The sequence below is a fragment of the Podarcis erhardii genome (genome assembly GCF_964252035.2).
Source record: "Podarcis erhardii genome assembly, chromosome: 8".
Classification (NCBI taxonomy): Eukaryota; Metazoa; Chordata; class Lepidosauria; order Squamata; family Lacertidae; genus Podarcis; species Podarcis erhardii.
This window is the reverse complement of record NC_138499.1, coordinates 35,270,823-35,558,856: the sequence shown is the minus strand read 5'-3', so window position 1 is coordinate 35,558,856 and position 288,034 is coordinate 35,270,823. Positions and strand designations below refer to the sequence as shown.

The 288,034-nt window shown below is 40.8% G+C and overlaps 9 protein-coding genes and 3 long non-coding RNA genes across 55 annotated transcripts; 7 read left to right on the top strand and 5 right to left on the bottom strand.

The window, feature by feature from the left end:
• Positions 1-50,689: 50,689 nt before the first annotated feature.
• Positions 50,690-57,257, top strand: LOC309349052. Of its 2 annotated transcripts, XR_014159631.1 has the most exons (3): positions 50,690-50,704; positions 51,772-53,721; positions 56,896-57,257. It is a non-coding gene; the product is annotated as an uncharacterized lncRNA (long non-coding RNA). The 2 variants fall into 2 exon arrangements; XR_014159632.1 differs by lacking the exon at positions 50,690-50,704 and having other exon boundaries at positions 51,652-53,721.
• Positions 57,258-62,446: 5,189 nt separating this feature from the next.
• RRS1 (ribosome biogenesis regulator 1 homolog) lies at positions 62,447-64,661 on the top strand. Its single transcript, XM_081873759.1, has one exon. The coding sequence runs from the start codon at positions 62,763-62,765 to the stop codon at positions 63,837-63,839; it is 1,077 nt and encodes a 358-aa protein (XP_081729885.1). The 5' UTR covers positions 62,447-62,762; the 3' UTR covers positions 63,840-64,661.
• Positions 64,662-68,318: 3,657 nt separating this feature from the next.
• On the top strand, positions 68,319-89,218 carry ADHFE1 (alcohol dehydrogenase iron containing 1). Its single transcript, XM_081874694.1, has 14 exons — positions 68,319-68,453; positions 71,499-71,536; positions 74,272-74,315; positions 76,592-76,645; positions 77,258-77,412; positions 79,058-79,254; positions 80,848-80,925; positions 82,256-82,361; positions 82,748-82,900; positions 83,546-83,644; positions 85,445-85,523; positions 85,647-85,743; positions 87,277-87,434; positions 88,837-89,218. The coding sequence occupies exons 1-14, from the start codon at positions 68,398-68,400 to the stop codon at positions 88,918-88,920; spliced, it is 1,398 nt and encodes a 465-aa protein (XP_081730820.1). The 5' UTR covers positions 68,319-68,397; the 3' UTR covers positions 88,921-89,218.
• A 2,428-nt stretch (positions 89,219-91,646) lies between these two features.
• Positions 91,647-106,079, top strand: VXN (vexin). Of its 2 annotated transcripts, none has more exons than XM_081874811.1 (6): positions 91,647-94,083; positions 97,172-97,227; positions 102,249-102,417; positions 103,692-103,753; positions 104,419-104,504; positions 105,560-106,079. In XM_081874811.1, exons 1-6 carry the CDS (start codon positions 94,020-94,022, stop codon positions 105,747-105,749), a joined length of 627 nt encoding a protein of 208 aa, XP_081730937.1. In that variant the 5' UTR covers positions 91,647-94,019; the 3' UTR covers positions 105,750-106,079. The 2 variants fall into 2 exon arrangements, with proteins under 2 accessions (XP_081730937.1, XP_081730936.1); XM_081874810.1 differs by having other exon boundaries at positions 104,416-104,504.
• An 11,619-nt stretch (positions 106,080-117,698) lies between these two features.
• Positions 117,699-136,196, bottom strand: MYBL1 (MYB proto-oncogene like 1). 5 transcript variants are annotated; one of them, XM_081873755.1, is made up of 17 exons: positions 135,721-136,196; positions 134,125-134,291; positions 131,908-132,013; positions 131,747-131,818; positions 131,449-131,541; positions 130,562-130,782; positions 129,093-129,276; positions 127,012-127,086; positions 125,919-126,017; positions 124,964-125,197; positions 124,197-124,550; positions 123,317-123,462; positions 123,009-123,117; positions 122,354-122,470; positions 121,745-121,849; positions 120,952-121,128; positions 117,699-119,649 (listed from the first exon to the last, which is right to left on the bottom strand). In XM_081873755.1, the coding sequence occupies exons 2-17, from the start codon at positions 134,184-134,186 to the stop codon at positions 119,521-119,523; spliced, it is 2,283 nt and encodes a 760-aa protein (XP_081729881.1). In that variant the 5' UTR covers positions 134,187-134,291; positions 135,721-136,196; the 3' UTR covers positions 117,699-119,520. The 5 variants fall into 5 exon arrangements, with proteins under 5 accessions (XP_081729881.1, XP_081729879.1, XP_081729880.1 ...); XM_081873753.1 differs by having other exon boundaries at positions 123,009-123,123; positions 135,721-136,191; XM_081873754.1 differs by having other exon boundaries at positions 123,009-123,123; positions 134,125-134,288; positions 135,721-136,191.
• A 9,051-nt stretch (positions 136,197-145,247) lies between these two features.
• On the bottom strand, positions 145,248-159,093 carry VCPIP1 (valosin containing protein interacting protein 1). The gene is made up of 3 exons (XM_081873314.1): positions 155,055-159,093; positions 151,789-151,875; positions 145,248-147,608 (listed from the first exon to the last, which is right to left on the bottom strand). The coding sequence occupies exons 1-3, from the start codon at positions 157,735-157,737 to the stop codon at positions 146,734-146,736; spliced, it is 3,645 nt and encodes a 1,214-aa protein (XP_081729440.1). The 5' UTR covers positions 157,738-159,093; the 3' UTR covers positions 145,248-146,733.
• Positions 159,094-168,804: 9,711 nt separating this feature from the next.
• Positions 168,805-218,050, top strand: LOC309348747 (serine/threonine-protein kinase Sgk3). 8 transcript variants are annotated; one of them, XM_081874457.1, is made up of 19 exons: positions 169,228-169,329; positions 194,116-194,223; positions 194,637-194,719; positions 199,237-199,441; positions 204,026-204,109; positions 204,228-204,300; positions 206,809-206,884; positions 208,862-208,949; positions 209,556-209,605; positions 210,502-210,559; positions 211,113-211,196; positions 211,280-211,411; positions 211,905-212,017; positions 212,265-212,301; positions 212,403-212,489; positions 213,480-213,575; positions 214,621-214,776; positions 216,357-216,446; positions 217,028-218,050. In XM_081874457.1, the coding sequence occupies exons 4-19, from the start codon at positions 199,364-199,366 to the stop codon at positions 217,196-217,198; spliced, it is 1,473 nt and encodes a 490-aa protein (XP_081730583.1). In that variant the 5' UTR covers positions 169,228-169,329; positions 194,116-194,223; positions 194,637-194,719; positions 199,237-199,363; the 3' UTR covers positions 217,199-218,050. The 8 variants fall into 8 exon arrangements, with proteins under 8 accessions (XP_081730580.1, XP_081730583.1, XP_081730581.1 ...); XM_081874456.1 differs by lacking the exon at positions 169,228-169,329 and adding an exon at positions 169,345-169,660; XM_081874454.1 differs by lacking the exons at positions 169,228-169,329; positions 194,637-194,719 and adding an exon at positions 168,805-168,970.
• A 190-nt stretch (positions 218,051-218,240) lies between these two features.
• Positions 218,241-236,920, top strand: MCMDC2 (minichromosome maintenance domain containing 2). Of its 19 annotated transcripts, none has more exons than XM_081874263.1 (16): positions 218,241-218,843; positions 222,885-223,022; positions 223,304-223,455; positions 223,537-223,667; positions 223,758-223,817; positions 224,304-224,499; positions 225,444-225,566; positions 227,170-227,277; positions 229,476-229,604; positions 231,424-231,658; positions 231,954-232,159; positions 233,001-233,167; positions 233,533-233,712; positions 234,383-234,525; positions 235,677-235,786; positions 236,689-236,920. In XM_081874263.1, the coding sequence occupies exons 3-16, from the start codon at positions 223,356-223,358 to the stop codon at positions 236,853-236,855; spliced, it is 2,055 nt and encodes a 684-aa protein (XP_081730389.1). In that variant the 5' UTR covers positions 218,241-218,843; positions 222,885-223,022; positions 223,304-223,355; the 3' UTR covers positions 236,856-236,920. The 19 variants fall into 19 exon arrangements, with proteins under 19 accessions (XP_081730389.1, XP_081730385.1, XP_081730378.1 ...); XM_081874259.1 differs by having other exon boundaries at positions 222,885-223,070; XM_081874261.1 differs by lacking the exon at positions 218,241-218,843 and adding an exon at positions 220,384-220,852 and having other exon boundaries at positions 222,885-223,070.
• Positions 236,921-237,254: 334 nt separating this feature from the next.
• On the bottom strand, positions 237,255-246,152 carry LOC309349054. 3 transcript variants are annotated; one of them, XR_014159635.1, is made up of 5 exons: positions 246,028-246,152; positions 241,570-245,114; positions 239,673-241,494; positions 238,543-238,844; positions 237,255-238,097 (listed from the first exon to the last, which is right to left on the bottom strand). It is a non-coding gene; the product is annotated as an uncharacterized lncRNA (long non-coding RNA). The 3 variants fall into 3 exon arrangements; XR_014159634.1 differs by having other exon boundaries at positions 239,673-245,114; XR_014159636.1 differs by lacking the exon at positions 241,570-245,114 and having other exon boundaries at positions 239,673-240,124; positions 246,028-246,140.
• Positions 246,153-250,780: 4,628 nt separating this feature from the next.
• Positions 250,781-259,513, bottom strand: TCF24 (transcription factor 24; the record flags this gene model as incomplete). Of its 5 annotated transcripts, none has more annotated exons than XM_081874828.1 (5): positions 259,387-259,505; positions 258,914-258,980; positions 256,127-256,233; positions 253,100-253,485; positions 250,781-250,894 (listed from the first exon to the last, which is right to left on the bottom strand). In XM_081874828.1, exons 3-5 carry the CDS (start codon positions 256,191-256,193, stop codon positions 250,781-250,783), a joined length of 567 nt encoding a protein of 188 aa, XP_081730954.1. In that variant the 5' UTR covers positions 256,194-256,233; positions 258,914-258,980; positions 259,387-259,505. The 5 variants fall into 5 exon arrangements, with proteins under 5 accessions (XP_081730954.1, XP_081730958.1, XP_081730955.1 ...); XM_081874832.1 differs by lacking the exon at positions 256,127-256,233 and adding an exon at positions 254,641-254,717; XM_081874829.1 differs by lacking the exon at positions 259,387-259,505 and adding an exon at positions 259,069-259,376.
• Positions 259,514-259,655: 142 nt separating this feature from the next.
• On the top strand, positions 259,656-283,561 carry LOC309349069. Of its 3 annotated transcripts, XR_014159661.1 has the most exons (5): positions 259,656-259,762; positions 272,648-272,719; positions 276,995-277,109; positions 278,574-280,062; positions 283,119-283,561. It is a non-coding gene; the product is annotated as an uncharacterized lncRNA (long non-coding RNA). The 3 variants fall into 3 exon arrangements; XR_014159662.1 differs by lacking the exon at positions 283,119-283,561 and having other exon boundaries at positions 278,574-281,564; XR_014159663.1 differs by lacking the exons at positions 259,656-259,762; positions 283,119-283,561 and adding an exon at positions 259,782-259,820 and having other exon boundaries at positions 278,574-281,564.
• Positions 268,858-287,675, bottom strand: PPP1R42 (protein phosphatase 1 regulatory subunit 42). 5 transcript variants are annotated; one of them, XM_081874594.1, is made up of 9 exons: positions 287,534-287,675; positions 284,672-284,871; positions 283,643-283,809; positions 282,854-282,992; positions 281,574-281,690; positions 276,938-277,055; positions 275,472-275,603; positions 272,740-272,899; positions 268,858-269,172 (listed from the first exon to the last, which is right to left on the bottom strand). In XM_081874594.1, the coding sequence occupies exons 2-9, from the start codon at positions 284,798-284,800 to the stop codon at positions 269,094-269,096; spliced, it is 1,041 nt and encodes a 346-aa protein (XP_081730720.1). In that variant the 5' UTR covers positions 284,801-284,871; positions 287,534-287,675; the 3' UTR covers positions 268,858-269,093. The 5 variants fall into 5 exon arrangements, with proteins under 5 accessions (XP_081730720.1, XP_081730721.1, XP_081730722.1 ...); XM_081874595.1 differs by lacking the exon at positions 287,534-287,675 and adding an exon at positions 287,317-287,517; XM_081874596.1 differs by lacking the exon at positions 287,534-287,675 and adding an exon at positions 287,356-287,517.
• Between the last annotated feature and the right edge of the window lie 359 nt (positions 287,676-288,034).

Genomic DNA, 288,034 nt, shown 5'->3' with positions numbered 1-288,034 from the left:
TGCTTTGCAAGGAGCCATCACTGTTTAAAGTAGCATGATGCAGTGAAGCTGAGGCCATGTGTCAGAGCTGGGTTGGACGGACTTCATAATCTTTGGTCTCTTCCAAAATCCAGTGTCTCTCCCTAACAAATATACACCCCACCCCTTTATCCTGTTGTAGTAGCCCTGTTCTTTCTGCCATTTTCTTGCGCCCTGATTCTCAAATGACATTTGAAATGAAACTAGATCCTATCATCGCTCTCTAGCAGGTAAGGAGTTTAATAAAACTGAGGATCCTTGACTGCCTTCCTTTATTATGCCTCAGGTTCCCTTAGTGCAGATTAATGCTCCAACTTTAACCCACACATCAGCCAAATATCTCGTGGGATACAAGTCGAGGGATTTCCCCTACTCGGTTTGCTTGTGTCTGTAGCAGGGACCCAAAATATACATGGCAGGTTTCTAGAACCTGGATGCGAGTTAATACGAATTCGTCGTTTCTGGGTGTTTGTTTGCTTGCTTAAAATGTGAAAGAGTGTGTGTGTGTGTGTGTGTGTGTGTGTGTGTGTGTGTGTCTGCCAGCGCCACAATGCATGATGCCCTTAACCTTTCCGGAGCAGGAAAGAGATTGGAAACTTCGCGCAGCTGGTTTCGTCTTCCTTGGTGAGTGACACAAGAGTCTTTGCCAGAGATGTCTCATCAGCTGCACTTCCCTTCTCCCAGCCCCCGCCTGTGTGAGTGTCTCAAACGGCATGTTGATTCCAAGGGAGAGGAGGGCTCGGTTAAGCTGGAGGCACTTGGCTCTCGCCCCCCAGGGATTCAAAGCGCAAGGGAGATGAATGGCTGTTGTTAAACCCCATTCAGTCGCAATCCTGAGTCGTTGTCTAGTTGAAGAGCAGCAACATTGTGCTTGATGATCCCGTTGTTTTCTCCATAGCGAGGACGGCGCTGTAATCAAAAGCGCTCTTTAGCCCTCCATTCTCCAGTCCCCCAGAGCCCTTAGAGGAGGCTGGCTGGAAGCGCCTTCATCTCCATACTACAGACATGGCCAGCAGAAGGACAAAACAAGGGTGGGGGAACTGCTGAAGTCTTCTGAAATCTTTGCTCAAAGGACAGGCAACGCTGAATTTTAACTGCTGCATATAAGTGAGACATGGGCAAAAAATATTCCAATCTCAAATTTCTTTCTTTATCCGTTGGGCAGGATTTTTTTTACGGGGGGGGGGGGCTGTTACACAGCCTGTCACCACCTCTACCAGAAATGGCAAATACTCCAAACAAACAAGCAAGCAAACATAACTAGCACCAGAGAACAGGCCAACAATTTCTGGTAGATCTGGCAACAGAAGAGGCTGTGTACACACAGTCTGGCTGTACTCCACTGGGTGCTCACATTGCTGGCTTGTGGAGCAGTGGACACAGAAAGTTAGCTACAAGGCACATCTATCATTGAGGTTCCTTGAGAAATGTTGCTTTGTGAGGCATTTCTCTCCAAACCAGCGTCAGTTTGATTGGGAAACATAAACCATATGAAGACCTCCATACACTTGGTGTGGATGGACAGGAGATGACTTGGAAACACATCAAACTGTATGAATGTGTACAATGATGTGCAAATGTGGCCTGAATTGTAGCTGGAGGGAAAGGAGGAGGGCCTGTTGCATCAGGCCAAGGGCCCTTCTAATCCAGCATGCTGTTCTCACAGTGGCTACCAAGATGCCTGTAGAGAACCGTCAAGCAGGATTCAAGCATGAGAGCACTCACCCTTCCTGTGGATCCCAGCAACTGGTATTCAGAAGCTTTGCTGCCTCCAAGAGGCAGAGCAGAACCATCATGGCTAGTAGCAGTTGATACTCGCCTCCTCCATGAATTTGTCTAATCCTCTTTTAAAGAGATTTAGGTGGGTGGCCATCACTGCCTCTTGTAGGAGCAAGTTCCATAGTTTAACTGGGGAAGGGGTGATTTCACTGTACTTTAAGCTGGCAGCATGTATGCAGCTTGACCTCTTCAAAACTTGAATTCCAGGTCTTCCCCTCCATTGCTTCTCAAGGGGTAGACCTGCTTCTCCATCTATGGGGAGACCCGGCATCCAGCCCATGTATTTTCACTGACCAATGGTACCTTCAGTTCTTTTTCTGGCTTCCTTCACCCCTTCAGCCCTTAATTAATTGTACTGCTGTGGCAGTTAACTTAACAGGGAGAGTGGGAATTATATTTCCATTTTTTTAAAAAAAACAACAACACACCCCAGCATGCAATGATAACAGCATTGGACCACACTGGAAGGTTAGCCAGCAAAATGGGTATAATACTGGGTTACTTTGCAGAGCCGGCATATCACATGCTATCTCAGCCACAATGTCGTTACCTGCATTGGACTTTATCTGCACTGGCATTAACAGAGTACTTTTTAAAATGTTTACAAACTGGACAGGGAGGTGTCATATCTATTTGGTATGAAATAAGACCCGAGTTAGAAAGATCATGATCTCCTGTCATTGCTGCTGTCTTTTCCCCCCTTTTTCTTCTGGCACACTAGTCCCCAGCTACACTAAAATAATTGATACCTGAATTTTTTTCTGTGGAGCAGCAATCATTATTACATCAGAGGAGACCAACATAAAAGCCTTAAAACAGGCATAGGCAAACTCGGCCCTCCAGATGTTTTGGGACTACAACTCCCACCATCCCTAGCTAACAGGACCAGTGGTCAGGGATGATGGGAATTGTAGTCTCAAAACATCTGGAGAGCTGAGTTTGCCTATGCCTGCTTTAAAACCAAACCAGGAAGTTCCTTCTCAAGAGTCTCAGCCAGGAGTAGCCAGCTATGTATCCTCCAGTTACTGAACCAGAACTCCCATCATGCCTGACCATTAGCCATGCTGGCTAGGGCTGATGGGATATGCAGTCAAACAACATCTGACGGGCAATGGCTAGGCCATGGGCAGGCAAACTAAGGCCCGGGGGCTGGATCCAGCCCAAATACCTTCTAAATACGGCCTGCATACAGTCAGGGAATCAGCATGTTTTCACATGAGTCGAATGTGTCCTTTTATTTAAAATGCATCTCTGGGTTATTTGTGGGACATAGGAATTCGTTCATTTTTATTTTTTTCAAAATATAGTCCAGCCCCCTACAAGGTCTGAGGGACAGTGGACCGGCCCCCTGCTGAAAAAGTTTGCTGACCCCTGGGCTAGGCAATGGCTGTTTCACTCTAGCCATATATTTGTCTAATTGGCTAGATCTGCTTTCCTAAATGTCAGTCATCACTATGACTTCATTTCATTAGCTAAGAATGCCAAAAGGCAGGCTCAGGTTAGTTAACAAAACAAATGAGAAAAATAGTTCCTTCATAGTTTGTCTCATAACTCAGACTTTACAAATGGTAGAAACTTACTTAAAAAGAAGCTAGGAATCTAGTTATTGTGGGTCATTGGTGGGTGGGGGTTCTCCTTCCTACCTCTGTGGCACTGCGACCAGTTTGATGGTGGTGACTGGGGTGCAGCTTTCAAGTTGTTGTGTTAAGGATCCCGATGTAACGGAAGACTCAAGGGAAACTTCTAAATCACCGCGAAAGCATCATGATAACAGCAGGTTTTTTAAATGTTTCCTCTCTTTGTGCGCCCCAAAAATCTGCTCCAGAGGGTCCCCCAACTCTCTGGAGCTGATTTTGAGGATGCACAGAGGTCTGGAGGAGAGAGGAGTGGGAGAGGAGGTTCTGTTGCATGCCCAGAAGTCCGTCACAGCAGCATAGCTGAGGAATTGGATACCGCCCTTTGATTTCAAGTCCTAGTGAGTTTAAGTTCCTTGATTTCAATGAGTCACTCTAAGCATGATCAAAACACCATATGCTCAAAAGAAGCAGTTTACATCTTCAGGTGGGATTCTGGAAGTGCATCTGCTACTCTCCATATTCTTGTATCCATAGGTATTGATGCAACACTCTGAAAAAAATAAATGTCTCTCTCCAGTCTCTAAAGAAACCCCACTAAGCACTCCCATAACACTTTAGGATCATTGCCAACATAAACCAACAGTTTGCTGAAACCCTTCTTCACATCTGACATGAGGCTGATGTCAACAAGGGTGAGCGCTTTTTCAGCTGTGGTACCTACCCCAACTTTGGAATAACTACTACCCTTTAGGCACTCAGCAAAAGCATTGCTGTCTATCCCAGGGATAGCGAAGTTGGTAGAGCATGAGACTCTTAATCTCAGGGTTGTGGGTTGGAGCCCCATGTTGGGGGAAAAGATCCCTGCATTGCAGGGGGTTGGACTAGATGACGCTTGGGGTCCCTTCCAACTCTATGAATTTATGATTTTATTATGATACCTAGGTATCATAATATTTTGAGGGGGCCTGATCACTTGTGTGATGAAGATTGTGTACAATTGTTAAAAATAAAAATAAGTAGAGAGAGAGTGCCATCAGCAGTCAAGTAACTTAAGTCCAACCAGAAATTTAAGGTCATTTTGTAGCAGAACACCATTTTTTAATCTGTCTGCTTCTAAGTTCCATGCACACATACATACACACATGGAGGAAAACATCCAGTGGTCTAAACTAGTGGGGAAATCATTTGAAATTTACTCAGTACTTCATGGTTCTTCCTCTAGTATAGAGTTCTATTCCTTAGCATGTTTCTTCACCTTTCTTAAAAGATATGCAATCTCTGACAACCTTTTTTTAAGACAGTGAGTCCCTTTTAGAATCCTCTCTGTAAAGGGTTGTAACTAACCACAATGCATAAAATGACAATGTTTCAACAGCCCCAGTGACTGATCTTCTGTTCTGCTCATCCCTTCTTACTTCCTGTCCTTACAGACTGGGGTCGCTCTCTTGCCTTGGGAGTTTCTGCAGTACATCACAAAGGCAGGTCCAGAACTGACTGACTGAATGTGGAAAGCGTCATCTTGGTTCTGCGCACAGATTTTATTTTTTCAGAGGTTGAGGACAACATTGTGGAGCTACCAGTGCCCACACTACATATGTTCGTTTTCTTCTGACTTACCATGGCCTCTGATTCAACTGGTTTTGCAAGGCTAATGTGGGAAAAGATGAAACAAGCTCCGAGCAACAGGATCAGCACTGCTGCAACAGATTTATGGGTCGCTGCCAGGCATCTATTGGATACTGCTGATGAGTGGTACATTTCTCACTTATCTCTTCATGCCACAAGGTATTTTATTCTTTTTGGGTGTATGCATTTATCAGTTGACCCACTAAAGGGGGAGGAATATGGCTGTCACTCCATGCAATCCAAATCTAATTTCCTTTCCACCACATTTTCCTATTTCTTTCCCAATCTTTGTATTCACTGGATTCCCTTAACCAAAACCAACCCCCTTATTTTTCTTCAAACTACTCTTTCCTATCACCCAGTCCAAACATTTCCCATCCTCCTTTGAGCCTGATCAGTTACCTGTTTCTTGGGGTGATCTGCTCCCTTTCTCCCTCCTGCGCTGTTCCCCCCCTTCATTTGGCTGTTTTATCTCAAAATAATCACATATTCACCTTCCTTCACTGCCCACAACCACCTGCTGCTGCCCTTCTGCAGAAACTGAACTTTTACTCTAGGCCCTCAGTAGCACTGCACAGAGTAGAAACTTCCACAAAGTCTCACCAAAAAAACAACACTACTACCCTTGCTCCATTCTTATTTTTTTAAAAAAGAAAACCCCCCCAAAAAACCACCATCTGCTTTTTAATTAATTAATTAATTTCACAAAATGAATATATATCACTCGATTGGAATCACACCTCAAAGCAAAAAAAAAACCCAACAGGAAACTTGTCAGTAAAAAAAACAGTTAAAAACAACTTTTAAAACTTTCAAAGAACTATTACAATCAATAATGAACTAAAAACCAGGTTAAAACACATCCATAGACTTTCAGAAGCAACACACTTGCAATAGGCTAAGAAGGCTTCCCCTTCTGATACCAACTTCACTCCTTCTTCAGCCTGTTGCAGATATTAATATTGTGCAATTTGAAGTGACTGGGAGCATAAGAAATGACTCCTTTTGGAATAAACCATTGTCCAGACCCATAAAAATATGGTTCAAACTTTTACTGGCATAATTCTTTAAAATAAAACATAATACATTAAACTATATTTCCAAAATATTCATACTGTCTTGTGCTGTCCAGCACAGGCTCAGCATCTTACAAAATATGAAATAATTCAAACAGACCTATAAGCAAAGGTCTCTCCTTCTCTGCAGCCTGCATTCCAGCCTCTAGGCAGTTTACTCACCCTTCAGAAGAGTGTCATTTTACATCTTCACTCCACTGAGTTTGGAGGGGAAAGACTCAAAGGCAACTCCCTTCAAAATGGAGATTTTGCAACTCAATGTCTCTCACATGATCTAAGGTTACAACACTCACATGTTAGTTACCAAAGAACAACAATAAGTTAGTTAATTGTTAACTTGGCAAAAGCTCAAAGTGTTCTCCTTGTCTTTAATATAGCCCCATGGGGGGGGGGAATTCACCAATAAACATTTAGACATTCTCATTTTAAACTTTTGTTAATGCACATGCATTTTTCATTTGTGTGAATTAAATCTATTTTACTTAACACAACCCAATTCTCTCCTCTGTTTAGTTTTAGCCAATGTCTGTCCCACACACGTACCACCCCATCTATCGCCCTGAGAAGGTTTATTGCATCCTAGCTTTGCTACATATTTCTATGCATGCTTTTAGAATCGATTGCTCGTACAAGTAGTTTTAATACTTTTCTTAATTTTAAACTCTTCTAAGCCTACCATTGTTAGTGTATAGCTTATGAAACGTCCATGCATTGATTCCATTTCATGGAAATTCACCCAAAGTGCCTTCATTTTCAAATGTACCATGTTCTGAAGGGTGCTATGGGCATGCAGTTTACTGCTGCATATAGCCTGATACCCCTTGTGGGCTCTGTTGACCATGAACTTGGCTGTGATCTGGAATTTGGCACCTCGGGGTTAATTAGCCAAGGACAACAAATATTAAGTCTGAATCAATTGTAATGTAAGACTCAGGTAATGTTATTGTATTGTATTGTATCAAGTAATCTTGTATTGTAGCATATTTATTAAAATATGCTAACATGATCTATTTTAGGAGGTTTTTTTGGGGTGGGGTCAGGAGAGAAGGCATTTTCCAAACTTTGTTGGGGAAAGGGAGGTCAACCACACAATTTTTCCAGGGCTGTGACTCAGAAGAACAACACGTGTAAACATGGGGAGGGGGGAACCTTATTGCATTCTCTAATTTTAGTTCCTCTCCTTGTCAGTGCCGTCTTGCCATAAGCACAAACATGATAGGTTACCATAAAAATAGACACGGACTTGCATATATTTGTACCATCTCCATTAATACTGCAACACTTTTGAAGCTGACTGATGATTCCACCAAAGGTGGATTTGACCCCCAACAGTTTTTAAAAGGTGGAAGAATTTGAACAGATTAAAATATATGCTGGCAAATTGTTGACATTAGCTTCCTCAGTTAAATGGGAGAAACATGCTAAACACACAATTAGTGGATTCCAGACCAGGAACTTAAGAAGCTGCCCTAACCTGAGTCAGACTATCTAGCTCAGAGATTGGCAGCAGCTCCCTAGGGTTTCTGACAGGGGTTTCCCCCTGGTTCTAGTACCTGGATAGGATGGGGATTGAACCTAGGACCCTTTGCATGCAAAGTGTATGTTGTACCTCTGAGCTACATATTTCCAGGCATCTCATAGTGTTACCATATCCCATTATCACAGTTTGGCAATGTGGCATCATTGTGGCATCATCACATGGAATGCTTGTTTGGCTAGACTCATACAATCAGCACACAAAGCATCCTTTATTTGTTTTTGTTTTTAAATGGTGCCAAAATAACTTCCAGGTGAACAACAGGAGGGTTTGGGGGCATTTTTCATGCTGAAAATATTCACACGGGAAGCATTCAGCCCTGCATCAAGCAGAATGGAACAGATACTGGTACATATCAGTCCTTCCTTTTCAGATTATCTTAAAACAAAACTACATTCACATCCTGGCTTTCTTCCATCATGGTACTCAAGACCTGCGGGCCTGATACTCAGTGTGGTAATGCCACCATTAAATCAATAAGTAACTCAAGAAATATATGAGAATTGCCATGATGGCCAGGCCAATGGTCAGTGCTGATCAGCATCCTACCTATTGTCTACAGCAGCCTTTCTCAACCTGTGGGCCCCCAGATGTTATTGAACTAAACTCCCATCATCCCTAGCTAGCAAGGCCAGAGCTCAGGGATGATGGGAGTTGTAGTTCAAGAACATCTGGGGACTCACAGGTTGAGAACCGCTGGTCTACAGGCAGGTTCACAAGATGGTGATAATGGCCATATCCATCTCCTGTTCTGAACCCTCCCCATATCTAGCAGTCAGAGGTGGGCTTGCATTGGACATTAAGGCTATGCTTGTGGCTATCATAGGAAGAAGCCCATGAAAGATCTATTTTTCATCTACTCAGTTAACCTATTTTTCAAAGCTAGCGGATGCCACAGTGTCCACAGGGAAAGCCTGCATCTTGTGAAGTACTCCCTTGGTGGTCATAAAACAATGTGGTTCCTTCCAGATGCTTTGGACTACAACTCCCGTCAGCCCCAGCCAGCACAGCCAATGGTCTGGGATGAAGGGAATTACAATCCCCAACATCTGGAAGGCCCCACATTAGCTACTCATATCACAAACATTGTTTATCAGGTTCCACAAGGCAAGACCTCCCTCCCAAAAGGAAGGTGGTTGAACAATTAGGACGGTGCCTTTTCCTTCCTGACAACCCATGGATGAAGAGACAAAAATTGACCTTTATATTTGCCCTAGAAGGACTAGTTAAACCTAAGGTACAACTTATACCTTAGAAGGAACAGTTATTCTTGTGCATTCAGTTAATGGATAAAACACCTGTAGATACTTTCAAAATCATTAATATTAATTCCAGTTGGATCAGTAATCTTACCGGTATTGGTGATTGCCAAGGGATCCATCACACAAACATCTCATGATAGCACTGGAGCAATTTGTATTCATTGGCTGTTTTGTGGCTGGTGTGTTTTGTAACAAGAAAGGCCTTCCAAATTATGGGTTTTAAGTCACAAAGCAATTAACCCCCAAATTGTAGGCATGTGAATTAGCCCTGCATTTCTTTTCAGCACCACCACAGTGTTGTTCTGTTGGATCGATACTTGAACACTGAAAAAGCAGCTAGGTGAGGCAGCATTTATTCAGAGCATGTTCAGCATCTAAGAGGGAGGACAGGTGAAGTAATTGGGAAACACTGGGCCAGAAACAAACAGCTGGGTAAATCAGAAAGTGTCTCCTTTCTGAGACATTACCATACTAAATCTATAACATCGCAAGGTCAGGTTCTCCTTAATGACAAGTGTTCAGAGAGGGATGAAGAGGCATACCCACATTTTCACATTGAAATTCCATGCTGTTATCTACAGTGCAATTCCCATTGTCTAGAAACTATCTTGGGGATGCTTCTAGCATAACATTTTCCCAAGAATGTAGATATTTTCCATAAATAGTTTACTGTAACCTATTTCCAGTTTCCCAGGCACCAATGTCTATCTTTAGATAAAACAAACATATGCTTTACACACAGATACACACAAACTGAAACCAGGAGCTTTATCATTTCCACGGCCAGCCATGTTACGTGGCCAATTGTGGACTGTGTTTTCCTTGATGGATTGCAAGTTCTGTAGGCTTTGCTGCAGGTATATCACATAAATTATTCTTTAATTGAATTGTTGTTTAGTCATGTAGTCGTGTCCGACTCTTCATGACCTCATGGACCAGAGCACGCCAGGCACTCCTGTCTCCCACTGCCTCCCGCAGTTTGGTCAAACTCATGCTGGTAGCTTCGAGAACACTGTCCAACCATCTCGTCCTCTGTCGTCCCCTTCTCCTTGTGTCTTTCCCAACATCAGGGTCTTTTCCAGGGAGTCTTCTGTTCTCATGAGGTGGCCAAAGTATTGGAGCCTCAGCTTCAGGATCTGTCCTTCCAGTGAGCACTCAGGGCTGGTTTCTTTAAGAATGGATAGGTTTGATCTTCTTGCAGTCCATGGGACTCTCAAGAGTCTCCTCCAGCACCATAATTCAAAAGCATCAATTCTTCAGCGATCAGCCTTCTTTATGGTCCAGCTCTCACTTCCATACATCACTAATGGGAAAACCATAGCTTTAACTATATGGACCTTTGTCGGCAAGGTGATGTCTCTGCTTTTTAAGATGCTGTTTAGGTTTGTCATTGCTTTTCTCCCAAGAAACAGGCGTCTTTTAATTTCGTGACTGCTGTCACCATCTGCAGTGATCATGGAACCCAAGAAAGTAAAATCTCTCACTGCCTCCATTTCTCCCTTCTATTTGTCAGGAGGTGATGGGACCAGTGGCCATGATCTTAGTTTTTTTGTTGTTGAGCTTCAGGCCATATTTTGTGCTCTCCTCTTCCACCCTCATTAAAAGGTTCTTTAATTCCTCCTCACTTTCTGCCATCAAGGTTGTGTCATCAGCATATCTGAGGTTGTTAATATTTCTCAGGAGACAGATGAGGTGATCAGGCACTCCCATTTCTTTAAGAACTTGCCATAGTTTGCTGTGGTTGACACAGTCAAATACTTTTGCATAGTCAATGAAGCAGAAGCAGAAGCAGATGTCTTTCTGGAACTCTCTGGCTTTCTCCATAATCCAGCGCATGTTTGCAATTTGGTCTCTTGTTCCTTTGCCCCTTTGAAATCCAGTTTGCACTTGTGAGAGTTCTCAGTCCACATACTGCTTAAGGCTGCCTTGTAGAATTTTAAGCATAACCTTTCTAGTGTGGAAATGAGTGCAATTGTGCGGTAGTTGGAGCATTATTTGTCACTGCCCTTTTTGGGATTGGGATGTAGACTGATCTTCTCCAATCCTCTGGCCACTGCTGAGTTTTCCAAACTTGCTGGCATATTGAGTGTAGCACCTTAACAGCATCATCTTTTAAAATTTTAAATAGTTCAGCTGGAATATCATCACTTCCACTGGCCTTGTTATTAGCAGTGCTTTCTAAGGCCCATTTGACTTCACTGTCCAGGATGTCTGGCTCAAGGTCAGCAACCACACTACCTGGGGTATACGAGACATCCATTTCTTTCTGGTATAATTCCTCTGTGTATTCTTGCCACCTCTTCTTGATGTCTTCTGCTTCTGTTAGGTCCTTACCACTTTTGTAATCTTTGTACAAAATGTTCCTTTCATATCTCCAATTTTCTTGAACAGATCTCTGGTTTTACCCATTCTATTGTTCCTCTATTTCTTTGCATTGCTCATTTAAGAAGTCCCTCTTGTCTCTCCTTGTTATTTTTCGGAAATCTGCATTCAGTTTCCTGTATCTTTCACGATCTCCATTGCATTTTGCTTGCCTTCTCTCTCCCGCTATTTGTAAGGCCTCATTGGACAGCCACTTTGCTTTCTTGCATTTCCTTTTCTTTGGGATGGTTTTCGTTGCTGCCTCCTGTATAATGTTACGAGCCTCCATCCATAGTTCTTCAGGCACTCTGTCCTCTAAATCCTTAAACCTGTTCCTCACTTCCACTGTGTATTCATAAGGGATTTGATTTAGATTGTATCTTACTGGCCCAGTGGTTTTTCCTACTTTCTTCAGTTTAAGCTTGAATTTTGCTATAAGAAGCTGATGATCTGAGCCACAGTCAGCTCCAGGTCTTGTTTTTGCTGACTGTATAGAGATTCTCCATCTTTGTCTGCAGAGAATATAATCAGTCTGATTACGATGCTGCCCATCTGGTGATGCCCATGTGTAGAGTCGTCTCTTGTGTTGTTGGAAAAGAGTGTTTGTGATGACCAGCTTGTTCTCTTGACAGAACTCTATTAGCCTTTGCCCTGCTTCATTTTGAACTCCAAGACCAAACTTGCCAGTTGTTCCTTTTATCTCTTGACTCCCTACTATAGCATTCCAATCCCCTATAATGAGAAGAACATCCTTCTTTGGTGTCATTTCTAGAGTCTTCATAGAATTGGTCAGTTTCAGTTTCTTCAGCACCGGTAGTTGGTACATAAACTTGGATTACTGTGGTGTTAAAAGGTCTGCCTTGGATTCGTATCAAGATCATTCTATCATTTTTGAGATTGCATCCCAGTACAGCTTTCGCCACTCTTTTGTTGACTATGAGGGCCACTCCATTTCTTTTACGGGATTCTTGCCCACAGTAGTAGATATGATGGTCATCTGAACTGAATTTGCCCATTCCCGTCCATTTTAGTTCACTGATGCCCAGGATGTCAATATTTATTCTTGCCATCTCATTTCTGACCACATCCAGCTTACCAAGGTTCATGGTTCTTACATTCCAGGTTCCTATGCAATATTTTTCTTTACAGCATTGGATTTTCCTTTCGCTTCCAGGCATATTCGCAACTGAGCAACCTTTCGGCTTTGGCCCAGCCGCTTCATCAGCTCTGAATCTACTTGTACTTGCCCTCCGCTCTTCCTCAGTAGCATGTTGGACACCTTCCAACCTGAGGGGCTTATCTTCCAGCATCATAACCTTTATATGCCTGTTGTTTTTGTCCATGGAGTATTCTTGGCAGGGATGCTGGAGTGGCTTGCCAGTTCCTGCTCCAGGTGGATCACTTTTAGTCAAAATTCTCCACTATGACCTGTCCGTCTTGGGTGGCCCTGCATGGCATAGCTCATAGCTTCTTTGAGTTATTCAAGCCGCTTTGCCACGGCAAGGCAGTGATCCATGAAGGAGCTTTAATTGAATACAGTAATGAATTAGCATCTGAAATCAAAGCTATCGCAGATGACATTGTATTAACCCTAGAAGATCCAAAACATAGCGTAAAAGAAGCCTTACAAAAAATTGACGAATTTGGAGCTGTGGCAGGATTTAAGGTAAATAAAAATAAAACCAAAATGCTGGTTAAAAATCTAACTAAGGAAGAAGCGATAGATTTGGAACGAAGGGCGGAAATTACGGTAGTTAAGAAAGTGAAATATCTTGGAGTGTGGGTTACGGCTAAAAACTTAAATTTGTATAAGAATAATTATGAGGTCACCTGGAGGAATATAAAGAAAGACATGGAAATTTGGGGGAGGATGAAATTCTCCTTTTTGGGGAGGATGGCAGTTGTTAAAATGAATATTCTACCTAGAATGCTGTTTCTATTTCAAACTATCCCCATACTTAAAGGATTAAAACAGTGTAAAGAGTGGCAGAGAGACCTGGCGAAATATATCTGGCAGGGGAAAAGACCACGGATAAAAATGAAAATTTTGACAGATAAAAAGGAAAGAGGGGGTTTTTCTTTTCTGGATTTGAGTTTGTATTATGAAGCGGCGTGCATACTTTGGTTAAAAGACTGGATAAAACTGGAGAATAAAGACTTACTGGACCTGGAGGGTTTTAATAATTGGTACGGATGGCATTCGTACCTTTGGTATGGGAAAGTGAAGGTCCACAGGAGCTTTATGAACCATATTTTCAGGGGACCAATATACCAGGTATGGGAAAGGAATAAAAATCTCCTGGAAAAAAAAGACCCCCTGGTGGAGATCCCCAATAGAGGTCTTAACGATCAAGAAAACAAATTCGGAGGAGAAGAACGCCACCTATGAAGAACTTCTAAGAAAAACAGAACAAGGGCCTAAACTTAGACCCTATGAAGAGATAAAAAGTTCATTCACTGGTTGGTTGCAATATCACCAGGTGAATGATTTGTTAAAAGAAGATAAAAAGAACCTAGGTTTTGAAGATAAAAAATCGAAATTTAACATAGAGATAATAGAAGGTAAAAACAAAATATTGTCCAGAATCTATGATATGTTACTAGAGTGGCATACAAAAGATGAGGAGGTGAAGGAGGCGATGATTAAATGGGCAATTGACTTTGGCTATAATATTGACTTTGAAAGGTGGTCGGAATTGTGGAATAGCAATATAAAGTTTACGGCCTGTATGACACTGAGAGAGAATGTTTGGAAGATGCTATACAGATGGTACCATACACCGGTGAAATTGGCCAAAATGTATAGATTAAAGGATAAGAAATGCTGGAAATGTGGTGAGGTGGAGGGTGACCTCTACCATATGTGGTGGACATGTAAAAAGGCGAAAGGCTTTTGGGAATCAATCTACAATGAGCTCAAAAAAATATTTAAATATACCTTTCCCAAAAGACCTGAAGCCTTTTTACTGGGAATGATGGGTAAAGAAATCAAAAAAGAAGACAGGACGATATTTCTTTATGCCACCACGGCAGCAAGAATTATGTGGGCACAATACTGGAAAGTGGAAACCATTCCCAGCATAAATGATTGGCAGATTAAAATGGTAAACTATGCTGAACTTGATAGACTAACAGGCAGAATACGAGATCAAGATGAACAGAAATTCCAGAAAAATTGGAGTAAATATTGGAATCATATTGGAACAAATTCATAAAGTGAACTGGCGGGGTTAGAACAATTCTATCAGCGAGTGAATTTAAGACTTAAAGATTAAAAATCAAGTATGTAACAGAGGAAAATATTTGATACTTACCAAAAGGGTGGAAGGGAGTCTAGGGCTCGGTTGAGCCCAAAACATTGTGGGGGTTTTTTTCCCCGGTTTTTTTCCTCTTTTTTTTTCTTTTTTTCCTTTTTGACGATTTCATTTTACTTTATTCTTTTTTATATATAGTTGGGAGAAAGGAAATGTTAGCCTATGTACCCATATTGTTATGACCTTTTGTGTATTTTTCCTTTTGATGTATATCTGTTTATGCAAAACTCTAATAAAAATGTATTTAAAAAAAAAAATGAATTAGCATCTGAAGCACTAAGTAGAATCTGGACTAAGACTGACCAGAATTCCATCTGGCCACCTTGGAGGAACAGATGAGGCCAACAACTGTGACAGCTGAGATCGAGGCTTACACACAATAACTGTTCATGTAAATAAACATGATGAGTTGTTTTACACATCCACACAGAAACATCCTTAAATAGCAGAATGGTTGCTAACAGTTTACACACAACAATTATACTTTCTCCCTCTTAGGTTTATATGCACTGTGTATATGCAGGAGCTGTGTACTATACAACCTGTAAGTATTTGAGTGTGCATAGATTATAAATAGTTACCTTACCAGGGATTTCCCTCCTTGCATTTTTAAAAAATCTGTGTGTTATATGCAAGGATGCAATCAAGGTCAGGTCTCATTTGGTCCTCAGTTTCCCAGTGTTGAGAACCATGGATTTCACGCTCTGGGCACAGTAGCACTTTTAGTTCCCAAGGAACCTTCCCAGGAGAATTTGCCTGTGGGTTTTGTCCTTCGTGGTTACTAATCTCACAGATGGTTCTCTGCACAGAACCAAGTGCTTCTCGTTTAGCATGGCCATGCTATCTTCACAGAGCTAATTGTTCATATGGGACTCAACATCCAATATTATTGTAATTTATGTTATACATCATGATCTTGTTTACTGTAATTGGCACAGCACCGACACTGCAAGTACAGTAGAAGCTGCCATCTGATTCCCCATTGAAGCTCCTGATTGCCTTGAATTGTTAGCATACATTAATGCTAACATTGAAATTGATTAAGTGTTCATGTTCTTCCTTGACTTTCACTCATTCAGTTTCAATGTGGTTGCTGGCCAAGGATCCATTTCTCTCTATTAAGAATTTTTAAAGTTTCACTATTTCTCAAGGTGTTTTTTTATATCAAAGGATCAAGTAGTATTTAAGTAGCTGATTGTGCCTAGCACCTGCACTAATTATTTGAAAATGCTACTGACAGGGCTTCCCAACTCCTTCCTTGATTGTGTAAACTCTGAAAGTGTTATCCTTCTCTCCTACCATAATGATGGGACATAATATATATTATCATGTTACATAATAATTCAGAGTTGTCCATGTATAGCCCCAAGCTGCAGGGTGTATGGTAAATATGCAGGTTTGTGGGGGAAGAGGTATGGGTTCAGGCCACATGGAATTAGTCTCTAAACTGCAAAGATGACGTTAGAATCACGTCTAAGACATTCCCCTTAATCCATTTATTTTTAAAAGTATATAGTACAAAATGTTACAATATAACATGGTCCCGTAACAGGAGGATTCTTGGTCAGAGTTCTAGACAGTCAGGTCCTCCAGAATATAACTTGTAAAGAGTTCAAGACAACCTATTCTTTCTAGTGCTTACACTGCTATCTTTTGGGTGGCATAACATGTTTATTTCCCTAGGACCACTGCTGATGTTTTAATGTTCAATAAATCTGGAGGTTTTTTTGCCCAGTCATGCATCACATTTACCTACATTGAACCACATTTGCCTTTTTGTTACCCAGTCACCCAGCTTCGACAGCTCTTTTGGCGAGATTCCATTTCCTTGGATTTCCACCATCTTGAACAATCTGAAAAAATAAGACCACTTCACTGTTCACCCCTTCAAATTATTTTTGAAGAAACTGAATAGCACTGGTCCCAATACAGATCCTTGTGGGACTCCACTAAATGCTTCCTTCTATTGTGAGAGAAGTTTCTTTACTCCTGCCCTCTTCTCACTGTTCTTAATCAGTTACTATTCCATCAGAGGCCCTGGGCTCTGGATTAATGACTGCTAAGGTTACTCAGAGTCCTTTGCCAAAAGCTTTTCGGAAATCCAAATATATATAATGACTGCTAGGTCATCCCCACCCACATGTTGCCAGTTTCAAAGAACTCCCAAAGGTTAGTGAGGGAGACTTCTTTCTGAAGAACCATGCTGATTCTTCCTCAGCAGGGCTTGTTCTTCTATTTGTTTAATAGTTTTACCTTTACCTCCAATAATGCCTTCCACATATTTATGTGAACGTTAGGCAAATTGGTTTGTAATTTCCCAGCTTCCCCCAGATCCATTTTTATACAATTGGCATTATATTGGCTACTTTTCAATTCACAGGTCAGGTAAACAAGTTTAGCAACATTGCATATTTTTTCTTTAAGAATGTTGCCATTCAAACCCAGTTACCTGTTAATAGTTTTAATTTAACAATTAGTCTCAAAATGTTTTTTGTCCTCTTTTATTTTACTCAATCTTTGAATACTTGCTGCAACAAGTGCTCCTATTTCTGCTCTTCTCATTTGCATGGGACTTTCACTGTTTATAACTATATTACTCTTTTGGAATCACCTGCAAACACACCTTGAGTTGTATGTCAATGCAACAGTCATTTCTCTTCTGTTCATTTCTCCAAGAGTTTGTTTGTTTCTTTGCAAGACTTATAGCCCCTAATTCACTGGTTTCTTTTATTATCACTTCAAGTACTTTCTCCCCACTGCCCACACTTACAATTCTAAATTCAACTCAAGAAGAGTGTCTGTTCAAGGCTGATCGGATTTTGACCATGTGCCTCTTGTGTATCCCTCCCAATGGGATGAAGAGGCCTCTTGTGCTTAAATGTCTTATTACAAATACTTCATTAGAAACTACGTCACAGATTATGCCAATCTGATCTACTCTTTCTTGCCAAGAAGTAAAGACTTTCAAGCTGTGCATTTCTTACCATCAACTTTCCAATCTGTTTTTGGAATCTCAATCAGTTCTTTAAGGAATGCAAATGTAACTTCTCCCTTTAGTCCTGAAACGAGCCACTGGGAAATGCACTTGTATAATCTTTGCCTGCTCATGCATGCATTGTAACAATAATCGGCACCAGAAGGGCAACGTACTGTACAGATATATTCTCAAGGATGCACAGAGACCTCCCTGGCCTTCCTGATAATCAAGTCTACTCTCTTCAACAATCAGTAACTTAAACACAATTGGATTAGATCCAGTACATGTCAGCGGCAAGGGTTCAACACCATCAAACAAGGGCTCATAGATGGTCATGGGCAAGGCACCAACTCCTAGGGCAGAGGTGTCTTCAGCCCCATCAATATCTGCTGGCAGGGGGGCCAAGCCCTTTCGATACTGAGGTGGCAGAGGAAGGCAAGCATGGCATGGTTCAGTGCCTGGCTCCTCCTGAGTGTGTGAGGAAGCTGCTTCATGCTGGGCTCTGCACTCAGCCTCCTCCCAACAATGCAATGTCATGTGAGTCCCTAGCTAGCCAGGTGGGGCTCTCTAGCTCTGGGAGGAGAGGTGTGATTCCTCAGCTGAAGGAGGCTTGGAACAGGTGAGGGTCACATGCCTCATCAAGCCCAGATGTTGCAATCAGCAGACAAAGTACAAAAGGGAAGCAGAGCTGAGGTGCTGTATCTGCTCAAATGCCCAGGTTGATGGACCTTGTCATGGATGCTCCTGGACCTCCACAGGACTGTGCTTTGGGTTTGACCCTGGACTGTATCCTGACAGCTGGACTTCAGACTTGGCTACTTGGATTGACCTTGCATGGCATACTGACTTGCTGCCAGGTGGGCCAGGGGTTCAGGACATATTGGTAGCCTTATTCTCCATGATTTTGTCTAATCTTCTGTTAAAGCCATCCAATATGGTGGCCATCATTACTTGTGGGAGCGAATTCCAGAGTTTAACTATGCTCCATATTTCTGGAGCAAACAGTTTAAATAAGAAATAACTGCATTTGTAGATTTATTTCTTTCCCAATGGAAACCATGCTTAGCAATGTCTCATGTCCTTGGGCCAGGAGTTCCCAAACTGTGGTCAGTGGACCACCAGTGGTCTGCAAGCTTCATTGAGGTGTACTGTGACTGTATATATGTGGTTGAAGATGGGAGATGGCACATTAAATATTCATGATTTTTCATGGTATTTTATTGCGGCTTTTATTTCTTATATTGTATCTTGTAGTATTACAGCTTTTATTCTTTGGAATTATGATAAGTACAACAGGCAGAAAATAATTAAGTGGTCCATCAAGACCCTCAGCAATTTTCAAGTAGTCCATGGGGGAAAAGATTTAGCAGCCACTGTTCTGGGTAATGTCTACTGAAAACCGGCTAATTTTTCTGAAACAAGTTCTATACAACAGGCTCCTTCATAATGTCCTTTAAGATGACACATCAGATGTCCTGTCCTCAAAACATAATTTAAACCATGTGTACAATGCAAGTAACATTTCCAACGTGTAGCTCTTAGACCATTTACACAGTTAATTCATAACAATTAAAGAGAAATTGAATCACTTCAGGAGCTGTATAATAACACGGGAACCTCAAACTGCCCTTGTTAACAGGATACCTGCTGGTTTAGAATAAATTGTTAATTTGCTTGTCATTCGGCTGAGAATTTTTCATCTGAGCTGTAACAATAAAGCATTTGTTCTTCCTGCCCCTGCCCCCCCCCCAAATATTAAGAATGTTTTTAAGTTTTGAGGGAGGCAAGCTAGAAGTGGATAAATAGTCAAATTTAGAATTTCTCAAGACTTGGCGGGAAAGTATTTTGAAGAGTTCAGGGAGGTTTTGAAAAATATATATAACTGCAAAGAGGGTTTTTTTGCTTAGTTTCTGATATTGTCTCAAGCATATTGATGTGGTGTTGTTTCCCCAGTGCTCACTGATTTGGAAAGGGCTTGCTAACGCAACAAAAGGTTTTGTGTTGGCAGAAGATAGACAGACCAAGCTATGGGAACAAACAACCCAATGAATTCAGTGAATTGATTGGCCCAGACCTCCTGATTGCATGGAAAAGCCTCCTTCACATGCAACTCTTCTCTAGCATTTAAGTGCCTTTCCGCTGTCCTAAATCCTTTCTATTGGTCTCCATCCAGTAATCTATTCCCCATCTCTGGACCTGTCACCCTGGATTTCCATTTCCAAGTAAAATACTGGGTATCATCCGGAGCCGATGTAAGAAGTTTGATTCAAGCACATTTCCAGTGAACAGGGAACTCTGAAGGCACTTTAGAGCAGGGGGGGTGAGAGTGTGGGTCATTGATTTGATTTCTCTGGGAAGGTGAGCAAGGTCATTACCTGAAATGTTGCAGCTTAAGTCAATGGATAAGAGTGAGCAGCAGAAGTTTAGAACTGCAGGTTTAATTGGTGTGATTTAGCGGAAGGATTTCGGCCCACCACTGTCATTGACATGTCAAACACCTGATACTGAATACTGTAATATATTTAGTATCAAAGGACTATTAAATGTCTGCAAAAGACTCCAAGATACTAAGAAGCACTGAGCTGTGAGATTTCCTCTGTTTGAATTCTTCTCGGCATTTACATATATATTGTAAACAAGTTCATTAACTACTTGCCTTGACATCACTTAGTCCTAAAAAGACCCAAGCAGATCCATGAAAAGCTTGACACAAACAAAGTTGCTAAAATACAGCTTGCAACTCTGCTAGATATATTTTCTGTGTAAGCAGCATGATTCATCTCACCTGCATGAGTAGGCCTCCACCAAAGTCCACAGAGGTTCCATTTTTTATTTTACGATCTAAAGCAGGGATGGGGAGCTTGGTGTCCTCCAGATGTTGTACTACAACTCCCATCATCCCTGACCATTGTCTGAGGCAGCTGGAGCTGATGAGTGTTGGAATCTGAAGGGCTACAGGTTAGCCACACCCATGATCTAAAGGGGTAATTCCATGCATTTTTCTACTACTGTGTTGGTTTATTAAAAGTGGGCGCAATTGTATCAATCATGGGCTAGATTGGCCATGTACAGTGGTAACTCTGGTGAAGAACTTAATTCGTTTTGGAGGTCCATTCTTAACCTGAAACTGTTCTTAACCTGAGGTACCACTTTAGCTAATGGGACCTCCCGCTGCCACTGTGCCACCGCCACAGTCTTTCAGTTTGTATATTGGCTTAGTGAATTGAGGATTTGGTCAATTCACCTTAAACATGAACTGAATGAATTTCTCACCCATTTCTGGAAGTTGGGCTGATTTAAACACCTTTTGAAATAAGTGAGATAACATACATTTTCATCTCAAGACCTCTACCTTGTAAGACCATTTCAAGTAAGCGAACTAAAACACATCACTGTCTAAAGACAGCACCTATTTGACCATTAAGTCGAGAGTCTAAAATTACCTGAATGCACCACTGCTCAAATATTAAACCTTTCAGGAGTAACACTTAATGCATTCAGCTGAGAGTCATTAGGTTAAGCAAACCAAGTTGGTGAAAAATCAAGTGATACACATACTTATGTGAACTATTTCCCAGGTAAACCCAATATGCCTTTAGTGTTGCTAATTAAACTGTTGTTGTTGTTGTTTAGTTGTTTAGTTGTTTAGTCGTGTCCGACTCTTCATGACCTCATGGACCAGAGCACGCCAGGCACTCCTGTCTTCCACTGCCTCCCGCAGTTTGGTCAAACTCATGCTGGTAGCTTCGAGAACACTGTCCAACCATCTTGTCCTCTGTCGTCCCCTTCTCCTTATGCCCTCCATCTTTCCCAACATCAGGGTCTTTTCCAGGGAGTCTTCTCTTCTCATGAGATGGCCAAAGTATTGGAGCCTCAGCTTCAGGATCTGTCCTTCCAGTGAGCACTCAGGGCTGATTTCCTTAAGAATGGATAGGTTTGATCTTCTTGCAGTCCATGGGAATCTCAAGAGTCTCCTCCAGCACCATAATTCAAAAGCATCGATTCTTCAGCCATCAGCCTTCTTTATGGTCCAGCTCTCACTTCCATACATCACTACTGGGAAAACCATAGCTTTTACTATACGGACCTTTGTTGGCAAGGTGATGTCTCTGCTTTTTAAGATGCTGTCTATGTTTGTCATTGCTTTTCTCCCAAGAAGCAGATTATGCTAACTTTAATAGTTGAATGAGACTGTTGCTAGACTCCCAGATGGAGAAGGCTGTCATTGCTTAGGATTTCAGAGTGCCTATCTGTAGTACAGGATAAAACAATTCTGCTTCATCTGATGAACTACTGTACTCCACAACAGCTTCTGCCACAATAATTTTGTTAGTTATTTATGCTGCTGCAAAACTGTTAATTCTGTTTGAATAATTCTGCTCCCATTTCACAGGCTGTGTAGAAGTGTGGCCTGGAATGTACCAGGGGTCCGTTGGGACCATCTCTGAAGTAAACTCATTCCACAGTTTATTCCAATGCCCCAATGCAGTGCCCATAGCACTGCTTCATGGGAAATCTTTTGGATGACACATGCAATAATTGTGAGGTTATTATAACATCTTAGAGCACTCTGCACAAGTGCTTTAAATCCCAAGTACTGGTCAGATTCCAGATTAGGTAATTAAAGTTAAAGCTTGGCTCCTTACAATTCCTCCTGCTGTTTTAATTAGTGAAATTATATTTAACTTCCTTTCCTATTAAGAATGAAAGAAAAGAGTGAAAGAAAAATGGAAGGTGAAGATTAACATTACTGGGATAGTACGGTTGCTGTGTTTCATCTCTGAAGCTGTTACATTTTGGCGAAGGATGAGTAATAGTACTTTTTGTGTATGTAATTTATGGAGAGCAGAGATCATTAGGAAGAGATCACTCAAGAGGAAAGGTGCTGCACGAATGCAAAAATCTGCTGTACAGATAACTGGGATTTTATTTCCGTAGCTTTTATTAATGATTCATAGAACAATTTTACCTAAACATGTTTACTAAGAAGTTCCACCTTATTCAGCATGTGCTTTGAGAAATGTACCCTTAATGCAGAAAGTGTTTTAGATGCTTTATGGTGCTCCTTCACACAACCATGAGGCACTTAATCTCAGAGTCGTAGGTCTGAGCCCCATGTTGAGCAAAAGCTTCCTACATTCCAAGGGGGTTGGACTACATGACCCTCGGGGTCCTTTCAAACTCTACAATTCTATGATTCTATGAACGCTCTGTGAAATGGGGGTCTTTGGTTCCAATTTTGGAGCCAAGAAGCAGAATTATTTGCTCCATAATAGTGGATGGATGCTAAGAATTGCTTGCATTTTCTTTCATCCTCTTGGGATTATTAAAACCACATTTAGAATCAGCCTACCAAATGTCAAGATGTGGATGTACTTACTATATGTGCTGTTTGTGACATATACTGGGTGGGTTGCATTCCTGACATCACATTGCCTTATAAGAATGCATTCAATGTGGCTACATAAGCTGAGCATTGTGAGTCACCACATCATGATGTATTGGCCAAGATATTTAAGGAGTCACTTTGTCCAGGATCTTTGATTAAAAAACTGGAGGTTTTTAGACTAGAAAGCTGACATTTGAAAACATTCTCTTGAAAAGGATAGTTTCTTCCTCTATTTCCCCCTTGTGTAATAACAGTAGCTCTCTATCCAAAGTCTCTTCAGGATTAAAATGAATGGAAAGGAAGAAGCAGAATGTATCTTTTCAAGATGCTTTTGCTGGTAAACCCTCTAAAAACTTTCCCACATTTTGAGTAAGGGAAAATATGAAATCTTGATGAAATGCACAGGAAATAATTCTGCCCTTGGAGTTGGAAATAGCTGAATCTCATTGGCTGCAACCTATGTTACCTATACCCAGGAGGAGAACTTACAATGTTATTACCCAAGGTCTGTCTTCATCATATAAATGATGAAATGTTACCTGTCTGGACACTTGTTGCATCTCTATTCTGACTTTGGAAGTGGAATAGGTCAGTTTTTAATTAGTCAATTTTCTTTTGTGTATTGCGCCAGCACGGTCCCAACTTGGGCAAGAGCAACTACCATATTTGAGTCCGATAGAATCCTTACTGTAAGTCCCTTGAGTGTGAAAAGTACCAACATCATGCTTATTTTACACATTTCATCAGTTTCAGTTGGTGAGGCCTGAAGATGTGGGCAGGTGTTTCCAGGGATTTGGCACACAACATGCTCTCTTGACCTTGCCCATGGCTTATTCGAGCTAGCAGTGGTGGGGGTGGCTGAGGATGGGTCCAGGGAGTGGTTAACATATATTTTGTGCAAGGGAGTGGTGCCTTGTGTCTTGGAGGAGGCAGTAGTTTTCTACAATCAAGAAGGATAGAAATTTTATGAAATAAAATAAAATAGTTCTGCTGAAAATGAACCCTGGTTAGACAACAACGCTGTAGGTGAACACTTCCCTGATCTGGGAAGCTTACCAGTTCCTTCTGAAGGAACAGGTACATAGTTTGGGGATGCTCCTAGATCAGTTTTTCTCACTGCAGATCCAAGTAATTTTTATGCTAAGGAGTGTCTATTATCAACCTAGGTTGGGACACCAAATATGTCCTTTCCTGGACAGAGATCGTTTGGGCACCATGACTGATGTGTGGGTAACTGCCCTGGGATCTTCAGATGAAGGGCAGTATAAAAATTTAATTGATAATAATAATCCCACAATTGCTGTTTTTTTAATAACCTTTTCTCATTTTAAAATATTTGATCGTGGTCCCCCTAACAGTTGTTAAACTGAAGGGCAGGAGTGTTAATGGTTTAGCTGAATAAATACATATGTGGCCAGTTGCATCAAATAATAACTTTGTTGAGAGATGTATATATAGATAGACGATATCTCTAGAAGTGAGCTTTTCAGGAAGTTCCAAGTTGGAAGTACTTGTTGTAGATTTTAACTCCACCCCCTTGACATTTGAAGTGGGATCTATTAGTCATCGGATGCCATTAACTAAACTGTGTTCATTCTATGGATGACACAAAAAACCTAATCGATTGGCTTTATTAAGCCAGCATCCATCATCTTCAAGACAAAGGTAGCATTCAGAAAGAAAAATTAGCTGTGCTACTCCAGGAAGTTATCAACTTCTTAAGCCACAAGTGAAGGTTTCCCACACTTCAGCCACTTCAGCCTTCACTAAACAACACTACTCAGCTCCACTACTGAATGGAATGAACTGAATTATTTATTTTAGTTTAGATTTAGAAAGGCTGTGGTCCTGATCCAGAGGTATTTGAAATGATTTGTGCATACCTACAAACTCAGCATTGGGCATAGCCAACGGGGGGCAGGGGGGCAGCCATCAAAATCAATACAAATTAATACAAATCTGAGGTTCTGCCCCCCAACAAAGGCCTGCCCTCCCCCACAAAAATCCTGGTTATGCCCATGTCAGCATGTAATTAACACTCCCACATTTGACATTATTGATCCAATGTTGAGACGGGACTGGAGTGTCTGTTTCCTGTTCTTGCCGAAAAGGTCAAGCATAACAACATTAAGAAACACACAAAATTATAAGAAAGTGTGCATCTTACAAAAGCTTACCACCTTCAAACATAGTATAAAACATTGAAACATATATAACATTTAATCAGAAGAAAACCGCAATCATTGCAGAGCTTGGACCTACCAAGCAAGGTTGGTTTTAAGAAACTAAGCTGGAATATCAACATCTCCTAGGGTCGTAATAATTACAAGGGGTAAAATCAATTCCTCCAGTGTTTCACTTGTGGTTTGATGTCATGGTTCAAGGCAAAATAAATCACCACTAAGATTACAATCAATGAATACTTGGCTGCAATCCTTACCTAGGAGTAAGCCTCCTTGAAGCCAGTGGGAGATGAAAACGTGAGCAGGGTTTGAAATATAAGCAGCAGTGTGAATTATTAAGACAAATAGGTTAAAATGGGTTTATTGAATAGTATAGGTGACACATGCAGCATTCAAGGGTAAATATGGAAACCATGGAAGGGGAGGTTGCGGAAGTCAATGGATAAAGCAGGGGTCGTCAAGGCTTACTGGGCATGGGCTGGATCACTCCCACGGAGATCCTCTGTGCGTCAGGCCGGTGCAGATCATATCTGCACATGTCCGCGGAGCTGGAAATCGCTTCTGCGCATGCCCAGATGCCGAAAATCATGCCTGCACAGAAGCGATTTCCGGCATCTGGGCATATGCAGAAGTGATTTCCAGAGTTGTGGAAGAGAGTCCCTACGCTGCACTGCGCCGTGCCAGTTTAGTGCAGTGCGCGGGGACTCGCCGAGTGGGCGGCTCAGTTTGGGGGCGGCTCATGGGCCAGTTAAGCAACCCTCATGGGCCGCTTCCAGCCCATGGGCCTTAGGTTGCTGACCTCTGGGATAAAATAACTTACAGTCTCGTTTAAAATTTATAAAGTTTTTTTGGTGAAAAATCAATAAATAAGATTTAAAAAACAAAACAGTGGGACATACTTCTGAACAGACATGTATGGGATTGGACTATAATAGTCTTAACAATGTTCCCAGATGGAATTGGGCACCTGTGATAAGAGTAGATCCTGATAACTCTGGCAACCACTGTTAACTAGTTTCCAAAAGATCTTGTCATCCTTAGGCCATGAGCACATCAACGGTTTAAAATACAGTGAGGTTGTTTCCACCCACTGCATTTCAAGTTGCATTTGCACATTGCTGTGTGTCTCAGAGAGGTGGCAGAGATGTCTTCACCTGGTGTGCATTACCTGTTTGGTTTCTCCATGCCTGCAAACAAAAAATGCCTATTCATGGAGCTGTCATCTGCGCATGCACAGCAGCTGTCTCAAATGTACACGCCTCAACTTAGCTGAAAAGTGAACATGGCTTACATTTTCAGATTGGATGGAAGCTGGTTTGAAGGGAAACACGTCAAAGAGCAGTAATTCTCAAGAAACTGTAGGATATATGTGGATTATAGTTAATGTCCTGTGTACATGGCTTCAAATGGTAGTGTTGGGAGTGGAGCTAGAATAAACAGTATTGTGTGCGCGCACACACACACACAGCCTTAGTTTTGTTAGTTGAATTGAAACAAGACCACACATCATTTTTCCTCTTCAGAAGAGTTTTAGAAACTTTTTTTTTCATATGAGAGGTGGAAAAAGCCACGAATACAATTTAAGTTACTAACTGATGCGAAAGAAAGAGGTGGCTTTGCCCTGCCAGACCTGAAACTTTATTATGAAGCATCTTGTCTCTGTTGGATAAAGGACTGGATAACACTAAAAAATAATAAGTTATTGGACTTGGAAGGGTTTGACAACAGGTTTGGTTGGCACGCCTACTTATGGTTGGGGAAGAAGAAAGCTCATAAAAGTTTTGCCAATCATATTTTCAGAGGTGCCCTAATAGAAATATGGGATAGGTACCAAAATATTTTGGAACCAAATGTACCTCATTGGTTATCCCCACTGGAGGTCATGAGTGTCAAAAAGATAAATATGAGAGAGGACTGATGACTTATGGAGATATTGTAATTAAAGAAGGGGGGAAATGGAAATTGAAGCCATATGAACAAGTTAAAAAATATGTATATGATTGGTTGCACTACTTCCAAACAAATGAAATGTTTAAAAAGGATTGTAAAGAGAGGAGATATATTGAAGGAGAGTCTAGATTTCAGAAAGAGATAATAAACAATGACTACAAGGTATTGTCAAAAATGTATAAAATGTTATTGGAATGGCAAACAAAAGACGAAGAAGTCAAATCGGTTATGATACATTGGGCCAGGGACTTTGGTTATAATATACAGCTAACAGATTGGGAGAAGGTATGGAAGGAAAATATGAAATTCACTGCATGTATGACGATAAAGGAAAACATTATGAAAATGGTATATAGATGGTACATCACTCCCGTTAAACTAGCAAAAATGTATAAGACATGTAACAAATGTTGGAAATGTAAGGAAAGGGAAGGGTCGTTTTACCATATGTGGTGGGAGTGTAAGAAAGTAAAAGGCTTCTGGGAAATGATATATAATGAGTTGAAAAAGATGTTTAAATATACGTTTGTGAAGAAACCAGAAGCCTTTTTGTTAGGAATTACAGGAAGAGAAATTAACAGAAGTGATTATAAACTTTTTCAATATGCAGTGACTGCGGCAAGAATTTTAATGGCTCAAAAATGGAAACAAGAAGAATTACCAACGTTGGAAGAATGGAGACGGAAATTGATAGACTTTGCTGAATTAGATAAACTGACAGGAAAAATCAGATATCAAAAAGATCACAAGTTCACTCAGGACTGGAGAAAGTTTACGATTTATCTGGAAAACATTTGTGATGAACAGACAACGCTAGTTGAATTTAAAGAGGCTTTGTGAGGAGAAAGGGTATTGTAAGAGGGAAAAGAGCTGTAAAGATTTATAAACTGGCAATACAACTATAAAGGAAATGTGAACTAAATTTAAAATTATGAGCATTGCGGAGGGAGCGGGGGGAAGTCTAAAAGAATTTTGTATTATATTGGATATCAATGTGTTTATATAAATTTGTAAAAGAAAAATATTTTTTAAAAAATTAATAAAAAAAAAGAAAGAAACAAGACCACACATCATTTTTCCTCTTCAGAAGAGTTTTAGAAACTTTTTTTTCATATGAGAGGTCGATTAGCCAGGAAAGAAGAAGAATATTTAATTTTTCCTAGCAGAATGGTTGACTTTTCTTTTTGTAGCTCTACTTCTTTTTTTTAATCCCCAAATACCGGTAGGTGATTGTTACTGTCGAAGCTGAGAGTGCCAGCCATCTGTTCAGTGTTGCATGCACGGTTCCAGTTTTGGAGCATAGTTGCAATTCATGTAGGGATGCAGTCCTAGGAACCACCCACGTGGCTCCTGACCCAGCAGGCAATCCATGTGTGGATTGCCCTGGCTGCATTTGGATATGTAGATATAAGAACAAAAGGCTAGGAAAAGTCAATTAATAAATTTAGACTGCAGCTCAGAAGACTCCCCCCCCCCTCCCAAAAAAAATCCACCCCAAACCCATATGTGTAAGAAACCCTCATGAGAGCAAAGACCCTTATCGGTTTGAATATGACTTGGATTCATTTATGAAAACTATTTTAACATTTTCTAGCATGGGGCCATGAGCAATTATTGCTAAATTAAACCACAGATGAATTGCCTTCAGGCTCTCAAAATATAGTTTTTGGCCTGAATTGGTTCAGCGGTTTGGTGCCTTTTCCAAGAGCATTTCTTCTTATGCATGTTGTGATCTGGTGCCTAGGTGGTGGCCCACTGGAATATACAACAGTTGTGTTTTTGTAACCTAGATCCTGAAAGGTTTTCTTCCTTCCTCTGAGACACCAGGCAGCCACATCCAGAGAGGATGAAATACCGGTAATGAGCACATTAGATTTGTGTACAATGGCCAAAAAAACTTCTGCTGGGATGGTCAATGGATCATCTTAACTGAATATAAAAAGGAATAGTCCAGGGGATAGGTCAGTGCATCTGGCTGCTAACCAGAAGGTTGGTGGTTTGAGCCCACCAAGGGATGGGTATGGGCAGGATTTCTGCATTGCGGAGGGTTGGACTAGATGACCCTCGGGGTCCCTTTCAACTCTACAATTCTATGATTCTAACCTAAGGTGATTGTCCACTTCATGCATTTAATAGGTGGCATTTTGAGTGTGGCACTGGCAACAAACCTTGTCAGTGAGTTATGCAGGATGAACTCAGGAGCGGCAATCTCAATGCTTGCCAGAGAATTCACAAATCAGCCACCAAACCATTTCATACTTGTATTGCTGATGTAAGAAGTCCTTGTCCTCCCAGATGGCTTCAGATTCAACTCGCCTGTCTGCCCACTTGACCCACAAGCAGCCTGTAGGTTTCTCGTTAGTGGAAATGTCAGCAAGGTCACTGGGTAACCAGGGAAATGTATGCATTTTGCAAATACCTAGAATATACTAAGGAAACGTTTCATCATTCTGTCCTGCTTTATTCAGGATCTGTTCACCAGTTAGATGACACTCTGCCTTGTAGCAAATTCCTTTTTTTAAAAAAATAATATTTATTAAAGTTTTTTAAACAATAAACAAAAAACAAAAAACATACATAATAACATAATCTTTTCAAATTTCCACATTTCATTCTCCTCTTTGGACTTCCTCACATCTCTTGTTCCTGCATTCTGAACTCACAAATTTTGCTAGCAAATTATTTACTTGTTTCCATTCATATCATATAATTATCCAATACTAAATCTCAAATTTTAGAATTTAAATCAGACTTTTAAGATCTTAATTTGAAATATTGTTTATCCAAAATTTGTCTTTTCTTTCAATTACATTCAAATTTATTTCCTTATTACTAATTTGTTGGAGCCGTGTTATTACAAATCTTACATCTTTCTTAGCATTCATACAGTTTACAATGTTTTTGTAGATAATCCTTAAATTTCTTCCAGTCCTCCTCCACCAGTTCCTCTCCCAGGTCTCGGATTCTGCCAGTCATCTCAGCCAGTTCCATATAATCCATCAGTTGCATCTGCCATTCTACCAGCGTGGGCAAATCTTGAGTTTTCCAGCATTTAGCAATGAGTATCCTTGCTGCTGTTGTAGCATACATAAAAAAAGTATGATCCTTCTTTTGCACACTCTGGCCGACAATGCCTAAAAGAAAGGCCTCTGGTTTCTTAGGGAAGGTATACTTAAATACCTTTTTCAGCTCATTGTATATCATTTCCCAGAAAGCCTTCACTCTAGGGCAAGTCCACCAGAGGTGAAAGAATGTTCCTTCAGCTTCTTTACACTTCCAACATTTATTGTCAGACAGATGGTATATCTTTGCAAGCTTGACTGGAGTCATGTACCACCTATATATCATTTTCATAATGTTTTCTTTCAAGGCATTACATGCCGTGAACTTCATACCGGTGGTCCATAACTTTTCCCAGTCAACAAACATAATGTTGTACCCTATGTCCTGTGCCCATTTTATCATGCCTTGTAGCAAATTCCTATCCACGTTTATTCAGAAGGTCTCCACTGACTTCAGTGGGACTTACTCCTGGATAAGTGTGCTCAGGATTGCAATCCTGTTTGTCTAAGAAGACAGATCACACATTTGGCACATGCTGTGATGATGAATATCTGCATGGCTGTGGTGCTTGCGTCAAACCGGAAAGATCATTTAATCAGTTTGTCATCTGAAGACTCTAGACTGGGGGTATGTGATCAGTTATTGTTTCTCATTTTAAAGCTGTTGTGGTCTAAGAACATTGCATGCAAAAAAGGGGGTGAAAGAATCCACCCTACATTTTGTTATGTGCTCCCTATTTCTGAGCAGTGAAGTTCCACAGCGGTACTCCTGAGTTTAGTTGCCTTTAGATGAAAGCACTGGAGGTTTAGGGGTTTTCTTTAATAATCCTGTTATTTACATACATCCAAACAGAGCACAAACAGTCAGTACAAAAGCAGATAGCTGGTCCCCAAAGACCTACTTTGATAGTTAATGCTGCACCCCCTCATTTCATCAACACTGCCTAAAGAACCTCAGTTCCCCCTCCCCTTCCTCCCCTCTCTCTCAACCTCTGCTCCTGTCTGTCCACAAAACTGTCACTCTAACCCAGGCATGTCCAAACAGAGGCGTAGGAAGGTCAGGTGGTATCTGGTATGGAAAATTTCTTGTCTCCCTCCCCCCTCCATTGATATTTTTTATTATTATTTTTGGCCTGCAAAAATGGTTTTACATTATTTCATATTTTCTTACAAAGGAATGTGGATTCTGGGCCTCTGATAACAAGTCTATGGACAGATACTTAAATCTACAGGATGGATTGTGTTTTGGCTTGTGTTATTTTATTTATATTTGTTGCTTATTTATTTAATAAAATTTATTTTTTAAAAAACCTGTAAAGAGGTTTACCAAAACAAAAAACACCACATCAGTAAAATCAAGAAAAATTAACAATCCTGCCTTAAAACATACAAAAGCTAAAATATTAAGATTAAAATTACTTCAACTTCCTAAGCATCTAGGTATGCTTGCCTAAAGAAGAATGCTTTTAGCAGGTGCCTGAAAAGCGTCTAGCAAAGGCATGTGCTTTGTAGCAATAGACGGGGAGTTCCAAAGTGCAGGTGCTGTCACAGTAAACAATGCAGTACAGATATTATGTGGAACCTGTAGTAGTGCTTGAAACTACTGAAGGGGATGTTTTATTTATTGTGATTTCACCATGCTCTGTATTATCTGAAAAGGAAAACATTTATTTAAAAAACAGGACTGCACAGCAGCAATCTAGTCTCATCATGATCAGTGGGACTTATTCCCAAGCCGACAGTGCATAAGATTGGCTGCAATCCTATGCACCCCTTGCATCCAACTTGTACCTAAAACCCTGCACAAACCTGCACCAGAGAATTGTAGAGTTGGAAAGGACCCCTGAGGGTCATCTAGCCAAACCCCTGGAGCAATGCAGGAATCTCAACTAGACCATCCCTGACCGATGGCCACCCGTCTTCTGTTTTTCCTCTCAGCCAGGACACACAATGGATAAAGACAGAACAATGGAGACTGGAGGTGGGGGAGGGAAGCCCAGCGGAGGGTAGGGCAGTAGGGTGGTTCATAAAAAACTTTTTTTGAAAATGCCTGCTCCAAAGGTCTTATCTTACTAAATATATACCCTGCTTCACTGAACTTAAATTTCAGCCTTCACGACACAGGAAAACAGCCAAGTAAACAGCTATTTTCATGGAGGAGGGTCAAGATATTAACTGATATGCATGAAATTTCATATATAGCTATATAATCCTTAGTGTAGTAAGATAAGACCTTTGGAGCAGGCATTTTTTATTTTTTTTAAAAAAGGTTTTTATGAACCGCCCAAGTAGGGCAGTAATTGTTCCTTGATAATTTGTCACCCCCCTCCATGATGGTACCCTTCCTATGCCCCTATGTCCAAATGCCATTTTGAGGGCCTAATTCGGCCCACTGGTCAATTTAATCCCATGGCAGTATATGTCCTGGGGTAAAATCCAAAAAAAGCTCAGCAACTTCAATCCGAAAAAAAGCTCAGCAACTTTGGTTGGCCCTGTTCCTTTCATCAAATCCGGGCCTCTTTGAAAAAAGTTTGGGCACCCCTGCTCTAACCCATCTTTCTAGCTCTATCACCCATAAGAAAAAGCATCCCCTCCCCACCCCCGCCCACTCAGTGATTAAAGACAATTAAGGCTCTTAAGTTAACTCTGGGACTATTCACCAAGGGAGGTATCATCAGCTAAGTATTTTTAACCAGTAACTGTGGGAGGCAGTGGAAGACAGTGCTCTGTTGTGCTCTGGTCCATGGGGTCACGAAGAGTCAGACATGACTAAACGACTAAACAACAACAAAGTGAGTGATCAACTTAACAAAGGACAATCACACCCCATTAGGGCCTGCCCCACGCTTGGGCAGAGTGAAGCAGCTGTCTTAGGCAGCTGTTGACATGGGGCAGGGAGCAGCAAAAAGCTGTTGTAGGACAGAGCTGTGCATACACCTCACAATCTGCGCCTCTCAGTCCACCTGCTGCCCTCAGGTCCAGTGGAAGACATTGCCCCATCCCTCGTCTTGAAGTAAAATTTGGCTTCAGGTCCAGTCAGTTTCTGAACTGTGAGAGGCAGCACCATCCTGTTTCATAGGCAGCATTTTTAATTCTAACATAGCTCACCAGAGCAGTGGCGGAGAACAGGCGGGGGTGTGGCTGGCGCATGCCCCAGGGGGCGTGGCATGCATCCTGGAGGCATGGTGCACTGCCTGCAATGGTACCCCACCGGGATCGTGGTGCCGGGGGCGGTGTGCTCCCCCTGCCCCCCTCTTCCTCTGCCAGTGCACCAGAGAAATGTGTTTATAAATGGAAGAATAAAAGATTGTGTGGTACTCTAAGACAAATGCCTTACAATATAATTTTTTCTTAAAAAATAATAATAGTAAAGTCAGTCACTATACTACTTTTAGGTTCATTACAAGAAAAAGTACTGCATCTTCTGACATTTCTTAGACGGTACCATGTTTCTGGGTGAGAAAGCATTTGTTACTAAACAGAAAAGAAATAAAATCAGTGACCTTTAGCTTAAACAGAACCATAACACCTTTCAATGACCAGATGAGCTGTGTGTGTGTGTGTGTGTGTGTGTGTGTGTGTGTGTATTTCACTTTCCTGCCTACTTAAGTTGGATTTGAAGACTTTCAACATCTGTATTTCAGCTTGCTGTGTGCAGTGGTCAGGTTGTGCTCTAAAGCTTCCTAAGGCTCCAATGTACATGTAGCTCCACACAAGGAGTGGGGATCCACACAAAAGAGAATTCTCCAGTACTTGATGGCTGAATGGAGCAGCCCCGTGTCACATGTTACTCCATCTGAGCTCATGTGTGCACACCAGTACTAATAACGTACACTTATTTAAAGTTGGAAAATTCCCAACTTTGTTGACAGCCGAAACCCACTATTGTTTTGACATTGAATTGTGATGGTAGACATGTGTGAATCTGAATTTCTCAAGGTATAATAAGCTGGCTACGCTCCAGGAGGCAAAGTCAAGCAAAGCAAAATACAGATCTTGAGTCTTCCTCTCCACTGTTTTTTTCTTTTTTTCTTTTTTAATATTCATTTGATTTTTTTGAAATTGTATTTTCAAATGCACAGGCAGGCACACTGACACTCATAATATATACCGTTTGAAAATGCCACCCAGTATTTCTCTTTAGACACTGAAGCAATAAAATACTGCCATCCTCCATCGCAAGGTTTATTTACAAGTAATTGAAGTCAATGAATCCAATGGGCTTGGAATTAAATCCTATGAACATTCAAATCTCTCCACTTAATTTTACCATGATGCAGGGGGAAAGAAAAAGAAAAAAGATTTGGGTAGGATTTCTGCTAAATTAACATCATCTGTAGTCTCTGTTCTTAAGGAAGGATGGCTGCTTACGATTGCTTCCTTACTTTGTTCTGATAATACCTTAACAGTTGCACAAATTCACAATACTATCCATGATGGGAAGTGAATTGTTGTTTTTAAAAAATCTCTGCTACAATTGACTAAACATTTAAAGGTCAATACTTCTCACATCTGTTTTTGTTACGCTGCAGGCCCATTTTATGAAATAGAAGCTTCAGATTATTGGTTACGAGGCTATATGTCATCAGAACACTTGATATTTCCCTGTCCACAGTTTGCAATGACAGCCAGAGATGGAATATATAACATAGTCCTATTTTGCTCTGGTAGTTTTATAAGTGTGTTTGATTATCAAGATTGTGGTCATGAAAATTATATAAATTAAATTATGAAATATTAGTCTTTAGAAATGTATTTGGTAACGATGACTGCTGCAAAATCTTCACACCAACACACTTGCCTGGCAAACACAGTTCCTGCATCTGGAAAATCTTCTCTGCCAAAGGATGTTAGCTGGGCTCAGATAACAAGTGAATTTCAAAGCACAGAGAGGGAAAGTTGGATAAGGAAACTAGAGGCATCCCCTTTCCTCTGCCTCCCCCCACATCCTAATGACATGCCCATGGAAGCATGTAGGTGAGGCAAACAGCATTTTACGAAGTCTTATTGAGAACATGCGCACACACACACACACAAGCTCACAGTATCAGTGTGCTCTTCAAATCAGGTCCTGAGGACATTTTGGGCCCTGAGGCAGACCCTAAATGATGATGCCCCCTCCCTGCTAGGGAAGAAGAGGTGAGAGAAGAAGTTGCAAGGAGGGAAGAAAGGTCAACATCAGGATCTGCTGCCCCAGTGGAACCTGCCATCTGAGGCAATCTCTCCACCTTGCCTCATGGATGTGCCAGCCCTGCTCCAGACCACCATCAGTATTTTGTGGAATGGATTCAAGTGCATACCAGTTAAAGATTTGGACAATTAAAAGTGGATTAAAGCTCCGTCATCCTACTGCAAAACAAAAAAAAAAACAAAAAACCCACCATTTTTTTTAAAAAAATGAAAGACTTTAAAAGTCACAGAGAAATGCATTTAAAATTGTGGGATAAACGAATGATTAATGGGATGACATGCAAACACCTTGCAAGCAAATCAAGATGAATGCAGGATGAATGCTCATTGCCATATAACTGTCCTGTAAACAAATCAGAACAAATGTTCAAGAAAGGGTGGACATAATCTAATCACTGTGCAAGCTTTCTGCAAGCAAATCAGGATGAATGCTGAATAAACAGGTTTTCTGGATGACCCCCAAAGAAGATCATGCCCTGTGAGTTGTTGTTTTTATTACTTCTACTTCAGAAGCCATCTCTTATAGAAGGATCCTGTGCTCCCTAACCATCATGCTCTGTCAATATAGGCTTAGAAGATCTAGGGCTGGTGTAACAGGGTACAAATTCCTTTGCATGAGAGAGAGAACACAAGATATTTAAGGCACCTTTGTAACATTTGTTGTATTTCTCAATAAACAAGCAGAACATAGTGGAAATGAATATATTCCTGAAAGCATACAGTGCAGCTGCTGAACCTGCCTCTGGTCCCCAAATAAAAGAGATGGAAGCTTCAGCTTCCATCGATTCACAGCCTTTCAAATTCAATCTCTCTCCCTCCAACTTTAAATCCCACCCATGCAGGTGAATTACCTTCTCAAGAGATTATCCTCTGACCCTTAACTCCTACTGAAGGGCTTTGTCTGTTAATTAGCAAACACCATCTTGACAATCTGTCAGCAGCCTTCTCAGTATTCTTCTGTTCCCCACTTTTTGGAACAGTGAATTATACAATACATTTATTAAGAGAGGACTCTCAAGATTCATGTTGCTTTTGTAAGAACCCAACTGATTAACAAACTTAAGAAGTGAACAATAAGCAACACAGCCAATGTTAGTAAGGCAACATCAGTACATGAACATAAAATCCAGTCATTTCTCTTAACAAACCAAAAGCTTCCTCCAAGCGCCTGCTGGGGCTGTAATTAACAGAAGTGAGTGATGGGGGTCTTCCTAATGACTATATGGCTTCCTATGGGCCCCAGGTGTGATCTGAAGGCACATGAAACTACCACTTTGCTAAAGCTAAACAAGTCTAAGTTTTGTCAGTGGCTGGATGAGCACATGCACACCGACTCAGATTCCATGACAGAAGAAAGAGGGGATATAAATATAAGGAAGTTAATTAGGAAGAACTGTGTATTCTAGATATTTGTCTGAAAGCCTCACAATCAAAACAAGTGGTGAAACTCGGAGAGGTTCCACACATTTAGTGACATCCCCCTTGGAGGGTGGCACTGTACGGGCAGAATGCAAGGGGAAGGTCCCATACCTTTGAGCTGGGTTCATTATGATATAACAATAGCACAAGTTGCCACTCTGTGTGAAAGGGATAGCTAATGATTTTTGCCAGATTATATTTGTCATCCCAAAGCAAATCTTGGAGAAGACAAAGCAAAGCTCTTCAGCTTTAAACCACAGTTGGGGGCCTTCAGCCTGTACACCTTATTAAGCCCACCAGACCTCCCCATTTGAGTCTCAAGGTCATTTTGGTGAAGTCACGCCTACCTGCCCTATGCCTGATGTCATATATTATGTCAGGTGTGGGGCAGGTAAAAACCTAGCTCAGCCAAAAGGTTGTTTGCTGATCCCAAGCACAGCACATAATAGTACTTTGAGGAGAGCTTCTGAAGACACCCTCTTGCCCAGCACTTTGAAAGAGGTTTGTGAAGATCTTGGGGACTAGTCAGCAGAAAACCAAAGTTGTCTAAGTCGGTAATAGTAAATGGAGCTTCATTTGTATCAACAGCAGAGAAATCAAGACATTATATGATAGATATTTAATGCTTTAATTTTTTTTTTTTTTTTTTACAAATTTGTGAATTTTAGGGTTCTGACTTTTTTAACTCCTTCTGTATACTTGCTTTTGTGTGTGTTTGGGTGGGTGTAGTCTTGATTTCATTATGACCTGAGTGAAAAAAATAACCTGCAAAATCTCAAGTGGCCTGCTACCATTTCTTCATAAAGGGTCTCGTCAGAGCAAGCCATTTGCGTACATTGTAATAATCGATGCCAGATGATATTTACTGTCCAATTAGTTGACATTTATTTCCGAGAGGCTTTATAATGGCCAGCAATTATATAGATGATTTAGCCACATAAAAACCTGAGGTGTACAAGGTCTTCCTTCAGGCACCTCACAAGGCAGTTTGTCACTTTCAACAAGTGGGTGGACTTTTGAAAACCCAGCAGGGCAATTTCAGAACTGTCATCTGAATCTCTGGGAGCATTTTGAAATATGATTTAGCAACAAAAGGGGGAAAGCAAATGAGCTTTGCATGAGCCTCCAGGGATTTCAAATGTTGTGCTAACAAAGGGGGAGCTATTGATTGTGGCTTAATATGCCAAAAGAAAAGAATGGGCCTACAGCTATTGCCCAGTCACTTGTGCTGCAGCAAATCAAACCATCCTATCTGTGTGCCAGAACCAATATCTCTAGATGTCTAGAGCTGAAAGCTCATTACTTAGGTTAGGTTCCTTTGTGGGGCTGTTGCAATCCAGCAGCTTTTGTGTAGTACACAGTGGAGCAATGTGATGTATGCAGAACTCTGCTCAGCAGGGAGCTTCCACTTCTTCTTCATGTCGAAGAAAGTTCTGAGTGTTCAATGGGAACACAGGCACATGTTGAGCTGTTCCTGAGTCCTGACATCAAAGATCATGGGGAATCCTTTCATCATGCAGATCTCCATGGCTGCATAGAAGCACCACCGTCTTATCATTTATCAATGGCAGATTTTACCTTAACATAGCAAACCAAACATTAAGCAGTTCACATGTCACAATGGCATGCACCATTTGTGCAAATTGGTGCCTCGGTGTGGGCACTGTATACACAGCTACCATGATTTTGGTACTTTCAGGAGCCCAACCCTGCTGGTGCATGGACCCTTTTGTGCATGGATGGTGCTATTTTTGGCTACATAAGAATCCACACTTGAAGAATGACCTCACTTGAAAATGGTGCCCTTCTACTTTTCATTTTTTTGCCGCTTGCAGTCAAAACGGTATCACCCTCTGATAATAAAAAAGGTAAATCAATAAGAAATTATTTTACATTCTCCACTAATCTTTGCCCATATTGATAAATGGAGCTAATGAATAAATCATGTTCTTTTGATTTTGCTGTTGTTAAAAAAAGAAGGCAATTCCATCGTGTTGTCTTGTATTGATAAAGAGGGAGTGGAGACGGTTCTTCACCATCTCTCTGCTTTTGTGTTTCTTGCATCTCAATCAGCTACCCTCTCTCTGTGTGCACCAGGGTGCATTTCACAGTGTAGGCTTGGATAAAGCTTGGTTTTAAGGGAAGGGTTTGTTAGCTATTAGGGATGTTCATTTAGGTTTGGTTCCTCCTGGTGGAACGGGCATCAAACCAGCTGAAGTGACACATGGGTAGAAGAAATACAGAGGCTGCTCATGCATATCTTTGTTGTAATTCATACAAGTCTACAGTTTAAAATAACCCCAGGGATATCTGTGAGTTTTAACTGAAATGCATTCACATAATTATTTCAATAGCAGCTATTAGCACAATCATTCCTCATTATCTTTTAAATATTTTGCTAATGCTTCTTATTTCTTATTTTATTTTAAAGGTGGGAAATGAAACACAGAAAAATAACTAAAATGCCAGCCGGCAATTCTAGCTGCTGAATAGAAGGCCCAGTGAGGATTTGGATTAAGGGGCCAGATTATAACACAGATGGGCAAGCCCTCCTGTGACACAATGGGTCAGTGTAGCTGGCTGTTAACCAGAGTTGGTTGTTCAAGCCCAAGCAAGGACAGCTATGGGCAGGAGTCCTGCATTGCAGAGGGTTGGATTAGATGATCCTCATGGTCTCTTCCAACTCTACAATTCTATCATTCTAAGTCAGTATTCCAGTACAAATTAAAAAATAAAAATAAGCCAAGCACACCCGTCCCTTAACAGTGTGGAGAAAATGAGAATCTAAGTATTTACAAGGAATGGGTGGGAGTGCCACAAAAATATTTACATGAAAGAGCATGAGTTCATCGGCATATACATTTTACACCAGTTTTCACACACAAAAGTGTAAAAAGAAGAAGAGAGAATCAAAAATAAGACACTATATAAATTAAAGAGAGGAGAACACTTGGAGATCACCCAAGACTTTCCTGGGATGGTTCTCTCATGTGGCTCAAAAATGACTCAAGTTTTCCTTCTAAGTCAGTATTGGATGCTTTGTATTGAAACCTTTGTACTGTTCCATCTGGCGACAGAGGTGGGATTTCCAATTTCTTGAAGGCAGGACCTAAAAAGTTGCTTTTAAAGTAGTTAATTCACATAGACATAAGAAGAGCCTGCTGGATCAGGCCAGTGACCCATCTGGTCCAGTATCCTGTTCTCACAGTGGCCAACCAGATGCCTGCGGGAAACCTGCAAGGGGGACCTGAGGGAAACAGCACTCTCCCCACAAGAGGGACTTGAAGAAAAATCTCAAGACAGGCTTTGTTTCTTTGTTGATATCCACACCTAAGATAAAGATATCTATATCCACTCTTGGGGTGTTAGGGAAGGGGTAGTAGGCTCAAGGATGTGAACAAGGTGCTTGGACCAGTCAAACTGACCACTTGCGCTTTGGACCCTTGCCCCTTGTGGCGGATAAAAACTAGCAGGGAGGAGACACCTGACTGTGTCAGAGAGGTGATCTATGCCTCCTTACAAGAGGGTGTGGTTCCTGCCTGTTTGAAAATGGCAGTGGTAAACCCACTCCTTAAGAAACCCTCCCTGGACTTAGAAAATGTGAATAACTACTGGCTAGTTGTGAATCTCCCCTTCTTGGGCAAGGTTTCTGAGTGGATGGTTATGGACCAGATCTAGGTGCTCTTGGAGGAAACTGATGTTCTAGATTCATTTCAATCAGGGATTAGGCCCAGTTTTGGCACAGAAACTGCTTTGTTTGCTGGTGTCTGGGGTGCCAGACAGGGCCAGGGCACAGAGGGTGAATAGCTCCTGCTATCCATTTGAAGACCCATTGAGATTGTAAAGGATGGGGAACCTGGGACCTTCCAGATGTTGCTGGACTGTAATGACTGGTGGTTGCCCATGCTTGTTGGGGCTGATGGTGGTTGGAGGCCAACAACATTGGCATTCCCACAGGTTTCTACCCCTGCTTCAATCCATCCTGAGAAATTGTGGCCAAGTGTTGAAAACTCCTGATGTGAATGTAGAAAGCAATGACAGAAGGCGCTTCAGATAGAAAAAGCCTCAGAAGCTTTCACATGAAGATGTGACCTGTAAGTAATATTTATATCCACCCACTCGGTGCAGTCCTAATTAAGTCTTGAGCACTGGAGACAGATTTCCATTTCACTGAACCAATGGGATATAAATTTGGTTCCTTTTCTTTAACATGCACACATCAGTCGATAGCAAACTAAATAACAAGGATGACAACAAAGGTAAGGCTAAGCAAAAAAAATTCCGAATAATTCAGCTTGAATTGTGTCTCTGTAAACATATAACAGGCAGAAGAGATATATTCATCCAAGAAAATGGAATGGGGCAGTTTCAGGATTGACAAAAGGAAGTACTTCCTCAGTGCATAGTTAAACTAGGGAATCTGGTAATACAAGATGTGGTGATGACCACCAGCTTGGATGGCCTTATAAGAGGGTTTAACAGATTAATGGATAATAGGACCATTGATGGCTGCATGATGGCTATATATTATCACCAGTATCAGAGGTTAGGTGCCTGTCTCAATACCAATTGTTGGGAATCAGAAGTGAGAAGAGTGCTCATGTCCTTCTTCAGGCTTTCCATGGTTGACCTCTCTGGGAGCAATATGCTGGCCTGGATGGGACTTTGGTCCAATTCAGCAGGGCTCATTTGAAGTTCTTCTACAGAGCAGCTTGTGTATGGTTTTAGAACCAAAAATCCACTTCCATACCAGTGAATCAAACAGTAGGAAGCCAGTGAGAGAGTAGAGAGAGCCAGTAGAGAGCCAGTGTGGTGTAGTGATTAAGAGCGGTAGACTCGTAATCTGGGTAACCGGGTTCGTGTCTCCGCTCCTCCACATGCAGCTGCTGGATGACCTTGGGCCAGTCACACTTCTCTGAAGTCTCTCAGCCCCGCTCACCTCACAGAGTGTTTGTTGTTGGGGAGGAAGGGAAAGGAGTAGTGATAAAGGGGTAGTGATAAAGCGGGATATCAAATCCAAACTCCTCTTCTTCTTCTTCTTCTTCTTCTTCTTCTTCTTCTTAGGAAATCAGTATTGCCTGTCCCTACTTACTTAAAAAGGTAAAGGTAAAGGGGACCCCTGACAGTTAAGTCCAGTTGCAAACGACTCTGGGGTGCGGCACTCATCTCGCTTTACAGGCCGAGGGAGCTGGCGTTTGTCCACAGACAGTTTTTCTGGGTCATGTGGCCAGCATGACTAAGCCGCTTCTGGTGCAACCGAACACCAAAACCAGAGCAGCACACGGAAACACCGTTTACCTTCCCGCCGGAGCAGTACCTATTAATCTACTTGCACTTTTTGGGGTGCTTTTGAACTGCTAGGTTGGCAGGACCTGGGACCGAGCAACAGCAGCTCACCCCGTTGCAAGGATTTGAACTGCCAACCTTTTGATCGGCAAGCCCAGGCTTAGTGGTTTAGACCACAGCGCCACCCACGTCCCTACTTACTTAACTGGCTGCTACTGCTTCCTCTTCCTCCAGCTGGAGAAACCATAACTGGGTGCAAGGGACAAGAGAGGAGTGAACTAAGTGCACTCAGCTGAATGCTATAACTATACTTCCCCCTCCTCCCCTGCTTTTCTTCCTAACCTAACATTGTATGTAATACTAAAGTCTCACAACAAATGAAACTGATCTGTAGAAAACACAACTTGAAAAAGAGACAAAGCACATATTTTTGTATACTAAGAAATCTTTAATAAAAATATATATATTTTTTAAAAAAACTATATTTTGATTTATGTGCTTTATTCTATTCATGCAAACTGACCTGAAAGTTTTGCAGGGTGATATCTAAATCTCTGAAATCAGGGATAGGAAACCTGTGGCTCTCCAGATGTTGCTGAACTGCAGCTCCCAATACCATTGACCACTGGCCATGGTAAGCAACAGTCATAGGATCAACAACATCTGGAGGGCCACAGCTTCCTTATTCCTGTTTTAAATAACTACAGTAAACAGGTACATAAATAAATAGTCCACACATGTACAACAGTATGTACGTGGGTGTTTCTCTCTGCAGTTGGGTAGTCTTTCTCTAGGTTCCCAGTTGCCTGGAGAAAACCCTATGCATGTGCAGATGTACATGTTGTGGATTCTAGGCAAACATTGAGTATAAATGCATGTAGATTCTTCTTTTGGGAGGAGACCTGCCATTATAATATCACTTCTCCATGTTTGTTCACTCATCCTGTATCTTATAAAGCCAACGGGTAGAACAAGAACAAAAAAACAAAAAAGAGATCCCAGTGGTGCCTCTTAAAACCTTCTAAGTCTCTTTTTGGCAGCAGGATCACACTTCAACCTCCAGATCCAATTAGAGCCAGGCAGAGCATACATGACACCACACCTGAGCTACATAGCACACTTCTGCCTAGTAACAAACTGATGTACACTTGAATTGGTACTTCCAAGACAGCAAGTAGATGTTTATATTTATTATGTATTTATTTCCTAGAACTTAGTCTGACCCTTCCTCTCAATGGAAGCAAGCATGCAGTAGCTAACAACACAAAGTATCACAATTGCAAAGAGAATTGAAATACTGTTAAAACATCACATCAAACCCAAACATATAAGCAAAACAGCAACATTAGAATCAGAAAAGTATCAGTTGCATTTGAAAGGTCTGGGTAGAGAAGCCAAGAAAGGCAAGCCAACATAGTTCCTCCCTCCAGATATTTCTGGACTACACTTCCCATTATCTCTGATCATTGGCTGTACTTGCTGAGGCTGATGGGAGTTTGAGTCCATTAATATCTAGAGGGCTTGGCTACCCCTGAAGTGAGGCACCATGTTTCTGAATCTCAAAATGGAGTTTGGGCCTTTTAGAAATGAGAGCCACAATGTCAGGCTGGCCAGATCTCAGGCATCACAGTCAATATAAGTCAGGTTCATCATCAAACTATTAACCATTCAAAATATTTTTTGTGGTGGGATTAAATCTAGGTAAAACTGTGGAGGGCTTTCTTATCTCCTACACACACACACATACAGATGCGGCAAGTCTATTGCAAACTTTAGCCTAAATATAGTTTTTATAAAGAGATTGTACTAGTTGATGATTCACATTATCCAAAATTAATATCACATTTCAGACAGCACTGTTGTTGACACCTCCTACACAACTAGTGAAGCTACGTATAACCTGCAACATCCTATTCAGTTATTTTAAGAGCATCTTCATAAAGGAAAATACAACAGAAATTCTCTGAACGGTGTAGCACAACATCATTATTACAACCGGAGGCAGCTTTAAACTAATTTTAATTCTAACAGTGGTTTTCCTATTAGGGTCAAACCAAGTCTTCACGAAATAGAATTTGCAGTCTGTTCCCTTTCAAGCCTCACTTCACACACAGAATTGTCATGAATATATGCAGAGATTCCTCAAACAACAAACAGAGGCGTGCATAAAGCGATTTTAAACAGAAGTGCCACTCAGAGTTTGCCAGTTACTTTCCTTTGCTGTTTCCATCTTGCAGAGTAGGTTTGAAAGTGAAAATGGATCTATAAATAGATTTTGAATTGTGTAAGGTGGGAGCACATTTGCATCCTGGCAAGGAAAAAGTAAGTTTTAATAATGATGTACGATATTCAACATTTGTTAAATTCCAGTGAATTACAATCAGCGACACAGAAAAAAATCCCTCTGGACCAAATCCGATATGCTTTTCTCAGAATAGACTCTGGCAATGAGAATAATCTATAGCACCTGCCTTTTAATCTAGGCTCCTCCTGCCATGTCAGAATAGCAGTCACTGACTTGCAGACGACCTTCTCTTTCTAACACCAACAGATATGCCATCAGTTCTGATTTAAGTGAAGCAGAAATATCTGAAGAAGCTCAACCAGGCCCTTCCTGGAGAAAGTTGCTCTAGGCTTGAAGGACAAAGGCAGGCTGCAAGAGGGCACCAATTCACCACCCATCCCTTGTTTATCTTGAACTTCCCAGTTTTGTGTAGCGTGTTGTCCCTCCAATGGCAGTGATGGCCACCAATTCAGATGGCTTTAAAAGAGGATTAAATAAATTCATGGAGGATAAAGCCATCAACAGCTATTAGCTATGATGGCTATGCTCTGCCACCCTCCACAGTTGAGAGAGAAGCAGCAGTGCTACCAAATACCAGCTGCTCTTGTGCTTAGGTTCTGCTTGTGAGTTTCACACACGGATCAAGTTATAGGAGCCAACCCCTAGGGGCCAAGGTCCCTTTGGCCCTCCCAACAGAATATTTGATGGGGCCAGACCGTCTCAACATGATGGGCATTGCCATTCATATGGTATGCATGTGTCACGTCTTGTGATCAGTTATGTGGGGAGGGGCTTACCTCCCCTCCCATATTTTATTCAAGTTGGCACCCCTGAACCAGGACGACCACTGTGAGAACAGGATGTTAGACTAGATGGGTCACTGGCCTGATCCAGAAGTCTCTTCTTATATTCTTATGTTCCTTTGTTCCATACTGTCATCATGATGATGTTTAAACTTTTAGTCTCTTCTTTAGACTCACATTTGCCCATGAAGGGTTCTGTGGCCATCTTTTGTGTGGTAATTAGTGGTGCTTTGCCAAATCAATCATTTGGCCAGGAACGCAGGCAAGAGAAACTTGCTCCTAAAATTTTAAAAAGCAAGACACTTGCACAGTATTTTACACTGAGAGAAAATCCCAGAAAAGGCCATGGCCTCAAATTTTTTTGAGCATCTCTAACCTTTTGAGAAAAGGACAGACCATTTGGGTGAGCTCATTTACACTGGAGTGGGCAGCACAATTTGATTGCCTTGAGCTAATATCATTTTGATTAGCAAAAGTGAACCGCTTTGGCTGGCAAATTCAAGCAGACATCCAGTCATCACAAATGGGACATGTTTCCCTATGATTAGATTATTTTTTAATCATCCCTTATGTGGTTATTAGATCTCTAAAACTTGGGTGCAGTGCTATTCATAGATAAGATACTGCAGAGATTTTCAGTCAAAGCAAGTACAGTAATAGTCTAGCCCCTCTAAGCTGCATGCGATGGGATTTCTGGAGCCTCATTGGGCAGCAGTGTTGTGTTGCGTCAAATTAAAAAGTGCAGGTCCCTTCATCATAGTCTCAGCCAGGCTAGGTGCTTGGCTTTCCTTCGCTGGGGGCGGGGGTATTTTATTTTGGGGGTTTTAAAATATTATTATATTATGTATCTTGTGTTTTATGTTGCAAACTGCCCTGTGGTCTCTTAATGAAGGGAAGTACTGTATATTAAATAAATAAATAATAACCAACTAAGTCTGCTTCCCTAAGTTTATACGATCTCAAGACTGAAATCAGTGCAGACCTTATGGCTTTAACATAAGCCAGCCCTTTCTCCAGAAGAGTTATTGAGAACTCAAAAGTCCTCTCAATATTTTGTGTCTTTCTGATTCATCCTACTGTGGGGTTTGGGGGGGATTTTTTTCTTATGGGCCAAAACAGCTACCTTTGCTTTTGGTACATCTTTACTGTTATTGTTAGCTGTCTTGAGTATCATGTGCAGAAAGGTGAGATTTAAATAGAGATACAACTGTGGGTAAGTAAAGGTAAAGGGACCCCTGACCATTAGGTCCAGTCGTGACCGACTCTGGGGTTGCGGCGCTCATCTCGCTTTATTGGCTGAGGGAGCCAGCGTACAGCTTCAAGGTCATGTGGCCAGCAGGACTAAGCCGCTTCTGGCAAACCAGAGCAGCACACGGAAATGCCGTTTACCTTCCCACCTGAGTAGTACCTATTTATCTACTTGCACTTTGACATGCTTTCAACTGCTAGGTGGGCAGGAGCAGGGACCGAGCAACGGGAGCTCACCCCGTCGCGGGGTTTCGAACCGCCAACATTCTGATCAGCAAGTCCTAGGCTCTGTGGTTTAACCCACAGCGCCACCCGCCTCCCTACAACTGTGGGTACTTGCATATTAAGGCGAAAGAGCATCTACATCGCACTGCCCTCACTGACTTTTAAGATCAAGGGTTTTCTAGAACATGGGGGGATGAAGACGTGTAGCGTAGCGTGCCAGGGTGGTGTAGTGGTTAGAGTGTTAAACTAGGACTAGGGAGAGCAGGATTCACGTTCCCACTCAGCCATGAAGTTCGCTGGGTGACCCTGGGCAAGTTGCTGCCTCTTGACCTAACGTACCTGACAGGTTTGTTGTGGGAATCAAGGAGAAGTAGAACTATGTACACCACCTTGAGCTCCTTGGATAAAAGGGTAAGATATAAATCCAATAATTTAAAGAAAAGAAAAAAGGCATTCCCACCCAAATGTTTATGTTTTAAGGAGAAATGGTTTGCATCATTCTTTCAACGTAATTCCTCCAGGATACTCACAGCTATTGCTGGATCTTCCAAAGCAACTAACACTGAATTGCTCAAGACTAATGTGTGAATTTTATGTGGGTTGGGACACCCACCACTGTAAAGAAAACAAGCCCAAATAATCCTGTCCCTACTTTTTGAAACAAAGTCACCTCATTACTACTACTTTGGGCCAATACCAACTGGAAAACAGCACTTTGGGGAAATATGCAGACCCACTGTCAAAAAAGATTGAAGCCAAATCTATCTCTGGGTGAGAATAACAAAAAATAACAAAAGAGCAGTGATTCTCATGAGCTGCACAGTTACTCTCCATGCGGGGGCAGGGCGGGGGGAGAGAGACAGGAGAGGTGACTAATCTTTTGAGGACTAAACTTTTTCAAATGCTCTGAACTGACTGATGGCCTTACCTCGTTCTGAAAATAATATATATCTGCGGAGCATCACTTATCCTGAGTTTCATCCTTTTGCTTGAGGAAGCTTTGATTTGAAAAATGAGACAAGTGGTTTCAATGCAGTCATTGATAGGAAATGGGGTAATAAAAGTGAGCACATTCAAACACCTCCTAAATATTCATAATTAGAGCTGTCATCTGACTAAATGATCCCCTTTGACTCCTCCAGTTCTTCTCAAACTGTCTGTCGGGAACAATGAAAGCAACAAAACCAAGAGGGTGACAGAGTTAAATCCTTTTCGAAAGGATGGCAGGAAAAATAAGTGTGCTAGTGCTGTATCCTAGCTGCCAATAGGACAAAATTCCTTTGCAATCCCTGTTGAATTTTAAAAAGAGTTGTTCAAGGGCTTGCTCAACTCCCTTTTATTTCTATATCTGGTACACTCCTACTGCTGGTTTGGGAAGCAACATACACGTGACATTAACTACAATCCATGTCTTTTGTTTCTTATACTGGAGAGCCAGTGTGGTGTGGTGGTTAAGAGCGGTAGACTCGTAATCTGGGGAACTGGGTTCGCGTCTCCGCTCCTCCACATGCAGCTGCTGGGTGACCTTGGGCCAGTCACACTTCTTTGAAGTCTCTCAGCCCCACTCACCTCACAGAGGGTTTGTTGTGGGGGAGGAAGGGAAAGGAGATTGTTAGCCGCTTTGAGACTCCTTCGGGTAGTGATAAAGTGGGATATCAAATCCAAACTCTCTCTCTTACACAAGACTGTGGTGTTCATGCTTTTCCCCCATGCCCAAATGAACTTCGGTCCAAATTTAATCTCACTGTGTTTTAAGCCAGTAACATGTGCACAGCCTGGGACTTAAACCAAAATAATCTTTTTATGGATTCTGCAACCCACATCCTTTTAACTCTGTAACTTAACCATTGTCGTCACTTTGTTGTGCTGCCTGAAACTGATGGGAGTTGTAATCCCATACATCTGGAGGGCGCCAGGTTGGGAAAGCTTGCTGTAAGCATCGTAGCTATGGTCACCAAGGCAGAGACCACATTAGCCTGAGGAACCCTGTCAGATTTGAAAGGTCTGTGTCCCCTCCAGTACACAAATGTGTGCTCATTATTTCTGGAAGCAGATAAAATGTTAGTTTTATTTTGAAATGTTATTTGACCCATCCACTGTCCCCAGTTTTAATACTACTGCTATGAGAACATAGTAGGTTGATTTACCATCCAGTGGACAGTACGTGTTAAGTCAATATTGATCTTGCTTGGATGAAATTTCATTTCCTGTTTGTACCTCGCTTGTTCTCACAAATGTCCAAATCAGCTAACAACATAAATACGATTTCAGAAACAACGAGAATTCCCCAACAATAATCTATCAATAACATTTCACTTCATACACACTAACTCAGATTCCAGTACGCACTTTTCAGTAAATCGGCTTCATTGTGTTGTCATTTGGATATTTGTGCTATTTTTCTAGAAAAAGGGGACTCACCATGAATGTCTCCATTGTTCTCTTATAATGGCAATGGCTCCCACTTGAGAGGTGCCAGAACTGAGTTCTGGCTGAAAAAAAGCCCTAGTCTCTCTCCCTTTCCTGAAGAAGCTCAGACTGTTGCAGTAAGCCCACAACTTACACAGGGGTTACATTCCAGGGATCACACCAAGAGCCAAAATCACATATAGACAAAACACATTGGGTTTCCCATGGTGGGTGGGATTGCCAAAGTCTTTTTAACCAGATGTTTGCCCCCTTTTATTATTTTTATTTTTTACTTTTGCCAAGCACACAAAGCTGAATGCGAACAAGTTAAATATGTGCAAGTTGCTTGATGTATTTCAATCTCTTGACCACCTGTAAAACAGGTTAAGATGAGAAAGAGCATGGGTAGGCAAACCAAGGCCTGGGGGCTGGATCCGACCCAATCGCCTTCTAAATCACGCCTGCGGATGGTCCGGGAATCAGCGTGTTTTACATGAGTAGATGTGTTCTTTTATTTAAAATGCATCTCTGGGTTATTTGTGGGGCATAGGAATTTGTTCATATTTCCCCCCAAAATATAGTCCAGCCCCCCACAAGGTCTGAGGGACAGTGGACTGGCCCCCTGCTGAAAAAGTTTGCTGACCCCTGAGAAAGACCTCACCCAGGGTTATTCTGTGAAGACGCAGGTGTTTGAGGCTGGGTTTTATCACACCCAAGCCAAAGTATCATACTGGTTCAGGCTAGGAGCACCAGTGAAGGAAAAGTGCAGCCAGATAAGGCAAAAGTCAAAGAGGGCTGCCCTGGTGGATACAGCTCCCAAAGAAACACAGGCTTCCTCAGGTTTTATTTTTATTTTTCAATTACGACACACCTTCCTCTGTGATGAGCAACCGTTTATCATCCCTGGAAAAATATTCCATCCTGATAAGATGGAATAAGAAAATAATGCACAGTTCACTTATGTGTTACTTGCTAACTACACTCTCTGCATTGCTTAACATAATTTCTGCTGAGAACAGAAACACGGCTATTACTTCTATAACTGCTAACAGCACAGATTACTTAATAGGACATGACAAACAAAAGACCAAGTAATATGCTAATTACCACTTAACTGGGAAGGAAGTGCTGCTGTGACCTTTCTCTGCACAGTGTGATCAACTTTCACTAGGAGAGGATGGAAAGTTATCTTAATGCCACCAAAATGACAGGCTTGTGCAAATGTTAATAGGCAGATCAAATGGTGCTCACTGTGCCTGCAAGTTTTCAGGTGAAATTCAGTTAATATAATAATAACAATACTTTTATTATTTATATGCCGCCCGTGTGACTGGGTTTCCCCAGCCACTCTGGGTGGCTCTCAAGAGAATATTAAAAACACAATAAAACATCAAACATTAAAAACTTCCCATTTGTAAATATAATTGTAGGCAGTTTCATAGCTGTAATTAAATGTCTTTCAGGTGAGTATTCAAAGAAAGTATGTGGGTCAGCATATCATGCATAGTTCTTTGGGTTACTAAAATTTATTAGTGTGTCAACAGTTTCAGTACCCTTTCCCCCTCCTTTAGTTTTCTTAAGTTAAACATTGTTAAGAGATGTGTCCTTAAACTGGTACAAGAATTTTACAATTACAGCAAGAGGCCCCATTAGCGAAAGCACACTTCTAGTTAAGAACAGTTTCAGGTTAAAAACGGACCTCCGGAACGAATTAAGTTTGTAACTAGAGGTACCACTGTACAGTGGTGCCCCGCAAGACGAACGCCTCGCAAGACGGAAAACCCGCTAGACGAAAGGGTTTTCCGTTTTGGAGGCGCTTCGCAAGACGAATTTCCCTATGGGCTTGCTTCGCAAGACGACAGCCCATAGGGAAATCTCCGGGACAGTAGGGAAGCGCAGCTCGTCTTCCCCGCTGTCCTCGGACCTCCTCCGAAGCCTGGCGGCGGGGCGGGGACACCTCCTCCCGCCGCCGGGCTTCGGAAGGATGCCCCGATGCCGGGCGGCGAGGCGGGAAAGTCTCCCCCCGCCGCCCGGCATCGGAACGATGCCCCGAAGCCGAGCGGCGGGGCGGGAAAGTCTCCCCCCGCCGCCCGGCATCGGAACGATGCCCTGATGCCGGGCGGCGAGGCGGGAAAGTCTCCCCCCGCCGCCCGGCATCGGAACGATGTCCCGAAGCCGAGCGGCGGGGCGGGAATGCCTCCCCCCGCCGCCCGGCTTCGGGGCGGGAAAGCCTCCCCCCGCCGCCCAGCTTCGGGGCGGGAAAGCCTCCCCCCGCCGCCCGGCTTCGGGGCGGGAAAGCCTCCCCCCGCCGCCCGGCTTCGGGGCAGGAACGCCTCCCCCCGCCGCCCGGCTTCGGGGCATCGTCCCGATGCCGGGCGGCGGGGCGAGAAAGCCTCCCCCCGCCGCCTGGCATCGGAACGATGTCCCGAAGCCGGGCGGCGGGGCCGCGAAGCCTGGGCGCGCTGGCAACTCTCCGCAAGGAGCGCTCCCGCTGCTTGCGGAGAGGTCTGCGAAGCCTGTCCTGGACCTCTTCTGAAGGCGGGGGGGGGGGGCAAAAGTCTTTGTCCCCCCTGCTTGCCTTCCCAGGGGCTTTTAAATCGCCCGGACAGCGGAGAAGTCCTCCGCTGTCCCGGGCGATTTTAAAATGCCGCCCGCCAGAAGAGGTCGGGGGAAGGCGGTTTCCATAGGAACGCATTAATTGATTTTCAATGCATTCCTATGGAAAACCGTGCATCGCAAGACGAAAAACTCGCAAGACGAAGAGACTTGCGGAACGAATTAATTTCGTCTTGCGAGGCACCACTGTATTCCATTAAAACTGCTACATAATATAACATTTAAGCTGCATTGTGTGCTTTAATTCCCCTCCCCCTCAAATATTTTAAAACAAACAATTGTATAAAATTTGGAACAAAAAATCAGCATGGACTACTTTTAAAAGTTTGCTTACCAAATAAAAAGAAAACAATCATGCTAAATTAGATCACTCTCTAGGGCATCAAAACATGCAAACTGAAAATTTCCTAATGGAAATTACCTTATGCAAGTTAACCTCATTAGCTTAAAAAATTCCATTAAAAAAACCACACACAACATCACTAAGTGGGTGTTCTGTAAATAGGTGTCTTAGATGAGTTATTTGAATCCTTTCTTTTCAGTGAGACGTGGTCATTTGCTCTCACTTTGTGGTCCTTGTGAATTTTATTTTTATTTTATTTTAATTTTATTTTTAGTTAATTCACATTACATGTTAATTGCCATACACCTTGAACATTATACATAACATGAATATATTATTTCTGCAAATTCCCCACATCTAACCCTGCAGCCACCTCCCCTTATACACAAATGCCCGTGTGACTTCCTTCACCCACATGCGTGATATCCAACTTATTACTTAATAAAAACCTCTAACATTGTGATCATTTTTATTCATTACAATAGTCATTCATCTATTTAAAAGAAGAAAAGAGGAAAACCTAACTTCTTAACTTAATGGGTTCAGTCTATACTTATCCAGAGATTTCTAATAGATTAATCAGGAGTCAATCAGTTAATCTGGTCCTTGTGGATTTTAAATGGCCAGAGGCCAAAGACCAATAAGAATTCACTAGCCTTGATTTTTCAGAGATACTTACAGATGTAATATACAAAGACAACATTAAAGCCATAACCACTACAGATTCAGCAAAACCAGTAAAAATATAAGGTATTCAACTACAAGATTAAAAAGTATGGGCAAACAAAAATGCTTTCACCTACTATGGTAGGAAGAGAATGGTGGGATAGGATGGGGAGTTTCATAAAGAATGTGCCATGTCAAGGGTTGGGGAGCCCTTTTCTCTGGTCACCACCTAAGAACATAAGTAGAGCCTCCTGTAACAGGCTTGTGGTGTATCTAGCCCAGCATCCTGTTCTCACAGTGGCCAACCTGATGCCCACAGAAAGCCCGTAAACAGGACCTGATTACTACAGCACTCTCCCCTTCCAGAGCACAGCCACCACATCTGATGGCCATTGATGGTCTTCACCTTCATGAATTACAAGTGCAATGCAGCTAGAAACCTGCAGCTTTAAAAGGCTGGCTGTTGAACAGTTTCCATATACAGTTACACATATACAAGAAAGTGCTCTTGTAATAAAATGCCCATGGCTTTCTGGGAAGCAGATAAAAATGATCTCCCAAAGGCTGCCAGGAACTCTCTGCTACTTGGAAAGAGAAAACAAAACAGGGAGCGAATGGGATAGCACTGGCAAGACTCATCCTAGAACTGTTCATCCTAGAGCTGTCTGTGGCAACGAGTTCTTCAAATTGTAAATTTAAGGCATATTAGAGGCTTGGGAGGAAGGAAAATCACCAGCAGCATTATCAGTTATCATTGCCATGATCTGGCAGTCATTTGTTTTTTTTCACTTACAGCTGGTGCCCTCAGGTGCTGACAGGCAGGATAGCAGCCAGGTCCACTTATTACATCACAAACCCCTGAGGAGCCTTAAGGAGCTTCAGCTTGCCATGTTCCCTCAGAAACTCAAAGACCATCAGAGCAGATAGGCTACCTCAGTGCAGCTGGCCGATGGAAGCCCCTCGCTTGGGAACTTAATGCAGCCCATCCCAAGAAAAGATGGCAAGACACAAAAAGCGCTGCAGCTGCAGGTCTAAGCGCCAAGGGGGGCGGCGCAAGAAAGGGAGGAGGGGAAAGAAGAAAAAGAATGCATGCGGCAGGCAGCTAATCAGTAAGAACAACGGTAACCACAGGACACTTGATATTGTATCTTAATAGTTTCATATTCATCGGCAACTATGAACTTATTCTCTGAGGCACGTAGGGTGCTAAAGCAGCATACATGAGTGCACATACGCCCAGAGGGTTTTGCTGGCACCCACAGGGCCCTGCTCTCCTGCAGAAATTAGGCTCAAAAGAAGTATTTTATTCAAGATAACAGGAGACTTTTTGCAATCCCAATTGTGGTGGGAAGGGGCATTTTTGGCAGGGGTAGGGGTGTCACATAGCTGGTGAGAGATGTTCATCCTTCCTTCCCCAGCTAACTCATAGCACTTCCTGGATGTTACAGCTGGAGGGGAAAGGTTAGCTCTTGGCTTCCTAGCTCCACTCTCCAGGGAGGTTTCCCCTCCCCCATTAGGCTTTTAAAAAGCAAAAACACTTTTTCCAAGCCGAATTATTGGCTGCAGGGGAAAGAGTGTGTTTGCCATGCATGCATGATGCACAGTTGTGGTGCGTGGATTGTGCTCACAATAGTTTCTCTGGTTTGCAAATGTGCCCACAGGCCCCAAAAAAGTTGGTGACCCCTGCCGTAGAAGAACACCGTTGACTCACAACTTGCACATGTTTAACTTGGCTTAGCAGCTGGCCAGCTGCAATCGCGCAAATTAAATGCACACAAGGCAGAAAGCTTAAAAGCTTTCAAGCTCTCAGATTTACTTAGTGGGCTCTGGGATGTTCTGGTCTTGTGAGATCTCAGGTGGCCCCATGGGAGCCTCCCAGAGGGTGAGGGGAGGCAAGGCCCACAGAGTGCACCAGCTTCAGAAAGGTAGGGATGCTTGTGCACGGGCAGTTCCAGGTTCTTCTAATATGCAGTTATGGCTTTACACACACTCCCCAGAATATAACTTCAGCACAACTTGTGAGTCAACTAAAAGAGCTAAACTGGCCAAGGACGTGTGCATTTCAAGAATCTCACCTGCTTGCACATTGCCCACAGAAATGTACACAGTGATTTCATTATCACACCTCTAAGCAAATTGTTCTTATCTTTTGTTGCAAATTAGGTATGACTTTTAGACGTCACCCATTTAAAGTGATCCTCCTTAACTTTAAGCCTGAGCTACTGCAAAACAGAACAGCTTCAGGGGAGATCCAGGATATTCTTTGTTCCATTAAGACCAAGGTTCCAGAATCCAATGTATGTTCCTTACTTCAGAATACTATGCTGCCATAGAACATTTATAGCCCCATAGCAGCAGTTGTGTTTGACAGTTTGCCCACAACGCAGCCTCATGTGAACAGGTATCAGGGGTTCTTCACTCATAGGGATTCTGAAGACCTAGCCCCACCCGCCCTCACTGACATCACCATTAGTGCTTTTATTCTTCTGGCTGTCAGTCAGAAATTCAACATAAGGACTTCAGCTTGCATTGCAGTTGTTAAAGATACAGCCACTCTGCCAGGAAAAGATGGCAACCCTAATCTCATTCTTGCTAAAACTTCTGTAACGCTACTGGATTCTGGGAGGGTTAGCAGCATTACATTGCCTGCTTCTCTGATAAGCAAATATGCACTATTCACCATGAACCCACTCCTATCTTCTGCAAAGCCAGGAAAGCTGTTGCTGGTCGACAAGCCACTATCATAGAATTATAGAGTTGGAAGGTACCCCAAGGGACATGTGGTCCAATCACCTGAAAAGCAGGAATCTCAATTGTGTGGTGAGGCCCCGGGCCCTGCAGCTCCCTCCGAAATAAATACACAAACACAAGTATATTGGGTTAATGGGATAAATAAGGCCACAACTTTATTGGTTACAGATGTGAATGGTTTAGCTTAGGCAATTGGGTGAAGCAAGACTATAGCCTGACTCCTGCCCATCTGCAGGAAGTCTCATAAGGTCAACCACCAGAAGGGGGAGCCCTATGATATACATCAATTAAGAATACCCCCTGGGTCACCGTTGGGGTGGTGGTATGGCCTTAGCCCATGCCCAAGTTTCGGACAGGTACCACACCCCCAGATCCCTTTAACGGGATAATCTTAACGTGGAGGAGCAGATGGAGGCAACAACCTCCCCTCCCATAATAAGGCTTACACAATGCCTAACCACCACTCGAGCCAAAAGGCTCGCCACCCTTTGGCTCATATATCTCATCTATCGTATATCAAAGATGGCTAGTATATCTCCTCTCAGTCTCCTCTTTCCCAGGCTAAACATATTCAACCCCCTCAACTGTTCCTCATAAGGCTTGGTTTCCAAACCCTTGATCCTTCTGACCTTCTAGAATAAGACAATGCTATTTCACTTGAGCTGCTTCTACAACAAAGATTTTAACTTGTAGCCTTTTTAGCCTCGGGTGAGAAGAGCTATGCGCCCGGGAGAGGGAGATGGGAGTCAACAGACACTCAAGGAATAGTTTCAGAGAAAAAGCTTTATTTCTACCATCCATGAACTGGTAGAAGGAGCAAGTGTGATAGATTCACAAAACAAGCACGAGTTCTAGAACGGGCACCCCCAAACTCGGCCCTCCAGATGTTTGGGGACTACAATTCCCATCATCCCTGACCACTGGTCCTGTTAACTAGGGATGATGGGATTTGTAGTTCCAAAACATCTGGAGGGCAGAGTTTGGGGGTACCTGTTCTACAAGAAAGGAAGAACAACATTGAAAGGTTGTCCTTTTAAAGGAAGGCTGGAATAACCATTTGAGGTATGATTTGGAAGTACAATGAACCAGCAGCACACTGACCTTCCCTCAAGGAGTCCAGCATAAACTGAAAATTAGAAAGTCACACAAATACTCTTGTCTGTGCTTCTGCTTGAAAAACTATAAGGCAGATTCTCCTACACAACCTGGTGGCTCTTGCTTCTGCTGTTTGAGCACTAAAGTACACAATAACACCTCAAGCATGAGAGCTCCAATGCAGACCCACCATAGGCAGTTTGTTTGTTTGTTTGTTTGTTTGTTTGTTTGTCCATATATATCCAGCCTTTTCGTCAATGAGTTCAAGGCAGTATATATGGTTCTTCAACCACCATTTGCCATGCTACATGTGGGCTGATGGGAGTTGGAGACCAACAGTTCCTTGAGGACCACAAGTTCCTCATCTTTGCAGCAAGTAAGGCCATTCTACTCAAAGTTGTAAATCTGTCTTTTCAATTATAAACACATTGCGCTCATGTGCTCAACAGGGTATGTTCGCATTACAACCACCTGCCGGTACAGGAGAAAGTAAGAAGGGATCTCCGGGCTGCTATGAAATTGTTTGTCGTGTTAAGCAACCAACCACCACAAAGGAATCTCCTCCTTGACTGTGAACAACAACCACCGGAAGTCATCAGCCACAACATCTAAGGGACCAAAACATTGCAAAACTCTGGAGATGCTGCTGCCTTAATGGCAGCAATGGTAGGCTGTCAATACAGCTACGAAATGCAAGTGATTGTGTGATATATTCCTCCAGCTTATATGTCTTTTTGGTTTGTTTCACCTTGAGCAGAATTACCTAGCAGTGGAATAACAAAGAATGAAATTGAGAGATATTTGTAATTAACCCTCAAGAATGTTTAGGTTTTTTAATATTTTAATTAACAGCATTATTTCAGGGGGAAAACAAACAGAAACAGATTATTAGATTATGCTATAGTACTGAAGAAAGCCTTGAGGGCCCATCTCAGTTGTGCATGCTAAACCTCCCTTAACACTTAAAGAGTTTGGTATAGGTATGCAATATAGTTTCTCACATTTTATCCTGTATTGAAAAATCTCAACTTTATGCAGCTAAGACTATAGCAGAGATGCCACACTGCAAAGAACATTTACTGTGTCAAAATGAGTTCCATTCACTTCAACAAACTGAAGAGAGGAAGTTTCTTTTGAGCCCTATTCCAAGTACACATGGAAACTGTTCTTCCATGAGTAGATCATAAATGGATGCTATCTGAATTACCAGTATATGGCTACATAAAAGGTAATGGTAAAAGATTCCTGACAGTTAAGTCCAGTCACAAAAGACTCTGGGGTTGCAGCGCTCATCTCGCTTTACTGGGCAAGGGAGCCGACGTTTGTCCGCAGACAGTTTTTCCAGGTCATGTGGCCAGCATAACTAAGCTGCTTCTGGCAAAACCAGAGCAGCACACGGAAACGCCGTTTACTTTCCCGCCGGAGCGGTACCTATTTATCTACTTGCACTTTGACATGCTTTTGAAATGCTAAGTTGGCAGAAGCTGGGACCATGCAACGGGAGCTTACCCCGTCGCGGGGATTCAAACTGCCGACCTTCCGATCGGCAAGCCCTAGGCTCAGTGGTTTAGACCACAGCACCACCCACGTCCCCTACATAAGCAGGGACCAAATTCATGGGTTTCCTTTGGGGATGCTAGGTCTTTCCAACCATGCTTGGTCTTTCCAAGCTTGGCTCCCTGGTATCTGTTTAATTAAAGATGCCAGGGACTGAATCTGGGATCTGCTACATACATGGAATGTGCTTTACTCCTAATAATAATAATAATAAATTTTATTTATACCCTGCCCTCCCCAGCCAAGACCAGGCTCAGGGCGGCTAACACCAGGTATAAAAACAATTGATTAAAATACAACTTAAAAACAAGATTAAAATACAACATTAAAATTCAGCCTCATTTCAGTAGAAACTCAAATCAAAAACTTTTTGGGGATGAAAACGTCAAATCTTCACCAAGGCCAACTATCCAGACTGGCCAACTATCCAACTAGCCAGAAAAAAGCCAGGGAAGTCCCTAAATAGGAGTTCCATCACAGAAGGAGAAAGGAAAAAAGAAAGGGGGAAGGGGATCAAGTTGATTCCAAGCCAAAGGCCAGGTGGAACAACTCTGTCTTACAAGCCCTGCGGAAAGAAATCAGATCCTGCAGGGCCCTGGTCTCATGAGACAGAGCATTCCACTAGGCCAGAGCCAGTGTTGAAAAGGCCCTGGCTCTGGTTGAGGCTAATCTGACTTCCTTAGGGCCCAGGACCTCTAGGGTGTTGCTATTTATGGACCTTAAGGTCCTCCACGGGGCATACCGGGAGAGGTGGTCCTGTAGGTACGAGGGTCCTAGGCGTGAAGGGTACTAAGTCAGTGTTCCCCAACCTGGAGCCCTCCAGAAGTTTTTGGACTCCAACTCTCATCATCCCTGTCAGCCATACTGGCTGGGGTGGTGAGAATCGCAATACAAAACAACTAGACAGCAGCAGAAGCTATTACACAGTAAACTATTGCACCCACATACTGCCTTGTGTGGTATTGACTCACGAAAGAACAGCTACTCAAGTTATATATTTAAAAGGCATCAAATGATGTTCTACTTATATACCTCAAATATTTACCTGACATGGACATCAAATAAAAAAGGAATATTCATGGCTCAGGTTTACATTTATATGACTTTATATTGAGAGATACAATTAACTCAGATAGCTAACATTTTCGGTTGGAAACACTTTGAAAATATAGTACTGTAGTTACCAAGTTAAAAAGATACAGGGCTCATTCCAGCTGGAATCAATGGAAAAAACCTCTGAAGCTTCCATCAGTTGTTTTTTTTTATCAAAACGACTTGAGTTCTGTTTTATGGCACTGATATGGTAGATTAGTTCATATGGAGTATAAACATGGATCAATAATGTATCTGTCTCTGGGGCAAAGATCAGGAGAGAATAAGAGACATGATAATACTCCATTATTCTTTTCTTTCTAGACAGATGCTCGTGTAGAAGCTTAATTTAGAAGCTATGAGCTTCTTGTTAGGTAATTTTCCCATTGTACTACCCTGTAGTGTGAGTAACACTATCTTCCAAGACTTCTGAATATCCACAATTTGCTCCCATACCAATTTCACTAATCAGCAAAAACATAATAAGAATGTACTCTACTCAGTGCTGTTTTGCACAGCTTGAGTAAATTGAAGGAAATGCAATCATTCAAATCATTCATTCTAGGCGATGATATTCTCTACTTCCTCCTCTCACGACTCTTTCAAATTCTCTCTTAAAGTAATTTTCCATGGCTCCCCTCCTGTTTCTGGCATATCTGTGGCAGTGATCATGCCATTGGAAATGAGGAACAAGCATTATGAGGTTAAGAACCATTTATAAGCAAAGGAACATCTCTAAAGCAGAAGTGAGCAGAAAGTAGATGGGGAGCTACTGCTGGATATCTGAGCTGATACGCAGTAGATTAGGAAAAGTTTCCAACACCCAATTTGTTTAACTTATGCAGTGACAAAACTTTTACCAACCTCGCTTAGGCTTCTGAAATGAAGAAAGCTAACCAGGAGTGGACCTGAAAGCTAACCAGGAGTGTGTGAAAGGACTGTGAGCTCAGTATAGTTCTAGTACTGAAATTTCTACACACAAAATGTGCTCAGATTAGGTGCTTTGTTCTTTAACTCTAAACCCATCTCTTTTGCATCTTTCTCTGGCAGGTAGATCTTATCAAACAAAACAAAGTAAATCTGACAAGCTTGAAGTGTGTACATTCCTGTTGTAAATAATACCTGAACAACAAATGCCTTATCCCTTACAAACCTCCTCTTCTCACCTGTATGATCAGCTGAGGGGGCCCTTTACCCCCTCTCCCTTTAGAAGAGAAGTCAGTTAGTGTACATAGTTAAGTATTTACTGTGATATCATCTACACAATTCCCTGTTTAAGGAGACCTACCCATGCAGGACCGTGGTTAAATAACTCCATGTTTCCTCTAACCTGTAGGCATGTCTAAATAAAATGATCCTATCATTCCAAATAAAAAGACAGAACACCCTTTATTTATGTAGCATAGCTAGAATACTGCAAAGGGCATACCATTCTGTTCATGGTAGTAATGCTTTCTGATTTAATTCAGACCAGTTTTCCAAGTTGAAATAAAAGATGGGGTTGCAATCCTATCCACATCTACCTGGAACCCTGAGAAAACTAATATATGCATTCAGTGAGAGGGTGTATGAGGCATATTATACAGGATTATGGACCATTTTGTGCCAAAGCTATGATAGTGACAATGTGTAATACTATAGGGGTTTAGCTACAGTGCTACCCAAAAGCATATGGTGAACCTACAGTAGGAGCCTTAAAACTGCAATCCTAGCCATAATTTCCTGGGAGCAAATCTTGTTGAGTTTAATAGGGCTTTACTGAGTAGGTATGCACAGGTTTTGTTTATTTCTTTGGAACATTTATACCCCATGTACTAACTGAAGTTCTTGAAGCAGCATACAATATATTTAAAATACAATAAAATAGACACAGGATTTCTCTGTGAATCTTCTAAAAAAAATAGTTGAATCTTCTGTTCTGGTGAAAAACATGAGCTGCATGAAGCAAGGAGGAAATATTAGTTGTCAAAGCACAGTACCATCTTGTGGTACTTAACAGTATTGTTTTGGAGAAATTACCTTGAAACCTATTTTAAATGGATTTTGAGCCACAGCATAAATAAATCTGAGAAAGATTTTATTCTTTTTAAGTATGTCCAGTGCTTTTTTTCTTAAAAAATATTTAGAGGTATTCTCATTTTGACTCAAGAAAATCACCACTTTATAGTTTAAATCGGGAAAAATAAATACAGTAAATGGATAAAAGTACAAAGATTCACAAAATGTGTACCCCTCCCCCCTCCCCCGAAAAAAGCACTGAGTATGTGTATGGGATTCAGTAACTGTGCCACAGCCTCAAACGTCTTAAGAATAAAAAACCTGTTTCAAGTATCATTTCCAAAGAAAAAACTATTGGATCAAACACACAAAAATTGCAGTCCACGCAATCACACTTCCATTTTTTAACCTGCTGTGGAAACCAAGGCTAAGAACAAAAACAATTTTTTATACTTTTCTTGGGCTGCAATCTTAACCCCACTTACCTGGGACAAAGCCCCACTGAATTCATTAGGGTTTATTTCTGAGTGAAAGTGGTTCGGATTGCAGCTTAATATATTTAATCACTGACCAGTCTGAATGTGCCTAAATACTCTCCAACTGCATTGCACTTTTGAAATTATGGAATAAGTACAGTACAGGGACTGGGACAGAGCATGCCTATTCCGTCTATACCAAAGTTTTCCACGGACCCTGTCTCCCACCGCCGCATTCGACAGCAGCAGTTAGTTGGCTGTTCCCTGTTTATTTTGGCAGCCATATCTTCGGCCTGGTCCGTATAGTTAAAGCTATGGTATTCCTAGTAGTGATGTATGGAAATGAGATCTGGACCATAAAGAAGGCTGATCGATGAAGAATTGATCCTTTTGAATTATGGTACTGAAGGAGATTCTTGAGAGTCCCATGGACTGCAAGAAGATCAAACCTATCCATTGTGAAGGAAATCAGCCCTGAGTGCTCACTGGAAGGACAGATCGTGAAGCTGAGGCTCCAATACTTTGGCCACCTCATGAGAAGAGAAGACTCCCTGGAAAAGACCCTGATGTTGGGAAAGATGGAGGGCACAAGGAGAAGGGGACGACAGAGGACGAGATGGTTGGACAGAGTTCTCGAAACTACCAGCATGAGTTTGACCAAACTGCGGGAGGCAATGGAAGACAGGAGTGCCTGGTGTGCTCTGGTCCATGGGGTCACGAAGAGTCGGACACGACTAAACAACAATCTTTGGCACCGTCATCGACGGTTCCAGGACTACTAACCCGCCGCTTTCATTTCACACACTAGGGCAGGGATGGGGACTCTGCGGCCCTCCCGACTCTCACCACCACTACGGTCAGGGGTGATGGAGTCACAAACCAACCCCAACTTCCCCATCGAACTACTTCCCAATCCCTATCCGACTACATCCCCCACTATCCAACTCTCCATGCGCACCGTTTGCAACATTGCATGCTGGGAGTTGTAGTTGACGTGCCGACCACTCGCTGCCGCGTGATTCCTGTCGTCTCTATGGTAAGAAAACCGCGCTGACGATACATCCGGTTGCCCTTCTTCTCCCTCAAACAGCGGAACTAATCCCTCTGACCTTTCGTGGAGCCGGGCAGCGTTCTTTGCGCACGTGGAGAGAGAGAGAGAGAGAGGAAGACCGTTGGGGACCCCCCACGCGGAAATGGCCGCGTCGTCCGTGGAGGACTTGCTGGCTCGCGCCGAGGAGCGCGAGGCGGAGACGCAGCGCAGCGTGACGGTGCACAAGGAGCTGGAGCTGGAGTTCGACGTGGGGAACCTGCTGGCGGTGGACAAGAACCCGGCGCCGCGCGGCGCGGGGGCCGGCTGCCCGCAGCGCGAGGCCCTCCTGCGCGCCTTGGCCCGCGACAACACGCAGCTGCTGGTGGGCCAGCTGTGGGCGCTGCCGTCGGAGCGCGCCGAGGGAGGGGCGGGCCCGGTGGTGGCGCGGCTGCCGGACCCTTCGACGCGGCTGCCCCGGGAGAAGCCGCTGCCCAAGCCCAAGCCCCTCACGCGCTGGGAGCAGTTCGCCCGCCTCAAAGGCATCCGCCCCACGCGGAAGAAGCGCGGCACGCTGGTGTGGGACGAGGCGGCCAAGGAGTGGCGGAGGCGCTGGGGCTACCAGAGGGCCGGCGGGGACCCGTCCCGGGACTGGCTGCTCGAGGTGCCCGACTCGGCCCACCCGCTCGAGGACCAGTTCGCCAAGAAGCGCCAGGAGAAGCGCGAGAAAGTGGCGCGCAACGAGTACAACCGCCTCAGGAACCTGGCGCGCGCCCACCGCGGAGGCGCCTCCGCCGAGCTGCACCCCACGGGCCACCAGGACCGCTCCGAGTTGGGCCGAGTCACCGCCCTCGCCCGCGTCTCCACCGCCTCCGTCGGCCGCTTCCAGCCTCGCCTCCCCAAGGAGCCCCGCGCGCCGCAAAGCGCCCGGGGCAAGAAGCGCCGCTTCGGGCCCGTGTTGGGAGACCTGGACGGGGAGAAGAAGAGGCAGCTGGAGCTGGTCCGGAGCCTGGGCAGCAAAAAGACGCCTCTGGACCTGACCCGCGCCGTCAACAAGCAGCTGCGGGAAGACGAGGCCGAGGCTGCCAAAGCCAAGGGCAAGAAGCAGGGGCAGCGGGGCAAGAGGGGCCGGCGGCAGCAGCAGAGGCCCGGTGGGGCCAAGGGCAAGAAAAGTGGAGGCGCAGCTCGGAGAGGGAAGGCCGGGCGACCGGGAAGTGGTGGCTTCAAGGGGAAAAGAAAATGAGCCTGACCACCAAGGATGGCAGGAGCAGCTGCCCCTAGTGTGCATCATCTAAGGAGAACTGAGGGCTTCAGCAAATTACAGGACTGTCTCTTGATTATGGTGACTATGTTTAAGAAAACGTGGCCTTGACTTGCAGAGACTTTTTTCTCTACGTAGACAGTGGTCTTAGACCCTCCTGAGAACTTCGTTAGGCCAAAGAAACAAAAGTGGGGTGAGACCTTTATCCCTCCAAAAAAACAATCCAGACCCTGAGCAATAATACTTGACTGAATTGGAGCTGGAGTGGCCTTGAGAAGGCAGATCTTTTCACTCTGCAAAGAAGAAAAGTTGCATAAGACGTATGTGAAGATCTCATGGAGTGTATAATTTCCCAAAAGTTACAGAAATCCAGTTCATTTTTTATTCTATACTGTGACTTGGATTGACAATAGTCATAAAATCATGGCAAGGGTGTGCTGAAATATTTCTAAGGTTCTGCACCATACAAAATAGAATCCTAATAGGCTTTCTTTACTTTTAGTGATATCTGAAGTGAACATCTTTAAGAAGTCAAACATGTGTCTGAAAATCTGTAATGATGACCATGTGAGTGCAGATAATCCTGCAAAGTAATATGGAAAGAGCAGAGCAATTCCAGACCTCATGCATACTTCTTTTTAGCCTAGTAGTTGAATCCAATCCAAAGTTTGATATTACATGGATCTTAAATATTGATGTGACTCTTAGGATTCCTGTGTTTCTTTTGAAAGCCACAGAAGAAACTCATTGATTTGAGTCTGAATTTGTGTTTTATATAAATATTTTATGTTGTATAAGAAATAATGTGTCCTTGTCTTAAATTGGGAGCTCACTAACTTAAATTCATAGGTTAGAAATGTTTTTTCTCAACTCTTATAAAACCTGGGAGAAACCTGAAGTATGTAATTTTCAAATAATAGATTCTAATCTAGAAAAACGCTACAAGCCTGATTTATTTTACGATGCTTTGAGTATTCAGAGATTACCATAATTCCATTCTATTAAGAAGACACCACACATATATCCTTGCCGTGTCCTTACCTTTTAAAAGGAGGAATGTATATGAAAAGATTACTAGTTGTACAGTCTTCTTGAGAGCACTGCAGGAAGGCTGTTCTATCAGCGGGTCGTATTTGAAAGCTACTTTCTGCTTACTTGGTGGGCGCTTCCTTCCCTCCTCCCCACTTTCATTCCTATAGGCTCCTGAGCAGCCTCTCCAGTGAGTGGGACCCCTGCTGAACACATAGCTTTGTCATATGTGGCTGCAGTAGAAGGGAAGGAACTACCTGAAATGGGCAGGATAATCTTTTGCCAGTGGAGTACAATATCACTTTTCCTCACTTTGGTACACATGCTTTCAAAGGATGGGACCCCTGCTGAATATTGTGAGCTTTACTGGTTTGTAATGGGGTCTGTATTTAACTGGGTTAAAATACTAGTTTAATGCAAAATTCATACCAGGTTACTGTTGCTTTAAAAACCACACATCTGATCTGTTTCCTGCCTGAAAATAATACAGCAATTGAATATCTCTGTAAACAATGCAGTTAGTGACTGTACTGCCAATTGCTGCCATTTCACAATGTTAGTAAAGCTATTTGTGAAATAGACATGTCTTCCAACTACTTTATTTTTGTACATGGATGCACATGGCTTGCATTCCTATGCCCACTTACCTGGGAGCAAGCCCCATTGAACTATAGCAGCGCTATCCCATACATATCTACTCACAAGTTATTCCCAGCAAACTTTATAGTTTGCTATTTTTAAATGCAATTTCAAAATACAGAATTCTAAATGTTCTGGAAAAGTTGTAAGTACTGGTGCACTTAGACCAAATCTCTTGAGAGTTAGAGACGGTAAAACAGCAGCAGGCAACTGGCAGCCTGAGGCCCAGCTAACCCTGCCACCAGGACTTTCCCAGGACTTTTTTTTTCAGCTGGAACTCCAGCACCTCTCAGGTGGGCACCATTGCCATTATAAGAGAACAAGGGAGATGTTAACGGTGAGTTCCAACACCTGTTTCTAGAAGAATAGCCCTGGTTTTACCACCTCACACTTCTATCTTCTCGGCAGCAAAGATACCACAATAGCTTTCTCCTGCATGAGCCAAGACACAAGTACTGAAGTTTGTACCTTCCACAAATGCAGTTCCACGGAACTTCAGAATTTTAGAGTTGGAAGGGACCCATCTAGGGTCATCTAGTCCAACACTCCGCAATGCAGGAAACTCATCTAAAGCATATATAACAGATGGCCATCCAAATTCTGCTTAAAAACCTCCAAGGAAGGAGAGTGCCAAGGGAGGCTGTTCCACTGTCAAAACGGCTCTTACTGTCAGAACGTTTTTCTGTATGTCTAGTTGGAATCTCCTTTCCTGGAACTTGAAGCCATTGGTTCGAGTCCTACCTTCCAGAGCAGGAGAAAACAAGCTTGCTCCATGTGACAGCCCTTCAGATATTTGAAGATGGCTATCATATCTCCTCAAGGGACGCGGGTGGCACTGTGGGTTAAACCACTGAGCCTAGGACTTGCTGATCAGAAGGTCGGTGGTTCGAATCCCCGCGACGGGGTGAGTTCCCATTGCTCGGTCCCTGCTCCTGCCAACCTATCAGTTCGAAAGCATGTCAAAATGCAAGTAGATAAATAGGTACCGCTCTGGCATTTCTGTGCGCTGCTCTGGTTTGCCAGAAGCGGCTTGGTCATGCTGGCCACATGACCCGGAAACTGTACGCCGGCTCCCTTGGCCAATAAAGCGAGATGAACGCCGCAACCCCAGAGTCGGTCACGACTGGACCTAATGGTCAGGGGTCCCTTTACCTTTATGTCATATCTCCTCAGTCACTTCTTTTTCAGGCTAGAAGTTCTTGATATAGTAGGAAGCAGAATTGTACTCAGATCATTTATTCATGCTAGATCAATACTGCTGACACTGATTGTCAATGGCATTCTGGGATTTCAGATGGGTCCTTCTCAGGCCTACCTGGAAATGCCAGGCTCTCAGCCGGAGGACCTTTTACCTGCAAAATATGGGCACTCACTGAGCTGTAGCTAATGCCCATTACATTCCAACAGTCTTTTATTTCTACTCAACTTATACACTGCCCTATACCTGGAGGTCTCAGGGTGGTTCTCAACAAGACTACAACACATAAAATCAAACCAAAAGCAGTAACCCAATAACGCCCCCCCCCCACAAAAAAGCCACATTCTAAAAGGGTGTTGGATGTAAATCAGATCAACCAAAGGCCTGCTTAAAAAGGAATGTTTTTGCCTGGTGCCTAAAGGTGTATAATGAAGGCGCCAGGCAAACTTCCCTGGGGAGAGCATTCCATAGACAGGAAGCCACTGCAGAGAAGGCCCATTCTCATGTTGCCACCCTCCAGACCTTTCAAGGAGGCATATGAAGGAGGGCCTCAGAAGATGATCTCAGGGACCAGGTAGGTTCATATGGAGAGGTGGCCCTTGAGGTATTGTGGTCCTGAGCCGTTTAAGGCTTTATAGGTCAAAACCAGCACTTTGAATTGGGTCCAGAAACTAATTGGTAGCCAGTGCAGTCAGACCAGGATCGGTGTAATATGCTCACACCATCTTGCTCAGGTGAGAAACTGGGCCACTGAATTCTGCACTAGCTGAAGTTTCTGAACCGTCTTCAGAGGCAGCCCTATGTATAATGCATAGCAGTAATCTAACCTTAAAGTTACCAGAGGATAGACAACAGTAGTTAGGCTATCCCTGTGAAGATAGGGGCATAGCTGGATCACCAGCTGAAGCTGATGGAAGGCACCCTGGGCCACTGAGGCCACCTGAGTCTTGCACATAGAAGTGAACTTCTGATGTGTGCAGTCACTGCAGGCTGCTGTTCACGTTCTGGGTGAGTGGGGGAAGAGTCCTTTTGACCGGCTCACAAGTCATCTGTAAGTTACTGGGTGAGCTATTTATGCCTGCAACTTTCGATTAATTCATATTATGGCTCTTGCCCTGTTAAAAATCAGTTGCTGATCGTCAAGACGTTTCTTACATGCACCAGATTTTCTTGAACTAAAACAATCACCAGTGCCTTCTTTACGATATAAAGAAACAAAAAACAATTTTGTGGAAATGCTGTTTTTGAGACTGAATGTTCTATCTATTCACAGTGCTTCAAAATTTGGTTTCAGCTTGCAAGTAAAAACTTGGAAATGAACTTCAGATTTCCGTTTAGCAAAGACCAGCAACGCACTGGGAGGGTTCCGCCCCCTCTTGTTTCTGCACCAAGCTAGAGATCCAAAAAGTTAAGGAATGAAGTTTTGAAAGGTGATCGGATCGAAAGTGTTAAATCGTGCCCAATAGGCTGGAGAGTATAGATTAACAAAAGGGAAAAGAGTGCAACGATTGCAATATTTTATTAATCCTGAAGGCTTCGAAGTACAGCTTAACACTGTTCGGGGAAAGGCTCCAATTGAGCAAATACTTCGAGGGAAACGACCGTTCCTACCTCTCCCCTTCCAAGGTTTGCACAACTTCCCATCATGCCTCGGGGTCCCAAGTAGTTTCAGCCATGGCAGGAGGACGCGATAGGGTGGGATATTTGCTGAAGCAATTGCAACGGGCATCGTAAGTGTTTTGCGCCTTCCCCTGTTCCTCGCGTGACAGCGCCTAATAAAGCCATCTTGCTTCCCACAAAGTTGTAATCAGCTGGAGAAGCTCAGCCCCTTTGTAGCCTTACAAAAGCATAACGAGGGTTTGAGGAATCTGCAGGTTCTAAAGTCGTGGAAACGGGTGAATTTTAAGAAAAATGCCCCACCTTATATTTGGAAGTTGTCCACTAACGTGGCCATTTCTGCTTTCCTTTTTGCTGAGTGAAAGGGAGAGCAGAAAGCTAGAGGTTTGTTGTTTTTTCAAACACCTGCTTGTTTCAAAAGAGTACTTAGAGATGACCAAATTGGACTTTGGTGTTTGCTGAAACTTTGTAGCAGCTTTGGACAGAAAAACGAAACAAAACTACAGACCTAGTAGGAGTTCATTATGAAAATATATTATTGCTAGTTGGGCATACCATTGCTTCTGATGAGCTTTTCCTTGGAAGGAGATCCATAGGTTTATAATAGGAATTTTCTATTATACAACTTGAGCATATAAAATTCTGCATTATGTGGAGGAAATGGATAGAGTTTCTTCCTCTCTCAAAAATGCAAAAGTTTGGGCTGTCCCATGAAAATGACCGGTAGCAGATTCAGGACAGATAAAAGAAAGTACCTCCTTACAAAATTGATAAATGGATATTGCTGCCACTAACTGGAAATGCATACAAATTAAGACCCAAACAAAATGTTTCCTGGGAGATGTTATGAAAGACTCTAGGTAATCAAAAATATTTTTTATCCCATTCAATCACATTGAAATTTCAAAATATCTGTTTACAAAGTCCCAAAATAAATTTACTTATATAAGGACTCTTGTGCTCCCAAATCTGCATCCTCCTCCACATTCCTTCCTTCTCACACACCAGATCCCTCTTCCCTTTCCTGGCTTCTGTCACCATAAGTAAAGGTAAAGGGACCCCTGGCCATTAGGTCCAGTCGTGACTGACTCTGGGGTTGCGGTGCTCATCTCCCTTTATTGGCCAAGGGAGCCGGCGTACAGCTTCTGGGTCATGTGGCCACCATGACTAAGCCGCTTCTGGCGAACCAGAGCAGCGCACGGAAACGCCGTTTACCTTCCCGCCAGAGCGGTACCTATTTATCTACTTGCACTTTGACGTGCTTTTGAACTGCTAGGTAGGCAGGAGCTGGGGCCAAGCAACGGGAGCTCACCCGGTTGCAGGGATTCGAACCGCCAACCTTCTGATCGGCAAGTCCTAGGCTCAGTGGTTTAACCCCCAGCGCCACCCGAGTCCCTCCTCTGTCACCATAGTTCGCCTCTAAACTATGGTGTACTAGGAAGTGGCTTTGAAAATCATGATTTGGAACCATTTCTGGTTAGTGCTAAAAATAGCTTTGCCTAACTTTGAGATCCAGCAGATAATACCTAGACAAAATAGAAAAGGCAAGAGGAAGTCTGTTCTGTTCCTAGTTTTCTGAAACATGATTTAGAGAATAGCCAATGTGATGTTTGAATGGAGCAAAGCTGTTGCTGAAGATGAATAAAACTAAAGCAGAAAAGATCATAGCTTAGTGACAGAGCACAATGTTTTGCATGAAAATGGCCCCATGTTCAGTCTCTGGAATCTCCTGAGACTATGGAGAGCCTCTGCCAGTCAGAGTAGGCAGTACTGGGTAAGATGCAGAAATAGGGTTGCCGGATATGAGACAACTTCCTTTGCTCCTATGAATAGGATACACTTCCTTTCACTGAGTAAACTGGCATAGCATCAGGCTGCACTGCTGAATCCCTATCATATTTGCTAGAATGTAGCTTATGCTGAATTCGGGTGTACTCGTTTTTAAGTAAATATGTATAAGGTCAGGCCAAATCATAAGGACTATTTTACTTGGGCATAAATTCCACATGAACCCTAATGGTGGTTAGGACTGGGTCTAAAATAACAGTGAAACCTACTCTGGGTCTTGGAGTAGGGTGCTCAGAAGGAATCCACAATAAATACAACAATTTATTGATTCTGTGTTAATTGGACGAGACAAGAAGTAAAATAGAAATGTTGTTCTGAGCAAAGAAGCATTCATCCATGAGCTTTAGAAATAACAAGAGGTAGAGAATCTTACTTTACAGTTGGCATTCCTAAATGGGCATGCTCTATTTATAGGTTTAAGTTGTCTTCAAATTATATTGGAGCTTTGTACAAACTTTTGTAAACAGGTTTAACGGGTGAGCATTCCAGTAAGAAAAAGTACCACCACTTTGAGACACTAGATGGCAGGATACCTTTGCAAGAGAAACAGTGCAATATTAACAAATTCATTATACTGTATTAATATATTAGTTACTTATATGATGCACACACTGTGCACTCATGCATACATGGGTTGCACATATCTGATTTTCCTGTGCATGTCGATCCACACATGGGCACTTTCAATTCAACTTTGATCTCTGTGTTTTGCATTTACACTGGTGGATTGTGCTTGATGGGATGGGATGTGTTCACACTGTGCCTTATCCCCTGCCCTCAGAACTTCCACAGCCTCCTTGAGTTCCAGAACCCGTGGGCATTTGTTTACCTGTGTAGTTTGGGGGTTTAGATGCAAGTTTTCTGATATACCAGACTTGTACAAAGTAGTGATTTAAAAAATATATGACGTGCACCAGCATCCCACTAAGGAGTGCTTTGCTACTGGAGATAGGATGTGTGATGCTAGATGGCATCATCCAGCAAAATGTCATGACACAGTTAAAAAGAAACCCCACGCAATGTGCTTCAATGCATCCACAATCGGGTAACATGTAATTTTATGTTGGACTTTTTTGTACTTATCACATTATTCACAGATAATGAAATTCAGAAACATTGGGATAAAATGTGTGAAAAGTGTATGTTCCCACTTGGATGAGGACAGATTAAAAACACACACACACACACACACACACACACACACACGATGCATCCATCCACTTTGAACTGCCATGTGTAAACAGCCAATGAACTCCTTACTTTTCCAGTGCTTTGTTACCCAAATAATTTCCCCTCTTTCCTTTCATTAGATGTATGTGTCCTGCCCATTCCCACACATATACTCAAGGTAAGGCTGTATTTACTTTGTGTCTTTATGTCAATTATTCCAGTTCCCATTAAACAGTCATTAGGACGCAAACTAGATCAACAATACCTCTCAAGAGAAAAGTAGTTTAGTGGTAATGAGATACAAAATAGCCAGCCAAAACCCCCCAAATATATGTGCATAGTAGTGATCCAGTCTGCAGTATTTGCTAAGTGTCTTCTGGGTCGCCCCAGGTGTCATCACTGAGGGGGGTGACATTCGGTGCGCCGCCTGCCCGCGACTCCCAAGCCTACCCCAAGCCATTGGGTTAAGGGGGGCGCTGCCCTGCTTTGCCAGTGGCATTCCCCCCTCCCCATTTGTTTTGACAGGTTGGGGGAGGCTTGGAAGTCACGGGTGGGCGGCACGCCAAATGTCTGCCATGGGCAGCTCGCTCCGCTATTGGCTGCAGGGTGTGTGTGCCACTCTGGGCACCTGAGTGGCTATCCCGCACCTGGGAGGGCACCCTTCATGCCATGTCCCCCTCAGGAGTGCATCCACCCTGGGTTGTTTAAAGGGGTATGATACTGCTTTAAAAGTACAATGTAGATGGGACCTGAGTCTTAAATGAGTTAGAATTTTGTAGTCTCAGTGCACCCAATCCCATGGCAATGGTGAAGCGTAAGGAGGTGTGGCCCTGATAAGTGCACAAATGGGAGATCATTAGGAGCTGTTTGTGAATTGCTCTGAGTTTTCTATGGATGAACAGAACATACGCCATCTACTAACACTTGTTTGAGATTTGTGCTGTGGAATTAAGCAGAACTGAACATGATTTACAAGGTAAACATTGCAGGTTATGGAAGAATCCACATGTATTCTGTTGCCTTGTTGTTTTTGTTTTGTTGCCATTAAGCATGCCACTTGGAATATTTTAATAGAAAAGCAGCTTTTTTAATTGCAAAATTATAAACATTCTTTGACAGCGGTGAGATTGTAAAGGCGTGACTTTACTGTGACTCCTCCTAAAGAAACATTCTATGCTTCATAAGTATATCTAGTCCAAGGGAAACAATATAGTTTTCCAAGCTCAATAAAGCCTTTAACGAAAGCTTTGCTCTGCCAAATAATAAAGCAGCAGGAGATCTATCATACCATCAAAACAAAATAGTGTAAGTGGCTTGGACATGTCTTCGGGATGTCAAATTAATTACGAAAACGACAACAGACTCAGACATTAGGGGAAATCAACCATGAACAGGGCTGGTGAAAGATGGTAGGAAAAGTAGCCAAGGGTAGCAGACGTAAGCATGAATAGGGAGCACAAAAAGGATTTTTAATATATTTATGGGTTTAATTATTTGGGTCACCACTCCAGTGCACCCCAAAGTATCTGGAGGCTCATTATCATTGCTTCACTCATTGGCCATGAATTCAAACACTAAATATTTAATTCAGCTACCAGACAGAAGGAGTGGTTTGTTCTTTGACTGGGGTAAGAAGGGCAAGATTTGACTTTTTGTATGTGGTGGGGGTTCTCCATCTTTCTGTGTCTCTTTGCCTCTCCTTGTGCATCCCACTGTGGAAGAAGCTAGTGACCGTGTAGTTTTTTTCTATGAAATTTGAAAGGATAGTTCTGAGAAGAAATTAAAAGATTAAAGTGAAAGTCTAGAACTTCTACGCAAGAGACATTGTAAGAATTCCCAGCAACAATGGCTGTGCTGCTCCCACAGAATGAGACTCACAAAGGTGAGATGATATTTTTTATTGGGCCAGCAGGCCTCTGAAATCCTGGAAGGAAGTATCTAAACTAAGTATTCTTCATCAGACAGGTGTTACTAGCAAAAAAATAATAAAGCAAAGCGTGTAAGAGATATGATCTACTTTTTATAACAAGGACAAGTTGGAAGGTTTTGAGGAGAGACTGCATTAGCTGGATTGCAGAGAATTTTGTCTTTCCGGAGACTTATTTTTCTTACAGATTTCCCCAGTGGTGAAGTAGTAATATCCTTTGCCCATATTTCCTCCCTTTGTTTGAGCTCAGTTTCTTTTTAACAACAACAACAACAACAACAACATTAAATTTTGTGAGACACAGACAGATGTTACTTGCAAGGTCAGGAATACAGTTTCCAAACTGCTAAGATTAAGCAAAAGGCATATTATTGGTATGATTTGATACCTGGCAACACCTCACTGTTATCTTCTTTTTAAAAATTCAGAGCTGCTAGAGGGATTCTAGTTGAAAATGTCTATGAAGGGCAGATTTATACATGGTAGCTGGCTGCATGTAATCACCTCAGGAACATGTGGGGCTGTGCCTGGCTCGTGGCCAAGCTGTGCTCATATGGAAGTGCCTTTTGTGTGAATTGTGGCCTCTGTGTGGGTGCTATACATGTGGCTGCCACTGTTTTCATATCAGTAATGTCATGTTTTGAAGCGAGCAAGTACATCTTAATGGTGAACACTAAAAAAAAGAAAAATCCCAAAGATGACACATTAACACAGGCATCCCCAAACTCAGCCCTCCAGAAGTTTTGGGACTACAACTCCCATCATCCCTAGCTAGCAGGACCAGTGGTCAGGGATGATGGGAATTGTAGTCCCAAAACATCTGGAGGGCCGAGTTTGGGGATGCCTGCATTAACATCTTGGGGTTTACAATTCAAAAGAAAAAAAATATATCCATTTAATAGGAGCTTTTTTAAAACATAAGCAAAGATGTGTCTTCCTGTGCTGTGCCTGGGCTTGCTAACTTTGATGTATAATTTCTTTTCCAGTTATTGAACATGCTGCTACGGGGACAACAGACTATGCTTTTGAGGTAAACTTAATTAAGTTTGACAACTATATTTGAAACAATACAGTGGTACCTTGGGTCTCGAACTTAATCCGTTCGGGGAGTCCATTCGACTCCCGAAACCATTCAGAAACCAAGGCGCGGCTTTCAATTGGCTGCAGGAGCTTCCTGCTCTCAAGCGGAAGCTGCGTTGGACGCTCAGTTTCCAAAAAAACATTCTCAAACCACAACACTTACTTCTGGGTTTGTGGTGTTTGGGAGCTGATTTGTTCAACAACTGAGCTGTTCGAGAACCAAGGTGCCACTGTATTGTGCTCATTTTAAATCCACTATTTCTTGAATATATAATACACATTGGTTATTTTATTTTTTTTATTTTTTTATAAATATTTATTAAGGTTTTTTTTAAAATATAAATGCACACATAAAACAATCTTACTTTTATAACAACAAATTCTTCACTTCTTTGGACTCCCTCACGTCCCCCTCTCCCATTTACATCATTAAAAAAAAATTTTTCCAAACAAATTATCAACTTGTTTACAATCTCATGTCCACACATTCCAATATGATTTAACACTTTTTCCAATAAAATTTTTATATTTTCTTTAGTCTCACTTATCATCAAATTTAAATCTAGTTTAGTGGTGGCCAGTTTTTTATAATCTAGCATCCTTCTTAACATTCAAACAAATTACAATGTTTTTGTAGATACATCTTGAATTTCTCCCAGTCTTCCTCCATCTTTTCTTCTCCCAGATCTCGGATTCTGCCAGTCATCTCGGCCAGTTGCATATAGTCCATCAGCTGCATCTGCCACTCTTCCAGTGTGGGTAAATCTTGAGTTTTCCAATTTTTTGCGATGAGAATCCTTGCTGCCGTTGTTGCATACATGAAAAATGTTCGATCCTTCTTTAACACCTTCTGGCCGACAATACCCAGAAGGAAGGCCTCTGGTTTCTTAGTGAAGGTATACTTAAATACCTTTTTCAGCTCATTGTATATCATTTCCCAGAAGGCCTTCACCTTAGGGCATGTCCACCAGAGGTGGAAGAATGTTCCTTCATTTTCTTTACATTTCCAACATTTATTGTCAGACGAATGGTATATTTTGGCAAGTTTAACTGGGGTCATGTACCATCTATATATCATTTTCATAACATTTTCCTTCAGAGCATTACATGCAGTGAAGTTCAACCCAGTGGTCCACAACCTTTCCCAGTCCTCAAACATAATGTTATGCCCAATATCCTGTGCCCATTTTATCATAGCCGATTTAACCATTTCGTCTTGTGTGTTCCATTTTAGCAGCAAGTTATACATTCTAGATAGTACCTTGGTTTTGGGTTCTAACAATTCTGTTTCTAACTTCGATTTCTCCACCTGGAACCCTAACTTTTTGTCATTTTTGAAAACTTCTTTAATCTGAGCATAATGTAACCAGTCTCGCACCTTATCCTTCATTTTCTCCAAACTCTGCAATTTCCAATTGTCTCCATCTTTTTCTAATAATTCCCAATATTTTGGCCATTTGGCCTCCATATTGGGTCTTTTTCGGGCCTTAGCCTCCAGAGGTGAGAGCCACCTTGGAGTTTTGTTTTCCAATAAGTCTTTATATTTCGTCCAGACATTGAACAGTGCTTTCCTGACAATATGGTTCTTAAAGGCCTTATTGATCTTAACTTTGTCATACCATAAGTATGCATGCCAACCAAAAGCATTGTTAAAACCTTCCAAATCCAGCACGTCAGTGTCTTCGAGAAGTAGCCAATCTTTTAGCCAGCAGAAAGCTGCGGCTTCATAGTACAACTTTAAGTCTGGCAGGGCAAAGCCACCTCTTTCTTTCGCATCTGTTAATATCTTAAACTTAATTCTGGGCTTTTTGCCCTGCCAGACAAATTTAGATATATCTTTCTGCCACTTCCGGAAGCACTCCGTTTTGTCCACAATCTGTAATGTTTGAAACAAAAACAACATTTTTGGCAATACATTCATCTTAATAGCAGCAATTCGGCCTAACAAAGAAAGCTTCAATTTTGTCCAACTATCCAAGTCTCTCTTAATTTCAGACCAACATTTTTCATAATTATCCTTAAATAGGCTCAGGTTTTTTACTGTTATGTTTACCCCTAGGTATTTTACTTTTTTAACCATAGTTAGTTCTGTTTCTCTCTGAAACCGTTCCGACTCTATATCTGTCAAATTTTGGTTATTTTAAAACATTGGTTATTTTAAAACATGAGTTTTGTAGGCTCCATACAACCTCTTTTCTGAAATGTATTATATCTTGGCTTTTACAGATGGCTGTTTCTAGTATCCGATATGGAGAAGGAGTTACTAAAGAACTAGGCATGGTAAGCCATTAATTACATATTATCACTAGGACTGTTATTTGATTTTTTAATTAAAAAAATAGCATTATAAATAATTGTGTGTTTTAGCTACATTAGAAAAAATATACTTCTGAATCCTAAAGTTTGCTGCATCTACAAGGTGGAGCTTAAGACAGGGACCAACTTCTGCATTATTGCAACCAAGAAGTTTAGGATTGTGGGCAGATACATTACTGCAAATGTTAATGGCTATATGTTGTCTCTCTGATTAATCATCTTCATATGGAGATTAAATTAATTGTCATTATTTAAAAACTGAGCAGACTCTTCTTTTCCAGTGAATGGGAAGCTGTCTTGAGCACCATTTGGTAGAAAGGTAGGGGTATAAATTTAACAAATAAATTACAGCAATCCACCCAAGGAATCAAATTTACATAAATAAATCAAGTTTACTGTCTATTGCAATCTCATGTTCTGGAAAAAATGGGGGCGGGGGCTCACAGTGACCAGTCAGATAACAAGTGGGATATGTAGAATTTTGTGTTGGAAGGTTTCTTTTCCTTTGGGATTGGGGTTTGTTTGTTTGTTTCCTTTTTCTTTTCTTTGGTTTTAACTACTTTTTCCTCACTGTAGGACCTGCAGAATTTGGGTGTTAAAAAAGTCTGTGTGATGACTGATAAGAACCTTTGTCGTCTCCCTCCCATGCAAGCAGTCTTGGATTCTCTGACAAAAAATGGTATAAATTTCCAAATATACGACAATGTAAGGGTGGAGCCAACAGACCAGAGGTACTACTTTTCTCCTATATTTGTGCAACCTGCCCTTTTCAACTTTGCATCTAAGTTTCTGCAAAAAAGAGGCCTTCAGATCAGGACTTAGCAGCAACAGGGCTTCTACAGCTGTGCAACCAAGATGTTAAAACGCGGAGGACGGATGTTTACATTGTTCCATGACCTTAAATAAATTCACCTATTTTTGATTTCACAAGTAATCTTACAACACTGCATAGAAATCTATGGTTCTCCCCTCTCCGATACCAGTACAATGATAATTTAAGATCTGCGCTGGTTTTCTGTAGCTTCCTTAGCGCAATTCCCATACGAAGCCCTAGTCACACAAGTCCAGCATATTTAAGAGACCTTCTCCTTTTCATTTCTTTATGTTCCACCAGAATTTCTTAAGATTGAACAGGAATCCAGACTATACTACGCATGCAAAAATTTGTGCTCTGTTGCTATAATACAATTGTGTAAAAAGTCCTGCCTTGTGCACTGAGTGATGAGTGCTGCCGTTTACAGCAATGCTGTACAATGCCTACTCAGATGCAAGTCCCACTGAGTTCAATGGGGCTTACTCCCTAGTAAGTGGGCATAGACTCCGATCTGATGGGAGGGCGTTCCACAGGGTGGGCACCACCACCAAGAAGGCCCTCTGCTTGGTTCCCTGTAACCTCACTTCTCACAGTGAGGGAACCACCAGAAGGCCCTTGGGGCTGAACGATGGGGGTGGAGACGCTCCTTCAGGTATACTCTACGTGGGGCTACCTTTGAAGGTGACCCGGAAACTGCAATTAATCCAGAATGCGGCAGCTAGACTGGTGACTGGGAGTGGCCGCCGGGACCACATAACACCGGTCCTGAGAGATCTGCATTGGCTCACAGTACGTTTCCAAGCACAATTCAGAGTGTTGGTGCTGACCTTTAAAGCCCTAAACGGCCTCGGTCCTGTATACCTGAAGGAGCGTCTCCACCCCCATCGTTCAGCCCGGACACTGAGATCCAGCGCCGAGGGCCTTCTGGCGGTTCCCTCATTGCAAGAAGTGAGGTTACAGACAGAGGGCCTTCTCGGTAGTGGCGCCCACCCTGTGGAACACCCTCCCTTCAGATGTGAAGGAAATAAGCAGCTATCCTATCTTTAAAAGACATCTGAAGGCAGCCCTGCTCAGGGAAGTTTTTAATATTTAATGTTGTACTGTTTTTCACATTTGATTGGGAGCCACCCAGAGTGGCTGGGGAAACTCAGCCAGATGGTGGGGTATAAATAATAAATTATTATTATTATTATTATTATTATTATTATTATTATTATTATTATTATACTGGAGGATAATATATAACTTTTCACATTGATTTCATTAGGACCTAAATATATCTTAGCCAGGATCCAACCCACCAACTACTACACATGTGGAAATATTGCTTTCCCCCTACCTCAGCTTCCCTGAACACTGGGTTCCCAATGCCCTCTATATTAGAGGCTATTAAAACTGCTGTTCAGGAGAAGAAAAATGGTTTTCATGCTTGCACACTAATGCATGTGCAATGTATGGTTTGTGTATGTTGGGATCTTTTGAGGTTTTAACTATGTTGTGACCCTCTGTGAGCTGTTGGGTAGAGCAGGGTAAAATGAACCACATGTTCTTTTCTTTTCAAGTTTCATGGATGCCATCGAGTTTGCTAAAAAGGGGAAGTTTGATTCCTATGTTGCCTTAGGAGGAGGTTCAGTCATAGACACTTGCAAAACTGCTGATCTCTATGCATCCAGTCCAGAATTGGACTTCTTAGATTATGTCAATGCTCCCATTGGAAAAGGCAAGCCTGTCAAAGTTGCTCTCAAGCCACTGATTGCAGGTAAGGAAAGCTGACATGATTGGGTGTGATTGTGAGATGATTGAGCTTGTCTGATGGTTTTGGTTCTTCGGTTCTCATTGCAAAGTCAGGGAAGTTTTTAATATGTAATGCTGTACTGTTTTTAACACTGATTGGGAGCCGCCCAGAGTGGCTGGGGAAACTCAGCCAGATGGGCGGGGTATAAATAATAAATTATTATTATTATTATTATTATTAGCCCTACTGATTGAAAGACTGTCTGTTGGAACTTAAAATAAGATGCTCTGAGCCCTTTGGAGAAAGAACAGGGTACTAGTGTGGTAAATCAATCAGCTAGATTAAATAAATTCACATGGGATAATAGCACTGCCCTCTTGGCAGTGCTGCTCCTCTCTGTGGTGTGAAGAATGGTATTATTATTTATTAAATGTGTATGCCCCACTTCTTCCGAAGATCATAACATAAAAATACAAAATGAGAACACAAAATTAATAATACAAAAAACAAACCAATAACCCTCCTGCCACAAACTCATTTAAAAGGCCATAGAATGTTTAAACAGCCAAAGGCCTGGTTATAGAGAAACATTTTCACCGGGTACCTAATGTTGGTGCTAGACAAGCCTCCCTGTGGAGAGCATTCCACGGATGGGGAGCCAGGCAGAGCAGGTCCCGTTCTCATGCTGCCACCCTCTGGACCTCTTGTGGAAGGGGTACAAGAAGAAGGGCCTCAGATGATGATTTCAGGATCAAGATCAGTACATATGGGGAAGGCAGTCCTTGAGCTATTAAACAGTCCTGAGCCATTTAAAGCTTTATAGGTTAAAACCAGCACTTTGAATTGAGCCTGGAAACTAACTGGCAGCCAGTGCAGTTGGGCCAGGATCCGTGTAATATATTTAAACTGTCTTGTCCCAGTGAGCATCCTGGCTACCAAATTCTGCACCAGCTGAAGTTTCCGAACCGTCTTCAGAGGCATATAACGTGTTGCAGTAATCTAACCTAGAGGTCACCAGAGCATTGAAGACAGAAGTTAGGTTATCCCTGTCTAGATAAGGGCACAGCTGGGCCACCAGCCAAAACTGATGGAAGGCTGATGGAAAGATACCAAGTCTGATGGCATCAAAAGCTGCTGAGAGGTCAAGGAGAATGAATAGGGACACATTGCCCCTGTCTTTTTCCTGACAGAGGCCTTCATAAAGGGCAGCAGGGTGGGCGGTAAACCAGCAGAATGCCTAATCTGTCCCAATTGCCCAGTGCCAGCAATGGTAGCATATGAGAGCCTTCTCTGTGGTGGCCCCCAGATTGCGGAATGACCTTCCCACCACCACACTCAGTTTATTACCACAGTGGTACTGCTCTTTCCAGCAGTTTCCCACCACCCTGAATCCTTTCTCAGAATGGTACATGATGAACTAGCAGCAGGGCTGGGGGTAGGGAAAATGACTGACATCACCCAGAATATTAAGGGAAGAGCATTTTAAGAATCTCCATTTTTTGGTCCCCTCCATGAAAATCTCCCCATTTTGCCACTTGGGATCTAAGTTTCTAAGTTGATTTACGAAGTTGTGCATGTGCGCACACAGTAATAAATTTAATTTGCTCTTTTCCAAAGTTCCTACCACTGCTGGGACTGGAAGTGAAACCACCGGAGTTGCTATTTTTGATTATAAAGAACTAAAAGTAAAAACTGGTAAGAATTGTATGTGTCTGCATCTGTTACCATGGTTCTTTTCTTCAATGTCATGGCTTGGTACTGCGTCAGAGTTTACAGTATCCAAGAAGACTTCCCCCAGCTGAGTAGTATTTTCTAATGTATTATAACATACATGATGTGGAAAGCTACAGCTAAAGTCATACCAGGGCCAAGAGATGACAATACATTTGTAGAAAACGTTGTGTGATGTGACCCTGCTAAGCAGCCCTGTTTCTCCCAACTCACCAAGTAGTGGTGGGAAGGAAAGAAGCAAGGCTACCTTTTGCAAGCAAAACCAACAAAGCAGAGAAGTCACGCCCTACCGTCGCTTGCAGACAGCAGCCATGTGCCTTCTACCCCCTTCAGTGGTGGGGAGGGAAGATAAAACTACTTTGCTCCAGAAAGCAGCAGACATGAAGCTATGAAAACATCCCAAGTTGGAACCCTATGCTAGGAATTTTGACAGGTGGACAAGACAACTCGCCTGTCATTCATGTGGTGTCATAATGACATTGTGTGATTGACAGGTGGGCAGGCCCCACAGGTCAGTCAGTTGTTTGCACCTCCCCTTTCAATCAAAGGATCTTTAAGGTAGCTGACAATAATTCCACTACAGTAATGCCAAAATCAAACCCACACACTGGCTGATGGTAAGAGACCAGAGTATGCTTGCTTCCCTTCAGCTCAGTAGTCCCAGGACCAGTGGCGTAGCGTGGGGGGTGCAGGGGGGGCCGGCCGCACCGGGTGCAACATCTGGGGGTTAGGGTTAGGGGGCGCAAATCCACGGGTTAGGGGGCGCAAATTACTTGCCTTGCCCCGGGTGCTGACAACCCACGCTACGCCACTGCCCAGGACTATTGGCAGTTGGAACAGAGCATTCTTTCTGGCAGAGAGAGGGGAAGCAAGCTCCCCAAAGCTGCTGCTTACACTACTGAATGCATAGGACTGGGTTGGTCACCCCTCTTGCTGTAATGTTCTTCTGGAACAGCTACCTTCCAGTGGCCCAGCTCTCTTGGCTAATGGCAGGGGTCAAAGTGTGCTTATCTCCATAGCTACATAGCTACATAGATTTTTATAGGGCAAAAGCCCTTGTTTTCAGAGATTCTTGCTGAGATTCATTTTTTTAACAGTTCTTAATAAGAATTCAGCTAATCTGTTATTAGAAGTATGTACATCTGTATTTCGTTCTCCCCTTTCCCCCTGTTTCTGTGGCAGGTCTAACATTTTGTATGGTCAGTGTTTTTAAATAAATGTTACTATTGTTTCAAAACAGTTTGAGAAAGTCCTTTTTTTCAATATATCCATTTAATGTAATTTTCATGTTTAGGCATTGCTTCTAGAGCTATTAAGCCTTTCTTGGGCCTAATTGACCCTTTGCATACTCTCCATATGCCCAAGCATGTGACAGCTAATGGTGGATTTGACGTGCTCTGGTAAGTATGTATTATAAGTAGTTTAGATTTATTTATTTATTTTTAAAGACATTTTTATGTTTCTTGGGTGTGGGTATATGCTGATGACCGTATTTAAATTAAGCATCTAAGAGGAAGAAAAAAAGTCTGACTTAATGTTTCAGTTGTCAGCTGAATTCCTTGGGGTTTGCTTTGCTCTGATTTCCTGGTCCTTTTTGCCCTCTGGACTTTGCCAGGCTACAAGCCTTAAACCGGGGATTTGGGATTTAAGAATCAAATCAGAATAATCAGGAACAGTCACTCACTTCTAGTTTTTCAATGGTAGTGATTTCCAAATGCTAATGGGACAAGCCACATCAGTTCAGATTGTTCTGTTTCCTCCTCCACTTCTCCCACCAACCTGCCAGCCATGCACTTGAATCCTATACTGCTCTTCCCTACAATCAGCGCAGTCCTTGTCCTTCAAACCCAATGGACCGCCCAGCATATCAAGGGAGCAACCCTATCAGTGACATCTGGGCCATCCATGCATTACGGATTGTTGCTAAATATTTAAAAAGGTAAGAGTTTTATTTTATTAAGGTGCGTATAATTTTCTTTACTGAGCCCTGCAATGGATGATTTGGAGGTAGAGAATTGGGGTGCGTCTAATAACAGGGTTTTGCTTCCCAGGGCAAATTTTAGAAAGAGCATGTCAGGGTCAGTTAAGCAACTCAGACATATGTCATACAAAATTGCATAACTGAGGTCCCAGTCATAAAAAGAGAGAGAGGACGTAAACTTCTTCATGGCACAAAGCGACTAATTTGAGACAAATGCAATGGGAATCATGTGCTAGAAGTCATACCACTCTCTTCTGACACCTGCTGTGATCATTACTAATAGATACTTAATGAGTTCCACTGACTTTGAAAAAGGGGTTTTCTCCTACAACACTTGATTTTGAGCATTGTCTTTCATGTGAAAAGCTGCTTTTTACAAGGTCAGATCATTTGTCCCATCACCTGATTGTTTAGAAGTAGATGCTAGCAATTGATCCTGGAACATTCTGCATTGCAGACATGTTTTCTGCCACTGAACAAGAGTCCTTTCCCCAACCAAGTAGGGTTTGTGGCTATGAAACCAATGCCACAATAAACAAGTTGACCTCGTAGCCTCCTACAGTGCAATTTGCCTTTTGAATAACAGACTTGCGTTCCGCACAGAGCCATCAGGGATCCAGAAGATAAAGAAGCAAGGGCCAACATGCACCTGGCAAGTGCTTCTGCCGGCATTGGCTTTGGAAATGCTGGGGTACATCTTTGGTGAGTTGAGAACAATTTTTATTGCCCTCACATAACTGTTGTCTTTTTTGTTCCATTAAATGCAATAAAATGTGAATGCATTGTCCATGGGGAGGGCATGATCCGTGCTAGTTACATTGTTCTGTCCAATGTGGCCTTTTCATTATCAAGCAAAAGCGCTTAAAACTGGGCTTTAGCAGTTTAAAATATCCTTAAATGTATAATGCTCTATCTATTTCATTTATTCATTCATTCATTTAATGTAAATCCCATCCTTCCAAAGGAAGCCAAGGCAACTCTATATACCACCCTATACCCGAGGGTCTCAGGGCAGTTCACAGAATAAAGTCAAGATATAAAACCACAAAATACATAATAAAAATAAAAACAACAGCCCAATAGCACCCCCAAAAAAGCCACATTTAAAACAGCATAATTAACAAGAGAATAAAATATTATCATAAGCATGACATGGATGTTTGGCAGGCACAAAAAGAATCCAATATTTAGGATTTGTTATCAGGCATAGCAATGTCCCTCCGGCATAGCTGTCAACGTTTTCCTTTTTTTAAGGGAAATTCCCTTATTCCGAATAGGATTCCTCACAAGAAAAGGGAAAAGTTGACAGCTATGCCTTCTGGCCTCCCCAGGAGTTTCGCCCCAGTAGAGCTGGGCGAGTCTGGGCCCCATCAACTAGGCCAGGTGGAAAAGGCCTTTCAGGGAACAGCCTTCACAATTCACAGCCAGGCTATGTGAAAAAGGAGGTACCTTTTTTCACATGTGGTGGTCTTGTAATAAGGTTAAAGCTTACTGGGAAAGGATTATAATGAATTGAAAAAGATGTTTGAGATAACATTCATATATTTTAAAAAACCCAGAAGCTTTTCTCTTGGGAATTATAGGATTAGAACTACCCAAACAGTATAGAAATTTATTTATGTAGGCAACTACAGCTGCAAGAATGTTATTTCCCCAAAAGTGGAAGGATGAAGAGGCCCCGACGAAAGAAGATTGGATACAGAAACTGATGGAGTATGCAGAAATGGTGAAACTTGCCGGAATAAGAAATCAAGATTCTAAACTTTTTAGAAAGGAATGGAAGTGGTTTACTGAGTATTTACAAACAAACTGTAAACAGATCAAGACATTGGCAGGATCATTGTAAAAACCTGCAATTTTAAAAATATATATATAAGAATAGGCAATTAAAAGAAGAAGTTAAGGCAATTTGGAGTACGCAGGAAAGGACAAAGATAAATGTAAGGAACTGCAGAAAGAGGGGGAAAGGAGCTGAAATTGAAAATGTTAAAACTTGATTAAATAATTGTTGCAATGCATATAAATGAAAATTATTTTTAAAATGCAAGAAAAGAAAAGAAAAAGAAACGCTGATCTGTCTTCCCCATACATAACCTGTATCCACTACATGTGAAAAAGGGTATAACCCTATTTGTCTCCAGAATGAGAGATGTAGGGATATTTGCTTGTGCATTCAGGTGCAAATGGTAATCAACCTCTTCCTAAATTAGTTTCCATGCATACTTGCATACGACACTTTTGGACACCCAAGTAATTCTGGATCAGGGACTTTTCCCCTTGCGTTGTTGTTACAAAAGGGTCATTGCCAAGGTGCCTCTTAACCCCTTGACCCAACTGAGACACCAACAATGTCAGAGAGGCATTCATAAACCTCTTAGCAACTCTCTGCACCTCCTCCAATCAATTATATTCAAAATAAAGTTGAGTATTTTCTAGTTGCTTGTATAGTTTATTTATGTTCCTACCTTTTCATACTAAAACGAAGGCTTTCTTTCCCTCTAGCCATGGCATGTCTTACCCTATTTCTGGCTTGGTGAAGAATTACAAAGCAAAGGATTACAATGTGGACCACCCTTTAGTGGTAACTACTTAATGCACTTGCTATTCAGTTTGCCTGAAAATGATATTGCTGTTACTTTCAGCACTGAACTTTGAACAATATAGGTTGCCTGGTTAATGCAAGCTGTGCTTTTCTTTCCTGCAGCCGCATGGTCTTTCCGTTGTCCTCACGTCCCCAGCAGTGTTTACTTTCACAGCCCCTATGTGTCCAGAGCGTCACTTGGAGGCTGCACAGATAATGGGTATGATTCTGTTGATAAAATGTGAGAGTACATACTTTCAAGGTTGATCGGCAAGATGTCGTTCAGCCCTTCCAGGATCTGCACCTTTTTTATGTCTAATGCAACGGACATGCAATATTATTTTGTTTGAGGGTTCTCAAACTGGTATAAGGAGCTTTTGTAGGTGTGTGTGTGTGTGTGTGTGTGTGTGTGTGTGTGTGTGTATTTAGAACCAATGTCATCCCGTCCCCTCCCCAGTGTAATGGTATTTCCCCCAGTGGATGGGCACAAGCTGCTCCTAGGTCTGGATCAGATGCTGGGGTGAGGTTAAAGTGGGTTTGGGTGCAGAAGAGCACCAAATCCATCTTAAATGTACAAGCTGAATTTGCCGGTATACAATTGAATCTCACCCACAAAACAGCAACAGTTGGGAACTGGACTCAGCTAATGTGTCAGATTTACTGACAAGCAAAACAAGTCAGGATTTTTTAAAAAAGGAATTTGTTGATTTATCCCTTAAAAAAGAAGAAACAAGCACCAAGTCAGGGTGCTTCCAGACAAGGGAATAATACTATAGTGGGGTCATTGTCATTATTATTTTTTTAATCATAGGGTAAATTTGAATAAAATGGAGGTGTGGGGATATGGGCAGTTTTATTCTAATTATGTTGTGTGGACACCGAAATATTTACTTGCATGAGGAGACCTGTTTTGCAATAAACACCTGTCTGGAAACACCCTCTGACTCATAAAAGTTAGCCTGGACAGTTTAGATATCACAAACATCAATGTCTGATTCCTGGATTCCACTGATTTCATTGCAATGACCTTCCTGTCCTATAGGTGTTTTGTGTTCATCAGAAGAATTAGTGAGAGCAAGGGGCCCACAATCCTAACTTCAGTCTGCATGTGCATATCTGCCTTAAGCAATACTTAGTGAACACACGATAAAAATGCTAAGAGTGGCTACATCTCTCATGGGTCACTCACAGCCTTTGTGTGTTTTCCTCTGAGAGCCAGGGTGGTGTAGTGGTTAAGAGCGATAGTCTCGTAATCTGGGGAACCGGGTTCGCGTCTCCGCTCCTCCACATTCAGCTACTGGGTGACCTTGGGCCAGTCACACTTCTTTGAAGTCTCTCAGCCTCACTCACCTCACAGAGTGTTTGTTGTGGAGGAGGAAGGGAAAGGAGAATGTTAGCTGCTTTGAGACTCCTTCGGGTAGTGATAAAGCGGGATATCAAATCCAAACTCTTCTTCTTCTTCTTCCACAATCTATTGCCACCTATCAGACTGATGGTAGTAAAAGCATAATGGGCAGAACAATTGGTTCTCATACCAGTTAACTTGTTTTTTGTTGCTGCTGTTCTCTTCCAGTTTAGATTTATATCATATTTTTAGACTCCTTTAATTGAGAAATAGTTTCATTCAGTTTATTTCATTTCATTTTTAGAGAAATGACTGCTTTGTGTCTGCACGTGCATTTAGTATATTCAGCTACTGCTACAGCTGAGGGGGTCTCTTTTTATTTCCTCAAAGTTCCTCTCTTTATTTTAGGTGCTGACATCAGCACTGCCAAAAACAAAGATGCAGGTCTTGTTTTGGCAGATACTCTCCGGAAATTCTTATTTGATCTGAACGTTGACAATGGCTTAACTGCTCTTGGTTATTCTAATGACGATATCCCTGCCTTAGTCAAAGGTACCCTCCCTCAGGTAAGACAGGTGGCAAAGACCATTTCTCCTAAAATAAAACACTTACCTTTTTTTTAAAAAAAAATCATTTATTTTTAAGATGCAAATATAACAGGTGGAATATCCTTGTTATTAATATCAGTAAGTGATGCTTATATAAGTCCTAACCTAAACATACAGTATAGGTATCAAAACTGATACTTATAAGCCACACATTCAAACATACTGACAAATGTAGAAAGGGCAGTGAAATGTTCAGACCACTGGTGGATGTTGATCCTTCCATCCTTGCAATATAAGTCACTCTGCAACCATAAGGGCTCAGAGGATTAAAATAAAACATTTACTGTAAACGTTTCCTTTCTCGGCTTTGTTTCTCTGGCAGCAAACAAGTAACAATTGGATAAAATCCGTAATCCATAATCCATTTTTTTTTATGCTATGCAGAGCATTCGTAGTACAGTGGTACCTCTGGTTACGTACTTAATTCATTCCGGAGGTCTGTTCTTAACATGAAGCTGTTCTTAACCTGAAGCACCACTTTAGCTAATGGGGCCTCCCGCTGCTGCCGCGCCGCCGCAGCATGATTTCTGTTCTCATCCTGAAGCAAAGTTCTTAACCCGAGGTACTATTTCTGGGTTAGCGGAGTCTGTAACCTGAAGCGTATGTAACCTGAAGCGTATGTAACCCGAGGTACCACTGTAGGAGGCAGAGACTTCTTTTTATATTGACTTTTCTCCACACATTATTTTGTACATTCGCTAAGAAGGAACCACTAATGATAAACAGGTTTATCCTCAGAAACCAGCTGTGCCACTGCAACCATAGCTGAGTTTTTGGTCTCTGATTAGCTTGGAGATGTGAAGACTTCTTCCCAAATTCATTGTGCATAAGATTTCATATATAGAATTGTGTCAAACGAGGAGTGGAGAACTTCAGTCCTGTGAACCAAATCAGACCTTCCAGGACTCTCTCTTGGCAATTTCCCCTTCATACGCATATGAAGCCATACCCATTAACAGCCCTGTTCCATTCTTTCCTTGGGTGCTTTTGCCTGGCTGGAATTTGTCTTTGGACTGTGATAATAATGTCTATACCTTACCTGGATGGGAGATGGAAGAGTGTCAGAAACTTCTGACTTACTTGTGGCTTGAATGCAGTCTACTATATAAAGGTTAGTCTGTTGCTCCTCACACTTTTGCCACTGGCCTTGACCACCACTGTTCTCCATGAAGGAATGCGTCTGTCAGACTGAAAAAGGATCTCTACCCTATCTTTTAAATTGTAGCAAGGCATATGCTCCAACCAGTTACTAAGTTGTTAAAGAACTTTCAGCCTTAGTCATCAGTGTGTACTCAACTGTTGATGATTGCCAAAACCTTTCCATAATTCAATTTATTTTTTGTTTTTGTTTTTTTTTAAGGAAAGAGTGACTAAATTATCTCCCCGACCTCAGACTGAAGAAGAATTATCTGCCCTTTTTGAAGCTTCCATGAAACTGTATTAGATGTTCTTTTTTAAAAAGAATGCTTTCTTCAATTGCATCTAACTCGCATGATGCAATTCAACTCATGACTGTCATATGAATGAGTGTAACTCCGTATTCTAAATTGAAGAAATCATGCCCATTTCTATATATATTTGCAATCCGAAATATTTCTGCTTCCTTTATTGGTCACTGGAACTAATCACTGATGGTTCTCCCTTGCCTTCCTAAGAACTGTACAGTAATTCACTTCCTAGCATGTCACATGAAGTGGTTCAGATATCACAGATACAAAAATAAAACTTTACAAGTTCGGAAAGTGCCGTCCTCTACAGTCACTTCACATTCAGAACTCCCTTTCATACAAAGGATGCTTTGTGTTTTTTATGACTGCCTTGAACTCTTGGCTCAATGAGACTGCTACCCACCCATTCTGTGTAAGGACTCTTTTATGGCCAAATACCGGATGTGGGTCTGTAAGTCGATTTATTGCTTGTAAAAGAGGTTGGGAGGAGGTGAAATGCTTTCTGCTTACCCCAGATTGGTGTATCACTCAGCTAATAGGCATGCAAACTTCAATGTCAATATATGTCCACACTCTCTCGGAGAGCTTTTGCAGCTCAGACTTTTCCATGGGCTCTTAGGTCAAATGAGAGAAGGAGAGAAGGAAAAAGAAAGCATAATTGAATTGTTGGTGATTAATATAAACACACACAACTGCCACCACTACACTTCTTTTGCCTCAGAAAAACCCAATTTTAGGCAGCAGCTCAAGATGAGTTAGGGAATATACACACTACAAGATTGAAGGGCTTTGTCACAGACTCTAAGAAATGTAATGAGGGGATCTCTAACTGTTTATGTTGAACATCCTCAGGAAACAAATGCCCAAAGCTCTTAAAGCCACGATAGCTGTAGCAATTTGATGCTGGTTTAAATTTGGGGTAATAGATCTTTTCTTATTTAGTGTAATAAGGCAGGATCACATGTGAAAGTACATATGTACAGTATGCACTATCCCTAACAAGTCATGAAACACTGAGGGCCAGCAGCAAACCTGATTGCCATTGGCTAAATGTTAGCAGGAAATTGCAAGAGCCAATTCTAGCTAATAAGAGTACCTTTACAGATCTGTGCACATACTTTTGCTAATGTATCTGTCCCATCCATTCATTACATTTTCACAGGAACCTCTTAAAAATGTACTCTGTGTGGAGCAGATTTCCAGCCAGACTTACCCTGAGAAGGGGCTTGTTTTGCTTAAAAGTCTCATCCACATGGAGCAGTGAGGGCCCTCTGTTAGTCACCTCACTGACCTTTGAGCTGAATGTTGTGCTTTTAATGAGATACACAAACTTGAATGTTGGTCCCAGAGGCCTTAAGTTCACTACTTGGCATTCAGATGCTGATTTACAGCTGCAGTGAAAATGGGTAACACATCTTAAAGATTGATTGATTGTCAGGGTCGCCAGTGTGCGGCTGCCCCCTTTCCATTGTTGTGTCACTTGCTTCTCGGCCCTCGAAGGGCACCAGCCATTGTCTGACATAGTTGGTGTTGCTGTGGACACAGCTTAGAATCTGACTCCTGCACTACGTATATATCTTCGTCCTTCAGAGAAAGAACTGCTACAATACAAAACTGAGATTGGAAATCATGGCTGCTGCTCTCTCTCTTTAGGCACAAAAGCAGGGGAAATAAGGGAGATTTTCAGTCATTTAATTAAAAAGAAACACAAAACATTTTCATCTCTAGATTACAAAATTAGATTCTTAGTGCTGGCTCTGGAGTACTTTAATTGTACAAACTAAGACCTGGGAGACCTGCGTTCAAATCCCCACTCGGCCATGAAGCTCACTGGGTGACTTTGGTCCACTCACTGACTCCCAGTCCTAGCCTACCTTTCAAGGTTGTTGTGGGGATTAATTTAGGAGGGGGAGAACCATGCACACTGTCTTGAGTTCCTTGGAGAAAAAAGGTGTGATATAAATGCACTTTTATAAATAAAATAATATTCTTCTCTTCTCATTAAATACACAATGCCAAACTTGTGTTCAAAGTTATGCCTTAAAATCCTGGGTTTGCTTTGCACAATTTTTCTTTTCAATGGTTTAATTGTGCAACACTTCAGTTCACAGTCCCAGTCCAAAAATATCTGCACTTTATCCTTATCATACCGACAAGTTAATAGAAGTAGGCTCAGGTAGCTCAGTAAGGATCAGATTTACTGTTATGCAACTGAGTATGAAATCCAATGAGAATGATACAATTAAAGACTTAGATTTGATAACACACTCTGCCTGTTGGAAGGATATTAGATGGTGGCCTATTCTCTTTAGATAGTTGCTGATGATTTTAAATCAGGACCAATGGCAGTAGTTTGCACAGTTAATAAAATGGGGCAGTTCTAGGTTTCAGATATGTCTGGAGGCAACAGGCCATGGAAGCCATTCTCTCTCATTCTTGATGGGTTTATAATTAGTTATGGGAACACCTCAAATGTCCAGAGGTCCTTCAACATTCCTTCATTTTGTTCAACTCTGACAGTTAAAATATTTCACTGAGCTTGGTTCAACTTAAACAGATTCTGTTCTAATGCATGAGAATATTTCTTTACAGCAATATAATTACCTGGAAATAAAAGACTTCATTACATGTGAAGGGGGTTTCACAGTAGGAGGAATCATAGAATCATAGAGTTGGAAGAGACCACAAGGGCCATCGAGTCCAACCCCCTGCCAAGCAGGACTGTACTTCTGGCTCCACCCCTACAGTTCCAAGCCCCACCCCCTGACATCCACACATAGAATAAATATTTGAATTCAGGAAGCCCATACGCATATATTTCCCCTATGCAGGCATGGTGGGGCAAGGGTTAGGGTTACCATGTGAAAGATTACATTCCACCAATGTAATGGGTATCATGACCCCACCAAAAAGTACCAAGAACATAAAGCAAGATTGTGGATAATAATTACTTAATGGTGGCCTTCAGTGCAGGAAAAGCTTATAAACACTACAGGGGTGTGGGAGAACAGTTCCCACAACACATTTCAGCAGGTAGGTTACAGCATCCTCTTTCTGAGTTACGTGTTCATCAGTGTTCATCACCAGACATTTTCTTGCCACCTCAAACAAGAGGGGAACTAAAATATTTATCTTCATACATGGAAAGATAAATGTGGTTTGTATATTTGCAATAAAATGTAACTTTTTAAAAGTTTTAAAATATTTAATACATAGAAACCACCATTATATTGTGCCAGATAGAGAAATTCTGCATGGCAAAATTTTAATGGAAGCAGATGTTCTTTTCTAGGGTTATCTTCTTTAAGGAGTATCCAAAAAACAGCAGGTGGGATAATAGACATTTTGTTTCAGCTTTCTATTTCTGCCTGTGGGTCAATGTGGATCATTTTTCTGACCATTTGTAGAAGTTTGAAATCCCTGCTACCTATCCCCCTCTGCTCAGCTCGCTGCTGAATAGATGGTGCACTGATCTTTTTATTGGTTGGTAATGGATTTGGTTTGATTGCTTGACACAAGAACAATAGAAGGATAAACAATTCCATTTGTGGCCATGAAATTCCCCATCTGTTTAGTGTGTTTGTGCCCGGGACAAACTGGACGGAGACAGATGAACTAGCCAGCCGAGTCTGATGTTAATGACATCAGTCATAAAAGCAGAACATGTGGCACAATAAATCAAAAACTAATTGAACTTGGGGCTGATTATATTGATTGCTCCCTGAACATTTTAAATACTCCAGTGTTTTCTAGAACAACAGCTTTTATCCCCCTTCCCAACAGATTTGGTACCATGGGACAGTTTGGAAACAAGTGGCACAAATCCTGTACTAATGTTGGTCCTGCTTTCTTTGTGAGTCCACAACTCTCATATAAAGCAAGAACTATAGTATTTGGCTCAGGCTCATGAGTTGAATGTTGATGTCCTCCCTTTAAAATTCTATTGTATTGTAGTAGTGGCAGCAAGTTATATTTCCAGGACATCAGGCCCCTGGGATTGCTAATACCTGCTACAGTTTCTGACCCAGAATAGCTAGACTAACCCTGTATGTGCATTTCACACACCTACAAACAAAAAAAGTGCTTTTGTGTGTGCTTAGGTGACAACTCCTCAACCACTATTTTAAAAAGACCCTTTCCCAAAATATTAATATAACATTTACAAGACTATCTGGTACACTCATCACTGTGGTATTCCCACAATGAAAATGCTAAACCCAGGCACCTGAAGTGAATTTATACTTGACGACATAAGAATCAAATTGGGGAGGGAGGGGCAGTGATTTTGGTGGGCCTAACTCCTGAGTAAGTGGGTGTAGCGTATCACCTGGTGTCCGTTATTGGTTTTGGTTTTTTTGTTTTTGCAAGAGCTCAACACCTCAGCAAACCAGGCCACCTATTAAAAGAGCTAAATGTAGATTTGAGTGCTTAAGTCCAAGCATCTATATTTGAAAACGTTGATCTCAGAGCTGAAAGGCCTTATCCCACTGCCTTGTGAAACAAGAAACATTTTAAAGTAAAATATGTTCTTATTGCAGCATGTATTAGGTGTTTTTTTTTAATTTTCCATTTAGAAAATTATTCTATGTTTATTTTTTTAATGAGTATATGCCTGGCTCTGTCACTCCCACAAATCTTGTAAACCATCCTGTGATCTTTGGATGAAGGGTGACATAGAAAATTAATTAATAATAACAACAACAACAATAATAATAATAAATGTCTTATTTCATAATTCCTCGTCTATACACAAAATGCAAGCATTCCTTCAGGTCGCCACTTACTATTGGGAGAAGGTGCCTGTAACTTGTTTGGTAACAGAGAGAGGCTATGCAAATAAAATATTACTTGCATGGCTGTGGTTTTAAGGAACAGCAAAATCAAACCCTGGCGTGAGCAGAATTCATACAAAGGCAGACTGGGGTTGAAAATGTTGCAATGAAGAATGTAGAATGAGATGAGATCACAGCATCAGTCTCTCCTTTGTGGACGTGGACAATGATCACAGAGCCAGATGGGATTAGTGAAACCTATTTACCAGAAGTTCAGAGCAGTTGCATGAAGCCGATAGGCAGCCAGGAGGGAGAGGTGAAAAATGCACCAGATTTACAGTTGCAGTGATGAAAATTTAGAAGTCTTCACTGTGATTTCTTCCAAATGTGAGTACCACGCAACCAGTTCTATTGCCAGGGGTTGAGTGTTTATTGAAATGGAATGTTAGGGGAAAACCTTCAAAATGGTAAATTCAGATGTGTGCTCACTGTATTGTACTTGCTGTGTAGTGATCTCTGATTCCCCAACTCCTCCCCCCCCCCCTCCGTTCGCCCTTTCCTTGGAGAAAATGAAAGCAGAAGTCTAGATAGGCTAGGCAGTGGAAGTATTTCTACAGAAACAAACTGTGCAATTGGTGTGCTTAATTCCATGTGGCTTTGTTCCTAGGCATCCAATATTACCATTAAGATGAGAAATCATAAAGTTAGGAGTATTGAAAAATGAAGCCCTGAATAGTTAATATGTAGAAAATGACTCTATATGGCTACGACCTACTGGGTCAAAGGAGACAGCATTTTCAAATTTGTGTTCTGGGACTGATTGTACATTTAACCTTAGCATTTACTTGTCACAAAGAGCAAACGTCAGACAAAGATCAATATGCATTCAGGAGAACAATAGTTTTTCAACACCTTGTGTCCGAAGGGAGATAGATTTCTCATGGGAAACTCTGTACGGAAAAGTGTAGTCTTAATATTTATTTGCAAGCCCCAGTTGCTCTTTTCAGATTTATTATGATGGTGTTTTTATTAAAATGCAAATGAAATTATGAGTGGGGGCCCAAGCTTATTATCCTTGGAGTTCTTTCGTACATGCGTGTGCGCGCACCCAAATATCTTTATAAAAATGGATTTTCATTGTGTGGTGGTTTTTTTCCAAATTACCCCCAAATTTGCTTCCAGTTCCACTATCCCTTTTACTGCTAGTGGGGTGCAATGTTGATTGTACAACCAAAGCCCCATCTCACAGCTTCACCAAACCACTACACCAGTACCAGGAGAGCTTGGTTTGTTAGTGGAAAACACATTATGGGGCTGAGGGTCTTTATTTTACCCCATTCATTCCAGAGAACCCACCTTGCTTTCTAGGCCTGAGTCAGAAAACTGGATTTTCTATAGGGGCATAATTATTTTCTGGCAGGGTTCCCACTATTTTAACATTAATTTAGCAGGAAGAAATTCAACAGGAAAAGCTCTTCTTGGCCTGAAGATGCAGAAAAAGCTAATCTCAGTTGCATATCTGTCTGTTGCACAATTGCTTAAAGGCAACAGTCTAGGCAAGGCAGGAGGGGATGAGGGGCAACTCGAGCTTTGACTGAAATAGGAAGGATTTCAAAGTAGTTGTGTGTGTTTTTTAATGGCCAAGTCTGGTTGTTACTTAAGGGAATCGTTTGTAGGAGGTCAGGGCAGAAGGTGTATTTGGGAGAGGATATCCTACAAATCTGATTTTGCAAGGATGGGGGGGGGGGAGTCCCAGAAACGTTTTCTGCACAAGGCATCAGCTTGATAGGATGATTGCATGAAAGTGAAGGCCCCTGTAGCTGATATGCAAACGAAAGAAATCTCGCTTGGAAATTTGGCAAGTGAAGTTTTTCTGAGCCATGCAGCACTATAGCAAGGCAACCCCGTTTCACTTTACCTGTCTTAAGGTGTACCTGCTTGTATCTGTATCCTTCTGAAGGGCACTCTTCACATACTTAGAAACACTTACTGACACAAAATGTGCCAGTACCCTTCAGTACATAATTTGATGGACCATTAGACTGATTCAGTATCAAGCAGCTCCTTATGCCTTTATTTCATGGCAGGCCAAAGTGAATTGTCAGCTTGGCTCCCATCTTCATGAACAACTGTTTCTTAAGCAGCCTATTCAAGAAGTATTACCTCTGTTAGAACTTTTCCTTTCTTTGTCTTTGGGTAAGGCAATTTGCTGCTTTCCTCGCCTGCAGATGTACAGCATTTTGGCTGGGAAGATTACAATGGGCAAGCTAAAAATATGCCAGATGGATATTTATAAAGCACTCCTTGCTACTTAATCTGGAGCATCATTAATGTAATTAAAAACTGCATTCGAAAAAGAATGAATATGCAAATATTTTTTCATTGTCCTCTGCTTTCAATAAGATGCAAGGAAAACTATATAAAGACTGCATATACTTTTACATACGCTTAAAATCTTTCTAACACCTCTGTTTCGTTTAAACTTCTGTGACTGATGCATGTGAACCATCACTTGCTCCATGTAATATTAGCTGTTGCTTCCATGGCTTTGTGAGTGTACGGAGTTATTTTATTGAATGACTAGCTGATTAAATTAAGAACCACCTTAAGGATTGGGAATGGGTACTGTTCTGATTTAAGCCACATCCCCAGAAAACAAGAGATGGGGGCTCTCTTTTTTTCTGTGGCTATTTTCATCCCAGTTAACAGGTTGCAACAGATCAGAACAACACAGAAAGAAAATGCAAAGCAAATAAGACTGAAATCAGGAGCACAAGAACATTCTACAGAATAAGCAGAACAATTGTATTCCATGATTAAAAGTTTAACAGACAAAACAGCTTTTACTTGGTCCCAAAGTAATGGGATCCCACATATAGATAGCTCTCAAGAAAGGCTTCCCTGGTTGTCAATGTTATGCTTTAAAAAAAAAAAAAAGCCCCCCCCCCCCCAAGTTCTGAATTTGAATTGGTTTTATCTCTCAAATGCTGGAGGAGGGCAACCCTAACACTCCTGATCCCACAACTTCTCTCAGCAATATCACTTTAGTCTATCTTTGATGTCACTCAGGGCCAGCTCCACTGCGTAGAGTCCCTGTGAAATGGCCCTGTAGTGGAATTGTATTAGTGGGCTTCTCCTTCTTTGAGTGAGCCCTGGTGTGCTTATCTGATAACACCAGTGGATGCTGGTAGAAGCAGCACTCCAATTAGTGCCAGACAGCTGTGAGCCACCATTTTAACTTCCCACAATGCCCCACATATGGTGTTGCTGCAGAGCACTGTGGGAAATTAAAATGGCAACTCCCAGGCCCAATTATCTAGTACTAATCAGAGGGAGGGGGGGGGATACCCACTGAAGGCAGTGCAGAGAAGGTTCTACCAGGTGGGTCTGAGCTGCTCTCTTGGGATGCTACATTTTGACAAGGAAAGTTAAACAATCTCTTCAGTTCATGCTGATGTTTCCATTGTTTTTGTAGCATGTAGCCCAGTCAGAAGAAAAGCCAAAAGTACTCAATGCATCCTGCCGAAAAAGGTAAGGAAACTGTTGCTTATTAAAGAGGGTATTTCTTGTCCACTGAAGCAGAACATAGATCTCTCGAGATCATGGTGTGGAAACAACATATGCACTGGTACAAAAAACAAAAAAAACAAAACCCAAACCCTGACATGGTTCATAAATTGCATGTAGGTTTTAAGGAAATTTCAAATGCAGCCTTTTCTACAACAAAAAACAACAAAAAAACCCACTATTGGGAATTACTGGGCAGAAGAGAGTGGACTTAATCCTTCTGTCTGCAAATGATTTGCACCAGGCCATTTTAAACAAGTTTCATCCATCTGGGCTTAATTCTGGTTACAGAGCCCAGCTGCATAATAAACAGTCTAGAAGGGCATGTACAGAGAAAAATCAGCTGGCCAAGAGAGGTTACATACCTCTACACCTCAGCTTCTGACCTGCTCTCATGTTTATATCACCTTGGCAAACATAAGATCTGGGTGGAACAGGCATTTGGCACGATAACACAACCACAAGCACATATCAACCTCAAGCACATCTGAAAATCGCACTCTGATCTGGAAGCCTCACAGCCACCAGTATCTGCTGGATGTAGTTGGAAGCAAGCTGTGTTGATTCACAAGTGGGAAAGAAAGGCACTTGTTTATGAGTTCCTTCCAGGTCTGAGTTTGGGCATCCAAATAAGCTCCTGAAGCAAAAGTAAGTGAACCCTGGCTCAAATTAATTGTGCTCCTCTGCTAATAATATAAACCACCTGGGAACTGATATCTAATGGCAGTATAAACATATAATAAATAAATTGGACAAACTAAAAATGTGCAATCATACCAATGAATGGCAAATATATATAGTACAACATGAAGGGAGATTTTGAGGCCCAACTCCCGCCCCCCCCCCTTACAATGCAAAATATGGAAAATTAATTCCTAAAAAAACTTGCCGCTTTACCTGTTCTTAGCAGCCTGAAATGATAGGACTTATTTCACCCTGGTAATCTTCATGGGTCCCCTTGTTTAATCCCAGACAAGGCAAAAATAGCAAGCACCCTTGGAAGCCTGCCAGAGTCTTTAACAGCAATAGCACTTTGAGTGTGCCAGGGCAGGGTTAAGTGCTGCTCAGTCATATGACCATCCCTGTGAATTAACCTCAGATGCCTCAACATTAACCGTTTCCTGATAGCAATGGTGTTTTAAAGACTCTCCATGTGTCTGGGGGAATCCTACACAACCACTTTCCAGCAAAACATGAACATACCAGTTTGTCATTAATTCTTTGCATTGTATGTACATCTCAGATCTGCAGGGTCCATTTGTTTTGAAGATGAATAGGACTGAGCTATTTTAAACGAGGGCCTCCCCTTCTCCCTTTTCTTATGTCACAAGCCCCTTTAAAATCAGCGAGGAGAAACTTATGACGAGAGTGAGTCCTGCTGCCAAAGTGCACACCATCACAGAACAGTGGTACCTCGGGTTAAGTACTTAATTCATTCCGAAGGTCCGTTCTTAACCTGAAACTGTTCTTAACCTGAAGCACCACTTTAGCTAATGGGGTCTCCTGCTGCTGCCATGCCGCCGGAGCACGATTTCTGTTTTCATCCTGAAGCAAAATTCTTAAGCTGAAGCACTATTTCTGGGTTAGCGGAGTCTGTAACCTGAAGTGTATGTAACCCAAGGTATCACTGTATGTATTAACAGCCTATCTTCTAAACTCAGAACAGTCCTCACCAACCTGGTGCCCTCCCTCCAGACTTTTTGGGTCACAACTACCATCAGCCCCAGCCAGCACAGTCTGCTGAAGGCACCAGGATTGGTGAAACTGGGCTGGTGGGAGTCTTCATCAAAACAACTGGAGGGCCCCAGGTTGGTAACGGTTGAGCTAGAATATCCATACTATCAGAGGCAGGTTTAAGGGAACACAACCAGTTTGGTTGCACTAGGCGTGGGATTTTGGAAGTGCCACAGCCATGAGGTAGAATCAGCGGCACTGTGATAGAATGTGACATCGTGACATCATGAGGTCATGACTTTACATTGCGGTGGTGGCTCTTCCAAGGCCTCGCAGGGTCTCAGAGATAATGTCCGAGACCTCATGAGACTTCCAAAAATGACTACCAGTTTCTACCAGAAGTCAGATTTGGAGGCCTGGCAGGGCCTCTGACGTCATCTGGGAGGCTGTGTTGGGGCTTTGACGTGACTTCTGGTAACTTTTGTGGGTTCCCTGGCACCCAGAGCCTCCTAGACCTATGGGTAGAATCCAAGGCAAGGGGCAGGTTTTGGAATATGAATAGATGCTAGGAGATGATATATTTATTACAGGCTTCCTCAAACTCGGCCCTCCAGATGTTTTGAGACTACATTTCCCATCATCCCTGACCACTGGTCCTGCTAGCTAGGGATCAGGGAGTTGTAGGCCAAAAACATCTGGAGGGCCGAGTGTGAGGAAGCCTGATTTATCAGATATTATCCTTCCTTCCCCCTGATCAGCAGAGTGCCATCCCTTTACAGCTTACAAGGAAGTTTAGATAGGCTAGTTTTTGGCATTACACAGCCACTGCTGAAATTTGAGACTCCAAATTCCGCCACTGATACTAATGAATAATGAGCAACAATCCAACCAGAGTTAGGCACTTTTAAATGTTGTAGGAGAGTTGAGGAGGTTTTTAGTCCTTTCCCCCATTGACACTGATGGAACATTCTATGAGTGATTTTCAAAATAAGTGCTTAGCATTGAATTGGCTCAGTCTTCTAGATTGTTAAGTTATTGTAGTTTTCTATAATGGAGACATTAATTCTTTAAATAAGCAAAATAATAACAGTGAAGCAAGTGAAAGACTTGCATAGTACAAATTAATTTAGTTTTGGCTTCTGGAGCTGAATTGGTTTTAGTTCCAATTTTTTTGTGATGCACAGCTTTCCTATTTTCCTTCTTCCTGTTGGTTTTATCAGTATTTTTTCTATTGTTTGTAAAAGCCAGCTCTCCCTCATTGTTTGTAAATTGTAGTTGTTGGCTTATTGAAGAATAACATGAAAATAGCCACTGAAAGTGTTTTGAAAGGCTTTCTGCTGCAGGACTCCACACAGTGCAAGAAGAAAAGCTTGCCTGGCAAATGGAACAAGTAGCTGCTGCTGAAACAAATAATATCTTTTAAAAATCATAAATCAAATATTTAGGGAGCTGCTTTCTAATGCTTCTTAGTTTGGATGAGACTGCCATTCATCTGAATAATGGCCAAACTCACATTAGCTTTTCTGATACAATTAGAAAAGAAAAGTGACTTCAAGATAATCCCAGAGATTTACCTTGCGTGTTCATAATGACCTAGAGAAGCTTGAAATCCTGTTTAGATCTAAACTGTGCTACCACAGACTTGGCTTCCTGACCTACATAAGTTATCCCAACTTATTACTGCATGGCATTAGGCCCACATATACCCAAGTGATTTGGACATATTCTGTTTTCTAAAAAAGAAAAGAGAATAGTATTGGTAGTAAATGAAACAAACACATATGGAATAATCATCATCAATCCTTATTACGGTCCAGAGACCCAACAAATCATTACAAAGCAATACACAATTCATACAGCCTACCTCCAGGTTAAACAATCATTTTGTTCAGAATATAGGGATTATTTGTTCTTGCAACCACCGATAAAAACTTTGCGACTGCTAATGTTCTAGCATTTGTCCGGTCTTCCAATAGGAACCTGACATAGTGAGCCTCTGATTTTCCTGGGAAAGGTACCAGCAAGGGTAGTATCAGTTCAGCCCTGGCTTGCTCATATTTTGCACAATGCAACAAAATATGTTTTATGGAATCGATGTCTTGAGCACATGAGCAAAGTCTGTCCTGGTAGGGAACTCCTATCAACCTGCCATCCAACACTGCAGAAGGAAAGACGTTTAGTCTGGCTTTGGCGAAAAGCCTTTGATAGTTTGGTACTGTCAGGTTTTTGATGTAAGATGTTAACTTAAAGACATACTCATATTGTACTCCTACTGCCAGCAGACTACAGACTGTGTGTGATCGAGATCGCAAGTCACTGTGTGCATTATCCCATAACTTTGCTTTAACATCTTTTGGGCACCTTCATAACCCAGGTAATACAGTTGGGGGGGGGTGACAGACCAATAGAGGTGGCTTTTTTAGCCATGGTTTTCTGCCATTTGCTGACAAATTCCTAATAGCGTCTCATTGTTATAAAATAGGCACTATCCTTGCATTACAGGAGGAACATAGTTGTCACCCCTCTGTGGTAGTTTCCTACTTCAGTAACATCAGAACCCATATTAATTGAGTCACTTGAGATGGATCAAATGACATGGTCATTTTCCATAGAAGCATTGTCTGCCTTCAAGTAGACAGAACAATGCAGGCATGGGACCTAGCCAAACAATGACGACAACTTATTTCTTGTACCCCGCCCATCTGACTGGGTTGCCCCAGTCACTCTGGGCAGCTCCTATCTCTTCCACGTGATCTGTTGGGTCTGCCATGACTCCAGAGCCCAGCAGTGACCAGGACAAGTTAGAGGCTACAGAGTCAACATTTGACCTGATGATGGTGATCAGGGGACCACTGAATCCAAAGCAGGCAGGCAGAAGCCTGTAAACTGGATCCCACAGTATCATGACCCATAGAACCAGGCCCAAGACCCTCATGGGTGCCTTATGCTGGACCCAAGTAGTTTTCAAATTATATTGTCAGTCCAATGGTGCAGGAAGCACACTAGACAATATTCTCTTTTTCCTGGTTGGGAGAGAGGGAGAGATTTCTCTGTCTAACCCTTTTATTGCACTCTTGCTAACTTTAAGCCTTTTAGATAACTGTAGAAATATAGAGGAGTAACATAATAGGCTATCAGCTTACTTACAGTTTTCATAATGATAATATAGCAGAACTTTTAATTATTGTTTTATGGGCAAAGAGGACAGCAATGCTTATTCTACACTATAATTACTACAGGTTATGCATAGACTCAGGCACTGAATCTGTACACGGCACATGTAATTAGACGGTTTCACCTCTTCCCTGTAGGTGGTAGCAGTGTCTGACTATCATCTTCAGGGGACAGAGGAGCTGCTGTCACACCAAGGGGATCTCATTCAAGTCTTCTGCAAAGATGAAGAAGGGCAGGGATTCAGTCATGTGCAGAACAGGCAGCAAGGATTCTTCCCTAGTCCCTCCAAATGTTCTGCAAGACACAGTAAGTCTCAGCAATATATTTAGTACTCAGGCTTACTAACTGTCCAGACGTATGGCCTTGCAATAAAAAAAATGAGGCCTTTGGTACTGAAAAGAGTTTTGTTTTTGTTTTTGGGGGTTTTTTGCAGCATGAGTCAAACACAAAACATCTTTGATACAGCATTCAACTTTTCCATTTGAAAAAGTCAATGTTAAATAATATTCTATTGGGAGCCACCCAGAGTGGCTGGGAAAACCCAGCCAGATGGGCGGGGTATTATTATTATTATTATTATTATTATTATTATTACTATTATTATTATTATTACCATTATTCATTCATTCATTCATTCATTTTTATTATTATATAATGAGCATTGCTGGTAACAATGCTGCAGGATGTATATTAGCCTACAGAAAAAGGATCTGTGTGGATAATCCTGCTGTCCATTTTAATCAGAATGGAAGACAGTTCCACCATGAAAGTATTAAGGAAGAATATCAGAGAAATATATGATGCTCAAACATGCCTATAGAAGGCAGAATATCACAGGAAGGGATGGTTGTTCCTTATCTCCACAGAATAGGACATATGTTATTTCAAGTGTCCTTTCCAACTCTACAATTCTATGATCACGCTTTCAAGTTCTGTTGCCAGTGAGGTCACTTATATTTGAAATACTGATTTGGCAAGCGGAGGTCTCATAGCAAGAAGGAGTGTGTGAAAAAGCTACATTTCCCTGCTATTAAATTTCCGCCTCCACTCAGTGCTGCAGTTAGGTAATTTTAGTTTCTGGTCTTTCTGGAGCCCCCCTTTTTAGATTGTTGTGTGTGTTGCTTCATAATATGGTTGAGGTCCTCCTGTTCATTCTGCTATGTGGGTCTCTGGACTTGTGCCTTAATGTCCTTTTCTGATGGCATCACTGCCACAACCAGTCACTCTCATTTCTGAGGACAGTGGTCCCAGGAGTCGGCTGCAGACAGCCTTTATAGGGTCCCACAGCCCTCCCACCTGGCCTGGCTGGATTGGCCAGGATTCAAATAAGGCTATGGCGGAAAGCCCACCAATCTCCAACGGCTGGACTGGGATTCCTCAGACCAGCCACCTCATCCTAGTGTCCCTTCCAAGGGGGAGGAGCCCAGCATGATGGTTACTTGTGACCAGGTAAGCAGCCATTTTCATTCATCAGCAGCATTTATACCCATATGGACGAATGACCAATTCCACAGTCCACATTCCAGTTCTCTCTACAGTGCATTTTACCCAACGTTTCCCCTTTCTGTTTTTCATTGCAGCTGGAATTTCTAAACAAAGGTCATTCTGCTATAGCAGTAGCCTGCCAGATGCAAAGACTTTGGTAAGTAACACATACGTAAAATAAAACCAACTACCTCTGTGCAATATCATGTGACTCCTGATGATTGCTACAAGTCCTGTGTTTCAGTCAAAAATTCATGTAACATCCTTAATCTTCTTATAAAAGAAGTCTTTGCACTTACATTAATCACCTCCTCCTTCCAATACAAAAAAGATCAAAATCAAAGCTTGCAAACACACACAAAAAACCTGTAATACAAATCTAAAGAAATTATCAGACAACACAAGCATTAAATTTTTTTTACATGATGCATACAAATCCAGCAATTATATGAAAGGATAGCAATATTAAGATGATATTGGCATTGGTGTATCAGATATAATCTTTTCTCAGCCTCCCAACACCACACTATCTAGTCTCACTATTTGTTGATTGATTTTTAAAGTTTATATCCTGCCCACTTTATAAAATAATCCAAATTGGCTGACAGTATATCTATGAAAACTGTTATTTTATGGGTGAACAAACAGTCCAAGCTTCAACTATTAGGGTCACCCACTGATGTCTGCCATGCATATATGATGTCAACATTCCCTCTTCTACCAAGTTGCTAGATGTGTGCTAGCTATTATTGTGTTCTGTTTTTATTGCATCTTGACATTTTTATTTTATTCCCCCCTCCCCATTTCCCTATAATTTAGCAGCCGCAGGGCTCCCCAGTCTCCCATCACAATGCAAGATGGATTGCAGCCACAGAACCAGCCATGAGGGATAGTGTATTTGCAGACGAGTAAGTTTCTTTCCGTTACCCTCTCCTCTAATTCCACAACTATTACTTGGGCTACCAAACTCAAAGTCTGTAAGAACCAATGACACACTACTCAGACTGAAGATCACTGACATTCCAAAATGCAACTTTTAAGAAGTTAAAGAGTATCTGTAAATAAGTAAAAGGGGAAAGAGTCCAAAGGCTGCTGGAAGAGCATACTTTACATGCACAAGATTCCAAACATAATCCACAACATCCCATACATGCTTACCTAGAAGGAAGTCCCATTGAATGCAATGGGATTTACTGCTGAGCAGGCATATATAGGATTGCACTGTTATTTTCTATTTTCATTGTAAGTTTTTTATTCTGGTCCAGGATTAATTAATCTGCTGTGCTGGTTTTTAATGCTCAAATGCTATCATATGATCTTCTTCTGCTTTGATGTTTCATATGTCTTTAAATTTAAGTGATCATTGCCTTGCAAGGACAACGGGTCCTGAAAGGCAGGGTGGAAAAGCATTAAATAAACAGCAGGCGTCCAAAGATTTTGCCTGAAATGTCAGGGTTTTCTGTACTACAAACTTTTTTTTAAGGCAGTTTAATTGTCATGGCTTCTCCAAGGAACATTGGGAACTATAGTTTGGTGAAGGAATGTTGGGAACTATAGTTTGGTGAAGGTGCAGAAAATTCCATTAGAGCAGCTTTCCCCAACCTGGTGTCCTCTAGGTATCTTGGACTATAGCTCCCATCGGCCCCATTTGGCATGGCCTTGCTGGCTGGGGCTGATAGAAGCTGTTGCCCAAAACATCTGAACAAGAGATGATGCTTAGGAGGCTGCTCTCATGGATACAGTTAGAATTGCATATATATATATATATATATATATATATATATATATATATATATATATTATTTATATATAATTTTTAACAAATAGTATTTTAACAATAGAAGACAAAAATGGTGGGGGGAAAAGTTTTAGTAAATCGTTTGACAAAACGGTGAACACCAAATAAATATTCTGAAGGAACTTAATCTTGAAATGTTGAATCTGTTCCCACTTTCAACTATAGGCACAGAAGGTCCTTGCAGAAAAATACTGAAGATGACATAAGTCCAACTCAAGGAACGGAGGAGGCCTCTTTACCTCTAACGGGCAGCATTTTGCATGGAACACCAAGCCTCCTGCGGAAAATATGGATGAAACATAAAAAGAAGTCGGAATATTTGGGGGCCACAAACAGTGCCTTTGAGGCAGACTGACAACCCTCAGCCTTGCTTGTGCAAGCAGAGGGTTCTTCAACAAAATACAGAAAAGCTGTCACATTTACCTGATAACGGATGTAGTGTGGCACACACTTATCCCAAAAAACAAAACAAAACAAAACTTCTACAGAATCCACGGGGGGTGGGGTGGGCGAGTTTAAAGACTGCATCCTATGCAAACAATTCAGCTCATATATTTTGCACATGCTTCTTGTTAACAGATTCAACTGTGATCATTGCATCAATCCAGCATTTCTTATTCTATCCTGGTTCATCTGGATTTGTTGGAAAAGGCCAAGAGAAATTACTGTATCCTCAACAGACCTCACATCAACGACACAGTGCCATTTAAAGTACAGTCCTGCAATTTATCATGCAATGCTACTTTGGCAAATGATTTCTTTAAATCAGTGATATGCAGGCTTTCAGGTTCAGAATCAACTTGTTTGCTTAGGAACCTCTGAGCATGACAGAGGATTCGCAGAAGAATTCTACTGCAATCATTCAGTTCACGTAAATGAACTGTTCACCTACTGTTGCACCACATCAACAGAGAGTGCACCCTTGCACAGAGATGAGGGAATCTGTGGAGCTCCAGAGATTCCTGGACTCCAACCTCCATCAGTCCCAGGCAGCATGGCCAATGGTCAGGGATGATGGGGGTTGTAGTCCAGCCCACCATATCATATGCTCAACACTCAAGGTGGTGGTCAACCTGCCTTTCCTGTTTTCTATTACTGATATTCTCATCAATGCCTGCTCCACTCTTTCTCACACACATGCAAACGTTAAACTTCCAAAGAACTCTTGGGTTCTTTGGTTTGAAACTGTTGCTCTAAGCTATGCCCAGTTACCAGAACTGGCCTTTGCTGCCTGAGGCAACATACAAGATGGTGTCCCTCCTCCCCATTCGACATACAGAAGCCATGGAGCTGGCAGTATAATCTGACATTGACACTGATGCCAGAAAAGCATCTTCCGCCACACATGAGGCCAGCAGGCTAACTTAGGGATGTCAAGATAAGCTATGTGGAGAAGGGTCATAGCTTTGCATGCAGAAGGTACTGGGTTCAATCATTGGCAAATCCAAGTAGGGCTGGGAATGTCCACTGTCTGAAACCCTGGAGAGCCACTGTTGGCCAAGGCAGACTGAGCTAGAAGGACCAGTGGTCTGATTCAGTAAAAGGCAGCTACCTAGGTGGCACACATTCTGCCTTCCAGCACCTTGCTGATGTTTGCTCACTGCTCTGCCTGATGTTTGCTTGCTGCCAACTCAAAAGCTGCAACACAGCAGTAGCAATGGGAGCATGCGGCATGAGAGCAGAGCAACACACGCACACATGTGGAAAATCTGCTGGAAGATGTGGGGTGGCCACCTCTATGCCTGTTTGGCTCAGTCAAGGACCTTTCCTAATCCTGCTATTTGTGATACACTGGAAGAAGGTAGTAGGACAAACAGCCCAGGTTGAAAGATTTATCACAAGGTACCACTTGGCTCATGAAGATGAGAGTGATCAGAATGACTGTACCCTGGTTTCTCTTCAAATCGTATAAATCTTTCAACTTTTACTAAAGATCAGAATGACTTTCACTGTCCCCTAGCATTTGCCACCTGAGACACCTGCCTCATAGTAGGACCAGCCTGAGCAGCTGATTTTTTTCTGATTTAAAAAAACAAAACCATTAAAGAATGCACCACTCTGTGCAGCCATGTATCATCACATCCAAAACATTATGTTGCCAGAAAACGTAATAACTAAATTCATTGAATAACAGTGCATCAGTGGCTAGTTAGCAGGAAAGTCTTACATGTGGAAAAGCCCCTACTTTAGCTTTTGGTTATATGTGAAATAATAGCTTTAAACAGTATTGAGATGGGGAATGCGCGTTATTATATATTCTGTCCACAATTGTTGTATTTTAAAACATGTTTTCTTCTAATTTATTTAATTTATAAGTCAGAGGTATCTAATGTCAGATTTCAAAAAACAAAGCTGTAGTTTAATTTTATATTCCCTAACACTAATGAAGCTTTTTCTTACATGTAGCAAGTGCTTGTTTTATTGTTCCAAATAAATGATGTCCTCTTCAGGCACACAGTTCCATGGGGCCCAGGGGTGGGGAAGAGAGAGCTGCTCTATATGAATTTACAAGGAGTAACTTTATGATGATATCACTTCTGCCATCCTGCTTTTCAGACAAATGCAAGAAGAGTAGAGAAAACTGCAATCGCTCAGTGCTTTACTTTATTACCTTTTTCTTTTTTAAAAACAAGCACAGTTTGACTAACAACGTTTCCGCAAGAGTATTTCAAAACTAAAAAAGAATTATATGACAAACTATGGTCAGCACAATTTGCCTTGGCTAAGGGCTGTTAGCACATTATGGCTGCAAACCTATACAGTGGTACCTCAGGTTAAGTACTTAATTTGTTCTGGAGGTCCATTCTTAACCTGAAACTGTTCTTAACCTGAAGCACCACTTTAGCTAATGGGGCTTCCTGCTGCCGCCGCACCGCCAGAACACTATTTCTGTTCTCATCCTGAAGCAAAGTTCTTAACCTGAAGCACAATTTCTGGGTTAGCGGAGTCTGTAACTTGAAGTGTATGTAACCTGAGGTACCACTGTATACGCTTTCGTGGAAACAAGCACTACTGAATACAGTGGGACTGACTGACTTCTGAGTCCATAATGCATGAGACTGCACTGCACAGGGTACTAACAGTGCAACCATATATATGTCTACATACAGCCTACTCCCCCCTCCCCAACTCATAACACTATGAATACCCTTTCCAGGAGTCTTTGATGACACAGCCGGCCTGAACAGCTGGTAATCTGAGTAGAACAGATGCTGTATCACAGGTTAGATGACTGCCCTTCTTTTGTCCTCGTTGCAGCCTTCAGAAACAGGCCAAAACTAATGCAATTATACGCTCCATGTTTGCTTGTTTTTGTTTTTGTTTAAAACAGCTGTGGCCCAGTTGGCACACTTCTCACCAAAACTACTCGGTGAACATTTTAAATCCATGTTACATGTTAGGACAAAAATTACTCTGGTTGGTTCGCAACCCAGATTTTACAGTGTTCTGATATACAAGTTCACCCAGGGAGAAATAAGTTCCATTAGGTTTATCAGTGCTTTTTTTTCAAAAAAAATAATAAAATGTTTAGGGGTACTCTCATTTTCCTACTCATATTGAAATACTGCCCCTCAATGCGGCCCAACTTAGATTCACAAAATGTTTAGGGGTATGCGTACCCCCAGAAAAAAGCACTGGGTTTAGTGGATCTTACACCAAGGAAATGGGTATAGGATCGCAGCCTCTGTTATCCGAGTTTAAGGCATGCTGTTTGCCCAATACATATTTATTTCCAAGGTGGAAACTAATCCCATGAAAAGCACATGATAGTACTAGGAGGCCCCGGGCAGCCTAAATATGCCATGTACAGAAGGGCAGACTTGACTGAGCTTCAGTTGCATCGCTTGCTCTGAACCCATTGTAACTCATCTCTTAGACCAGGTAATCTTCTCTACGTAATCAAGGAACCTCAACAGGATTTACTGGGATGGGGAACTTATGGCTTTCCAGACACTGATGTTTAGAGCGAATTATAAGCAAGTGAATATATATGCTAATGTGTGTGTGTGAATTTACAAAATTTACAAAAGCACACCCATTCACTAAAATATAAATGGCATGATATTATCACCACCACCACCATTTGCTATTCAATTTATACCAAAAAATAAATAAATTACAAACAGATATAATGAATGAAAAGCCAAATTTAAAACAGTACATCGTGCAAAATTCCTACAATTCCACAATATAATAAAAAGTGCAAGTCTCCAGGTACCAGAGAAGTCCTAGATACCATGTTCTAGATATCAGGCTCAATTTAGTTTAATGTATCTTTCTTCAAAAAGGAAATGCCTTTTATTGGGATAGGATCATTTAGTTTGGGGACAGCCAACTTCTGTTGTCTTGGAGAACTACTTTCATCTACAGACAAGAGTGCTGGAAGATAAAAGAGTATGCCACAAAAACTCAGTAACTCACAAAGTCAAGTTGATGGCATTGAGCAGGAAAAGCTTCATAGTTACGGTGCACATTGGACAGTTATAACCAGAATTTGACACACAAAATGACCCACTTTCTGTAAACCCCCACATTTATCTTTGAGTAGAACTTAGTAAACATTTTACTACACCTTGTTAAAAGTTGGTAGGATCAGCAGCACTCTATTGAAATTGCTTTGGGTGCCCTCATTTGACCTGCACTTGGCCATTCCTGATGTGCTCGCTCCCCTGTAATATACTCTTAAAATATGTTTTTGATCCCCCAGATGATACACACGCCATGATCTCTGAGCAGTGAAAGCTTTCAGCGGGTCAAGGTCATGGCCTGGGTTGGTTTCCTTTCAATAAGGTCACAAGGTTTTAAGTGTGTACACACAGATAGTTTGACTCCAACAGATTTTGCTCCCAATCTTATTTCTAGTGGAACTCTGAAGCCTTGGATTCTCAGAGAGCAAAATCAGGCCTTGTGTTTTCAGACTCCATTCCAATGCTGTCTGTCTGTTGTCTTCTTACTCACATCCACTCTGACACACTTACACATTGATAACTCACCTACAGCTGTGTGTAGGTTGGGGTAAGCAGACAAACATGTTATTTTTGCTGCTCTTGAATTATCTCTAGTTATTTAGTTCTTGTGAAACGATATTGTCCTAGCTTACACTACAAAAGCAGATGCTAACCCAACCTGGCCTGGGCTATTTACTTAATGTTCTGGTTTTGCAGTTTTAGCAGTCCTTTTCTTTTTGCAGTTTCCAGTCACACAACTATAGAATCAGTCACAAGGGTAGAGGGAATCCCAAGTAGACACTGAGCCTCACCTCAGTCCTATAACACTATGCTGTGCTTCAACACCCAACTGAGTTCTGCAAAATTTATCTCATTATGCAACCTATGGCCCATTAATAAATAGATGACTGTGTAATACAAGAATCTGTTTTTGCTGTTAGTGATCCAAGGGTCGTATACAGCTGACAAGCTGACAACCTTTACTCAGAATAGATCCACTGAAATTAAAAGGCATCATTGAGACAGGTCCATTAATTTCCAAGATTATATACAGAGATAATGTCTATACACCCACCTACCCACAACCCAGTAGGATTTTGATCCTTCCCACATGGGTAGCATAATGAGAAACATGGCAGTTAGCAGAAAAAAATCCAGTATCCCCACCATCCAAGTTGGTAATAGGCAGTTATTTTTGTCTCCCTTCTCAGTTCACAACTGAAACAACCGCCTCAGACATGGCAGTTAGGTACCACCACTCCAACACAGTCGGATAAGTCCCAACACCTGGCCTACCAACCATTCTAGGTTTCACTTGTCTCAAATAGAATTCCACCCCTCTTGTTATTATAGGCCACTGGCAAGAAAGGAAGTCGGTTATAGGAGGGCACCAAGTCTGGCAAGGGACCAACCAAATTAAATACGATTCCGATGGAATAAAGCTTAATTCCTTTTGAGGTGGCTTGAGGGCACTTGGTGTAAAATCTACATTTCACCTGCCTTGCAGCTGTCATATTGTTCAGAGAAATCAATAGCTGGCAGACACTTAATCACGTTTAATGGAGATATTGAAAAGACAAGCACAAAAGACTCTTGTGTAGATCTGACGGAGTTCTTTGAGGCATTGAAGAACTCACCTGCAGCCAGGATGAATGCTGTAATCTGATAAACAACCCATTCATGAAATAACTTCACAAAAAATCTATAGTAGCAGTCATATTTATTAAGTACTGTCAATGCTCTTGGCACTTGGCAGAGTAACAATCAGCATGAGTGGCCCCTATGCCAGATTTTACAATCAAGACTTTAATGGGGGGAGACCACAGAGGATGGAAATGAGAATAATTGTACGGTGCAATCTTATTTTCACATTCCTGGGAGTAAGTACCACTGAATTAAATGGGACTTACTTCTGAGTAGACAGGTAAAGGATTAGCTATGGTTCATGGTTAGTTTGGAGCAAAAAAACCCCACAAGCCTGACTTCACATGTAAAAAAATGAACAAAGCCTTGTGCTTTTTTGCTCCAGTACAGAGCAGGGGAGAGTGAAGTGGAGACTTTTTAGGGGTACCAGCACATTGCTAATTCTCTTAAAACCACAACTAAACATTAGCTATGGTTTAACATTACATGCCAACCAGGCCAAGAAGTGGACATCCATTTCCACCCCAAGCTGACATCTAGAACTAAAAATTGCAGCTGCTATTATAATTGACATACAGATACAGTTATTTAAGGTTTACATCAGGGGTTAGTGTTTTTTGAATACAAGAGGTCAGCTTTTGGCTCAAAGCAGCTTGCTTACAATCTAAAATTCAGCACAAGGGAGACAGAAGGAGAGGTAGAGCCAAAATGAGAAGAATGTGTTATCATTTCTTGTGCACTTAGTATATGCACTTAGTCTTAGTTACATAAGAGACTGGGAAATAGGGAGTTGTAGCAAAGGCTAAATGGAAAAGGTGGGTTTCGAGGAAGGATTTCATCACGCAAGTGATTTGGGAAGCAATTCCAAACATATGGGACAAAGTGCAGTCTTTTGAAAGAGCATGAGACCTTTGGACAGCTAAGGGTGGTTGAACTGGAGAAGCAGAGGTAGAGATTTGTTGTCATTATGTATGTCAGCTCGGAAAACATGTACAGCTTCCTCAGGAAAAATGTTCAGAGTAAAACTGATTAATAGATTAGATTGTGTTCACATCAGACTAGGGTGAGGTCTATGACCACACTTTGTCTATTCCAATCTAGCAGATCAATAGGGCTTCAAAGCCCACTGGCACTCAATTTGTTGGTACAGATATTGGGAGCCATAGCAAGATAGAGCTGAAATATACATACCTCTGAAAAATGTCAGTGTCTGAGCTTCTCACAAGAAAATGCAAGCCTTTATGTATCAGAATATCTTTGCTGTGATGAGACACATGCTCCAACAATGCGCCACTCCTTCAGTTCACTAAGAAACTCAGTTGATTCCCTCATTAAAAAATTTAACCCTAGAAGCGCACACATGCAAAAGTAATATTAATAGCATCCCTCCCCTCCCCCCCCTCGCTGAATAAACACGAGGAAGAAAAAGCATCTGGAACTTTTGGCGAAACGTAGATCATTTCAAATTGGTTGAATGCTTTTTGGCAAAGAAGTGACTCTCTGGGGACCCAGGTTAGTTGTCACAAGTTTCTGCTTGCTGTGAAAGGCCTTAGCAGGTGGTGTCTTCTTTCCTCGTCCTCCTTTCTGTAGTCATTATGACAAAAGGAAATGACATGAAAGCTTGTTGTGTGAATTGAGCTGTCAAGGCAGAGCTGTGCAGTGAACTTTTAAAGGCAGGGTCACAGCACTTATGAGATGGCTCAGCAACATTTACAGGTTTCTGTTGTTTTTTTAAAAATTAATAATCCACAGCTCAGCTTCTTACGTATTAGGTTCTCAGGTCCGTTGGGGAGGGGTGCGCCTTTTTAGCTTTTCCTTGCTGCCATCATAAAAGTTAAACTTTTTCACCTTGAGGTGTGACAATAGCTTTTTCATGATTTTTCAGTTGACAGCATTTGACTACTAACATCTGCTTCAGCTAGGATTGCCCTCTATCTTTTTCACCTGGCTAGGCTCCTATGCATGACAAAAATTCAGCATATGAAAAAAGCAAAAACCACTCCATTACTTCACCCCCATGTGATAAGAAAGTTGCACCTGTTGAATTTCTGCCTAATAACTTTCTTCCCTGTATGACTGATGAAGAAAAGGAACAGCTACATACAGTTTAAAATTCAATATAAAACCCTCCCTTACCCTACTACTTAGGGCTAGCAACATTTTAACTCTTTTAGAAGAACCAAATTAATGTTTTATTGTGGAAAAGGTGCATAATCAGACTCAGTGATCAGAGGATACAGATGTTTCTCCAGCACAGATATATTATGTAAACATCAAAACTATTACCATGGACAAAATGAAATGTAATTTTGATTTTTTAGAGAAAGGTGAGGTATTCCATCTACAGCCGTTCACAAAAAAGAGAGAATATGAGTATGTGTGGAGAAGCACGGAGGAGCATACTTCCAGTAAAAAACCTACTAGCCATTGAAACAGTTAATTTTTTCAAAAAGGGAAAAGGAAGTTTTGTTCCCGCCAAAAATTATGCAGTAACAACAATCCCACAAAGAGCGTGCCAGATGACCCACTTGTCACGCTCATAATGGCATGCCATCTGGTGTCTAGCATACACAACGTCTGGCTGTTTGCCAAGGCAGGCCAAGATAACACTCACAAGTTGATCTGGTCCACTTCTGGTGTGGCAGGCTCCGGGAACACTGCCATACTGCTCTTCTTAGTGCTTCTGAGTACACTGAACTCACTCATAAACTTTTGTTGACTTTTATATATAAATAAAGGCAGACTTCCAGTTATGAATCAGACATGGATGACTGAAACATCTGGAGACTGGAAAGTACCTTGTTTTGTTCTTTGCAACCTGAAAATATATGCATCAATCCAAGCAGCTTGGTGACGTATTGCTTTTTTAGAAAATGCTCTCCACTCATACAAGACCTGCTGTATCTTGAACAAAGATGGGGATGGATATATTTTAAGGGGCATGTATCAAATTTTACATACACACAGACTTTTAGACTTCAGAGGTCTGTGTATTTCACACAAGCATACAAAATGTCAAATAACTACCAGTCAAATTTAAACTTTTCAAAGAGAAACACAGACAAATAATTTCATTATTTCATTCGATTTACATCTTATTTTAGCTCATCTACTTTCTTTGTTCTGCTTTGCAAAGTTTTTGTTTCTCATTCTTTTGAATGCATCTCAGATTTGGCTGTCTTCTGACATCTTTCTCCTCCCCACACAGTCTCTCTTACAGACGCACCAACTCTCTTCACCCATCTGTTAACCCATTTTAAATCCCCAACTGACATCTATAAACACTATCTGTTGGCTTCCATTTTCTTATCCCTCACTCCGTCAACTGAGGTCTTAGTTTGTTGCTGTACATGCCCCATATGTTGCCCAATTTTTCTCCCAACGCCCTCAATCTAGCTTTCCTTGATCCTTTCCTCCACACTCAATACCAATCTTGCCATTGTCAGAAGAAGCCCCCGTAGCCCAGAGCAAGCCAAAAAATGGAATTTCCAGTAAGTCTCCATACTATCCAAAAGCTTAAAGCAAGTTGTTCCAATGTTTGGGTAATTCTCTATATGAAAGCATGATTCACATTTAGGAATCAAACGAAGTATCAATACAGATTACACTTATTTCCCAGAAGTAAATGTCCAGTAGATATGTACATAAATGTTTTTATTTCTGTGTTAAGGTCTCCTGCTTTGTATGCAAGATTCTTTTAAGTGAAACAAAATCTGCAGTAAAATAACAAAACACAACAAAACTTCAAAGATATTCATCTTATAATTAGAGTCAAAACTTTAGAAACGTAAATATTAACAGATGCTGTCATTTTCCAACATGCATGTTTGGCTGCTGCAGGTATACAGTATTCTACTTATATATATATATATATATTAAAAAATTGCAAATGCACCTAAGACTGCAAAAGTATCAAAATATATCTAACATGGCAAAGGTTCAAAACCTTTTATTTATTTCTTTTTGCTAAAAGCAACACGAAAGCAATTAAATGAAAGATTCAACCAATACCAGCTCCAGTTTGTACTACTTACCAGAGACCTATGTTAAACCTTGGTACTGGAGGCTTTGGTACCATTTAAAAAGAAAAATACAAATAATTTGCATACCTCCTGCAAAGCAGCAAATCTTTTAAGCATAATAGATGAAGACATGGAGTCAGCCCAAAGAGCTGCAGGCAGTGTTTGTGTGTACACTGCAGAACTTTGTTCCCCACACACCAGTCCCCTGCTATGCCTTGTTCTCCCAAGAACTACTCCAGAAAGTCAGGGACTCTCCAGAGAATCTTCCAACATAGCACAAGAAACTAAAGCTAGAATTGGAAAATCCAGGCAGCACTGGTGCACACACTCTTTGGATCTTGGCATAATGGTTGTAATCCAGAGAGCACATTTTAAATACAGCTAAGCGCTTGTGTATACCCAGAAGGACAAGAGGCTAACAACACGCATGCTACTTAAAACAGCCATCATGACTGTAGCTTGCCACATGGCCTTGAGGTGGGTGGGCTGTGATTAAAAAGACGGCAAAAGTCAAAAGCCACAGTAGGAATGGTTCTCTGAATTACAGTCTTACTATGCTAATCACATCCACTTAGCTCCTTTGCGCTTTAGGTGGGGAATCTTCTAAAGAAACATACCGAAGAGAGAACACACCAAAACCAACAATGCCAAAGGGAATCCCAAACTGGCTTCTCACATTTTGAAGAGGAAGAATAATCCTCTTATCAACAGAGCTGATCAGAAAAAACGCTAACAGTTTTAAAACTGGATAATTACCTTGAGTGCCCATTAAAGGCAGCGAGGTGAATATTCCTATATATAAATATCCATTTAAAATAATAAATAAATAACTATGATACGGGGCCTTAAGCTGTATTTAAGTATGCTAACGTCAGAGATTGCTTTACATACCACACACACACAATATTAAAATAAGGAAAATCATTTTTAGAGTTCTTGGTGTTATGTGGTATCAGGTTTCTTTCTGGTAATTGTGTTTCTCCATGCACAGCAACAGTTGATATCAGTTTAGCTTGAGAACATGCCATCATTCTATTTGTCATTTTACATACAGTGCATATGATGCTCGCTCTTTCCATCTCTCATAGCAGCAAGCAGATTCTGCTAGTATCTATAGCAGCACACCCAGGAGTGGAGAGGAAGAGTGTCAGATTTATAAATAGATAACACCTACAGTACACAATTCTATTTTCCTGTCAGTATTAAGGTTGACAGCACACCATTATGTTTCGCAAGAAATTAACTAAAAAAACAACAGCTACAACAAGCAAAACTAAGACATTCCTTCAAATCAGACATAAATAAGTGCAAATGTCTAAAGCAGGTAAACTGAAGCAACTGCTGTAACCTGTGAAGATTAGAAGCATGTACAAATATTAAGGGGGAAAATGAATTTTCATTTTAAACAGTTTTGTAACGGGGTTGTTGAGGCATCCAAGAGCAGGCATAAATGGTTTTAGAAAGAGTTCACAGCCTAAGCGCAAGTAACCATAGATCATCCTTAGTCATGTGCATGCCCACACACAGGGTAGGTGGGGAAAATTGAGGGTGACTTGAGCTGTACAGAGATAGCGCCAACAGCAACTTCTGTGACTGTGTTGGCACTTCTCCCAAGCACAATTGCAGAAACCACTGCAACTAACCAATCTACAGCCCAGTTCACACCAGCATCTCTCCACACTTAAGCAAGCACAAAATGTGGCCAAGGAAAGCCCATGGCTGCTTGTGTCAAGAAAAATAACTATATGAGCCGACTCTTATTTCTTTCAGAGGTGTAATGTAATGCATTGGTGTTGATTCCTAAATAGGGCTACAAGGTGAGACATAGCATATCCTCTTGTTCTGTCCTTACACAAATGTATCCCTTTAATAACCAGGGTCTGGAATATTTGTAGTATAACTAAGCTGAACTTTAAAACTACTATATTAGACCAACATGATTTAAAAGGGAATAGTGCAATCTCGAATAGATGAAATGCAAATTCATGTATTTCACAGCATGCAATCTCGCTGCTATTCCATGCACCAAGGTTAAAATTCGCTCTTTCTCATTTTTGCTGGAGCTATTTACCAGGAAAACAACATCTGCTTCTAGACAACCTGCATACATATATATATCTGCACACTGAGGCTGCAATCCTTTGTATCGTTTCTGCCCACATAGACCCACTTCTGGGGCTGGCATTCGCGCATCCTGCCACAGCAGCTGATCCTCCACCACCATCCTTCAGAGAGGATGCTCATTCTCCCTTTTGCCACTTTCACAGTGTTTACACAGCTCAGGAAAAAAACAGAAAAGAGGAAGTCTCTTTCACACAGAGATGTGTTTATACCTTGCACTGTGCTTCTTCTGAGACACACCACAGGCCACTTCCTTTTATTCCTGCTTTGATTTGATTAGGAATAGTAGGATATCTTCAGAGACACCCCTTAGCCAACAGACAGCTCAGGTACAACCACCATTCCAATCTATCTCCTCAGGTAAAATATGATGCATTTGTGGAGACTGAGAGCAAGTCAGAGCAACTGCTGTAAAAGGCCAGCCCAACTGAGCTTCCTCTCCAATTTTCCATTTGTTAACTTCTGCAAGGTACAATGTTTCATGACACAGTCAATTCTGATACTTCATACGATATTGGGGCCTTGCTCTCCTTCCCTTCCCTGGGCCATTTGTAGGCTCAACAGTCCCCACCAGAAGCAAGATGCTCTCATCCCTGTCAAAAGGCACAACCTGCAACTGAGAATATGAGCATCATCTTTTAAGAGACTGATTCTTCACTGTCACAAGCTGCTCACATCCTCTGACCTAAAGAGAGCTCTTCTATCAATCTACCCATGTTAGAGCTTTGCAGGAGTAATCCCACTGCAGCTTCCTAAAAGAAACAAAATACACATTGATTTCTTCTTCTTCTTAATGCCCCTGACTGATAATATACTGGAAAGTTCTTAAGTGTCCTACCAAAATTAAGGCAGTGATTAGAGTCCCAAAGACTCACAGGCTAGAAGGAGAATGGGGTTTAACTGGCAGGTTAGCTTTAGACTCATATTCAAGAAAAGACTGAGGACTTGGTCAGGACTGCTGCTTCTATGGGGAAAGGATAATAAGGGGATGTAGTTCATCTCAAAAACTAGCAGAATGGACTGTGTATAAAAACACTGCATAAGGCTGAGGTTACAACAATGGAAAGGAGGAGCAAGGGCCAGCAGTTCTTAAAGGTGTTGTCTCTGAGAAGTGGGTGTTATGATACTACTCCTCTCCTCTCTGCAAGCAAGAGCAAGTTTGTCCTGGCTTCCTCCTGAGTTTGTGTTGTTTTGCAAAGCAGCAGGAATATGCGAGCACTTGGTGAGATTGCAGCCTTAAGCTTTAAAATGAAAATAAATTAAAAAACAAACCCCCTTCCAAATTTACAAAAGCCTTCCTGCTCCCACATGCTGTACAATACATTCAACAATGGTCTCAGTTTGAGATTTCTGAATACTGATGCTTTATCCTAATAAAAATTAAATTCTTCCCTTTGTCTACTCTTATTAGAAGTACCATTCTCAAATAAATACATTTAACACTGTAGTTAATTTTGTGCAGCATACCTAGTTCTAGTAGTGCAACTTTCTATTCTTCCTTTAGTCTTTCTTTTGTGTTTATAAAAATTGCTACATAAGCAAATGTGTTTAAGCAAAAGCATTCTCAAGGAGTTGTGTAATGTTTTTCTTTTACAGATCACCGAGTACCTGTAAACCTACTCTACATTAAAAGCTTCTTAAGAACAAGAGAAATGTATAAAGAATTTAAAAAACGGCTTAGAAAAATATCCTTTTCACCATTTTCTTTAGAGTGGTCTTTTAAAAGACCAATTAAACTTGCTTTTAAAAAAGGTTTAAAAAGAGACTTAAGTTCTCCCTTATAATGCAGTTTCAACTCAAAAAAGTATCCATACATACATTACTGGGGAAAAATCTCAGTATAAAGTCTGTAGTATAAAGGAAAAAGGTAGATTGGTACATTTAGGGACCATCACAAGATCAGAGCCCTTGAAGTGCTGCCAGTAGCTGTATAGGTGCTCAGGTATCTTCTTGCTTGCTCAGTCATAATAAGCTGATCTTCAGTCTTCCCATAAACAACAGCTTCCCATTCACAATTGGCCTGCAACACATGGTCCAGGTAACAGTTACTTTCAAGTCACATCAAACTTTTTTGTTTATAAGCGAAATATGGAATCCAATTGTGGCTGCCTCACAGGAAAAGTAACTTCTCCTGGCATGACAGAATTTCAGCTTCCTCTTCTCTTTCCTGCAGCCCCACCCCCACCCCGAAAATTTGCTCCATAGGGTTGGGGGACCCTCTGGAGAAGATATAGGGAGGGTATGGGCACAAAGAAGGGAAAGTCCATTTTATGACAGTGTCCTCACAACCAAACCTTAAAATAAAATGTATCATTTAACGATAAGAATTCAACATTTCTCAGTTTCACTAAGTGGCCCTAAGACATGATCCTATTCTCAGCCTCAGCCCCCTCATCTGGAATGTGGGAATAATCACACCAGCAGACTTTACAGTTCAATATAAACACATTACTCCAAATACAGAAAGATCTGTTTGATGGCACCAAGCTTTTTTGAAAAGTTTCTTTTTTACAAAATGGCACAAGCCTTTGTAGAAGCAACTCACTTCAGATGCTGAGCAGTTCCATGAAATAGGTTGTCACCTATGAAAGCTTATGCTATTTTAAAATAAAAAGTTTTTAAATTGTCAGCCGCAAGGTGCCATTAAACAGATTCCTCTATTATTATTATTTTTAAAAAAGGTTTCATACTATATAAACAAACATGACTGAAAATGTCTGTGAACCACTTTTCACACTTGGCGCTCCAGCCAGGTGGAGGTACAACTGCCATCTCCAGAGGACTCTTATAAAGGGAGGCATTGAACACCAGTATCCATCTCCACTCTTTGTAATTTACTTATGCACTGGAGCTGAAGGGGAGGGCTGGATGTGAATATGGGAGGCATCTGAATTACTCTTAACTGTCTTGCCCATGTTTTTCTGCAATGTGGTTCTAGTGCACCATTATCATTGCACTATGCAGGCTACTGAAACCTCAGCAGTGCTGTTCCAAGTCTACACAGAGGGCATGGCACTAATATCAACATGGGTACTACTGGACTTAAAATGAAATCTTCATATTTGCATTGAATATTTCAATACCAATGCATCATATTTCAATACCAACGCATCATATTTGCATTGGTAAATATTGAATTTAGTCGTAATGGATGCATCGTGAGAATCTTGCAGAAAATAAGCTGCATCAAGAACCCTCAATTCCTTATTTATATCTAAGCTGCTAAATACAAACAGAAAGGAAAGAATGTAAAAAGTAATCTTCCAAATAGCATATAGCTAAACTAAATAAAGCAGAATATTAAGATGCATTGAATACAGACCTGGAAGGTTTTTTCTGTTTTGACATTTTTTGAAGTGCAAGTATTCTGCTTTTTCTTCATTGCTACATTCAGCTTTGTTGAACTGGAATCCTGTTTCTCTGGAGTCCTACTGCCTCTATTGTCATGTATTTCCAATAATGGAATCATCAGGAGTGATGTAGTATATATATTTTCTGACTAGATTTACAAAGAAAAAAAAAGTTTAAATCAAATAATTGAAGAATAAAACTGACATACAGAACTCTCCCCATTTACATTCAAAGGCATCACGTGTTCAAGTGAAATTGTGGGCCACTTCTGAGTTCAGTGCAATATGTGCATGCGTGGTCACATACTTATCAGACGTTCCTAAAACGATCACTGTAATACGAACAATAAGGCCCAGTAGGTTCATCCCTATTTAGCAACCTTATAAAAGTGGCATACTTTGAAATAACCAGCATTTGATGATATGACTTCAATAGGCTGTATCATCTTAATTCCAATAATTCTAGCTTGAAATATTTTATGGATCCAGATAAATGTGTTCTTGTATCACTAACACAAAGACCTTTCTAGAATAAAAGCGGCCTATAAATAATAATATTAAAAATGTTCCATTACAAAATGAGACAAGACTGCTGTTTTTCTTGCCATTTAAAATCTAAATTTGGTAGTATTATTTTTAAAGCCAGTGTCATGTTTGGTTGTGCTACTTGTCAACAGAGAAGATTTCAAATAACTATGACTTACAGAAACAAATTAGTGTACATTCTACCTTAAATATGTGCATATTTTAATTCATGCTGCTCACCTGTACATCTGGAACACTGTCTTCTGTGAAAAACTGGGCACCAAGCTCTTCTTTTTCCCAAGGATCCAAAACTAATGACTTCCTGACTTTCTTCACAGAAGGATTCTAGGAGCAACATTTTAAAGAAAGAAAAGCAACTACAATCGTTTCCATAATCCTTGCAATGCTAGAATACTATGTATTTTTAAACTGTTATACAGCTCCACATTTCACAGAAATCACTAAGCAGTTTACAAGTATCACAAGTAGATTAAAAAGTGAAAAATTCCACATTTTATAACAGCACAGAAATAAAACATTAATATTAAACCAAAATAAAATTAATGACTAATAGCAATTCCAAATTACAGAAATACAATTGACAACTAGCCAAATATACAAGTATGTATTTACAGGTAGCAACAGCTCTCTCACTTCTGCTATCTCCCCAACCTAAGCTTGCAACATAAAGTGGGGCAAAATTACACACTCCCTGCCCCCATGCAAAATTACACACTTCTCTGCTCCCAATCATTTCTCCCTCCAATAATACCCATAAAAAACAACAAGGGTGGGTGGTGCCCTCACCCTCTTTGTAAAGGAGCTTTGAAAAAGGGTAATGTAATTTACCTCTAGTTTGCAGCCCTTGTAGAAAGAATCCTCTTCTTCCTTGAAGAAGATATCTGTTCCAGTTTCCTCCTTTAAAACTTCTCTGATATCTTCTTCCAGATAGGCAAGGGGTTGTGACTAATCAAACAGGTAAAATACATCAAGCAGAAGGCAAGTCGGGAGATGATTTCTCCTAAATATCATAGCACTAGGTACACTACTTTAAAAAAAAAACATTTAATCCCAATGCACAAGTAATTCAACTGTAGTATTATTTAATTTATGGAATATCCAGAAGCAATCCAGCACAACACTATGGAAAGAGATGAGGACATTAACAACCAATCAAACCATGCTTCTCTATATATCTATATATTAGTACAAAGGATTACCATTAAACTTTCAAAGGAAGAAAAAACTGGTTTGAAGCAAAGTAACATTGCCTATCATAGCATAGTCTTATATTTAAATAGAAGTCCCACTCTAATAATGATAATGTGATTTCTTACCCACCCTCCATTAGAGGAGTTACAGCAATTTAAAACTTAATATTTAAAACAATTTAAAATCAATTACATTAAAAAATGGGTCCTGAGCTGTGTATGTGTGTATGTGTATCCAAGGCAATGTGAACCAAAAGTTACGTAAAAGGAATATGAACCAAAATTCTACATACCACAATTTTCAGAGGACCATATTTTTTTTCCTGAGCAGCTAAAGCATTCTTAAATGGAGTAGGGGTCCTTGGTGTTGTACCTAGCAGCGATCTTCTAATAGTAGGTGTCCTAAAACTTTCCAAAAACCAAAGTGTGTTACTATTTAGATAGTCAAAATCAGTCATTTTAAGTAAAGGATTCTTGGAGAGTGAATCCACTCCCCCACTTTCCTTTGATGGTATTTGCAAAGTAATTCTTTAGCACATCTAGGTTTGTTTTTGTTTTTAATTCATATCTAAAAGCCATTTAAAATCAATCATATACTTACCCTGCATTTTCTTTTTGATCTTTGGGTGTTACTTCTTTATTATGTAAAGGTGTGGTAATAAGAACCTTCTGGCCACAAATTGGAGTTGATGTAAAGGCAGGATTTTCAATGTTAAACTGCTCATTTCCAGAACAGGTGTTGAAGAACTGCACATAAAACAAGAACACAAATTGTTCCATGTAAATTGAGCAGTTTTGCTTTTATTACTCTGCTCCATACACACAATTATGAGCTGTCCAACTTGTAGCAAGACAAATTCTCATCCAGCATCATGATATTATGAAGATTTCATAAGAATGATTCTCTACCCTTAGGTCAGAGAAGAACAATGGGCTGTACCCAGGTATGTTTTACACAGTGTAGAACTATCACTGGATACAAGCCAATCAGTTAATATCAACAACATCATTAAATAACTAAATAAATTTCTATACCACCCTTCATCCGAGGATCACATTGCTGTCTTTGCAACTAATGAAAACTACCTTTCATTCTACTTTGAGCTTTTGCTGAACTTTTGGAGCAATCATTCTAATATTTTCAGTGATTTTCTGTAAAATTGTTGGCTTAAAGCTGTGTTGGATTTACGCCATTCAGATAACACTGGAAACAATACTAATTTGTATGGAAGAGCTGCAAGCCATTTATAGAGCCAATCTCAATTCCTGACATGACACAATCCAAGACAGGTCTGAGTCACTTATAGTTAAAAAGTGCAGAACCAATCTACCGAGCAGGGAAGAGCTGCATACTTAACTACACAATTGTTACAAGTGAATGAATAGCGTAAAATCATCTTTTATTGATTTATAGGATTTAGTAGACAACCCTGCCTAACCTATTCAATAAAAGCAAGTTTAATTACATTAATTTTATTTACCTGGGAAGGAGAAAAGGGTAGTGTTTTCACTGGTGTTTGTTTTAGTGCAAAACTGGAACCATTGCTACATGAACCATCGTTCTGTTCATTGACTGATGGTGACAGTCCAGTTCTAGTTTTCTTCTTCTTGCGCAAAATAGTTGGAGGAGTACTGAACTTGGCTGTAGTTGGAGATGCTGACTCTTCGTCGTCACTTGATTTTTTGCCATCTAGTACAACACTTACATTAAACTGGCACTCCATGGCCCCATCATTGTGCTGAATCCGCATTAGTTTTACTGGAGCTTGACTGACAGGGGACGTAGCCGCATCAGAGAGGTCAAAGCTGGTGACATCACTCCATGCTACAGGATCCTACAAGGGGGAGAAAGAAACGTTGTGCCATGTGTTTATTGGAATAAACAGAATGATTTATTTCAACAGAATTGGACTGGTGGGATCAGTTGCTTAACTATGTACCGTCATTCTAGCACAAAATGACTAAATTTAACTCTAGTCCTTACGTGCATGTCTTTTTAGTTTGAATTCAGTCTCCTAATTTTCTCTCATCTTATTCCAGAATGTTAATTCCTAATTCTGCATTGTTTTTCTTTACAAGAACCAATAAAGCAGCTAATAGTGAAACACTATTATTATGTAGCACTTGCAATACATAGAACAAATGCTATATATTGTGCTAATGTTAATATTGTTTGTTTGTTTCTCTTTTGCATATTATGAAAAATAACTGTTTATTAAAGGCTGGAAATAAGATGATTCAGACTTACAGACTCAATGAGTTCTAGTGTCTCTGCAAATTCTGGAATAGTCTGTAGAGATGACAAAACCGCATTTGCCTCCACAGCCAAATATTTGGTAGGAGAGTTCTGCTGAGCTGTTGCAGCCTGGGTTTCATCCAGATTATAGAAGTCATTCGTTTGTTCCCCAAGGCCATTTAGGGCATTTGTCATACTATCTTCCATGATGAAGCCTCCAGACCAGTTGGAAAAATTTCCAGCTTGCTAAGAATACAAAAAGTGTTGCTTTTTATTGATATTAAACATGAAAGATGACTAACATAAATTACTTTTAGGCAACCTAGGTCCCACCTGCACTGTCCACTTAAAGCAGTATCACCTCAATTTAAACAGTCATTGCTTCACCCAAAGAATCCTGGGAACTGTAGTTTGTTTCTTTTAGTGTTGTGAGTCCCCAATTCCCCTCTCAGAACTACTATTCCCAGAGTTCCCTGGGAAGAAGGTCTGATAATTAAACCACGCTGACTGGCATTTAGGCTATAGTTCAAGCATGCTGGGATTCTAAGGGAAACACATTCCATATGCAAAGAAAGAGCCAATGGCAGAAATAGCACAGAAGCTACAGTTGCGCATGCAGCTCCCTTCCTGCAACATTTCCTTTGCCCTCCATAATTTAGCAATAAAAGGTATGGAAAGCACCAAATCTTTCTTCTAAAAACTCTAAGATAGTTGTCCTAAGTAGCACATTATGTCATTCAAGCTGTCTCAACTGCCCCTCCCTCTTGTCCCACTGTCCCAGTTGTGCAGGGAAAACCAACAGTTTTCCCTCAAGGATTCCTGTATAAGCAAAGGAGAATAGGGAAGCAGAATACACATATGAAACAAATCAGAATCATAAAGTTTGTTCATTAATTTGTTTCAATTATGCACAGTAAAAGATCATTAGCCATCATGACATCATGATATTTACAGAAAAGGTTCTTACAGATGAGACTCTCTTTCTCCTGATTTCATTCTCAGCCGACATAAGTAACAGCTCAAGTTCCTTAATTTTTTTCTCTTTGTCAGGATCATCATCAAATGGCTGATACATTGAAGAAAAAACAACACCAAAGGACAAGGTGTTATGTTTAGGGCATATTACTGAGAATGGCAACATATTTGCTGTTATAATTTTCTGCAAACTCAATTAAACTTTGATAAGTTCTCATTTAAAACATGGATTGCCTGTGCTCGCTTCGGCAGCACATGTACTAGGGTTGGAGTGATACAGAGAAGATTAGCATGGCCCCTGCGCAAGGATGACATGCAGGTTCGTGAAGCGTTCCATATATATATATATATATAAATGGATTGCCAACACAGAGCCCACAGGTTCACATGCACCCAGAGGCCTTCCCTGGTGCCCATAAGTTCCACCCCCAGTGTCCCTCCTGACTGCTTTTCAAGATTAGTTGCAACATAGGAGAAATTCTGAAGGGTCACAGGCTCACAGCTGGGGATCATTATTCCACCACCCCATGCCAAAAGAACTCCTCACAGTACAAGTAGTCTTCAGAGAAGCCCTCTGTTGGCTACAGTAAGAGGTTTTTGAAGCTTAATTACAATGGAGGAGAGGTGATTGTGGGTTGCAGCTAGGGAGGAAAGGATTGTTGTTTTCCTGCCCAGCTGCAACTCTCCAAAACTGCAGGACCTGAGCATAGGAGCACTCTCCTCTCCAGTGGTTTCCAGCAACTGGTATTCAGAATAGTTTGTTTTAAACTGCAGTATTATTTAATATGATGTGCTAGCCAGGCCACTGTAGGTCACACAATCTCTATCTGCCCCCCCCCCCAAGAAAATAGGGAACACCTTATAACCTTTGAAACTAATCTTATAGACACATTTTTCGTCTGCACAGAATTCGTCTCAAAATGCTCTCCTAGAGGTCACATTATATACAAGCCATTATTCACTTTAATGGAACTGCTGCTCAACACAATCCTTGTGATAAAGTCCTTAAACAAAAACATTTGCATGCTATCTGCCAAATATTTTCATAAAAAGCTTAAAAATTCATCATTATAGACAGAACTTACCTGAATGAAATTTGAAGAAGTTGTGACATGGTCAATGCAGTTGCCTTCTGTTGAAACATACTGATATCCTGGGATCTAACAAATCAGAACAGTTCTTTATACACTGATTTTATACACTTTATACACATTTTTCAATTTCAGCATATTTTTAAAATTTGACACATACTGATATCCTGGGATCTAACAAATCAGAACAGTTCTTTATACACTTTTATACTTTATACACTGATTTTATACACTTTATACACATTTTTCAATTTCAGCATATTTTTAAAATTTGACACATACTTCTTTTCAAAAACTGATCAATTTGAGACAAATGAGGAACTCTCAGGTTATTAAATTATAAAAGAAAATTTATCCGCCGTATCACTTTCATTACAATATCCATTTATCACACTTTTAATTTATCAGTATCACTTGAAGACAAGAGCTCATTTTCTGAGTTTTAAAAAAGGCTTATTGAGGGGGTAAACATTGGATTTTTAAATAAAAATTCTGAAGATATTTCCTCAACAATTTTTTTTAACAGCAATAGTTTCTTTGTGATATAAGTTTTAACGGAGTGAGTAACCTTGGTAGGGTTAGCAAGATGCAATGCACATGCTCTTAGATGGAACTGAGTATCTTGACACATCTCAGTCTAAATTAGCTGCCTAGTAGCTTTCAATGTTTTGATATTTAAAGCCCTAAACAACTTGGGACCAGGATACATGCTGTAGCAGACAGCCTCCCTTGGCATAAACCAAGCCCATCTTTTTTGTAAACTGCCTTAATGTTTTTTTCTACAATCAAGCAGTATATTAATTTTATGAAATAAATATATTTCACAAAGTTTTCACAAGGAGAAGTGGGCCTTCTCAGCAACAGTGCACACCTCAGGAATATCCTCCTTTGGGCCATTCATGAGGCAAAGACAGTAATAATTTTTAAATACCTCTTAAGAACTAACATTTACTCAAATTTCCTGGACTCCAACTAACTCCCCAACCTCTGTTTTGTACCCTGCCCAATTTGTAATACATAGTTTTGTTATTCTTCATCTATTTTTGGAAACATTACTCAGTGTCAATTATTATGATGGTTCTTACAGCTTGTTTTTTTAAAAAAGGTAAAGGACCCCTGACAGTTAAGTCCAGTCGTGGACGACTCTGGGGTTGCGGCGCTCATCTCTTTTTATTTATTTATTTATTTACGGCTATTAGCCCATAAAATATGTACAAATGTAAAAGCACAGAAACATAAAAACCAATACATCTAACAACAGAAGGGGAACACCACGATGTAAGGGTGGGTCATTGAGCAGTGACAAATAACAGCTTGGGGCCCGGAAAGATCCAAGGGACGGTTCACAGAAGAAGGAGAACTGGAGACGAGATCCGTCATGCACTCTCATCATAACTGTCCGATTAGTTTTTGTTGTTAATGTTGTTTTTTGGTGGTTTTTGTGTGTGAGATAACCGCATTCAGGAATCTCGCCACCTGCAGAGTTACAGAAGGATCTGTATCCTGCAAAAGCAGTGCGGCATGTGACTCAACAGGCCTGCCAACCAAGCGCAGTAAAGCAGGACCCAGGAATTTAGTCCTGGCTAGATGGTTCTTACACAAACCACTCCAATTTTTATTATATCCATCAGTATTCATCCATCACTATGCATTTTAATAAATAAATGAAACAGAAAACGTCTATACCAGAAAAAGAGGGAATTTCAGCAGATTAGCTTGTCATGCCAGCTTCATCTAGTGAAATCCCTTGCTATACATAACTATGAAAGGTACAGGAGCATTGCCTTATTTTTCACCTGGCTAGCCATAACCCTCAGCCAAATTTCTAAAGTCCTTTGCAGAAGACTAATCTCTTCGAAGACCAAGAATGAAGAGAGAGCAGGAGAGGCGGTGTAGAGGGGGATGTGAAAAGAGAAAGGGCTGCTGGGAGAAATAAAAACAGTGGTCCTACTCACCACTGGAGAGAATGCAGCCCTTGATAGAAAAAAGTTACCCATCCATTTTAATATATGCTTCCCACCCCCCCTTTTTAAATAAAAAATGTGGACACACACAAAAGGTACTGAAGAACTTACATGTGCCTGCACTGGTATGTAAAACTGATTTGGGGTATGAAGATGGTCTGTAGATGCACAAGTTTTGTGCGGCAGTTTTGACGAACAAGGTCGCTCAGTCTTGATTCCATCTTGTAAATATCCTTCTTGTTCTACTTTTCTTCGCATAGTGGAGTTCCAATGATTTTTGATAGAATTGTCAGTCCTAAATAAATCATGGGACAGATCCAGCCAAAGTCAAGCAATATAAAGTATCATGTATTCAACTGATGAGAGTTAATAACCTGCTTAACTCTTATTGAAATGAATTAAAACATGAACACTATTTAACTTTGGCTGTGTTGTGCCCAAAATGTAGAAATTATGTAGTAACATATTGCATTGACCTGAGAGCTTAGCTACATCAAGATAGAAACAATGAGAGAAATAATGTATTGAGAAGGAAGGTTACCTTTCAATACTTCTCTAAATTAAAAGGGGAAATTTCAAATATTTCTAAAACAGTACAATATTTCTTTTTCATAATAATAGAAAGGGACAGGGGATCTAAGAGGATTCTTCCTAACAGAAACTTGCACAAGTAGAATTTAAAAATGTTTCTCTTCCTCCTTTGGATTCCACCCAAGTATTAATTTCTTTGTTATTTGAATCATAGCCATCTGGAGGAAGTAATCTGTATTACTTTAACTGCTCTGAATATAGCATTAACAACTATTTGATTCAGATTTTAAAATAACTCAAAATGCAAGATAAATTGCAGAGCAGAAAAGAACAAAAGAGGAAAGGTATGCTATATGATAAGCAGGACATTTGTAATTACTTAATCAACAAATCCTGCAAAATCCACCGCAAGATAATCCATTTCTTGGATATTTCTTCCTAGTTCACCCTTTAGAAATAAATTTTTACACTATCAATTCCTTCTGTTCTGATTCTGGGGAGCACTTACACAGCTTAGCTCTGTAACATTCTTGGCATGGCAGGGGTTAATGGGAGAGGGGAAATAGATGTTGCAATATCAGGCAACATCAAGGGTGCTTGAAGAAACTAAAGGAGTTCAGTAGACTGCTGCCTGGTTACTTGAGCCAGAAGGCCACAGGGCATCTAATATACCAAACTCCCTTCTTTCCTTTTCTAAGCCTCAGTGGTTACTGGTTGATGTAATCATGCCTGCCCAGAAACACATGCAAGGAAGGACCGCGCTCCTACAAACATACACACACACACACACACACCAAATTTGTGCTGCTCTACAAGTTTAAGAGAAATCTATGGAGATCAGTTGGGGACACTGGGTGCTTAGCAGGATTGGCCAGGCAGAGGGACATCTATTGCTAGGGCGCAGCCTACTGCACAAAAACATTGAGTTAAGACATGGCATAGAGAAGGGTGGAGCTTCTTTGAACATGCTAATCTGGGAGTGGGGGGAGGCCAGTGCCAATTATTTTGGAATAGGTTTCAGAAACCTAGAAATAACAGTGTGATTTTACCTTCCAGGAAGCAACTTTGCAATTTCAGCCCATCGATTTCCCAAGCGTTTGTGAGCTTCATAGATGATTCTGTCCTCCTCCTCAGTCCATGAAGATTTCTTTACCTCAGGATTAAGGTGATTATGCCATCGTTCTCGACATTGCTTCCCTATTCTTCCTTTTAAGTGCTTTGCAATCAAAGACCAGCGCTTTGGACCATATTTCTGAACAAGCTCAATAACCTGGAACACAAATTGAACAGCAACAGTATGCAACTGATTACTATATAAGAAAACAATAGCCATATTCATGATAAAGAATTAGAGAATCTCAATTACATTTATTTAGGTTATTTGTACTTGAAAAAATAGTACTACTGAAGTAGTACAAGATTGTGTCAAGCAAAATGATAAACAGTTATATTTCAAAAGTTCCAAAAGACAGAGTGACACTGACTTTTTAAATAAAAAACTGTACAGCATCCAACCAATGAGAAAGAAAATGCATTTTGGAAAACAGTCTGAAATATATCACTCTTCCTTTCCACATACTGTGTGGCCAAGTACAGGGTGAAATGAGAAAGCTTTTAACATGTAAGAAAAACAAATCAATTGTTACATTTTAACACATCATAGTTAAATACATGACAATGTTATGAAAAACTGATAGCATTATCCTATGGGAAATGAAATCAATTTGGGAAAATATTCAAGCAATTTAATTTATATTTTGGTTTTCATCCAAGTAAACTCTTAAGAGCACAACAATGGGACTGTGAACCCCATCCTTCAATTGAGTCGGCCAAAAGGTAAAAGCAGTAAGGTAAAAGCAGGGTAGTGCACTCTTGGGCAATCCTACTGTGCTTTCAGAAACATAATTAATAATCAATAAAAATATAGGTCACTTACCCTCTGATCCTCTTCCTTAGTCCAGGGGCCTTTAATAAGTTCTGGATTCAGGACTTTTTGCCAACGGTGCTGGCACTGAAAATCGGAACGATTCTACAGAAGAATGAAAAAAAATCACTGTATAATTCCAACTGAAGACTCCATAAGGCTCCACTATACACGCAGAGATTCCATTAGGAGCTTTGTTGTTGACTTCAGTGTGGGAGACATCTTGGCACATGCAGTGGAGATGCATGTGTGGCTTTTGAACTCTTGTATGTAAAATAAGAAAAATCTCATTGAAATAATTTCTACTTACTTGTAGATGACTAGCAATAAATGTCCAGTCACTTGTACCATGCTGTTCTACTAGCTTCTTCAGCTTTTCATCCTGTTAATACAGTTTTAAAAAAACTTATAAATAGACACATGACATTAGATCTAAACATAAAGAAAAGCCATGACCTGGTTAAGGCTCACCTCATCACGCGTCCATTTTACTCTGTTACATATCTTCTTCGTTCCTTTTTGTTGTGGTACTTCATAGTCATGATCTGCATAGTGAAGGTCATCATCATCTTCCTCACTGCAAAGTGCAAGCTAATATTAAGTTAACATTGACAGTGAAACCAGGCTTACACAACAGCTCGAGAAACCTTTTTTAAAAAATAACAAATCATCAACCGAAGGCCCAATTCCAATTGTGGAACAGCAGCATGAGGGAAGGACAGTTCTCCTTCATCGTTTTCCCATTGATACCCCCTGCACTGCTTTCAGTTAAGAAAAAGATGTAGGGCATCCAAGCAAAAGATTCAAATATTCCATTTAGGCAGGATCCAATACGGTCCTGAGATTAATGTCCTGGGTTTCTCAACTTAGTATCATTTGTTTTATATAAGATCTGTCTTGTTGAAGAAGGGTGACTACATAAGAACTTGTTAAATTTTTATTGGAAAACCACAAACGTAACTAACAAGCGTCCAGATTGCATTAAAGGTGGCCCTGTGTATAGGGAAACACACCATGCATTTTTCTATGTTAAATTTATTTCTATACAAGAATATTGTGCAGCAAATAGCATTAAGCTGGGAACTCATGATGAAATAAAAGAAATAGGAAGAAGATTGTCATCACCCTTGTACCTCCTTGATGTCTGTGCGCCATCTACTGGACAAAAAAAGCTAATTTCAAAACTATTGGGTGTTTACATGAAAAAAAATTGCCCATATTTGTATCACACTTTTTTCCTTCCATAAAGAGAACAGGAACAATTAAAGAACAGGAAAAAACCCTCTGGCTTCTCACCTCCACCCCTTTACAATATCTATTTGTGACACAATATTAATATATGTAAATGCCCTATTTAGACAAACATGTTTCAGCAGCTGCTTCCCTTCAGCCTTTCTAATAAATGTGCAGAAATAAATATTTTACAAATTTCCAATACATATGAGGTGTAAGGTTACCAAGAAGCTATGCTTTTTAAATTACAGACAACAAGTGTACTACTGGTACATGATAGTCCCTGGATAGCTGGCTGGTTTGGTGGCACTGGATACTTTAAAGCCAGTCTAGACAGATATATGTGCACACATGCATGTGTAAAGGATTGTGGTAAAAGCAGACACAGGAACAGAGAGAAGGGGGCTTACAACTATATTGGGATAATAAAAAGCAACACTATCTCTGAAGCATACTCTTTCCACATTTCTTCTGCCTTCATCTAACTTAGGCTTTGAGTGTTTATGGAGACAAACACCTGTAGTTTATAGGTTGCTTAACCCATGATGTAATCATGAATGTCAGCATAACTTTCAGTCACCAAAGGGTTTCCTTTTCTACATTGCTGGATGCCTTCCTTGGTGTGACACTTGTTAGAGAATCCACACAAGAGGAAGTGAAGCAACTGTTCCTAAACAGTATTGAAGAAATCCTATTCTTCCTAAAGATACTTCCCTGTAAGGAATGCACTGATTTCCCCAGTGTAGAAAACAGTAACACTACTTTGAGGAAGCTGGTACTAGTGTCATGATGCAACGTCACAAACCACTGTATAAATTCAAGTGAGACAAATAAGTTATCCCATGTAAACTTTTTAGGAACAGTGTTCCCATGTACTGTAATATAATACACACACACACACACAATGCATACATTTCACATACACAACAGTCTTCTTTTTCTGAGGCCCTTATGAGATATGCTTAGTTTCCTATGTGTATATGATGAGCATGTACATGAGACTTCTCTCAAGATGTCATTCTTCAGGGAACTTAGCTCAGCTAGTATTTCCTTCTTTACTGTAGAAAGCAGTCACACTATTTTAAATTCTCTTTCTTCATTGAGAGAATGAGTAATTCAAAGTAGTCCCTAGAAATGTGGCTATTATTTGAATTCACAGTATTTCCAAGTTAAACACAGAATATGATTTGCAAACAAGTTCTAAACAGTGGGTTGTATTCAACAGGGTGCTAAACAAAATGTTCCACCAACACAAAAGATATTTTCCTTGCACAACACAATGTTCTCCTCCCCATGTGCCCTCTCAAATATGTTTTATGGTGGTGGTGTTCCTCCAGAGCGGATTTGGGGGTGGTGTGGAGTGCACATAGGGAGAGGAAAAGGGGCGAAATCTCACTGCAAAAGCACAACTATTTAGTTGAATGCTACCCCATGGTTTCAACATTAAAAACAAACCTTAGAAAGAACATTACTGCTCTGCTTTGTAAAGGGGTATGGCAGGGTTGAGCCTTGCACATACAGTAATAAATCTTATGTTATATACATTGAAAGCTAGGAGACGACTCAGATGTTTAGGATAGCAGTTGGGCAGTTCTTGATGCTTCATTTGTCTTGTTTTTCTGCTAAAAAAAATAAAAGTTTTGACAAAACAAAGAACAATAAATACTGCTTAACACTACATTTGAACCAGGCCATGATATCCCATTTTAAGCCATGTTCACATTCAAAAAGTCATTCACATTAGACTTAGTTTGTCCATTTTTACTTGGACATAAGTCCCACTGATTTCAAAAATGGCTTACTTCCAAATAATTGGGCATAAGATAGTTGGCTAGCATTTCCAGAGTTGCAAATAAAACTAATAAACATAGAATTAAAATTGAGCCCACAAGTGTGTGCATGTGAACACATGAGAGAAAAGTAACAGACTGCCAATTCAAACTAAACAAAAAAAAAAAATCCAGTTTCAATCATTTTTAATATTCTAATGAATGTAAAAAGGCAGTTTTATGAATGTCAAAGCCATTAGCACACTACCCAAACTGCATTTGTAAGACCCATTGTTAACTTTAATCTGATAGATAAGTAATTCCACAATAGTTCTTCTATTCTCTATCCTGGATACCTAGTTTGATACTGTACATAAACTATCTACACCAGAATGAAATCATTACACATTCTTGTTTTGAGATGTATGTTAATTCTATGATCACACAGGGTGTAAATTTCAGAGTGATTTGTTGTAGAAATATGAAAAAAAAAAACACTGTACATGTCTTTATATGCAGGCAACACTCTCTCTCTTGTCAGGTCCTTAAGGTCAACATGGACATTGCTTTCCTCCCCGTTGCAGCCCCCCCCCCAACAACAATAATTAGCTTTCTGATTTAGTAACAGCTGTACAATCTACTATTCTCATACAGAGGAAGGATAAAAAAAAGAAAAAACCACTGTATCGACACTACAGTAAATAAGCGACAGAGGGAATTACCAGGATAAGAGGACATGAATTACCAATATGAAAGGCTCTTTTGTCACTGTTATGTGACTCGATGCCAAAACACAAAAACAAAGAAAATAGGGTGGAGCCCAGAGGGCAGTATAAATTTCCAAAGGGGAAGAAATCCGAGTGTTGGAATAGTGCTGTAGCTGGGGAGAACCAAGTGAAAAGATTACTACTGAATATCCGAGAATCAAGTGAAAAGATTACCACTGAATACACAAGATTCTGTGTCCCCTTGTGCTCTGTGAATAATATTAATGTTGTCGGGAGGCGGGGACCTTAATTGGCATGGGCAAGACGCACTCAGGTCGAGGCGCTGGGGCGCAAGAGTGAATGGACCAAAGGATCCGATGGTCTGGGCACGTGGAAACGGCAGCGAGGATCTCGTGAGGCGAGGGGATCTGTGGAGACGGCCGGAGGGCTGTCAGGAGCCCCCTGTTCCAGCGGATAGGCAGGGCTCAGGTTCCCCAAAGGTCCCGGGCAGCAGGCAGGGCGCTGGAGATGGCTTGGGGAGGGGGCGATCGGGAGGGTCTGCGGGGGCCACTCACCTGCGCGGCCTCTTCGCCATCCTTGGCGCGCACCATAAGGAAGGCGAGAAGAAGGGAGCGCGGCTGTCACCACCGGCCAAGGCGCGCAGCCCCCAGGGGGCGGGGAGGGGGGCGCGGCTGCCTTTCAGCCCCGGCCGCGCCTCGCCCCCCGCATGGGGGACATGGCCTTACGCCCAGCGAAAGGGGTGGCAAGCCGGGCTCCAAGTCCCCGCCTGGGGCCTCGCTCGGCTGTCACGGCTCGGAGCTCCTCCGGCAGGGCTGCTTTCCCCCAGGCGCCGCCGCCTCCACCCTCGCTGGCTCCTTTTTCTCCTTTTTTTTTGTCCCTGCCGCCGAATCTCGCGCCCAGCCTCTTTCCAGAGCCGCCGTTTGAATCTGCGCACGCGGACTGCTACGCCATTGGCTGCTCCAGAAAGCACGCGACCAAGCAGGGGGGCTGGTGCGAAGGAGGAGGGGGAACGGCCAGTAAGGAGAGAAAGGTGGCGGGATATGGAAAGGAGCCGGAGGAGGGGCCGAGGGCGGGCTAAGGCGCAAGGCATGCTGGGGGAGGGAGTCCTTTCGCCTTCAAGGGCTTGTGAGGGGATAAAACAACCGAAACGAAAACGGCCCGTTTTTAAGGGCAGTAGCCAAAGGCAGCTCACGGACGGGCAAAATACCCTCTGCGATATGTACTAAGTCAGCCTGTTGTGCCGCTTTCCTTTCCCCACACGTTAAAAGTAGCGAGAATCCGTATACAAGACTGGGCACTCGTGAATTCGCCTTTCTCGGGGAGAAAAATCTATATTAATTAACGACAATACAATTGCCTTTTAAAACAAACAAACGCGGCATTAAGAAAAGGAATGAATAGCAACACTGTGAAGAGATTTTATACCTGTGAGAGAAGCGGGGGGAAACAAAAGCTAGGTCTCCTTCGAGCCGGAATCGAACCAGCGACCTAAGGATCTCCGTGTGGAGTAGCGCCTCTACAGTCCTCCGCTCTACCAGCTGAGCTATCGAAGGGACGTTGAGTTTGCTGCTTCTGTTTTCTGTATACAAAGTTTCAGTGCAACTGCTGGAGGGAAAAACTGCGCTGGCTAACGCATTTCCAGCTCTTCATTGGCATTTATCACTGTGTTTATATATTATTAACGGCCGCGTATGTAAACAATTTAAGATTAAGAGAGGGGTTTTTTTTTAGGCTGGTTCTGACGGCAATAGATATAACCATGCTACTGGCCAATAGTTCTATAATATCTCTAAAAAGTCATTTCTGTAATCGACAGTAAATGTGCCTTAGGGGAAGGGCCACCTGAGCTCAGCCGATGCGTTTTTTGATGTACTCTCTGCTGCAGTGAGAAGCAAAAAGCAAGCGCCTGTAACATCCACCCCCCCCAAAATGTTCTATTAGTTTTGGGGGTACTTAACTACAAAAATTATCTTCCTTCAATTAGCTTTAAAGTACTGTATGTTTATTTTTCAACTTCAACTTCAATGTCATTTGCGCCAGGTAGCTAGTTCACTTCAAATACAACCAACGCTAGAAGCACTATAGAAATTATTGTATAAATTACAATAAAATAAAGCTGTAAGGGGTAAACTGGATGGCTTCTTATTTTATTTTAATTTAATATTTTTAAAGATAAAATAATGGATATTCCAAAATGAATTATGCTTACAAAGATAGGAACTGCTACAAAACAGAAAACTTATTAAAAGTAAAATCTGTGACACATCTGTTGTGTTACATAGTGCGCTGCCAGTACTCAGAATGTGACTTTTCGACCTTTGGCTTGTGCAAATGCAGAGAGATGAGGGTTTTGAGCAATGCCGTTCTTTGATGGATGGGATAACAAGGGATGGGAGCCTCTCATCCGCCATGGATCACATTCTGATGTGCTTCAGTTGTGAGAAGCTGCAACTCACTGCTGGCAACTGTACCTTGAAGTGCCAGGATAATTCGTAGTGCTACCCAGACATTCAGGAAAACACAAATGGAGATGATGTTGGCAAGTCATATGCACAGGATGTGACCTTGGTACAATGTGGTGCCCTTCCATGTCAACCTTTCCTTTTTTTTGCGGGAAATTCCCTTATTCCAGTGCCATTTCCTGCTGCTTCCCACTGCTATCCCGGATTGTTAGATATCCCGTAGACTGTCCCTGGGACAGGTGAGGCTGCTGATCCCTTATTTTCAAATCTGAAAGTTGACAGCTATGTGCCCTTCTGGGCCCATTATCTGAATCTGAAATCAAATCATGGTAGTTGTTGAAGCAAGGCTCCTTCTTCCAGCTGACAACAAGCCATTGTTTTCAGGACTCCTCTTCCCTGTTTTCCTCAACTGTTTTCCTGCATAACTCAGGAGCTTCAACATAACTCAGTTCTCCTGCGCCAGTTTTATTGTCCACTGAGGCTGCCATGGTAACCTTTGCTCCCTCTCCTATATTCTAGAGGCCCTTTCCCTTCCAATCATAGCCTCCACGTCTGCTCTTCCTCTTCCTATCTAGGTATGACTGTATTTTTAGATCTGTTCTGAACTTCCTATCTCCATGTGTGTGTGCCTGTGCCTCTCTGATTCTCCCTGTTCAGCTGCACAAAGCTGAGGCCTAGTCTGCCAAGTGAGCCCATTTGGAAAGAATGAGCTAGTGTCATGGGTGTAGCCAAGGAGAGACAGGGAGGGGCAGCTGCCCCCCATCAATAAAAATCAATAAAAAATACATAGCTGAGGTTCTGCCCCCCCCCCCCGAAACAAAAGCCTGCCCCCCCAACAAAAATCCTAGCTACCCCTATGGCTAGTGTGCCTTCTCACTCTCATGCCCTCTGTGCTTGCTCCTTTCTGAATGTATGTTGTGGGTGTATCAGTTTAGTTGTGATTTTATTTAGCTAATTTTCTCACACTGCTATACACAATACATATGTACTGTTGCTGACCTGGATTCACAGAATTGTAGGGCTGGAAGGGACTCCAATATCGTTTAGTCCATCTCTCTGCAATACAGGAATATGTAGTTGGCCCATATAAGCATTGAACCCATGACCCTGGCATTATCAGCACCATGCAATGGAACTAACAGCCGTTGAAGTGTTAAATGTGTCTGTCTATTTTGATTCATGTCAATGTGCAATAAACAACCCCGTTTTTAAGACCTATATGAATTTACATTTCTTATTAGATCTGCCATGATGCACTACTGCCACTGTCCAAAAGTTCACAAGAGTTCTATAACAGGTGTCTACTGAGGAAGCTTGCTTACAGGATGTTAGAAGTGTTTGAATACTGAATCATTCAAAATGCTTTTCAATAAGTGTTTGCAGCTTTGTGCGAAGACTCGATAACTACATTTTTCTGATCTAGCAATATTTCAACTACATTTTTTTTAATCTAGCAATATTTTAATTCTACATTTCCAACAACTGAGTCATCCATTTAGTGGAGGAACTGCAGCTGTTTAAAGTCTGCTGACTACAGATAAGGCTGTACTATGTTGCTCAATAAGCTGAAAGTTTCTAGTTGAGGTCAAAATATTTTGAATATGGAACAGGATGCATTTTGTGAAGTTCTATTCCATTGCCTTTAAAAAACAAAAAACAAAACAAAACCCTATTTTAACAGGATAGCTTGCAGTACAGTACACATATAAGCCTGCCGGGGAAACAGCTATACAGCCTCAGATGGATATTGTAACTCATTAATTATGACCATTTCTATTTTTGAACATTTCATGCAGACTCATGAGTTACATGTTCCATAAATAGGGTGGAGGAGTTTCCAGTATGGTCAGCTGAGAGGGGCACGAGGATGACAAGATGTTATTTAAACCACTAACCTATGGAAAGGCCTCAGCAAGTAAGCGTGAGGTGGGGAAATATCAACACTCTCAAGCCTTTCAGATGGAATTGGTAGCCAGTTTGTGCCAATGGAGAAATCACTGCACTAGTCATAGAGATTCAACTAACTCAAGCAAACTACAACTCCCTGTATGTTGCAACATTCAAAGGTGTTCCCTAACAAGGCTGCGGCTCCAAGAAGCAGATTCTAGTACCTATAGAAAGGGGAAATTCATCCTGACATTCTGGCAACAAGACCTAACTCATTGTAGGTAGGCAGGGACAGCCATCAATATGTGCTGCGAGGGGCAGTTGTCTGCTCTCCATTCTTGCCAATGCTGCAAGAACCATTCTGGGCTCCTCACATGGCATTCTACATGCCTTTCTGTGGCTATGCTTGCCAAACATAGGATTATGTTCACGTTGCAATGAATAAGGCACTGCAGCCCAACTCAACCAACTGAATTGGATGCCCAGCTGACATCCACAAAACACTTCAGCTGCAGCATTGGGCAGAATTCTGTTACAGTGGTACCTTGGGTTACATACACTACAGGTTACATATGCTTCAGGTTACAGACTCCACTAACCCAGAAATAGTACCTCGGATTAAGAACTTTGCTTCAGGATGAGAACAGAAATCGTGTTCTTGCAGCGCGGCGGCAGCAGGAGGCCCCATTAGCTAAAGTGGTGCTTCAGGTTAAGAACAGTTTCAGGTTAAGAACAGACCTCCGGAATGAATTAAGTACTTTACCCGAGGTACCACTGTATCTTCAAGGAGACTGAAGCACAACTCTAAGTGCAGCCATCCACATTCACTTGGAACACATCACCCAAATGCAGCACCACATGACATTTGTAGATTCAACTCCCCAATGATTACACCCATGCAATTCTAGACAAGCTGTCAACAGCTTACTGTACTTACTAGCAGCTAAGAGCAGGCTGGGATAGGGGGGTGGGGGGAGTTTTCCAGGCTTGTAGTCATGTGTTCCATATCATGACATTTATGATTATCTACTTATGTCCCCCAGCAGATTTTGATTATTCTCTGTATTATTATTATTATTATTATTATTATTAAACTAGGTAATCTTTTAGAATGGTTTTCATTATACATTAGTACTTGACTAGTCCTAATTGAAAATGTTTTGATATATATTTATAGCTAAGCAAAGATTAACAACTCTGAATTAATGCATTTTCTTCCAAATAAGGATCAGGAAGTGAACCAGGAAGTGACCTATACAGAGAATGAGACAGTTCTATACAATTTATTTTGTATCCTTCTGTTTCATCCACTCCATTCTATCTCACCTGGTTGGCAGTTCCTTCTGTGGCAGCATGTCATTCTCGCATTGAGCTGTTTGGGGGGGGGGTTGGGGGTAGCAGCTGCCCTGCTTAGGGATTTCCCCTACCAGTTCGTTTCACTGTTATTGTTTGTGCCTGCCTCAAGGTTGCCCCTTACGTCTGCTGGTACCTCTCACGTAGTTTGAGTGGTGCGGTTTTGTTTCAGCTACATGCACAGGAGGACTCCAAACAGTGTTGCTATAGATACTTGTAAAACACTTGTCCTTCAAAGAAAGAAAACAACACTATACACCCTTTTCATTAATCTGCTTTTCACATAGGCACCTAGGCTGTTCTGCACACCCCTTTTAACTCAGGGTGGGAAAACTGTGACATGGAGAGGCCTTGTGATGGGGTGCTGCTGCTCACCTGATCTACAGTGCTTACTTACTGTTGCTTGCTGTGAAGTAGAGAGGCCAGGAGATGGCAATGTCCATACAGGGGAAACATACCTGTTGGAGCGCTCCACTGGTGCACTTGCACTTCACTGATTTCACGGATTCCTTGCCCCTTTAGGTTGCACTATCAGCTGCACCACATGCACCCAGAGAATCAGGTGAACAGTGGCACACCACCATGCCATCTGCTACTGTCAGTGACCCTTCAAGTGTTGGTCTCCAGTGCTCATCAGCCGTAGCCAGCATGGCCAATGGTTAGGAACGAGGGAAACCAGTCCAGCAACTTCTGAAGGGCCACAGGTTCCTCATACAGCTTTAGCTCATGAACTAGCCATTCCGCCTTGACCCTTTGCCCACATCCTGTAATCCAGAAAATCTCCTGGAGGTATGCTTCTCTGAAGTGAAGCAAATTTAAGACTAGCCAGGTATTAATGGATACAGTCTGTAAGTTCCCCATGCAAATTTCTGGGAGGACGAGAGTACAAACCCGATAAATATTTCGAAGCAGAATCTCCACAGTCTCTTTCCCACCTCTTAATTCACTAGTCTGAAAAATAGGTGCCATCAGCCTTATTTACATTTGCTCTTCTGCTTGCAATCCTGTGATATAATCATTAAAACATACTGGCTACACCAACATTTGACCTCTCATGTGGTCAATAAAAAATAAAATTAAAATTCCAGAAGTCGCAAGCACTCAAGGTATGGGAAGTGATGAATCGCATCTAACTCTACAGAATTTACTCCCACTATAAATTAGGCAGGCACTATCCCCAGTATGTTCTGGATGCCTGGTTAAAATATTTTAGTCCAGGCCTTTGCACCGTTAATGCTGTTTTTTGCAGTTTTAATATCAGATGTGTAATGTAGGTTTTTAATATTTTGTATGCTTTCATTTTGTTAAGCTGCTTTGGGACCCAGATGGCGACAAATGAAATATGATTTAAAAAAATTAATTCATGGACACAATTATGGAAGCACAGCTTGCAGATCTGTTCAGGTGAAAACCTGGGTTGCTGCTCACGTGTGGCTCACTTCCACCCAGCCATAGCAGCTAGCTCTGACAAAAGACAGAAAAAGCTGGCCTTTGCCCACAGTACTAATAACAATAATGTTGGTATAGAAATTAGGAAAAAGTTGTTTAGCTTATGTTTTTAATATAGCAATCAAAGAAAATCCCAAATACTGTACAATAAAGTGTAATATAGTACACTGTTATAATACACTATTGATACAATACAGATTAAAAAAAAAAAAAATTAGTACAGCAATCACAAATAAAATCTGAGTGTGCTGAACAGCCAGCATTGTGAACATGGTATCTTTGCTATTCTAATTGTATTCAATTTGTAAAGCACTTGCTGTTTTCAAAGGTTTCCTAAATATATACAGTACTAATGCTTATTTATACATTTTTTTTTACTCAATTACTTCCAAAAGTGCACTATTTCTCTTCCTGGCAATAACCTTCATTAAAATAAAATCTAAAAATACGAATCACTGTTCAGTCTTTTAACTTTACTACAATCATAGGGGCAAAGTTGGAATGCTGCCTTAAAGTATTTTAAATGCAACACTTTAAAATACTATGGGATATTCACAAGTATATATTGAACAAAGCTTTTTGCTGGAATGTCAGTCCCCAAACTGAGGTTGTGACAGTCTGATTAGCATCCAGCATGTCAAACTGACCCAAAGAAAAAGTAGCTTAGATCTGAATTCTAAGCATACACATAATTGAGTTCCACTAGAATTGGTGGAAATCGGGGATAATTCACACACATTGGACTTATATGAAATCTAGGTGGGTTGCATGGGCACAGGGAAGAGCAGTCATCAAAGTCCTCCACTATGCAGATATACTCAAATTTGTCCCTTCAGAAAAAAGCCCTTTTGGTTTTGGAAAATACAGTACATCCTTTCTATAACAGTTAGTATACAGCTGCAGCAATGGTCTATTGTAATCTTTACTAAAGCAGAGAATAGACGTCATGTCTGGACCATAAACACAGCAACTAAATACTGCCCCTATAACAAGTCAATTTCAACTGAAAATGTAGATTATTTAAAGCTAAATGAGAGGAACACATTATATAAGCAAAGAAGGGGAAAGATCAAATATTATTTTTAAAAATCAGAAACTTTTGTTACACCTTGCTACTTTATTTTTAGCTGGGTAGAAGTATACTACAACAAACATTCAAAAGTGAAATTAAGTGAGCAAGCCATTTTTTCAGTTGTGAAATAATTACGGTAAGTTTTTAAAGCTGAAATATCCAAGGGTTGACTCTCGAGAGAAATATAGAACAGTAATGTAGTAAGTGCACCTTGTATACCCACTAAAATACTACTAATGGAAAGCAAATCAGTATGCAGCAATTCCAGAAATTTCTAGAATGCACTTTCTTCATTCTTCTTCTCTGATTGTACAGAATTTACTCCCTCCTAAGTAAACCAGTGTATTGGTGCTGCTGTGCTACTACTGTATTCCCACTTCCCATTCATATTTTTATATATACATTAAACTTGCTGTTCAAGAACAAGCTTTTTTGACCGACTTAACAGTGTTTGAAAGAAAACCATGGCCTTTCAACTGTCAAATTTTAGACCCACACACATAAGAAAGCCTGACGGTTGGTGAATAATAAGAGACAGAATTTTGAAATGTCTAAAGGAAATGCACTTCAGGCATCCCCTTGCCACATCTGAGGTTTTCCATAAATTCATTTTATAGAGGACTCTCAATCACTCGCTGAAGCTGCAATCCTATAACTAGTTGCATGTGCTTAAGCTCACTAAGTGAAATATATCACGTTAGTGGCAACTATGTGTCATCAAAGTGAATGAGACCACCATTTATTTGTGCACATTAATCCCATTAACTTTGATGGAGATAAGTCTACATTGCACACTTGCAACATAAAAAATTAAATGTTAATGCTTCCCCAACATACAGCTACAGCATATTTTTTCCATAACACTCCTAAGCCAGGATGGGAAAACCTGTGGCCTTCCATGAATATTGGCCATGCTGGCTGGGGTGGATTAAGTTGAATGGCATCTAGAAGGTCACAGGTTTCTCAGCCCTGTCCTAATCCTTTACTATTTTCATTTTACAAACAGAGCATTGCAAACATCTTTTCAACACATCACACAAGGGCAAGAATACAAAGTGAATAACTTTGTATTTTTATTTTCTGAGTAGGGAAAAATGAAGAGTCATAACACAATTCCTCAAGAGAAAGGAATTCTACAAGGAACAGAAAAGATGTACTTAACTCTTAGTTCACACCACATTAAATTATAAAATCACCCATGCCTTCCCAACTTTACAGCTCTTGCTCATTTATACATGCATTTTGCGTAAAGGATGTTGACAATTATCCTCCTTTGCACACAATGAAAAACCACCAAAGTATTTCCAAGCTAAGAAGAAAAATATCAAACCACCAGGCTGTTTATCAACCCTATAATCCAAGCCAATTTTAAGCTAACAGTGGCCATGATTCTCATCCAAAGAATCCTGGGAACCGTAGCTCTGTGCTATAAATCCCCCACAAAAATATTTCCAAAAATACTGGAATTCCCAAGCTTGTGTGATAGAAGCCAGAGATGTTAACTGAATTTTCAGGATTTAGATATCCAGTGCAGATATCCATATGGTCAGAGAAAGAGTAGTTACATTCTGGTTTGTCTCACAAGCCATCTCATAATATATTAAAAGCTACCTTTTAAACTGGGGCATGGGATATTGCTGTGCCAGAAAGTCCAATATCACCCACCCCTGCACAATCCCTTGCAAATGGAAAACACTTTGGGCCATGGCCACAAGTCTGGTTGTGCGTTTGTTAGAAGTTACAGTGGTTTTTTATATTCCGCCTCAAGCATCCTGTTCTGTGTGGCATGATCAATTTTAGAATTCCCTATTTACATCACATATTTCATTTCTTGACCAAATTAAGCAGCAAAACTATATATTTGAAATCATTTATTTATGAAAGTTGTATCTGTATGTTTTATATATAAGCAGTGCATGAAATAACAAAAGATTTAGTCCCTGAATGAGAAAAGCAAAAAGGGTGTTTGAATGGATTAATATAGTTGAATGAACCAAGGCAGTTTTACCTTCGGTTAATTTCCCATATAAAAAATAAACCTTCCCTTACTTGGGACATTTTATCATAGCATTGCTTAGAGGTTTCCTGTGTGATTATAACTGCAGAAAGTGTGAGCATATTTTCAGAATATAAACATTAATACAAACTTAGTATTTGTGGACCAGGTAAAACTTGCATGTTGAGTAAACACTGGCTTCAATAGCTAAGTACTTCAGATTTCTTTTCAGTATCTCTTCTGTATTATAAGTCGTTTACTGTTTCAAGTTTATTTTCATTAGATGAAGCAGTAATAATGCACATAAAATAGAAATAAGCAAAGAGGCAAAAGTGCAACATCAGTATCAAGATAAATATTCTATCTTTACGGAGCAAATACTATGGCTGCTTAGTAAAAAATAGCACTGTAGATCTGATGAATATGCTGTTTAAGTGGATGACAGTTTAATCAAAGTGATGCATGAAGACTTGCATAAAAGTGAAACACTAAGGATTTCCCATTTCAGGGAGTCAAAAAGAAACTGTTACTATATCGCTGAAAATCTGATGAAACTTCTGTTAAATTCCATTAATCCAACATGCTTAGAAAGTGTTAATAGCCAGCACTGATAACCAACTGTTATTTTTCAAAATCTTCCTGCACAAAAAGCAATTCCTTATTAGCCTGCTGCAGTTTCTTAAAATACTTGCATACTACTGCCTTTGCAATGTAAAGCACACGATGGTACTTTACCAGCTCAAAATTAAACATGCAATCACTAGCCAACAGGGCAATGAAAAAGCTGTGCTGGCTCAGTCTGCCATGCATTGCTGCATCACCTTTGCTTTAGATTCATCTTATACTATATAGCACTTTGCCCTATCATTCTTTAAATGTACAACTTTTAAAGAGATCTCAATAAATATACGTGGGTTTTTGAGAAACCTGAAAATCTAAATGGATGCAAAGTGTTCAGATCTAAGGGAATGCCTCTTGATGCTGGAACCAACACACTACATTTGTCAGATTTTCTTTTCACATATTAATCTTTGAAACATAATGATTTCACATGGGCTGGAGGATTAAGACTTTAACAGAAATAAAATTACAAAAAAAAAGAACCCACATCTACAGCAGATATTCATCCCAGTGCATATTCTAATAACTAATTTACAGGTAACTGAGAGCTAACCTGGGCAGCAAAATGGCATATTAAAAGCTATTGTCTATCACACACTTGCTATCATGCAATGAGTAAGATATAATCTTTGAAACATACAAGATTCAATTACTAATCTTATGTGGCCCAGCCAACAAACATTACATTTGCACAGTAATCTCTTGTATTTTATCAGTTGTTAACTATTCATGAATGATCCATTGGCTCAGATGTATTAGTGATTTCTGCATCTTGACTATCCATCTCTTCAGGCTCTTCCACAGAATTTCCCTTCTGTGCTTTTGATCTTGTGGAGAATGTTGTTCCCACTGCATTTGACATGTTACTGTCAGTTGTTTCTGCATTCAGATGTCCGCTGCCACTTGATAAAGAAAAGGATTCAGACAAACCAGTCTGAGGGCTCCTTGTTTTAATAGATGAACTTGCGGCTTCCAGTTTCCTTTGAGAGAAGTCTTGTGTCGCCGACTGCTCTGTATTCTGATCCCGCATGTGTCTGTCCATTGAAGCCTGAATCGAAGAAACCATTTCCTGCAATTTTTTCCGTTGTGCCTCAATCAAATTAGGATCAAGCTGCCTGCTGTCTCTCATGGTTCCTACTCCAGGAGCTATCCGTATTAGCTCACTGTTTCCAGAATCACCTGTGTACACTGAAGACTCAGATTTAGCAGAACTTGGACTGAAGTCTGTGCTTGTGCTTTGCTTTCTTAACAGTGGAGCTTCCCTAGCTCTTTGATGAAGTGATTGGCTACCAGCTGCACTTCCTAATGAATGGCCTTTCCCTTGAAACGCTGTTATATTGTGAAGTTGCTCTGACTTCTTTTTAACTACGCCACCGCTACCTAACTTTAGGAGTCCATGTGAAGGACTTGCTTCCCGGCTTCTTGAAGAAGCCTCTGCTCGCACTTGGCTTAGGGCCTCCTTAACCAAGTCTTCAACATCGGCGCCCACAGGAAAATGCCCAGCAACATCCACACAAAGTTCCACTCTATCTTCTGCTGCATTGTACACAAAGGTCTTACCAGGCAAGTGTGGAAAAGTACAATGCCTACCATCAGCCAGACCTATAGAAAGGGGAAAGAGATATTTTTAAGTTTATATATTGCTTCTTAATGATGGCTGTGAAGCAGATAACAAAGCATACCAGGGTCACATTATAAGCACAAAAGGTTGTATCCAACTATGTTCAACTCAGTGTAGCCCCACTGAAATTACTGGACCTAGTTAGTCAGTCATGTCAATTAATTTCATTGAGTCACCCTCTGATTCGGACACAACCCATATAGCACTAAAAAAAACCAAAAACTAAGGAAAAAACAAAAACGTAAGAGCAGAACTGTTGGGTCAGACCCCAAAGGACCATCTAATCCTGCATCATTTTTTCCACAATGGCCAACCAGATGTTTTTAGGAAATCCAGAAGCAGGACATGAATGTAACAGACTCTACCCAATGGCACATTGGCATACTGCTCCTGCTCCTGGATGTTACATATAAACATCACAACTGGTAGATAAAATATATATTTCTTAAGTTAAACACACAACTGCTACATCAAAAATCAAGTTCTGGAAAAGCAAATGCCCTCTGGAATGGAACTATAGAGCAGATTTTTAAAAGTGACATTAAAAGGCAGGCTTGTTTGGGCAGTAAACGCCATAACAAAAGACTTAAGCAGTAAATACTTTTATCCTTTCTCTTTAGTACTCTCTCATTATCTTCAGCAAAAGGTTGAAAAACTTGAATTGGAACTATTCAAATGTAATCAGATAGTCTGCATAGGTCAATTATACATTTGTCCCTACACTAGATACAATCGTTACCTGCTCTTCTGATTTAGAGCACATTTGTAAGAAAAACAAGAGTCTGAAGTTTAAATAATGACTATACAGGAGAAAGCAGTCTTTAGATACATCCACTGAAATGTAATAAAAGATTGCCATGTATATTACATTCCATTATTTCCATTTTAATATTGCAAAATATCTTCTGCAAGTCATCAGGTACCTCAGGTAACCAAAGCGGCAGAATTTGGTAAGGTAAAGGGACCCCTGACTGTTAAGTCCAGTCGTGAATGACTCTGGGGTTGCGGCACTCATCTCGCTTTACTGGCCGAGGGAGCCAGTGTACAGCTTCCGGGTCATGTGGCCAGCATGACTAAGCTGCTTCTGGAGAACCAGAGCAGCGCACGGAAACGCCGTTTACCTTCCCGCTGGAGCAGTACCTATTTATCTACTTGCACTTTGACGTGCTTTCAAACTGCTAGGTTGGCAGGAGGCAGAATTTGGTAGAAACACTGTTAACAGCAGTGAAGAACTGCTGGCCCATGGGCTTAACTAGGCTTGCCAGGCCCCTGAATGTGGCCTGCAAGGCCGTTTTAGACAAACCACACCCAACTGTCAGTCAATTGGTATATGACATCAAATAGCAAGATTTGTTATCTACAAGCCTAGATCCTAATACTGTGATGCTTAGTACTAAGATTGAAGATAAACCTTTGCCTGCTTTTTATAGTAAATTGTCAAAGTGCAGACACATTTTTTTTATCTTGTGGTTGTGCTTGTGTCTATTTTTAAAGTTGTTTTTTTAATAGCGTTTTATAGAAGATGGTTGCTTTTACTCATGATTTGTTAATTTTTTTATATGATTTATGTTTTAATTGTGATGTTCTATTATGTTATTGCTATTTATTGTATGTAAGCCACTTTGTGATGTGTGAGTAAAAAGCAGCACAGAAATATAATAAATTTAATAATAAATTAAATTATCTCTGATCTTAACACTATTGGACCACAGCACAAAGACTGGAGATAAGATTCTGCTTGAAGCTGGAAGTTTGAATCACCTGACATCCTATGGCATCAGGTGATTGACAGGTTGGACATCCACCCACCTATCAAAATGACATATGGAGGGTGGGCAGGTTCCATTTGTCCACCCCTGAGATAAAGCACACAGGAAAGTAGAAAACCAGAAAGAAGGAGAGTGGCTTAGAGGTGTACAATTGCCAATACTGAAACGAAACGGAAATCAGTGGGCACTGACTATTATTAGCATCTTTTAATGAACTTTTAGATGTCATAGTGCAGACTGGGACAAGTTGTCAGAACAAAGATAATTATCTAATGTTTTTTCAACAATAAAGCAATCCTGTTCTCATTCAAGTACGCAATGTCAAGCCTGGCAGAAAAGATGGAACACTGAAAGGATTCTAACATCTTTACTGTTGTTAGCCGCTCTGAGCCCGGCTTCGGCTGGGGAGAGAGGGATATAAATAACATTTTTTTTTTTATTATTATTATTATTATTATTATTATTATTATTATTATTATTATTAAACTTGTATAGAAAACAAAATGATCAATTTGAGGGCAGAGAAAACGCTGAACTCATGTGGTAATTACAGCCTCAAAAGTGTGTCTGCAGATGTGTAATAGGCATGCACACTGATTAACATATTACATTGTATAGTAAGCCTGCAATTTATGCGCGTTCAGCATTATGGGCTTGGGGGGAAATTAAAAAATAAAATAAAAGGCAGTGGAAAGGGGTGGATACACACAGAGAATGAATTCTGAGGCTTTGTCACAACTCTGACTTGATGAAAGGAAAAGCATAATATAAACAAAGACTTTAAACTGTAAAGTGAACAAGCATTGCACCGGTGCATAGTGATAAAAAATTCCTGCAGCAGTCTTTCTCCATAGCTGTGCTGCAGACAAAACAATCAAGATCCTGCCTTTTTGTATCCTCTGAACTCAAGTCTGAGGTTGTTTCTTTCAAACAAAACACATGTAGTAACCTAAAAATAAACCTTGAGTTACCACTTGTATCTTGTTTGGAGGAAACAAACCATGAGCCCATGTTCAGAAGACATGACAAGCTAGGCTCCAGATTGTTTTGTCAGTGGCACAGCAGCAGCAGGTGAGAAGAGCCCTGGGAATTCTGCTCATTCACATTATAGTTTAAAATAAACGATGGTTTAACTTAATGCGATGTGCAAACTGAGCCACTGTATGTCATTCTGGAAAGTTCTCTGAACTACAGAAGTAAAAGGGTGGAGTGGAATGACCTGCTGCAGAATGACACCAGCAAATGCAGCTAGTTAGATTGAAGCTCTATGTTTCAGGATTAATTGTATCACATTCTCCTTTTCAGTTCTTGACTTTGGCTTATAACACAGATTTTGTTCCTCAATCAAGAAAATGAGTGCGCACACAATTTAGTTCAAGAAGACAAGGAAAACAATTGTGACAACAGTACCACTAATTTAGAAGGCCTTACAGACCTTTACCCACTCTGTCAATTTCCTTTAAAGCCCGAAGCAATATACATTTCTCTTTACTATAGCAAGTGTGTGCCGCAACCACATCAGTGGCTTTGTATCTGTAGCATTCTAAAGCATCCTCCTCTGTTTGATCTGCTCTGTGTCATTCTGATTTGCTATTCAGGCCGAATCCAATCCGTTAAACCTGAAACTGTTTTATGTTGTATGTTCTTTATTGTTTTGTCTTCTTTGTTATGGATGGAAAATTGAATAAAAAATATATATATAAAAAATGAAACTGTTTTATTCCCATAACTATAAAGGGGAATCTAAAAAATAGCTGTATCCCCCCCCCCTTTTCACATAAGTGGGTATAATTTGCAGGCAAAGGAGCTCATCCAGAGTGGATTAAGCTTGCCAAAGTTCAGGCAGATCCAACCAGTGGACTTCGTGCCAGGAAACATTTAAGTTGTTGAGGTTTTTTAAGAGGAAGTGTTTTATTTTCTCGCAGAATTGCATACAAATTGTATGTATGGTCTCTCCTTTTGAGGGAGTGAAATCGTGATTAAAAGCTAGACTTGTCCGGCAAAACAGAAGATCCTCCCATCTCTCCATATTTCCCCTCTTGAGCTCTGGGTGTTTCCTCAGTCAGTTTTGTTTCGATTTTGAGAAAAGAAAACAAGCAAGGAGATGTGCATGGTATTGAACTTTCTGGAAAAACGAAAGTAACAGAGCTACTTGCAGTATGAGAACTCCCTGATCTGCCTTGACACAACTTGTTAATGGCAAAATCAAACTAGGGAACAACAGAGTCTGTCCTGAATCACCCTGATTTGCCTTCTCATTTGGGGTACACATGGCATGGTTGCAACACCCCCACCCCCACTATATGTATACATATGTACAAGAAATCAAGGTTTCACAATAATTTTCTCTTAAAAAGCATGATATACACAAGCACATAGTTAGAAATTATACCCATTGTTTTCTTCATTATATTGTAGAATACACCACCCTGATGGAACAAGTGAGGAAGTCCTTTTGCATAAGACCAGACATCTTCTCCTGTGGAACAGAAAAAAAGGGTTAGTTAACTAGCATAATTACAACTGGTAGAAAAATATGAACTTCATTTATATATAAATACAAATGCCTGTTCCCAGCATGTCACTAAAGTCCTCCAACAACTTTCTATCACATTCTAGCATAACCAAGATATCAAGACCGCAGCTGAGTTCTACGATCTTCTAGAGGAGTCAGGATGGTGTTACTTTGGCTATACTGTAACATGTGAAGACACACAAAATTTTATTTAAAGATAAAGTTTTCAGGTCCCACTTGCAATATTACAATGAAGGCAAATGGAAAGCATGCTAGAGATATGAAGGTCCAGAGAAAGAAGGGGGGGGGAATAGTCATCACCTCTCAATGGGAGTCACTCTTTTAGTTTCCCTGGGAACCTAAGGGCATTTCACACATGACAAAGTATTAGCAACACAGCATTTAGCTACACACATTTTACTGAATGTATAGGAGTACTTGGGTACTTGGAGGAATACAAGACAACCTTCATTTTAAGCATCAATGAAAGAGAACAGTACTCTGCCAATATAAGGTAAAGGTAAAGGTACCCCTGCCCGTACGGGCCAGTCTTGCCAGACTCTAGGGTTCTGCGCTCATCTCACTCTATAGGCCGGGAGCCAGCGCTGTCCGCAGACACCTCCGAGTCACGTGGCCAGTGTGACAAGCTGCATCTGGCGAGCCAGCGCAGCATACGGAACGCCGTTTACCTTCCCGCTGGTGAGCGGTCCCTATTTATCTACTTGCACCCGGAGGTGCTTTCGAACTGCTAGGTTGGCAGGCGCTGGGACCAAACGACGGGAGCGAACCCCGCCACGGGGATTCGAACTGCCGACCATGCGATCGGCAAGTCCTAGGCGCTGAGGTTTTACCCACAGCGCCACCTGCGTCCCTTCTGCCAATATATCTTAATGGAAAACTCAAGCTACATTAACTTAACTCTCAGAACCGGGGCTTGTTCTAACTGTAGCAGTTAATAAACCAGGATTTTAAGAAGTGGTTTGATATCCTATTTGTTTTAGCCAATCACAGACAGAGAACCATTACATGTTCTGTTTGAACACTATGAGGAACTGTTGTTAATTCAAAAGGGAAAACTTTTAATCTCCTCTTTGCAAGCAGAGAGAGGGGAGTTGAAGAATGCAGTCCCAAGAGTCAAGCGAGCATTTTTTCATAATAACAATTCATGCTTGTTTGAACAAGGTTACAGGCCTCCAAGTACGAGAGAGTTCTCCCATAGAAATAATAGGCAATTGCTACAAAGGTTCAAACTTCACCCTGGCTACTTTTCACACAGTATGCGTGCTTGTCTTGTTTAATCCTAAAACGCCTACCTTCCCATCTCCTTTCTGCCATGCAATGTTTCCTCCCAACCAGCCCCCTTGCATGAATATGAGGTAACCCACAGTTTTGTTTCAGACTTTTTTTTCCAGTGCTAAATACAGTGGTACCTCGATTTATGAACTTAAACCATTCTGGAAGTCCGTTCTTAAACTAAAACCGTTCTTAAACGGAGGCGCGCTTTCCCTAATGAGGCCTCCCGCTGCCGGTGACCTTCCACCGTTCGGATTCCGTTCTTAGACTGAGGTAAAGTTCACAAACCAGGACACTACTTCCGGTTTTGCGGAGTTCGTAAACCAAATCATTCGTAAACAGGACTGTTCTTAAACCAAGGTACCACTGTATTCTTTTCTTAAAAGGCTTCCTGACATGCATGCAGCCACAATCTCTTTTAGATACTACCTTTATACTTCATACTCAGATGAGAACAAGAACTACTAGGAAAGACGTGGTTGTTAAGAAATGGTTACAGCTGAAGAGATATTTTTCTCTGAATAACAAAAGTCATATGACCACAAAACTTCATAAGGTTTGTTCTCAGTTAAAAGAAGTAAAGTTGCCAGTTTCACTTTTGTTTCATAGTTTCTACTCAGTTTCGTTTCCAAGAATTTACTATTAAGCTTTCGGTTCATAAAATTACACACAGAAACTTCCATTTTCTTTTGAACAGTCATTTCCATCATTTTATTTTTAGTGCCTTAACACACAAGCCTAATTTTCAAAGCAGCACAGATAATGCAACTGCGAGTGCCAAAAACATTCATGACACTGTGCAAATGTTACGCCATTCTGCAATTATCACAAGGGTTTTATATTGGGGGGGGGGGGCTTTTTAAAAAAATGCCTCAGCTGGTTGGAAACCAAGCAATACTTTTGATGTCATGCACCCTGCAAGTTAATGGCAAAGACTGCAATACATTGATTTTATTTGCAACACTGCCAATTAATTTGGTTTAAAAGGTTTCTTAAAATATAATATTTCATAGATCTGGCTGAGTAGCAGAAATACATATATTATATATACACTCTCTGGACAGGCAGTTCTACTTTTAAGTTTGTTTTACTTCACCAAAACCCTGTTATGCTTTAAATTAAGACAGTAAGTAAGATGAGGTGTTGCAGTAAATATTTCACAGCTTCATATATATGCTTTAAGTATAGTATTTATAGCAAAGTAAGTAAATAAATGAGGAAGCAAATGAGAATCCAGACACAAAAAAACTCTAGCTAGTTACTAGAATAATAAATTTGTTTATGAGGGAACATTAGAAATACTGGGAAAAGTCCGTTTATCAGAGCACAACATTACACAAATGAAGACATAAGATAAAGCTGGGAGATGAGAAAAGTGGCTTTCAAATGCCCCTAAAAGTATAAACCAAGGTTGGGGAATCTGCTGTTTTCTAAATGTTGCTGTACTATCATTCCCATCACTGGCCACGTTGGCAGAGGCAAGTCTAAAGGGCCACAAGTTCTCACCCCTGGCTGAAACAGTAGTTATAGGTACTTTAAAAAAAAAAAAAAGTAGTTTCATTATTTTTAAAAGGAGGAACAGTTGTGCAGCAATAAAACTACTAGCACATTTCCAAAGCTTAGCAGGGCATTTGGTATGGTTTCAAATTAGAGGACCGACCGTGTGTTAAGATTCCTGCATTGCAGGGGGTTGAGCTAGATGACCCTTGGGATCCTTTCTAACTCTATGATTCTATGAATTATGACACCAACTTGTATTGGTCAGAACATGTATGGATTTCTAGCTTTATAAAATTCAGAGTGAGACATATCTCTACTCTTTGAAAAGTGAAAAAAAGTGTTTTCCTTACCCATAAATGTTGCTAGAAGACACAGAGAGTACATTTCCTTGTCGATTTGTTCTTGGATTTCCTTGGAAGCAATTTTACTAGCAACAGCAACATCATCAAGTTTCACAGCATGGGCCGAGTGAACTGAAGCGGTCTGGCTGCTCTCCTCCTTGCCTTTGAGAATCTCTATAGTTACTCTGTCACCATGCAGTAGAGGAACAGGTTCATTTTCCTGCCCTTCTTTGGGTGGCATAAGCTCTTTGGGAGGAAAGCCAACTCGAATACATTGCAAATGGGGAGGAATATTAAATTCTCTAGCGATGCTTTCTTGCAGTTCTAGAAATGTGGTTGTGGATTTCAAAGTGAGCATGGCCTGCCGCCCATCATTTGTTGTTATGCGTATTTTCTTCTCTTTTGTAGATGTTGGGGAATAAGGAGTCTTTGTAGGTGTAGCAGGTGCAGAAGATGGCCCATCAGGAACAGAACCTGGGGAAGATGTTCTAGGTGGCACTTTTTGTGCTTGTTTCAATTTTTCTGTTTTGCGTTTCTGCATTATAGGTGCCTGTTCTGCAATGTTTTGCTGAATAGTTCTTTCAGTTTTACTCATATTTAGCTCTTCCCTGTGCAATGTTTTTGTTTTCTGACCAGTAAGAATAATTTTGGTTGGAAGTTGAGATTCCAAGTCTTGTCCTTGCTGCACATCATCAACTCTTCGGGCATGAGCACCATCAATGTTTACAGGCGTATAATCATCAGGGTTCTTTTTGGCTGTTTGATGTAGAATGGTATTGACAACTTTCTGGACAAGAATCTCACTGCCAAATTCTCCAGGAAAATGCTTGGTAACAAGTTTCATTGCAACATCATACACATTGCTGTTTAGAGAAGGATCACTTTCATACTGAAACCAGTATACCGTCTCTCTCACCACTCTCCCACCCCACTCTAGAGTAATTGGGAAAGCTTCAGGGAGATTGTCATACTCCTTATCTTCCCAATAATGCTTGAATCCACAACCACATTTACCACCTGTCGATCTGGTATTAGTTCTGTCCCCATCCAAATACACAACAGAACCATCATTTCTGACACGACGCACCAATGTTCCATGGCACCAGTTACAGACAGTCAAATTACTCAAGTTATAATCAGGTACAAGTACATCCTTAACTGGATTATAGGCACATACCAAATTGTTAAGAGGGAAACTATAATTTTTATCAGGCCTTAGCTGGCCATGGGTACTTTTTGCCAAATTATACAGTTTCCCTCCAGGAGCCAACCACTCAGGAGCAACATGAAGTTCTGAAAGGGCACCACAAATGAGACACTTGTGAAGGCGGTTGTCCACCACTGCCTTTTTAGCAGCTGCTGTGACATCTTCAGGCTGAACTCCTATTACACCAGTCCTTCTATAGAAATACTGATGTACATCAGCTACTAAACTGGGATGAATGCCATGCTTATCCATGAAAACCTCTTCCATGGCAGCAACCAACCTCATCAAATATTTGTCTTGCAAACTTCTGTCACCCCCAATCACACAACTACCATCATCTTCCAATTTGATGTATTTTTTAATAAGGTCCTGAGGTACTCCCCAAGCTTTAGGAAGTAATTTCATAGGCAATTGAGGCAAAGCAGCACCTTTTATCCCAACCAGAGGAATATAATGGTTACGGCCAGAACTACTCCAGGCAATACAGAGAGGTTTGTTCAACATGCCATCTTTTCCCATGCATTTTTCTTCTGGTATCAATCCAGGTAGAAAAGTGGCAGAGTAGTCTCCTGAACTACGCATTCCGCTCAGGGAATCCAAGAGGATGATGGGCCGGTGCAGCACATTGGCTAGTCCAAATATGTGGATGTTTCGAAGGCCCATTGGTACACCCTCTGGGGGAACAAACAAAGGATCACATTCGTTTATGATGTCTTCCCATTCTGCCGCATCAATGAAGTCATGAAAGAGAGCTTTGTAGCGGCTGAGATTCTCCCTAAAGTGCTTCTTGAGATTCTCCCGCAAAGCGTGCCAGAACAGCTCCCTGCCCACCAGCGCCCGGGAGATTGCGTGCACCAAGCAATGGCCATCCCCATCCACGTGGACCGGGATGAGGCACTCCTGGCTGTTGTTGGCCTTCTTGATATCCTCCAAGGTGTCGTGCAAGTAGAGAAGGCTGCCGGAGCGGTCTTTGCCATACCCTACCGTGTCGACATGCTCAGGCTCAATGAGGAAGGCACGGTCGCCCAGAAGAGCGCAGTCAAAGATATCCCCCTGGTTCATCTCGGTCAGGAGCTTGGCCTTGCCCGTCTGCTTGTCCATGCCATAGCGGGCCAAGATGGGAGACAGCAGCTTGCAGTGGTAGTTGGACAGGCCCATGACTTTCACCAACTCGGTGTTCTTCCTGGGGGGCCCCGCCCCGCTCACCCCCAGCAGCGCGTTCCGCAGCAAGTTGTGCAGCACCAAGTCCGGGTCCGTCACCTCCTCCACCGCCAGCAGTTGCCGCTGCTCATGGCGCTGCCCGCAGTCCGTGCACTCGATGCTCCCGCTGCTCAGAGGCCCGTGCGCCGGGAAGAACAGCCGCGCCTGGCACTTGGGATCCGGGCAAGTCCCCGAGAAGATCCTCCGGTCCCTCTTCTTCGAGACCGGCGCGGCCACCGGCTGCTGCTCCTGCTGAGGCGGATGTTGCTGAGGCGGCTGAGACATCGCTCCGCGCCTCCTCCTCCTCCTCTTCCTCTCGCCTGCCTGCGGCCGCTCTCCTTCCCCGCTCCCTTCGGCTCGCGGCCCCTCACAGCTTCATGCCCCGCTCTCCCCTCCCCACCGTAACGGACGGAGCCTGACACAAGCCGCCCTTCGTCCTGACGCGGCGCACCAGCCCTAACAGTCAACGCGGAAGCCTCCGGCACCAACACTGACTGCCGCTTCACTGCCCTGGCCGTTGCCCGCAACGTAACGGCCTTTCCCCTCCCCTCCTTCCATGCACACGGCGCAAGCGCGGCGGGCTGAGGCACACGGTAAATGTAGTATCCTCCGCCCAGGAAGTCAGGTCTTGTAGAATAGGGATCCCGGTGATTAAAAGACTACCGGTACCAACATGCAACGCGGTACGGGAAAAACCGAGAGCCATGAAGAAGGATGTTTTTGCACAAGGACGACCGGGAAATGTAGTGTTTTCTGTCGCGGAGGGACGAGCGCGATCAAATAGACAGGGGCGCGAAAGCGACTACATTTCCCAGAATGCTTCACGACTTGCTCTCGTGGTTTATGGCGTCAGGGAGTTGACGAGGGGTAGGTTGAGGGAGAGAGTTGTTGAGGCGCTTAATGTGACATATGTAGCTCAGTTCGATGCGATCAATAGGTATTTCTCCGGGGCAAGTACATCAGACTGCAGCTTTCGACTAAACTAATCCCGTCGCCTCTTGGATTTGCTGTTCTCTTAGCCCTCAAGCTATACCTTATGGATACTAAGTCTGAGTAATTGAAATAACTACATATTCTTCCCCCTAGTGGGAGCCCTTCTAGATCAGGCCAAAGGTCCATCTAGCACTCTGCTCTTACAGTGGCGAGCTAGATTATTATGATTATATATTTGTTTATGCCCTGCATTTTTCCTTGATGGGACTCAAGGTGGCTTACAGATAAAAATATGAACTTCTGAAAACATAGGGGGAAATTTAAAAAGCAATTAAACATTGATAAAATTTAATCTATACACATATAGATGGTCATGGCAAGGCCTCAGGGAGGACCAGAGTGCATCAACATTATCCCCACTTGTGTTGCCCAACAATATATTTGTCAGAGGCATGCTACCTCTGACACAGTAGTCCCACTGGGAGTGAGATTATAGTTTAGCCATTTGCTGTGAGCAGTAGTTATTTTTGTTTGACCTGAGTATTTCAATATTTAGCTTCATTGGAAGGCCCCAGGTTCTAGTATAATGTGTGAAAGAAAAACTTTGCTCTGTCCACTTTTTGCACATCATGCACAATCATATTTACCTTTTATATAATTTATATCCCAGAAATGAGATTGTGTGAGACTATTAAGAATGGGGGCAGGGGGGAATACCTGCAGGCAGAAATAACAGAAAGCAAAAAGTACTCAGAGATTAGGGCTGTTCTAATAATTGCTAGTGGTGTAAAAGTTGAATGGAGAAGAATGCTAAATGTTAGTGCTTAATTCCATGCAAGTGTTTAATGTAAGATGAGTGCTCTTCATGTATGCAGATTTGTTAAGTGTCCACACAGTGGAGCTAACATTGAAACATTTATATTCCCACCCCTTTAATCCAGATTTACCCTTTCCAGTTAAAAAAAATGTGCTGCCATTTACCCTTTTGTGAGATCTTAACAACCAATTTATAATATCCCCATTAGGAAGCACCGAAATCTCATATATTATTATAGTGTTGCTTTATTATATAATTGTATTTTATTAAAATTAAATGTGCTTTTTTGCATAGGCAAAATGTTCCCTTTTGCATTCATTCTCCACTAGTGAATTCCTTTAAAACAAGCACTGCCAAACCATGCAAACTATATAAAGGATTCATTTCAACAGTAGAAGAAGAGGAGTTTGGATTTGATATCCCGCTTTTATCACTACCCGAAGGAGTCTCAAGGCGCTAACATTCTCCTTTCCCTTCCTCCCCCACAACAAACACTCTGTGAAGTGAGTGGGGCTGAGAGACTTCAGAGAAATGTGACTAGCCCAAGGTCACCCAGCAGCTGCATGTGGAGGAGTGGAGACGCCAGATTACGAATCTACCACTCTTAACCACTACACCACACTGGCTTTTTGCATCAGCTCCTTGCTGATGCAAACTATGTATCCAAGCTGTGGTGATCAAGCAGGGATATAAGGGATCAGGCCATCCCTAAGGTACCCTGGACCTAAGTTGTTAAGAGCCTTGTAAATTAATATAATAACTTTTAACCTGACCCAGTAGTATAAGGTGCAAACCAGTGCAAACTTTTGAGCACCTGAGTTATGTGCTGGCAATACTCTGTCCCCATTGTCTAGCCACAACTATTGTTGTCCAGACTTTCTAAACTATCGCAGGAATTCTGTCGACAATACTGTCAACAATACTAAATCCAAAACATATGCGATCCTTTAACAGCCACTTTGCTGGTTCTGAATTACTCTAGAGAAATATGTTTACTATTAATTTGAGGATAAATTGTAACTTCTCTTGATTTAGTGTGCCTGTGAAGCAGGCACCATTTCTGTGGTTTGCTATGGTCACCCTAGTCACACAAATGTTTTATTTTTCACCTTTCTAATTGAAATGACGTGGCCTTGAAGCCTAAGCAGCTCCTGCTGTGATCACATTAGACTCTATCAGCCAAACAGCGTCTGGCCTGACCAATACATCACACTGGGGACAGACTTTCAAAAAGAACTGCTAGCACTGTAGGAATGTGTCAGTAGAATTTTTCTTTTGATGTTCTGAACCACAACAGTCCTGTTGCTCTGTAGTCTATTAAAGACCATTTCCTACTAACCATTAGGAAAATATTGTGCCTACATTCCAAAGAGGCTTGTATGTAGAATTGGGCTTTGCATAAAGATCTAGCTGTACATGGTCACTTGGGAGATGGTTTGATGCTGCCAGTTTTGAAAGCATTGGTCACCTGTTCTAGATGTAGCCCCCTACACCCCAAAATGAGGCAATTGGCACTATCAGAGCTGGCCTTGCTGTCTGCTTTTTTGAGCCTATGATCCCAATTCAGCAAAGGGAGCCACTCGTGCAGACCTGGGCTCTGGACACAGAAATCCAGCAACAGCACTTGTACAATGCATTACTATACATGCAGGACATATTTCAAAAGGTGGTTCATTTGCAGAAGCCTGCTTCCATGGATTTGGGTGCATCTTCTTATTATCATCTAGGTTTATACAATGTAGCAGACTTCACTGAATTTAATTTTTTACTTTTTGAAAAGCACAATTTAGAGCACAGTTGCTTCAGAGTAGAGCTGTCAAGGTAACTTGGTCTGATGAATTGGTCTGAGTGGTGTAGTATAGCAAATAAAAGTATTGTCTGTAAGCTGAGAAGTCTGTCTCGGGGTTTGCAAATATGGAAATTACTTGGCAGGCTAATGCTCCAAGTTAAAATCAGATGCCACGAAGGAAGAAGATTTTTTAAAATCAGTATTAGGTGAAAAAATCATTTAAAAGTTTTCCTAATACTTCAGGTAACATTAGCTCTGTCTTTTGCATTTCTGCATCTCAGGTTATAGTTCTCTACATTATACAAAACCATGAAGCTTTGCAACAGTCTTAGCATGCATTACTATTTATGAGTTACAAATGGGTCCTGCAACAAAATGTTACAGTAAGGAGTACTCCTGCTCAGGTTTCCATTTACTCCATTCCACCCATTTCTGTTTTTCCTGCCAACAGCCAGACAACATTTGATACCCACTGGACATGCTCATTGACTTGTTTTGCAATCCCCACCTCTTTTAGGTTTTCCCCCTAAATTGTTTTTGTACTTCTGCAAACCTTGGGCCTGTGCCAAGCCTACTGATATCTCCCTCTTGTCTAGGCATTGTGTGGTTTTGGCTACATAAGGGCTGGCACTGAGAGAACTGAGTTTGCTATTAAAATATATCATGATTTAATCAAGTGTCTTTTCAACCTGCAGGTCACATTACATTCCCAACCTTGAATGATCCACTTTGGTTGTTGGAACTGGGGCTGCATAGACACCATACATTTAAAGTGTATGGCAGTGGCGTAGCGTGGGGGGTGCAGGGGGGGCCGGCCACACCGGGCGCAACATCTGGATGGTTTGGGTTAGGGCGCGCAAATTACTTGCCTTGCCCCGGGTGCTGACAACCCACGCTACGCCGCTGGTGTATGGCTTCCCCCTACCCCACAATAAACACCTGTCATGAAGCTCCCAGAGGTTTCTAGATGTGGAGCAATTGCGAGAGCTGTGCAATCCTACAGGAGGCAACTAGCCTCATAAGGCATTCCTGTTTCCCTCTTAACAGGGTGTTAGCAACACAGCCGCTTCTTTTGGCCTAGCACGTCTAGAAACATCCAAATCACCACATCTGGGGCAGCAGGGGTGCAGTCCCGGACAGCTCAGGGATCAGATAAAAAGCAGATGTTGCATATAGCTTACCCACCTTTGCTCTAAGTGGTTTTAGCCAGTCTTCTGTTAGCAAGACTTCAAGCACCTAAAAACATATCTCTGCAGTTACTACTGCTGCTGCTGTTTTTAGGATATCCTAGTATAGATAACCTCAGTGGTTTTTTTCCTGGGGGTCCTCAAGGGTACGCAGTACTGGCACCTTTTTCTCCTAGAAGAAAAGCACTGGATAACCTTGACCATAAGATTATAAGTCTAGATTTAGAATGTGTTTGCAAGCCTGGAGTTGCACCCAGTCATTACTGATGGAGACTGAGCACTTCATGCCAACACTCTGGGACAGTTTTAAGAATTTAGCAGCATGAATTCACATTTTTATGCCTAAATTTCTCCTGTGAACAGAATCAGGGATCTCAGCATATAGGGATTCAAATAGCCCTGGGAATCATCCCCCCGCCAACACTTTCTGTTCTTTCTGTTCTTTGCAATTTAATCAAGAGAAATGGCTGCCTTTTATCCATTGGCAGGACAGGCAAGAGCCAAAAATTCATTTAGGAAATTACAAAGGGAATGGCTGAATCATGTGCAACACTTATCTAGAGTGTAGCTATAGGTTGCTCCAGAGTGATGGCTCTGTAGCACAAAAATGACAGAAGAGCACACTGGGGAAAGGTAGGGACATTCTCATCCACCCCATCCAGTGGGTCGTTCATCTGATCTGATAGGTTCAGCATGGGCTGAAGCCCCCTTCTCATTAGGGTTATTGCTTCAGAAACCCTGACACAGCAGCTGTGGGCCTGACAATAAAAACTGTTTGGCAAGCCTTCCTTTTAGGGTTGCCACATTTTCTTCTAGCAAGGCTCCTGTCCCTGGCTTTTCAACTACAGGTGACTCCCAAACTCCAGAAGTGGACAGGGAAGCAAGATATAGGGAAGAACAGTTTGGTAGCAGGCTAACAGCTGGGATCACATAAAAGGATGATAAGGAACTGTTCCCCTCCCACAAGCTTACCCAGCAGTGGCAGCAGCAGTATTGTTTTTATTTCTAATTCTTTTTACATTCTAACTTTTTTTAATAGTCCAGCATTAATATGAGAAGTGCTGAATTGGGTGGTTGCAACTACTCTGGACCAGGTTACCCGAAAGACTGCCTTCTCTTGTATAAACCTGTAATATCACTTAGATCATCTGGGGAAAGTCTGACCATGGAACATCAACCTGCAGAATATTGCAAGGCGGTGACTTTTTTGTCCATTTTCTGCTCTCGCCCCTGTACCGTGGCATAACCTTCCCTCTGCCATAAGTGAAGCAGCAATCATCAGACATCTTGTAAAGACATGCCTTTTCACCCAGGGTTTCCCTGTCCCATAAGGCAGAACCTGTTTTTATTTGTTTCAATTCTCTGAATTTCCTGCTTTAATTTGTTTTTATATGCCTTTATACTATTGTTTCTTGTCCTTAAATTGTACACCTTAGAGTTCTTTAAAATATTAAGCAGTTTTATAGATGCTTTTAAATAAATAGATTTTTTTATTATAAAAAATTGCTATCTTTATTTCACCACAATGCCTCTAAGTCCAAATACTGCACCCTGCGACACTGGGAGAAAGAAAGATAGTGGCTGCATCTGCCCTGCTTAGCATTTATTCTATTGGTACTGGGCCACAACAGTAGAAAGTTATAACTCCTCTCCCCTCTCTCTCTCTCTCTCTCTCTCTCTCTCTCTCTCACACACACACACACACACACACACAAGATGCCAGCATCAGTTCCTGTGGACCCTTCCTGGCATTTGCACCCCAAGCCTCATTATTCTTCAGCTGTCAAATTTAATTCAGAGTGGCATAACCCACTATTTAATTTTTGTCATTCCTAGTACATATTCCAATTTCCTTACATCTGACATGAATCTTCTTGCTAAGATAGATGCATATTTACGCACACACAACTAAAATTAAAGTTCCCATGTATTTTGCTACCAAATGGACACCATGCATTATATTGCCTCAGATAAATTACCGGTATGTTGGTTGTTCTTGTTTTAAACTCAGTGTTCAAATGCAAGAAACAACTCTGGAGGATTCACAACACACCGCCATATGCCTATCGGAACTGTTGGAGGAACATTCATATTTTACTGGCACAGTATGATCTCATTTATCCAGATGTCCTCTATGACATCTAACCCTGACTGGAGTAAATAAATTATGGAATTCAATTGCCACAGTAATTCTGGAATTAAGCCCTGACACTGCCACAAAGTACCAGCAGATCGCAGTCATGTGCGTTTTAAAACTGTTAGCAGATTTATAGTGCAAGCCGATGCATGTTTACTGGGAGGGATGCATTTCCACTGTGATCTGTAGGGCTCATAACAGAAGTGGGAAAGCTAGGAGAGCCTGCCTGTGCCCTCCCTTGGGCAACTGCTGCACAACAGCCCTGAAGAGTTGGCCAGTTGCATATTAACTATCCCATAATGGCTGCCACCCCCACTCCAATTCAAAATCACAGCCCCTAGATAGGAGGGGAACCTGGGCTGCTCAAGGAAGACCCTGAGACAACACACTTGCAGTTCCCTGCCAGATCCATCTCAGTTTATGGGGAATGAAGCCGGAACCCAGCTCTCTGACTCTCCCAGAGATCAGAGCAAGCTGCTGTTCTTTGACAACCCCAGTTCTATACTCCTGTAGCATGAGCCAAGCAAACCTGGGCACATGGCAGATGCAACCCACCATACCCCTTAGCATTGATTATTGTAACTCGCTCTACACGGGGCTGCCCTTGAAGCTGACCCAGAAACTCCAGCGGGTGCAGAATGCCACGCCGAGGCTCCTTACGGGGTCCTTGCCACGGGATCACATTCATCCAGTGCTTTACCAACTGCACTGGCTCCCGGTGGAGTACAGGGTCAGGTTTAAGGTGCTGGTTTTGACCTTTAAAGCCCTATGCGGCCTAGGACCCACGTACCTACGGGACTGCCTCTCCTGGTATGCCCCGTGGAGGACCCTAAGGTCCACAGATGATAACACTTTGGAGGTCCCAAGTCGCAAGGTGGTTAGATTGGTCTCAACTAGGGCCAGGGCCTTTTCAGGACCTTGCACCTTCACTGGCCCCAACTTGGTGGAACGCTCTATCACAAGAGACTAGGGCCCTGTGGGACTTGACATCTTTCTGCCTGGCCTTTGGTTTGGACTCAGTCTGACCCTTATGGTTTTGATCTATGGGCTACTTTTAAAATGAGGCTGCATTTTAAATTGCATTTTAACCTGTATTTTAAATTGGTTTTTTTCCTATTATGTTTTTATTGTAATTTTACTGGTGTTAGCCGCCCTGAGCCCAGCTCTGGCAGGGGAGGGCGGGGTATAAATAAAATTTATTATGATGATGATGAATACATGCAAATGTGTTCATAAAGCCTTGGAGATAAAATGGCAAAGTAGTCTTGCAAAACTATGTCTGGTGACCTTGGTAAAAGAATTAAGGAGGTTATGGCTACTCTGGCTCAACTAACTGAGGTCAATAACTGAGGTCAACACAGCTCTCAGCCCAGGATTTCATTATTATTATTTTTGCCTCTGATCATGCATTTCTTACATTAACTGAGATTATTAATCATCACTTTCAATATACTGTATACTCTTATCAACACTCCTTTTATGCAAGCAGTTTCCTAAATGTTCACTCATCCATACTTAATGAAGGAGAGCAGTGGTAAGACGGTTGCGGTATGAACACAGGATATGGCTGTTGAATTGCCAGGGATTGTGCTAGGATTCTAATTAAATGAATTAAACCTTCATAGTTAAAGGGAATTGTCAAAGAAATTATAAAATGTCAGTCCCTGTAGGCCCTACGTAGAGGCTTATGTTTGTATCCAGGCAGCGTGCAGACCTTGCCCTGCATTTGAAGTGAGTTTCGAAATATATCTATATTATTTAAAAGTAAACAAGTTTTTAAAAATATTCCCTATTGTTGCTTCCCATACATGCATTTTATTTGAAACTAGCCTGAATTAAATTTCCACAGCATTTAAAAGTGCATTACAGTGCTTACCCTATCCATTCCCACAACTTTAGAGATCGTCATAAGATTGCCCACATCTATGGCTCAGTTGCACATTGGATATGTGCTAATGTTTTTTTGGTTGTTTCTACATCAGATTCTTCTTGTTGAAAGATGCACAGTCTGTCCCCACAAGCCAAACTCCTTGTTCAAGGAAAAATTAGAAGAAACCAGCAAAGCACCTATGGCCTAATGTTCCTGTTTCGCTGATAGGAAACTAAGGCTGAAACTGGTTGTTGTTTTTTATATTACTTTTTTTAAAGACCTTTGTATTTTCCATGTACATGCAAAGATATCCCACTTTGTCTTTGTGGAGAGGCTCTGCAGCAACATGAATTTATAGAGGTAAGCAGTGACACTGGGAGTCTTTGGGACCACAAGAAGAGCTTTGTTGGATCAGACCAATGTTCCTAATCATCCAGGATTTGGTATCGCACAATGACATTCAGATGCCTTTGGGAAGCTCACAAGCAGAACATTAAGGCAGGCATAGGCAAACTCGGCCCTCCAGATGTTTTGGGACTACAACTCCCACCATCCCTAGCTAACAGGACCAGTGGTCAGGGATGATGGGAATTGTAGTGCCAAAACATCTGGAGGGCCGAGTTTGCCTATGCCTGCATTAAGGCAACAGCCTTCTATTGTTCCCAGCAGCTGGTAGACAACTTGGAAATTGCCTATCTTACTATTGCTTTTATTTGTCCCTGTATTTTTAGACTGCCAATTTGCTGTCAGCAGTGGCGTAGCGTGGGGGGTGCAGGGGGGGCCAGCCGCACCGGGCGCAACATCTGGGGGTTAGGGTTAGGGATAGGGTTAGGGGGCGCAAATCCAGGGTTAGGGGGCGCAAATTACTTGCCTTGCCCCGGGTGCTGACAACCCACGCTACGCCACTGGCTGTCAGTATTCACAGGTTTGCAGCATTCATATTAAAACACTAAATATCATAAACCAGTAACTAAACCAATTCATTCAGCAAAACTGACAAAAAAACTCATATATATCTCAGCAGCAAACCGGAGCATTTCAATTTTGGCCTATCTCAGCAAGCAAGTCCTTCATTGGAGGCTTTTAAGCAGAGGTTGGATGGCCATCAGTCATGTATGCTTTAGTTGAGATTCCTGAATTGCAGGGGGTTAGACTAGATGATCCTCGAGGTCCCATCCAAATCTACTATTCTATGATTTAAAGTCCATTCTCTGCCCCCACAAGGCCTTAAAAGATAAGTCTTGAGGTAAAGTCAACTAACTAAGGTGCTGGTAACTCAAGCTGTTGTGAAAAGCAAGCGGCATTACCAAACATTCTGTGGATGAAAGGAAACATAATACACATGCCTTGCACCTTCACAGAACAAGGAAGGTGCTTTATCACTCCCGTTTATGTCCACTTGTTTCCATGGGTTCAAAGGGCGTGGCAGCTGAGTGGAAAAGAGGGTTGCTGACTGACTGAAACATGGTGGATGGTGATTGGGAAGAGGAGCTTTTCGATGGCAGCATCCTGTCTGTAGGAAGCTGTCGTGACTCAGACTATGGTATTGTAGACAGCATGCTAACTGGCAGCAGCTGCCCAGGGTTTCAGATGGGGGACATCCCCGATCCCTACCTGGAAATTCCAGGTGTTGAACCTGCAACCTTTTCATTACAACACTGATGCTCTACCACTGAGCTACGCCCCTTCCTGGTTTCCACACTGTAATCTTTTAAGTGCCAGGCAGTGAGCCTTTTTACCCTCAAGTCTTTTTTTTTTAAACAAAACAAAACATGTTAACCATGAACAGAAATATATGACACTGCTTTTATCTGCTACTTTTAATTTTATCGTTAACTTGAGTGTTCCTTGCCCTCTTTCGACTGCCAATAGCTTTATAGTTATTTATTCCATAAAATTTATACAGTTTGCTTGTAAAAAAAATAATCCTTCTTACAAAAAGAGGAAAAAATAAAATTAAGAAACATTCATTTTAAATCATCCAAAAGTTAAAATAAATTAAAATTACCTCCACTTTCTAAGCACCTGGGGAGGCTTGTCTAAGCAAGAATGGCATAAGCTGCCAAAAAAATTAATAATTGAAAGGTGAGCAGCATTTTCTGTGCTTTTACAATGGTACCTCAGGTTAAGAACTTGATTCGTTCTGGATGTCTGTACTTAACCTGAAACTGTTCTTAACCTGAAGCACCACTTCAGCTAATGGGGCCTCCTGCTGCCGCCGCGCCGCCAGAGCACGATTTCTGTTCTCATCCTGAAGCAAAGTTCTTAACCTGAAGCACTATTTCTGGGTTTGCGGAGTCTGTAACCTGAAGCGTATGTAACCTGAAGCGTATGTAACCTGAGGTACCACTGTATTTGAAAAAACGGGCCCCATCTTTGTAACTATTTGCTGGTAATTTTTAAATACAGTACAAATACAGTACAGTATAGATAAAAGAACGGCCTCAAGAGAATGCTTCCTTTTAACAGTCAGCATTTTCCTGGCACGGGGAGGCTGTGATAAGGTGCAAACAGGTGCTATACCTGTTGAATTTCTGCCTGCGTCGAGCAGGGGCCTGCAGGGGTCACAACCGCCCACCAGGCGGCGAGGCGTCCCGCCAGTTCCGCGTCACATGCACCTCAAACGCTGAAACCCGTCCTCGGATGACCCCGCCAGGCTCTTGCATCCATTCTGAGCGTCTCGCAGCGGGAGAAGCTGCATGGCGCCTCCGCTTGCTGTTGTTGCAGCCGCAGCAGCAGCAGCAGAAGTTGCAGCCGCCGTCCTCGGACCCGCTGCAAGCTTAAGGTAGGTCGGCGTTTCGGGACAGGGCTTGCCGGGCCCTTCCTTGCGCGGCGCACCGCCAGGAGCGGAGCGGAAAGGCGCTGGCAGGGAGGAGGTGGTGGTGGAGGACGAAAGCTCCGTGGGGCGAGTGCGGGGAGTCCGGGAGCTGGGCTTGGGTGGGGCTCCCCACTGGGGAGCCTTCCTTCCCGCTTGGAAGTCTGGGTGCGGGTCTCTCTCCGCCTGCTGCTCCATGATCCTGACACGTCAGTGAGGAAACGAGCCAGGGCAGGGAGCGTTCCGAAAGGACGCGAGGAGAGGAGACGGAGGGAGGGTTGGTTATATCTCTCGGCTGGGAAGCGCGATGTTGGGCTGGGCAGGAGGAGGTACGACCTGGAGGGAGGGAGCCGTTAAACGCAGAGCTTTGCATGTTGCAAACGGGGCCATTGAGTTAGCAGGCGCTCGTTGCTGGTTGGAGAATCAAGGGGACCCGGAGGTTTGGCGCTGCAGTCCTGCGCGCGCTTTTGTGGCAGGGAGTCTCCTTGAACTCAGCTGGGTTTCCTTCTGTGTGGACTTGCCCAGGATCGTGGTGCAGTTGGTGTCAAAGCCACCGGAACTGGAGGCTGCTTAGATCCGAAACCTTGTTTGCTTCTGTGCTGTACTGAGGTGCTCAGCGAACGTCTTTTTCTCTTGCCTAAACAATCCAACTCAACTAAGGTAAGATCACAGGGCTTAATTTGAGCCCTGGGGATTGTCAGGGTTGAGGCCTGTGGCATGTGGTTTCTACTCTGTATCAGGAAGTTTTAAATGTTCGATATTAAATTATTATTATTATTAGTAGTAGTAGTAGTAGTACTCCAGAAGAGGGTGAATGCTGAGTTCCTTTATTCTACCCGCAGAATGACTCTGAATAGACTGCTTTACTTTCAAATGTCCCACAAGCACTCATAGACTGGGTGATTTTCCTCTTTTTCTCTTAACTGGTGATCTTGTATTATTTTGTGTATTATCATCAGCACCGTTACTGTCCTCTTTTTTTTGCTCTTAATTTTCTATTACTTTGTTGTTGCTGCTGTTATTCATATCATCGTCTGTTTTGTAATGTAATGTGGGAATTTATGCGGAAGAACTTGGTCACAAGGCATGAACAATATAGGAAAGTGTCTGAAAAGCGTGTTGTAAACACTTTTTCATACTTCTGCTCTCAGTTAGTTGCCAGAGAGGTAAATGATTGCTCAAGTAACGTCTTTAGGGCAGACTTTCTGTGCAGGCTCTTTTTTTTTTCTTGTCTGTTTTATGAAATTGATGAACAGGATGAAGAAAGAGGAGATAATCCTAGAGGAAGCCTACTTTCCATTTGAGTGTAAATATAAGATTACACTGCTGAACTTTAATCTCAAATTTCCTGGCTGTTTGGTTCAGTTAGTGGGCTCTTCTCAGCTTGCGTCTGTTGAGGGACTGAGAGGTTTTACAAAGCCTTGGTGTCTCTCTCTCAAATCCATTGTGTAGTCAACCATGCAGAAGCTTCTTATATTTCTTGTTGTCCCTTATTAAAAGTTCTACGTAGCAACTGGATTTTCTGAAAAATAAGTGGTGGTGGTGATGTGTAAAACAAAGTATGCCCACAGTGATTAAGAAACAAGTTTCTTTCAAAATTATTTAAAGAAATTGTAATGCAGAATGTATAGGACTCTCCACCCTGATCACAGCCTAATCACCTCTGCTTTGACTCTTAGTTACGTATGTGTGTTATTGTGTGTCTGGTCTTTTCTAGAGGGATTTAAATCAAATATTTCCTACTTATCATTATTGGGGCCTGTTTGACATAAACCTGAGCCTCTTGCTGTATTTATTGCAAAATACTGTACATACGTAATTGTTTGTTGAGCTACATTTGAATTGTTGTAAATTTTAATGGTTCAGAGTGCAATCTTCCAGCATCTTTCTGTGCATATCATGAAAGGGCATAAGAGGAGCAGCAAAAATGTCATTTAATATTTACTAGGATGTTTGTTTAATACTGCCCTTTCTGGGATGACTAGCGGTACTAAAGACAATAAACTCAAAATAATAAAATACCAGATTGACACAGATCAGTTTAATAAATATGAATAATCCCAATCTCTCCAAATTTGGGGAAGAGTTATTGCTCAGTGGTAGAGCATGTGTGCTTCATTTAGAAGGTCTCTTGTTCATTCCCTGACATCTCCAAGTAGGGCTGGATGAGACCACCATAGTCTGAAATCCTGGAGAGCCACTGCCAATCTGTGTAGACAATACTAAGCTAGATGGGCCTTCTAGATGGAGCTTCCTATGTTCCTATTCTGCTTGCAGATCAAAAACATTTACCCACTTAAGAGCTTCTACAGAGCTGAATATAAAAGAGCTGTTTGATTGCTAACACTCTGAACATTTGTCACTTCCCCTCCCCTTTTAACTAACACAACTAGATCTGAAAAAACTTATTTCAGCTCGAAAGGGACTAAGTAAAATAGTCCTATAAAAGGCAAATGGAAGAGAGATTCTGTCAGCAGCCATATTTCTTTATGAGAAAGAAATGAAAAGATTGGGTCTTAAAGCTTATATTGCCAGATCTGCTGATGTGTCCATACACATGTCTGTAAACCTGCATCTTCTTACACGTGTTCACAGAAATATTCCTTTGGGGTTGTTTAGTGGACATGAAAGATGCCATTGCAGTGGACATGACTACTGAATACCAATGTCATTTTGCATATCTGGGGCATGTCGTGGCTTGGGAGAATTACCCCAATTTGTTGTTGTTAATATATTCATCTGCAGAAAATGGCTGAAAGTACCGGTAAGTAAAAATGGCTCCGCTGTGCTATGGAACAGAAAAGGTGGTTAGTTCAAGGCAAGGCAAGGCAAGGCAAGGCAAGGCAAGGCTAAGGCAAGGCTAAGGCAATCCCAACCCACTTTGCCTTGAACATAAGCTCAATACAGTTGACTGAATTTTCACTGTGACTTGTTGGGGTACAAATGTGACTGGGTGTGGGGATTTTAAGAGGTGCTTAGTTGCCCGTTGGTGCAGTGGACAGCTCCCTGTACCTGTATGTTGTGAACTGCCCTGATACTTGTGGATGAAGGGCAGTATACTACTGCTACTACCCCGATTTCTTTCTTTCTTTGATCTGTGTTTCAAGTTTTCCTATCCCTGATTAGGCTCAGGCTTATTGTGGATGGATCTGATTCCACCCTGGGTTTCTAGAAACCCTCCATCAACACAGCAGGGAACTTCCTTTTAGAATGAGACTGGCACTTACTTTCTCACAAGTCCTACAACATGGGAAAATAGCAAACATGGCTAAGAGGCAAGGGAACAGGGAAGAAAGGCAAGGGGTCTAGCCAACGTGAAAAGGTCTGGTTCCCACAGTGATCTCACGGGGTCAGAGTGTATTGAAGAATAAGAATCCTGGAAGATTCCATAAAGTTAAAAAGCTTGGGTGTACAGGAGGGGTCTGTTTATAGGAAAATGCTTATCGAATTAGCATTAACTCAAGTGCAAAAAGTGATCTCATTATCATCACAGGGCTGGAAAAAAGCATGTTGCACTACAAAAGGCAGGGTTTGTTTTATATAATAATAATAATAATAATAATAATAATAATAATAATAATAATAATAATAATAAATTATTTAATAGGACAACAGAAGATAGGTGTAGTCAGCAGTCACTGGTTATGACATTTAAATTTTCATGCTACAGACTTGCAACAGCCATGAGGGTCATTTTTCCTCTTAAGCATGATATGATTAGCTAAACTGTGTTTGTTGTAGGAATTTAGCTTTTATTTCTCAGGTAATGCAATCGAAGCTGCTTAATTTAATTGGGGAAGAGTAGGCTTGATAGATAAAATCTGCTACTTGCCCGGGATAATTAATGGGCAAATTAGAGGCATTACCTGCACAATCTATGGCTTGGTTCTGGGTGTGGGGGAATAACTAGGCATATATGTGTACAAGATCTATTATTTTTTTGGGGGGGGTAATACTCCTTAACTACTGTGAAGAGGATTTATGGCAGGAATTGCTAATACTTCTCTTAGCTTAGGCTTTCTCCTGTTTCTTTGCAACAGGACCACCCTTGTTCAGAGCAAGCTGAATTACACATACAGTCTTGAGGCACATGAAGAGTTCCAGTTGGTAACTGGCTTATTGAGTCAGCATATAAGTCAGCGGTGGGAAACCTGTGAGCTGCCAGATATTGGTGGACCACAGCTCCCATCAACCTTTCGGACATGCTGGCTGGGAATGATGGGAACTGGGAGTTTGCCAATATTTCCCCACGGCTGATGTAAGTGTTCAGGATTATGTGCTCCAAGCCCTCTCAGTCAGTGTAACATTAAAAAAAATAAAATTCTGGAGTCAGAAGGCATCTCAGAGGTTGTCTAGTCCAACCTCATGTGATTGCAAAAAATCCACTAGTACAGTATCCATGCTGAAATAGCCATTCAACCTGTTTGGGTATTTCAGAGGTGATGCAATGGCCTTGAACTTTGATATGTTGCTGCCATGTTTCCCTTCACTCCCACACTATTTCCACATTGCTGTTTGTCTCATGCAAGGAGTTGTCTCTTGAAGACTACTTCCGAATTTATTTGTCTAGTATATGTCATCTCTCTCTCCCTCTACCTTTCTCACACCCCTTCCACTGCCCCCAATACTCAGGCAGTCCAGCCTTTGCATAGGGGCACCTAGGCACAAATGGCTTAAGGTATGGATATAACTCTGTCTAAGACTGAGCTGTGCAAGGAGAGCAAACTTATCCCCGTTAGATTATTGTTTACCTATGGTAAATTATCTCTAGCCAGTTCTTGGAGAATGAGGTAATCTTTCTGCTCTCTAGGAGTAAACACAGCATTTACCTCTTTGTAACATCCTCCGAAGGAAAGAGTGATTTACTGGGAAGTGTTACATTTTTTTTTTTTTACTAAGAAGACTATACAGTAGGTGGAGGTGTTGGGATAGATTCTGACCGGAGGGAAGTCTGAGAGCTCTGGTTTCCCACCATCTTCCTCAACTTGTTGTAAATATGTCTGATCAGGAATATAAAATTTTTCTGTTTTTTAATTTTTATTTTTTTTTACATTTCTGGGAACAGAAACAGAGCTGAAAACACAGAGGTGTCAGAACTTGAAAAAGAGGTAAATAAAAATTCCTGCAGTGCCAGGGGAAATTGTCAACTTGCTCTGTTGCATGCAGTCAGGGCGACACTTCTGCTTTAGCTGGCACCCGGATACCCAGCCAAAGAGTTTTCCTTCCACATGTGCCTGAACCGCACAATTTAAGCGGCATGCCCCAGGCTCCTTTAAATCAAGTAGAGGACTGTAAGATAAAAAGGCTGCATGTGAATACACATGATGGAAATGGCATCTTCTGCAATTCAGGAGCCAGTGTGGTGTGGTGGTTAAGAGCACGGGTAGGCAACCTAAGGCCTGGGGGCCAGATGCAGCCCAATCGCCTTCTCAGTCCGGCCCGTGGACATGTTTTTACATGAGTAGAATGTGTCCTGGTTAAGAGTATTGAACTAGCACTTCAGAGACCAGGGTTCAAAGCTCCACTCAGCCATGAAGCTCCCTGAGTGACTTTGGGCCTGTCACTGCCTCTCAGCCTAACCTACCTGACAGGGATGTTGTGGGGAGTAAATGAGAAGGAGAACCTTGAGCTCTGTGAAGGAAAAGGTGGGATGTAAATGCTAATAAATAAATGTTGTAAGGGATGTGGTTTCCATGGCAGCCCGCCCCCCCTTTGGCTTTGTAACTGCTATATTTAATTGTATGATCAGGCTAGCCCTGAAACCGTGCAGATTTTCTTTCAATAACTGTATATATAACATGAGTGAGACTTGTTGCCTGAGGAGAAATGGCGTATGGCAACATTACTGTATGGCGCTGCCAAGGGTTTGCCTTGGGTTACATGAAATGGTTCTTGTGCACAAAATTTAAAAGAAAACTGAGCTAATCATCACAATCTACTATGATAGATTAAAGAAATTTTAAAAAGACATTTTAAAAAATAAATAATAAAGCCCTTACTTTTTTTTTTATATTTCTTTAAATTCATTTAAAATATTTGGTATATGATACTGAGATGAAACAAGTGGTGCATAAAAGTTCAGTCTCCAAGTGGTCAGTGAGGGGTAAAGACCTGCTGTGCTCCAATGAAAGTGGTGTTACAGAAGAATACAGGCTACTTGGTTCATGTTAATTGTACCTAGTAATTCTAGGCAGAGGATCCTGTTTTTCAGTTCAGTGATTTCAGATGGCTATTTCTATCTAGCAGGGTCTCCTGCGGTATTTCGGTGAAGACTTTAGTCTTCACACATCACAAAATCAGGTGTTAAGCTGAGAACATAATGCTCAGTTAACATGTAAGCTAAGTCAAACGGAGGCTCTGCACAAATGAGCAAATATTTGGTGGACTCACAGAGCCCGGTGCTACTGCTGCTATGCCTCGGTGTTGTTGGGGTTTTTTGGTGGTGGCAGGTTGTTGCTGTTGTTTCTTTCTAGTATCTATAGTTTAGATTTAGTTGTGATTTATGTGTAAATTGTTTAGTTTGGCTGTGTATTTTAAAAATGTTATATTTATTGTTTATGACTACTTTTGTTATGTTGCATTTTGCATGTTGTAAGCCCCCTTCAACATGGTTTGCTGTGGAAAGGCGGCATACAAATAGAACTATGTATGTATGTATGTATGTATGTATGCACCCAGGGCAAAGCGATGGTTTGACTTAGCATTACATCCAAACCTAGAGTTGTGGCTTGTCTCCCTGAGATGAACCACAAGGAGTAAAGGCCCTGGAGTGTGTAGAGTGACACAAACCATGAACAAGGTTTTGGATGTAACAGTAAACCAAATCATGGTCATTCACACAAACTCATGGTTTTGCAGGTTGCATGTGAACTGGGTCCCTGTACTGGGCTGGGAGCAGTGGGTGCTGTTCATGAACCCTGTCTAATCCTTCAGCTTTGTGATTTTACTATAACACTGAACTGAACTGATTTGTAGAGGAAGACAATGAAAATATTTGGTGTTTGAGGTAAAATCTCTGTGTCCTCTTCACTGTCTTCAAGTTTTGGCATGTTAGCTGCTTGCTCTCCCTTACTGTTTACTGTGCAATAAGCAAAGCAGGTGGGCCATTGTATGAAACTGCTCTGAGAGGCAAGGTTTTCTTATTGTTCTAGCAATTCATCTTTTGAATGAAATCTGCTGTGGCTTTAAGCAGACCTGGTTCCGAATTAGGGTTGCTTTAGTCTTGGACTTTTATTGCGGCTGCACAGGAAGCAACTGTTCATGAAGGGAAAATATAATTCCAGCCCTTACAATTGACTGAGTGGGCTGTGCAGCTGCCTCAAACCTGGAAGCCTGCTTCCTCCACGCCCTTAAATATGTCAGTTTAACACTTGGGGTTTTAAGGCATTCTTTTCAAGACCTATGATTTTGATTACACACCTTAGCATTTTTAAACACCAGGGGTCTGTAGTGGCTGCTTGGGGAATAGGAGGAGCCTTATGGGCACAGCTCTTCTCACTTCCTGCCTCACATGTCAATGGAATGGCATCCTGTGTTACCCCTGGACACTGTTCTCTCGTCCAGCAGTAAATACAATACAGGCCCTTGCTTTTTTGGCTGAAACTCTGGGGCAATGGTTAATGCAGCCCCACCTGCAATGGCTCCTCCAGGGCCCATATGGACTCTGCAGACAAAAAGCAGTGAAGAGGATAATGAGTCTAGCATGTAGAAATTATGGGAAAGGTTGGATAAAAGTTTGGATTTCTGGTTGGGAGCTGCATCTGAATCGCCAAATGAGCAGGGCCTGCTGGAGTAGAGAAATGGGCTGACAGTAGAAGGATGCATGCCAAAGTGGGTAGGAAGTCCTTTTCAACGTCTTGTGTGTGTTTAAGCTCCCTCCAGAAACTTAAGATGTATCACACCCTTTCCTTGGTGCCTACATAGCAAAGATGTGGCAACTAAAAGGATCGAGGAAGCAGTTAAAAATGTGTCAGTGCATGCATGCCAACTTCAAATCCTGTTGCTCTTTGGGTTGGGTTGCAAATGAATTGTGGTGAGTTTGTGTGTGTAAAGGAGAGTGAGTATTTATGTAGGTGTCGCTATACTGCCCTTCACTATACTACACCAGGTGGTGCACAACATATCAAAACACATCAATGCAGAGTCTTAAAAATGATTAAAACTTCAGCACAAAATAGAAACAGCGTAAACTAAGGACTCATCCACACTTCTGCTTGTTCTATGATTTCTAGGCATGGGTCTGAGAGGTTTTTCTTTTCTCCTACTGCTTTCTCTAGGAAAACCTGCTGTTTACCACTGAATCAGAACAAAGGTCAACCCTCAGGACAAAACAAAGACCTCTCAGACCCATGCCTAGAACAAGTGCAAGTGTGGATGAGCCCTGAAATAACATAAAACAGCAGAGGGTATGATAAAAAGCTGCCCTCAGAAATACTACACCTCTTCACTTCCCAAAGCCTGGCAAAAGAAGCATGTTTTCCTCACTGAGGTGAGATGTACCCTGATGGTTCTGAAGTTTTATTGAAATAAACAGGCAGCTTGTCAACTAGGTATGCAGTGACACAGGTTGCAATGACTATAAAAGCTTCCTGCTGCTGGAAGCTTGCTACTACGCCGGCGCATTTGGTTTTTAAAAGCAACCTATAAGCTATTGTGGATTATATCTAAGTATCTAAATGTTATCCAATTTTCCAGGGGGAAGGAATGTGGAACATTAAGATATACACAGTAAATCATTTGCCCAGAGGACGTATTTGCTGCTGCCAGCTGAAAACTGAATCTGATTAATCTACAGTGCTATTTTTAATTATGTAAAAATTGTTGCTCCTCTACTTCTTCTTTTTTCTGTTTGAACCCCGACAAATTTCTTGTGGAAGAGGCAGTTGATGTCTTACTGCCTCTGTCCACAACCTCCTTCATTGTAATTTTAGTTAGTGAAGACAGGAGATGGCTTTCAGGTAAGTGGGCTCTAGACAGGAGTGTAAGTAAATACTTAAGTAGCTTACAATGGGTGATATCCAACATTAGTCATACTTAAAATAGACATCTGAAGGCAGCCCTGTATAGGGGAGTTGTTAATGTTTGATGTTTTATGCTTTTATATTTGTTGGAAGTGTCCCATAGTGGCTGGGGCAACCCAGTCAGATGGGTAGGGTACAAATTATAAAAAATATTATTTATTATTATTAGACTAATTGAAATCAGTGGGTTTCAGATACTTAGGTCAATTGATTTCAGTGGATCTACTCTACATATGGATTTTACCGAGGGGATTTACAAAGCACTAACATAGCTGTAGAGAGAAAAGAGCAATAGGACATAGACATTTTTCTGTAATTTACTGAGTTGTCAGGAAAGCATTTTTAATCCGTAATAATATTCTGCATTGCACTGGAACCGGAGTGTGTATAAAGGGGAAGGGAGGAATTGTGCCTCCATTTTTAAAAGAAGGGTTGTTAGTACGTTACATAGCAGATGAATAGGATTCTTCATGCACTCATCTGCTGCCAAACACTGATGTTATTTGAAAACAAAGACTTTCTTCAGAGCAAAGTTTAGGCTGGCATGGCTATGAATCCCAGAATTATTTTACATTTGGATGAAAACAGTGGTGCCCTTGTACTTGTAGAGTGCTGGAAAGCTGCTCATCCCCAAGTCAAACCCTGGTAAGCAACTCTTTTTAATCTTGTTTGCAAATCCACTGTTCTCCTGGTAGATACTGAAAAACAAACTTGAAAGTTAAAACTAAATTTGGGCTAAAACTATTCGAGCTTATAACAGAAATTGACAGTCTCCTAGGCTGTGCAAGTTGATCAATCACAGACAATTGCATTCTTGCACAACTATGGCTGCAAAAGTGAGAAGCAGGTATGTTGAGTGTCCAGTTTCTGCATGTGTGTGTATTGGTATAACAACATTGAGGCAAGGGAGTGAGTTATGCAGCCATCTATTTAGGTGAGAGCCAAACTAGACATGGAGAAACTGTGTTAAAACACCTGTTTGTTCTGTTCATCTATAAAGTGGGAATGGAAGTAGCCTATGCTTTGCACCGGGGGTGGGGAATTTTTTTCCAGCCTGGGAACCACATTCCTTTCTAGGCAACCTTTTGGGGGCCACATGCCAGTGGTGGATTGGGCCAGAAGCAAAAGCAGGCAGAGCAACAAATGTTCATTTTATGTTGGTACAGTAGGTTTCTTTCTACACAAAAATTCATGACAGAGTTCAAGGGCACATTTAAACCAGGCAAAAGCATTCAAGGCCAATGAGGAGTTAGGATCAGGGAGCAGTGATGCGGCCTGCCCCATCTCTGCCCCTTAGTTCCACTATTTATATGGCTGTCAGAGTTGCAAGTATGTCAGATACAACATGGACAAGTTAACTTCAAGGATAGCAAATAGGATTAAAACATGATCCAACAGCCTGACTTGCATTTTGAATCACCTGAATTCTGGATTTCAGTATATATTGTATGGAGCTTTCTCCCTTATAAATGTATGGGCATCTAGTTTGGCCCTACATTAATAATACTGATTTTGGAGTGAGCCTTTAAATTATCTGTCTTCTGTTCCTAATCTGCGTGTGAATTTTGACTTCTTAAATATTAAAGACGGGTTGGATATACTAGGTTTGCTAGGCCAACCTTATAAATTGGGAACAGTAGGAAGCTGAGGAAGTTTTCCCCCTCATCTCATAGCATGAGTTGAAAATTTAAAATGGATAGGAACTTGCAACAGTAGACTAAAGAAGTTGAATGGGTTGCTAGATTCTCAGCTCATTGGGGCTGACACTGTCTCAAAGTGATGAATAGTCACTCCTTAGTGCAAAGGAGGTCTGATTAGATCTATCCGGAGGTATTCAAGTACAGCTTGACTTCATTTATTGTAAAGGCCTCATTTGTTATATTCTGGAGTAAGATTTCCTTATCACCTTGTTTTGACTCTGATGGCATTTCTTGGCAATGCAAACCTATTTGGAGATGCTTGTGGAATTTCAGTGGTTGCCCTACAGGGCTGGCATAAATTTCAAGCATTCTCATATTTTACTTGTGAAGCGATATTCAGAGTGGATTTGGGGAGTAAAGAGCTATCTGTGATACCAAGATAATGGAAAATCCTACTAAGATGTAGCATGCCTCCACAGAAGCGTATTTGACCACCATCTGCATAATTCATAATTACTTTAACACAAAGTTCAGCCTCCTAATGTAATGGCATTTGGGGCATTGAGGGTTTATTTTTAGTGGAGTAACTGTTTTTTTGACAACAGTTTTTAGAAGATGGATTCAACCAGGAGGTGTAGGGAGCTGAGATCTTGCCATGTTGAAGCAAACAAATGGCTAATTACCATGGCCAAAGGCCAGTTAGCTGTGCCTTTGCAACATCACCATCATATCAATATGGTCATGAGAATGAACTTTCAGTATCCTTTTATAACTGTCTAAAGCAAATAAGCAAACCTTTAAAGTTTCTGATCTTTTTGGAAAGCTATATATCTTTAAAAAATGATCTAAACCTAATTATCATCCCCCCCCAGATTCCTTTTTATTTAGAATTTCTAGTACACAGCTGAGCATTAAAGAGAGAACCATTTTGTTACTATCATAAACTCAATAGGTTGCAAGATTTCCTACTTACTTTTGCATTCTTTTTGGTTCAACTTAATTTTTCAAGTTCAAGTCTGAGCATATCCAGACTTGACTACAGTTTGGAATCTTCTCTGCTACAGTAGCTGTAAGCTTCTGTCTTTTTATAAGAGAATATTATATGCGAGATAATTAGGTGCCAGATTGTAGGTCCTCAGTTTATTCTCTTTGTAGACTAGAAATGCGTTTTTTTTAATAAAAAAATAAGAAGTAAGGGTGTGAAGTTTTTTGTTCGTTTCATTTTATTCTTGGTAAGTTATGATGAAATGTCCCTCACACAGGAAATAAAGAAAGAGAGATTTCTTCAGGAACTAAATTCTCTCTCTCACTACTCATTGTTTTGGATCTACCAAGTTCTCCCCCTCCCATTTTCCTTCTTTTATTTGTCCATCATATGGTCCCTAGAGTTACCCAAATTATTTTTCATGCCTGAAGTCTACTGTTTGTTTTAAAGTGATCATGAGAGTTGGTTTACATTTTCCACAACTGATGTTTCATAAGTTCACACTACCCCATCTCTGTGTGTTACAGATAACTCTGTAAATATATCAGTCACTTCTCCTGAGATGAAACAGAGGTGATTTCAGAGCCCTTTAATGAACAGGAACACTTTGTCCCACTTTTATCTTATTTCAGCACACTAGTCTTGAGCACACGTGAGTTGCTTCTAAGAGTGATAGTAGCATGACTGCACCTTGTATCATTAGAAGCAGTTTAAAATGTGTGTTGATGTAATATTTGCTATTTGATACATTAATAAGTCACGATCTAAACTCAAATTACATGACTAACTCTGAGTACCCCACCCAATGGGGCTTTTAACTTAATATTTTCTTTTTAGAAAAACCACCCATACTCTCTGTGCTTTCTGGCAAATAGGCTTTTGAAACTTAGAAGTCTCAGTTTCTAGAGGAGTAGCTGCATTAGTCAAACTTTAACGTTTCAGGCATTTTCTGCAATTTAACTGTAAACTTCCCAGATCCCTATGACACCAAGCTTTGAGGCTACTTCAGTTTATTTTTTCACTGTACCTGCCATAATTGGTGGGGTGTTGAGGAGGTCATAATAGATTGGTTAGGTTGCTGTATCAAGACTATCACCCCCCCCCCAAAATTGGGAGTTAGCTACCCCTGCTTTAGGCAGAGATAAGTACCTCTCTGCACTGGAGTTGTAGCCACAAGATGGCCTACCAAACAAATTTTGGCTTTTTACAATGCCTACGTGAAATGATTGTGTTAGTGTTCCACGATGCACCATCTCAGTTTTAAATCTAGCAGTGTCTTGTCATTGACACATAGTAATTATATAGTAATCTTTATGGTAAAATTACTATCTCCAGGCAAATGGTGCTTGACTGCAGCAGAAGCACATGTGGTATTTATGGGGTGGAGTGGGGAGTATTTTGAAAGTATTATATAAGTGCTTACATGAGGTCTATTTCTGTTTTATAAAGAGCAGAATTCTCTTTGTATTGCGGGCACACAATTCTGAATTTTGTAGAAGATCGTGCATTTAATACCTTGCATCATATAGTACTTGTTTTGCTTGTCACTTCAGTCCCTAAAATTTATTAATTTTCCCTATTTCTTTCTTGCCTTTTATGTATATTTTACAATTTATTTTAGTCTCTTTATGGCAGGGAGTAGGGAACCTGTAGCCTTCAGGTGTTGGACCAGTGGTGCCATCTCCAACATTGGGCCCAACCTCTGTGCATTGAGTGAAGGTCTCAAGGGAGAGCAGCATTCCTGCTCACAGGGAGGAGCTTTCATGAGTACAGCCGGCATCCCTTTTCAAAACTTTACTCAGTGTATGGAGCTTGGAGCACAAGAAACACTTGAATGTGGGAATCTGAAACCCATCTTTACAGCTCATGAATGTGCCTGAGTGCTACTGCTCTGATTAGAGACCCAGCCATTGTAATATTTGGAACTTGTCTTGTAATTTAAGTCTTGTCTTTAATTCCTCTGTTTCAGCTGCAAAGAAGAAAGCATTAGCACTTACTTAAATTTCTAATTTAGGCATTGTGTTAACAAGCAGGAGTGAAGGTCTGGTCACACATGACACCAGAGCTGAAGAGAGACATAATATTTTTAGAGCAATGGGTCTGATTTGGGAGCACCCTTGCCATTTTTAAATCCTATTCTACCTCCAGGGCTAAGTCCTTGGGGAGTGGGGACAGCTTCGCATGTTCTTCTCAGATGTTCTTTCTGCCTTCACCTTAAAAGTGTATTTGTACTCCTCTCATTTTTCAGCATATGCTGGAGCATGGCCACTGTGGGACAGAAGAAAGGCAGCCATTTAAAAAACGACAACTGTAAATTCATATTCCCAATATGGCTGCAGAAATGCAAAACAAATGAAAAGACACACAGCTTATAGTTTTACGTGAAAAGATCATGAGTTTTTAGAAACATTAAAAACTAAAATATATGCACCCCATTTAGTAGAAGAGGCAAGTCAGTTTGCTTTCCCTTGTGTAAACTGAGCTGCTTCCTTGCTTGCATTGAGGGGACAGCTTTGAAATTGAGGAGCACTCTGTGCCTGTTAGATGATGTCTTTACAGCAGTGTAGCCCTAAAGCCTGGCTGATTGCTGGCAGCTGAATTAATCAATAGTTTCACTCCTATCAAAGTGATTTCACAGGAGACTTCTGATTTTACCTCTCCCCGCAATGGACGTGCTCCGTGGGTGCTCCGTGTAGGAGCGATTGTTGGAGGGATTTCTGGGGCTACGCGACCCCTAAAAGACCCTGAGCCGAAATATATCCAGCGGCGTCGGAAAGGGACCTCAGTATCTACGCCTTTTCGGGCGAAAGAACAGGGAGACCCAGACGCATCAAAGTGATTTCACAAGATCAGCCTTCACTTAGCAGGCATTCTCCAGATCTTTTTGCAGTGCAGCTTCCAGTGGCCTCAGCCAGCACAACTGTGCTGAATGGAGTTGTAGTCCAAAACATCTGGACGACACCACCTAAGGGAAGGCTGCCCAATATAATTTCCTAAGTGCTGGAATATGCATGTCAAGTAACTTGGAGCAATGGTGCTTCCTTTAGAAATACAGAAACATTATGCAGTGTTATAATACTGCATCTTCTAGCACATAAGACCATGTGGTTTTAGTTTACTCAATCAATTTCCTACCCTAGAGTGATTCTTCTTACATATGCACATTGTTTAGTGAGAAACAGGAATGAGAAATATATTTATTATTTTGTGTATGTTCGGTTTCTGAACGTAATTCGTTCCAGAAAACTGTTCGAGTTCCGAAACATTCGAAAACCGAAAACTCAATATAGAAGCCTCAAAATGGAAAAATTAATACGAATAAACTCAATAAGGAAGCCACTTTGGAAGTTCGACTTCCGAGGTGTGTTTGAAAACAGAAGCATTTACTTCTGGGTTTATGGCGTTTGAGTTCCGAAACATTCATCAACGGAGGAGTTTGAAAACCGAGGTTCCATTGTATTAGCAAATTTGATCAAACTTTGATAACAGCTAAGATTTTCAACCAGAGTTAAATGTTGCAAAGTTAAGTTTACGATGTCATCTTTGACAAATGTAACCAGTCTTCTCACAGGTGAATGTATTAGTCACAGACCTCACAGTGCTCTCTGCTAAGCTGAATTCATTAATATAATTTCAAGAACGTGGTTTAGAAACTGAATACCAAAGAGAGGGAATGCATCAGAGAAATTAAGTGTTTTATGCTCGGGATAATGCCTACTGATTTAGCAGTACATTATTAGGTACTATGATATGCACAGTGTTTGTGCATGTGGGGTGGTGGTGGTATGTAATTGTGATGAGAGACTGTTTTAAACTGGCATTCTAAGTTAGCATTCAACTGCTTCATTTTTCCGCTTCACTTTAGTTAGGGTGATAAACGTTGGGAAGCTAAAATTCTGCACGTGTTCCTAGATGGATAAGGAACTGCAAACAGGTGGTGTATGCATGTTTTCCTGAGTGGAAGAAAAAAAACTTGATTGAGAAACCAGCAATATTCATGTGAAGTCCCAAGCAGGCTCCTGGCAATTGTGCCAATTGTCTGTTCAGATGGGAGAGCACAGATGGCTTCACCGAACCATCCATTCTTCTCTAAAAACAGGATTGATCCTATTGCCAACTGTTTGGTGCTGCGTGCTGCTGTTTTCTGCAACAGTGCTCACATTCCTCTGCTTAATTGTGCCAGAAATACGGCTGATAACTAAAAGACTCAAACTGAAGCGAGAAAACATTTGAAAGCATAACTCCTCCTTTCCCTTCGCCTTCCCACTTTCCCAACTTGTAAAAGTAAGGGAGCTTGGCTAGAACCCTTTATACCTGATATGTTAGTTCTCTAAATGCAGAACGTTAAAAAAAATCAACCCCATCAGGGAAGCATTTAAAGCTGCCATCAGTCTCTTCTGTAACCCAAAGTAGTCCCGTCCTAGCTAAGACCCCCTGAACCTCAGGAGAGATTTTGGTGCCAGAGGAAGCCGCTTCTAGGGGCCAATTCTTTCTGGGGGGAAAATCCATGTTTATTTTAACACTCTGTTCAAGTAAGCATGCTTAGAATTGCAATCATATTTTCCAGTTTTCTTCTGTGAAAAGTGCTTTCCTTTAAATTGTCACAAGGTCTAACAATAGGTAGGAAGCAGGGAACAGTGAGCTGCTTGTCTGGGTTGGATCCTGCTCCCAGTCTCTAGCATACACTTGGTCCTTAAGTTTCATTTTTCATTTCTGGCCAAACTGCTGTAAATGTCAAGCACATTTTCTCCTGAAGAAAAGCTTCAAGTGTTGGTAATTGCTGTGTCAGTGCAATTTTTCAGATTTTTGTTTCGTTGCCTGTCACCATACTTATGTTGACATTTCCCCACTTTACTAATTTATTGCTTTTGTCATATGTACTGCAGACGGCACCCAAATTATATTTTGAGTTATGGAGATGGTTTGATTTTTTCAATGGAGAGATGCAGAAGCAATGCATTGCGCTTCAGACAACAGCATAAAAAAATGTACTGGGGGCTTTCATAAATATTGCAGTACCTAAAACAGGGCAGTTGCATAACTAGCAAAAGAGGCTGCCGTGCAGCTTGCTCTCATCGCTGCTTATCAACCTTGGCAAATGTAGTGGCACATCAAAAGCATCAGGATAGTTACCCCCTCTTCCAAATACCATTCTTAGAGTAAAAAGGAAACACTGATTATGATATTTACAAAAAAGCTGTGGGGAAAGCTGTTTTCTTAGCATTCAGCAGTCTGAAAAGAAACTGCATTTATCGTTGCTAGGTTAGAATATATCTTATTAATGTTGGATTCTGCATGTTTGTAGCAATGTAATATGTGCTTGGGTGACCCAGTAAAAGATTTGCGTTGCAATGCAATTAATTCAATCTCTTCCTGCGCATAAAAGGGAGGGGAGATTAGAATTAGGGATGGAGGAGAAATTTGATTCAGTTTGCATTGAAACCTAGATCTTTCAAATTTGTAGTTTCTAAAACATTATGAGAACTGAAGCACCTTCAAAATTTGCACTTATCCAAATTGTGCAATGCAGCTCTCCAACCGATGTTTACAAAAATGTTTACATTAGGGGGACTGTGCATAAAAATGTATACAATAGTAAAAATAACATACAGAATGCATTATATTAGGAAGAATTGCTAGTAACAATGTGTGCATTATTTAAAACAGCAGACAAAAATGTGTTTGTCAGGAGAAATAAGCTGACTAAAATGCTGACAAATTGCTGCAGATACCTTTAGGTCTGGAAAAATGAGAAACATCAACAACCCTATGGCAGAGGCGGAGGAAGGGAGTGCGGTTGGTGTGGTCCGACCTGGGTGTCACCACTGAGGGGGGACAAAAGGCCGGCGGCACTCACTGCAGGCCCTCCAGTGTGCATGAGCCATGCGTCTCTCCTGGGAGAGATGTGGTGGCTTGGGAGCATGCAGGCTCTTCACTATCCAAATGGTCCGCCCGCTGCCTCCCCCCCCCCAGCTGTAGGACAGCTGAGTGGGAGAAGGCAGGCAGACTCCGGAGGCCCTGTAGTGTGCCATGCCCCTATGGGTGGCTTTCCCTGCTGCTGGGGGCACTGCCCAAGCGGATTCCTCCACCGCTGCCCTGTGGTGCTTCTCTTGTATTTAAAAGCTTCTAACCACATCATGGGCTTGATTGTAGGGTTCCTTCCAGTGGGGAGAAGATACCACAGAAAAATACCCCCACAACGTGCTTCATCCATGTGGCTGACAGCCTTTAGATGGTACAGGTGGGCCCATGGGGAAAGCACTTAGCACAGCGACTGTGTCATCTTTAAAGGGTTGTTTGTTGTTCTGTCTTCACTGCCTTATGCCAAGAAGCCTCAAGGCAACTTGAAGCAGAAATGCGGTATAAACAAATACAGTATAATATATCAAAGAAAAAACAACAAGGAACAATGACTAAAATATCCATGTATCCACTTAATACAAAGACAATTAAAATCCCACAACCTCAGCATGCTCACCATAAACACAACAAAGCCAACAAACAGCCCCATGACTATAAAAAAAGAAAGATCAGCGCAATCAGATACCTGGGAGAAGAGGAAAGTCTTGACCTGGTGCCCTCCTTGCCAACTTTTCAGTGCTAGGCTTGTGAATCTTCCTAGTGAAAAGAGGTGCTTCATTCAACAGTTCTCACTAAATTTGGTCTATCCGGGTTAAACTAAACCATTTTTTTTTTAACTATACAGTAACAGTAAATTGTATTCATGGGGCATCAAAAGTTTCTTCTAATGCTTTTTTAATTTTACCTTGACAAAAGCAAGCTTTCTAGATAGTGGAGATGAGGCTTGCAACATCTGTTCAAAAATAAGAAAGCATAATTTAAAAATGCACAGTTCGTAAGTTGCAGTGAGAGAACCTCCCAAATTTACTTAATTCACAGCTTGTGTTTGAGAGCTGCTAGTTCAGTGTTTTGATTGCTGTTTTATAATTAATCATGCCTGCCCGTTTCTCTTTGAAGTTTTGTTTTTAAAAAACACTTCTGGTGATTCATTGAATTAAAACTTGGTGTAACGTTGGTAAGAATGCTGGCAGATATGCCTCAAAAACAGGATTTTATAAACTGATGCCTCTGCAATGTGGACACTGATAAGCTTCTGTTGACTCCACTTCAAAGGGTGTTGTTTCGTTTTGGGAAATCCAAAATGCTGATTTTGTGAAAGCAGAGCCTTTAAAATTTTTAAACAAGAGCAATGTGTTTGCATTTTCCTTGGTGGTAGTTAGTTCAAGGGTGAATTTTTCCTATTCCCATTCAGAACTCAGAACAGCATTGTTTAGGAGAACATAAAAAGTCAGTATATTTACTTTTGTACATAATGTAATGAGAAAGCTTTTAGCATTCCTTAGAAAATATTATTCTAGCAGGAATGCACCACCTTTTGCTCCAGACCCTTGATCATTTTGATCTGAAAGAGCTGCTGTGACCCAGAGTGATAGTAGGCTAGACAAACAAATAATCTGACCTGGCATAAGGCAGCTTCTGGCCTTCTATGATGGGTATGCATATGCGAACAAATTAACTCATACTCATTCCTCACTCTTTGTGGATAGACATCCCTGTTCAGTATAGTGTTTTGTATTATTCAATTAACTTTTTCTTCTGTAGTAATCCCTAACAGATGTCCAGGGCTGGATCTGTGCAGTTTGTGACACTGATTTTTTTTTTTAACCAGTCTTCAGTGAAGCTACATTTAGAAAACCTGATGTTAAATAATTCAGACATGCAGCATTATCGTGGTTACTTGTGATTCAATCTGTTGTGATTCAATCCACTGAAATGTGCTACTCCTTGTAAAGAGTGGAAGGAAGAACTGCATGGAGTCGCGTGACAAAGACCCCTGTGAATTGCCCACATTGTTTTTTAGTGGCTTTCAGAAAACCACAAGTGGAAACATGGGAATTCCAACTAATATATTAACTTGTTAAATTTCTAGTTGACTTAACTAGATGGACTAAGAGGAGAGCACTGTCCTCAATTTCTTGCCTGAAGGAGCGTCTCCACCCCCATTGTTCAGCCGGGACACTGAGGTCCAGCTCCGAGGGCCTTCTGGCAGTTCCCTCCCTGCGAGAAGTGAAGCTACAGGGAACCAGGCAGAGGGCCTTCTCAGTAGTGGCAACTACCCTGTGGAACGCCCTCCCATCAGATGTCAAGGAAATAAACAACCATCTGACTTTTAGAAAACATCTGAAGGCAACCTTTTTTAGGAAAGTTTTTAATATTTGATGTTTTATCCGGTTTTTAATATTCTTTTGGGAGCTGCCCAAAGTGGCTGGGGAAACCCAGCCAGATGGGCTGGGTATGTATGTATGTATGTATGTATGTATGTATGTATAAATAAAATTCCACTTATTTTTGCTATCTAGATTTTCTCTTTACTTTCTTGTTTGTTTTGAAAAGTTATAAGCTGCCCTTCAATTAAATGGTTCTCAAGCCAGCTTTCAAGCAATAAATAATAATGCTATATGTGCATACATACACAAACCTCAGACAACCCAGCAGCCTTTAGTCTTCTGCCTGATGGAAAAGATTCAGAGTATACTTCCTATCCCTTTGTGTCTGCAGTCCAAGGGCAAAACTGGCAGCTGAGTGTTCTTTCTGGCAGAGATGTCACATACTATCTCGCACTATTTGTCATATTCTTGTCTCTCGGCTGGGCATTCCAAACGAGGGTCTTCTCACAGAAGCCGTTTTTGTGCAGCAAATGCACATCTGGTAGTAATCTGCTGTGCACATCTGACATCTTCTTTCTAGCCTCTCTTGCAGGAATATCTCATTTTCCCTCCACTTGGAGACTTCGTGTTTGGATCTGGGAAATGCAGTGCTACCCTCCCCATGCACAAACGTTCTCCCTCCCACCCACCTAAACATACTGTTGTTGCAACCATTATTGGAATTTATTTATACAAATGTCACCAATACCTACTGGATATGGGATATGAAGTAGTTCACATTCATACCGCTCTATAAACTCCTATTTATTTGCTTAGACATTTTTCTAAAATGCCTTTGGCTGTGCACCACCCCTCCTGGAATGCTTTCCCAGCTGTGCTGGAATCCGTTAATTCTGATCTCATGCTATCTTCATGAGGATTAAGATGACCAAAATTCTGCCTCAACCATACAGTGACACTTTCAAACATGATTCTATGTATGTAAGTCCTATTGGCATACATTTCAGAGGTTTGCAAATAATGTGAGTTTGGAGACATGCGCTTGTGTTCATGCCATAGCCAGTCATCATGCCTTGAGAACCTTAGAAAAGTCTTGTGGGGACAGATCATCCTCCAAGAGTGGCCTGTCATTATTTTGCCCCTTCTGGAAGAAAAGATACCAGTGGGAATATTTAGCAGACCAGTGGCTAGAAGGGAAAGATTTTAGCTAGGGATGGGGAAGGCCTGGTCTCCAGATGTTTTTGAAGTCCCAAATGCCATCAGTCTCAGACAGCAGAAGTCACAGATGAACGGAGGTGGAGTCCAACAACCTCTTTAGGGCCACGGGTTCCGAGCCCTGATTCCAAGCCCTTGCCCACCTGCCATTCCTGTGCTCTCATCACAGCATTTGGTATTGCTTTTCATTTAACACAAAAAGTTGGAAGAGTGGCTCACATGTTCCCCATGTAATTTTCAATTTAGCTCTCACTGTAAAAGGAAATGAAGCTATCTAGTGTGAGGAGGAAGGTTGATTATCTACACTACCAGCTTTAATTGTCATTCCCAATCCTGGGAACTGTAGTTCTTTGGTAATATTCATGGCTTCGTCCTAGCAGTACACTGGGGCCAACCTAGGATGGGGGTGAAGCATTGAAACAAGAGTCCATAAAGCCATATAACAACTTAGTTTCCTTTGGTTGAAAAGACCTGCAGTTTAAGAAGAGGAGCTATGAGGGACCTAATTTACACTGCTTGTCACTCCCATGAACAGGTTTTTTGTGTTGGCTGATTGGCAGTAAAGAGACTTGAGGGTTCTTATCACCCTCACCATGAATAAACATTTATAAGACTTCTAGGGAGAAGCCCCAAGAGTTAAACGGATAGAAAACTGATATAAGTTTGTGGAACAGTTGTACCCAGTTTGTTTGCCTTTATTTCCCACTAGACATGGCAAAGGGAGGACAGTATGAACAGTAGGTTAATAATAATAGTAATTATTATTATTATTATTATTTATTATTTATACCCCACCCATCTGGCTGGGTTTCCCTATGGGTGGCTTACAGAATATATAAAACATAATAAAGCATCAAACTTAAAAGACTTCCTAAAACAGGGTTGCCTTCAGATGTCTTCTAAAAGTTGTATAGTTCTTTGTCATCTGAAGGGAAGGCGTTCTACAGTGAGGGCGCCACTACCAAGAAGGCCCTCTGCCTAGTTCCCTGTAACTTCACTTCTCGCAGTGAGGGAACCAGCAGAAGACCCTCGGAGGAGGACCTCAGTGTCTGGGCTAAGTGAGACACTGTCTGGGGTGGAGACACTCCTTCAGGTATACTTGGCCCAGACGGTTTAGGGCTTTAAAGGTCAGCACCAACACTTGGATGTCAGTAGAGCAGGGGTAGTGAACCTGGTGCCCTCCAGATGTCGCTTTACTTCAGCTCCCATCAGCCCCAGACAGCATGGCCAATGGAGATGGATGATGATAGTTAGAGTCCTACAACTTGCCGGTGGTGGCACGTTGCTCTGCATATGCTCAAGGACACTTTCTTCTTTATCTGACCTCGAACTCGGCAGTCCTTATCTCTGCAACAGAATGTACTAGCTATTTGCATAATTTAGACCTTGAAGATAATTTATTTTGCTCTGTGAGCCAGAAAAGGTCGTCAAAAGAAACGTAGGACACTTTCAGGCAATGTGTAGACTCCTTTCTGCTAGTGTACGATTCTCCTCATTCCACTTTGTAGCTATTTTGATTCAATTTGTGATCTTGCCACTAACAAAATGTGCACTTTGTCCTGCTTGAGGAATATTGGTGTCTACTTTTGGGATTTACTGTAACTCTGATTTTCCTTTCCCTACCCCAGTAGACCACTTTAGTGAACAGTGTAGGTTTATTCCTTAACCTATCCAGGTACTTTCTGAGTAGCCTTTGAGCCCCACTGTCAAATAGCTGCTACTGTCTAATTAGTCAGACCATTAGACTGCTTAATTAAAATCCTTTTATTAGAGGAATCCACTAATTAGGCAGAGCGAACTTCCTAGTAGCATATTAGATAGAGCAAGCATGGGTGGGCCAATAAATCCAAGGTCCAGTTAAAATTGAATTTATTTAAGTTTATATGAGTTTAACAAGGCATTAATTAAATTTAAAAGTGGGAAAGCTTGTAAAGTACCCCAAACACATAACAAGACAAGCTTCCTATACTACATGGTTCCTGTGATGTTTTTTCCCCAGGAGGGCCATTAACGTTCCTGGTTGCAGAAAATAACCATTTGTTCAAGTGCAAATCATGTTAAGTACATGTACTCTTAAAATAAAGAGGCCTCAAGAAACTCTCTCACACACACAAGCACACACTCCTGGTCTCTCTTTAATGATTAGCGTCTCAATCAAAGAGGAATATTTGCATTAGGCAGCAGAATCATCATAGGGAGAACGAAAGGTGCAGGGGGAAGCAATAGCAAGGCAGGACAGGTTTATACTAAGTAATCATACAATAGCATGCAACTGTAAAGTTCCCCTGTGTTGAAATGGTGATGCCATAGCCTTTCCTGCTATGTAACTGGCTAATCCCTGGTTTGAGTACACGTGTGAGACAAGTCTTCCTGTAGGAAGATGAGCACATACACAAACAACAGTGACAAGCAGCTGGCTCGCAAGAGGTGGGTGGGGATTTTGATGTGTCTGCTGCTGGATGATGGACTTTAATGCACACAGGAAACTGGCCTGCATCCACACATGGTCAAGGAAAACTGAAACTTTCAGTTTTAGAAATATGGGGCTGATGATCAGGTTAAACTGACACAATTGAAAAATCCAGTGAGTTTCCTTCACAGTTGTGTATTCATCCCTTTATTGTTTCAGTTCCTGGTTTTTGAAGTGGGGTGATGTTTTCAGTTCTCCCTTCCATTTACTGGAAAAAAATCTTGCTTTGTTTGCAAATCTGTGTGGCGAGTAACAATTAGACAAGCTGGTATCTGAAGACTGCAAATGTAGCCTGATAAATTCCCACCCATTTATCTCCAGGACAAGTTGACAGCATGTTGTGGTTCCCGCCAGTAATTTCTGTGGTTTTGGAACTTGCACAGTCTGTTTTACAAGACAGTCTGTTTGCTGTTTTGAGACCTTTGAACTACATTCAGTCACTAGAAGTGTCACAGCTCAGCCACTGCTGTATTATTCATGCAGTCAGGTGCTTTAAAACTAGCAGGGCACATAGCCTTAATGTGACTATGAATTTTGAAGAGCTGCTGTGCCTAGCAGTTAACCCTTATTCGTTTCAAAATTCCAAATAGATTTTCTTTGACTATAAATTACTTTGGTTATAAACGCTCTGAAGGTTTCCCTGTCCCCAGCCCGCAGATTTGATATTTCAGGCCTTTTAATTGAACACAAAAACATAGTTGTTGCAGAGTAGGTTTTTCACTCACCACAAGGAAGGCAGGTGCAGCTGTAAGCATAAACTATAAACCTATACAGTGGTACCTCAGGTTAAGTACTTTATTCATTCCGGAGGTCCGTTCTTAACCTGAAACTGTTCTTAACCTGAAGCACCACTTTAGCTAATGGGGCCTCCTGCTGCTGCCATGCCGCCGGAGCACAATTTCTGTTCTCTGTTCTGTCCTGAAGCAAAGTTCTTAACCTGAGGTACTATTTTTGGGTTTCCTGAAGCGTATGTAACCCGAGGTACCACTGTAATCAGCTTTTACTGGTTACTGCATAAGCAAGGAGTAAAGGCGAAAGAGAAACTAAATTCACAACTCAAGAAGGACACTTAACTTCCTGGGCATAGAATCATTAACCTTTTGGTGACCTTTTCTCTCAGTACAATGAGTATTAATTAAAGACTGTTGCTTATTCCAACAGAGATAAGGTACGGTGGTACCTCAGGTTACATATGCTTCAGGTTACATACGCTTCAGGTTACAGACTCTACTAACCCAGAAATAGTGCTTCAGGATGAGAACAGAAATTGTGCTCTGGTGGCGCGGTGGCAGCAGGAGGCCCATTAGCTAAAGTGGTGCTTCAGGTTAAGAACAGTTTCAGGTTAAGAACGGACCTCCAGAACAAATTAAGTACTTAACCCGAGTTACCACTGTATTTAAGAATAGGCTTCTTTAAGAACTAGTAATAGTCTGAACTTGGCTGTGCTTGGTTCATTGAAGGTGCTATCAAAATTAATAACCAATTTACCAAATTTTCAATAGGGCTATACTAAATATGGACAAAAGTTGATTAAAGAGCTAATAAGTAATATTGGTTGGTTAGTCTCTTTTAACTTAATATCTTTGCTGTGTGTAGGTCTGTCCTGCAGCCAGAATTGATCTTTGCAAAGCTGTGGTTTGCAAGCTCTTCATCTCTGACGTTACCCATTGCTGGATTTGTACCTTGCTCCCAAGAGACTGAAAGGTAAGGGATCCCTGCAAATAATCTCACTTTGCTTACAGTTTATTTTTGTTAACAGTTGTGCTTTGTTGTAAAGCACAATCCAAACTTTCCATATTACCTTTTTCTCCTGTGTTGAAATAAACATAATGGAAAAACCTTCATATAAACCAGGCATATCCAACTTTTAAGAGACTGAGATCTACTCCTACTATTAAAACTGGCAGTGATTTACCAAAGTTGTTGTGCTTTTGGGGGGTGGGTCCAGTGATCTACCATGGACACCCCGTGATCTACCAGCAGTAGATTGTTGGACACCCCTGATATAAACTATTGATGTGGTAGGGGGAGAGTTGCAAGACTGCTATGCTCCTTGAGATTCTAGCAGAAGCTTTATGAAAGTCATTCATGCCACAGTTATGCTATGATTTTTACAGATGGGACCAAATCAAGATGACATGTGGGAGCAACATTGGTCTGTACAGACCACGCTTTTGCAAGGAAGTTCCCTTCTAAATCAGCAAGTATTCACTGCAGATTTCCCCCTGTCTCACTAGCCTTGAATTACATTACATTCCTGGACTAAGAAAAGCCTGTTACTTAATGCTAATTCCTGGAATTCATGCCCTAGAGTCGTTCAGGTACAACATGTACTTGTTCTTCTTTAATCTTCTCTGAGTTGGAGGCACTTTATTCTTTTGACTTTTGAGTTGTTTGCTGGGTTTAGCAACTCGTTGGAAACAAAGGCAATAAGCTGTCTGAGCAGGGTCCACGTTGACATTTGGTGTGTACAGATTCCATTTAATGACGTTATTCTCGTTGTTAAATCCCTAGTGATGGGACCACCATGACAAGAGCTCAGAAAAATCCCAACCCCAACAAGGTCAAAACCTACATTCTTGTTATGGTCAAAGAAGTGTATCAAGACAAATAGGCAAGAAGTTCTCCTGCTTGGCTAAGGGTTGGACATGATACCCACACAAATCAATATCTGCTGGAAAGAGAGGTCTTGTCAGTGTACCTCTCTGTTAGTTCATTTATGTATTAGATTTCTCACCTTTACTCCAAGGAGCTCAAGGTGGTGGCATACATGGTTTTCCCCCTTCCCATTTTATTCTCACCACAGCCTTGTGTGATAGGTTAGGCTGAGAGACAGTGACTGGCCCAAGGTCATGGCTGAATAGGAATTTGAACACTAGTCTCCCAAGTCCTAGCCCAACATTCAAACCAGTATTACCACATGGGCTCTCTGTACTAACTATTTCTCTAATTACGTATATGTTGCTGCAATGTCCACTTCGGCGGGCGGGCAGGGATACTTAGCAAACTTCTCTGATAATTCAGCCTCCTGCTCTATGTATGAACTCCACTTCATTTCTTGATGAAAACATTAATATGCATAGTATATTTGCATTTTAAAATACTATTGGATTGTTTGTGTAATAAAACCTTGGCTGAATTAATAAGATCTGACTGTTAATTGAAAGAAGGATGTTCTTAAGCAGAAAAGATAGCTAGAAACAACAGCTGAAGCCAGGATGCTAGGTGGTTTACAATACTTTATACATCTGTTCTTATTTCCTGTTTTCAGAGCTAGTAGCAACTATTAATGGATTTCCATCATTTCCAGATTATCTCATGAATTGAGCTTGATTACTTTGTTTTGTTCTCCATATTCCACAAGAAACTCTGTAATCTTTAGAATGGCCTCTCTTATCTCTAAATGACTGAGAGTTATCCTCTGAGTGGGAACCTTGGTCTTAAATACTTCATAAAGGGAACAAAAGTCAAGTGATTGTTGCTGATTATTTTTATAGGTGTTAAAGGTGCTATTTACATTCTTATTTGTCCTAACAAACAGCTTTGGGTGTAGGTTGCAGTTAGGAACTGTAGCTGAGAGCTGGTGAGTTGCTTGTTGCATGGCGAGGGCCCGAGCCCCCCCCCCCCTGTTCCTTAGCTAATGAAACACAGACACCAGTGTTTTGTGGCCTATTTTATCTCATTAACACAACTTTGTTGGTTACAGATGTGAGAGGTTTTGGCTTAGGCATTGGAACTGAACCGACTATATCTCTCTCCTGCCCGTCATGCAGGTAGTCTCATATGGGTCAACCACTGGTAGGGGGAGCCCTATTGATGTACATAAATTGTGAGCCCCCCCCCCCCCGGGTTCCCGATGGAGTCGTGGCATGGCTCTAGCCCATACCCGGGCTTTGGACGGGAACCACACCCCTGGATGCCTTTAATGGAATACCCTTAAAGAAGAGGGGCAGCTGAAGGCCACAACCTCCCCTCCCACAAACCATGTTTACAAATGCCTAACCGCCAAACCTTACAAAGTTGTGACAATTGCTACAAGGCAGGCGAAAACCACATGGCTGGTGCCAATTTGCCAAGTGGGAAAATTCCTACCTGGCCCCCGCAAACAGGTGACCAACCGTAGTCCATAGCAAGGCCAAGATGGAGAGCACATAAAATTAGGGCGAGGAGGGGGGGAGAATGGCAGTACGTAAGCAAATATGAGTTAGCTTAGTTGCACAAAATAATTCTGACAGAAAAATAGGACACAATCTAGCTGTATTTATGCAATTTCCCATTGTGTGTGTGTTTTAATACAAGCAATTTAATCACATGTTTTAACTCTTAAATTAGGGAGACTGGTCTACATTTGATTGATTTACATTTGCCTTGATCATGCTCTCAATTTTCGAGTAAGCCAGTGTAGATCAATAGAAAATATTCTTTCATTGCTCTTGATAATGTATTGCTTTCTGTCAGTGCCTGCTAAATCCAAACAAACCTATTTTATAACCTCGAATTTCTCAGAAGCAACATAATTCTGAGCACAAAACTAAATTGGCTCATCTCAATCTATATTTTAGTAGGATGTTTAAAACAAGCCTCATAACTGAATTTTGAAGTGCTTTGTCATTTCAGCCAACACAAACATGGGTGTCTCCCTAACAGGAGAATTACATCACAGTGGCTTTATGGAAAAATGGGAGAGCACATACAATTGAAACATAGACTTCTATTTTAAGATGGGAACTATTGTAGGTGTATATTATTTAGACTGGGTATTATATGTTGACAACTTGAAACGGTATCAGCTTTACTAATATAATAACAATCATGTTCTGTGTGCCTAACAAGGGACCATAAGTGCTTTTTTTTAATGCTAGAGAAATATTGCAATAACTACTGGCTTTTGAAAGAGAGAGGTAGCCATTGATACTTTGCTCCAGTTTGCCTTGTTGAAATCTGGGATCTTTAGTCCTAGACACAACTTGCCCTATAACTTCTTCAATCATTTTCTTAAATGTTGCAGATGGAGCTTCTACCAACATCTGTTTACATTCCTCAACTTTTTAAGATAAAGCCTGGAGAACAATTCTGTTAAACTTTGAAAGAACCATTATTTTAGTTTGCCCTGATGTAACATTATTTTGTGATTGTGGTTGTCTGACTGTTTTTTATTTTCCTGATGGAGCAACACAGTTTTCTGCATATTTTTGTATCTGTGTTGTTGCTCTAGATGCCCGCATATAATCATTTAAATTTGACCTAGTATAGCACTGTCTTGCTCTATTTGGTCATACTTCTTTAAATGCCTTAGTGTACAGAGTAGGTCTTAATAAGCTTCCTGTTATAGTAGCACAAGTTAAACAGATAATTCACCCACTTTAGATTAATAACAAAACACATTTTAGGTACTGAACCACCACTTTTGGATGGTGATAGGAATATTCTTGTTCTTCAGAATTACCTTTCTATTACAATTATATAAGGCTATTTAAGAAAGAAAGAAAGAAAGAAAGAAAGAAAGAAAGAAAGAGAAATTTATTGGGGATAAATTAAGCAAAATGGTCAGAGCACCAAAGCAAGAACCTCAAACTGCTGCCTCTAGAGCAACTCACTGGAGATAAGAGTCATTTGCACACTGTCAAAATGCAGAGAAGAGGAGCAGAATTGCACTCCCTGCCTTAATGTGTTGACACCACCTTTTGTACACATGTACAAATTTATTGAATTTATATCCTGCCCTTCTTCCCATAAGGGCCAATGAAGTATTATATGAGTAGGTTGTGGGAGATTTTAGCAGTCAACCCTAGCTGTGTTTCAACGAAGTATTTTACCTGCATTATCTTACTGCTGTTGCATAAAGGAAAATGCATGACTGTGACCACAATTAAGTAAGTAAAGCATATTTAAACTTACTTCAAAGTGTGGTCTGTTTCAGTGCATGAGGGTAGGGGAGTCAGCTGCTTCTTGCAGCTGAATATATTTAAATGTTTAATAGCCTATTCCTCTGCTTCATTAATCTGTTGAACAATACTCTGCTACTGGGGCTCTCTGTGTGCTAGCCCCATGGTTTTAAAAATAGGCACCACCAGCCACTTTTTCTTTTGTTTGTTAACCCACACACATGGGTCTCTAGAGGAGTAAATATAATTAATGTATCCTCTTACCAATTCCCATCACAGGTAGGGATTTAATTTGGAGTAAACAAGCATACATAAACAAACAAATGCCTGCCTGCAAGTTTCAGCAAGGAAGTTCCTATCTCATCTTGGCCACAGACTAACCACGTGGATTTAGGCAAACCTTTATTTCTGTGCCCCTACCTGTAATGTAATAATAATACTAATCTATGTTATATTCCTCTTGTAAGGATTAATAAGAAAATGCATGAAAAGCTCTATGAATATATCATATATGTTACATAAATAAGTTACAGTAGTATTTTGTTATTTACCAACCATGTTTTAGTGATGGTGATATTTTGGAGTTAAAAGAACCTAACACAACTGGTACATTTTTATGTCTGCATATACAACCACCAAGCCTTACTATAGCCATGCTGCTATTATTCTTAACACTTGACTTCCCTCCAGTCCCCAGGACATCTCACTTGTATCATCTTCACTTTATACAAACATGGAAAGATAACCTTTATTTAGAAAATCATTAAAATTCAGTTTGCAGCCATGATTCAAACCAGTCACCTGCTGAACTTTTTGTTTCGTTTTATTTAAGGTTTGCATGATGGAATTTAAATTTACACAAGAGAGGCTGCATGTTTTAGATCAATACTGCTGACATTTTCTACATTTTGCTATACCTGGTGTGGTGGTCTTGAATTTTTGCCTAAAGACAACATATAATGGATGTCAAGGAAAGCTGCCCAAGTGTTAGCATCCCCAGCTCTGATGAACACAGAGTGAAGAAAAAAAGATTTACTGTAAGTATGTGAACATAAAGCACTTTTCTCAGTCAATGGGGACTTATTCTTGTTCTCCATTTCATATTCAATTAATGGTGTGGTTTGGATGTAATGTTAAACCATTATTTAGCACTATGTGAGCTAGCCTTAGGCTGACATGGTTTGCCCTCCCTTCCTGCATGAGGAAGAGATTAGAAGTATGTGCTCCCTGTTTACACAACCAAATACTGTGGTTAGCTTAAACCAGGCATAGGCAAACTCAGCCCTCCAGATGTTTTGGGACTACAACTCCTATCATCCCTAGCTAACAGTACCAGTAGTCAGGGGTGATGGGAATTGTAGTCTCAAAACATCTGGAGGGCTGAGTTTGCCTATGCCTGGTTTAAACAGTAGTTTATTTAAACAAGCCAGAATCAAAGCATCGTTTATTATTCTGGCTTGTTTCAATAAACCATCGTTCAGATTAACTAGGATTTTCAGTTCAGATATAACAAGAAGCAAGGCTGATGTTGATTGATCACCTAAAACAAAACATGTTTAGTGTTGTTTCCAAATCATGCCTATTAGCATATATGCAAATTTGGGTGTGAAGGTTAATGTGTTAACTCTGATTTTATGCATACTGTAGAATTTAGTACACATAAAAATGTGCAGCATAAGGATATTGTAACAGTTATGTTGTTAAAGGCTTTTAAACATCTGAACTGCATAGCAGATCAAATTTATGTAAGTTGCTGATCAGCATTATAAAAAGCAGAAAGCAACAGCATAGACAGTGGATCTTTTTATTTATTTAAAAAAAACCCCATTGAATACAAACACATTAAATTACACTATTTCCCCTCTTTGTTAGTCTTGGTGCCTTTTGCTTCTGTTTCCCTTTCATTGTTTCCTGTTCTTTCTCCCCACCCCATCCCGGTAGCTTCTCTGGATGTGATTTGTATTTTTATTCTGTGTGTAATTTTGGCATTGGACAACCTTCTGTATTTTGCTATTGGACTAAACAATATTTTAATAGTATTCTTCTTCAGTAGCTTTTGGAAATCTGCTGGATTGTAACAACGACAACCTAGTAATTCTTTCAAAAACATGGTCTCATTTTGTTTTGCTGAGCAGTTTCCTCTGCAGCTGAATGATGTTGACCATCATAACACTTTTCCTACCCTCTCTGGCACCCCCTCCATCAATATAATGCAAATATATTGTAGCCGTCTCTCCTTACCTCCGAAGGAAAATACTGTTCCTTGATGTAGCAAAAGCAGAAGTCCTGTTAGATCAAAATGGAACTTAAAAATGGACCTTGTTAGATCAAAACGGGCCTAACAGGAAGCGTCAGGATTGTAATAGGTGTAAAAAGGAAAATCTTGTGGAGCAGTGAAAGAGGAGATATTTAATACTTTCGTCCTACACCATTCCTAATTAACCCCTCCCACAAGCTGCTTTTAGAATCCAGTAGAAAGAAACAAAGCATGACGGGTATCCCCTTTTCCCCCACTGCAGGTTGTTTTGCTGCCTGGAGGGGTAATTAAAGGTAAAGGTAAAGGGACCCCTGACAGTTAAGTCCAGTCGTAGACAACGCTGGGGTTGCGGCGCTCATCTCGCTTTACTGGCCGAGGGAGTTTGCATTTGTCTGCAGACAGCTTCTGGGTCATGTGGCCAGAATGACTATGCTGCTTCTGGCGAACCAGAGCAGCGCACAGAAATGCTGTTTACCTTCCCGCTGGAGCGGTACCTATTTATCTATATGCACTTTGACGTGCTTTCGAACTACTAGGCTGGCAGGAGCTGGGACAGAGCAACAGGAGTTCACCCCGTTGCGGAGATTCGAACTGCCAACCTTCTGATTGGCAAACCCTAGGCTCTGTGGTTTAGACCACAGCGCCACCCGCGTCCCATTGAGGGGTAATTAATTTGGGGAAAACTGAAAAGGATTAGGGTCAAGATGTCTCCTTCAAGACCGCTGAAGGAAAAGTGTTTCCCATTTATAACATAAATAGATAGAAGGTTGGAAAGGCTAAACTATATTTTTATTTTGGAAATGAACTGTGAGTACTCTGCTTCATGTGGATTAAGGGATATAGTGTTATATGGATTGACCAATTAAGAGTGAATGTCTTCTTGATAGTAGGTAAAGAAATGAGGACAAAAACATTATTTACATTTACTTACAGCATGCAAACAAGAAAGGATATTTTGTTAATTGTTGAGTTATAATATTTGTATTTGAAAATGTTCTTAAAAACATCAACTACAAACCAAAAGCACACAATGAATTTAAAAACAAACAAACAAAAACTAGAGCTCCTGTGGCCATATTAAAGTGAGGAGGTAAATAAATCCATTGGGAGATCTGAGTTAACATAACATACATTATGGCCTTCTAAATTGGTTTATTGAATTCCACAGTAAGTGCAAACTCAGGATTAATAGTTTGTTTGCTTTTTCATAATTCTTTGAGAACCAGAAGGTATGCTGGTTCTGCTGTGGAATTAATGAGCTGCACTTCCTGAAACTTGATTATGTGTTAGGTAAAGGTAAAGGTACCCCTGCCCGTACGGGCCAGTCGTGCCCGACTCTAGGGTTGTGCGCCCATCTCACTTAAGGGGCCGGGGGCCAGCGCTGTCCGCAGACACTTCCGGGTCACGTGGCCAGCGTGACAAGCTGCATCTGGCGAGCCAGCGCAGCACATGGAAACACAGTTTACCTTCCCGCTAGTAAGCGGTACCTATTTATCTACTTGCACTTAGGGGTGCTTTCAAACTGCTAGGTTGGCAGGCGCTGGGACCGAGCAACGGGAGCGCACCCCGCCGCGGGGATTCGAACCGCCGACCTGACGATCGGCAAGTCCTAGGCGCTGAGGTTTTACCCACAGCGCCACCCGCATCCCATGATTATGTGTTAGTTTCTACTAAAAACAAAAACCCAAATAATCAACACTCAACCTATTTTTCTCATTTGCATATTTATATTTTTACTTTTCTGTATGATCATTATGTGGCAACTAATATAAAAACTTAAATTATGATGGTGTAGACCAGCCTTTCTCAACCTTGTGTCCTCAGATGTTTTTGGCCTACAACTCCCATGATACCTAGCTCACAGGACCACTGGTCAGAGATGATCGGAGTTGTAGGCCAAAAACATCTGGGGACCAAAAGTTGAGAAAGCCTGACAGTTCCTAGCAAATAGATGGTGTGCAACAACAAAAATGATTTTTATAACTGCACATACTATACATCAAACTCTTTCTAGTTTAGCTTTGTGTGACAAACCTTGTTAAGCTACTTCATTATACTTGGAATGGTTGGGAGTTTCCACTTGGCAGCAATCAATATGCCATTAATAACATATTACCAGCTACTCCAGTTCTTAATCTGTACTATTGATCATACATCTTAACCTGATTACTTCATAATGCAGTTCAAGTTCACATCCAGAAATGCTTATCCAGAGTTTCTTAATCTGTAAACATTTCCATCATTTGTGTTTTAAAAAATCCAATTTTCTCCCATCCTTCTTTTTCAGCAGTTTGAGTAATCCAAACAGTGAATCTATTGTATATTGTCTAGTGTTAAATACCACTGGGTTAATGGTAGTAGCAGTAATAGTACTATTCCATTTACCATGGTTTTTTGTTATGCAAAGTAGAATTTGCCTTTTAAAATGTACCTAGCAAAGCTATGTGCAAATTAATGTTTCCTTTGAATCAAGAGTCTCTGTTGTAAATTTGCAAACCATACATTTAATATAACATGTACAGCTTTGCAGCATCTAGTCCTGCCCACTATAAATAGTGGCTGTTCTAATTTCTAGAGAATATGTTCTCTAATCATGCACAGTTCAGTTATTATGGAAGGTTACTGTTCTTGCACTACATTCTTTTTAAGCAATTGCTTAACTACTGTACATTTTCAACCTTTTCAGGATAAATCTAACACAACTCTATAGTTTATATCTGCAACTTTTCACTTCCATTTAAAAGCTACCCCTAGAAACATTTTGTTTCCCTGGATGTTAGGCCCTGGAAATATTGTAAAAGTCTGTTTTTACTGGCGTAGATCAAAAAGTATCTAGCACAAGTGAAAAGGCATATCCATTGGTACAAGAGAGGCCAAAACCTTTGCTGACTCTCCCACCCTTCTGCAGCCTCCACACCTCTCTAATGATTCCGCAGCATTCAAGACTGACTCTTTGATGAGCATCGTGGGAAGAAGGAGAAAGGAAAATCCCATTCCATAAGTCATGTTTTTCTCACGGGTCCAGGGATCCAAGATACGTAACAGGAGATAGCAATGCTGAAACATGCTGTTCTATATATTCAATTTTAACAATAAGCTCTTATTGCTGTGGCATTTACTTGGAGCCTCTGTTTTGGGTGTTCTGCACTGACGCTCTTGGTATCTTCATGTTGAAAAATCCTAATGTGTTCAGCAGCCCTGTGTTGGAGAATGCAGTGTGCTTTCAGTCTCATCCTGTAATTATGTATAAAATTCAGGCTCAAAGATTTAATAGGTAAACGAGCAACAAACGTACACAGGTTCATTAACTCACAACTGTGTTATTTTTGCATTTCTCACTAATTTTACTTTTGTATCCCTACAGGTTTACAAAGTTTTGGTCTCAGTTGGCAATAATGAATGGTTCGTCTTCAGGCGATACACTGAGTTTGATAAACTGTATAATACAGTAAGTAAAGGGAGTCGTGCTAAAATTGAATCAAGGAATGACCCTCTGCCAATACAACTGTGTCTGGAAGGTATCTATACTCCAAAGTTAAACTACCTGTGTGTTTTGTGTATTTCAGCTAAGGAAACAATTTCCCACTATGAACTTGAAGATTCCTGCTAAAAGAATATTTGGAGACAATTTTGATCCAGGTAAGTCACATAAGTTCTTTTCTTCTTTTATTGCTCTTTTTAAAAACAGTGTCTGCAGAGGCTATTTTTAAAGCCTACTAAATGGTTGGAGTTAGATACCATAGGCCAAAAGTCAGTGGACTTTTTTTGGTTGCTTTTTGCCTTTACGGGAAATCCTTGCCTCTTAACTACAACTTGCCAGTAATTTTCACACGGTGTAACTGGTGTGTATTGATTGGTGAATGTATGTTCTCCGTCTTTCAAAATCCACAGAGTATTAATTCAGAGTAGCTGATTGCCAGAGTGCAGTGTCTGATTTTTTTCCCTTGGAAACATTTGTCTGTACAGTAGAGGAAAACATTAAGCTGATTTACCTTGCAATCAACGTCATACATCTGCTTGTAGACCTGAAAATACACTTGCAAGAAAAGGGATGGGTAAATAATGGGAGGACCACAGGGGTTTAAAAATCCCCAAGCTACAAGTACAACATTGCACATGCGACATTTGGATTTTATGAAGGCGATGGTGAATGTATGGCATTATGGGCTGCATCTCCTGAACGTCCACATACAGATGGTATGTAAGCGAGATAGCAAGCACAATCTTGACAGGTCTTTTAGATGTGACCTCCCCTACCGCCCTTTTGAAACTCCCCTGAGAATTAAAAGCAGCTTTTCACTCAGCACAGGATCGGGCTAGAGTTCTGGGGCTTGGGGGAGAGCGGAACGAGGTATTTTTGGCATGCAGGATTAGTTGCATCATTGTATGGCTTGTGGATGAAGGTGTTATGTTTTTCCTGGCATGTCTATATTCTAAAGTTCTGCTGCAAAGAAAGAAATGCTATTTGTGTTTATAATGCCAATAAACTCTAACATAGTGTCTGTTTAAAGTTATTTTTAATAGTAATACAGTATGACTGGGTATTAAGAGTTCTTAGCTTTTGAGCCATCTGATCTGCAGGTACCACATACTTGTAGTGCATAGTGTTTGTTTATCGCCCTCCTCTTGGGGCACATTTTATGTTGATTCTATGTGGACTGACATGTGGCACAAACCCTTACCAAGCAAAGGGCTGGTTTGACCTTTTAGTCTCTCTGCACAAATCTGTGATTAGATCCCTTGAAAATCTTGGTTCAGTGCTGACTTCATTCTATTTATAGCTTAAGACTTTTGAAACAGGTTGAAATCAAGACTTTGTTAATCAGTGGAATTCTGCCAGCTCAAGCGCATTAAGGATCAGGGGCTGTTGTTGTTTTTATTTAAAAAACTCTGATAGTGCTTAATGCAGCAGGTTTCATGCACATCACTGCCGTTCATTTGTTATATTGTAAGTGGTATATTCTGGTCCATTGTGGAATGTATAATGCTAATAAAATATAAGGGATGTAAATTACTTTCCATTCTAGCAATTCTGTAAACAACCAGACCAATTTATGCTTACTTAAACGCAAATAAAGTTTCTGTTATATCTTCTCAAACTCAGCTGTCAACCTTGATTCATTCAACATGTCCTTTCTACTGCATATATTATATCCATACATGTTGCACCAGATTTCTTTCTTTGTTAAATTTTGTAAAGATTGGATGATAGGATAATAAATGGGTAATCAAGCAAGTATCTACAGGGTAAGGAGAAGTATGTTGTGGGAGGTGGAGCAGGCCAAGTAAGGGGCACACAGCACAGGCACTTAGCGATTGTGCTGAGTGCCAGACCCTCCTCCAACTGGGGAATTGCAGTTGTCATATAAGTCAGCCTTTGAGACTGCTGCTGCTGAATGCCAGGTCAACTCTGAATAAGACCTCCCTCATCCGTGATCTGATTGTGGATGAGCAGGCCAATCTGTTCTATATCACTAAGACTTGGGTGGGTGAACAGGGTACAGTTGGCATCACCCAGCTGTGCCCACCCAGTGTAGTATCTGGGTAGACTTGAGAGTTGGGGAGTTGCTGTGGTCCCTAGAATTTTTTTTCCCTCTCTCTCCAGGCCCTCTGTCCAGTTGTGGGGGGGGGGAGGATCTAGAGTGTGTGTTCCCAGCATTGGACAATCAGGACAGATTAGAGAATCCACTGGTTCACCTCCTGCCACATTGCCCAGCAGTGTCCTTGCCTTTGCTGAAAGAGCTGGTCTTGAGGATTCCAGGACTGCTGGTTTCGGGGGACTTCAACATCCATGCAGAGGCAATCGGCAGCGCAGGACTTCATGGCTGCCATGACGACCATGAGGCTTTCCCAACATGTCATTGGCCCAAGCCTTCTCTCCTCCATTTTAATTGTCTGAAACATTTGTGGAACTAAAACTGTTGTTTGAAAGGATTGGTGCGTATTCACATGTATTTGTGTATCTCTTATTTTTTTTGTAAGACCTCTTATTTGTCTGAAGACCAGAAGTTTCTTGCAGTCTGGTCTAGTCAGTTTCACCAACCCATTGACCCTTAGAGGATACAGTCAGGATAACAGGAGCATGTGGGCCTTTGTCTCTTTACATTATGGAACTGATTAACATGGTCCTTCCTAATTTTCTTTCAGATTTCATTAAGCAGAGAAGAGCAGGGTTGAATGAATTCATTCAGAATTTAGTACGACAGCCAGAACTTTGCAATCAGTAAGTTAACACACACATATATTTTCCTAGAAATAAGGGTATGTTATCAAACGTATAAGGAAGCTATTTACAAATTGCTTCTAAGTGCTCCACTATAAGCAGATTTTTTTAAAAAAATGCACCTGTGACTACCAGATGCTACACATGCAAAAAGGAAAGGCTAATCACCACGAGGTCGTCCTTGAAAGTATTTCAGGGGCATCTGGCTGACCGTGATTAGACAGAATGCTCAACTAGATGGACTAGTTTGCTCCAGGAAGGAAGGTCTAATGTTCATCTGTCATTGACTTCCCTAAATAAGACTTATTATGAGATTTTTAAAAATCCTACCTTTCCATCCCAAAGGAAAGTTCTCAAAGCTGTTAATTTCATAAATATAAAATTATAATTAAATATTGTGCATGCCTTTGATGATCATCATTCAAGCCTCAAGAATATTTTGAATTTACACTTTATCTAAATAGAAGAAACAGAGGTTTCTAGACTGTGCAGTTTCACTAGTTGGCAAAACATGTTAGCACCTTAAAGAATCTGAAAAGAAGCCCAGACATACTGTTTTTCTTAGACACATGTCTCTATGCAGAGTTAGATGTTCTTGAAGTGCTTCAATAAGATTAATGAGGGTACAAAATTTGAGCTTCTCTGACTGGTCCATCTTCAGAGACTGATTCCAGAACTTTCTGAGGAATTTGCCTGTTGATTCCAGCCTTCCTGTCACCAGCCTGGTGGCTTAATGAAATTGACAAATGTGGTCTGGCTCATGATGCAATTGAATTTAGACATTACCTTATCAGACAGTGGTCTTGGGCGTGTTCCTGGTTTTAATCCAGAGCTCTATTATATGAGGCTGCTGGAGAGATGGGAAGAAAACTTGGGTGAAGTTTAAAGCTCCATTTTAATTCTGTGCTAAGGTGATTAAAAAGCCCAAATGTTGTCAATTGAGCTTTCATGTTAAAATAAATCTATCTCTTAAACATTTTATCAGATAAAATCTCTTGCATCCACCCACACAAATTTCGTGAAGTCTGAGAGCAGTATCTGAATTATCTGATGCTCCACTCCTGATAGGTATTTTAAACTCCTGTTGTCCAAGGATGTGGACAACATGCTTTAAAGATTTGAAACACCCACTCTTGTTCCCTGATTTGTAATCCTCCCTGGGCCATTTAGACTTGATGCACTCTTGAATTGGCTATTGCACAGTGCTCTACACTGAGCTGCCTTTTGGAGACTGTTCGGAAGCCTCAGCTACTGCAGCATGCTGAGCTTCTCTTGAGAAATATGGGTCACGTTGTTCCAGTTCTGGCTCAGCCATGTGGGCTTCTTTTAGTTTCCAGGTCCAACTGAAGGTGACTGAAGGTGCTGACAGCAGCCTTTAAAACCTTCAAGGTCAAAGGCCTGTATCTCTCCAGCAGTGCCTCTTTCCAAATGTACCTCCTTATGTTCCCTGATTAAAGGGGGAGGCATTGTTATTATACCCATCCACAAGGGATATAACAATTGTACCAGGCATAGGCAAACTCGGCCCTCCAGATGTTTTGGGACTACAATGCCTATCATCCCTGACCACTGGTCCTATTAGCTAGGGATGATGGGAGTTATAGTCCCAAAACATCTGGAGGGCCGAGTTTGCCTATGCCTGAATTGTACGAATACAGAGCAGTACCTATTCCATGGTAGGACATAAGCCAGCTGAGGCAAGTTTGGCAACTTCCTGAAATTATAACATGGAAATTGAATAAAAATAGGGAATAATGCAGGTAGATTCACTCCCTGATTTGATTCAGTTTCCATTTTACGTAGTCATTATAGTTTCTGCTCCTGTTTTATTTCTGCTTGTGTGCAGATAAAATAGAAATTTGGTAATGTTTCTTTCTGAAAGTAGTGAAATAGAGAAGCTTCCTCTGTTCACATTGTAAAAGTATAAATGTACTATTATTTATAATGGATGGATTTAACCTCCACCCTTTTTTTTAGCCCAGATGTCCAAGCATTTCTTCAGATGAACAATCCAAAGCACCATTATGATCCATCTGAAGATGAAGATGAAAGGAACAGTCAAAAGGTAATTAAAACCTCTGGGTTCCTTCCTAGAAAGTGTGGATTTGTTGTACAGTGCAATGGAAAGTAAGGCACTGCTTGTATATCCTCATCTGTAATTAGAATTCTAAGTCCACATACTATTTCATAAACGGTAATTCCACTATTTGAATCTTAGACTACTTTCTATTCTTCTGCCTATTTTATTGCCATGCATCCTGTGTTCCAGTAAAGTTTATGACTATTATATTTATAATATTGGTTATAAATATAACAAGTTACAAGCACATCTAGGATGTTAAAATAGTAAACATAACAACAGCAGATGCTGCTTGCTTATCATCAAAACTGCTCTGAGATTATCCTAGTTCTAAGGAAATACTCAAGGCCAGATCTCTCACTACTTACTTTAAAGCCTTGTATACATACTTTGTTCATCTATTATTCAGTGCTAGGTGTACAAAGTGTTGTCTGATCTTATAGAATCATTAGTCATACTTAGTTAGGGTAGATCTATTGAGATTGATAGGTCTGCTCTTGAGAATGTAGGAATAAATGTTCTAGCAAATAAAAATAATTAAAACCTTGATGTGACTCTTATTATTCTTTTGTATCCTCTTTCTTTCAACAGCTAAACTCTACCTCACAGAATATCAACCTGGGGCCATCTGGAAACCCTCAGTAGGTTTTTAGTTAAATATAAACCAAACGTTAGACTGAATTTATTAACCATGAAATAAATCCATGCATGTATTTGCCCTTTTGAGCAACTCCATGCATGTATTTGCCCTTTTGAACAGCTTTAGAATAAGTTCCTCCTTCTCAAATCAGTACCAAGATAATATTTCTTGTGAGCTTAGTGCAAACCAAAGGGGGAATGACAAAGTTCTGGGAATCTGGTGAAACAAATGTTGAGCAAAAACAAGCAAGCAAAAACAAATGTGGGGGACAGTGATGAATAAAGCAGGAAATGCTATGTGGATTGGTTGTTGCTCAGAGAGGCTGCAAAGGAGTAGATGCCTGATGGCTAAATGGGAATTGTGGAGAGAGTACAGATAATATAGAAGGGATGGTCACTTGGAAGATAAATAATGATCGCTGGAATGTGTGCCATGTCTGTCATTGGACTGCTAAATAAAACCATGGCTACTGTCTTACCAGAAGGGACGCGGGTGGTGCTGTGGGTAAAACCTCAGCGCCTAGGGCTTGCCGATTGCATGGTTGGCGGTTCGAATCCCTGTGGCGGGGTGAGCTCCTGTCTTTCGGTCCCAGCTCCTGCCCACCTAGCAGTTTGAAAGCACCCCTAAGTGCAAGTAGATAAATAGGTATCACTTTATAGCGGGAAGGTAAACGGCGTTTCCGTGTGCTGTGCTGGTGCTGGCTCGCCAGAGCAGCTTCGTCACGCTGGCCACGTGACCCGGAAGTGTCTCCGGACAGCGCTGGTCCCCGGCCTCTTAAGTGAGATGGGCGCACAACCCTAGAGTTGGACACGACTGGCCCGTACGGGCAGGGGTACCTTTACTGTCTTACCATCTTGACTACTTTAAGTAACCCTCTTTTTCCTCAATCCCTTCCAGTGCTAAACCAACAGACTTTGACTTCCTGAGAGTTATTGGGAAGGGCAGCTTTGGCAAGGTAGGCCTAATTTTAATTGTTTTACGTATTCTTCTGTCATACTTTTCCACCTGAGCTTCTTTTGTGGAGAAATCCACTTTTGCTGATGGCATGAGGTGAGGGATTATAGCACATGTATTGCGTACAGGGAGTTATATGTTCAATCCTTTACATCTCCAGTGGAAAAAGGAATAGCTGGCAGGTGATGAGAGAAACCTCTGCCTTAGGTCCTGGGTGGCTGCCGCCTGAAAGAGTAGCAATAGTGGTCTACATTTTAGAATGAATTGATTTTAGAATGTATTTCAATTAATTGATTGTGATTTTATGTAAACTGTGTTATTTTTACTGTTGTTAGCTGCTCTGAGCTCAGCTTTGGCTAGGGAGGGCGGGATATAAATTATTATTATTGTTGTTGTTGTTAATATTATTATTACAGGGACAGATAGTCTTAATAAAGGCTGCATCCTCTGTGTATTTGTGAAAAGCTAAGAAGTTGAAATTTAGTGGTGTTCCTTTACTTTTAACACTTTAGTGCAAGAACAGACTTTCACACTATGTGCAAATTCTTCTTCAGGTTCTTCTTGCAAAACGAAAACTGGATGGGAAGTTCTATGCCGTTAAAGTGCTGCAGAAAAAGATTATTCTCAACAGGAAAGAGGTGAAAGGAAATAGATATTTAATTTTTCCCTCCCATTTACCAAATTGTTCCTATTTACTTATTGACCTTTCACTTCCTTGCAGCAAAAACATATTATGGCTGAACGTAATGTGCTGTTGAAAAATGTGAAGCATCCATTTTTAGTTGGATTGCAATATTCATTCCAAACTACAGAGAAGCTTTACTTTGTTCTGGATTTTGTTAATGGAGGGGAGGTAGGTATATTTTTGGGTCTTTGTATTGTGGCAATGTGGTGCCCATTGAAATCGACAGAACTGCTAGTTTAGACTCACTTAGAAGCTGCAATAATGAACTGAGTCAACTTAATTCAAGATGGTTATATTGTTGCATCACTTAGATTCTGTAGCAAGTCTGCTGGAAATATGGTGTTGATTCTCAGCATATGGAACAACCAGCTTACACCATCACAGTAGCAGTTTATATTAGTCCCACATCTAAACATAAATCTACCTCATTTACCAGCTGTGGCCCAAGTATGCTGGGCCTACAGATGTGACAAAATAAGGAAATGATTAAAGGAAGGATGTGAAGGATGTGAATGATTATTCACATAGAGAATCTATTTTCACTGTTTTGATAGTTGTTCATAGGGAAATCGCCAGTTCTGCTAATCTATCATTAAGAATGACACCATCTATTTTGTTTTTAATGCTGCATTCTTTTAACTTGCACTCTGCATATTTGCAGCTCTTCTTTCATCTGCAAAAAGAGCGTTCCTTTCCTGAACACAGAGCCAGGTTTTATGCTGCTGAAATAGCCAGTGCATTGGGTTACCTACACTCCATAAACATTGTATACAGGTAATAATTTATAATAATTACAGGTAATAATTTACAACATTTAGTTGTAGTCTAAATGACCACAAAGCTGAATGCCAGCATTTTGTATTATTGTATGTGCATTTGTTTCTCATGCTCACAAAGCATGGTTTCCACAGAGGCCTGTTTTCTTTTTAAAAGCTTATGTAAGACAGTGGGTATTATTTGCTAAACGTGCTACTTACAATCCTATTCTGAACTATCTGTTTCTTTTTTTGTGTGTGACCAGGGATTTGAAGCCAGAGAATATCCTTCTAGATTCACTGGTAGGCATTAAATATATTTTCCTGTTGCCCCAGGTGTTATTTTTAATATGATCCCTAACACCCTGCATTATTTTACAGTGAAATGTTTGTTTTCAATGCAGGGGCATGTTGTTTTAACAGATTTTGGGCTTTGTAAAGAAGGAATTGCTACTTCAGAAACTACAGCAACATTTTGTGGTACCCCAGAGGTATGTAAATTTCTTTGCATGATTTAAGAAAATATTTTGCAGTGAATTTTGCAAAACCTTGCTGTGGTGGGGAGGAAGTGTTTGTTTCCTGCTTGGCAGGGGGTTGGACTCGATGGCCCTTGTGGTCTCTTCCAACTCTATGATTCTATGATTCTATGAATCAGTGGGTCTGTACCAATGTAAGAGACAAGCTACATGCTACTCTGTGCTGGTGCTCTTTTTACTGAAAAGCAAACTCATAGGCTTTGTCACAAGGGCAAAATCATTTCAGCTGCTATGTTTTCTTAGTGGGGAAAATGTTAGTGCATATATGGGCTTTGTAGTGACAGACTTGGAAACAATATTTTAAGTATACATTGTAAGAAAATGAACACAGTCTAAACATTGGGGGGGAATGCTATTTTATTATTTATTTAATGCATTGGTACCCCACTCTTCAGCCAAAAAGGCTTTCAGATCATTTTTTTAAAAAGGAGGGTCTCTTCCCTCAGGCTGACAACCTAAAAGATGCAACACAAAGGGAAGAAGGGGGGAAGTACATTTGGACACTATTTCTCAAAGTTACAGTTAACTATAATCAGGCCCATGCAGACTGGGGACAGCCAGGTACACATACCCTGTGCCTTAGAAGGCTAAGTTGGCCGGATGGTCCAGCCAGGCACTGGCTGCCTTTTTGTTTGTGTTTATAACTTTATTCTAACAAGACTCCCATTCTGGGTCTCAGACAATCTCTGCACAGACCTGACTCTAAGGATTCTTTAACAGTGGACCAAGCTTTCTAGAGAGCTTACAGAATCTTTTCGTTAGAACAGAACAGCAAAGGCAATGAGTGCACAGAAATGTTATTAGTGATTTCTAATATTACTAGATTATAATCAAGACATTTTTGAGCTGCCTTCATCAGAGTAACAATACTCTCTCATGCAATATTTCATTTGGCAAGAGGAGCTGTCTCTCTGAGTAAGTAGTCAAACTTCTTTTCCTCTATAGTACCTGGCCCCAGAGGTGATCAGAAAGCAACCCTATGACAACACAGTGGACTGGTGGTGCCTTGGTGCTGTTTTGTATGAAATGCTATATGGTCTGGTAAGTATTTTCATGTTTTTCACGCATCATATTTAAAGCAGTACTTCCAGATGTCTCTGCAAAGCGGTTGTTGTGGGGAAACAGAGGAGAATCTTTGTCTTCCTGTCCTATTGTGGCGTTTCACTGCTGGAAATGGGATGTTGGATCAGAGGCACCAATGCTCTGATTTCACAGAACTGTTCCTATCATTCACAATATTAAGAACACATCTTACACATTCCAGATTCATATTTATGAACAGGTTACTTGGTTTTGTTGGGTTTGACTGCCTAATAAAATTTGATAAATACTTAGCAGATCTTGTTGCATTGTCTAGTGCTGCTTTTGGTTTTATGTTGTTAATTTCCTGACTTTCTACTGGAAACAGATTATGTCACCCAGCACAGATGGAACAGACAACTGAAGTGGCAATGATGCTATTCATTGCTAAATAGAATGGAATTAGCTAGAAAAGGCTGCCAGTGTCAATGTCCAGGACATAAACAACATGTTCTCATTTGCTCTTGTATTTCTCCTTGATACTAGAGTAAAATGTATCTATTACAGGCTTGTAATACTTATGCTGAAGAGCATGTTTTTCCTGCATTTAGGAGAATGCTGGGGAGGGTTACTCTTCCTCTTCTCTCTTTATTATAAAATGCTTTACTGACCTCACAAAAGGCCACACAATTGCTTGCACTACAAGCAATTTTTGTATATAGTTGCTATTTATATTGTTCTGGTGTATAACAGTTTTCAGCAAAATTCTTAAATCAGCTATTAAGAAGGGCTGATAGTGCTTCATAAGCTACTTTATGAGTATCCAAGAGACAAGTGGTCCAAAGTGGTGGTCAAAAAAGCCCCTTTCTTGCCTTTATATGACATGAACTTGCTACACAGATTAAACAGATGTTCTTGACTATTCTGCCTTGTGATCTCTGAAGTGAACTCTGTCCAATCTAGCATGAGTGAACATTCAAAATTATTCATTTATCGACATTTCTTGAATAAGCCTAGTGATTTTTAGTTTAGCATCCTAATTGTGTGTTTTCCTTGCCCTCTCCAGCCACCCTTTTACTGCCGTGATGTTGCTGAAATGTATGAAAATATTCTCCACAAACCCCTACATTTAAGGCCAGGCATCAGTCTTACGGCTTGGTCTATTCTGGAAGAACTTTTGGAGAAGGAGAGACAAAACAGACTTGGAGCTAGAGAAGATTTTGTACGTAATGTATCTGAAGAAACAAATCAATCAATCAATAGGCAATGTCAAGCTTAGAGCTATAACATCAGTTTAGAATTATAAATATTGACTTTCCTTTGAAAATTATCAGTTGCCAAGGCAATCCTAAAAGGTGTGGAAATTTATTGATAGGAACCATTTAAATAATCTGAGTCTGGCTACTGCAGTTGCTTTAAGTAAACAAAAAGCATTTTCCAATTAGGACTATTTCTTTAGCTTGGCTGGCTCAGCACAAACTGAAAACATATGTAACACCCAAGTAGTTATGCTCCTGTAGGATATTTGCCTTGTGAAATATATTATTCTAGCATATTACAGAGGTCTAATTTGTTGGCAGCAAAAGACTGCTTTTTTAAAAAAAAATTATTTATTGAATTTTATAACAATTAATGATACAAATCTCATTAATCATGTTATTTACAATTATTCTCCCTCCCCTCCTCTGGACTTACCTCAACCCCCCCCCCCACGCTGAGTTATTTAGTTTTATTTATCGTACCCTGCTTTTCCTACACAAAAATAAAATCCCTTATCATTTCTCTAAAATATCTGTTACTCAAATGAAGTTGTAAAAGTTTATTCAAATCCTGCCAGTGAATCCAGTCCATTCTGTTGTTTCTGCAAATAAACTGTAAATAGTTCCCAGACTCCTTTGAAGTCCTTTTTGTCCTCTTGTAGTTTGTCTGTTAGCTTAGCCAATTCTGCATACTTCATTAGCTTTTCTTGCCATTATTCCTTTGATGGTATTTCTTTTGTCTTACAATATTGTGCAATCAAGATTCTTGCTTCTGTTGCAGCATACATAAATTAGTTTTGCTCTTTGTTCTGAGTAAATAGCTTGGACTCCCCTCATATATTTTCTTCAAATTCCATCTCTTCTGGGACTTTTTCCATAAAGTCCCAAGAGATATTATCAAAGGCTTTCTCTGTGTCTATAAACATTAGGGCCGCTTGTTTTTCATTTCTAACTTCCAGGTATTCTATTATATTCAAAATATTTCTTATATTATCTTTCATTTGTTTACCTGGTAGAAACCCTGCTTGGTCTCTATGAATATATTCCTCTAAAGCCTTTTTAAATCTGGTTGCTAAGATGTACGCAAACAGCTTGTAATCATTGTTTAATAGAGAAATAGGTCTATAATTTTTAACTGACTCTTGTTTTGGAATTAGTGTTATATATGCTTCTTTCCATGTCTCTGGAACCTTCCCTATTTTTAGAATTTCACTCATCAGATCATTTAGAGGGTTCACAAACTGTTCACTCAGTTTCTTGTAATACTTAGCTGATAGCCCATCCAGTCCAGGCGATTTATCAACTTTTGCTTGACCTACTGCATTTAAGACTTCTTGCCCTGTTATTTCTTCATTTAATACTGCTAACTTACCTGTTTTTATTTTTGGTAAATTACTCTTTTAGAGATATTCCTCTATCTTTGGTATCTTTTCTGTTCCCTTTTTATAAAAATCAGCAAAGTACTTGACAAAGGCAAAAGACTGCTTTCTGATCAGTATAAGACAAGTGTATATGTATCATGCAATTGTACGTTGTATTTCAGCTTGAAATTCAGAGGCATCCCTTCTTTGAATCTCTCAGCTGGACTGACCTCGAACAAAAAAAGATCCCACCGCCATTTAATCCTAATGTGGTAGGTACAATAGTTCATACTTCAGTAAACTGGAATATAAGAACTCATTCAAGAAGTAATTACGGTTAGCTATAAAAAACAGCAGCAATAATTGTAATCAAATTCAAATGCTTAGTTGGAAGGAAGGCATGAAAAAAATCTATCATGGTATCAAATAACTTTAAAAAGGGAAATATGCAAAAAGGACATTTTTTAAAAAAAGTTTCAAGCAGAGCTTTAAAGTAATCATAATGATGAGATATACTAACACTAGCAAAGCAATCCTATCAGGGTGTAAAGATCTGTGGTGGAGCTACTGCTATTTCCTAAGCCCTGCCCGCTTGTCCTGGCCAGGGCAGAAGGTATGGACAACTATTTTTATTTTTGGTTCCCTCCATTACTTCCACCCATAGAGAGGGAGGTCCACAATATACTATGGATTCTGGGACACTCTCCCTGGTAAGATTGCACCATTGATTATTTTGCTGATAAATTGTTTGTTGATAAATTAATAGACCTTCCCAGTTTGAACTGAAATATGACACACAAGAGGTAGAAACCATACCTTTTTCTTACAACAATTTGTATGTTTTATTTCCTAGTCTGGTCCAGATGACATCAGAAACTTTGACACAGCATTTACAGAAGAAATGGTACCCTGTTCAGTTTGCATTTCTTCTGACTGTAATATTGTAAATGCCAGTGTGCTGGAAGCAGACGATGCATTCATTGGATTTTCTTATGCACCACCTTCTGAGGACTCATTTCACTAAGATTTCTGGATGCTGAGAAATACTTGCAAGTCATCTTTAGATGGACTGGAACATTTTGATTGTGAACGGATTCAAAAATATGTGAAACTAGTGCCTCGTTTGAAATGTTGAACAAACTTTTTCTGCTGTAATATGAGGAACCTGGGCATTTTGGATTATTCCTTACGACTGTTACACCTGCTGTACAAAAATACTTTTTGAACCAATACTTTAGTTAGCTGTAAGAAAAGACATTTCTGTAAGAAAGGACACTGACTGTTCCCCCCCCCCCCAAGTTTACATTGATAGCTCCAAATTGTCTGTCTTTCAAAGCAGCACACTTTCTCATTTAAAGGCCTTTGTAAGCTCTCTAGTGACTTTGTGCTTGAAATGTTACTATGCAAATATTTTTGTATAGCACTGTTTTTTAAAGAAGATAAGCATACTCTGCACAATTTGCTTGTTCTTTAAGCCAAGGTGATTTATTAGTATCACTTCTTCTTAACTCCAAGCAAGAATCTGTACAATATTGCCCATCTTAAGGCCAAACTGTTCCACCTTTAGTTATACTGGGCCCTGAGTTGCAACCATTACCACTTTACTCAAGTAATTTGATACATTCCATTAGTAAAACCTAGAAATGTGCTCTAAAGGTGGAACAAATTAGCCTTAAGTATTTTTTTTATTTTATAACAATGCTTCTCATAATGACTATAACCTTTTTCCTCTTCTTGTAGAAGATAAATGGCTTTTTCCAAAGAAATATATAAGGAAAAAAATGACTGCATTTGTAGAAGGGAAATTTTGTTCTTGTGTTTAGAAAACTAATATATTTCAATTTGATTGTATTAAAATTCACTTTCATGAGATCTATACTTTGATTAGTTCATGCTTGGATTAAAAAAAAGCTAACACAGTCCATTTTTAAAAAGACTGACTGGCCACAATAGACACATTTTTTTACTTGCCCAACTTTCCTAAATCCAGTGTGGAACTTTGTTATTGTGGCTGGGGAAAACAGAAACCTCAAAGGAATTAATTAAATATGAAATTTGCAACTTGAAGAAAATAGTCCACATGTCTTGTTTCCACTGTGGCCATGATTTGGATTTTTATACTAAAGTCTTGAATCATGAAAAGAAAATAGAGTGGGAGGGAGCAACAAACCCAAACAAAACAGAACAAAATCTGGGCACTAAGAGATCTTGCAGTATCAAGCCAATGCAAACAGACTGCAACTGAGTACCCTTGGTCAGATTATAATGGCACAATCAGGTTGCCAGGGCCCATGCCAGCAAGGGGGGCCAGACTCTGAGCTTTGCTTTAAAAGTAAAGTAAATATCTAACCTTTCTAGAAGGAAAGTTCATATTGAGAGACTAAGCTTAGGAAGATACCTAGCACAAACTAGGAACAAAAGAGGAAAAGGTAAAAACCAACAGAATTAAACTACACTTAGCAGAAGCTCCAGACAAACAAACACAACCGGTGTCCAGCTAAAAGACCCCCTTTTGTACTAGATTGGTGCATCTTTTACTGGGATCCCAACTCTAGCTGCAAAAGGAAATTACAATCTGGCCCCCAGCAACTGAAAGAAATGCTTCTCTTACCTCAATCTAATCCAAGAGAGGATACCCTCATGGCAACACTCCCATTGGCTATCGCTAGGTAGCAAGCACCCACGAAATTATCTGGCACTTACTTCAGAATAATCACGTTTAGATGTAGGCCTCTTAGTTTGGTCACTCCTTTTTATACAAGTACTTTAATACAGAGGTCTAATTAATCCAGAATAAATATATCCTCGTCTATTTATATATCTTTCATTCACAAACATATGCCAACAAAGGGGAGGGAGGCAGATATTTCCTTTTTTTCATGCTTTGAAAATGTGTAAATGCTTTGAAAATGAAAGAAAATACAGTTTTGTTTATTAACAATTGGATACTATCACTATACATATACATGCATACATATACACACACTGCTACCAACTCCTTAGGTCAGGGTTTCTCAAAGAGTGTGGCAGGAGAGGAGGGCATGTGTAGCGGGAAGATTCAAGGACATTCAAAGAAATAAAGTAGTCATGTTCTGTGTTATAAATCAAGCACTGCTGTTTTGTTTTCCAATGTGTGTGGCATGAGCAAATTTGTACAGTGGTGCCTCGCAAGACGAAATTAATCCGTTCCGCGTGTCTCTTCGTCTTGCGGTTTTTTCGTCTTGCGAAGCACGGCTATTAGCGGCTTAGCGGCTATTAACGGCTTAGCAGCTTAGCGGCTTTAAGAAAAAGGAAAAAAACTCGCAAGAACTCGCAAGACGTTTTCGTCTTGCGAAGCAAGCCCATAGGGAAATTCGTCTTGCGAAGCACCTCAAAAAACGGAAAACTCTTTCGTCTTGCGAGTTTTTCGTCTTGCGAGGCATTCGTCTTGCGGGGCACCACTGTATTCTGAAAGTATGGCCCAGAGAAAAAAGTTTGAGAACCACTGTCTTACTTAAACGTGTTTCAGCAGAGCTTTCATCAGTGGCCTAGTGTGTTATTTAAAACTCAACAGTTCCGCAAAATCAAAATGCGCATTTCAGCCTCAGCACTTCTGAAAGGAAAATCAACCACATTTCAATAACAAAAAATCAGAGTCACTGACAAGCTTTAGCTTCTAATATATAACCACTGAAATAAGATTGGCACTGCACTTCAGTGCTTCATTATGTACAGGATTGAAGTGGAGTGTTTTGTAAGTAATATTAGAAATCAAACCCTATCACTGAGTATGAGTTTATTCTTTTTGAAATATTATTGCTTTAGAAGTGTTAACCTGGGATTTTTATTTCTGCAAAATTGTTTCATTTTTATAAATACCCTAGACCACTGATGAAGACCGCTGAAATGCACTTGGTTGATATTGCTACAATTTTTTCAAAGATTACTTAAACTAACAAGCCTAAATCAAAATAGGTTCCCTCTGAAGTAGGATCCAGAGAGTTCAGTAGGACTTGCTCCCTTGTAAGATTTGCTTAGGATTGCAGTTTTGGTGAGATAGTAAGTAATTGAGGGGAAATGTACGTCCCTTGAATTAAAGTAATCTGAGGTAAATTTTGTGCCTGTGATGCTTTTTATTCTATCAGAGTTGAGAATATCTCTGCTGACAGCAGAGTTGTGGAACAGAAACTTGAAAATGTAAGATTTGGCAGTAGGATTGCCAAGCAACAGACAGCGTCCACCTGAAGTGGATGTTGACCATTGTTTCTTTCTGAGGAGTATTCATATGGAGGGAAGTTTGAAGTCTGGCTCCTTCTCTGTGCCTGGATCAGCTCCCCTTCAGAGAGACGCAAGGAACAGAAAGAGGGATGGAGGTTCGGTGGTTTTATTTCTCTGAGTGAAAGGCTAATGAGGAAGCAATGGCAGTACTAGAAAGAATATGAGGGAGGACAAGTCTGAGGGGAAAAGTTCTGTAATAGGCATAAATTGTTGATGAAAATACAGAAAGCTTGTTCATTTGCTCAGGGCCTGCTATTGCCAGCATTGCTCTTAGGGGAGGTAGGGAGAAAAGTAGGTTTTTTGGGGTGGGGTGGCTAGACACTTTCCCACTTTTGTCCTTTGGAGTGCCATCTCTATGACAGGGGCTCTAGAATCCCACTTAATCGGTTTACTGTCATCTTTCAGTCACACATAACTACGGGTGGGTACAGATAACTCTTTTGCCACAAATCTGCACATGATGTGCGATAGGATCTTGACCACTTTTCAATAATAATAATAATAATAATAATAATAATAATAATAATAATAAATTTCTAGCCCACCCATCTGGCTGGGTTTCCCCAGCCACTCTGGGCGGCTTCCAACAGAAGGTTAAAAATACATTAAAACATCAGTCATTAAAAACTTCCCTAAACATTAAATTAAATACATAGAGCAACTTATATCCTCCTGCTTGTAGGCTGAAAATCAGCTTGTGGGGGAGAACCCATAAGGTTAAACAGCTCCTCCTTTTGCTGTTGTGCTAGTCTTCAACTTAAACATACAGCCACCTCCAAGGATGCTTTTGATTTGAAGAAAAACAAGACAGGGAAATTGTACAACTGCATGCAATGGCTTGTGTGAGGCTAAGTTCAAGTGTGTTGTTGGATTCTTTTCACACAAACAACTTAGTTGGATTTTTTAAATGCACCATTGCAAGAGAACTGTAACACATTGGTTTTGGCATGCCTGGAGAAGAGACAGAGCTACTGTACATTAATAATAGCAGTAAAGGGTGACAATGTAGTGAGGTGGGCCATTGCGACATCAGTGCAGAAATGGAAGGGTTTTGAGGAAGAAACCAAAATTGTTGAGCTTTTTGGGGGGTTTTTTACGTTAGAATATGTGTTTGCTCCACTATTACTCTTTGTTTTTCATATTGAAATCCCTATCATATTATATCCATGATGGAAAATGACACTTAAGAGCTTAAATTTAAATCACCATTTAAATTATTTCACCCTATCTGAATGTGAGGCACATATACATAGGTGTGACACTGATATCTTTGGTTCTGTTTCTTGCTGAGCCCCCCTCATTTCAAAATTGTTCAGCAACTGCCCAGTTGGTGGCATAGGGTTATATCCAGAGCTCTCTGGTGGGCAGATTATGCTACTGTTCCAGACAGAACATACAACTGGGACTATTTGAATGGGTATTTTTGACTTTATACCGAGCATAGTTCTTTGAATAGTGTTCCTTGTGCTTCATGACCAAATGGGGATTTGAACTGTGGTCTCCCAGCATCCAGTCTGACACTTTAACCACTACAGTACACTGACTTTGGGTGGCCAAATTAAATGCAACTCTATTCATACTGAATGTCTTTTAAAAAATGAATTGTGTGTGTGAGAGTGTCTCCGATTGGGACACTTGTGGGGAGTAAGTGTATTTTATCCCCCATTGCAGTCTTAATCTGGATTCCCATCCCCCCCATGACTGTTTTCATTGGTGAGAGGGAAGCTCCCACTGGATGGAACAGGAGTTTCCTAACCCCCAGTACAAATAAGTGTAGATGTAGTGCTCACTGTTGGGACTGCAGAGAAATCAGAGTACTGGAAAAGCTAAAAGCCATGTAGAATATTTCTAACGTGCAGTTTTTACAGTTAAGATCATCAGATGCCCAACCCAAACTCCTTATGCATTATCTAATTTCCTCTTAATTACATAGAAGTCCAACTGAAATATGTTAGGATTTAAATTCTTGACAAAACTGATACAGCAAGATGTTTCCTTTTATAAGATTTATACTGCAATAATTTATTATAAATTATTTAAGACCAGAACATAGTGAATATATTTTGCTTGTCCTTTAAAAAAATCACAAGTAATAAAGATTCTACCCATATTGCTAAGTACACATCCACAAGACTAATGCTTTGGCTTGTAATCTAAAGCATATTCCAGTACTCGGATCTTTCTCCAGTATCTGAATAAATTAAGCAAGGCTTTGCATTATATCAAGGATCGCCAAACTTTTTGGACCAGTGGGTGCATTTTGAATGTTAAGTGCTATGAGCATCAATCACAAAATGACTGCCATGGGAGCATAGCATAGTGCAACAATAGCTGTTATGGCGAGCATTACATAACAAAGAAATTAAAGAGAGTCGTTATGATAAAGCTTTTCCCATAATTGTATTTCTCTAATAGAAAATGATTAACCTGTTGTATTTCTGCTTGTCTTACAGCCGTTAAAAGGCACAAGAACCCTCTTTTCCCCTAATGCCAACCCCAACCAAAGCCTAGGCTGCCATCTTGTTCCCACTTACCTGGGAGTAAGCTCCATTAAACACAAGGAGACGTATCTCTGTGTGGACATATACATTGTGAGGACAGTATACACTGCACTCATTTTGAAGTAAACACTTGGAAGGGTACCTGCACAATTTGCTTCATAAGTTTCTTTAAAAGAAAGAAAGAAGAAAGCTCAGAGTTGGGGTGGGGGCCTGCCCAGGGATACCAATCAAGGCCTATGCAGGTACCATGGCATCAACCTCTGTATCAGATAATTCATTTTCTGTAAGTGCTAATGGTAACTCGTCACTGCAAAATTCTTACTGCATGTTCCATTTTCTTGACCTTACTGACATCAAATTCTTCCCTGTAGTGTGTACCTGTGATCTAAGGGTTTAGTACTGAAACAAAACCATTCAGAGAAAATGAAGCCAGATCTTCTCAGAATGAAGGAAGTTGCATTGATTTATCTTGACAGGAGTGGTGGCCTTCAGAAATTTGTGAATGCCTGCAAATTATACAATGGTAGTATTTAGCAATTTTTCAAATTATAGTTTAAATCAGTATATGGGCAATGTTGATGGTTTTTACTTTCTACTCTTACAGATTCAAAGCAAAGTTATGCCATTTTCCGGTTTCCTATATTGATAAATCCATCTGATATTATTGAGTTGGATGCTACCCTTGGAAATTACATTTTGCATAAACCTGTGAAGGCCACTCAGATTTTTCAGTCTGTAAGGAATCTCATATATTTTGGTGAAATTTGTTAATCACTCTTTTAAACTGCAGTTGCCTTATGAAATGAATTGGGTTTTGAATTATAGGTGTGTTTTACAGCAGTTAAAACACTGTCACTAATTCAGCAGCTACAGACTGAAGCTCAGGTAGGTTTGAACTCTGCTTTTCGTATTTCACTTTTTAAAGAAATTAGTTGTATTTATAAAACAATATAGCTTCACTGACCTTTTAGTTTGTTGCAATATTTCTTCTGAAATGCGTTCAAGGCATATCTTAATTATAGTAAGCTTCCTTGGAAGTAAGCCCTGTTGACTTCTGAGTTGGCATGCATAGGATTCCATTGTACAGTGGTACCTCTGGTTAAGTACTTAATTCGTTCCAGAGGTCTGTTCTTAACCTGAAACTCTTCTTAACCGGAAGCACCACTTTAGCTAATGGGGCCTCCTGCTGCCACCGCGCCGCCAGAGCATGGTTTCTGTTCTCATCCTGAAGCAAAGTTCTTAACCTGAAGCACTATTTCTGGGTTAGCGGAGTCTGTAACCTGAAGCATATGTAACCTGAGGTACCACTGTAGTATCTGTTATTTATAACTGGCATCATCATCATGGTATTTCTGTGTCTCTTTTTTTCAGATGAGCATAGTGCTGAAACTAACACATTTACCTTCCCTGCCCAGTTATATTTTCAGTCTTTGCAAATTTCCATTTGATTATACTTCTCAGAGATTTTATATGGCAGAGGGAATAGTTGTTGCAATGTCCACTGTAACAAAATACACACAAGAAGCAAGATTTGTTTGTTGTGATGAAAACTGTCCATTTTCTGAAGGTACAACAACCTGGAATCTTGAATTCTATTATAACTTACTGACTTACACAAGTAAATCCAGCTTTTAAAAAATATATAAGCTTTTATAAGACATTGTATATAAAATCTAATACACTGCACGTTGCTGACATATTTGTGAGAGCTTTATAGACCTGTGATTTCTCATACTGGATACACATGAACATCGTTTCACAAACTGATTTTCCTACTATCAAGCAGATCATTGGCTGTAGAAGGGACTAGGAGGAGAACGCAGAGAAGATAATTGATCTCTGTGTTCATAACTTTTATGCCTGTTTGTTGTGTTTAGATGCATCTGTGTGCCCCGCACTACACTGGCTACATCATTTGCTATTGACCATACCACTCAGCAGTAGTGTTCAGTGGATTGTTCTCCATCATATATTCCAAAAATTAAAAGATTATACTCTACTTCTGTTGTCTATCATGCAAATATTTCTGTTTGCTGGTGGACAACGGGTGGGATTCAGACATCTCCTTCTCCATGGACAGAACGTTCCATCCTCTCCTCTCCCTGCATACTGTTCTGGGAGTTCTTCTGACCCTCTACACTGGATTTGGTGGAGATGTGGGGGAGGGGAGGGGAGGCTCGAGGGGAGGCTCAGCAGGAGCCATTACAATGATTTCTGCTAGCATGGCAGGTCTTAACTGAATCTGACTATCATACCTTATAGTCAACTGGGGACTCTGTATTAAGATGGCAAAGCAGTGTGCCATTCAAACAACTCTAAAAGGGGATGCCAACTTTTTTGGCATTTGCCCCAAATGAATGAACGGGATGTCAATATTATTTTCAAGTAGGTATATTATCAGAGATCATTTGGTGAAGATTAATTAAATTAAATTGGAAACCATTATAAACCAATATATAGCACTTTGTGAATGTTTAGAACTTTAAATGGTCTTTTATACACTTCCCCTAGGATTTCAGTATATAAGAGTACATACTCCTGGAGCGACAGAATCTGCAACAGTGAGAAACAATCTTGTGTGCACTTTGTGTACTTCACCACTGCGGGAAGATATGAAATACAGAGTACTTGGTGGTAAACATTATATAGTAGTTATTAGCCCTAAATTATACCATTTCAAGAGCTATATTTTTATGGTGAGGTGTATTGGGCAACAAGAGAAGGAAAAAGCATGGAGGAGGGAGTTCAAAGTCATCCCTACATTGAGTGAAGCTTATAATGTATGCCCCATGGTTGCATTGGGACTCTGATAGACTCCCCACTTCCTAAGTCTGAATGTGTCTGAAATACAGATTTAACCCAGTGTCTTAGCATTTTATAGTGTGTGGAAGAAAATCTAATTAGTAGGCTTATTTTTGAATTCACAAAGTTTCCTGAGGTTTCAGTGTCCCAGTAATACATGTTTCCATACGATAATTTCTTTCATCAGACTTTCACGAGCTTACAATTTAAAGACAAAATGCTAAAAGGGAAGGGGAAAAGATGGCTACCCCCATATGTCTGTGGGGACTGTCCTTTTAAACTCTGTACAATTCAGGAAGGGACTACATACGTTAAGAAATACCATCATATAAACAATTTTTAAAATGTCAGTTGTGTCAACACAAAGGAGGTATTAGCTAGTTTAAGCAACTATAATGGGTCCGAGAAGAAAGGTGCCTTTGTACTACCTTGTACTTTTTGTTTGTAAAACTGGGTTTTTTTAAAGGATTTTCGTAAAGAAATTGCCCCATGAACTGGACAAAATTGTCCGTTTTGTTAACATGAAACCAGCACAAGACAAAAGTACCGTATTGGTCCAAATAGAAGCCACACCCACAAATAAGCCGCACCTTTAAAATTCAAGGCTTAATTGTGGGTGCGGCCCGCCTCCCAGCACTACTACCCTGAACAGGGGATGATGGGTAGCCAGCGCTCGGCACTCCATTCCCCAAGCTGGCGCCGGCGCCCGGTTTTGAGCGCACTGCATGCCCACCTCCTGGCACTACCACCTCCTGGCACTACCTTCCCAAGCCAATGCCAGGGGAGGTTTGGGAGTTGCGGGTGGGCTGCACACCGTTGCCCGCACTGCTTTGGGGGGGGCCCTGTAAGTTCATGAATATAAGCCAAACTTTAATGGCCCGAATTTGGAAAAAGATGCTGGTTGTATTTGGAACCATACGGTAGCTTGATCCATCCATCCCAAGCCTGAATGCAGGTTTGGTATTTGTCTTGCTCAAGACAAACCATGAGCTGTAGCAAGGTTTGTTGTATGGCTTGCTGCTTGTGTTTTGTCTTGAGTAAACAAAACATGAGCCTGGGTTTGGATGACACACTAAGCCATCTCATGACATAGCTCTCAACAGCACCACAGCACACGCAGAGAAGGAGCAAAACAGCTGCAGTCTCCTCTCTGGGACCCCACACGTGCTAGTGTTTGCGCTAAGTCATGGTTTGGTTTAACATTTTATGTGATTCAGATCACTTTATAACTTCACTTTTTTGACCGTTTTGTCAATAGAAGGTTATAAAGCTTAGGAAGAGTAGTACTAAAGTATTTGAGTGGATATAGTTCTGACTGTTGGGATGATTTAGAATGCTTTTTCTTTAATAATACTAATCCCAGTTGGGCAATTGGCTTGAGATGGACTTCTGATTAATTTTTTAAAATGTAATCTTATGTTTTTCTTTTTTAAAGATAAGCAGGTTATTGAAATAGTTGATGCTAAAGCAATTAGTGCTTTTCAAGGATTTTCCAGCAGTAAAACCCCTTTCAGATTTCAATCTTTCACAGTTTTTCTAAGAGGTAAGTTTTGTGTTTAATGTAATTTTTTATTATTAGGCTGATAAGTGTGGAAGCATTCTGTTAGTCTAGCATGTGTTATACAAAATAGCATTTGGATGGAATAAATCTTTCACTTTCTGAATATATATGCCTATCAATCAAATGTGAATGTATATGTAGAGAAGCTCATATATTAGGAAAGGGGAGTATGTGAAAATAAAATGTAGAGGCTCTTTTTAAAAAATAAACACAATCTTATCTTGTCCTTGGAATTTGACTTCCTCCTTTCAGTTCATATGATAAAGCTTTTCTGTAAGTAACTAGGTTTTGTAACATCCTTCCTTAATCTAGCTACTTCCCTTATTCTCTTGAGATCTCTGCCATTTCTGGTTTAAATAATTCATCTTCACAGATTTTAAAATAGGAGCCTATTTGTGTGCTTCGGTTTTTGTTGTTTTTAAATGGTTTGTTTCTGTCCTTTTGAGACATTCTACTGAGATTTTTCTCCTGCACACATCTATTTGAAATAACTTGAACAACATCTGCTTTATATGAAATGCCCTGAAAGTGTGGTTTTTCTTCCTTTAAAAGTTTGCCTGAAGTCTTTTTTAAAAGCCTTCTGAACACAGTTGACTGCATGTTGAACCACTAATAACAAAGTTAAAAGTGGGTGAACCACAAGGCTGAAATAGGTCAATTATGGAAAAAGTAGCAAAGGGACAGTACTGGCAATATATAAAACACTACTCCAAAACACCACAAGTCCCCTTACCACAATCAAAGCTGAATGGGAACATGACATAGGATATGAAATAAACCCAACCCAATGGTCGAAGCTGTGGACTAAACCACCTTTTAAGTCCCTCTCAGGCAAGAGAAGGGAACTCATCCTGAAACTTATCTACAGGTGGTACCTAATACCACATAAGCTGGTGATGATACACCCAGGAATTTCACCTAAGTGCTGGAGAGGATCCACTGCCACTGCCACACACCTCCACATGTAGTAGGGATAACAGTCTTACAAGAAATTTGCAAATTAACAGAACTGGTAATAGAAGCAACTCCAAAATTTGTCCTACTAAATTTCTTCCAAGACAATAATGCACATTCACATGACAAAAAACTTATAAACCACTTACTCTCAGCAGCTAGGAGTCTCATAACCAGACAGTATGGGAAACTGCCCTACGAGAAAAACTTATCAACTGAAATGACCATGGGACAAACAAAGGATGCCTTTACCCAAGTGTGCTCCCCTTCATCACATACACAAAACAAGACAATGACTGATCCCCTGCCCCTGACAACATATGAATCAATATGGCTAATGTAACCTAACAATGCCCCCCCAAAACACTACCAATCAACTGCAACCAACCATACCTTGGGCCCTCTAACCTCTTATTCTGCCAACAATAATAAGACACCTATCCAAGTGACACTGACAAAAAGCTACACTCATATATGCAAAAATGAAAGTTTAATGTGTCCTTCACCTTCCCCCTCTCCTAAATTTCTTTTTCTCTACATTCTCCCCTCTCTCAACCCCACATTGTCTACAACAAAAAAGTATCAAACTGATTGTATTTGATTTGTATGAAGGATGCTACAATTTAAAAACAGACACTGAATGTACTTTTGTTACTTATGGAAAATATTTCAATAAAAACTTAAAAAAGAAAAAAATATTTAAAAAGTAGATGGATTTGGTCACATGAATGCAGCTTTGTGTTCAATCTTATAAATGCAGAAGGAAGATGGTGGGAATGGATCATTCCTAGAGGTAACTCTTATTTCTATCCTCATAAAGGTAATCTAGCCTTTTATAGACCAAACCACATAAAGCAGTGAGCTGGGCAGAGCAATCCTATGTGTGACTTTTTGCAAGTTAGGGAAAACTTTCGTCTTCAGCAAGCCATTTGGTTAACAAATGGCTGTTTTATTTAAGCCAGTTTTCAACTGTCCCTGGTTTTTTAAGTTTTTATTGCTTCCATGTTGTGTTGCTTCCTGCAGCTCCTTTACAGTGCATGCTTACCTGAACTTTAGTTCAATGGCCCTTACTCCCAGGTAAGAGCATATAGCATTGCAGTCTTAGTAACTGTAACATTTAAAATTGTGATTTTTTTTCTTGTTAACTACCTAGCTTTTGTGAATAAAGGCAGGGTATGTCTTAAGCAGATACATACATCCCTACATGTTTATTTGCTAATTTATAGATGAACTATCTAATAAAATGGAAATAGGAAACAGGTATAAAGTTATAGGAATTCCAGTCTGTATGCCAAGCTGTATACAAATCACACTTTGCCTGGAAGCCAACAGTATACATCTCTGTAATCTCACAGGTAAGACAAGGGGATAGTTGAAGTGGGTGTGCATTCAGTTCCTGATTGAACAAGTGGAGATTTTTGTGTTTGTGTGTGTGTCTATGTATAGCAAACTTTTTGGGACTTCACTTTCTGTATGATTGAAATTGCTTCCTCCTCTCTCCCTCTCAAATATGAATAAGCTGTGAAAGCTGGTTTGAATAAATACAGATCACACAATTCACATTGTGTTTTAGAGGGCACTCCGTCTGCTATTTCAGTTGGATAAGAATTAAGTAATTGTAGTCAGAGAGTGCCCTCTACCTATTAATTTGTGATCCAGCGGCATTTAAACGACTTCACATTTGAGACTGAAATTACTTTTAAATGTGTTTATAAAACCTACATTGCCTTTTACTATCAATTATGCACTCTCCTACATTTACACATTGCACTAATAGTACTGGCGTCTTATGCAGATTTTGTTCATTGGGTTTCTTTGTGGGCTTTTCAACTGTAGTTATGTGCTTATTCTGTGGTATCTGAATTTAGTCATACAAGTTAGGGCTTAGCCACATTTCTGCTTCTCTCCCCTGCCCCCACCCCTGGAGTAAACTACTCTTTAGTGCTCAACTGGAGCAAACAGCAATTTGGGTTTTCTCTTGATTAATGTTTGATCTGATTGAGCACTGAAGAACAGGTTTTCCCTGTGAAAGGAGTAAGGCAAGATGAAAACTGCTCAGTTCTGTGCCTCGAAAGCATGGGTCAAGGGAAAAACCACTCTGATCCAGGCTTTCTTGACACAGGATAAGCAAAAATGTGGACAAGCCCTTAGATATGTCTAGGTTAAGTCCATTGTTTTCAGTTGGCTGCTCAGAGTATGACTTGGTTGGATACCAACACATTGTAAAATGCCTTGAGTGTTGTTTGTAGAAAGGCACCACATAAAACTATATACAGTGGAACCTCGGGTTGCGAATGTGATTCGTGCGGGAGGCATGTTCGCAACCCGCAGCACTGCGTCTGCACATGCACGTGACGCGATTTGGTGTTTCTGCGCATAGCGCGATTTAGCACTTCTGCACATGCGCTGAAACCTGGAAATAACCTGTTCCGGTACTTCCGGGTTTCGGCGTGTCTGTAACCCAAGGTACCACTGTAAATGTACAAACAATAGTCAAAACAAAATAAAAAAATTCCTTCCAGTAGCACCTTAAAGACCAACTAAGTTAGTTCTAGGTATGAGCTTTCGTGTGCATGCACACTTCTTCAGATACGTATCTTTAAGGTGCTACTGGAAGGAATTTTTTTATTTTGTTTTGTGTATTTTGTTTTGACTATGGCAGACCAACACGGCTACCTATCTGTAACTGTACAAACAATAGTTTGTACTTAATGTCATTTAGATATCATGAGGGCTAACTCACTGTGAACCAAGTCCATACATATTGAAATTGGGTATGGATATATTCTTTTGGATCTCCCCTGAGGATACAAGGTAGGATTCTCAACTGACAGCCTGAGCAAAGCACTGCAGAATTGGGAGACCACATAATTAGACACCGTAGAGAATGCCCCAAGTAACAGGGGCCGTTGAAGGAATAGCCTACTTTCATTTAACAAAATGAAACTAATTTTAAAGTGTTCACACCTGTAAACCTGAGAAGCAATCCTGTGAACACTTAGCTGGGAACCACGTGAATCTACATGCATAAGATTGAGCTTAAGGTGGGTGTTTTTAAAACTGTTTTTCTAGTTTGGTAATTAGAAATGGAAGATGTGAAACTGAATATATTTGTAAAAATTGTAAGATATGTTGTTCATATAGATTCATTTGGCTTTGGTGTTTTTGTATTAGGCCCTTCCCAGATCAGTGAAAAATTTAAGTATCTGCTTTCTTTGACTTCAAAGTCGTGTTGGAGATTTACAGCTCTTCTGGCCAATAGTTTTGCTTCACAAGTACTTCCACCAGGCATTAACAACACTCTCAAACTAGCTATATTGTTAAGTCTAGTACAGACAAGTGACAGAAATGACTTAACAGATTACCTGGATATTTTGGTATTGACGAATGATTCGCTAATATTAGAGAGGTAACTAAGTGCTCTTTTCTTTAATAAGCAGATTCTTTCCCCTTTATGTGTATACCCTTTATTTAGCTTTGTGCAAAGAACGATGTTGTTACTGCAGTTGTTCCAATTTCTTATTTTGCTTTTAAAGGAAAATATGTGAGGTAAAACAATGCATATGCTTTTTTATTCCAAGGATAGAATTATTCTACTGAACTGCAATGCCATGTAAACTAAAATTAATTTTTAAAACACTTGATTTCTTTTCCAAGTGTATTACACATCCATAACTAAGATATCTACTTTCCCCATCACCTAGAGTTATGAATTACAGCATTAGTCTTGTTCCACGGGGCATACGGCATATTCCATCTGGTGACGTTTTTCCTACTGTGTCCAAAGATAAGCATGGAACTGCAACTGCAAGCATTCAGGCTAATAGTGCTTTGCTGGCCAAAGGGGGAGTATGCTTCATTGGAGAATTATCTTCACATAGGAAGGATAAGCTTGAACAGTTGCAGTCAGGTAAACCAACTGAAAGTTTTGTATAATGCAGTACCTAAAGTCTGGCATACCTTACTTCAGTTATTCAAATGTCCAAATACACTTTGACTTAAAAGCTCCCTTATGCCAGGTTTCTGTCCATCACATTATTTTTTCCACAGTAAGAAATCAGAACTGCAACAGCTTTCTACACCTCAGAAGATATCACATTTTGTATGCGTGTGTAAACCCACTATGTTTAGTCACATGGGCTGGCAAATGACAATTCTTGCAGAAGCACTTTACTTGCCTTGATCAAATGCAACCTGTAGTAGTTTTCATATGAGAAAGAGCAAAACACTGGGATATTGTTTGTCTGCTAGCAGGGCAATGTATTGATAAAGAATAATTCTTTTAATCATTAAAAAATAACTAAGGTGACATTCAACTGTGCCTGTAGCTAGCGGAAAGGACTTCTGCTTGTGCAATGAGAAGGTCCCTTCCACTCCTGGCAGCTTCCACATGTCCACCAAACCTACTGTTGTCATATCTGGAGGTCCCTGGAGCAGATGTGGGGGAGAGCATATGTGGTGGATACAGAGGAAAAGATTGGGTATCACCACTACCTTCCAAGATAGAAATTAGTATATTATTCACCAATTTCTATGTCCTTCAAAATAGGGAGCAGTATATCAACCTGTTCTCTGCTACATTTTGATATGCAGCACTTCCAGTGCATTTCTGTAATTTGAATATATAGCACGTGAGCTATCTTCTTTAAGACAATGGCACTATGTTGTTTTCATTCTTCAAAGACCTATTTATAGTGAAATTTAAAAAAATCATCAGATTTTAAGTAGTCTTTATTGTCTGACTTTACAAGTACTTGAAGGAAGAACAACTACTATATTCATCCCTGGAAAGAAATATGGAGAAGAAACTGATCAGCAGGTTACCTTTCCAATTCAAACCAGTTTTTGGTCATTTATTGATGTGGATGCTTCTTGCAAAAAGCATATCCAAGGAGACAATACTCTAATAGGCCAAATGGTAAGTAATGTTTCTTTGCTAGAATTGCACAATGACATTAATTAAAAATACCTAATAGCTTTTAGAGTGACATTGATATACCAAATTTGCAGCCACTTTCTAGAAAGTGATTTCTCCCAGTCATGCAATCTATTTTCATCAGTGAATTGAGGTAGCTTCTACAATATTAAAACTAGGACTATAGTGCATGCATGCGTTAAATAGACCAGGAGTGCTAAATGAAATGTTCCAAAATGCGTTTCTCAGAAAAACCACTGAATTTTACATTTTTCTAGATACCCTCAGTCCCAAATAATTCACTTGCTGGTTTTGTCTGGAAACCACATGAAGTTCTGTTCTGAAATATAAATATTGCTTTTGTCTAGGATTTAAGCTTTATTTCAGCTAACATTATAGATGCTTTTTGGCTTCTGATACACTGCAATGAATCAGCATTTTCCAATCCAGTTCTTCCTGTTGTGAATCTCCTTTTAAAAAAGGCCATCAATCCAGAAGATGCAGTCTATGCTATCTCCAAACAGTTTGGAACACAAGATTATGAGGAGGTAACTAGACATTATGAACTGAACCAAACAAGAGGGGCGGTTTGATAAGCTGCTGTTCTATCAATCATATTTCAGATTATGTGCATTTGAATAATCAGGATCCCTTTTGTTCCTCTGCTACTTTAACTTCAATTGTACAAGCAACCAACTTACAAAATATATGTTACGTGTCTAGACATATTTGCTAAATGACTCTTCTGCACTTTATCAAATTCAGACAATTTCAATGTCCAATATTCAGAATAGGAATGAGAACTTTTCTTACACTAAATCTACATCTTTAGTAAAGCTGTGAAATCCAACAGACTTCAAAATACAAGTGAAAAGAAGCAAGGAAGGTGTTTGACCCAACTCTTACTTGACTGCAGAACGGTGTACCAACCGTGCTAAATCATGAGTATCTTAACTTCCATGGTGATTGGTGTAAACTGTCTTAAGCACTTAGGAAACAGGTTGTTTGTATTTATGCAACCACTCATATAATCCATGTTATTTGTAATGTGAAAATATGTCAAGAATAATGAATTGACAAATTATTAATATTTTAATGAAAATTGTGTCTTGGAAAATACTTTTTAAAATGATACACATGAAATTTAAAGATCACTGGTAAATCTAGTGATTTTTCCCCAGAATTCATAAACCAAGGAAATAATTTATGTCATTTTAGTTCCTTGCTTTCTCCAAAAATTTGCAAGTGGAACTCTGTTCAGAAGCAGAAAGGCTGATTCACGGTTACTACTTAGCAAGTCGCAGGATCAGAACACATCCTGTTCATGGATCAAATCTCTCAGCAACTGCACTGAATATCTTGTAGGTTTTCATTTACATGTCAAGTATGTGTTCTTCAAAATTTGTATTTAACCTGTGTAATAATTCTGCATAAGCAACTATGACAAACCCAAATCTGATGGCTATAAGCCAAAATATCTCTTTGTCTTCCCAAAGCTGGGAAAGAAAATAGGATCAGTCATTCCACCATCACCATGTTCCTAATACAGTGGTGCCCCGCAAGACGGAAAACCCGCTAGACGAAAGGGTTTTCCGTTTTGGAGGCGCTTCGCTAAACCAATTTCTCTATGGGGTTGCTTCGCAAGACGAAAAAATCTTGCGAGTTCCCGTGGGTTTTTTTCGCTCCCCCCCCTTTCCTAAGCCGCTTATCAGCTGTTCCGCTGATAAGCCGCCTCTCAGCTGATCGCTAAAAGCCGCTAGACCGCTAATAGCGCTAATCCGCTAAGCCGTCAATGGGCTTGCTTCGCAAGACGAAAAAACCGCTAGACGAAGAGAATCGCGGAACGGATTAATTTCGTCTTGCGAGGCACCACTGTACATTTCCCCTTAGCTATGTAAGTTTTAGACATGGGATTGTTCAGTTCCTGTTTCTTAAATTGCAATAGCTTATCTGTAAAAATTACATGTGAACAAATGTGTAACTTCAAGCAGCACTAATCCTAGATTTTTTTTAAAAAAAATCAAGTTTAAGAGCTCAAAAGCCATTTTATATAACTTTCCGTTTTGTTACATTTCTGAATATGATGTATCAGTTTAAACTTGACTCTCATAGCCAGTTTTTCAAGAGAAGTCATAAGCTCCTTCCAAACCTCACAAATAGTAATCTAATAGAGTTGCCCACCTCTCTATTATCACTAATACATAAAGATCTATGTATACATTATACATTAATTAACAATTGGGCGTGCACAGTAGAGGGTATTTGCCTTGCGCACTATAGCTATTTTAACCACTATGGCTCCATCAGCCTAAAACCACACCTCTATTTGTACTAGTAATTGACCTGAATTATATAAAAAATACGCAAGTCCCATTTCTCCCCATACATGTCTGTAGCAGCTACATTTCTGTGTGTGTAAAGATTCATACAACATCTCTGGCAACAGAGACTTTCAGTTATTAAAATTTTGTACAACTGATTTATAATTATTAAATTTATGTTTGTGCTGTAGGATTTCACTGTCTAAAGCACATGCTAAGCTGAGTTTAAGAACAGAAGTACTTGAAGAAGATGTTTTGATTGCTGTATTACTATTTGAATCATCTCTCACTTTAAAATACGGTATAAACCTTTTAACTGAACCTTTCTTAATGAGGGCTATTAAAATAGCCACGTAGAATCCTTAAACGCAGGATGCTTTTATGCTTGGGCTGAAAAGCAGAGCGCCAAACGTCTGGTTACCTCTCAAGGTTCTGCTTGTCCACCCCAGGTCTCATTTCCATGGATGAGATTTCTCTTCCCTTCCTTTTGTGTTGACATTACCATCTATTGAAGAGTCCGCACTGAAGGGCACTGTCAGAAACAAGACACTTGACGTTCCTGCACTTGGTTCCTATAGAGCTCCTCTTTCTTGCACAAAATATATTGCGTCCATCTTGACCTAGATGCCACTGTAATGAGTGAATTCAGAGAAGTGTCCAGTGCATCATCTAGTCTGGTTTTGTGCGATAAATTTCAATTACTGCTATTCAGACTCACAACTCCAGGTACTCCTGTAGGATACTGATCATGTGGACCCATTTCAATTGGATATGCAGCCAGGATATGAGACTAACAGCTTTGGTTGATAAGTTGAACTGGGATTTGAATTGGGTGTGTCTTCATGCACTCATATTAGCTCCCTTGGAAACAGCAACCTTAAAAAGAGCATTTAAAAAATGACAGGCCACCTTTAAAACCAGAAATATATTTATTAGTACAGTGACAGAGAAAGATTGAATGAGGCCAATTCTAAGAACCAACTATATTTTTGCATATAAAAAATATTAACATCTGAAAGTACTTATAGATGGAGAAACATTCTGCCCATACTTACTGTGTTCAGAAACCTGTTACCTACATGGATGGCTATCACTGGATATTTCGATGTGAAATTTTGATTGATGTAAATCACATTTTCAATTATATCATTTTCTATTTAAAATAAATTATACAAATTTATTCCTCTACTTTTATTTTCCCAGGTGCTTCTGTGTTTTGCGTGGCCCCAAATGCTGTGTTTCCATTTGAACTCAATAGTGAAAACTCTCTGAATCAAAGGGATATTTACTTGATGCAGTGCCATCAACAGTTGAAACAATTTGTTGCTACATATGGACCTGCAACAGATGTTCTTATTAGCGAAGATTAGTATATCTGCAAAATGAGGTCTATTTTTAAAAATAAACTTGAATGTGTAAATAGTTATAAGATCAATTCATGTAGTTCTTAATGTTTGTCTTACATACATTTTGAGAGTCAGCAAAACTGATTTTCTCATTGTCACATTATAACACTGGAAATATGGAGGAAGCAATGCTTGGTCACAGAATTGTACTATTTCAGACATTGCTTTTCCTTTCTAGTCTTGCATTTCTCAGGGCGGGGAGGAACAGAGGAAGAAAACATTTTCCATTTTGTGAAAAGGGATGTATGACCTTGGTTCCTGTTATAGCCTCCCAAGTTTCATGAAAGAATAAGAGCAGCTTTTACTATGAATGTCTTAAATGGAGTGTAGTTCAACTCACTATTGCTATATAGACTATGTGGGAAAATAGTCTCTTAAATATATTATTATTACTATTATTAATATTTTTTCTATTTATTACCCACTCTTCACTAAGGTTCCAGGGCAGGTTATGGCATTAAAAACAACATTAAGAACATAATAAAACAATGAAAGGGTTTTCAATATCATGAATAACAATGTTATGGTTACTTTCTTTGGGTATGTCCCACGGGTGTAGACTTGTTCACACTTCCACTTGTCACATTGCTTTCCACTCTATACCACTGAATCGGAGCAAACATCAATCAGGTTTTCTGGGGAAAGTGGTGGGGCAAATGGAAAATCTCTTGGGTCCATGCTTTGTAGTCAAGGAACAAGCAGCAGCATGGATGAGCCCTAACACTTTGTTCTCAATTAGGGGGGGAAAGATGGTTGCATATAAGGCATACCTTAGAACATCAAATATAAAATATTTGTGGTTTAAGGACTGAATGAACATCAGTTTTCTAAATTTCAAAAGTTACTGAATTTCAAGCATTACTGTCAACTGCATCTAGCAGGAAAAGAATGTTGAATTTGATGGGCCTTTGGCCTGATCCAGCAGAGCTGCTCTTATGCCTTCAGTATTCAGACAGAATGGCTCCCTTTCATAATTTAATCTTCTTAGCTTCATCTCAAAAATTTCTTATTACAATGAAATAAAATTTCTTTTTCATATAACATTTGCAAAACACTCAAGTTTGGTTTCTTATACATGGATTACAGGTTTAGTGAACAACTACCTCAAACTTGCAAGCAGCACTTTCATGGTTGAAAACGATTTGACAATCTGGTCTCATTTCTGAATACATCCGAATTCAGGAAGGCACACAATGAAAACATCCACTGCAATAAAAACAATTGACATAACTTTATAATGTTCTAAGTAATTATGTTACTTGGGCCATTTAAAGCTTTACTGGCATCTCAGAATTAGGAAATACACATCAGTATAAATTCAGATGGGTAAACGGCAAAAGGAAATCATCACTGTGCCAGCAATGCAATTTTTAATATCTATACAATGGAAAACATAACTTCCTAAACTAAACTATTTCCATGGCTTTGTAATTGCTTGCAGAATGAACCCTCCAATTTTTTTTTTTTCAAAAGCAGGGAACAAGAAAAGTCATATACATAACAATCTGAGGTTGTATGAAGTGTCATCAACCTCCCAACAATGTTTACTGAAAAGGAATATTGTACAAGTAAATTTAAACTTAAAATATGGGTCTATTAAAAACTAGTTTTACTAAAGCACTTAGTTAAAATTTTAAAGAGTAACACTTACCATTATCCATACTTTAGGGGTCAACAGGGCATCTTGACAGACCTAAACTAACAGAATAATAAGACATTTATAGATAACCAGCTGAAAATACTATTTTAAAAATGTCAACTATGTAACTAATTGTTTGGCTTGTACAAAAGTTGTCTTTTATCTCAAATATATACAAACGGGGTCCGTTCCAGAGGCCCGGCCGTATTCCGAAAATTCCGTAACTGGAGGACTGCTTCTGGGTTTGCTGCAGCCGTAACCCAAAGATTCCGGAACCTGGAGGTTACGCAACAAGTCATCATGCTAGTCGTCCCCTGCAAAAGAATAATTTTATCATTGAAAAGTAATTTTCACAGATCCTTGAATTTGTGAAGCACGCGGGGGGGGGGGGGATTCTTGCCCATGGAAATGGTACATTATACCAAATGCATAATCATGGTTGGGTGTTTTAGAAATATTTTAGGTCACAATCAGCACAGATGCAAGGAGCTTATGGACTGTTTACAACCTTGACCCTGTATTTGTTGTTCCAAATTTCCATAGCTGCATGCAAGCACACAAAAGTTAGAAACTAGTACTAGCTCTGTCCCAATCTGTAGGGATTTGAGGCTATTGAGGTTAACAGGGATAACTTTTTAGGTGTACTGTGGTACCTCAGGCTAAGTACTTGATTCGTTCCAGAGGTCCATACTTAACCTGAAACTGTTCTTAACCTGAAGCACCATTTTAGCTAATGGGGCCTCCTGCTGCCACGCCACCGGAGCCCGATTTCTGTTCTCATCCTGAAGCAAAGTTATTAACCTGAAGCACTATTTCTGGGTTAGCGGAGTCTGTAACCTGAAGCGTATGTAACCTGAGGTACCACTGTACCTTGAATCAACTGTTGTCCGATAACAGAACACATGACTAAACTTACCCCACAAATTTATCACTCACACTTGAGATCTTGAATTTTCATGAGATGCTACAGCCTAAGGCAGCAGTATGAAGTGGAGAGCAAGTCTTTTTGTAGGTAAAACTGCTGTAAGGTGCAACCAAGATCCAGACTTCGCCCTCTTAGGACTCCTAAGCCAACAATATTACAGTGGTACCTCAGTTCTTAACCCGAGGTACCACTGTTTTCGTAATTTGAATCAACTTACCTTTTATGATTTGCGTAGTTTTGGTTTTCCCCGCAGAATATTTTCGTGCAATGGCAGAGTCCGGGAACATGTCAGCTACACACTTTTTGAAGTCGTCGCAGAAGGTGAAAGAAATGTTGTGTTTGGCACACAGCATGGCCATTTTAACCTCTGCATTTCTGACCTGGTCAGCCTCTGTGGTATTCCTAGTCACAAATGTGGACATCGTCGGGGCATGTTTCTGTGCCTCTAGCCCGCGCTTGTGCTTGGCCGATTTTTTATGCTGAGTGACATCGGTCCTTCCCCCATGGGAGACACTAAAACTGCAACTGCAAATTGTGCAGAAAGCATGACCATGCCCCACTCTGCTCTTCTTCAAGAAGCTAAATTCCTTTTCCCATTTCTCACGATACTTGCACAGCCTCTTTGCTTTTTTCGAAGGAATGTCTTCTCCTCCACCTCCATCCATCTTTCTTTGTTTGAAAAAGAAGAAAAGCAACACATCAGAGTAGCCACACATGCAATTTGCAAAGTGATTGCTCTCCTGTAGCAATCCTACCTCCTCCACATTCATATGTGGAATTGACTGGAGTAACACATGACTGGAAAGGTTTGCAGTTCCAGAAACATAGGTGTGCACTGCCTCAAAATAAAAAGAAGTGAACAAAAGAAGACTCACTGGGGGGGCATTGCTGAAAAAATGTCAACTTTGTAACCAGAGGTTCAACTGAATAGAATCTGAATCACATGCTCCACAAGGCCTATGCAGCCTCAACTTAAGATGGCTCCCTGGCCTGGCTTTGCAGCAGCACGTGCAACAAAATGGCATCCAGCGTTCAAAACCCCCCTCAGCTTGCATTAACTAGCCACCCACCCACCCGGCAGTGACAGCCTCCCCCCCTCGCCATGAGATCTCCGCCCGCCATTTTAGTCAACTAGCTCCTTTCCTTTTCCCCACAGCAGTCAATCAAAGGTGCCTCCAAAACAAATCCAAAAGCCCCCCCTCCCATGAGATCGCCACCCGCCACTGTACTCAACCAGCCGCTCCTTCTCTTTTCCCCATGTGCCCCCGCTCCAGACAGACCTTATCCCCGGCAAGAGTGAGTGCGCCATCGATGTATCCATCCAACTTCGAGCACAGGTACGTTCCGAGCCCCTCCAAGCCAAAGGCCCAAAGGTAGAAAGCCCAGCCAGCAGCCAAACGAAGCCTCAAGCGGTGGTTCCCACAGCGCAGCGACCCAGCAAAGGGATACAGCAGCAAGGAAACCACACCACTGGGAAGCGCTGAAGCAAAGGCGAGTCCCCAGGCAATGCAGCCGATTTTATCGGCACAAGGCATGCAAGCTCCGCCCCCCAGTCGTTCTCAGACTCCTTATTGGTGAGCAACACAGCTGAGCAACGCAGCTGAGGAGCCTCCCTGGCCAGCAGGGGGAGAGAGGAGCTGCTTCCTTTGAAATCTGGGAAATTACGTGATATCTAACAATCCAGGATAGCAGCGGGAAATGGCGCTGGAATAAGGGAATTTCCTGCAAAAAAAAAGTGAAGGTTGACAGCTATGCTCCTTTCATCCATGGAATGCTTTTGATCCAGTACAGGGATCACACTGGCAGGCAGGAGCAACTTTTGCACATTTCCCTACTCCTTTCCACAAACTTCTCTCCCTCCCAGACTGTTTTGGAGGGTCCCCCAATCTTCCAAAGTAGATTTTTAGAAGGAGTAACGGGGATTAGCAAAGGTTGTCTGTCTCCACCACATCCTATTAATGCAAACTCCACTAGGTGGATACTCCCAATGGCAGAAGCAAAATCTGGATCCAAGCCAATATGTCTGTTATCCTCAACAGCTGTTGCCTTCAAAGCATATTGCTACTTCCCATACAAAGCATTTTGCCAAAGTCTACTCAACCTTTCAGACATACATTGGCTGTGATGTGGCTACTGCCATTCATGAACACAAACTGCAAGGCAATTCATCTATCCATTTCCTCTCATTAATTAAAGAGCAGAGAAGAGCACATGGTACTAATATAGGAATCTACCTGTACCAAATGTTGGTTTGCTGGTCCCCTGAAAGTTACCAGTACTCATTCTTAAGCTTGGAATTGAGTTGCTCTAGGAAAGGGTAGCTATGCCTAAGTTCACCCAATCCGTAGATGCTAAAGTAAGTTGCTTTAAATTGTTAATATATTTTCTCAGTTTTGTGTGCTTTCATTACAAAGAAAGCTCATATATGCAGTATTCTTAAGGGTTCATGTTGTTATACCTTGTTGGTTGAAACAACAATGGAATCCCAGACAAATTACTCTGAAGCTACTGGGCGTAAACATAACAGTAGATTCCATTGGTAGAAAATCGTGAGAGGAACTGCGAAGGCCATTAGATCCCAGTTCCAAAAATCATTATGGGGTGGTGTCTCCTTGCAAAGTTAAAAGATTTTATAGAAACACCATGTTTCCAAAGAGTTTTGTTTTGTTTGTTTTTTAGTTTATGTTACCTGGCAAGTATAAAAATGAACTAAAATTTCAGGATTAAAGTGAACTTTGCTTTGGGACTCCAACTATGTGAACAAGCACAACATATTCCCTACAGGCTCAGTTCAATCTGAAAGCTGAGTATATGGTATTTCCTAGTACCATCAAGCCAAAAATAGATTGCTACACAGTGAAGAGGTCATGGGTCAGGGCCATAAGACAACTCTCTAACCAATTTCCCCACTGACAAAGAGGCAATTTATCATTATAGCTTGGACATTCAGCTGATGCTACTGATTTATGAAGACATCAGCTCTAGTAATGATCTTCAGCTGTCTAATTCATCATCATTCAAACAACTTGGCAGCCTGGAAATAACTCAAAATAATCAATACTAGAAGTACATTTTCCCCATTGTATTTTCAACAGACCAACTAATTAAAATATAGGTCAATTCCAGAAAAATTATACAAAGGAAAAGAGGGCCTCACAATGCCATAGTTAATGTACCTCCACTTTCAAATATATATAGATATCAGCTGCATGCACACACACTACTTGTGCATTTGTGTATAATGCAGAGTTTTCCAAACTTTTCATGTTGGTGGCACAATTTTTAGACATGCATCATAGCACGACACAGTAATTCAGTTTTACTAGCAAACCAGAGGTTAAACTAACCCCTTCTAAGAGATTCGGATACATACATAAATTGTTGTGGGGACACAACATCTCATGAAAACGTTTCATTTGTATTTTTAAAAATATATGATTTGTAAGATAACAACATACATTTCCAAGATTGTTGTCATTTATGTGTAACAACATGTAAATATGTGAAAAAATTTTTAAAACTGAATAAAACCAGTAACTACTTACCATTTTAATGAGATGTATGAGATTAGTAGGATGAACATAGTTTTGAATATTTGGTGGAATATTAGATAGACACTCACATTTCATCATCATACATTTTTAAAATTCCACGTTTCAGTGTCTTAAAGTTTGTCATTGTTGAAAAGGATACTTTACAAATGTACATAGTAAAAAATTGCAGAAGAATATTTAACACTTTTTTACCTATTTGGATGAATTTTTGAAACATGAATGCAAAAACTGTGCAAGTCACCTTCTCATACATCATTAACAGATTTCAATAATTTTAGCTAATTCTTCTTCAATAAGTGAAAAGTTTCTCCTTGCAGTTTAAAGAAATGGAATTCTGATCTAATCATAGTCGTGGATTTCAACACTTGGGAAGTAATGATGAACTTTCTCTCTGAGCAATGTTAAATGGTCAGCAATTAGTGAGCTGATATCACATTTTAGCTTGCACTCAGAAGTTTTGGGAAACATTTCATAATTTCCTTCTTTCCCTTTCCTTTTCCAAATTGCTATTTTGTCTCTCATAGAACAAATTGTATCTACCACTGTTAATATATTTTCTCCTTTTTCTTGCATACTGGTATTCATTTTATTCAAATGTTCAAATATGTCAGCAAGATATGCCAATTTTGCACACCAAAGTTGTTTTGAATGAGATCACAGAATTCCTTTTGCTGATTTTCCTCAAAAAGTTTAAGCATCATTTCCCTCAATTCGTATACAAGACAAAGCACTTGACCTCCTGACAGCCAACAAATGTCTGTGTGTAGTAGAAGCTTTTGAAAACCTGCCCCCATTTCTTCACAAATATGAGCAAATAATCTTGATTCAAGATGTCTACTTTTAATGTAAATGACCATTTGAACCACTTTGTCCATAACTTTTCTTAATTCATTTCCAGTAGTGTGCAACTAGTGCTTCGTGATGTAAAAAGCAACAATATATTTTTATTCTTTCTTTGCTAAAGCTATAAAACCCTGTGTTGAACCAACCATTGAGAGTGTGCCATCTGTACATATTCCTACACAATTTAACCACTGCAAATTACTTTCCTTCATGAAGCAATCTAAAGTTTTAAATATATATTCACCTCTAGTTCTTATTGGGAGTTCTAGGCAGCAGAAGAATTGCTCAATAATTCTGTCAGTATGGATGAAACGTATAAAAATAAATAATTGTGCTACTGACATCTGTTGATTTGTCTAATTGCGATGTAAAGATCATATTATTGTTTTGAAAAATATCCTTCATTTGCAGCTTAATGTTATCAGGTATGTCTTGAATACATCTTCCAATCATGTTATCTGCCAAAGGGATTTTATTAACTTCTTTTTCAAATTCTGGCCCAAACATTGTTCAAACAATAGCACAGCAAGATTCCTTTATGGTGGTTTCTGCAATAGTGTGTGGTTCCTTGTTTTTGGTAATCATTTGAGCTACCAAGTAACTTGCCTTTTGAGCTTTCTCTAACGTCTGCATTCTCCTTATGAGTGATGCAGACGGCTTCTTTATAGGTTTTGAAATCTCAATAAAGTATTCTACTGCTTTTTCTGACAAATGACTGTGTTTTGAGGTAAAATGACTTCAACTTGTTTGGTACCATACTTCCATTTGTAAGTATATCCCTACAAACGACACTGGGGAAAAGGATTGTTTTCATTACCAGAAAATGAACCCCCGTTTCATATACTGTAATCTTTACTGTATAAATGAGGCTTGGAATTTTTTCCTTTACACTTCTTACATACTAAAACAGACTGTTCAACAGTTGACTCTTGTATAGTTTCCTCTACAACTGCTATATTCTGTTCATTGTAAACGCCATCTTCACCAACGTTTCTTAATTAGAAACCTATCCATTTTAGGGAGTAAGTCAACTGCAATTTAAGTAATTAAACATGAAAATAGCAGCATCAGCACTTAAACTCCCTCAGAGCAGGTAGTGGTGGTCTCTGCAACAAGTACGAAGCCAAAGTGGTGGGATCCAGCAGCCAGTGAGGGTGGGTGGCAACTAGTCTTGGCTACTGCAGGGCACTTAGGAGACTTCTTCCATCCTGGGCCAGGGCCTCATGCTGGCCTGGCGCTGCACTGGCCCAGAGGCAGGAGGGCTGCAAGGGAAGAGGGAGGGCTAGCACCCAGCCCAGGCAGGCAGGCAGCACATGGTGGGGCGGGGCAAGCGAATGAGACGCCAATGGCTCCTTGGAAAGCATGGATCATCAGATCCGGGCACCTGAGGGCTCCTGACAAGCAGCCTCGACCAAAGAGGAGAGGAAAGCAGGCAGGCAGGCAGGCAGGCAGGGTGGGGAGGCTCCTGTGCAGCCTGGCAGCAGCTACTCAGCAGGCTGCCCGCTCCCTTTCCAGCCCCAGGGGGAGCTGTGAAACACCTACACACTGTGTCACAACAACAACATATTTGGGCAAGCTCTGGCATGACGTGTATTAAAAATCCTCTATTTTTCAAGTTACTACACGAGGAATATAGATAACATGGCAATAGCACGTTATGACAAAAACTGCTTTTAGATTAATGCAGTAGGGTCCATCTGCTAATGGAATAGACACTTTACCTTCATCTCCTTCCACTGGTTAGGTCGGGGGGGGGGCGGAAATAGAAGAGTGGTCTGGAGGCTCCAAAGAAGAGAGTGCCTAACCAGGCTTCCCAAAACAACCACTCATTCTCTAGTTCTGCCAGACGGCTATAAATTGCATTCCAGAAGTGGGCAAAGGTGCCCAGCCCCGACCAGTTATCTGGCGCGGGATCCTCGAAAAAAGGCATCCAGACCCACAACGGTTCCCCCACCCGCCGCCGCCTCGGCCTCCAGTTGAAGGCGGGAAGCTCCCCGCGCGCTCTACCCGCCACGAGTCCTGGCCTAGCTGAGTTCAAGGTACGTGCCGAGGAAGAGGGAGGAAACGCAGCCAGGCTAGTCGGCGCGAGCACCCCAAGCCGACCCCCCCCCCGCACTTTCGTCCAGGCAGCCCAAACCGCCGCCTCCCCTCCCCCCTCGCCCTCCAACTGCTTACCTGTTCTGCAGACCACGCGAAACCCCGCAGACCTCCGTAAGAAAGGAGCGCGAGGGTGGCCGGAACCGGAATTATAAGTCCATGGAGCACGTGACCAGCCCTCCCCCACCCAGCCACGCGCCTTTTGCGCAAGTTCTTTTCCGGGCGAGGTGGCCGGCAAGTTGGTTTCATTGATGAACTACACTTCCCATCAACCCCTTGACAGTTGGGCCTGGCTTGCTGAGGCTGACGGGAGTTGGAGTCCAACATTTCATCACCTTGGCTAACCCAAAAGGCAACAGGGCAAATGCCCTTTTTTTTTTTTTTGCCAGAGACGTACGAAAAAGTTTTTTTTTTTTCCGGAGGTGGGGGTGGGGGTGGGGAATCCTTGCTGATTGCTCGCCAGAGATTTGGGGTTTAGAATCTCGCACCCTCTCGCGGTGGAAGAAGAGATCAGCTATAGCTTTCCTCTGATTTCCAAAGTTGTGGCCGTAAAGACAAGAGTTTTTTTTTAAAAAAGTCTTGTGGCACCTTTAAGGCTAACGTCATGCCGTCCAACATTTCTCCGATGAAAATAGGGACATCCTATTCCATAATAATAATTTTACTGTTATACCCTACCCATCTGACTGGGTTGCCCCAGTCACTCTAGGCGGCTTCCAACATCTAAAAATAGAATAAAACTTTAAACATTTAAAAAACTTAACTTGCCTTCAGATGGCTTGGGGCTGGATAACTCCATACCCTCCAACATTTTTGCAATGAAAATAGGGACATCCTAAGGAAAAGCGGGACAATCAGAAACCGCGACGGGATTGTCTGGGAAAATCCAGGACTGTCCCTGGAAAACGGACACTTGGAGGGTCTGACACATTTATAACGGCATAACCTTTAATGGACTACCTTGTATTAATAAACGTGTTAAGACTTTAAGGGGCTACAAGACTGGTACCACACTTCCACGTCAGGGAAAAGTATGTGCTCTAATATGGGGTGCACCAAAGGTGGGCAAGTGCCCCCCATAAGGAGCTCTCCCGGGTCTCCCCCACCCCACTTGCCTTCCCCCTGGTGCTGGACTCTTGCCATTAATATATTAATGTTATTTTTCCTTCAGATATCTCAATACATAAGTATCTGAAGAAGTGTGCGTGCACACGAAAGCTCATACCAATAACAAACTTAGTTGGTCTCTTAAGGTGCTACTGGAAGATTTTTTTTATTTTGTTTCATTATGTAAAACACTCAACTTACCACCCCAAAAATATACTTTGCCATGGACATAGCCGTGAGGGGGCAGCCCCTCTAAATCAATAAAAATACATAGCTGAGGTTCTGCCCCCCCAACAAAAGGCCTCCCCCTCCCTAAAAATCCTGGCTACGCCCATGTACTTTGCACATTCCGTGCTCCCCCATAATTTTATCTGGTGCTGCTCCCACTCCATGGGGTGGCTTATTGTTTATATAGCAACCTCATTCGAGATACTGCTGTACAAGATTAAATAAAACAGATCCCTGCCAACGGAGCAGACAAAGGGAAACACACCCAAAATATAAATAAATAAAAACATACACATATATAATCAAAACATTAAAAATATTATATACAATGCGCTTTGGGTTCATGTTTATAAGCTGTAATTACAATAGTATACCCACTAGTTAAAACATTTTCGGTGTTAATATATTCTATGTCAATCTCCATTTGCTCCCTTAGAGACCACATGGAACAGAGCAGTCTTTGTGCAAAGTAAAGGCTTGGGGCAGATGGGAGGGGGACTCAAATGAAGAGAAAAATAAGATTGGGGGAGTCACATGAAGAAAAAAAAAAAGAGATTAAAGTCACGACTTGTTCCAAATTATGGATTGGTTAGCTATAAATGTATACGTTTTTATATGCCCACACGCCAAAAAATAATGAGGTGTGTATTCCAGATCATGAGACGCACATACATTTTGATGGAAGATGTTTCTGTGCAAACTGAGGAATGGGCCAGAATTACCCAGCACCAATGCACAGGAGATGCGCTTGTGCCATTATGCCTAGAAGGCCCACAGAAACAGCTCTCGTGAGGCTTTGGGGCTGGGATTGAATGGCAGGGGCAGGCTCCTTTTCTGATTTTAGTATGGGGGTGGAGGGAAAGTATGCTAGAAGTGAGGAGTCACCAGGGTTCAAGCATTTTAGGCCTTAGTCCTATGCACACATACCAACTAGAATAAGTCCCACTGAAATCAGGTATTCTGAGTAAAAATGCACAGCTCTTGCTTGAAATAACTGAATGATGTCACTAACAAAGGTTCAGTTACAGATAGGTAGCCGTGTTGGTCTGCCATAGTCAAAACAAAATAAAAAAAATCCTTCCAGTTGCACCTTAAAGACCAACTAAGTTAGTTCTTGGTATGAGCTTTCGTGTGCATGCGTGTATCTGAAGAAGTGTATCTGAAGAAGTGTGCATGCACACGAAAGCTCATACCAAGAACTAACTTAGTTGGTCTTTAAGGTGCTACTGGAAGGAATTTTTTTATTTTGTTTTGACTAACAAAGGTGTTCAGTTTTATAAAGTACTAGTGCTTAGAAAAGGTACTGTTAAATATGGGGAGGAATTATTCCTCTACAGAGACTGTGTGTCTGCAAGTCACATTTTTCACAGTTAAAGCATGGGAATGGTAGCTGGAATGGTTCCGGAATAAGCCATAGTGATGGCTGAGTCAAAGGCTAATCAGTTGTCATTATTATTATTTTAAAGAAAATCCTAATATTGTAAGACATGATAACATTCTTAACCCCTGTACCACAAAGAAATTTCCCAGATATTCCTCTTAAATGCATTTTATTTTATTTTTGGCTTCTTGTGGAACAGTTTCATTTCTTTGATTCTGACAAATCATAGCAGTTTTTAAAGTATTTAATATAAATATTAAAATTCTGTAAAATCATGTATAACATATACAATAAGAAAAGATAACTAGGTGAACCTCAGCTGCACTTATCTTATAACCTCTGTTGCTTACATGCTGCAAATATTTTAGCTGAACTAGCTGAGCATGCAAGCTCTGTTTTCTGGAATGAACATAAGCTATAAAACATGTACACATGTTGCAGTATAGAAGTACGGTAAGCTTTTCCCTCAAACATTAATGCAGTTCAGACCGTAAAGCAGAGATAAACACAAATAATAAATTATATTACAACACCCATAATATTGCTAGATTACATACACAAAGCTGCTTACATTGTGGTTTTGTTTTTGTTTACTGTAATGTTCTCACTTGACTATTAACACACATTCATTTTATCAGTGAAAAGAGGCAAATAAATTCATCTGAGAAAAGGCTCTTGAATAGCAGATGCTTCTAAAGGTCATTTGGACCTCTGCGGAAAAGCAACAAAGAGTCTTGTGGCACTTTAAATAGATATATTATAGCATACGTTTTTGTGGAAAAGAGCCCACTTCATCAACCACATTTGGTATTATCCTAATATGGCAGGTATTATACAGTGAAAATAATTGTAAACAGTAAGGTCAAATAGTAAAGAAACAAAAAAATACTATGCAGTGTAGAAACTTCATAGTGTAAAAAGTTTGCATTTTATGGTTAATTAATATTTGCAGCTTATTGAAATTATATTTTATTGCAGAAGCATCTTAATTCTACACACTTAAGATGCAACACAGAAATCCATATCCAAAGTTCATATAAACACAGATCTGCTTTTTAAGCTCCTTCTTTACAAGATCAGCCAAACTACACTGTAAACTCTATAGATGTTTTATAGAAACACACACACACACACACACACACACACACACAGGCTCATGCTGATCTATCAGTGGCCATTAACCACTATTTTCTTTTCTTTTCCTTCTCCTCCTGTGACGAGGCTACATTTTAATATTTTAATGTTCCATTATTTTAATGTTGTATTTTATTTTTGTTTTTAAGTTGTAATCTTTCTTCTTGTTTTTATTATTGTTTGTAAGCCGCTCTGAGCCCGGCCTTGGCTGGGGAGAGCGGGGTATAAATAAAAAATTATTATTATTATTATTACTGCAAAATAGATCCTCCATGCTCAGGAACCCTATGAATACCAGGTGTGGTCACAAACAATGGTGGAGGGCTGTTGCTTTGATGTCATGCTTGTGCACTTTGTGAGAGAATCTGTGCAGTCATTTTTGGAAACAGGACATTGGAATAGATGGATCGCTGATCCAGCAAAGCTCTGTTTAAGTTCTTAAAAGCTTGGATGCATGTGAACAGCCAAAAGAATGCACACCTGTGTTTCTTGAGGGATATGTTCAGAATGAATCCCTTCATTGAGATAGTCCATAATTCTTATGTTAATCACGAACCTTGTTGCTTTAATGCTTGCAAGTTGTCTATTATTTATAAGGGTCAGCTCACATGTTACATTCAGCCATTTCCTTCACAAATGGGATGGATTGCTTGTTGACTCAAATAATGTTACATTTGCCAGGAGTTCATGAAACTCAGTTGGTATCATGTGTACAACGCATGTACATTTTGCTATTTCAGAAATTGTGGAAGTTGTTTGCGGCAGGAGGACCATAATGCACTGCTCACACCAATAGACTGCTTCTGGACATAAAGAAAGCAACCTAAAGGAATGTGTGACTATCTTAAAATTCAGCTTGTCCACCTACTTCACATGATGCCAGATACAATTGGGAGGAGGGTCATATTTGCTGGAAGAAGTGTTTTAATTTAAATATATCCAGCATAATAAATACACAGCATTCAATATAAAAACATAGCTTTACATTTGTGAATTTTTTGAAGTTTCTCCTTGATTTGTGTTTTCTGTTTGCGCTGAGTGACTCAAAAACTGCCCTGTAGCTCCAATGTATAGCCTTGATCGCATTGGCCATTTCTAGAAGACAATGTATACAAAAGTACACAATAGATTAGTATTGCTTAGGTGTCATGCTTTCTGAAACAAAAGAGATGAATGAAACTACAGCCGTACCTTGGAAGTCGAACAGAATCAATTCTGGAAGTCTATTCGACTTCCAAAACGTTCAAAAACCAAAGTGTGGCTTCTGATAGGCTGCAGGAAGCTCCTGCAGCCCATCGGAAGCCACAGAAGCCCCAATGGACGTTCAATTTCCAAAAGAACGTTTGTAAACCAGAACACTCACTTCCGGGTTTTGACTGTTCGGGAGCCGATTTGTTCGGGAGCCAAGGCGTTTGAGATCCAAGGTACGACTGTATACTGAAAACACACACACCTGAGTGCAGGGATCTGTAGTTTACAGATCTGTGCCTTGAGAGTAGTAATCCACTGTGTTCAGTAGTGAATAAACTGAATGCCTCTTTCATCCCTCAGGGGATAAAAGGGGGAAGACCTGTGGGTTACAGTTATCAGGGATGTAAACTAGAGAGAGGGCAGGGCATGAGGCTTGCTGACGATTTGAGAGCCAGGCTCTGGCTATGGAAGGAAGGACCTGTTGGGGTGCCAATGCTGTGAGACCCTCCACCTAGGTTCAGGTTGTACATATGTGTAAATAAACCATATATCATAAAGATACCACAGTCTCCGCTGTGCCTCATTAGTCTAAAAGGAAACACAGATCCTGAGTTAAGGTGCACCTGCATTTTCTGGAGTTTCACACTGCTCATGGAGATTGGGGTGGCATGTTAGAATATGTATTTTTTAATGAGTAAGGGCCAATTTTATACCACTAGTGAATAGAATGAGTACAGGAAACAAATAAGTGAAGGGCTGCTTACAGTAATAGTTTGCCTGTTTTTCCTAATTACCAACCCTTTAAATTAGCAGTTTCCTGAACTAAGCCAAGAGGGAACTAGTTCAGGAAATTACTAATTAAAGAGCCAGTAGCCAGGAGGAGCAAGCACTCTTTAATGCAAAGTAAATGGGAGGCATTTTCTTGATTCCATTGAACTAAAAAGATGACTTCTTTCAGTTCTATCTGACGAAGAATTCTACTTCTCCTTTACATCTGCAGGTGTTGCCATACGTCTGGATTTTCCCATATCCGGAATACTGCTGTCAGCAGCAGTGTCCGGGTGGAAACCGGACAAATGTCCTGGAAAATTCGGGCGTATGGCAGCCCATGTTGGCGGTGCTGCTTTTGCCATTTTTCCATACAAATAGCTCAAAAATGGCTTTTTTGCAATTTTGTTCCAAAAGCCAACTTTGGGTAAAAAAAGCTCAACAACATTTCTTTCTGCTTGAAATATGGAAACCCTATTTCACTCCCTCTGAAGGAGCAGCCACACAGCTTAGGACGTCTGTATCCATTTCTGTTGCTTGAGGCTCAGGTGGCCTTGGTGGTGCTGAGGGCCTTGCAGCAGCTTGGCTGGTGGCCCAGCTGCATCACTCTCTGGACAGGGATATCCTAACTTCTGTCATCTATGCTTTGATAACCTCTAGGTTAGATTACTGCAGTGTCTTCTGCATAGGGCTGCCTCTGAAGTCAGTCTGGAAACTTCAGTTGGTGCAGAATTCAGCGGCCAGGTTGCTCACCAGGTTGAGCATAAAACGCCAATCCTGGCCTGACTGCGCTGCCTGCCAATTAGTTTCTGAGCCCAATTCAAAGTGCTGATTTTTACTTAAAAGTCTTAAATAGTGCAGGACTGCAATACCTCAAAGATCGCCTCTTCCCATCTGAACCGACCTGGACCCTGCAATAATCATCTGAGGCCCTTCTTTGTATGCCCCTCAAAAAAGCATCCAGAGGGTGGCAACATGAGAACGGGCCTTTTCTGTGGTAGCTCCCCATTTGAGGAAGACTCTCCCCCAAGGAGGCTTGCCTGGCACCATCAAAATACATCTGGTGCCAAGCAAAAACTTTCCTTTATATCCAGGCCGTTGGCCTTTAACCATCTGTGGCCTTTTAGATGTGGGCAGGATGTTTTAAATGCATTTCAATTTTCTCTTGGTTTTAATGGATGCATGTGGGACTTTTTGTCTGTCTGTTTGGTTGGAAGCTGATTTGGGTTGCCCTGGGCAAGATAAAGCAACTGACAAATTTAATAACAAATAACAAAAGCCTTCATGCTCTTACTTGATTCGGCCTAGTAAAAGAAAACCACTTTGTTTTGCATTGCTTACCTTAACTGGATGGAGATAGCCATCCCCTCTCAGCGTGCCCAAGCCCTCTCCGGGCAACTCTTCTTCATCCTGCAAGCTGCGGGTAAGGTGAGCAATGTAGGTAGTGGCCAGGAGCAGCACATCCAACTTGGAGAGCTTGGTGTCGGGTGGCACAGAGGGCAGGGTTCTCTGCAGCTCCAGAAAAGCATGACGCAGAGTCTGCACTCGGCTGCGCTCTCGGGCGGCATTTGCAGCTGCTGGCCTCCCCAAGGCTATTGCAGTTCGTTGACCAGCTGAAGAATCTGTGCCAGACACACTGGCTGGCAGAGAGCTGGAGTTAGAGCAGGGCACAGTGAGCTCCTTGCAGTTCTCCGGTACATTTCTATAGTCCATTGGTGGAGATGAACCTGCAGCCAACAACGACACTTATTTCCAAGTACTTCAGAGGATGATCAGAGTTACGTATTTTTAATGTTGTTATCATTACATCCTGACTCAATTTTTTTTTTTTTAGTATTACTGCAACACTTTGGACGTACAATTTGTTTTTCTCTTTTATCACTGTGTTTTCAGGGAACACAGCTCATAACAGCCAGTTCATTAAATCAGTATAGAACTGATTTTGTAACTCTTGAGTACAATCTGCATGGTTGGCCACTAGTTTTAGGCAGTGGTGTAGCGTGGGTTGGCAGCACCCGGGGCCATGTGGAGGAAGTATGGGTGGGAGGGAAACCTCCCACCTCCAAGTGTCCCTATTTTCCAGGGACATCCCTGATTTAGAGAAGCCATCCCAATTTCTGATTTGATTCCAGAATGTCCCGCTTTTCCTTAGGATGTCCCTATTTTCATTGTAGGAATGTTGGAGGGTATAGAGTTATTCAATCCCCGAGCCATCTGAAGGCAATCCAGTATAGGGATTTTTTAAATGTTTCATGTTTTATTATGTTTTTATATATGTTGGAAGCTGCCAAGAGTGCTGGGACAACCCAATAAGATGTGCGGGATATAAATAGTAAAATTATCATTATGGAATGGGATGTCCCTATTTTCACCGGAGAAATGTTGGAGGGTATGAGTATGCATGCACATTCAACTGCCTAATGGCATTCACATCACCCAGGAGATTGCAGCCGCAAAGATAAGAAGAGTTGTTCTATTGTCTGGAGAGGTCAATTCCTGGTTTGCATGGAGAAGTCATTTTCAACAGAGCCCAATGCCGGAATTGGGAATGTATTGAGGCAGCACGGGGTGTTGAAATTTTGTGTGCCTAACAATTTTGCGGCAACTGCTCCTGTGCCCCCGCCCTCACTATGTCACAGGTTTGGGTGAACTAGGCTAAACAAATCATCTGTATTAGAGTTTGCAGATCAGCAGAACCTTATGGAGCTATGCATAGCCAAGAACTGTGGTCATGTACAGAGTTCAGGCAGTTCTAAAAGACTTTCAGAAAACAGTGGCTGACCTGAGAGCAATAAAATAGGAGGCAATCAGAAGCAGGTAACTTTAAAAGTATACGTTTAGGCGGAACACCAGTCAAACTTACAAGTTTAGAATTTACTCACATGCTTAGAATTGCGTTCTCTGAACAGTGATCTCACTCAATGAATTAATTTCTGCTTTTGCACCAACATACTGTAACCTTAAACATTAAGAGTGCCCAATAAAGTTATCCACAGAAATGGCAGATATTTTGTTGACTGAGCTGAACAGCACATAGTACTCTTCCCCAAGTCAAATTGTGTAATGACAAAGGCTGGACAAGTTATTTTGGTACCCAACTCCCAAGGAAGAAGGTAACACATGCACCTCTCCTTGTAAGTAATTAAAATACAATAAAAATATTAAATAACTCAGAATTTTCTGCCCTTTCATAATATCCCAAATCTGAGACAGTTTCCTCACTCTGCCTAATGGTGGGGCCAGCATCACACAGCTTATATTGTATTTACTCAACAGATGGATTTCTCCTTAAAAAAAAAAACCACCCTAAAACTTCTAGTGAATATGTCTAGAGCCCAATTCTGCATTCTGTAAATAATATCTTATTATATTAAGTGTGAAAAATCAAATTACACAGAATCTGACTCTGCTACGTGGGTAATAAATGGGCTGTCCTTTTAGAATAAAAAAAAACCACTTCTTCCAGAGGTTAAATATTCATTCTTTCTTTTTGAATATTCCAGTAGAAATTAAACTTTAGTTCAATCTCCTCTTTCCTTTTAAAATATAAACATTTGGCAGAAAGATCCACACCCTATTTCCTCTGGGCTGGTGGATGCTGGGGATGGATTGCTCCCTAAGTATTTTGTTTTGTATTGTTTCACAAAAGATTCTGGTAATTAAATAACGAATGGCAATAAATTCTATTCGGCAAGGTTTTGATCTGAATGACCCCTATAACTTTGAAGAGAAATTGTTTTTATTCAACATAACTGAAATATCACCACTTTGGAAATGATTGGTAACAATAAAGTTACTTTTCTGATTGCATAAATGAGTGTTCAGATGATGTTATGTAACATGAAATACTGCTTGAAAATTCTGATTGAGAAGGATTGCAATTCAGGACCCTTAAAATAAAGTGCTTTTACTGAATATATGTTGCAGTAAACAAACTGAAAAGAGATGGTTTCTTGTCATTTCCAATTTACACTACTTTACAAATTAAAAAGGTAAAGGTACTCCTGACCATTAGGTCCAGTCGCAGATGACTCTGGGGTTGCGTGCTCATCTCGCTCTATAGGCCGAGGGAGCTGGCGTTTGTCCGCAGACAGCTTCCGGGGACCTTTTAATGTGTTTTTGTCAGGATAAAAGAGCAGATGATCCTAACAATGGTTTGCATCTGTGAATGAGATCCATTGGATTTCCCCTGTTTTGTAAACAGCACCTTGCCATTTGGCTGCATACTGTACCACTTGGGTACTCAAAACTAGGTGTGTGGCTCTTTCAGTCATGGCCATTGTGTACAATCATAGAAATACCTGGAATATCTATGTATATGTGTTCGCATATACACTGGCCAACATCCAAAGACTTCTAGGCACATACCTAAAATGCTTTTGCGCAAATGCTGAAGCTTTTGCCCATTTTCATTTCCTACCACAAAGCTTTGCATTGGAAGAAGGTCTGGAAGGTCTTCTGACCCGCAGGAGTTGCTTTTTGAAGCATGTATGCAAGAGGCCAAGATACAAAGGGGAGGATAAACAGTTTTGTGCTTCTGATTAGCTCTTTTGATTATATATACAGTTGTCTGCATGTACACACAACCAGCAAGCATACATTATTACAGAAATCAGAGGGACTACAGATCAGCTGTACTTCAGTCCCACAGATTTCATTGGCAACGAGTTTGAGGAAATTGTGCTCCTTGGACATGTATATATTATGTATTAAATCTAGTATATTTCTAGGAGTCTTATAAATTAGATCGATTTATCTATCTAGCTAGGATAGTAGCAAACCCAGGGACCAGTTTGCAAAAGGAAACCCAGACCTTAACAGGGCTGAATCAAGCTGTTCTGCTATCCCAGGCAAAAATTTATTTTGATGCTCAGTCTTGCACTTCATTGTATATAGTGTGTGATTGGGGTGGAAGGGTGTTTCTGCAGGGGTTTAACAGCAACTCATCAATGGGACATAGGGAAGGGGCTTCAAGTGGAAAAATGAATGGAGGGGGAGCGAGCCTAACATACATTCTATGCCTATGGTGAGAACAGGATCGGGACCGCTGGAAGAACTGTATTCCCATCTCAAAGGTTTCCCCTAGTTTCAGAATCTTTCCCTGTTCCATTCAAGTATTTTGCAAAAACTTAGGGTGATGAATGCGTCTGATTCTTATTTTTGTACTGTTGCAATTGTTAAGTTTTTTTAAAAACTGAATGCTGTCATTGCAGCAGACTGTCGTCAAAAACAACAAAACTACTGATATTATTATTATTATTTAACATTTAGTGCCTAATGTTTTCAAGGAGCTGAACAAGGTATCAAAAAACAACACAGCCCCTGCCATCAGGCTTACAATCTAAGGGACAGAATGCAAAAGGAAATAGGAAACATACACTGTAGGGAATGTCTAAAATCTAGTAGTGTGTAATTTTAATGTGTCTGCCAAAATGCTTTCCATGCAGAGGATCCCAGGTTTACTCCCTGACATCTCCAGGTAGGGCTGGGAATGTCTGTGGTCTGAAACCATGGAATGCTATTGCCTGTCAGGGTAGAAAATGCTGAATTATGTAGACCAATGGTTTGACTTGGTTTAAGGCAGTTTCCTGTGTTCCTGTTCACACAGAAAAATTTACAGGCACAGACTAATTTGCAGTTTCTGTGGTGACAGTTTTCCTCTTACAGTAGACAGAGAAAAATCACTTCTAAAAGAGGCACAGAAACTCCCATAAACATTATTTATACACATGTAGGGAAATAACTGATCAAAATCTACATGGGATATTTAGCGCATCATGTGTCACCTGCAGTTATAACCTATATGCATTTATTTTCCTTAGTGCAAATCTGCATCACTATCTTTTTAACATGATCCTAAAGATAGACTTGTAAGTAGTCAAGAGTGAAAACCAGTCAAGATGGTCCTCAGACTTCCAGTGGTGGAATTCCAAAATTAAGTGTATTCCTATAACCAATTTGGAAGGAATCAATGCATTTTAATTGCCTGTCATTTGTTTTAGTATGCCCCCAATATTTTCCCTTTCAGGTTTTAGCCCCTTTGCTTTTGATTTGTTTTGTCAATAGCTGTTTTTTTAAAATTAATTTGCCTGAATGCTCAGTAAATATTTGGTGCTCATTGAACTGCTATAGAATGTGTACATTTCCTTTTCTGGTCCAGCATTCCAACAAGCAAATTATATTAGTTAGCATCCAACAAATACATTGTAACTGAACAACTTACAACTCTTTTACACTTGAGGGATTTGAAAAATGTTTGATGATACAGAAGGATTCTAGGTAGTGCCTTATTGGGCTTTTAGGATCTCTTCAGACACCACTTTGGCTGTAACATCAGTTAACTGGGAGAAATGAACAGAGATGTTTAGGGAGTAATGAACAGTATTACTGCCACCTTCCCATTCTTAACATTTATTTGAACACAGAGTAGGGGAAAATCAGTAGGACTTATTAGCAAATAAATTCATCAATCCAAAATTTTATTATTTGGAAGTCTTATCTGAATGAGGCTTACAGCCAAGAAAGCACTAAATTTAGCATTGCCGCCTAACTGTTTTTATTACAAAAATTAAACCTAAAAGGATAAATCTAGTATGCAGCATTGTTTACTTAGGAGCATGCCCCGTTGAACTAAATTCCTGCTACTTATGAGCAGATGTTTATAGGACTGCAAGGGAAGAAAAAGTAGTGCAGAATTTCCCATTCAACGTTCTAGGTACAACAATTTCCCCAAGCATCAGTGTGATTTTCACTACTTTAACGGGCAGCCGGATGCAAATATGCCTTTCCCCACTCTCATTTTCTTGAGGCTTGAGGTCAATTTGCGGCTGATGTATGGCTTGATCCTCAATACACACAAATAACTTCTATTCTTAAGATCGGGGTGAAAGGTTCTGTAATACATTCCCATTATATATATATATATATATATATATATATATATATATACACACACTGTTTTTATTCAAACTGTTGGAACATCGAAAAGTATTCGTTCTTATACACCACATCTGTAACTCAAAATGCTTTCTTACAGCTACACATTTTGACTTTCCGGCACTGAAAAAACAGCAGCTGACTGATTTCGCATCCGAAAAGCCAGGAACTTCTAAGAGATCGAGATATTCCCTATTCCGAAAGCCCACAAATTCGCACCTTTCCTCAGTTGAGCCTAGAATAACTCCCGACACGAATCAATAGCAGCGAGACTTCGCTCACAATCCTGCAAGGAAACAAATATCACTTTCAATCCCTCCTGAGTATAATGGCAAGATGATTAGGGAGAGCTCGCCAGTCCAGTTTAAAATTACCTGCTTGTTGTTGAGCCTGCGGAGCTCGCCACGCTGAGCGAGCCCGCTTCCCTCGATTTGCAGGGTAACCTTTATTCCCAGGGAAGTTACTGAGGCAACTTCCAAGAGAACATGTTCAGAAAGCAAACAGACCACCAAGATGCACCTCTAAAGCAGCACTTTTTGGGGAAACCGTTTCGGGCTTGATTTCCCAATGACTGGGTTCTAACAATAAATGAGACTGCACGCAAATGCAGAACCAGAGGAAATATAACAAAACAGCACAATTGTCCGCTATTGAGATAGAAAGAGCAGAAAGTTACCCAGGAAAGCACTCACTTAGTCTTCTGGGGTGAGCACCCGGGGCAGAGAGGCGCCTGGCCGGCCAGTAGCGATGTAGTCCAGGCTGGGAGTGGAGAAGCGCGTCTCTCTTATAGACTTCCGAGGGGCTCCTCCGCCTCCTGCTGCTGCTGCTGCTGCTCCTCCTTCTCTCGCATCGCCCCCTGTCCTTCCTGGCGAGCTCGACCTCTTTCCCCTGCAGGGGGCCGAGGCGCCTTCCGACCGAGAGCGGGGCTGCTGCTGCCTAGCGGCAAGGCAGCGGCCTCACCTTCCTCCTCCTCCACCCGGTCTCTCCTCCCGCTGAACAGGCGCAGCTCTCATCTGAGCCACAGGAGTTTCTTAGGACACATGGTCCTGCCTGGCATCCATCTTCAAGGTTTGGTCTGACGCCAGCTGAGGGCGCATGGGCATGGGCAGAGTGCAGTCCTCTTCGAGTCAATAGAAGTGAGTGGGTCTCTGGCAGTGTCTCAGCCAGGCAAGTTTGAGGCAAGGGCACCTCTGATTTTGGTCAGTTATGCCTGGCGTAACTGAAACTACTGAAGGTAATGGGGCCCTTTATATGTCCAGCTGTCCTTTGTCAACAACAAATTGTCACTGTTTTTTGTGTTGAATATATGGTAATTTATAGACCTAATAGGTATCGAAAGCCATTTGCACATGCAGAATGTAGGCACCCTATATATAGAAATGAGCAAACCAGTGATACTTTAGGGAGCAGGCTAGCAGGCAGGGCCCATTACTTACATCACAGGAGCCTACACAACACAAAACACTGTTGCTGTATGTAGGTTTTAGTTTATTTGTTTTTTATCTTATATTTTGGAAATGTACATCCAGCTTTTTTCCCCTTTAATTTTTTTTGGGGCCCCCAAGAGAGTGGGGCCCTAAGCTATAGCTTGTTTAGCTTATATGTAAAGCCGACACTGGGCCCAACCACGTTATTTGAAGAAGGGAGTGGTGAATCAAGCTGCTGCATGAGCAGGAAAAAATCTGGAGGTCTGCTAATTATTCTTCCTCCCTGCCCTACGGGGGTGCCCCCAAAATAAAAAAACCACAGCTAACTGAGGTTCTGCCCCCACCAACAAAAGGCCTGCCACCCTAATGAAAGGCCTGACTACGTCCATTAGGCCTCTGCTTGCATCTCCCCCCGCAGATGAAAGATGAAAGTATTAGTTCCTCAAGCTCTGGATGGCTGTTTGGTTTTAAAACATGCACAACATGCCTACTGTCAGTGTTCTACAAAGTTTTATCACAGTTAGAAGTTTAGCGTAAAAACTGTTAATGCTGTCAGGCAAAAGAGCATGAGACAATCTGCCCTGGATGAGAGGAGTGGCCCATCTAGTTCAGCTTCCTGTTCTCAAACTGGCCAGCCAGAGGAAACAACACAAGCAGAAAGAACATGGAGCACAAACACAGCACTCTCGCAACTCAGCAACTGGTATTCAGAGGAACATTGCATTTGACAGTGGAGAAAGTGCATAGCCATTGTGGCTAGTAGCAACTGATAGCCTTATCCTTCATGAATTTGTCTAACTCTCTTTTAAAGCTATGCATGCAGTGATCTGAGGTTGCCTGCCCTGTAGTAATCAGCAGGATTAGCGCTCAACTCATTTTCTTGCAAGTGAGACACCTAGAACTTAATTGATTATGATCACAGCCTTTATGGGCCAAAACCTAGTGGTCCAATCCTATATGCAGTGGCACACAATGGTGCTTTCTAATTTATCCTACACACTCGCAATAACCAAAGTAGAAAGCAAAAGACAAAGCCAGGCAGTGCTGTAGGATTTCACAGTGTGGATGAGACAGTTGTAGCAGGAAGAAAGTTCAGATTCATTAGGCACTGGGGCAGAAATTAATACCCCATTTTATTACAAAATCTATGTACCACTCAGTTTCGGCACCTCTCAGGTGGGCACCATTGCCATTATAAGAGAACAAGGGAGGCATTCGTGTTGAGTTCTGGCACCTCTTTTTTCCTAGAAAAATAGCACTGCTCAGGACCATTGATTTCAGTGGGTCTACTCTGAGTAAATATTAGTTGGCTATCTAAATAGAACCTTAGTTGGTAACCTGATCACTGCATTTGTGACCAGTTAAGATTTCTTAATCTTCTTTAAGGGAAGTCAAAGGTAGGGCACATTATAGCAGTCTAGTCTGGAGATTACCATAGTGCACATTGCGGTGGCCACATCATCTCTGAAAGAAGCTGTAGTTGGCAAATCAGAGCAGAAAACACATCCTGAGAACTGGGATACTGAACTGGAGTACGCATCCAACAGAATTGCTGAATATATGATGAATCACCAGAGCAAAACTGCTAAACACGTGACTGAGAATCAACAGAAGTCAGTTATTAAAATCTGAATTAAGGGCGTTTAAGTCTCATCAATTTCAATGGGAAAGCCAATTTTACACTTAAATCTCTCGTGTTGAAATCAGTGGGGTTTTGAAGTCCTTGAGTTTCACTGGTTTGTGTTCTTTATGTGGAAACAAGATATAAATATTTCCTTGAAAACAGCTAAAGAAATAGAGCTCAGGATGGCTGCCCGACTGATTAAACACACTTTTCTGCATTAAATTAGCTGGCGATTAAATTCTTTGGAGATTTTTATTTACCCTGCTCTCACCTTTCCCTCCAACTCCTAGCTTTAAATTAGGGCTGGGGACAAGCTGCTTTGATATGAAATCCAAAGGATTGTTTCAGCATAAAACCCAAAGCTGGCCCTGAGCCAAGTTTCCAAGCCACAGACCACAAGATGCGAACGGACGCTCTCAACAAACCATTAGCCGGTACCTTATCTCACTCTCCTCAAGGAAATAGTTGCAAGCTCTGTGAATTAATCATCTTTCCATTAGAAGCCTGGGAGGCGTTTGCACGATTGAAAGCAAGGCCTATATTCTCTAGGTACAAACGTTGAAATTGTTCTTTATGAAAATTGTTTGGGTTAGGATAAAGTAACCGTTTTGCTCGAGGGGAGTAATTTAAACGTTGGGCTCGGAGGTTAAACAATCTTTTCATAAGTTCCTTTTTTCTTTTCTTTTACTCCCATTATTCTTTTTCAGAATTTGCCAGTATTGACCTTTGCCAAAGAGTAGAAAGTCACGGCTCTTCATATTTTCCAATAACCTTTCCCACAATTAATAAACAATGATATTTTAAGCCTAGATAAATAAGATAGCAACTCATTTAAGTTGCCATGTAGAGAAAAGCATCACATTAAAATAGCCAGCATTAAGGTAATTTTAATTTTATAGTTTTATCATTTGTAGTTAACTGCAGTGGTGCAGTTTAGGCTCCAAAACTTAATGGTCTTTCAGCGGCCTCCTCTTCCTTCAAAATCTGGGAAGATTGGGGCCCTGGAATTCTGACCCAAAATCTTACCCTCATGGTACAGCTAAATAGCTGTGCCATGTGCATGTTTGTGTGTAGGTAGTAACTTGCTATATGCTATCCACCAAACATCACTAGTGCTTTAAACAGCTTTTCACGCTGGGTTGTATTCAGTGTAGTGCTAAGAATTTCTCCTTGCACAATGGAATGTCCTCGCCTTTCGTCCCCATGCATGCCCCCTAAATCTGTTCTGGGCATGCCCGAAACCCTCCAGGGCAGATTTGGGGATGGTGTGGGGTATGGGTATGAGGAGGTGGGGTAAAATCCCCTTGCAGGGGGAGAAGGGGCAAAACTGGATCTTTTCAATTAAAACCATTTCTCCCAAAACATCAATCCCCACCCCATCACCCATTTGAGAAGTTTTTTTGCAGGTAGGAATACAAAAATAGGAGAATCTGTTGGGTTTTCCATACATTCACCTATAGCCCTTATTAGGGAGACTGATGTATAACAGATTTTCCATATGTTTGGGGCAAGTGTGTGTGGAGCGCAATACCACAGAATATGAAGACTGTGGGCCATGCTCTAGTAACGACAGTACTAATTCTATGTGCTTTTGGCATCCCCACAGAAGCACACTGTGGGGCAAATCACATTTAAAATTTAAAATCTATTTGTAATACAGCATATGGGCTTGCTTTACATTGAAAGAAGGGAGGAAAAGTCTGCCCAAGTCCCTAGTCATGCCTGGAGTAGATTTCTAAAACCCTCTTGATATCCAATAATATTATAAAAGTAGACAGACTTACTTCATTAGTAGGGTGGACACTGAGATGGCCAATATTAGTTTTTACAACTATATCAATTTGAATATATACACATATTTAGAGATGGTCCCATTATTGTTCCAGATTTTGATATCTGGTTGCTTCCACCTGGCCTAACTCCATATGATAAATCCAGATTTCAGAACAAGAGATAGAATTCTGTGTATGCCCCATTACCTTACTCTAAGTATATAATTTTAAACATTTATTTTATTGACACCCTCCTCCATCCACACACACACAATTTAGTGATTGCACAATGGTGACAATGTCTCAATCAAAACTAACAGGAAATTTAAAAACAACTACCTGCGCTGCTGAAGCCCAAAATATTCTGTCTGGGAAGAAAGGACAACTCATTGCTTTGTTCTCTCCAATAATTTTAGCTGTGATACTGCACCATTTAATCCTTGCATCATTTTGGAAATACCCCCAACTCCAAGTTAGTTGTTCTCCCTTGGAGAAAAAAAAATCTAAAAATCCTCACCAAATTCTTCTCTGGAAATTGTGCTGGAAAAATGGGAACACAAAAATCTGGGACAGCAGTATTTGACTGGATTTAAAATCTATCCCTAAACACATTCAGACTGTAATCCTATATCTCATTGAAGTAAGCTGAACTGAATTCAATGGAACTTTGTTGGTAGTGTTTTATGTATGTGAATATATATAAAACACACACAACCCTATATTTATGGGACTCTGAACGATAAAAAGTGATATTTGGAGGCTAGAAATTACAGTTCAGCAACATTAATGAGAAGAGACATTCAAAATAAATAGGCAGGGTGTAGAATTTTCCCAAACAAACACTGGGAATGAAATTTTGATTGTGTGATAACATAGACACAATAAATCAAATCTTTGACCCAGCAAGACAGAAAAATAAAGCCTGATTTATTTGTTGCCCTTTATGTAGCCAAGAAAATTAAAATATTTGGTATTAATTGTAATTAGGAAGTGGAGTCTAGGGAAAAGTTAATTTAAAGGACAGATGGTATAAGATGCAGGATACTGCAAAACAGAAAAGCAGCAAGAATTTATGCTGCTTGCTTCTAGAGTAGTCCCACTGATTTCCATGGGATTACTCAGATGAAGTATTTGGGTCTGCAGCTAAAATTCTTTCAGGATGAACAATGCTTCCTTTGGGAATTTTGGCTTTTATTCATTTATAATCCCAGTTAAACTGAAGTACAATAATTTAAGCCAACTGGCACCCTTTCCTAAACACATTTACTTGGCATTAAGTTCTTCTGAAATCACTGGAACATGTTTCCAAATAAGTGTGTTGAGGACTGTGATGTAAATCAGCTTAAATTCCAAGCAGATTAATTTAAATGAGGGCCAAATTAGACAATATAGGAGAGATGCATAAACAGTCCCCTGATTCCCCCCTCCTTTCATTTTAAATGCAGCCATGAAGGGCTAAGGATGCTTAAATATTTCCTTGCAGGCCATTTCTCTAATCAAATCATGCCCCCAGCTGTTTCCACAACCATAGGGTCCTGTTCTTTTGCTCTTTGGATGAAAAAACCAGGGAGGCATTTCCCCCCAGAATAACAGCCTAGAGGGCAAGAACTAAGTCAGTTTTCCTCCAGCCAAGGTCTCCAGCATCTCACCCAGTTTGGCCATCAGCTGTGAATCAACCTATGATGACACAAATAGATCACTTATTTTGCAAATTAAAGCAAATCAAATGATGTTAAAAATTATGGGTACAAAAAAGAGAGCTCAAGGGACCACAGCTAGCAGGAGAGCAGGTACTGTGTACACACAATGCTACTAATTTGGTTCTTGTGTGTTGCATGAAATGACAACAGACTGTGCTGGCCCCGGGGGGGAAGGTACCGTGATCGTAGTCAGGGTTCACAAGAAGAGAGGCGAGGTCCGAAACTGGGAGCCGGGTGGGAACAGGAACGCTGGAAGGTCAGAAGCAGGAGGCCGGGCAGGGAACAGGAACGCTGGAAGGTCAGGAGCAGGAGGCCGGGCAGGGAACAGGAACACTGGAAGATCTGAAGCCAACAACGATGTTGCTCCCGCAACTTGGGACCGGGCTGACTGACCTTTATCTTCTTCTAAGGCCAGGGGCGGTCCCGGTCCCCAGGAGCCCCGCCTCCTCTGGCCTTAAGGCGAGCACTCCTCCTGGGAGCAACCAGTTCCCTTCGCCTCTCTGCCCTAAGCCTCTGTAGTTCAGGAGAGGCCGAAGGGTTACTGGGCCCCGGAGGAGGCTCACCTGTAGCCACTGAGTCCTCAAGCACCTCTGGGGCCAGAAGGGTTTCACCTGGTGCCTGCTCCTGAGGATCTGACACAGGTGCAGGCTCCTCAGAATCTAGGCCTTGCCCCAGTTCAGCCGGCCCTGGAGGCGGGGACTCCTGTGCAGGCTGGGATTCCTCTGGTTCAGCCTCTGAATTGGAATCCCAGGCCATCACACCGACTTTGGAATTGTTGTCAGAACAATCACTCTAATGGTGTATGTCCATGGACTTTCAGCAGAGGAAACACAGCCCAGAATAACTAAGGAGATAGTACAAGAATACTTGGCTAGTTTAGATGTATTCAAATCTCCAGGGCCAGATGAACTGCATCCAAGAGTATTAAAAGAACTGGCAGATGTGATCTCAGAACCACTGGCAGTCATCTTTGAGAATTCCTGGAGAACAGGCGGAGTCCCGGCAGACTGGAGGAGGGCAAATGTTGTCCCTATTTTAAAAAAGGGGAAAAGAGAAGACCCAAATAATTACCGCCCAGTCAGTCTGACATCAATACCAGGGAAGATTCTGGAGCAGATCATTAAGCAAACAGTCTGTGAGCACCTAGAAAGGAATGCTGTGATCACCAATAGTCAGCATGGATTTCTGAAAAATAAGTCATGTCAGACTAACCTGATCTTGTTTTTTGACAGAATTACAAGCCTGGTAGATGAAGGGAACGCAGTGGATGTAGCCTACCTTGATTTCAGCAAGGCATTTGGCAAGGTGCCCCATGATATTCTTGTAAAGAAGCTGGTAAAATGCGGACTTGACTATGCTACCACTCAGTGGATTTGTAACTGGCTGACTGACCGAACCCAAAGGGTGCTCATCAATGGTTCCTCTTCATCCTGGAGAAGAGTGACTAGTGGGGTGCCACAGGGTTCTGTCTTGGGCCCCGTCTTATTCAACATCTTTATCAACGACTTGGATGATGGACTCAAGGGCATCCTGATCAAATTTGCAGATGACACCAAACTGGGGGGGGGTGGCTAACACCCCAGAGGACAGGATCACATTTCAAAACGAACTTGACAGATTAGAGAACTGGGCCAAAACAAACAAGATGAATTTTAACAGGGAGAAATGTAAAGTATTGCACTTGGGCAAAAAAAATGAGAGGCACAAATACAAGATGGGTGACACCTGGCTTGAGAGCAGTACATGTGAAAAGGATCTAGGAGTCTTGGTTGACCACAAACTTGACATGAGCCAACAGTGTGACGCGGCAGCTAAAAAAGCCAATGCAATTCTGGGCTGCATCAATAGGAGTATAGCATCTAGATCAAGGGAAGTAATAGTGCCACTGTATTCTGCTCTGGTCAGACCTCACCTGGAGTACTGTGTCCAGTTCTGGGCACCACAGTTCAAGAAGGACACTGACAAACTGGAACGTGTCCAGAGGAGGGCAACCAAAATGGTCAAAGCCCTGGAAACGATGCCTTATGAGGAACGGCTAAGGGAGCTGGGCATGTTTAGCCTGGAGAAGAGGCGGTTAAGGGGTGATATGATAGCCATGTTCAAATATATAAAAGGATGTCACATAGAGGAGGGAGAAAGGTTGTTTTCTGCTGCTCCAGAGTAGCGGACACGGAGCAATGGATCCAAACTACAAGAAAGAAGATTCCACCTAAACATTAGGAAGAACTTCTTGACAGTAAGAGCTGTTCGACAGTGGAATTTGCTGCCAAGGAGTGTGGTGGAGTCTCCTTCTTTGGAGGTCTTAAGCAGAGGCTTGACAACCATATGTCAGGAGTGCTCTGATGGCGTTTCCTGCTTGGCAGGGGGTTGGACTCGATGGCCCTTGTGGTCTCTTCCAACTCTATGATTCTATGACTTCTGGAGATGTGTATCGGTGGCCCCATTCTTAGCTACAGGATCATAGAGAGTAGAGCTGGGAGAGTGCTCTTCAACCCAGCTTATGCAATGGAGAGCTCTCCCCAATGCTATATGAAGCCATTGAGGGTAGTCACTAGGAGTTTTGGAGCACGGTGCCATTTGTAGGCAGATGATACCCAACTCAATTTCTCCATTATGCCCAATCTGTTCTAGATGGGGTTCACTTCCTCTGAAGGAGCAGGTTTGCAAGCTAGGGGCACTTGTTGATTCATCTTTGTCATGAGAGGCCCAAGTGACCTGTGTGGCTTTTACTAGCATTGGCGGATACACCAGCTGCAACCATCTCTGGACCAAGACAGTCTGACTACAGTAGTCCATGCATGGCTAACCTCAAGAATTACTGTAGCAAACTTTGTTGGTTTGATTGTGTTATCTGGACCAGAAGTTGCAAGTAGTGCAGAATGCAGAGGCCAGACTGCTTACAGGAACAGGTTACTAGCAATATATTGCTCCATTGCTGAGAAAACAGCACTGGTTGCCAATTTGCTACCATGTCGGGTTTAAGGTTCTTTTGTTAAGCCAAAGCCCTAAACTGTGTGGGGTCAATACTAATTTCTTATGCTCTACCTCAGTAGAGCATCTTCTGATGCTCTTCTGATGGGGCAGTTTTGTTGGTCAAGACCCATGGTTTGGTCAGCCTTTGCCAGGGACTGAGCATTTAATGTGGCAGGCCCTGCCTGCAGCAGCCCAGCATGAATCATCTTTGTCTTCTTTTAGACACCTTTTGAAAACTATTTTTCAGACAGGCCTTTGAATTGTGAATTTTTTACCTACTAGTATGTATTGATGTTTTTATATTATTGGTTTTATGTTGTACACAGGCTTCTATAAAAGTGTGATATTTTAAATAAAAACATTTCCCAACATACAAAAAGGGCCAGCAAGTAGTGCATACGTGTGGGGACTTCAAACAAATGTTGCAGTGTTGATTCCTTTTGATAGTCAGGATAGCGCCACACCCTTTGTCAAAATACTCCATCTATCTTTCTGCCATTTTTCATCCTCAACAGTCACCGGTCGAACCCAACTGAGCATAGTGAGTCCTCATTGGCCTGTTTTGATAGGGTCTTTTTTCTACCATAAGTTTTTATTCTGCTTTAAGCTTTTTCTGCAAACCTTGGGATTTCCCCATGCACCTTTTCTCATTAAGACACCTGTGTACTTTACTTTAAACTTTTTATTTATGAAGTTACATATATTGGATCTGTTATACAAAATACTGCTTTTGTATTATGAAAAATTACTGTGCCAGCAATGAAAAACTTAAAACATGCCTTAGTGTTTTCTGATTAAAATATAAAACTTTCCCCACAACATTCAGTTTTTCTTCATAGTTGGTTTGATGCACTCATTTGTTCTCTTGATAACACAAGAAGATGTTGCTTTTCCAGTATCTTCTTAAAGAGGCATTTGTCTTAGGAGGTGAGGTTCAGACAGGTTTTTCCGTACATTTTGAGGATTCTTCAGGGATGAATGGCTACATGAACAAAACATTGTAAAGCAATTATTTTAAAGATGAAAATAATTCTGGATACAATAACAGTTTAATGCCATTTGCCTCCATAGATGTGTTTATATTCTATGCTTAAGCTTTTCTTAAATTCTAGTATGTAACTAGACCAGACCATGTTCCACAGACATTTATTTCTGGCAGTACATTAAGGCTGCAATCCTATACCCACATTCTTATAAACAGATTATGTGTAGAAGTGCACTATAAATGGATATATTTATGTATAAAAATATTTTAGCTACTACCTATTACAATCAGCCTTGAGCTGGTGTGCACAAGTATAAAACACAAATCACAATGAAACTGTTCAAACAGCAAGATCATAATGAAATGAATATGACTGTAGCTGGTTACCCTAAGGGAATCAGTATCTGACTCCTCCACATTAAATGTGAAAAAAAACCAGAGTACAGTTGTGTTTTTAACAAGCACCAAAATATCATCAGTGTTGGTGCTTGTCAGAGGGGAGGTAGTTCCATTAAAAAGAGGACTACTGCAGAGAAGACTGTCTCCTTAGTTTTTGCTCACCAAGACTGGTATAACTAAGAGGGCCTCCTGGGTCGAATAAAATGCATGAGCAGAGCAGTAAGGAGAAAGATGCTCCTGTAGGTTTTCTAGCCCCAAGTCATCTAGGCCTTGTAGGCAAAAACCAAAACCTAGAACCTGGCCTGGTAGCTTCCTGGCAGCCAGTGCAGCTCCCTTAGAAGTAGTGCAATATACACATATACTGTATTTTTCCATCTATAACACACCCCCATGTATAAGACGCCCCTATTTTAGGGGACTCAGATTTAAGAAAATGGGGGGGGGGGAGAGATGGCCCCCTATTTTTTGACATTATTTTTTAGGGGGGGAACCTACTCTTATACACGGGAAAATATGGTAATTGGACACTCTGCAGAGTAACATAGTAGCAGCATTCTGCAGCTTACAGACCAAGCTTAAGGAAAGCTCCACATAGAGTGCATTATTACAGTAGTCTATTCTTGACATTACCAATGCATGGTCACAGTGGCCAGGTTATTTGCTACTCCTAGCCTTGCCATTGTAGCCACTTGGGATTCCAGAGACAAATGAATCAAGCTACACTCCCAAAGTGTGTGCTTCCTTCTTTAGGAGGGAGAGCAACCCCATCCAGAACAGTCACATCACCCAACTGCTGGACCCTGGAACCACCCGCCCACCTCCATCCTGTCAGGATTCAATTTCAAATTACTTGCTCTCATTATTACATCCAGACAGGTTCAGAACCTGTACAGCCACATCTGATTCAACTGTAACAAAGAAATAGAGCTGGATAGCATCAGCATATCGCTGACACCACATTCTAAATATCCTGAGGTTCGCTTTTTGTAGATGTTAAATAAACAGTATAGTCCCCAGTACAGTATATATGTTCAATGGTACAATCCTATGTATGTTTACTCAGAAATAAATACAGTTTTAATGGAGATCAATGCACAGTAAGTATGCACAGGATTGCAGCTTAAATGTTAAATCTACACAATGCAAACTGTAATACCACTAGAACATACAATGACTGCAGTATTATCATTGGTTTCTATGAGAGAAGTAAAAAAATATTCATTTGAGGGTACAGCACAATCTTGTGGCATGTCAACTCAGAAAACAAAACCTCACGTTCAATGACACTTACTTCCAGACCGTGGGTATGGAAATGTATTCTTAATGACTGCTTGATATACTCTTGTTAGGACTAGAAAGATATGTGCTATGCAAATGAAAATGCAGAACACTTATTATCTGAATTTCAGTTACCCAATGCCTGATATTTGTATTTCTTTTGTGTTCTTTGCACAGATGTATACTTTGTATTTTACATAAATAATTTCCCCATTTATCTTAATTCTGGCAATCCAAATGTTTTCCAGATCATTCCGATAAAGGAGTCTGTTCTCTGTCTAACTGCAAAGCCCAGCTAGGGCGGTCTGCTATGGAGACAGGTTTCCACTGGGAGATTTCTCCTGACAGGAGCTCAGAATGCTACTGCCAGGCAAGGGAAGGCACATTCAGAATTCAACCATGCTCATGTGGTCTTCTGCAGTGTGCACATATTGCTGAACAGGAAATCAGTGCAGTCAGCTTTGATAGTTTCTGGGGGAAAGTGAGGACTAGGCTGAGTCCAGCATCCGGTTTCCTCTCACTGCAAGAGACGATTTGCACTTTCAGTAGCGAAGGACAACGGGAGAATCCTTGAGTTCAATGATAGTTTGACAGTTTATTGGTACACTCAGATATCTTTGGATCACATCCTATATATGATGCATAAAATCCAAGCAGCTTTAAGGCCAAGGATCTCCTGACTTTAAAAAATACATGTGCAAGAAGCCTACATTAGGTACAGGAAGTGGTTCTGGGAAGTTTTAACCTCATACTCCATTCCTTTTTTAAAATCACCCCCATTGCTACTAGCTGTGTTGAGAAAAAAATACAGACATGCATTAGAATCAGCTGCATATACAGTCTGCACAGTCAGCACTGATTCGGTTTGCCATGTAGATCAGCAAGTTATCAGCGTGGGATATCAGAATTATTGGATTGTGGTGATTCTGTACCACTCAGGAGTGGATTGGCAGAAGGATCAATTGAGCTCTCCTCCCTTCCAGGCTTTCACAGTAAACAGTATTGGAGAAGTGGTAGCAGACTGTATGTGTGCTGTTTCTTCACTCCAATCACCCTATAAGGGACTTTTGCCCCCAGTAACTTCCAAATATGGACTGGAAATCCTCACCGTCCCCGTCCCCCCACTAACAGAAATGACATTCCAGTTTAAAAAGGACTATCACAATAATGTTACACATATCTAGTTTGGCCCTATCAGTTACAAAATGTGATCAGCCTAAATCAGAATTTTGCTAAAAAATATGAAATGAAAAAAGGAAGAACTTCAAAAACAAAAATTGTTCAAATATCAACAAAATAGTCCCTGTGTGCTACAGCTGTACACAGGAAGCTGAACCGCCCTCTCTTTATTAGTATGCATTTTCTTGTCAATACAGTGGTACCTCGCAAGACGAATGCCTCGTAAGACGAAAAATTCGCAAGATGAAAGAGTTTTTTGTTTTTTGAGTTGCTTCGCAAGACAAATTTCCCTATGGGCTTGCTTCGCAAGACAAAAATGTCTTGCAGGTTTGTTTCCTTTGTCTTGCAAGTTTGTTTCCTTTTTCTTAAAACCGTGCATTCAGGGGGTACAGTTGCGACTTGACTTCGAGGAGCAACTCATAGCATGCGGTGTGGTAGCGTTTTTTGAGGTTTTTGAAAACTTTGGTGATTTTTGAAGCTTTTCCAAAGTCCGTGCTTCGCAAGACAAAAAAATCGCAAGACAAAAAAACTCGCAGAACGAATTAATTTCGTCTTGCGAGGTACCACTGTATAAATTTTAGTGGATTAACCTCTGTGAACCCATCTCTCTAAATAGTGCACTTCCAGACCCTCATTTATGCAGAACTTTCAGTTATGCAGAAGTTTCATACACTGATGGACTCCAAAGGTGTGCTACAAGAAACATACCTTGTTTTCTCAGTAACTCTGTCTTCTTCATGGACGGTTCGATGGGATTCTTTACTATAAGGAGATCTATGCATCTCAGACAAAATTGCAAAATTTGGTTTTTCTTTGGTCATTGGGAAATAGTAAATAGGAAAATGTGGGTGTTCTTTGTCATTATTATCTGCAGGGTACAAATACATGCATGCATTAATTATTCCAAAAACTTTCCCCGCAAAATATTAACCAAACCAATGAAGACATGGTTACACCTGCAAAATATATAATAACTAGATAAAGTGGAAATATAATTTAACAGAACCTTGGATAATTTATGGAAGTATAGCATTTTTTCAAAAATAAACTATAAACATTACTGATGTGCATGTTTAATGTCAAAGTGCCTGAGAACATTATCCAAGCAGAATTTTCAGCTAAAAATTGGAAGTAGCAGAAAAATGATGGTGAAAGAGAAGCCTTTGCTCTGTTACTCATTTTACAAACTAAGACTCTGGAAAGTGACATAAATAGGTAAATAATGATGATGATTATTTTAAAAAAACTACTTTTACACAGTGATTCTCTACAGGCAGCAATACTATAACTGCTCAGCTGTACACAATAAAAGTACATAAACTTTTAAAATACTGGGCAAATGTAATTCAAAATTGTTCCTATAAAATATTTTGAAGATTTGCTACAGAAGACAAATAACCCATTCATCAATCATTTTACTGGATTATCAAAAAGAGTGAGTATACTTTATTTCTTTAGAAGATTTATCTACAGTACTTCGTACAAGCCAAAGGGCAACAAAATCAGACAATGTAAAAACAAAGCAAAAAATAACACAACCCCCAAGTATATAACATAGCAACACAACAATTTACTAATACTATCAGCAGCAAACTAAGCTATTTTTCCAGTCAGGTCTCTCATCTTCCAAATGCTTTCCGAAAAAAAGTGAATCTGAACTAATGGCTCAACTGGGAAGGGAATTCCACACAAGGAGCCACCAATGAAGAGGCCCTTCCGCAGGTCCTCACACTACGTATTTCATCCCATTTAGAGGTTACAAAGAAGACAGCATGGGCATGTCAGTATAGCAAAAGGCATTCTTGCATAAATTTGTGTTCCAGGCCACTTACATGTCAAAGTAAGCAACTTCATCTGGACCCAGAAAACAATTGGCAACTGATGCAACGCTTTTAAAATAGGAGTAATATGCTCACAGTGTGCTACCCTTACCAGCATTCTGCACTAGTTAAAATTTTTGGAACACTTTCAAGGACAGTCCTAGATAGAGTGCATTAAAATCCAATTTGGAGGTTACAATAACAGCCATGGCTGGAATGTCCCTATCCAGAAATAGCTGTAGTTGGCATACCAGCCAAAATGGGCATAAGCTCTCCTAGTCGTAAATGACAAAGATTTTTCCAAAAGCACCCCCAAACTATGCACCTTGTTGTTCAAGTGCAACCCCATCAAGTACATGTTCTGCCAACTCCTGGGCGAGAGAACTACCCACCCACAGTATCTGTGGCTTGCCTGGATTCATCTTCAATTTACTGATCCACATCCAGCCCATTACTGCCTTCAGACAGACACTGGTTCAGGGCCTGCATTGCCTCTTCTGGTACTGATGGAACAGAGAGACAGAGTTGGGTGTCATCAACATACTGATGACAAGTTGCTCCAAATCCCCTGATGGCTGTTCCCAGTGGCTTTATATAGGTATTAAATAGCATCTGCAACAAGATTTAAGCCTACAGAACTCAATAGGACAACCCCTACAGGTCAAGCAGAAGTCATCCAATGCTGTTCTCTGGAACTGTCCTTGGAGATAGGAATGAAACCACTGCAGTGCAGTGCTTCCAACTTAGGGGGTGCAGTATACCATTGCCAATAGTACCAAAAGTCACTGAGTAATCAAAGAGAATCAATAGGGCCACACTCTCCCAGTTATTCTCTTGACAAATTTCACTGACCAGGGCAACCAAAGCAGTTTCTGTCACTAAACCTGGCATGAAGTCAGAATGCAATGGGTCTAGTTGCTTTCATCAGAGCATGCTTGAAGCTGCCTATCAGCTTGCTCTTGCCAGCCAGGAGGAGTAAGAGTCAAGAAGGCACATGGTTGGCTGCATACATTAGAGCAGCTTGTCCATGTCTTTGTGTTGCAGTAGTTGAAACTGATTCGTAACAGCGGACCAGTCAGTCCTCTGGAAGGCTCTATAGGACAACCAAACTTATCATCCACTTTATAATGGATCTGAGTAACTTTACCCTTGAAGTGCCTGGCAAATTTGTCACAGCAGGCCAATAATGGGACAACCTCCTTCATCTGGGAAAATCCTTTACCACAAAGGAAAAGCTCTGCTGGGTGGCTACTTTAAGATGTAATATTGGCAGAGAAGTAAGCCCATAACCACTGCCACACAGTAGACACAAAGATGTGCTTGTAACTGTGTTTGGTCAGATTCATCTAGCCATCACACTTCTTGCTCCTTAAATTTAGGTTCCTCGGTATTCCAGGGAGCCATCTGGGTTTTATCCTGTTGAAGAGAGCTTCTAGGAGCAATCCTTTTGAGAACTGCTTCAGAAGAAGTGTTGGCCATGCCAGTTGAAAAATCCCCCCACAGCATTCACCAAAAGACTAAACACTCCCAGGAGTAACCTTAAAAGCATTATAACCTTTTCCTTCTAAACAGCCTATTGTCTTAATTTTGTAAATGATCATGAAGATAAAGTTTGTGTACCAAAATGTAAATATGGTGCATGTTCATTCATCATGCTTTCTGTCCTGTTTTTCTTCCTGGCATCTCTGGATGCTTTCCAATTCATCAGGAATTGCCTTTCCATTTCTTTTATTTCTTTTCCATCGAGGGACTCTGAAGGGGTAATATTTGTAAACATGTATCAAGAAAATGCTGATTAACTCTGGCTTACCCAATCCTTTCCTAGATGTGGCTCTGGTATTCTTAGGAAGTCAATCATGGATAAACTTTTGAATTGTTCTTTCGCCACCAATGGTTATGCCAGACCTGAAACACCAGTTTGTTTCCCTAATCTCCACCTGCTATGGTATAGGTGCTAGATTCCTAGCACAAGAGAAAATCTCATCTCCATGCTTCAATGATGTGAGCCCTGCTGTGGGGTAGCACAACAACCACTGGTGCTCTACCAGTTCTTTGGCAGAATCTAGGAAAGCTTTCATGGGGGAAGAAGGTGGCTGTGCCAGCATCCTGGGTGGCATTCCTAAGGGCTTCTGTAGTAGTTCTATCAGCACAACCTGATTCTGGCAGGTGACTGTGTGCTTTCCTCCATGTGAGCTTGAAGGCTTAATTCTTCCTAAGAAATACAGCAGATATTTCTCAGTTGGATATTTCAGACAGGGCCTCTTTGTCTGTGGCGCCCAAGATTTGGAACAGTCATGGGAGGTCTGCCTGGATCATTACTGTTTACTTTTTGAAGAGTTTTATTTCAACAATAATTCTGAGTAAATGTACATAGGATTGGGTGGTGGCTTGTTATAGGCCTCTCCCTGGACCCCTGTGGAGAGTAAGAATTGCCTCAGGTGTCTTGGCAGGTTATTTCTACTGAAAATGTATTTTGAAGGTTGCTAACAACTAATAGATATACAGTGGTGCCCTGCAAGACGAATGCCTCGCAAGACGGAAAACCCGCTAGACGAAAGGGTTTTCCGTTTTGGAGGTGCTTCGCAAAACGAATTTCCTATGGGCTTGCTTCGCAAGACAAAAATGTCTTGCGAGTTCCTGCGGGTTTCCCCCCCCCTTTTTTCTAAGCCGCTAAGCTGCTTATCTGCTTAGCCGCTAAGCCGCTAAAAGCCGCTAATAGCGCTAATCCGCTAAGCCGTCAATGGGCTTGCTTCGCAAGACAAAAAAACCGCTAGACGAAGAGACTCGCAGAACGGATTAATTTCGTCTTGCGAGGCACCACTGTATGGGACAGGCAAACTAGTAATTTTTTTGTGACCTAGTAACATCTGTTGGCCTATATAGAAGTCTAAGGCTACAATCCTATACCCACTTAGCTTACATATTCACAGGAAATTTGTTGTATGGTATGCAACACAATCCTAGACATGTCTACTCAGAAGTAAGCCCCAATGAGTACTCATGGGACTTTTTCCCAGGTAAGTGTGTTAATGCATGGATTAATTTCTGGTAAAAGAAAAGTGCTCTCTGAAAGTACATTATTTTACCAAGGGATTTTGATTGCTGTATAACTCTGTCCTTATATTTTGGTTTCTGGCAAACAGGATTTCCATTCAGCTCTAATTTGCGCAGGTTGGTCCATACACCCAGCACAAACTCCAAGTCCTGCAAATACCAAAGAAAAGAAAATCAATACTTTTGCTAACTTAGCTCAGTGCTGTAACTAGGTGGATTCATAATTCTATTTATTCAATTAAATGTAAACTTCCTAAAGTAATGTTATTTACACAGCTACCTTTATAAAGTAATCACATGATGGCATGCGGTATGTTAAATTAAGAAACACAATGCTTTACACATAAAGCCAAAAAGCAGCCTTCTAATAATTATTCCTTAAACATGATTTCAACCCTTTGATCTTCACTTTCTACTGTAAAGGTAAAATGTAAAATATATGCCAAAATCCAAAACACCAGAAACACATAAGAACATAAGAAGAGCCTGCTGCATTAGACCAGTGGCCCATCTCATCCAGCATTCTGTTCTCACAGTGGCCCACCAGAGGCCTGTGGGAAACCAGCAGGATTTGGGCAAAAAAGAGCAGTCTTCCCCTCCTCTGGTTTCCAGCAACTTGTATTGAGAAGCATTGCTGCGTCCAACTGTGGAAGCTGAGCATAGTCATCATGGCTAGTAGTCATCAATGGCCTGTTTCTTCATGAATCTGTCTAATCTTTTCAAGCTACCACTTGCACAGGTCTTCATACATCTATATATACAGTATAAGATGTAGCACAATACATGTGCTCAATTATAGGGGCTTACAGGCAAAAAAAATCTGTATATATGGCTTGATTTTCCTCATGCAAGTTGCACCAGGGCCTACATGAAGAAAATAGACTCCCCATATGTGGAGGTGTATCTCTGGATTCCGGCCATAATGTAGCTGACTGAATATATATGAAACCTTGGTAGATTGCACTGGAATATTACTACTGGTTGTTGTTGTTGTTTTGATGGCACTCTAAAATATACAAAAACCCTTCACTTGCCAATGAATTCAGAGTTGTTTGTTCATGGAAAGGAAGCCACAGGTAGACAATTCCTTCATGATTATTGTAATTATTAAGAATAAAATTAATAAATTTCCTCCACATCTGTTATTTTCTTGGCCTGAGGTAGGAGAAGGAAAGTTTTGCGTTTTTACATAACCTTTATCTAGTATGGGTTTCTTTCTTTTTTATTAAGGGCAATCTGACCTAGTTTTTCTTTTATATTACTACAATATATAAACTGGTTAACATGGCTTGTATGACTTATAAGATTTGGCAGATATGGGACTTGTGGAAATGCACTGCTCAAGTACCTTCTTATTGCTCTTCTGGATACTGTTGTCAGCAACCAGAAATAATAGCACTTGGCAACTGAATTGAAAGTAATTTGCTTTTTCCACCAGTTGAGAAATATTTTCACTTCCATCTGTGTAAATATTAACAATTCTCTTTTTCTTGATGCTCTTATTAAAATTTTTGTAACATGTCACTATCTTTACAGTGACTTAGATCCTGATAAGTGCTAGCGGAAGTTGATGACTGTTTAGAGTGTTCTATTTGTTTTCAACTTTTTTTAGAGTTTTGCTCACTATAGTGTTTTGCCATAGCTAATTTTAACTCACATTTTTTGTAGGCCACCCTGATATCTCTACAGACAAAGGGAGAGTTATAAATATGTCAACAAGGCAGCTTTCCTTCCCACCAGCTCCCCCTCCACCGGCAGCTTCACAAGCTTCTTCTGAGGGTCAGGGACCCTCCTGAATGAGGTAGGCTGTGGGGAGAACCACTGAAATTCAAGCAGAGCACATTCTCTGTGTAGAGATCCTGCTTAAAGAAGATGCCTCCATCTCATTTTCAGCAACTTCCTTTTCACACCCCATGCCACAGTGCTCCTCTTATTCTGGAGTGTATTTCATCCACAGGAGAGGCTACTTAGAGGACTGTCAGTGAGGAGTGGAGAAGGAAATTTACCTTCTGCCAACCCTCTTCCGCTGGCTTTTTTCAGAATCCAAGTTATTATCTATTATTACTGTATTTGTATTCCTACATTTCATTTACAATAATTATCTCTAAACACTTGTGGTTCAATACACAGGGATGCACACAAACAGTTCTATGACAAAAAGTGTGTTGTGCCCGCCCTGCTCCCAGATAGATGAGTGGCAAATGCTAAGTTTTTGAAAGGGTTTCCCCTGCACAGAATCAGATATTGGATCAGTGAGGGGAACTGCATTAGCAGGTCCTGTCTACAAGTATGGTTCTCTATCCAGTTTCAGACATACATGCAGAAGCTTCATGTCATGTCCTAGCTGGATTAAATTGTTGGAAATGTTACTTTTCAATGTACAACAGAACCTCTTAAGCTATTCAGCAATATTTTCTAGTGTCTATCAGTTATCCACACAAACCAGATGCAAGGAGCAGGAGAGCAAGGGTTTCTTTTACCCTCCAGTATTTCATATTTGGGAAAATCCATAATCCTTGGACTGTTAAATTTCAAGTTTGCCAGAGGAGTCATGCAGAACATGGAAAGCAACATGGAGGTTTTCTTTAAAGCTTTCCCACAATGAGCTATTTATAGAAACATTCTGCTTCTGTAACATTAACCTCAAGGAACTGTTTTCTTTCATAGTTATATACATAATATTCTGCTCTGATTACTAAATAAAAAGGCACATATTATTTCTCACATATAAAAATATATCAGGATGTATTTTCATATCAGATACAGTGTTTCACATATCTAATGTTTTGCGTATCTGAACAATTTGGCATTTTATTTCCCAAACTGATACAAAGTCCAAGTACATGCAATTACATTGGCTCACATTAATCTCTTATCCACCTAAACTCTGCCTTTGTTGTCTCCATAAATGTCAAAATTTACATTGTAAGATCCATTGAAATCATCTTCCTATCCTTGAAAAACTAGAATGCACTAGAAAAATTAGATCAAGCTGGTTTTGAAAATGTAAAATAGTATATATTTCTTGGAACCTTGCTAAGTAAATAGCTAAACTTTGATGAATGTACCCACAGAATTTTCCAGATTTTTGTTGACTACTACTCACTTGATAAATGATCCAGAACCTGCTCACGCCATTGTATGTTTATCTAAGAAGGTACTAATCCCATGTTGAAATATGATTACCCTTTGGATACGCTCTAGTTGTTCATTGCCTTCCTGTCTCTAATAAAGTGCTTTCACTTTACAGCCTTTCAATAAGCTATACTAAAGGGACTAGACACTTTTTTGGGCAGTCTCTGTTTGATAAATGATCATGTCATGCTATCACTTAGAGGTCTGCTACAAAATACTAAAGAGCAAATTATATTCTAGGCAAACTGTGGGAGGTGAAAGCCTCAGATGACATCTGTAGTACTAGCAGCAGCCTTCTTCCCAATTAATGATGGCCATTTAAGAACCTGTATTTGACCAGTGTACTCCAATTTTTATCGGCTGTGTCTAGCTCAACTGCCCTAACTACATCTGTAGACAGCAATTTGTCATCATTCTGACGGTCTGCCATTATCTCTTTCAGAAAATCTATATTTTCTCTCTTGTTCCTGACTGAATTGTGAAGTGAAGGAATTCATCTTTTTGATATCTTGTTGTCATAATCAATAATGGCAAAAGGTTGAATAAATTAAAGATTTACAACCATATTCCCAGAACACTGAACCAGCGTAAGGCCTTCCGAAATAAACAGGAATGGTACTACTTTAGTTATTTAAAAGTGAGAGTCTTATAATCTGAACCTATAGGCCATAATCCATGGTTATGTGCATAAAGGGGGTACTCTTGTACGACATGGAGACAGTAGATCCATTTTTTGGCATAGGTGCCACTTGGTTGCATAGAACAAAATGAGAAACCTTGGAATGTGTATATGTGATTAGGATCACAGAGCTGACAGAGCTAATTGTCTGTTTGGTGGTTCATAGGACAGAGCATCACATCTGCACCCTAGGATGTAGCTTTATCTAGTAATCACATGGATTAGTATTTTAATTTTTAAAAAGCGTAATTAGAGCCTTCTAGGTTAAGCCAAATGCATCCTACATCTTGTTTCTTATGGTCTTAAAGAGTTGCCTATAGGAAGCCCAAAGTTGTGCATGAGAGCAGTGGGCCTCTCCTACTGTTTCCCAGCAAGTGATACTCAGAGACATGCTTCCTCTCATCCTGGATGTAATATATAGTCATCATGACTAATAAGCATTGATTACCTTGCTCTCCATGATCTGTTTAATCCTCTTAGATAAATGTTTTAGTCTATTCCGGTATGGTTTTAACTTTCTGTATGTTTTAAATTATGGTTGCAATTTTTTTAGTGACAAAGTTACTGATCTTTTTTTGTAAACCACTTTGAGGTTTGCTTCCTACAATCAAGCAGTATATAAATTATATGAAATGAATAAACAGATAGAAATGAGTGTGATAAACAGTGTTGTAAAAGCCATATAGTGAAATGGGACTTCATCTCTGTAGGCCACAGAAAAAGAAAAATATATCCATGCATATTAACTTTAAATTATCCCTTAAAAACAAATAATTCAAACCACTGAAAGGTTATTAAATATTAACTGCCTTATTTCCCATATATGCTTATCAATCTTATTTCCTCTTTATTACCTTCACATGGTGAATTTGGTTGTCAACAGCTATAAGGTGGGAGATATTTTCCAGAATTGCTAAATCACTCACTTCATCAATATTATTATTGCTGATATTCAAAACTGTTAAAGACTTCTGCAATGAAATTAATATTTAAAAAGAAAAGTCAAAAGTTAACTGCTGAAATCATATGTGGTTACTAGAGAATAAACCTGATTAAACTTAGTGAGACTAACTTCTCACTAAAGTAAAACATGCATAGGCACTGCACCACACAACTGTATGTTTTATCAGCACCTCATAACGAACACTTTGGGCTCATCTACACTTTTGCTTGACCCATATTTTGATCGTATTGTGTACTGGTTAATTCCCCTGGGACTGAGAGCCTTTCTCATTGTTCTGCAGCTGTGCCTTGTGAAAACCTGATCTTACCCACTAAGTCAGATCTTATCAGATGTGCAGAAAATTTGAAGTGAGATTTTGCGTAACTTGATTTTCACTGGATGATTAGAAAAGCTCTTGGACCTGGAGGAATTAATCAGTACACAATACAATCTAAATAGTCTGAAACTGATTGGTACTTTTAATGCTCTTTCATAATACAAATGGCAGTAAATTGACCATGAAAAAACTACGATGAGGAAGAAAATACAAACAAAATACAAATATAGAGCTGTACTTTTTTGTAGCTTCAGTTTTGAAGTTGTCAAATGACAAATAAGTAGTGAGAAGGAATACAAGAGGATCAGGTTTTGCTGAATCTAATGGGTATATATAATACATATAATGCTAATAATGCATAATTCATTAAGCTGTGCTTGCTCAGTTTTAAATGGAAATTTTAAAAAAGTTTTCTATAGCCAACAATCTACACATTTCTTGCAACCTTGGTTTGTTTTATACGATTACAAAAATTATAATAGGGTTTTGCTTCTAAATTAAACATACCTAACCGAGCAAATGCTCAGTGTCAACTAAATGTTCTTGGCAATGGGAATGACAAACATATTCTATCAAATGATGAGAAATGAATGCAACATAAATGACTACAGAACTTATTGCAAAACAAAAAGAATTACCATAGAACTCACTACTATTGGACACCCTTTGTTGTACACATATTTTTGATGTGCAAATAGTAGTAGTAGTAATAATAATAAAAATTAACACTTTTGCATTCATATCCTATGGGAATGCAGCTCTTTGGCAAACAGATATTAGATTTAAAAATAATTCTTGAATTTTTTCGCAATCAATATCTTTCACCAGATGTCACTGAAACTCTATATTCTTACCGCTAGTGAATGAAGACTTCTTGGGTCAAACAAAACCTTTTCTCCTAGGGGAAGCTGCTGGCTTTCAACATGTAATTCTCTTAGTTCTTCTAAAGTCTCTAAGCCTTCTACTACAGTGATGTAATTGCCGCCCAGATACCTTAACAGTATATAAGAGGCTTTTAGTTCTCCCAATTTGTTTTAAATAATGCAAACATTTCCAAAAGTAAAAAAGTGTATTTTATGACAAATAAAGTGTTTTAAACTAAAATCCCAATTTCCATAGGGCTCCATGGAACCATCGCAGAGTTTTCTACAAGCAAATCTATTTTGTAAAAGGTGAAAGATTTATAAAATCCGAAGAGAAATCAGAGTCTGCAAATCTATTGAGAATTACCTGGAAACAACCCAAACAAAATGAAAATATTTTAAAGCAATGTATAGAGGCAGGGTGGAACATTGTCCTATATAATTCATTACTTTATTGTAGAAATATTAATAATAAAATGTAAAGAAATATTCCAGATATTATCAATTGCTAATCTGAAGCATAATCTAGGCAAAGGAAAAAACTGTAAAATCAAACTGATTTCAGTGAGATAGAGTCAAACATATATGCTTAACTCATCCAGTAAAATCACTAGCCAAACTTTGGGCTAATGTGTTCTTGGATTAATGGAATATGTGAACAAAATTATCATATTTGAAATAAAATATAGGATATATTCAGCAAGTATATACAGTAGCTATATTTCTTACATCAATTTACACATCAATTAATAAATCTGATGATAATAATTTTAAACTTACAATTTTTCAAGTTTTATTAATGATGCTAGATTTTCAATTCGTGTAATACAATTGTTCTGCAGGTATAGGTGTCTTAGGTTTGTAGCAAAATCCAAATTATGTATTTGTCTAATTTGGTTATCATACAAATAAAGGACATTAAGGTTTTTACACAAAGACAGGTCATCCTAAGAGAAAGAATGAAGAAAGTGTGTTACTGTGTAGTTCACTCACAAGTAAAATGCTTCAGTTCCCAGATACAGCCTTTTCCTACTGCATGGGCTTTTTTATACTTCCTTCAACATTTTGATCTTACTATCTACGGTATCCTTGGTAGATATAGTTGTAAATATAGAATGAATGGATACTATCTTAATTTATGATGGCTAGGAACTAAAGAATAGCACGCTGTTCTAAATATCTAAGGGGCCACTGAAGTTGTCCTCCCCCCTATGTTACATAGCAAGTTGCTTTTGAAATGGAAGAAACTTTCAGAAGCATTTATTATTGGGCATGGGGGTCTGCTGTTCAAAGGAGAAAATGGAAAGTTCTAACTGCCCATAGCCAAACCCTTAGGAATGCCTGAACTAGGTTTTTTGGATCTCGGCTCATATTTTCCAACTGACAATGATACTAGAATGGTATATCATTCCAGAATATAAGGATGCTATGATCTTCCCAAATTTCAAGCAAATTTCTGAAAACAATACATTTACTTCCACTATACTCAAATATATTTAAAACAAACTATATTTCTGTTTTAAAACGTTCAGTGCAAATGAAAGGTGCTTTAAATTAACTAAGTGTTATTGTCTTTTAGTCAGTAATTTCAAGCTGATTATTGTAATGGTATAAAATTTAATTTAACAAATTCCCTCCTGACTCTTTTGCTAACTAAAAGAGTATTGTTTTTATTGAACTTATGTAAGCACCTCTGGCAGACTTTTTGGCTGAAGAGCAGGATAAAAATGCTTTGAATTGCTATTAACAAAGAAAGCAAATAACAAACAAATAAGAAGTTGTATTTTCAAATAATCAGTGTATTCTTACAATTATATCTATATTTTTATTTGATAACTTGAGATGAGTCGTTTTCCTCAAGTAATGGGCCAAGGACTCATCTCTGCGATTCTTCTGATTGAGGCTTTTACCAATTAGCTCCAATGTTAGTCGAACCATAATCTTACAGTGAAGTCAGTTTTTTACTCCAAGAATTCAATATCCATGTATTCTTTTTTGTCACACAGGGCCTTAAAATAAAACAAAAAGTTACAAGGTATATTTCAGAGTCATAAAATTATTGTATACTCTTTCTTCAACATTATTTTCTAGTTACTATTAAATAATTTAATTACAATGAGATTTTCTTCTCATTTTCAGACATTATTAGCCATATTCCTAATAAAGAAAAGATTAATGGTAATTGATGTCTTCCCAAATTTTCTATAGACTATTATACTAACATCCTAGCTCTCTCTATATAGAAACAGGACATAGGCGGCTAATTGTGTTTTAATTTTTAACATCTGTATAAAATTGCATATGAATAAAACCATTAGTTTTGAAGGAAAAAAACATAGTAGTGATCAAGTACTATTTCAGAATAAGCTTTGTTTCTGTTTGAGATAAGGACGTCTGCTCAGATGGCACCTGTCATCCAGGATTCTTATAAGTACATGTGTATATGTGTGTGTGTGTGTGTGTGTGTGTGTGTGTGTATTTAATAGGGGCAACATTTTATTCAAAGCTTTTCAGTCAAGCTACACCTGACTTTATAATCCTAACTTGGAATTAAAGTCCTATTAACTATCTTGAATTTGAGTTCCTTTTAAAGGGACTCACTTCTGGCTGATCACAATTAAGCTGGTAGTCACATAGTGACAATACTGCAAAAATATATATTTATTACAAAAAAACTACTTTAGTAAAAGTCCTGGGGCTTCCTCTTCTTCCTGATCCCCCATCTCACAAAGTATTAGAAAATGCTGATCCCAGAACCTTAGAGCTCCTAACGCTACTGTATATGTGAGAAGATACTCAGAATTGAGTCAGGTAAGCTCATTTCAGTACAGTGGTACCTTGCTTTATGAACTTAATCCGTTCGGAAGTCCGTTCTTAAACCAAAGTGTTCTTAAACCAAGGCGTGCTTTCCCATAGCAGTGGGGGATTCAATTTACACTCAACAGGAAGCGGAATATGTTCTGCTTCCAAGACAAAGTTCACAAACCAAAACACCTACTTCCGGGTTTGCAGCGTTCTTAATTCAAGTTGTTCATAAACTAAGCTGTTCTTAAACCAAGGTACCACTGTACTGGCAAATATGATGAATGCAAAGATTCATATCACTATGATATTTTTAAAATCTGAAAACCTTTCATTAAATTGGAATGCTTTTTACCCAGAAATGCCTCTAGAATATGGAATTCTAGGACCTTTTAAAAACAAGTATAGTGCTATATTGTGTTCATCTTGATCCAGGGACAATCCTCATATAACAGTTGTGAGAAAGATGTCCTATTGATATAGGCAAGAAATAAATTACTGCTGTTCACTACTTCTAAATTAAAATGATCTGTAGAAATACCAGTGCTTGACAAGTAGAAAAGGCCCAGGAAATGGAACAGCACTGCTAGTAGCAAGATGGAACTTCAACCACTTTTTTATGTTTAAGGGTCAAATGAATTTGAACTCTTTTTGAAATTTCAAAATGTGTCATGGGCACGATGATTAAGCAAGGGCATAACCAGGGGGCTGAGCTGCCCCCTCAAATCAAGTAAATAAATAAAAATACTTACCTGTGACACAATTGGTCAGTTAGTTAACTCAGTTCTCTCCCCTCCTAACATAAAGCCTGCCCCCCCCCATAAATCCTGGCTTCGCCCATGGTTCTCTGGTTTACCCTTTGTATAGGGGTTATTCAGGGAATGAAAGATGGTCCTTACAATACCAATGCTTCTAGCTGAAAGGGTGGAGGAGAATCACATTTTCCCAGCTGCAAAATATTGCAGCCTGATCATTAATTTTGGGTAAAAGGCAATACCCAGAAACACCCTTTCCTGGAACGATGTCTTGAATCCCACAGAACAAGGGAATGCCTCTTCCTGTTTTGCAGGGGTCGGATTAGATGATTTTGGGGGTCCCGACTCCCTTACAATTCTGCGATGTGTCAGGCAGGGACACTTCAATTTACTGTTATGCGTGGTGGTAGCGCTGGAATCATCTTGGCTATTAAAAACTGCTGAAACCATGCATGGGCGTAGCCAGGATTTTTGTTGGGGGGGGGAGAGGCTTTTGGGGGGGGCAGAATCTCAGATTTGTATTGATTTGTATTCTTTTGCGGGCAGCTGCCCCCCCCAGCTACACCCATGCATATAGAAAGAAGAGTGGGGGAGATGGCAAAAGAAGCACTAGCATATCTGCCTGCATCCCGCTCATCAGATCGAGCCCAGACTGGGGGAAATAAAAGTGTCGGAAGGGATAGATTGCCAAGGGGTGGGGGCAGTTTCTATGGGGCGACACGCAAACCACACTTGATACGGACTCCTGAGAAGGACTTTCGCCTCCCTTCGGACGAAGTGTGGCAAGGGCTAACGCGCCTACACTAGCAAATTATAGGATGGCTCAAGAAGGCGGCTGGGCCGTCGAAGCCCCGCTATTCACCGTCCCGACGCACACGGGTCTCCTTCCCCACTCACACGAACTCCGCGCCCTTCTGCCCAGCGCTTCCCCACAACCTCTTTCCCCGCCAAACGCCAGCGACACGTAAGGGGACGGGTCGCAGCAGGGCGCGCGTGAAACACAGGCAGAGAGGCTTCGCCGCCACGGACGGAGACGCCAAGCGCGTTGCTATGGAGGCAGAAAAGGTCGCCCATCCAAACACTTCCGCGGGCAACGGGAGGCGCAAGAGCGCACCTACGACCCGTCGCGCAGCGAAGCGCGCTCCCGAGTCGCGGTCGAAGCGGGGAAAGGAGCCGGGAGGAGGAAGAAGAAGGTAAGGGTTTGCGCACGCGCAATTTCGCGTCTGCTCGGCGCGCTCGCCGCCTAGCAATTACCTGTTGTCGGGGCTTCTGCCGGCGGCTTGAATGCCGCTGACATTCGAAACGGCGCGCGCAGCTGAGTTCGCGCGGCTACCTCACAAAGGGAACTTTATTCCATTTTTTGTGTGTGAGACGTATCGTTTAACGGCCGAATCCCCCCCCCCCACCCGCTTTGTTAAAGATACAGTAGAGGGAATATATAATAAAAATGAACACACATTTTTAATGCAATTCTAAATTGTTCGGACGACGACGTCGTCAATAGGGAAAAATAATATTATACCGTACTTCCAAGAGGTAGACTTTCTTTTTTACTGTTTTGGGGTTCATTTTGAATCTGCCTCGTCCCAAACCTCGGGGTTTGGAGCTTCTTTTC

Bases quoted from the DNA above. Each gene is read 5' to 3' on its own strand.
- RRS1 (XM_081873759.1), top strand. From the start codon at position 62,763: ATGGCCGCGTCGTCCGTGGAGGACTTGCTGGCTCGCGCCGAGGAGCGC.
- ADHFE1 (XM_081874694.1), top strand. From the start codon at position 68,398: ATGGCAGGAGGACGCGATAGGGTGGGATATTTGCTGAAGCAATTGCAA. The intron at 71,537-74,271 runs GTAAGGCTGTAT...TTTCTTTTCCAG, and splicing joins TTCCCACACATATACTCAAG to TTATTGAACATGCTGCTACG. The intron at 82,362-82,747 runs GTAAGTATGTAT...CCAACCTGCCAG, and splicing joins GGTGGATTTGACGTGCTCTG to CCATGCACTTGAATCCTATA.
- VXN (XM_081874810.1), top strand. From the start codon at position 94,020: ATGCACCAGATTTACAGTTGCAGTGATGAAAATTTAGAAGTCTTCACT. The intron at 97,228-102,248 runs GTAAGGAAACTG...TCTTCCCTGTAG, and splicing joins AATGCATCCTGCCGAAAAAG to GTGGTAGCAGTGTCTGACTA. The intron at 102,418-103,691 runs GTAAGTCTCAGC...TTTTCATTGCAG, and splicing joins CAAATGTTCTGCAAGACACA to CTGGAATTTCTAAACAAAGG.
- MYBL1 (XM_081873753.1), bottom strand. From the start codon at position 134,186: ATGTGCAAGGCTCAACCCTGCCATACCCCTTTACAAAGCAGAGCAGTA. The intron at 130,783-131,448 runs GTAAGTGACCTA...TTTGTGTTCCAG, and splicing joins CTAAGGAAGAGGATCAGAGG to GTTATTGAGCTTGTTCAGAA. The intron at 123,463-124,196 runs GTAAATAAAATT...TTTTATGTGCAG, and splicing joins TACCCTTTTCTCCTTCCCAG to TTCTTCAACACCTGTTCTGG.
- VCPIP1 (XM_081873314.1), bottom strand. From the start codon at position 157,737: ATGTCTCAGCCGCCTCAGCAACATCCGCCTCAGCAGGAGCAGCAGCCG. The intron at 151,876-155,054 runs GTAAGGAAAACA...TCTGTTCCACAG, and splicing joins TCTTCTAGCAACATTTATGG to GAGAAGATGTCTGGTCTTAT. The intron at 147,609-151,788 runs GTATAATTTCTA...CCCTTTCTATAG, and splicing joins TATAATGAAGAAAACAATGG to GTCTGGCTGATGGTAGGCAT.
- LOC309348747 (XM_081874454.1), top strand. From the start codon at position 199,364: ATGGATGTCAAGGAAAGCTGCCCAAGTGTTAGCATCCCCAGCTCTGAT. The intron at 199,442-204,025 runs GTAAGTATGTGA...GTATCCCTACAG, and splicing joins TGAAGAAAAAAAGATTTACT to GTTTACAAAGTTTTGGTCTC. The intron at 216,447-217,027 runs GTAGGTACAATA...TTTATTTCCTAG, and splicing joins CGCCATTTAATCCTAATGTG to TCTGGTCCAGATGACATCAG.
- MCMDC2 (XM_081874252.1), top strand. From the start codon at position 223,356: ATGAAGCCAGATCTTCTCAGAATGAAGGAAGTTGCATTGATTTATCTT. The intron at 231,659-231,953 runs GTAACTAAGTGC...CCCATCACCTAG, and splicing joins GATTCGCTAATATTAGAGAG to AGTTATGAATTACAGCATTA. The intron at 235,787-236,688 runs GTATAAACCTTT...TTATTTTCCCAG, and splicing joins ATCTCTCACTTTAAAATACG to GTGCTTCTGTGTTTTGCGTG.
- PPP1R42 (XM_081874594.1), bottom strand. From the start codon at position 284,800: ATGGTTCGACTAACATTGGAGCTAATTGGTAAAAGCCTCAATCAGAAG. The intron at 281,691-282,853 runs GTAAGAATATAG...ATTTCATTGCAG, and splicing joins GAAGTCTTCATTCACTAGCG to AAGTCTTTAACAGTTTTGAA. The intron at 277,056-281,573 runs GTAATAAAGAGG...TGGTATTTGCAG, and splicing joins ACCAAATTCACCATGTGAAG to GACTTGGAGTTTGTGCTGGG.